This window comes from Podarcis tiliguerta (assembly GCF_965153285.1).
Source record: "Podarcis tiliguerta genome assembly, chromosome: 8".
NCBI lineage: Eukaryota > Metazoa > Chordata > Lepidosauria > Squamata > Lacertidae > Podarcis > Podarcis tiliguerta.
In genome coordinates, this window is record NC_139541.1 from 13,511,080 (window position 1) to 13,794,665 (window position 283,586).

Genomic DNA, 283,586 nt, shown 5'->3' on the forward strand with positions numbered 1-283,586 from the left:
GGCTGGAGCTCTGGGGAGATGGGAATCCTTGGAGAACTTCAGATTTGGAAAGCCTGGTCTGTCACACCTCTTCCTTGCAGTGCAGTCCTGTACATTAGGGTCGGAGAACTTGTGTGTCTCCAGACTCACACAGGGCATAGTTAAACTATGGAACTCACTGCCACAGGAGGCAGTGACAACCACCAACCGGGATGGCTTAGGAAAAGGAAAGTTATCAGCAACCACTAGACAAGTTGGCTAGGCTCTGCCTCCACAGTCAGAGGCAGGGATGCTTCTGAATATCTTTTGTGGGGAAGGATGAGCTTGTGCTCAGACCCAATGGGGCACCAATGGATTCAAACCGCAAGAAAGGAGAGTCCAACTAAACATTAGCAAGAACTTTCTGAGAGCAAGAGCTGTTTGACAGGGGAAAGCTGAGGGAAGGGTGGGATAGCCTTCTGCCATCTGCCAGGGATTCTTAATTTTTTAAAAAAAATTTTTTTATTAAGTTTTCCATATTTATCATTATCACATTCTATTACATAGCTCTGTAACCTGAAACCTTGCTCCTACTGAGCAACAACCTCCTTCCCTCCCTTTTTCTGACTTCCAGATATCTTTACTAGATTCTTAGCATTTCTATAACTACTTTTTAACCTTCTATCTTCTTTTTGTACTTCACCTCATTATATGTAAATCAGTTTCTTATATTCACATTACAAAACATTTCAACTTAAACCTACAAACGTTTTCAGATGTTTACAATGCTCTTTCATATATAATACAAATTTGCCCCAGTCCTTTTGAAACAGTTCGTTGCGCTGATTCCGGGATCTTCCCCGTCAGCTTTGCTAACTCCACATATTCCACCATCTTACTCCGCCATTCTTCCAATGTTGGAATTTCCTGCTGCTTCCATTTCTGCGCCAGAAGTATCCTTGCAGCCATTGTGGCATACCTAAACAAATTTACACCTTTTTTGGAATATCCTCTCCAACTAAACCTAACAGAAATGCCTCTGGTATTTTGTTAAAATCTGCCAGGGATTCTTCAGCTGTGATTTCCGCATTGCAGGGGGTTGGACTAGATGATCCTTCGGGGGGGGGGGAACCCTTCCATTTCTGGTTGGCCACTTTGAGAACAGGATGTCAGACAAGGTAGGCCACAGGCCTGATCCAGCAGACTCCTGTTACGTTCCCTGCTTCTACAAATATTCAGAGGGAATGACTCCAGGATTCTGAAGAGCTTGGAAAATGTTAACAATTGTGTGTGTTGTTTTTTTTAAACAACAACAACAACAGCAACAACCTAGTAACTGTTTCTACGCTGCACTGGGCGATTGGAGCCTTAACTGCCCATGGAGGGAAATAAACTCTGCCACACACACACAAGTTGGCATGTGGTTCTTGAAAACACCAGCTGCACACTCAGTGCTTCCTTCCCTCCCCACGCCCAGCCGAATCTTCGGGGTGAGAAAATTCACATCCTTTGTAGCAACGGAGCAGAGCTTTTGCAAGAGAGAGCGAGAGATAGATGCAGGAGTGGTGGAGAGGCATCGGCGGTGCCGCCAGCCAGCCAGCCGCATCCACGGCAGCGTGTAGAAGAGAGAGAGTGCCTCCTTTTCGTTTTCTTCCGCACGCCAGGAGAAGATTTGCAGGGAGTGAAAGCGGGGAGCCGTGGGGGTGGCAGAGAGCGCTTGGAGGATTGTGGCTTCTGTTGCTCCCCCCCCCCGACTTTCCCGGTTCGCCTCTTGATGGCTCGGCGGCTGCCCACTGATTGATGGGGGTCTCCCTCCTCGGGGAGGAACGCTGTGCAGCTCTGGCTCCCGGCAAAGAGTGGGAGGAAGGAGAGAGGAGGAGGAGGAGGAGAGAAGCAAGGAAAGAGCGAAAAGGGCACCGAATTTTGCATCCTCCGAACGGCAAGCTGTCGGTGATGATCACCTAGCACCGGCGTTTGGCCGAGCCGCAACCCCCCCCTTCCGCCACGCTCTCCTGTCTTGTCAATGGAAGGGGAGCTGGGGGGCAGCAATGCCAGCGCGGCCGGTGGGGAATATTCCACGTCGAGCGGCAGCGCTTGGACAGCTGCCTTCCTCGGCTTCATCGTCCTCTTGACCATGCTGGGCAACTTCTCCCTCATTCTGTTGATCTTCACCCAGCGGGCGCTACGCAACACCTCCAACTACTTCCTGGTGTCTCTCTTCATGTCCGACCTGATGGTGGGCTCGGTGGTGATGCCACCGGCGCTGCTGAACCAGCACTACGGCCGCTGGGTGCTGGACGGCGCCTTCTGCTCCGTCTGGTTCGCCTTTGACGTGATGTGCACCAGCGCCTCTATCCTCAACCTGTGCGTCATCAGCCTCGACCGCTACCTGCTCATCATCTCCCCGCTCAGGTACAAGCTGAGGATGACGTCCTGCAGGGCTGTGCTGCTCATCCTGGCCACCTGGACCTTAGCTGCCCTGGTCTCCTTCCTGCCCATCGAGATGGGCTGGCACAAGATGGAGTTCGGCCCGCGTCCCTTCAACGCCACCCTCCAGGCCGAAGAAGAGGGGCAGTGCCGCGTGGCAGTCAGCCTGCCCTACGCCCTCATCGCCTCGGGTCTGACCTTCTTCCTCCCGTCCGTCGCCATCCTCTTCACCTACTGCCGCATCCTGCTCGCTGCCCGGAAGCAGGCGCTGCAGGTGGCCTCTCTTACCAACAACGTGTCCGTCGCAGCCGACGAACCAACTCAACAGGTAGGTCCACGTTGCTCCATGTTTCTACCTGGTATCTGACAGGCATCAGGGCTCTGGGCCTGTTCCGAGGCCCAGCTGTTGTCTGTACAGTCGTACCTCATGTTACGTCCGCTTCATGTTACGTTCTTTCAGGTTACGTCCCGCGGCGACCCGGAAGTACCGGAAAGGGTTACTTCCGGGTTTTGCTGCTTGCGCATGCACAGAAGCGCAAAATGACGTCACACGCATGCGCAGAAGAGGCGAATCGCAACCTGCGTGTTCACAGACGCGCCGCTGCGGGTTGCGCTCTTTTCATGTTGCGAACGGGCCTCCGGAACGGATCCTGTTCGCAACCAGAGGTACCACTGTACTTTGGGGTGGGGGTGGGAATAAAACTCAAGAGAAGGTCACACAGCTGTGCTGTCAGAGGACTCCCCTCCCAGAGTCCTAAGAAGAGCTTGCTGGACCCAAGCCAAGGACCCATCTAATTCAGCATCCCGCAAATAGGATTCGAACACAAGAGTATTATCTCCCTCTGTGGTTTCCAGAATCTAGAATCCAGAAGCGTTACTGCCTCTGACTGTGGATAGCCATCCACTGACAGCCATCTCCTCCATGAATTTGTCCAATTCTGTTTTAGAGCAATCCAAATTGGTGGCCATCGCTGCCTCCTGTAGCAGGGAGTTCCATAGGTCAACTCTGTGTCGTGTCAAGAAGTCCTTTCTTTTTATCACTCCTGAATCTGCCAGCTTCATTGGATATCCGCAACTTCTAGTGCAAATGAGAGAAGTAGGAAAACTTTTCTCTGCTCCTGCCATGAGTAGTTTTATAAACTTTTATCATGTCACCTGAAGCCACAGATGCTGGAAGGAAGCACTTACTATCGATAGGCAAACCTGCCCATTTCAGTCTTTCGCTGTTCCTTGACTTCCCAATCTTATGTTCGCTTTGTAGCAAAAAATAATAAAAGTTCTTGTGAAAGTTCACAGCTTTTCAGGGCAATCTCTCCTGACAGACTCATGACTGTACGCACTTCCCCCTAATGGACACATTCTTTGCAGAGCGATCTTCCCTGGCAGAACACACTTTTCCTTATTATTTTCACAAATAATAAGGAATTTTTTTTTTGCATGCATGCTTTAATGTGATATATGCATTTTATTTTATTAAGCATTACAGTACTTGGCTGGTGAAACACATTGCAAAATTCGGAGAAGTCTGAATTTTTATGGTGGCTGAGTTCCATTTTGCAGATTTTAAAACAACGTGTGAAACAGACAGATTCTCTTTTAAATGTCAACTGAATTTAATTCCCTCCGGGCCATTTCCCTCTATTGCTGAAAGGCATCCCCTGGTGTGGACATGGGGGACACTCTCCCACCCCCAGTAGTCTTCCCCACTGCCTCAGGCAATGCAATTTCTTAGGCCAGTCAGCCCAGAGCAAGACAGATTCATCCAATCCTGTTATGGTATTATATGCGCTGAGAGTGATCAATCATTCTGCCATGCACACATCAAAATGAGCAGCTCATTGTTTGGGGTTTTTGTCGCCTTCCAATCAGCCACTATCACACCATGACAACCAGCATAATTGGTTCGTTCAAGGGGGCTGAGCTGCCCGTTGCCTCCCTGTATGAGTCACCGCTGCAAACCTGAAGCCCCGGGAGCTGCTGCCAGCCAGTGTAGACAGTACTGAGCTAGATGGACCAAGGGTCTGGCTCAGTGGAAGGCTGTTTCCTATGTTCCTCTGTCCTCCCAACATCTCACTTAAAAAGGTAAAGGGACCCCTGACCATTAGGTCCAGTCGTGGCCGACTCTGGGGTTGCAGCCCTCATCTCGCTTTATTGGCCGAGGGAGCCGGCGTACAGCTTCCAGGTCATGTGGCCAACATGACTAAGCCGCTTCTGGTGAACCAGAGCAGCACACAGAAACGCCGTTTACCTTCCCGCTGGAGCAGTACCTATTTATCTACTTGCACTTTTGACGTGCTTTCAATCTGCTAGGTTGGCAGGAGCGGGGACCGAGCAACGGGAGCTCACCCTGTCACAGGGATTCAAACAGCCGACCTTCTGATGGGCAAGTCCTAGGCTCTGTGGTTTATCCCACAGCGCCACCCGCGTCCCTCGTAAGTGGTTTACAATTGTTAATATTAATATTGTTGTCAACTGCCCTGGGACCTGAGGGTGAAAGCAGGGAATAAATTGTAGTCGTCACTCCCCAGTATTTGCCACCTGAGGCAGCCACCCCAAACCACTTAATGATAGGGCCGGCTTGGTGCTTTGTGTGATATCTCCTGCAAGGAAAACATTTTCCTGCTCAGGAATCTGCCAATATATGCAGGAACCTGGAACCAGTTTAAGAGCAAGATTAACCAGAACTTTCTCTTTTTGGCGGTGGCAGTGTTTGGAATCAGCCGGGCTTCTTCTTCGGAAGTCCTGTCAGAAGACAGGTGATAACACCGCAAATCTGGTGTGACTTGCTAGTTAACGGCTCAGTTTCCTGCTCGCAGTCGGGTGCTGTGTTTTCCCCAGATAAGGCCAATTCCTTTCATCTGCCTCCTCCTCCATTTCTCTCCCCGCCGCTGCTTTTGGGTGTCTTTTGTGGGGAAGAGACAATCTCATTATAGAGAGAATGAAGTGTTCTTTGACTAACTTTGGAACGGTTTTACAACAAAGCTTCTCTCAAAAATCAGGCTTTTGTGAGGGGTTTATTTGTCGCTGCTGGTGGTAGAGACTCTTCCCCAAGCTTAGAATCCCACATCTGCTGCTAAGGAACTCAGAGGACATCTAGACCAACCCCCGGTTCAATGTAGGATCTGCAGTTCAGGATGCAACTCCTGAAGTATCCATTGGCTGTTGGGGCCCATTGGGGCTGGTGGGGAAGAAGGCAAGGAGCTCCACAGGAGGTGGAACCAGAGCCAATGATTGGCTGAGGCAGAACTATTGAAGGGCAGAGCCAACTCATGACAGTTTTTATCCCATCTTCCTCCTCCCTGTTGAGGTCTACAAGGAGCAACACTGAGACCACTGAGGAGGAAGATGACAGGCATGGCCTTTGAATAAGAACCTCCCCAGCTTGTTATTTTCTTTTAATACTTTAAAATTGTCAACAGACCAGAGGGCCTTGGCAGAAAGGCAGTCCAGGAATGCATGTATGAATCCATCAATCAAACTGGTCCATCAATTACTCCACACTTCTTGAAATGGGCGCACAAACAGAAACCCAGCTGAGAACCTTTGAACATCAGACACCTCCAAATTCGGCAATGCCATTCCCCAATCAGAAATGTGTCTGTCAGCGGTAAAGTTGTGCATATTCTTCTGCAAATGACCTACCCTCGTCCTGAAGTGTGATTTCAGGGGGGAACTGTTTGCACACACAGAAAAGTCTAGATCAGGAGAAATGGACACTAGATAGAATTAAAAATGAAGAACTGAAGTGATGCAGTAATGAGGCAGGCTGAATTTCAGTGCAGAAAATTGAGGAACAGAAAGAAACTGCAAATGATTATGCTCACCAGTTTCTAGCAGTTGAGAATCTGCCCAATCCTCTTTTAAAGCCGTCTAGATTTGTGGCCATCACAGGGACGTGGGTGGCGCTGTGGGTTAAACCACAGAGCCTAGGACTTGCCGATCAGAAGGTCAGAGGTTTAAATTCCCACGATGGGGTGATCTCCTGTTGCTCGGTCCCTGCTCCTGCCAACCTAGCAGTTCGAAAGCACGTCAAAGTGCAAATAGATAATTAGGTACCGCTCTGGCGGGAAGGTAAACGGCATTTCCGTGCGCTGCTCTGGTTCGCCAGAAGCGGCTTAGTCATGCTGACCACATGACCTGGAAGCTGTACGCCGGCTCCCTCGGCCAATAAAGCGAGATGAGTGCCACAACCCCAGAGTCGGCCACAACTGGACCTAATGGTCAGGGGTCCCTTTACCTTTACTAGATTTGTGGCCATCACTGCCTCCTGTGGGAGAGAGTTCCACAGGCTAACACTGCGCTGGGTGAAAAAGGGCTTTAAAAAATCCTTCCTGAATCGTCCAACATTCAGCTTCCATCAGTTTGCAGTGTTGCAAGGCAGAAGAATTTTTCTCCACCCACTTTCTCCATGTCATGTGGAATTTTATAAAGGTCTACCATGCAGGCTCTCACTCGCCTTTCCTCTAAACTGAAAAGTCCCAAACACTGCAACTTTTTATAGAATCATAGAATCATAGAGTTGGAACGGACCCTGAGGATCATCTAGTCCAACCCCCTGCAATGCCGGAATCTCAGCTAATGCATCCACGACAGATGGCCAGCCAACCTCTACCTAAAAACCACCAAGGAAAGCGAGTCCACCACTTTCCGAGGGCGTGCGTTCCACTGTCTTCATAGGGGAGTCGCTTCACCCCCTGATCATTCTGCTTGCCCTTTACGTGACGCACAGTAATTCCTCCTTATATATTTATATAAGCAGATAGGAAACACAGGCAGTTGCTTTATTCTCAGTCAGGACACCTGGTCCACCTAGCTCAGCACTGCCTCCACTGACTGCCAGGATCTCTCCTGGGTTTCAGACAGGAGTCTGTTCAAGGCCTACCTGCAGATGCCAGGGATTCAGCTTGGGATGCTCTGCAAGTGAATCAAGGAATGCACATTTCTGTTTTGTTTAATAATAATAATAATAATAATAATAATAATAATAATATATCCCGCCCTCCCCAGCCGAAGCGGGCTCAGGGTGGCTAACAACAATAAAATAATACAACATTCTAAAATCATTTCATTATAAAATTAATTCAAATCAAATTGATGGCAACCACTGGGCTAGAGTTCTGTGAAGATTGCCAAAGGAGGGAGTCAGGCTGTGTCCTGGCCAAAGGCTTGGTGGAACAGCTCTGTCTTGCAGGCCCTGCGGAAAGATGTCAAGTCCCGCAGGGCCCTAGTCTCTTGTGACAGAGCGTTCCACCAGATCAGAGCCAGATCAGCCGAAAAAGCCCTGGCTCTGGTTGAGGCCAGCCTAACCTCCCTGTGGCCCAGGACCTCCAAGATGTTTTTGTCTGAAGACCGTAAGTTCCTCTGTGGGACATACCAGGAGAGGCGGTCCCGTAGGTACGAGGGTCCTAGGCCGTGTAGGGCTTTGAAGGTTAAAACCAGCACCTTAAACCTGATCCTGTACCCCACCGGGAGCCAGTGCAGCTGGTATAGCACCGGGCGAATGTGATCTCGCAGCGAGGACCCCGTAAGGAGTTTGGGGAGAGAAATCTCACCCTTTTCTCACGCTCTTTTTGTCTCTGACTCTTTTGTTCTCTCCTGAAGAAGATAGCTGAAGCCTCCGAAACGAAAACAGTGGAGGAGGAGGAAATCTGTCAGGCTCTTCGTCGGAGAATATTGAGGAGCTGCTGCTCATCATGCAAAGCGGGGCGGGGAGCAGGGGGGGGGAAGAAGCTACTCCGGTCCCCTCCGCAACCCGGTGCCATGTGTGAGTGGGCAGCAAGCAGCCGCTGTGCAGGGAAGAAAGAGAGCAGGCAAGGGACACGGAGCAGTGACTCCAAAAGCTCGTTTCCTACGCTCCAACTGTCCCTGTTTACCAAGGGCAACGGCTGCGCACAGCACGTGCCTTTGAAAATGGAGATGACACAAAAGGAGGAGGCAGAAATGAAGCCCAAAGGTTGCTAGTCCTCAAGATTTCTGAATGGAACCTCCAGGGTCAGAGGTAGCCTACCTCTCTGGGACTTATCATTGGGGCATTTTGTTGGCCTTTGTTGGGACAGGGTTCTGGATTAGATGGGCTTTTGGCATGAGCCATTATTTTATTTTATTAGAAAAAAATATTTTTAAATAATAATTGCTGTCCTTCTGCCAGCAGATGAAAATGGTTTTATTCCAAAAGGACTTTTAATAATGCTGTTCTGTCTTTATCACCTGTATTTTAAAATTCGCTTTTTACGTTGTTCTAGTTTGATTAGAATTCAATTACCGTATTTTTCGCCCCATAGGGCGCACCTCGTTTTTTTTGGGGGGGGGGGGAATAATTTTTTAAAAAATTATTCCTCCCCCAGGCGCGGGGCTGGGGCGAGGGAAGCCTGAGCTTCCCCCGACCCCAGCTCCCAGAACAGGCTGCTATCCGCAAGCCTAGGGAGCCCGGCGGGAAGTCGCGCTGGTCTCCCAAGGGATGCGGAGAGCTGCCCGAAGCCTGGAGAGCGAGAGGGGTCGGTGCGCACCGACCCCTCTCGCTCTCCAGGCTTCAGCAAAAGCCTGCATTCGCCCCACAGGACGCACACACATTTCCCCTTCATTTTTGGAGGGGGAAAATTGCGTCCTATAGGGCGAAAAATACGGTACTTTTTAACGATCGCTTTTTATTACATTTCAGCTTTTTGCATTTTATCTGTGTCGGTTCGATTTGTGTGTAAGCTGCCTCCTGGGGGAAGAGGCGGAATAATTAATATTAATATATTAATATTAATAATAGTTATGATACATTGCCTGCCTTTCACCTTAAGGTCCCAGGGTCAGTTGCGACAATTACAATCAAACAATTAAAATGCAACCTTAAAAAGATTTTAGAACAACTTTTCATTAGGGCGTGCAATTGTCTGTCATGAGCGCAGGATGCTGGACTGATCCAACAGAACTCTGCTTTGGTTTATACTGCCCTTAAGTAGAATCAGCTGATGGGCAGGAAATAAATTCGAGGGAGAACGAACAAGGCAGCATGCAGAGACACACCAAGCAATTCCAGACTTAATGGCTCGCAGGTGAACATGGCAGCTGCTCCTATCAGAAAGCATCACATCTGCGGCGGAGTATGAACCATTGAACGTGTTACTTATTTATTTGTTTGTTGTATTTATACTTGCCCTCCTCCCTAAGAAGCCCAGGCAGGCAGAATAAGATGCACAAATCAAAACATTTCAGAACAGATCAAAACCCTCTAAAAACCAACGATGGTTGAAAACATCCACAGGCAAGAGGTTGCCTCTTACGCTATGCTGAAAGAGACTTGGTGTTAGTTGGACAGCACTGAAGTGCACAGTCTGGTGATTTCTTTAACTGTGGCATGCTAAAGCTGCAATGGGATGTGGGTGGCGCTATGAGTTAAACCACAGAGCCTTGGACTTGCCGATCAGAAGGTTGGCGGTTCGAATCCCCATGACAGGGTGAGCTCCCGTTGCTCAGTCCCTGCTCCTGCCCACCTAGCAGTTCGAAAGCACGTCAAAGTGCAAGTAGATAAATAGGTACCACTCTGGCGGGAAGGTAAACGGCGTTTCCGTGCGCTGCTCTGGATGACCAGAAGCGGCTTAGCCATGCTGGCCACATGACCCGGAAGCTGTACACCGGCTCCCTTGGCCAATAAAGCGAGATGAGCGCCGCAACCCCAGAGTCGGCCACAACTGGACCTAATGGTCAGGGGTCCCTTTACCTTTACCTTTAAAGCTGCAATGCTCTGGTTGAAAAAACCCACAATGCCCATTTGGGAGGGAGCCATGCATTTGAAAGGGGGCAGGGTTAGGAGAATGCCCAGATTAATCCGCACCTCTCTGGAAATTAATCTTCACAAGGATGTCAATAAGTAAAACTTGCCAGCCAGCCCAGCCTAGCCAGCTCCAGACCCTGCTCTGCTCATGCTTGCCATGTTGGGAAAATCTAATTAACCCCATTGCCAAGTTCAATAAGCACTCCAACTAGCGGGAAATCGGACATGTCAGCAGGGCAATTTTTTTTGGGGGGGGGGAGGTGAAGATTGGCAAACCCTGCGATGAATAACATAATCTTTCTCCCGGCATTTGAGGAAGGTGGGGATCAGATGTATCAGTAAGATGAAAAGCAGCCTCCCAGGCGCCACACTTTTCTAATGCCACCCTCTGACAAATGACTAATGTTCTAGGCAAGCGAGATTTAATTTGCCAAGACCATTTAGTCACTAGCGTGCTTGTTAAGGGGAAATGGAGCTGTTCCCAGGGCTGTCTCTCTCTCACACACACTCCCTCCTTCTCTGTGTGTGCTGCAGTTCAGCAGATGTGGGAGCAAGGATCCGGCTTCCCAAGAATGCCGGCTTGAAATAATAAAACACACGTCAAGGTTCTGGTCCTTACAGGTGCAGAACCTAGCTTCTCAGCGTTCTTTTATCTTCCCCATTTTCCTTTAAGTTCCTTCTCCTCATATCTTTCCTTCCCTCCCCTCAAAAATAAGAGGCAACAGGCTGCAGACAGCTTTCATTCTGCAGCAACCTCATCTATTGACCCCTTGTGCCCTACAGGAGAATGACAGGCCTAATTACCTTTAAATGTTTCGGAGGCAGAAACTTCAAAAACTCGCCATGTCAGGGCCAGACAGGTTCTCGGCTTAGAAATGCTTTTAAGAGGAAGAAGCAGGGGGATCTGGAATCTGTTGCTCCAATTTATCCATAGGGGATGAGGAGGGAACGACTTGAATTATTTCCCTTTTGGACAGTGGTCAATACTAGCCGGATACCTGCAGCTTTACTGCATTGCCATAATTAGCGCAATTCCGCCCCCCTTCATTTAAGTAATTGACTCGGCACCTTTGGTAAACAACCTAATTGCTATGTTCCTCAATAAGTAGCTAATCTCAACTCCAACACCCCATAATCGCCCACCCCATTCATTGCAAACAAACACAAGCTAAAAGGGTCACAATGGTGTTTTGCAACTTACAAAGCCATCATCAAACTTACAAAGCCATCACCAACCCTTCCATTTGGAATAATTGAAAGAACCAGGAGAATTGTGCCGGAAAGGACAGCAAGTGTTTAAAACTACAATCTGAGTTGTTTTAATCCATCCTGTTAAATTCTCTCAATGTGACACTCTCTTGCTGGTGGTTAGCTCAAGGGGTCCAATGGACTCCAGCTTCCATCAGCCCCAGCCAGGGATGACCAATGGCCAGGGATGATGAGGACCGCAAACCCACAACACCTGGAGGCTCACAGGTTGCCCACACCTACATGAAGTCAAAGGCAGGTGGAGGTAGGTGGGAGCAGCAAAAGCAAATGATGGTTTAGTTCACCGATGGGCGACCGTTGCTCTCCAGATACTGTTATCGACTCCAGTTCCCACCAGCCCCAGACACCATGGGCAACAGTCATGGATGATGAGAACTGTAGTGCAACAACATCCGGAGGAGCACCAATAGAGGAAGGCAGCCCTAGTGCTGGAATGTGGACAGAGTGACCAAGATGATCAAGGGCCTGGAAACTAAGCCTGATGAGGAACAGTTGAAGGAGTGGAGTATGCTTTGACTGGAAAAGAGAAGACTGAGAGGTGATTGGAGGGCTGTCACATGGAGGATGGAGCAACCTTGTTACCCCCCTGCTCTGGAGGGTAGGACTCGAACCAATGGATTCAAGTTACAAGAAAGGAGATTTTGACTAAACATCTGGAAGATCTTTCTGAGGTCGAAGCTGTTCGACCGTGGAACAGACTCCCACAAGAGGTGGTGGACTCTCCTTCCTTGGAGGTTTTTAAGCAGAGGTTGGATGGCTCTCTGTCATGGATGCTTTAGTTGATATCCCTGCACTGCAGCAGATTGGACTAGAAGACCTAACTCTACAATTCTACGATTCTCTGTTTGCGAATGCTGTTATACAGTGGTGCCCCGCAAGACGAATGCCTTGCAAGACGGAAAACCCACAAGACGAAAGGGTTTTCCGTTTTCAGAGGCGCTTCGCAAGACGAATTTCCCTATGGGCTTGCTTCGCAAGACGAAAATGACGAAAATTTTTGAGTTTTTTCCCCGCTCCCCAACCCCTTTTTCTGAAGCGCTAAGCTGCTAATAGCCTTTTAGCAGCTAAACCGCTAATCTCTTAAGCCTTTAATAGCCGTTAATAGCCCTTAAACTGCCAATAGCGCTAATCCGCTAATGGGCTTGCTTCACAAGACGAAAAAACCGCAAGACGAAAAGACTCGCGGAACGGATTCTTTTCGTCTTGCGAGGCACCACTGTAGGTCACTGACAGCAATAGACAACATCTTTGCTGCAGGGATAAAAGAGGGACTTCACTTCTCCTCTGCTTCCCAGGACAGGGAAGAGAAAAGGGAGATGGGTCCTTCACCTCTGCCTGCCATCATTCACTAGTCTAGTCCTCAAGACCACGAGGAAACTCTTGGTCAGTCTCTTCTAGATAGCAATGGAGGCATTTCAGCACCACGGACAGTGGCCACTGCACCATCAACAGGGAGGGGACGTTGACTGGCAAATCCTTTTAGCCTCAGCCCATTAAAGGGTTTTGAGATGACGAATGATCTCCCTTTAACAAAGCTTTTAAAATACCCCCGCATCTTACTCGAAATGTAGCCTTATGAGGCTTTGCCCTCGGGTGGGAAAAATATTGCTCCCGGGAAAGGGAAATGGGAGTCAACAGACACTCAAGGAATAGTTTCGGAGAAAAGGCTTTTATTTCTACAATCCATGAACTGGTAGAAGGAGCAAGTGTGATAAGTCACAAAAAGCATGCACGAGTTCACAGTCATGTGCACAGAGCATATATTCCCCTTCTAGTTCCCTCCCCTTTCTCCTCCCTCAGGAATCCTGCCCATGAGTTCCTCTGAGCATGAACAGAAAGCTGTCTTGGGACTATTGTGGACTCTTCCCAGGAAAGGGGGTGTGTGTGAGAAGCCAAGGGGTTTCAGAGTGTTCAGATGTTGCAACTAGAATGAGATAAAAGTCAGTTCTCAGGCCTGAGTATTCTTGGCAATGACAGAGCCTATTCATTAGTACGTTTCCGAGCACAATTCAAAGTGCTGGTGTTGACCTTTAAAGCCCTAAACGGCCTCGGCCAGTATACTTGAAGGAGCGTCTCCACCCCCATCGTTCTGCCCGGACGCTGAGGTCCAGCTCCGAGGGCCTTCTGGCGGTTCCCTCATTGCGAGAAGCAAAGCTACAGGGAACCAGGCAGAGGGCCTTCTCGGTAGTGGCGCCCACTCTGTGGAACGCCCTCCCAGCAGATGTCAAAGCGATAAATAACTACCTGACATTTAGAAGACATCTGAAGGCAGCCCTGTTCAGGGAAGTTTTTAATCTGTGATATTTTACTGTATTTTTTGTTTCTATGGAAGCCGCCCAGAGTGGCTGGGGAAACCCAGCCAGATGGGCAGGGTACAAATAATAAATTATTATTATTATTATTATTATTATTATTATTATTATTATTATTATTGGCCTTTTGAAGCCTTCTTGTGCTGATAAAAGAATAACATTTTGCCTATGCACAGCATCTTGTGAGAATAAGCAGAGGAAAGCTTTAGCTGTGGATTTTTAGAAGACAAAAGGAATTTTGGACAGTTTTGAGGCCTGGTTGGGGGGTGGGACTTCAGGCCTAGGTGGGGTCACCTGTCCTCACCTTCCTTCAAAACCTCTAAGGTAGCACCTAGTTCAGATGGTGATGCCTGAAACAACAGTCAGAGACACCTATAATTTAAGCCACTGGAAGGCTACCACCCCATGGTGGAAGCAAACGATACCTTTAAGGTTACAGCAGCAAAAAAATAAACCCCCAACAATTATAACCCTAAATGGTGGTGCTGCCCTTAGTTCTCAGATTATAAACATGTTCTCACAGCGGAAAACTGAATCCCCACCAATCGAGCTTTTGTTGAGGCTTCTGGCTCTTCATAAGTATAAACCTCTCCCCATATGCAGATCCTGCCCTGGGAAAATTGGAACCCAGCTCCTGGAACTCCTTCCAGAAATGAAATAAAGCTTTGCACATCATTTGCAACACCCACCTTGTATATGACTGGCTGCTTTGCGCCAGGCAGTGAATCACAATGCAGGTTTGAGGTTCCTGGCCTGCCTTGTGATGCGGACTCAAGCACAGAGCAGGAGACACTAAGGAACGTACATAACAGGACCAGTATGCTATGTTCTAGAGCGAAGTCCACAGGAAATGCCAACATTCACTTACTGCCAGGAGTTTTCCAGATGCCATGTTCTATACAGACGAAGCAAGAGTCACTACAGCAAACCTCTGCAAGGCTCTACACGCTGAGGATGCCAGAACCTCCGTTCAAATGGCCACACACTTTGTTGCTGGGCAACAGCCCCTGGTGACATGGAATGCACGGCCACCGTGTCAGGATTCTCGGAGAGACAGTGTGTCATGGTAGACTTGGACCGGGGAAAGCAGGGTTAAAAACCCCACTCAGCCAGGAGACTCCCTGGATGACCTTGGGCTAGTCACTCACTTTCAGCCTAACTGGCCTCACCAGATTCTTGTGAGAAGACAGGGAGAAGGAGAAATATGGACCTCACCTTGAGAGAAAGGCAGGATATACATGCCATAAAACAGATCCATAAACAGTATTTCTTCCACAGGATTTTGTACTTGATGGTTCCCTATGCTAGACTGAGAATATCCCTTCCAACTTGCCTGCATTTAGCCACAGCCACAAGATTGAGAGTGAAGTCAATTTGGGTTCAAGCAAGACCCAAGGCTTAATGGCTTTACTGAGGCCTCAGGAACAGACTGGGGAAACAGGGGAAATAATTTCGATTTCCTCTTACAAGCAGACTCCCAGCGGGCAATAGCAACAAGATAAAAGAAAGTACTTCTTCACACAAGCATGTAGTTAAACTATGGAACTCACATCTGCAGGAGGCAGCGACTGCCACCAACTTGGTTGCATTAAAAAAGGGGAGTGGACAACTTCTTGGGCTCTCATCAATGACAGAGGGTGTGTGTGTGTGTTTTCATTACATTCTGTATTCACGAAGTAAAGTATTATTGTTCTGGACCATGGAGATGAAGAAACACACCCTCAAATTGTGCCTCTTGGCACACTAAAATAAAAACTTTAATTTGCAAAACAAAATAATATGGAGGAAACAGGTCCTTGGGGTGTTTTTGCATGCTGGATCTCCCCCCCCCCACCAAAATCAGGGTTTATTTAATTTAGAGATGATGCAGTGATAACAATTGACTGCTGGGAGAAAGAGAGAGAGCCTATGATTTGCCAACTGAAATATTCAAGGCTTGGAAAAAAGAGAAAGAAATCTAATTAAGAAGCCTCTGTAATCAATAGCAAAAATCTTGTACCGTACGGCTGAGCTGAAAGGTATGATGGATTAATTAGATTTCATGAGCCTGGATTGCTTTCTATTGAGGGTAGAAGGAACAATGGAATTGTACAGTTGGAAGGGACCCCAAGAGTCATCTAGCCCATACCCTGACAATGCAAGAATTACTGCTCAAAAATCCTTGACAGATGACTATCAAATAGCACTGCTTAGTGGGAAGAGACTCCAATGAAAATCCTCGTTCTTATATATTTTTACATGGCTGTTTATCTGTATATACCGTATTTTTTGCTCTATGACTCACTTTTTCCCTCCTAAAAAGTAAGGGGAAATGTGTGTGCGTCTTATGGAGTGAATAAAAGGCTGCGCAGCTATCCCAGAAGCCAGAACAGCAAGAGGGATTGCTGCTTTCACTGCGCAGCGATCCCTCTTGCTGTTCTGGCTTCTGAGATTCAAAATATTTTTTTTCTTGTTTTCCTCCTCCAAAAACTAGGTGCGTCTTGTGCTGTGGTGCGTCTTATAGAGCGAAAAATACGGCATTTTAAAATTTTATATATGGATGTTTTATGATGGCCTATATCTGTAATAAGGGACACAGGTGGCACTGTGGGTTAAACCACAGAGCCTAGGACTTGCCGATCAGAAGATCGGTGGTTCGAATCCCCACGACGGGGTGAGCTCCCGTTGCTCAGTCCCTGCTCCTGCCAACCTAGCTGGAGCATTTACTTCCAGGTTTTCGGTGTTTGGGAGCCGAAACATTTCAAAATGGAGTCGTTCGGGAACCAAGGTTTGACTGTACCCAGAACTGGTACCACTAGGCAACCTAGGATTGCATTAGCCTTTTTCGATGCTGCACCACACTGTTGACTCAAATATAGCTTTTGAGAAGGGGAGCCGTCCTCTAATCTGATCAGGAACGAGGAGCACATTTGTGTACGTGTGCCTCTCTCTCCCTCATCCGCCACCTTGCCTTTTCCCTTCATAGGTCCACAGAGTTCACAGCCAATCGGCTGCCATGAGCGACACCCGGAAATTCGCCAACAAGCACAGCAAGAGAGCCCTGAAGGCCAGCCTAACTTTGGGCGTCCTTTTGGGGATGTTTTTCGTGGCCTGGCTCCCCTTTTTCGTCTGTAACGTGGCCCAGGTAAGTCCTGGGGTCCAGGAAATCGGCTCAGCTCCACAGAACCATGTCTGGTGGTTGGAATTGCTTTCAATGCGCTTGTATTCAGCTCTATGATTCAGTGTGGTGCAGAGATTAGTGTGTTGGGCTAGGGCAAACTTCAAAAAAAAGAAGTGGGTTTGACTCAGTATGGTCTCGATTTTTATCGTTTTGTTAACAATAGTACAGTTATCTCCCCTCTGTCTCAGCCACAGTGGCCACGATGAAGAAATTCCCTTAGCGCTTTAGATTGACGTACACCCCGTGGGTGGGAGATGTATGCAGAATGCAAAAGGTTTTCCAAAAAGCCTGTTTTGATGCCCTGCAGATGACTGCATGCAAGACTTAACAACATAGCTGTCAACTTACAGATTTGAAAATAAGGGACCAGCAGCCTCGAAAATAAGGGATCAGCAGCCAAAATAAGGGATTTTGCTATTGTAAAGAGTTGCATACATTGGTAGGATTGACAGATGCTGTCAATCCGGCATGAGGTGGTTGCGGCGTGGCGGTGGCCACTGAAGCACCGCCCTTCTGTGTCCCTCCCCATCCCCTCCTCTTCCTCCTCCCTCAGGCCAGCTCCTCAGCTGCCACCACTGCTGCCGCCTCCGGGCTCGCGGGCAGAGTGGGCGAGAGTCTCTCTCCCTCCCCCCCCTCTCGGGCAGGGAAGGGCCAATGGAACTCCTTGCACCAGGACGATGGTGCCAGCGCGCGCTCTCTCTCGCGGCGGAGGACCACTGCTTTCCTCTCAAGCCGAGCGAGCATGAAACCCAGGAAATTTAAGGGCCATCATCAATAAGGGACAGCAGCGGGACATGGCGCTGGTATAAGGGAGTTTCCCGCCAAATAAGGGATGGTTGACAGCTATGCTTAACACCTGCATAGGCATTTGCTTTTGGGAGACTGCACTTTATGCCTGGCGATGTTTTGCAGGAAAAGAAAAGGAAGTCCCGTAACATTAACCCTGCGCGTTCTTCCTTCCCTCCAGGCAGTCTGCAAATGCGTATCGGAGGACTTCTTTGACACCCTGACCTGGCTGGGCTATTGCAACAGCACCATGAACCCAATCATCTACCCGCTCTTCATGCGGGACTTCAAGAGGGCCATGGCAAAGTACCTGCCCTGCTGCCGGGGGGCTTGGGACCGCCGCCCCAGCCCCATCTCGCTCTCCATGAGGAACTCAAACAGCGGCCCCCGGCCCGGCACGTCCCTCAAGAACGTCCTGGCGCTCCCGGGGGACACGGACTCGGCCGACTCCGTCACCCAAGTCCATGACGACTGCGGTCAGCGCCTGGGGTCCCTCCCAGCCATGGGGGCCGATTCGGTGACGCTTTTCAACCTGGAGCAAGCCACGGAGCAGGAGCTCCGTATCCACCATCTGAACACCCCCATGGACTGAGGACGGCTGTCCGGGTTTCCCACCCGCCCTAGACATTCGCAAGGGACCTTGTGTGGTTCAACTATGGAACTTGCTCCATAGGAGGCAGGCGTGGCCAATGACTTGGCTGGCTTTAAAAGAGGATCGAACCAATTTGTCAAGGAGGGTAAGGCAGCCAGTGGTTATGAGCCACAGTGGCTGTTTTCCGCCTCCACGGTTGGAGGCAGTGATGGTTCTGAAAAGCAGTTGCTGGAAGCCACCGGAGCGGAGTGTGTGCTCTTGTGCTCAGATCTAACTTGCTGGTTTCTCATGGTGGTTGGCTGCCATGAGAAGACGAAGCTGGACTAAATGGTCCTCTGGTTTGATTCAGCAGGGCTGTTGTTCTGCAGAGCTCTAGGAAGCATCGCCTGCTGCAGGCAGCCATGGTGTTGAGCTGCAGTGGCAAACGGGGCTCTGTGTGAGGCACAACAGCTAAGCAGAAGCATGGCAGAATAACGAGGGAACCATCAAGAGATGGAGCTTTTCGAGGGAGGAGGATATAAAGGCGGCAGGAATGGGAGATGCTTCTTTTTCAGCCGTATTTTCATGCAGAGCCGACCAGAGATGGGCTTCTCAAACAAATGTGCAAACTGAAATGCCGTGCTCTTTCCAAACTTGCGTCTCTCCGGATTTTCGAAGCGTAGTTTCTCTCCAACCAAAGATCGGGCGCACGAGTGTGCAGGCATTAGTGTGAAGCACATGCAAAAAACCATGTGTGTTTAGCTAAAGCATACAGGAATGGCATTCCGTTAGGGGAGGTTGCATGCAAGGAAGCATCCATTAGGAAAAAACTGCATTCAAAACCTTTTCTATAGGTGACATGCAATTTTTATAGGAAAAAATATGTACTAATCTTCATGCAGACTTTAAAAAAACCCCACCAACATATGCAGAAATGGAGCAAATGGGGAAACTGAGACAAAATGAAATTGACAATCCCTGTTTAAGGATTTATATTTATATCCTTGTGTACGTGAACTGGAAATCTTTCTTGGCAGAACAACATATATGCTCCTCTTCTGACACATAAATTGATCCCAGGGTTCTTGATTTGAAAAACAACAAGACTTTATTATTATTTATTTTATTTATTTGTTAAAGCCAGGTGTGAGTGAGGCCAGTCTGTGTCTGCATCCTCTTAAGAAACCAGTGTCAGTTCTTGTATAGGTGATATAGCTTGAGAGTTCCTTGCAGGGAATCTGAAATTGCTTGCTTGTTTGCTTCTCTCTCTCTCTCTCCCCGCCCTGCTTCCCCATGATGTGGTTTGCTAACCTTATCTCCTTCAATTTGCATATCTCTATCAATTTTCAGAAACAGCAGAGTGAGAGGTGTGTGTTCTGTGTTTTAAAAGAAGGAACGCCTAGATCCTGCTAAGACCGCCTTAATTTCTGTATAAGGGCCTCCAAGGAGCTCTGTTTCTCCCCAAATTGATTTGCTTGGTCTTACTTGTCTTCTGGCACTTTCTATCGATTTGAGGAGTATGCTGTATAAAGGTTTAAGCCGCCTTTGTACGGAGCCACACAGATTCACCTACAGTTTGTGTATGTGGCAAATCTGGCTGCAGCGTGGAAAGACTCGAGAGATTCCTTCTGGCTGCACCGGTGAGCCTGATTTTACCTCCTCCTGCTTCCCAGGAGAGACTGCATCCCGATCTAGATTGCACCTGTGTACAAATTCTCGCCTTCTGCACATGTGAAACTGGCCATACAACCTGAGGGTCCACTTAAGAATGCAGGAAGCAGATGCAGTCATTTTCTGTTGCCCGGTAGGCCACCTGTTTCTCGTGATTCACAAAGCAGAACAGGGACCAGCCTTCCTTCTATCCTGGGCCAATGGGAATCAGAATCCCTTTCAACAACACCCAGTAAAGAGGTTTTAAAAACAGCAAGAGGCCTGTTTGGATGACAGCTTTCTTGTGAAATGAAACAAGGCCTAATGGCCAGGCTGGATCTTTCATGTGCAGGGAGAACTGGCTTTTGATTGACACCCTAGCTAGGGTGCGAGACCCCGTGACACATGGGGATATAATCTCAGGTTCATTCCACTGCAGCCTTTTCTTCCAAGAGTGTAAAATGATTCAAGGCGTTAATTCGTCTAACTCAGAGCCAGTGTTTAAAATTGTTATTTATTATATTGACACCTTCACCTTTCTTACATGCGGCGGCGACGGAGCATTTCCCAGTAACGTAATGCCACCCCCCGTATATCTCAGACCCCCAACCTGACCGAGATCTGCTTAGCTTCCTCTGCAAGCTGGCTAAATTCTGTGCCTTCAAACCGTGCCCCTTGGGGGGGGTGTTGCTCATTCTTCCTGAGCAAGGATACCCACAGCTTGAAGGGTCGTGTGAAGCCTGACGGGATACGCAGGGCCAGCCCCTGCAAAAGGCCGGGTGAAGCAGCTGCCCTCGGCAGTGGAAGCCCCAAGGCAGCACCTTGAAATGGCAGGAAAATGGTGCCAATTTCCAGCAAGATGACACGATCTCACTGGAACCCGCCATCGCCGCCTCTGCTGCTTCGTGCCGCCGCCACGCAACCTAGGTAAGGGGTGTTTCGGTGGCAGTGGCAGGGGCCACACTTTCCATTTTGCCTCAAGCAGGGAAACGGGGCACATCACATCAGGAGTTTCCTTAGAGGACTTGCACAGAACTTACCGTATTTTTTGCTCTATAAGACGCACCAGACCATAAGACGCACCTAGTTTTTGGAGGAGGAAAACAAGAAAAAAAATATTCTGAATCTCAGAAGCCAGAACAGCAAGAGGGATCGCTGTGCAGTGAAAGCAGCAATCCCCCTTGCTGTTCTGGCTTCTGGGATAGCTGCGCAGCCTGCATTCGCTCCATAAGATGCACACACATTTCCCCTTACTTTTTAGGAGGGAAAAAGTGAGTCTTATAGAGCAAAAAATACAGTACTTACGGAAAAACAAATGGATGTGGTTTGTGCAAGCGGATGTCCGGGGTGGGTTGGGGTGAAGAAATCACAACTTTTGTCTCTCTCCCACCCAACCCCCTGTCCTTTCAACCTGTGCAGTTATAAATAAAAGAGGTATATTTATTTTCTTCTTTCCTATGAAGCTTGCTACGTCTCCAGTGTCCTAGATTGAACCTGGGACTTTCTGCAGGCGCTTTGCCTCTGAGCTACGGCTCTTCCTCTAAAAACAGTGCAAGGTTCTAGTCCTCAACGTTGTGAATAAAGGGGATGGTCTATGAACCTAGGGAGCTGCCTTATATCACTACGTCCATCTAGTTCAGTATTATCAACACTGACCAGCAGTGGCTCTCCAGGGTTTTAGGCAGGGGACATTCCCACCACTAACCTGGAGATGTCATGGAATAGAGTTGGAAGGGACCCTAACGTCCTGCAATGTAGGAATCTCAACTGAAGCATCCATGAGACATGGCCATCCAAACTCTTGCTTTAAAATCTCCAATGAAGGAGAGTCCACAACCTCCGAAGGGAGTCCGTTCCACTGTCAAGCAGCGCTTAATGTCAGGCTCCTCAGTCACTGTGCAACGGCCCATCCCCTCAGGAGAGTTCTGGATTGGCAAAAGGGACAAGCTTCCTCATACAAAGGCGGTTATGGAATGTGAGTTACTGTAAGGCACGGCGATGGGCACTGGAAGGATGAGCAGAAATTGAGAACTGTTTGCCATTGTCAAGTAAAGGTGGAAAGCTTCCATTCTCACCCGCCTGTCCCAGTTACCAGACACCATGGAAAACAACAACCATGGATGGCTTCCTTCCATCATGCTCTGTGGCTGATGTTCTCAGGGGCGGACGACTGCTGCGGAACAGAGAATCCTAGCAGATCGATCTTTGGCCTGCTCCTGCAAAGGTAAGTCTTTGGTGTTCTTTGGAAACTTCAGCAAGGGCTGATGGGAAGACTCAGTGCAAACACTACAATAACCATCATGCTGCGGCGCCTCATATGTTATCTGAGAGTCAGAGGGGCACTTGCGGAGCTGGAAAGTTCTTGGGAATGTGAGGGGCTGGTGGGAAAAGGGTCTTCTAGCCCAGCTGCGTCCTGGTCCCTTGCGGCACTAGAGATTTCACCCTGTCCAGAAACCGCCTCTGCTGGCGGTGGGAGGTCATCTGGGCAAGAACTGTGGCTGGAAACCGGCTCCCACACCCAGTGGTCATCACCGTTGACGTCGCCTTCATTGGTACCGCCGGGCCCTTCCTCTCCCACGATGCATTGCTCTTCCTGAGCGTCACATGGTACCGGCTCCCGGTCCTCCTCATGCTCAGTGGAGAGAGTGGCGAGGCTACTCTCCTCTTCCAGGCGGCACTGCTTCGTTTTGACACCCACGGCTTTCAGGATCGTGTCCATCTGCTTCATGTAGTCCAGATGGCCGCTCACCTGGAAAGAAACGCAGAGTTTAGGGACACGGGAAGACGCCCAGGACTGAGTCTGACCTATTGGTTCCTCTAGCTGAGTGTAGTCCACAACGACCAGAAGAAACGGCTCTCCGGGGCTTCAGGCAGAGAACTCTTCCAGCCCTACCTAGACATGCCAGGGGGATTCAGAGAAACCTAGAGCTGGAAGGGTCCCTCAAGGGTCATCTAGCCCAACCCCCTGCAATAATAATAATAATAATAATAATAATAATAATAATAATTTTATTTATATCCTGCCCTCCCCAGCCAAAGCCAGGCTCAGAGTGGCTAACAACAGTAAAATGATAAAACATTCTAAAATCATTTCATTATAAATTAATTCAAATCAGATTAATGGCAACCATTGGGCTAGAGTTCTGTGAGGATTGCCAAAGGAGGGAGTCAGGCTGTGCCCTGGCCAAAGGCCTGGCGGAACAGCTCTATCTTGCAGGACCTGCGGAAAGATGTCAAGTCCCGCAGGGCCCTAGTCTCTTGTGACAGAGCGTTCCACCAGATCGGAGCCACAGCCGAAAAGCCCTGGCTCTGGTTGAGGCCAGACTAACCGCTCTGTGGCCCTGGACCTTCAAGATGTTTTTGTTTGAAGACCGTAAGTTCCTCCGTGGGACATAGCAGGAGAGGCGGTCCCGTAGGTACAAGGTCCTAGGCTGTATAGGGCTTTGAAGGTTAAAACCAGCACCTTAAACCTGATCCTGTACTCCACCGGGAGCCAGTGCAGCTGGTATAGCACCGGGTGAATGTGATCTCGCAGCGAGGACCCCGTAAGGAGTCTCGCCGTGGTATTCTGCCCCCGCTGGAGTTTCTGGGTCAGTCTCAAGGGCAGCCCCACGTAGAGTGAGTTACAATAATGCAGTCTGGAGGTGACGGTCGCGTGGATCACAGTGGCTAGGTCAGGGCGAGAGAGGTAAGGTACCTTCCGCGTACCAAGCAGGTGCTGCGTCACTGAACTACCGCCCTCTCCTTAAAAATGAAGCAAGGTCTCTAGTCCCCATGAGGTTGGCTTAAACACATGAAACTGCTTTATCCTGAGACAGACCTGTTCGTGATCTAGTTCAGTACTGCTGGCACTAACTGGCAGCAGCTCTCGGGGGTTTCACGAAGGGAGTCTTTGCTCAGCCCTACCTGGAGATGCTGCCGGCGGAGATTTTGAACCCGGGACCTTCTGCTTGTGACGTAGGTGCTCTGCCACCGAGCCACAACCCTTCCCCAAACAACGCCACCAGTTAGGAACAAAGCTTTCGTGCAGAGGGTCAGGTGCACAGGAGGAGAAAGGATGGAGGAGACTCCATTGTCTCCGTTATCAGCCCTGCCTACTATCTGAATGTCTACTGCTCATGGAAATGGAGGCTCTACATAGCTACAGTGTCTAATAGCCTCTGACAACGGACCTATCTGCCTACGCTGCTGAGGTTTTGTCAGGAACACTTTGACATTTGAAGCCACTCAGAACTTGGCACGAACAGCCCGCTGTCGTATTTTTAATCCACATTTTTTTACGAGGCAATCTGCAGCCATATGGCTCAACCGGTCTTTTTCTCTTCCCGGTTTTGGAGAGGTTAGAACTTTTAATTAAAAGGGGCTGTTGAGGGCTTAATGGATGGAGACTCCAGATGTTGGTGGGGATTTTGAGAAGCGGAAGGTAGGAAGGGCGGCCCTGTTCCCCTCTTTAACCCCGTTTGGTTGCTAAGGAGACAGAAATTAAAAATCAGGCAGAGGGATAAATGAGGAGAAGGATCTAAGGGTGAGAGGAGGGCAGCATTACTCTTGTGGCACTGGGGTGGTGGCGGCTGTAAGACCTCTCTTTCTATCTTTCTGCAATATGTAGGCCTGGAAGGAGGCAGGCCCAGAGCAGCTAATCATGCAGAGTCACGGCAGGCAGACTCTCCCTCTTGCTGCATCTTTGCACGGGGAAGTGGTCCAAAACATTCAGTCATGGGTCACATCTACAGATCCACTGAAAGCACATCACTTTTCCCAAAAGAATCCTGGGGACCACAGTCCACCCTTCAAGGTGCTATAATAATAATAATAATAATAATAATAATAATAATAATTTATACCGCGCCCATCTGGCTGGGTCCCCCCAGCCACTCTGGGCGGCTTCCAACAAAACACTAAAATACAACAACCTATTAAACATTAAAAGCTTCCCTAAACAGGGCTGCCTTCAGATGTCTTCTAAAAGTTTGGTAATTATTTTTCTCTTTGACATCTGGTGGGAGGGTGTTCCACAGGATGGGCACCACTACCGAGAAGGCCCTCTGCCTGGTTCCCTGTAACTTGGCTTCTGGCAGCGAGGGAACCACCAGAAGGCTCTTGGCGCTGGATCTCAGTGTCTGGGGAGAACGATGGAGGTGGAGACGCTCCTTCAGGGATACTGGACCGAGGCCGTTTAGGGCTTTAAAGGTCAGCACCAACACTTTGAATTGTGCTCGGAAACGTACTAGGAGCCAGTGTAGGTCTTTCAAGACCAGTGTTATACGGTCTTGGCGGCCACTCCCAGTCTATCACCAGTCTAGCTGCCGCATTCTGGATTAATTGTAGTTTCCGGGTCACCTTCAAAGGTAGCCCCACGTAGAGTGCATTGGAGTAGTCCAAGCGAGAGAAAACCAGAGCATGCAGCACTCTGGCGACTCAGTCTGCGGACAGGTAGGGTCTCAGCCTGCATACCAGATGGAGCTGATAAACAGCTCCCCTGGACACAGAATTGACCTGTGCCTCCATGGACAGCTGTGAGTCCATAATGACTTCCAGGCTGCGCACCTGGTCCTTCAGAGGCACAGTTACCCCATTCAGGAACAGGGAGTCTTCCACACCTGCCCGCCTCCTGTCCCCCCAAAACAGTACTTCTGTCTTGTCAGGATTCAACCTCAATCTGTTAGCTGCCATCCATCCTCCCAGCACCTTGAACAGAGTAGGGTTTCTAGGATTCTTGGGGATGGGGGAGGGAAGCCATGTGATTTAAATGTGCTCAAAATGTATGCAGGGGAATAAAGCATCGCTACATTTCAATATGCAGATCGTTTCTGGAGGCGTGGATGAAGTAGGTTTGCCAAATCAATTTTCTCCCTTGCTCGTACCCAGCTAGTAAGAGTCCCAACCCTCTCAAACACTGAGATTAGCAGATTAGCCCCTCTTGGCCGTTCCTCAGAACCTGGTAGCTGTGACGGCCGGGGAGAGAGCATTTTCTGTGGCAACCCCTGAGCTTGTTTTATTTTATTTGGAGCATTTACGCCCAGCTCTCTGGCTGAGTTGGCTCCCAGTGTGGCTCATGTACAATCAGAAAGTGCAAGCCAGTAGGCTTACAAACTATAGGACACGACACAAAAGGAAAATGGGACAGGGAGGAGAAATCAAACAGGCCACCAACTCTTATTTGGTTGTTCTTCTAATGAGCAGCTGGCACAGTTCAGTGGGAGGTGATGCCTGTTGGGGGAGCCAGTCTGTCACAGCAGAGCTGATGCAGAGAGCCTTCTGCTTTCTGTCTTTCCCATGGAGCCAGTGGGACGGAACGGCTGCTCCTCAGTGACAGCTGAGGGAGAGGAGGGCTGAATCCCTGAGTCTGCAGAGATGCCTCTGGCAGCTTCACTATGCAGTTTTTGTCATATGCTCAAGATGCACCTCTTTATCCTGGCCTCTGACACAGAGGTATGTTTTCAGAACCCATCCTATTCTTGCAATTGTGTATTGTTTTGATCTGTTTTTAAAAGCTGCATTTTAAATTGCTGGGACTCGCCCTGGGGTGCAGAGCAAGCGATCAAACAAAATATTGTTGCATACCACCCCAATCTCTGAGAGGTGCGAGATTCCAGCAGTTCCGACCACTTACTCAGGGTTCAGTTTCCTTTGGAATGAGGCACAGCGGAGACTGTTTAGGACACATGCTTTATTTACACATATACGGGACGCGGGTGGCGCTGTGGGTAAAACCTCAGCGCCTAGGACTTGCCGATCGCATGGTCGGCGGTTCGAATCCCCGCTGCAGGGTGCGCTCCCGTTGCTCGGTCCCAGCGCCTGCCAACCTAGCAGTTCGAAAGCACCCTTAAGTGCAGGTAGATAAATAGGGACCGCTTACCAGCGGGAAGGTAAACGGCGTTCCGTGTGCTGCGCTGGCTCGCCAGATGCAGCTTGTCATGCTGGCCACGTGACCCGGAAGTGTCTGCGGACAGCGCTGGCTCCCGGCCTCTAGAGTGAGATGAGCGCACAACCCTAGAGTCTGGCAAGACTGGCCCGTATGGGCAGGGGTACCTTTACCTTTACCTTTTATACAGAACCTGAGCCTACAATGGAGGGGTTCGCAGCATTAACACCCCAAGAGGGCCTTGCTTGCCCCATAGTTGCAGCCTCAGATTCCAACAGAACTCAGGCATGGCTCTGTCTCCCAGCTGCCCAGCCTGCAGCCTGCCAACTTCCAGCTTCAAGCTCACGCAACTCCACTCTCAACTTCTGGCCTTTGTCTTTCTACCTAGCGATGAGCTGAGGGAACACGGGGCTCCCATTTGCCATCTGGCACGGAGCCACTTCCTTTGTTACTTTACTGGTTAGTCCTTGCTTATATTTTAACACTAGCTGGGTCCAGGAACCAGAAAGGTCTCAAAACACAGCCCTCTGGCTTGGGAGAATTCAGCAGCCGTCACTGACATTTACTGCCTGCAGGTCTGGAAAGCGCTACTTACGATCGACGAGAGATCCACATTCACCATTCTCCTGTTGTCCAGGTTAACCGGCTGAAGTCCGGCGACGTTGAGTTGAACAGAGGATGTCCGGTAGACATATCTCAGCAGCCAGTCTCCCCTGGGAGGAGAAAAAGGAACCAATACTACTGAACAGCCATATCATTCAACTGACTGAAGCATATAACCAGATGGGCCACCAAACCCAGGGATCGGGTTCCCATGACTCTCCAGGTGCTGCAGCCCCATCATCCAGGAACATTGCCCATGTTGGCTGGGGCTGATGGAAGCCCAGCTGCACCTAGAGCGCCACAGGTTCCCCATCCCTGAACTAGACCATCACTTGCCTTCACTGCCCCTTTGTTTAACCATTTAGTCGTGTCCAACTCTTCGTGACCCCATGGACCAGAGCACTCCAGGCCTCCCGTAGTTTGGTCAAACTCATGCTGGTAGCTTCGAGAACACTGTCCAACCATCCCGTCCTCTGCCGTCCCCTTCTCCTTGTGCCCTCCATCTTTCCCAACATCAGGGTCTTTCCCAGGGAGTCTTCTCTTCTCATGAGGTGGCCAAAGTATTGGAGCCTCAGCTTCAGGATCTGTCCTTCCAGTGAGCTGCCTCTAGCTCCCGCCATCACAACTCTACCTTCTTTGAATGATGCTGGACCACAACTCCCATCCCTCCTTGGCCGTTTGCCAAGCTGGCTAGATAGTTGAGAAAAGCCTGGTGAGCCAGCTCTGCAAGTGAAGGCAAGTGATGGTCTAATTCAGGGATGGGAAACCTGGGGAGCTGCAGATGTTGCTGATTAACAACATCCATCTCTCCTTGGCCATTAGCCATGCCATCTGAATAGCTGATAGAAGCTTGGGTCCAGCAACAGCTAGAGGTTGCCAGGTATCACACCCCTGAACTAGACCATCACTTGCCTTTACTGCCCCTAACTCCCACCATGACAATTCTGGCTTCATTCAATGCCGGACTGGCCCCTCTTCAGTGCCTAACTCTCCTTCCTTCCTTCCTTCCTTCCTTCACACACACAAACAAACCTCGCCTTCCAGGAAGAATATCAAGGCAAAGACATCAGACCCAGCAATCTTTTTCAAGAGACCATCAAAACCACATGCTCAATTTTCCAAATGCTTACAGAAAACTAGCCCGGCCACCCTATTTTTAGGGCCTACACACCTGCAGTAGCCGTTGATGATCCTTCCCGAAACGACCTTGGCAATTTGCTTCCAGTATTTGGCTTCCCCTTCCACTGGTGCCCCTAGGAGGACCACGTCTTCGACGATGCCTCTGCAGTCTGAGAAGAGAGGGAGCCCACCCACCCCACAAAGCATCAGTGAGACAGCCTGGGAGGATGATGCTCTAGAGCCGTGGCGGTGGCTTGGGAATGGCTGGTCGCCGCTTTCGAAACGCAGCTTGGGGAATCTGGCGCCACGAAACACAACAGTGTGTGTGTGTGTGTTTACTCAGAAGAAAGATGCACTTACCGTATTTTCCGCCCTATAGGACGCACTTTTTCCCCTCCAAAAATGAAGGGGAAATGTGTGTGCGTCCTATGGAGCGAATGAAGGCTTTTGCTGAAGCCTGGAGAGCGAGAGGGGTCGGTGCGCACCGACCCCTCTCGCTCCCCAGGCTTCAGGAAGCTATCCGCAAGCCTTGCAAGCCCGGCGGGAGTCAGGAAGCTATCTGCAAGCCCGGCGGGAGCAAGGCTTGTGGATAGCAGCCTGTTCTGGGGGCTGGGGTAGGGGGAAGCTTGGGCTTCCCCCGCCCCAGCCCCGCAGCTGGGGGGGGGGAAATATATATTTTTTTATTCATTCCCCCCCCCCCAAAAAAACGAGGTGCGTCCTATGGGCCGGTGCGCCCTATAGGGTGAAAAATACGGTAATTCACAGGGACTCACTGCCACGTAACCATGCATACGGATGCAGTCTTGTAGAGGGATCCAGATTCAATGCATGCCTAGCCTTATCCAGAAAGGATAGCCAGTGTGGCCTGTTGGTTAGTGTGTCGGACTAGGACCTGGGAGAAACCAGGGTTCGAACCAGGGTTCGAACGCCCACTAGGCTGTGAAGCTCTCACTGGGTGATGTTGGGCCAGTCACTGCTTCCCATCCTAACCTACCTCACAGGGTCATTGGGGGGATCAAATGAGGAGGGGGAGAACCATGAGCAGCAATTGGAGCTCCTTGGAGGAAGAGGGTGGGATATAAATGCAAGAAACGCACAAGCAAGATGGACGCTGAAGGTTGTCTCCAATGAAGGGCACATTTACACCTTATATTTCAAGCTCTATTGTGCTGCTTTCAACAACCATGGCTTCTCCCAAAGAATCCTGGGAGCCGTAGTTGGTTATGGGTGCTGAGAGTTGGTAGGAGACCGCCTCCCTTTACATTCCCATCCCAGAGCTACAGTTCCCAATGTTCCCTCGGAAGAGGCATGGACAGTTAGCCGCTCTGGGAATTGTAGCTCTGGGAGGGGAATAAAGGTAAAGGGACCCCTAACCATTAGGTCCAGTCATGGCTGACTCTGGGGTTGCGGCGCTCATCTCGCTTTATTGGCCGAGGGAGCCGGCGTACAGCTTCCGGGTCATGTGGCCAGCATGACTAAGCCTCTTCTGGTGAACCAGAGCAGCGCACGGAAATGCCGTTTACCTTCCCGCCGGAGCGATACCCATTTATCTACTTGCACTTCGACATGCTTTCAAACTGCTAGGTTGGCAGGAGCAGGAACCGAGCAACGGGAGCTCACCCCGTCATGGGGATTTGAACCGCTGACCTTCTGATTGGCAAGTCCTAGGCTCTGTGGTTTAACCCACAGCGCCACCTGCGTCCCTGGGAGGGGAATAGCGGTGCCCTAACAATTCTCAACAAATTACAGTTCCAGGCTGGGAACGTCCCCTACCTGAAACCCCAGGGAGCTGATGCTGCCAACCCGTGTTGACAATACTGAGCTGGATGGGCCCACAGCCTGGCTTAATATAACGCAGTTTCCTATGCTTCTATTTGAGGTTTGGCCTTCATTCAGAACCATGAGGACTAGATTCTTTTCCTCTCTTTCGAAGATAGACCTCAGCTCAGTGGGCAGAGCACCTGCTTTGCATGCAGGAGGCTCTAGGTTCAAATCCCTGGCATCTCCAGGTAGGGCTGGGAAAGATCCCCTGCCTGAAAGAAGGGAGAGCCGCTGCCAGTCAGTGCAGACAATACTGAGCTAGATAGGCCAAAGGCCTGATTCATCATCATCATCAACTTTATTGCACTAGCCAAAGGCCATGGCATCATTCACAACGGGAACAAAGAAAAACAACAATAACCATAAAAACATCAGGCACTGCAGATACAATAAACCACGATCACATCTCCTAAAAATTATTTGTTGCATACGATATAATAGCAAGGGGTTCTCAGGTAGAAAGTGCCAGCTTAAATGTCCGAATCACTTTTGCAATTGAACGCTATTTTATCTAGTTCTTTTCTCCTGATCTTCTTAGCTGCCAAGGCATATAGTGCTACAGTGGTGCCTCGCAAGAAGAAAAGAATCCGTTCTGCGAGTCTTTTCGTCTTGCGGTTTTTTCGTCTTGCGAAGCAAGCCCATTAGCGGATTAGCGCTATTAGCGCTATTGGCAGTTTAAGGGCTATTAACGGCTTTTTAAGGCTTAAGGGATTAGCAGTTTAGCTGCTAAAAGGCTATTAGCAGCTTAGCGCTTCAGAAAAAGGGGTTGGGGAGCAAAAAAAAAACCTCAAAATTTTTCGTCATTTTCGTCTTGCGAAGCAAGCCCATAGGGAAATTCGTCTTGCGAAGCGCCTCTGAAAACGGAAAACCCTTTCGTCTTGCGGGTTTTCCGTCTTGCGAGGCATTCGTCTTGAAGGGCACCACTGTACTTTATAAGTTACGAAGCCATCAGTATCACTCAGCAGCCATTTCACCCTTTCCACCCTGTTCGAGTGTGTTCCATTCGTGAGCAGGGGTTTTTATAAATCGGTCTCTTGGTTCTATATATAGCGGGCATTGCAATAAATAGTGGTGCAATTCAGGAGAAGGCAGCTTCTTACATTCCCAGGTGCGAGCGCCTGAGTGTCTCCTCGGGAGCAGGGGCCACTGAATTCAATGGGCTAAGCAACTTTAATTGTCTGTCCCTCCATGCATAGCAGGAGGTTGGACTAGATGACCGTTGGGGGCCCCCTTCCAACTCTACAATTCTATAATACATGCTTGTACCCAATGCTAGGCCTACTCAGAGGAGACCCATCAAAACCAATGGACATGACTAAGTTAGGTCCATTTCCTTCAATGTGCTTACTCCCAGTAGGACTTACATAGATGGAACCTTTGAGATTTACTTATTTTTTTCCCCAACACCCAGAGTACAACCAGTACTCAAGCAACGGGGAAGACAATTTTTTTAATAATAAAAAAAAGATTGCAAATAAATATCAAAGCGGCTGCAGGCAGCTCTCAGGAGCAACTCAATTTACAATCTGTGTTCTGATTCTTGGATTTTTTCCTAGAAGGGTCTTTTTTTTTTTGTGGGAGGGCGGAAGGGGAGGAGGAGAGTAAAGAGGAAACAAAAAAGATAAGACACTTCCAATTTGTCATTCTGAATGATCCAATTTGGGGAGATTATGAGACTTATTCTAAGTGCACGCCAGAGGAAAAAGGAGTTGGCGGCGGCGGCAGGGGAGGGGGGAGCAATTTCTGCTGCCCAAAAGGAATTCATAACCCTGATTTGACTCATCTTAATTTGAAGAAGCAGCAGGGTTCTTTTGCAGAAGAAGTTCAGATGAGGAGAGGACGGATTCTGAGTGAGCATCATAGTCAGGTAATGTGATCATCGTTATTTGCAGCTTGGGGCTTCTGACCTTAAAACCACCCCCTGTTTAAGACTGGGCAGTGGGTGGTAGTGGGGTTGGGGCTGGGGGGAGGAAAGCTCCAGGCTGAATGGGGTGCATTCTGCATGGAACTTCACCCACCCACCCACAACACACAGCCACTGCCTAGCACACTGGATGCTGAAGGAGCAACAGGAAATCAACAGTCGCCAGAGTTGCCTGGCAACATCCTCCTCCTGCCTCCTCCCCATCTCATCTTTCGGCCCCTGCACAGCCACCCAGTCTTAAGCCTGCACAGTCGAAAAGAGCAGAAGGGAAAGAGGGCTGGGCACAGATGTGCCACTGGGCTAGACTACTGTGGCACAGTGCTTGTGGGGCTGCCTTTGGAGACAGCTTGGGAAAACCACAGCTAGCTCACAACCAGGGAACTCGTCGCAGTGGTGCCTTGGCAAATGCACTGGTTCTTGGGTTTGCTGTTGGGCTGAATGCAATTGCTCTTTTTCCTTATTAAAGTTCTTGGTGGTTTGGGTCTAGCCTGTCTGCACCCAAGGCTTTTTAAGAACTTAAAAACGTTAGGAGAGCCTGTTGGATCACACTAACTGCCCGGCCTGTTCTTGCAGCGGCCGACCAGGTGCCCCAAAGGGACACCCGCAACAGGATCCGAGCCCTCTCCCCTCCTGTGGCATTTGGAAGCAATGCTGAAGGCCTTCTGGCGGTTCCCTCATTGCGAGAAGCAAAGCTACAGCGAACCAGGCCGAGGGCCTTCTCGGTGGTGGCACCTGCCCTGTGGAACGCCCTCCCATCAGATGTCAAAGAGATAAACAAATACCTGACATTCAGAAGACATCTGAAGGCAGCCCTGTTCAGGGAAGTTTTTAATGTATGAAATTTCCATGTATTTTTGGTCTTTGTTGGAAGCCGCCCAGAGTGGCTGGGGAAACCCAGCCAGATGGGCGAGGTATAAATAATAAATAATAATAATTATTATTATTATAACAAAGGCAGAGCAGAGTCATTATGGCTATTTGCCATCGATAGCCCTCTCTTCCATTACTGTATTTTTCGCTCTATAAGACGCACCAGACTACAAGACGCATCTAGTTTTTGGAGAAGGAAAACAAGAAAAAATATATTCTGAATCTGAGAAGCCAGAACAGCAAGAGGGATCGCTGTGCAGTGAAAGCAGCAATCCCTCTTGCTATTCTGGCTTCTGTGATAGCTGCGCAGCCTACATTCGCTCCATAAGACGCACACACATTTCCCCTTACTTTTTAGGAGGGAAAAAGTGGGTCTTATAGAGCAAAAAATACGGTAATTCATCCAATCCTTTTCTAAAGCCATCTATCTTGGTGGCCATCAATGAGTCCTTAGAGAATGTCCTTAAGAGGTGCTGAAAAGAGTGCAGTCAAGTCCCCTTCCTGGTGCCAAGAGGCACAGAATCATAGAAGTGTAGAGTTGGGAGGGACCACCAAGGGCCATCTAGTCCAACCCCCTCCAAATGCAGGAATCTCAGCTAAAGCATCCAAGACAAATGGCCATCCAGCTTCTGCCTATAAACCTCCAAGGAAGGAGAGTCCACCACCTCTTGTGGGAGTCTGTTCCACTGTCAAAACAGCTCTTGCTGTCAGAAAGTTCTTCCTGATGTTTAGTCAGAATTTCCTTTCTTGTGACTTGATGCCGACCTGGTTCCAGTCCTCCCCTCCAGAGCAAGAGAAAACAAGTTGGTTTCCTCTTCCAGGGAGTTCCAAAGTGAATGTGCTGCAAGGAGGGGAGAGAGCTCTTGTGCTAGGGCACTGCTTGCAGATTTCCCCATTGGCACCTAGTCGGCCACTGTGAGAACAGGATGGACTAATGGGGACATTGGCCTGATCCTGATATGTCCTTGAGGCTGAGAGATGAGGCCGGGGCGGCAGGAAGAAGCAAAGACAAGGAGCGTGTGTTGAGCGCTGCGTATTAAAAAGGTAAAGGTACCCCTGCCTGTTCGGGCCAGTCTTGCCAGACTCTAGGGTTGTGCGCCCATCTCACTCAAGAGGCCGGGGGCCAGCGCTGTCCGCAGACACTTCCGGGTCACGTGGCCAGCGTGACATCGCTGCTCTGGCGAGCCAGAGCCGCACACGGAAACGCCGTTTACCTTCCCGCTAGTATGCGGTCCCTATTTATCTACTTGCACCTGAGGGTGCTTTCGAACTGCTAGGTTGGCAGGCGCTGGGACCGAACAACAGGAGCGCACCCCGCCGCGGGGATTCGAACCGCCGACCTTTCGATCAGCAAGCCCTAGGCGCTGAGGCTTTTACCCACAGCGCCACCTGCGTATTACCACGCAGCAATTTCAACGCAGCACCTGGGAATATTGGATAGGGTCCCTCCCTTTTCGGTGGGGATGCATCTCGTTATATTAATTGGTACAAATCGTCCCAGCATAACCGTCTGCGGCAAGGAAGACGGGGAGACACACACACACACACACACGTTGGCGAGCGATCGTGACCATTCGATTCCTCGTTGCCACTGAGCTATTAATACAGGAGGTCACGGCTCGTGTTGGCAGTTGGCAGATTGTCTTCCAAGTTAAATAGGAGAGCTGTCGGGCGTGGGGGTGGGCGACGGCAGCCGAGAACAGCGACTTTTAAGGAAAAGGAGGAAGAAAACAGGATGGCGTGCGAGGATGTGGAGACGGCTCGGGCAGACTTTTAGTAACGGATGCTGTCGTGACGAAAGAGCCTCTGTGGGAGGCTTGGAGGCGATCCCAGGAATCCTGACGCCATGGCGCTTCGAGGAGGACGGCGCCAGCTTTGTGTAAAACGTTGCCTGGTCTGTTCTGTACCTGGCCAATAAAGTGCATTGGGCAGGACAAGACTCCTGCAGATGCTTTCTTTATGATGTATAGGCCTTTAGGGACGCGGGTGGCGCTGTGGGTTAAACCACAGAGCCTAGGACTTGCCGATCGGAAGGTGAGAGGTTTGAATCCCCGCGACGGGGTGAGCTCCCGTTGCTTGGTCCCAGCTCCTGCCAACCTAGCAGTTCGAAAGCACGCCAAAGTGCAAGTAGATAAATAGGTACCGCTCCGGCGGGAAGGTAAACGGCGTTTCCGTGCGCTGCTCTGGTTCACCAGAAGCGGCTTAGTCATGCTGGCCACATGACCCGGAAGCTGTATGCCGGCTCCCTCGGCCAGTAAAGCGAGATGAGCACCGCAACCCCAGAGTCGGCCACGACTGGACCAAAATGGACAGGTGTCCCTTTACCTAGGCCTTTAGGGTGTGTCCGCTGCCTTTTGCAACTCCCTCTTGTTGCATATCAGAACCAGAAGCTGCCTTATACTGAACCGTACTCTTGGGTCCGGACAGCTCAATACTGCCTGCACTGACTGGCAGCAATGGCACATTCCTAGCCCAACTGGAGATGATGCTGGGGATTGAGCCCAGGACTGCCTATAAGCAAACAGGTGTCCTTCCCTTTTGACAGGGTTTGCCACCTGCATAGGCCTGCAGCAAAACCAGGCTCTTTCAGGAGTGCATCTGTAAGCTACATACACCTTTCGCCGGGTCCCTGAATTGACCCTGGCCAATTCAGATGTGCAGGGTACCTTTGTGGTAATCGCAGCCAGGCCCTCTTCTAAAATTATAATAATAATATAATAATTTATTATTTATACCCTGACCATCTGGCTGAGTTTCCCCAGCCACTCTGGGCGGCCCCCAATCGAGCGTTAAAAACAATACAGCATTAAATGTTAAAAATGTCCCGGTGGCCACTCCCAGTCACCAGTCTAGCTGCCGCATTCTGGATTAGTTGCAGTTTCTGGGTCACCTTCAAAGGTAGCCCCACGTAGAGCGCATTGCAGTAGTCCAAGCATCAGATAACGAGAGCATGCACCACTTTGGTGAGACAGTCCACGGGCAGGTAGGGTCTCATCCTGTGTACCAGATGGAGCTGGTAGACAGCCGCCCTGGACACAGAATTAACCTGCGCCTCCACGGACAGCTGTGAGTCTAAAATGACTCCCAGGCTGTGCACCTGGTCCTTCAGGGGCACAAGTGGGTCTCCAGTTGTTGGGGCTACAGCTCCCATCATCCCTAGCTAGCAGGACCAGTGGTCAAGGAAGATGGGAATTGTAGTGCAAAAACGGCTGGAGACCCAAGTTTGGCCTAAATGGCCGGTTTTGGAGCCGCCTCCTTCCATTCCGATTGGCCCCTGTTGGCACAAAGGGTGACTCAAAAGCTCCCCTTTCATGCTGATTGGTCGGCCCTGGGATGCTGGAAGCGGAGACCCTGCTACAAGGTGTCTTTGAGACACACACCCGCAACCACAGACCACTACCCTGCTGATGAAGAACAAACACTGTCTCAGCTGTCTTACGGCCTGAGTCCCCAACCCCCTCCAGCACGCACCTTCCTCCTTGGCCATTTCCTGGAGGCAGAAGTAGATGACCCTGGCGCCAAGACTGAAACCGATCAAGGTAACCGGCCGCTTGCCCTGCAAGGGGAAGGAACAGAATGACAGAACCCAAACAAGCTTAAAACCTCAAGCTCCCTGCCTCAAAAAAGCAGTAAAGATGATTACCACTTGACAGTGAAAAAGAAAGGTTTTGCCTAGCTGAATCATGTCCTAGAAATTTGGTGGTGCTTGCCTACACGCAGGGGCCTTTGGCATGATCGACGCGGCAGAGAGACTGTGTTTAAACTGTCTTTTTGTTTTAGTGATGTATTTGCCACCCTGAGCTCCTCTGGGAAGAAATTCATTAGCAGCAACGATTTGTGGTGGGTTAGACCAGATGACTGTTGGGTGCCTTCCAACCTGACAATTCTACGATTCCGTAGTGGCTGAAATGTAGCCTACCATACAGATGTTAAGAGTCATAATTCCTCACTCAGCCATCACCTTAGGATGGTCACTGCCCCTCTCAGAATAACCTACCTCACAAGGTTGTTGCGATGATTTATGGGTTGGTGGAGAACCGTGCATGCCAACTTGAGCTCGTTGGAGAAAAAAAAGGATGAGCTACAAATGCAGTAAATAAATTGAAATTGATGGGCCTAAGTTAGTCATGCCCATTAATTTCAGTGGGTCTATTCTGCGTAGGACTAACACTATCACCGCGATAAATGTTTTCCCCATGATTCTTTCTACATGATCCTTTAAGTGGCAGATTGCTGTGGACTGGACCTGGGCCCTTATTTCTGTTGTTGTTTTTTAGTGGTGTCCGACTCTTCATGACCCCATGGACCAGAGCACACCAGGCACTCCTGTCTTCCACTGCCTCCCGCAGTTTGGCCAAACTCATGCTGGTAGCTTCGAGAACACTATCCAACCATCTCGTCCTCTGTCGTCCCCTTCTCCTTGTGCCCTCCATCTTTCCCAACATCAGGGTCTTTTCCAGGGAGTCTTCTCTTCACATGAGGTGGCCAAAGTATTAGAGCCTTAGCTTCAGGATCTGTCCTTCCAGTGAGCACTCAGGGCTGATTTCCTTCAGAATGGAGAGGTCTGATCTTCTTGCAGTCCATGGGACTCTCAAGAGTCTCCTCCAGCACCATAATTCAAAAGCATCAATTCTTCAGCGATGAGCCTTCTTTATGGTCCAGCTCTCACTTCCATACATCACTACTGGGAAAACCATAGCTTTAACTATACGGACCTTTGTTGGCAAGGTGATCCTATGGATAAGCAAATTTACTTACAGTGGTACCTTGGGTTAAGAACTAAATTCATTCTGGAGGTCCGTTCTTAACCTGAAACTGTTCTTAACCTGAGGTACTACTTTAGCTAATGGGGCCTCCCGCTGCTGCCGTGCCGCCGCTGCACGATTTCTGTTCTCATCCTGAAGCAAAGTTCTTAACCCGAGGTACTATTTCTGGGTTAGCGGAGTCTGTAACCTGAAGAATCTGTAACCTGAAGTGTCTGTAACCCGAGGTACCACTGTATTTATTGTGTCCCTATTCCACCTCTCCTTCCAAGGAGCTCAAGGTGGCTTAAATGATCCTCTCCCCTTCTTCCATTCAGTCTCCACAACAACCCTGTGAGGTAGGTTAGGCTAGAAAAGTCACCCAGTGAGCTTCATGGGCGAGTGGGGATCTGAACCCTGGTCTCCCAGGTACTGGAAGTTTCAATGCTCTAACTGCTACACCTCACTGCTCTGCCAACAGAGCCAGGACCCCCTCTACTACAGAGATCCCACAGAAATTTTTCCCAGCTCAGGCACACTTACACTTGGGCTGTGACCGTCAAGCCACCTTCCTACCTGGTGCCGGCTGAGCAGGATTCGAGCCAGGTGTTTGCCGACCTCAGACGAGCGGTGGAGGCACACTCCCCAGGGGTTATCAATCACGCTGGCCACCGTGAGCAGGGAGGCAGGTAATGCGAGCGCAGTGACGATGCCTGGGAGGTGGGGCAGGGGAGAGGAAACAGGACAGCTGGAAATCAGAAAGCTACATACAAATTCAATAGGATTTTTGCCTAGTGAGGGCAGCATCTGCACTGATTCTAGTTCTAAACCGCATTGAGTTTTATCACAACCAAGCAGCATATAAACCTTTTGAAATGAAGGAAATAAAACAGATACAGTCCTGCAACTTTCTTCTTTTAAATTTGTTGGGGATTATTGGGTTGTCTTTGTTTTTAATTTTATTACATATTTTGTGTGTGGGGGGGGTTTGATACTGTAATTTTATGTTGTGATCTGCCTTGAGATGAAATAATAATAATAATAATAATAATAATAATAATAATTTATTTATACCCTGCCCAGCTGGCTGGGTTTCCCAGCCACTCTATACAGGTATGGGACAGCATACAAATTTTAATAATAATAATAATAAGGAACTTGTTTTTCTTTTTTTAAAAAGAAACGTTAAGTATATCTGGCTAGCCGAGAGTCATGGGATAATTGATAATAATAATAATAATAATAATTTATTATTTGTACCCCGCCCATCTGGCTGGGTTTCCCCAGCCACTCTGGGCGGCTTCCAACAAAGATGAAAAATACACTAAAATGTCACATATTAAAAACTTCCCTGAACAGGGCTGCCTTCAGATGTCTTCTGAATGTCAGGTAGTTGTTTATCACTTTGAGATCATTTAATTGAGCGAGAGGGCTTCAAATTGAAGTAACAGGCGGAAGGAGGAGCACAGAACAATCATGGGAAAATAATCGCCCAGCGTGGATGACCGCCAACCACTTGCCTGATAAGACAGTGAATTTCAAGGCTTCCTGAGCCACGACGTTGACTAATCCATTCAGCAAAGTGTCAAGCGTATTGCCCAGTTCCATCAGGTACTTGCTCTCCCAGGCTAAGCAATACTGTTCTTTGGACTGTAGCAGGCTGCTCCAGGGAGCCGTGAAACTCCCTAAAAGTAGGAGGAAAAAGTTGCAGACGCAAAGAATTAATAAGACACAGATGGGAAGGAGGGAGGTGCAGAATCCATGCATAAGATACACTTCCTGAAGCAGTAAGCGGGCTGAAAAACGCAGCTGCCTTTCAAATGTCATGCTCTCCTGAATTCTGCAATGCAGCTCTTTAACAAATATTGTGTCTACACAGAAAGAAGTGTTATTAGGGAAACATGCACACAGAAATAGGAATCGGGCGGGGGGGGGCATACATAATGCATTATATTATGGGGGGGAAACCGGCTTGCAAAAATGAACATATTAGGCAAAACGTGTGTCTTAAAGAAGACTGTTCCCCAAAATGCAGGCAGATTTCGGTGCTCTTTAATAAATGCAAACCGACACAGGAGTGGGATGTGCTGAAATCAAAGACTGGAAAGGTGAGAAAAGCAAAACTGGAAGATTCAGCCACCTTTTAATGCAAACAGGCGTCGCATTGTCATGGTCGGGGATAAAATTGTATCTATGTATTTATTTAGAGTTTCAGTGCCCTGCTCTTCAGTCCCAAAAGCCCCCAGAGCAGCTTAGGTAAAGGTAAAGGTAAAGGTAAAGGGGACCCCTGACCATTATGTCTAGACGTGGCCGACTCTGGGGTTGCGGCGCTCATCTCGTTTTATTGGCTCCCTAATTTGGCTCTGCTGTGACAGGCCAGCCCCTTCAGGCCTCCATTCCCTCAACTGTCATCTGAGGGTACCCATCCCATCAGACGGCCTCACTGGGAGAGATGGGAAGCAGAAGACTCATTCCATCAACTTTGCCAAAAGCACAGCTCCATTTGGCACCTCCTACCCCTGAACTGTGCCAGCAGGTCATTATAGGAACAACTGTTTAGAAACTGATGCCTGAGTTTTGGTTTTTCCTCTTCCTTCGCTGTCCGTTTTCCCTTGTGTATCGTGGTTTTTAGATTGCAAACCTGCAGGGTAGGGACTGTCTTGTTTTGATTGTTTGTAATCTGCTTTGGGGGGACGCAGGTGGCGCTGTGGGTTAAACCACAGAGCCTAGGACTTGCTGATCAGAAGGTCGGCGGTTTGAATCCCTGCGACTGGGTGAGCTCCCATTGCTCAGTCCCTGCTCCTGCCAACCTAGCAGTTCGAAAGCACATCAAAGTGCAAGTAGATGAATAGGTACCGCTCCGGCGGAAAGGTAAACGGCATTTCCGTGCGCTGCTCTGGTTCGCCAGAAGCGGCTTCATCATGCTGGCCACATGAAGCGAGATGAGTGCCGCAACCCCAGAGTCGGCCACGACTGGACCTAATGGTCAGGGGTCCCTTTACCTTTACGCCACAGTGGCCACACTCTGCCTCTACACAGCTGGAGGCAGCAATGCTTATGAATACTAGTTGCTGGAAGCCGCAGGAGGAGAGAGGGTTCTTGGGGCGTGATCCCTACTTGTGGGCTTTCCACCTGGGGCATTTGCTTGGCCACTGGGAGAAGAGGACGCTGGACTAGATAGTCCACTGGCCTGATTGCCTGCAGGGCTCTTCTTACGTTCTTACAAAAGAACTCTCCTTCTTTGGAGGTCTTTAAGGAGAGGTTGGATAAGGATGGGAGATGTCATGGATGCTTTAGTTGAGATTCCTGGACTGGACCTAACGGTCAGGGGTCCCTTTACCTTTATTGAACCAGGTCTTGAAAGATCATGCCTGCGCTGTGCATATTAGTGCTGGGAGCAGATTCCTACAAGGCAAAGGGCCAGCAACATTGAGCTGTAAAGTGGTGCTGGGCTCCAGTGGCGTAGCGTGGGTTGTCAGCACCCGGGGCAAGGCAAGTAATTTGCGCCCCCTAACCCGGGGCAAGGCAAGTAATTTGCGCCCCCCCCCCCGCTGCACTGTCCCTCCCCCAGATAGTCCCTCGCTCTCTCTCCGCACTGCACCGCACGCCTGGCACCCTCCCCTCCACAGTGGGCGGCGACCTGGCGGCTCGGATCGGATTCGCACAGCCAGCACTGCAGTGAGAGAGAGTGAGTGAGCCAGGTAGGGGCAGGGAGCTGCGAGTGCGAGCGCGCCCCCCCCCCCAGATGTTGCGCCCGGTGCGGCTGGCCCCCCCTGCACCCCCCACGCTACGCCACTGCTGGGCTCCTCCGCTAAACTTCGAAACCTCTGAAAGAGTACATTAACGCCTTCACCCTTTCACCCAGGAGCTACTCCCCAAGGCTCATGGGACGCCGCTTGTTATTCAGAAAATAAACTGGTGTGAAAGGCAAATGGAAATAGACTGTAAAAAAAAAATGTCTTTGTTTTATAGAGCAAACAGGTTTAATGAGAACAGCGTCCTTGCGAGACTTAAATAGGAAAGATTCCACACAAGCAGCAAAGCCAGGAACATTTGCTAAGACAAGAATCTATCCCAGGGGGGAGTGTATAGGGATCAGAATGTAAGACAAACAGATTCGGGGGCCGCATGTTTTTCCAAATGAAATCAATCCCATCTGTGTACCCAGGAAAACTTCAAACCTGCCATTGCTACCGTGCCAATCTCACCCACAATTCTGCCCCCTTGCCAGGCTTCTGCCCTGCTATTGGCCGTGCTGCTGTGATGCCATGGAATCTCCCCAAACATTGACGGTGGTGTTGGGGACACCTTCAATTTCTGAGATTCAGGCCGTTGCAGATGTAGCCCAAGTGGTTGAGAGGGAGGCAGGCGCCAGAAGGTTTGGGGAGATCCCCAGTGTTCACAAAAGTACAAATATTTTTAGGAGGGAAAAGGCTAAGTGTGTATGTGTGAACCGGGGGCACGGGACACCAAAGCAGCCCGACAGGGACTGAGCATGCTCAGTAAGCTGCGGAATGTTGATTTGTTACAGCGGTGGTGGTAACCAAGAAAGCCAGAGGGGAAATGAATATGCTGAAATGCCAGGCTGAAGGCCAGGAATGCTGGACTGGGCGGCCCCACCGCACACTGCAACATTTTTGCTGCAGCACTCCCCTTTTGTTTGCCTCTTCCTTACCGTATTTGCCAGTCGTGAGCCAGCCGGTGATGGCTATGGTGAGGTGGAGATGCCTCCCTTCCGTTAAGGGCAGAAACTCAAACTCTTCAATGGCCCCCACGCGCTTTTTCATCTTGTAACCTGAACGGGAGGGAAAAACAAGAGCCCCTCTTATAGCTTGCCCTTTGTCCGCAGGCCTCCAGGCCAAGCTGCATAAATGGACATTGGGCTCAACCAATAAGATCCTTTGCCTGTCAAACCAACCGCTCCCATCTTTACATAGCACAGCGAGCAATGATTTAAGAGGCTAAGCTGCGGAAATAGCCAAACACATCTGAAATAAATAACAGCGAGGAAAAACTTCATGGGGACCCAAAGACAGGGCTTGGGTCACAGATTCCGTGCTGCCTGTTCTAAGTTTTATTTGCACAGCGACTGTGGACATAGGATTTCTCTATTTATTTTTAAGTGTGTAAGGCAGGTAGTGCCCCTAGGGGTGGGGATCAGGGGCTGCCTTGCCCTCCCCCCATTTTTTTTAAAGCAAGGAGCATGGCTTGCTAAATTCAATTTTGCATGGCCTACTTTTTATGTACTTTTCGTGTTTTTACATTGCAAACTGCCCTGTGGATCTCGGATGAAGGGCAGTATATATTTTTTTTTATTGGCATGAGCTCAAATCTCCTAGGAACTAGGAAGCAAAGCTACAGGGAACCAGGAAGAGGGCCTTCTCGGTAGTGGCGCCTGCCCTGTGGAACACCCTCCCATCAGATGACAAAGAGATAAACAACTACCAGACTTTTAGAAGACATCTGAAGGCAGCCCTGTTTAGGGAAGCTTTTAATGCTTAACAGACCACTATATTTTAATATTTTGTTGGAAGCCGCCCAGAGTGGCTGGGGAAACCCAACCCATATTATAAATAATTATTATTACTAAATAGATTGGACACACTGCGCCCTGCTTCCCCCTAGAGACCCAGCTGTATAGAAGAAGAAGAGTTTGCTTTGCACCCAAGGTGGCTTACCTGTGAGTCCAGCTCCTGCAGCTCCAAAGAGCGACCCCATGACAGCCATCCCGGCCACTGAGCCGAGGGCAGCGGCCCCAGCGCTGCCAATGATCGCCGTTGCTCCCGTTGCCACCAGGGGAGCAGCCAGGCCCCCTGTCAGACCTGAAAACAGAGGGATGCCGTTTCAACTCCTGGCAGAGGGTCGAGGGAAGGGAACCTCAGACCTGGGAGCAAAGTGCAGATCCCCAGGCTCGGTTGGCAGAGAGTGAGATTCTTTAGCCTCAGGGTCGAGGGTTTGAGCCCCACGTTGGGTAAAAGAGTCCTACACTGCAGAGGGGTTGGACCAGATGATCCTCATGGTCTCTTCCAACTCTAAAATTTAGGATCCTATAATTCTCTGGACCTTGGGAGTCTCTCATTCCCAGGCTGCACACCCTCTCTCCTAAACGGCTGAAGTCATTAATGCTGCAGACCAAAGCTCACAATTCGAAAAAAGAATTTCTACAAAACAAAAAGAAACTTTTGTCCAAACTTCTGTTATTAGACTGGGAAGCAAAAGACAAGCTTTTTATAGCCTCAATGACACACTGGGCAACAGATATAGGACACAATATAGATTTTAACCTCATGTTCTTCTTTGAAAGAGAACCAGTTGAAAATGATTTGCAGACGGTACCATATTTTTCGCTCTATAAGACACACTTTTTCCCTTCTAAAAAGTAAGGGGAAATGTGTGTGCGTCTTATGGAGTGAATGCAGGCTGCACAGCTAAGCCTAAAGCCAGAACAGGGAGATGGAGCGCTGCGCTGTTCTAGCTTGGGGATGGCTGTGCAAAGCCTCCGCAGGGCAGAGGGGGGGAAGGCACCCCGCTGCCCTGCGGAGGCTTCAAAGGCTGTCCCCGAAGCCAGAACAGAAAGAGGCTATCCCAGAAGCCAGATCCCTCTTGCTGTTCTGACTTCTGGGGTTCAGAATTTTTTTCTTCTTGTTTCCTCTCCCCGCCCCCCAAACTAGGTGCATCTTATCGTCCGGTGCGTCCTATAGAGTGAAAAATACGGTATTTAATTCTGAGTGGGCTTGCTAAGATGTGTAAGACTGAATCAGATAAGTGCTGGAGATGCAAAGAGTTTGAGGGAACGTTCTTTCATATGTGGTGGACTTGTAAAAGGGGGAAAGAGTATTGGGAAATGATCCATAATGAATTGAAAAAAGGTGTGATTTCATGTTGTAACCGCCCTGAAACCTGTGGGTATATACATATTTAATAAATAGTAACTCCATCGTAAAGGGACGTGGGTGGCACTGTGGGTTAAACCACAGAGCCTAGGACTCGCTGATCAGAAGGTCGGTGGTTTGAATCCCCGCGACGGGGTGAGCTCCAGTTACTCAGTCTCTGCTCCTGCCAACCTAGCAGTTCGAAAGCACGTCAAAGTGCAAGTAGATAAATAGGTACCACTCCTGCAGGAAGGTAAATGGTGTTTCCGTGCTGCTCTGGTTTGCCAGAAGCGGCTTAGTCATGCTGGCCACATGACCTGGAAGCTGTACGCTGGCTCCCTCGGCCAATAAAGCGAGATGAGAACCGCAACCCCAGAGTCGGCCACGACTGGACCTAATGCTCAGGGGTCCCTTTACCTTTACTAACTCCATCGTAACTCTGCCTTCTTTTAAGGCAGGGACGGGGAACCTTTGGCCCAGGCATGCTGCTGAGCGATGGTTCCCATCATCCCTAACCATTAGCCATGCTGGCCAAAAGGGGACTGGTGGGAGCTAGAGTCCATCAATATCTGGAGGGCCACAGGTTAGCTAGACAGGGTCTGGAGGAGCAAGTGGGTCACAAGAAGGTTAGAAGCCAGCTGCCCCTAGCTGGCACGGACAACAGATGGGGGCGCAATGTCACTCACCTATTACTGTCCCCCCACCAACAGTTGCCAAGCCGATCAACAGGTACCTCTTCAACCTCCTGTTTTTCTCTTTCTTTTTCCGCGCAGCTGCTGCCGTCCTGGCAGGGGCAGAAGAGATGGGCGTGAGAGTCTCAACAGGACCTATACTTCAGAACTCCCTACCTATTGATATCAGGCAGGCCCCTTCATTGAACTCTTTTTGGCACCTTTAAAAACTGGTTCCCACCTTTTAAGAAAAGGGCTTTCATAGTGCTGCGCTGCTTTTGCCCTCTGTATTTTAACACACTTGGTTTGGTTATTTTACATTGTTTCAATTCTATTAGAACTGGACTGCTTTTTAACTATTATCTATTATGTTGTTGTTTTTTCCCGGGATGCGGGTGGCACTGTGGGTTAAACCACAGAGCCTAGGGCTTGCCGATCAGAAGGTCGCGGTTCGAATCCCCGCAACGGGTGAGCTCCCGTTGCTCGGTCCCTGCTCCTGCCAACCTAGCAGTTCGAAAGCACGTCAAAGTGCAAGTAGATAAATAGGTACCGCTCCGGCGGGAAGGTAAACGGCGTTTCCGTGTGCTGCTCTGGTTCGCCAGAAGTGGCTCAGTCATGCTGGCCACATGACCTAGAAGCTGTATGCCGGCTTCCTCGGCCAATAAAGCGAGATGAGCGCCGCAACCCCAGAGTTGGTCACGAGTGGACCTAATGGTCAGGGGTCCCTTTACCTTTATTATGTATTTTTAGCAAACTGAGTTTAATCTGTGTGGCTTTAACTTGTGTAATCTGGGGGGAAAGATAGGGTAAGATAATAATAATAATAATAATAATAATAATAATAATAATAATAATAATAATGCTTACTTTTTATGACTGAAAACAGAACCAGAAATCATAATGGTGATAAAAGAACAGTACTGGCAACGCTTACCTTGAAAATCCTTCCTAGCGATTTGGCAGCTTGTGTAGTGAAAACAGCAGCTATTAAAATATGTACACAGGCAATTTCCCAGAAGACCAATAACAGCAGCTTAAAAGTATTTGTTTAAGGGAACAACCCTGCTCCTCTGGCTGGCAGCTGATTTTTCATAGGGACCAGACTTGCCATTGCGCAAGGTTTCAAGGACACCTGTGGCAAAGGGGTTCTTAAAAACCTTCCCAGCATGAGGACATAAACGTTGTGGGTTGTTTGTTTTTTAATGGCTACTAGCCACAGTGGCCAGGACGCGGGTGGCGCTGTGGGTTAAACCACAGAGCCTAGGACTTGCCGATCAGAAGGTCGGCGGTTCGAATCCCCATGACGGGGTGAGCTCCTGTTGCTCAGTCCTGCCAACCTAGCAGTTCGAAAGCACGTCAAAGTGCAAGTAGATAAATAGGTACTGCTCCGACGGGAAGGTAAACGGCATTTCCGTGCGCAGCTCTGGTTCGCCAAAAGCGGCTTAGTCATGCTGGCCACATGACCCGGAAGCTGTACGCCGGCTCCCTTGGCCAATAAAGCGAGATGAGCACCACAACCCCAGAGTCGGCCACGACTGGACCTAATGGTCAGGGGTCCCTTTACCTTTTAGCCACAGTGGCCACACTCTGCCTCTCCACAGCTGGAGGCAGCAATGCTTCTGAATACTAGTTGCTGGAAGCCGCAGGAGGGGAGAGGGTTCTTGGGGCATGATCCCTACTTGTGGGCTTTCCAACTGGGGCATTTGCTTGGCCACGGGGAGAAGAGGATGCTGGACTAGATAGTCCACTGGCCTGATTCCCTGCAGGGCTCTTCTTACGTTCTTATAAAAGAACTCTCCTTCTTTGGAGGTCTTTAAGGAGAGGTTGGATAAGGAGAAGAGATGTTATGGATGCTTTAGTTGAGATTCCTGCATTGCAGGGGGTAGTTGGACTCTAACCCAGCGCTACGATTCTATGGTTCTATGAAAGCATCCAGAAGGGGAAAAAATGGAGGCAGTGAGAGATTTTACTTTCTTGGGCTCCATGATCACTGCAGATGGTGACAGCAGTCAAGAAATTAAAAGATGCCTGCTTCTTGGGAGAAAAGTGATGGCAAACCTAGACAGCATCTTAAAAAGCAGAGAAATCACCTTGCCAACAAAGGTCCGTATAGTTAAAGCCATGGTTTTCCCAGTAGCGATGTATGGAAGTGAGAGCTGGACCATAAAGAAGGCTGATCGCCAAAGAATTGATGCCTATGAATTCTGGTGCTGGAGGAGACTCTTGAGAGTCCCATGGGCTGCAAGAAGATCAAACCTCTCCATTCTGAAGGAAATCAGCCCTGAGTGCTCACTGGAAGGACAGATCCTGAAGCTGAGGCTCCAAGACTTTGGCCACCTCATGAGAAAAGAAGACTCCCTGGAAAAGACCCTGATGTTGGGGAAAATGGAGGGCACAAGGAGAAGGGGACGACAGAGGACGAGATGGTTGGACAGTGTTCTCGAAGCTACCAGCATGAGTCTGATCAAACTGCGGGAGGCAGTGGAAGACAGGAGTGCCTGGCATGCTCTGGTCCAGGCGGTCACGAAGAGTCGGACACGACTAAACGACTAAACAACAACATGAAAGCATTTCTGGGGAAACAGCCTTACTCAGATTCCTCCTCCTCTTCCTCCTCTTTCAGGCACTCAAGCAGACGCTCCTCCGAAGCTTCCAGTTCTGCAGGGGGAATCCTCAGCAGCCAGGTGATGTGGGAGAGGAGCACCCTCGCTCGGGCGTCGTAGGTGCCTGGAAGGCAAGGAAAGAGCCAAAGGCTACCAAATGCGGCCAGTCAGTGTCTTTCCCCCCCTTAAATTTCATTTATTTTTTTCAGATTTTTCACTAATTTTACAATCATTACAACATTTCAAAACTTGACTTCCTTCTCCCTCTTTCTGCGGTTCCTTAGATTTGTTTTTAATATCTTCTGCATACCCAAATTAACATAATTTGCTCATTTATTCATCTTCTTTAAAGATATACTCTTATAAAACTGCAGGTTATTACAATAAACCTGCCAAAGCTCTTATCTCTTTACAATTTATTTGTAAATATTCAATAAACCATTTCCATTCTTTTATTTTAAAAAGATTGTTATCTTGATTTCTTATTATTTCAGTAAGTTTTGCCATTTCTGCATATTCCATAAGTTTTTGTATCCATTCTTCCTTTGCTGGGACTTCTGCTTCTTCCCACTGTGGGGCAAGTAGCATTCTTGCTGATGTAGTAGCATACATGAATAAATTTCTATACAGTTTAGGTAGTTCTGTCCCTATAATTTCCAAAAGAAAAGGTTCTGGTCTTTTTTTTAAATAAAAGTTATATTGAACACCCTTTTCCATTAATTGTATATAACGTTTTATGTGTTCAATATGCCTATATGTTCTGGCCGTTGTAGTAGCATACATGCATAAGTTTCTATACAGTTTGGGTAGTTCTGTCCCTATAATTCCCATCACTCTGGCGGAGATGACCGGCAGAATTCGAGACCAGGGAGAAGAGTCGATGGAAGAAGATCGGAAAAAATTTAAAGTATATTTACAGAAATATTGCAAAATTAATGAATGTTAGAAGTATATTGGAATGAAGATATATGGTTTTAGCAGAAGGGCTATTTAAATTTAAAGTTAAATTGTGTTAGGATAAATTATAGAATAAATATTGAAGAGGAGGGAAAGGATTTGTTGAACCAGATAATTTGAACTAGAATACTAAAAATGGAGGTGTGAGGAAGTCGAGGAAATAAGCAAATGAAAGATACAGATATGAAATTTGGATGTGTGTTTTTGTTTGTTTTTTGTTGTATTGTTGTATTGTATTGTTGATGTATTGTCTGTTTAATGTATGTATTGTTTTTTTCTTTTTTATAACTATAAAACATTTAATAAATATTATATATATATATATATATATATATATATATATATATATATATAATTCCCATCACTCTCTGTTCAACAGGACAGCATAATAAAATTTCCCCAATGAACTATTACCAGAATACCAAATCCCAAGCCACTAAGGAAGAAGTTCAAAACAATAACAATTCATTGCACATTGATTCAAATCCAGTTGAAACTATTTAAGGCAGAGGGCCTACTCAGTAGCCAGGCCCACCCTGTGGAACGCCCTCCCATCAGATGTCAAGAAAATAAACAACCGCCTGACTTTTAGAAGACATCTGAAGGCAGCCCTGTATAGGGAGGTTTTTAATGTTCGATGTCTTATTGTGTTTTAATTTGCTGGAAGCCACCCAGAATGGCTGGGGTAACCCAGCCAATTGGGCGGCATATTAATGCTAATAATAATAGATTAATTCAGCAAAACTGATTAAATTGATGCCAAATACCCAAGGTCTGACAGTCATTTACACCTCCTGTGCCCCCTTGCAGCTCCCTTGCCTTTTATTGTCTGGCGGGGTAATCCTTATTGCCCTCTACTTAATCCCCACTGTGGGACCTATTGGTTTAGAGCACGCATAAGCAAACTCGGCCCTCCAGAAGTTTTGGGACTACAACTCCCATCATCACTAGCTAACAGAACCAGTGGTCAGGGATGATGGGAATTGTAGTCCCAAAACATCTGTAGGGCCGAGTTTGCCTATGCCTGGTTTAGAGTGTCGGACTAGGGCCTGGGAGAGACCAGGGTTCAAATTCCTCCCACCTGGCTATGAAACTCACTGGGTAACCTTGGGCCTGTCACTGCCTTTCAGCTTAACCTACCTCACAGGGTTGTTGTGAGGATTGAATGAGGAGGGGGGGAACCACGTACAGGGGTACCTCGGGTTACATACGCTTCAGGTTACATACTGTCAGGGGTTCAGGAGCAGAGTCACAGGAGAGGGAGGAAATGGAGAGCGAGGGGGAGGAGTCCGAAGGAAATGTCAGCGATGACAGCAATCCGAGGTCTCTGAGTCTCTCCAGTGACTCGGAGGATTCACAGAAAGGGGCCCCCATAGTCAGGGCAAGGGGAGTGCCCAGGGGGACACCTCGGGAAGAAGGGGCCAGAGGGGACTCAGAGAGTAGCAGCTGGAAATCCGGACCAGCGTCCCCCCCAGAGTGCAGTAGGGGGGAGGAGTCCCAGGCATCGGGATCAGGTGGCGCGCGGGCAGCGGGAGAACGTGAGGCAGGAGTGACCACACCCTCGTCAGGGAGCGAGGAAACGGTCATCAGGAAAGTTAAGCGCGCGCGCGCGCGCCAAGTTCAAATGTACAGGAGGGCGGCACGGTGGGCAGCCCGGGTAGGGAGCCAGGTCCTAAAGCCCGCCGAAGAGAGGGGGAGGAGTCAGAGGGGTCAACGTCTGCGTCGGAAGAGTCCAGGAGGGAGGAGACCCCGGGGGGTAGTAGGACCCAGAGGAAGAGAGAGAGAAGGAAGAGGTGGAGTAAGATTAGAGTCTTAAACTGGTGTACAGGGGGCGGAGACTCAGACGGAGCTTCGCCGGTCTAGATTCCAGACGTAGAGCTGGGACGCTGAGGCTTGGAAATGGAAACTATTCTTCAATAAAGACTTTGATACTTTACTACCGGCTAGCGTTGGTCCTTTGTGAGCTGGGACCAGGAGCCAGCTCTGACACATACGCTTCAGGTTACAGACTCCTCTAAGGGAAGTAATAGTGCCACTGTATTCTGCTCTGGTCAGACCTCACCTGGAGTACTGTGTCCAGTTCTGGGCACCACAGTTCAAGAAGGACACTGACAAACTGGAACGTGTCCAGAGGAGGGCAACCAAAATGGTCAAAGGCCTGGAAACGATGCCTTATGAGGAATGGCTAAGGGAGCTGGGCATGTTTAGCCTGGAGAAGAGGAGGTTAAGGGGTGATATGATAGCCATGTTCAAATATATAAAAGGATGTCACATAGAGGAGGGAGAAAGGTTGTTTTCTGCTGCTCCAGAGAAGCGGACACGGAGCAATGGATCCAAACTACAAGAAAGAAGATTCCACCTAAACATTAGGAAGAACTTCCTGACAGTAAGAGCTGTTCGACAGTGGAATTTGCTGCCAAGGAGTGTGGTGGAGTCTCCTTCTTTGGAGGTCTTTAAGCAGAGGCTTGACAACCACATGTCAGGAGTGCTCTGATGGTGTTTCCTGCTTCGCAGGGGGTTGGACTCGATGGCCCTTGTGGTCTCTTCCAACTCTATGATTCTATGATGCTATGATTCTATAACCCAGAAATAGTACCCCAGGTTAAGAACTTTGCTTCAGGATGAGAACAGAAATTGTGCTCTGGCGGCGCAGCAGCAGCAGGAGGCCCCATTAGCTAAAGTGGTGCTTCAGGTTAAGAGCCGTTTCAGGTTAAGAACGGAACTCCGGAATGAATTAAGCACTTAACCCGAGGTACCACTGTATTCCAGTCTGAGCTCCTTGGAGGAAAAGGTGGGATAGAAACGCAATAAACCACATGAAATCACACCACATTTCCATGAAATCATTTCCGTTTAACAGTTTTATATTTTTGATAACAACTCAGAGGAGAAAGAGGGCCCTCAAATCTCACTTACCGTCCTTGAGAGAGAAGGACACAAGATCCTAGAACAAAAGAGGGTGGTGGGGGGGAAGAATAATGAGAACATATTACAAAGGGAAGCCCTTTAAGTGCAGGCTTCTGAATATGCACAGAAGTCTCAATTTAAAATGTACTTGATCTTTGGCACTGAAGTGCCGCATAGTTAGCCACAACCCCTGCAACCAACAGCTAATCCCTTCTCTGAGAAAGTGGGGGTATGCAAAACAAAATGAAAAAAGAAGGTTGTGCGCAATTTTATTCTCGTTCAGGCTAGGCTAACTTAGGGTCGGCGGATGCTAAAGTCCTTCTTTGCAGAGTTAAAACTTGCTTCCATAGGTGGTGATGGCCACCAATTTCCACGGTTTTAAAAGAGGACTGAGGTCCAGCTCCGAGGGCCTTCTGGCGGTTCCCTCCCTGAGAGAAGTGAGGTTACAGGGAACCAGGCAGAGGGCCTTCTCGGTAGTGGCACCTGCCCGGTGGAACACCCTCCCATCAGATGTCAAGGAAATAAGCAAATATCTTACTTTTAAAAGACACCTGATGGCAGCCCTGTTTAGGGAAGTTTTTAATGTTTAATGCTGTATTGTTTTTAATATTTGGTTGGTAGCCGCCCAGAGTAGCTAGGGAAACCCAGCCAGGTGGGCGGGATATAAATAAATCACCATCACCATCATCATCATCATCATCATCAGAGGGGACCATTCAGAGTACAGTGGTGCCCCGCAAGACGAATGCCTCGCAAGACGGAAAACCCGCAAGACGAAAGGGTTTTCTGTTTTGGAGGTGCTTCACAAAACGAATTTGCTATGGGCTTGCTTCGCAAGACAAAAATGTCTTGCGATTCCTGCAATTTTTTCCCGCTCCCCACCCCCTTTTTCTAAGGCACTAAGCTGCTAATAGCCTTTTAGCAGCTAATCCGCTAATCCCTTAAGCCTTTAATAGCCGCTAATAGCCGCTAATCCGCTAATGGGCTTGCTTCGCAAGACGAAAAAACCGCTAGACGAAGAGACTCACAGAATGGATTCTTTTCGTCTTGCGAGGCACCACTGTAGTTCAGAAACAAGCTAAGCAACCACTTGGCTTATGCACTGTTAGTCTTAAGTTATTTTGGGGAAAGGCCAGCTTTTTCTAACAAGAGGTCAGAAGCTACATTACTAAAAGTTCGCAGATGTCCATCTTGAATAAAATCAACTGTGTATAGCTGGAAAACTAAATATTTTTTCCTTCTCGCTTTCTCTCTCTTTAAAAAGCATAGCAACTTGTCTGCAGATTACTAAAGCACAAGTAGGTGGAGGATCTGCACCAGAGATCCTTCTGCTTAAGTCTGGCTCAGCAGCAGCAAATTTTTGCCAAAGAATTATAACCTTTTCTTGACTTGTTCACAGTGGTGCTAAGCAGAGAATGTGGAGATGGAGTCTAAACTGTTAGGATATCGTTCCGTTCCACCTTAAGAGGAACAGGCATGACTGTTGTGTGTGTCACATGCCTGTTTACTTCCAGCACAGGCTTGCTGGGAACTTCCATTTGTATATTGCTTTTTCTTTATCTGCTGTTTGCTTGGACACGAAGGGAAGCAGACATGTTTTCCCTTTGTCCCTGAACTATGCTGAATAAGCGCCTGTAAATAATGCTTATACATGTCTCTGTCCGCCACTTTCGTTGTGTGAAGATTTATTCACTCTGCTGATAGAGCGTGCCAAGTCTCTAAAGGTATCTGAGGATTGTGTCGCTGTTTGATGCTGTTCCAAGGGAGACCAGAGTTCGCCTGGCTGCCGGCCGGTGGCTGGAGCCAGCTGGGGGCCTGCCTGATGCCCCCGTCTCCCCGGCAGCATCCCAACAGAACCTACCTGTGTGATGATGCTGGGGTCGTCTTTCATGAGCGGCTCCTTCAAGAGGATCTGCGCAAAAGTCTCCGTCCCTTCACCCCCCAGACCACCGACAAAGGCCAACATAGCAGGCAAGACGGCGTCTGAAAGCTGCAGCCATTCCACCAGGCTCTCCACAAAACCCGTCCTGTATGGCCTTCAAAACACACAACAAAAATGGTTAAGCAAGCACAAAAGCAACTCTCCCCTCCTGCCCTTTCCAACAGCTGGTATTCAGAAGCAGCGCTGTCTCTGACTGCAGAGCAGAGCAAAAGCCATCCTGGCTAGTAACCATAGACATCTCCATTAATCTTCTTTTAAGACCCCTGCTTTGTAGGGTAGGACTCGAACCAACGCCTTCAAGTTACAAGAGAGGAGATTCTGGCTAGCCATCAGGAAGGCCTTTCCGACAGCAGGAGCTGTTGGTCAAGTGGAATGGACTCCCTCGGGAGATGGGCCCTCCTTCCTTGGAGGTTTTTAAGCAGAGGTTGGATGGCCATCTGTCATCTTCAATCGAGGTTCCTGCACTGCAGGGGCCCCCTTCCAACTCTACAATCCTATGATTCTATGATTCATCTAAGCTGGTGGCCATCCCTGCCTCCTGTGGCAGGGAGTTCCACAGTTTAACTCTCTGCTGTGTGAGGAAGGGCTTTCTTTCATCTGTTCTGAATCTCCCAACACTGAGCTTCGTAGGACACCCCCCATTTCTTGTCATACAAGAGAGAGGCAGAAAAGCTTCTCTCTATCCAGTGCTTCTGATATGCGTATAATTTTATGAATATATATATATATATATATATATATATATATATATATGTTTTTTAACATACCATTTTCAACAGTGATTAAACATACTTATTCAATTTTTTGACTTCCATCAGTCCTGCCTGAAAATTTTCCAATCTAGTCTCTTAGTATACATTTCTTACTTTCCCTATTACATTTAAAACTCATAACCAATATCTCTATTCTTTGTCTACTTTGTAACGCTTCATAAATTTCTCCTTACAAAACTTCTTGTAGTCCCACTAGCGTAATTTGTTGATTACAGTTGCTCTTCAAATAGTTCATATACTTCTTCCAATCTTCTGTAAATCTCTGGTCCCGAAGGTTTCGAATCCTTCCTGTCATTTTGTCCAATTCTGCATAGTCCATTAATTTCGTCTGCCATTCTTCTTTCATAATTTTACAAACTTCTATCATGTCGCCTTTTCCCCGCCTTTTCACTAAACTAGAAAGCCGCAAGCGACATTGAGGAAACAACCTTTCCTCAAAGGAGTCGCTCCATCTCCTCCATCATTTGAGTTGTCCTTCTCCGAAGCTCCCTCTCCCCTCATTATTTTCGCAAACCTGCGAAAAAGGTGAGGTGCGGAGACGACAACGGCCTCAAGTTCACCTTGGGGACCTTCCTGGCGGAGTGGGGATTCTCCCCAGCCTATCGCATGGGAAGCCAATGCGGTGCCTTCCATTAAGTTGCAGAGTACAACTCCCATCAGGGACGCGGGTGGCGCTGTGGGTTAAACCACAGAGCCTAGGGCTTGCCGATCAGAAGGTCGGCGGTTCGAATCCCTGCGACGGGGGGAGCTCCTGTTGCTCGGTCCCTGCTCCTGCCAACCTAGCAGTTCAAAAGCAGGTCAAAGTGCAAGTAGATGAACAGGTACCGCTCTGGCTGTTCTGGTTCGCCAGAAGCGTCTTAGTCATGCTGGCCACATGACCTGGAAGCTGTACGCTGGCTCCCTCGGCCAATAAAGCAAGATGAACCCCAGAGTCGTCCGTGACTGGACCTAACGGTCAGCGGTCCCTTTACCTTACAACTCCCATCATCCCCCTCCATGCCGTCAGCAGGAACAAGCACAGAACAGAACAGAACCTGCACTCTCCTTCGCTCGAGCGCCTACCTTTCCTCTTCCTCGGGAAACAATGATGCCAAAGAGACAGCGCAGAGGGCCGCGTAGGCAAACTTCCCTGGATCGCCCAGCTGCCGGCCCACGCATTCAGACACCTCCTCCTTCTCCGGCTGTGGCTGCGCCAATCTTCCCCAGGGCCTCCACCGCTGCTGGCGGTTGGCTGCCATTTTCACCAGCTGCTGCAAAAACCAGAGATATGTACAGGGAATAAACATGCAAGAGAATATATATATATATACATACACATACAAATATACAGTCGTACCTTGGTTCTCAAACGTAATCCGTTCCAGAAGTCCGTTCGACTTCCGAAAACGTTCAAAAACCAAGGTGTGGCTTCCGATTGGCTGCAGGAACTTCCTGCACTCAAGCAGAAGCCACAACAGATGTTTGGCTCCCAAAAAACGTTCAAAAACCGGAACACTTACTTCTTGGTTTTTGGCGTTCAGGAGCCAAAACGTATGAGTACCAAGGTAGTTAAAGCTATAGTTTTCCCAGTAGTGATGTATGGAAGTGAGAGCTGGACCACAAAGAAGGCTGATCGCCAAAGAATTGATGCTTTTGAATTATGGTGGTGGAGGAGACTCTTGAGAGTCCCATGGACTGCAAGAAGATCAAACCGATTCATTCTGAAGGAAATCAGCCCTGAGTGCTCACTGGAAGGACAGATCGTGAAGCTGAGGCTCCAATACTTTGGCCACCTCACGAGAAGAGAAGACTCCCTGGAAAAGACCCTGATGTTGGGAAAGATGGAGGGCACAAGGAAAAGGGGCCGACAGAGGACGAGATGGTTGGACAGTGTTCTCGAAGCTACCAGCATGAGTTTGACCAAACTGCGGGAGGCAGTGGAAGACAGGAGTGCCTGGCGTGCTCTGGTCCATGGAGTCACGAAGAGTCGGACACGACTAAACAACAACAACACCAAGGTGTTTGAGAACCAAGGTACGACTGTATCTAAAACTTTTCTCTATCCATGCCACGGATAGAGTCCTGGAGGTGAGGCAACCCTAATACATAGAGAGACCTCTACTGGATCGATGCATTTGAGAAGCTGTGGGCCCCCTTTATGAATGCTAATATTACTGGGATAAAGGTGCTGTCCATCTGTACATGAGATTCATTTTTCAGGGTCTTGCTGGCGGAACTGGAATCTGCCTCAACATCAACCCAACGTGCTGTCCATGCTGGGCTGCAAAGGTCTCAAAAAGCGCACCTGTGCTCCAGAACTGCTATGGGATTACAGAGCCTGTTTTGTACTACGTTGATTGCTTTAAAGCTGTCAATAAACTTTCTTCCATATAGCTGCAATGGAGAAAACTACGCATTGTCTGACATTTTGATAAGGACATTCCTTTATTACATGTATAGTGGAACTGTCAATTCCAAGACAGTCATCGTCACAAGCCTGCCAAATCTGACCATCAAATCACACCAATATTCTTTCTTTATGTGAAGACGACCTCTAATCTCACTGTTTTTCCTTTCATGACCTGGACTTTTTTACTTGATCCAGATGTAACTGTACTCATTTTAGCTATTTGTTTTGTGTGTGTTCATTTCCATCTGTTGTCATAATTGTTCTGTTTTATATACATTATAAAATGAAATTTTAAAAACTCTTCACTACCTCCCCACAAAAAACCCCAATTTTCCTTTTTAAAAAAAGACTCGTTCTAGGCCAGATCCTAGATCTCATAATTATAGTAGAGCAGATTTTGGTTGAATGTTGGCAGAGGGTTCTTGATGGCTCGAGCGCTTTGATGGAACCAGTGACTTTACAGTTTGTCTCACCCTTGGTGGCAGTCTCTGAGCAGAGCGGCCAGACAGATGTGGCACAGGTTCGTGATCCAATAAATGAAGACTGCAGTGATGTTGGCCCAATTCAAGACAAGATGCTCAGCGGGGTCTAGGCTGACAAGGCAGCATGCAAGCAAAGCATTTTAAAACTGACAGCATGGAACCTACATAGCCCAGCTCAGTCTATCTTCTCCTCTTAACAGGGAGTAAGGTTGTTGCTGTTATTAAGATTATAATTTCTTAGAAATTATACACCATATGGTTGCAAAAAAAAAAAAAAGGCTTATAAAAATGATAAAACAATAACATTATCAGCAAGAAAAATCAAAAATAATTTAATACTTCCAAAAAGTTAAAGTAAGGTAAAAGGTAAAGGGACCCCTGACCATTAGATCCAGTCGTGACCGACTCTGGGGTTGTGGCGCTCATCTCGCTTTATTGGCTGAGGGAGCTGGCGTACAGCTTCCGGGTCATGTGGCCAGCATGACTAAGCCGCTTCTGGCGAACCAGAGCAACGCACGGAAACGCCGTTTACCTTCCCGCCGGAGCTGTATCTATTTATCTACTTGCACTCTGACGTGCTTTCGAACTGCTAGGTTGGCAGGAGCAGGGACCGAGCAACGGGAGCTCACCCCGTCGCGGGGATTCGAACCGCCGACCTTCTGATCGGCAAGTCCTAGGCTCTGTGGTTTAACCCACAGCGCCTCCCGCGTCCCAAAAGTTAAAGTAACTGTAGGCTAAAAACAAGTTGAAACTAACATCAATTTTTTAAACATCTAAAACTCTGGAGAGCCACTGCCAGCCAGTGTGGGGAGTACTGAGCTAGATGGACCAAAAGTCTGCTCAGTATAAGACAGCATCCTATGTCTTGAGAGAAGGGGCACAGCTTAATGCAGAAGCTCCCAGGTTCCGTCTTCAGGTAAGGCTGGGAGAGACTCCTGCCTGCTACCAGTCAGTGGAGACAGTACTGTGCTATATGGACCGATGGTCTGAGTCTGCATAAGACAGCTTCCTAAGTCCACTTCCTCTGCCCAGGTATGCCTCCTTTTACAGACCAACCTTCCTGCTTCCTGGGGAGAGGCGACCTTGAGCATCCCGCAAGCTCCTATTTCGTTTATTTTCATTCTCCTCTTTTCTTTTTTAACCACCTCCCAGTTCTTGACATTAGCCTGAAGGACAGCTTTGCGTCCTGATAATGCAAACGTCGCCCACAGTAAAAATTAAAAGGTGTGCCGCAATCTCGCCTGTGTGTACACACACACACACACACACCCCTTTACGGCATCAAATACAAACAGAGGGAGTATTGTGCAAGGACTTGAGGCTGACTTTAAGAACCTGCAAAACTCTGTTCCTCCCCTGCTCTATATTTCCCTCCTCCCATTGAAATATTTCCAGCGGTATCTGAACCCCAGCAGGTGCAATCAGTGCTGAGCTAGATAACAACAACAACAACAACAACAACAACAACAACAATTTATTATTTATACCCCGCCCATCTGACTGAGTTTCCCCAGCCACTCTGGGTGGCTCCCAATCAAGTATTAAAAACAATACAGCGTTAAATATTAAAAACTTCCCTGAACAGGGCTGCCTTCAGATGTCTTTTAAAAATAGGATAGCTGCGTATTTCCTTCACATCTGAAGGGAGGGCGTTCCACAGGGTGGGTGCCACTACCGAGAAGGCCCTCTGCCTGGTTCCCTGTAACCTTACTTCTCGCAATGAGGGAACCGCCAGAAGGCCCTCGGCGCTGGATCTCAGTGTCTGGGCTGAACAATGGGGGTGGAGACGCTCCTTCAGGTATACAGGACCGAGGCCAATGGTCTAGCTCCTATGCTTCTATGAAATTTGGGGGCTAGGTCCCAAGTCAAGGTGTCACAGAGTTGCCCCCCTGCCTTTCAACCAAGCAAATTATAAACCCTTCGGCCTGTTCATCACATCACCGGAGGGAAATTTGTGCGATATCTAGGAGCTTCCTTGCAGCTGCACTACTGATTACTAGGGACTAGTCACATCATTTTGATTTTTAAATTTGGAGTTGCGGGGGAGGCGCCAGAGCCAATGACAGGTAGAGCAAAAAAATTCTAGTTCTGTCCCCTTCCTCCGGGCGAGCATTATAAGGGCAATACTGAGATTAAGGGCCCTTTTAACCCCCAGGGAGTGGGCAAATAAAAGTCTCCTGTCACTATTTAGCTGACCCTAGCAACGCAGAAATAACATTGAAAGCTGTCTTATACAGAGTACAAACATTGGTCCATCTAGCTCAGTACTGCCTACACTGACTGGCAGCAGCACTCCAGGGTTTTAAGTAGGGAACATTAACAGACTAGAGTGGTACCTCAGGTTAAATACTTATTTCGTTCCGGAGGTCCGTTCTCAACCTGAAACCTTTCTAAACTGAAGCACCACTTTAGCTAATGGGGCCTCCTGCTGCTGCCACGCCACCGGAGCACGATTTCTGTTCTCATCCTGAAGCAAAGTTCTTAACCCAAGGTAATATTTCTGGGTTAGCAGAGTCTGTAACCTGAAGCGTATGAAACCCGAGGTACCATTGTAGTGGGAGATGCTGCCCTGCCAACTAAGCTACAGTCTTTCCTAGTTTGTCTTGGAGGGAGTTTTTTGATCACCTGCTTTTAAAGCACGAGGGTGGCTATGAGCACTTGTTGTTGTTGTTGTTGTTGCTTAGGCTGCTCATGTGATTTTGAATTTCTTTACTGGGGGCGGGAAATCATATAACCTCGTGAAATATGTCCCATGGTTGCTCGTGATTAGCTGTAATAAATCTGTTCCCATCCTTTAAGGCAGGGGTGCCTAAATTTTTTTCAAAGAGGGCCAGATTTGATGACGTGAACATGCATGAGGGCTGACCAAAGTTGTTGAGCATTTTTTTCACGATTTTAACCCAAACATGTTGACCTTTTTTTTAGGATTTTACCCCAGGGGCCGGATTAAATCGGATTAGGCCCCCGAAATGGACTTTGGAAATGCCTGCTTTAAGATTAGCCTCTGGAACTCACTCCCACAGGAGGCAGGGGTGGGCACCAACTTGGAGCGCTTTGAAGGGTCCTGGACAATTTCACGAGCCAGAAGCCACCAGTGGCTACTAGCCGCAATGGCTATGCTCTGCCTCCACAGTCAGAGGCAGCAATGCTTCTAATAATAAAATAATAATAATAATAAATTATTTATACCCCGCCCTTCCCGGTTCAAAAACCGGGCTCAGGGCGGCTAACAACAGATTTAAAACACTTTAAAACACTTAATTATAAAAGCAGTATAAAATACAGTATAAAAACATGAATAACAATAAAATTCAAAAATCTATTAGATAATCCCCAGGGCTAGCTGGCTGAATTGGTCCTACTTGGGCCAGCGAGGAGGCCAGGGGAGAATTAGCTGTGGGGTCTGAGAGTGGGTGATCTTCATAAAAGGGAAGGAGGAGGGAAAAGAAGGGAAATAAAAGGCTGAATTCAAATTAAAGGCCAGGCGGAAAAGCTCTGTCTTACAGGCCTGACGGAAGGAGGTTAAATCCTGAAGGGCCCTAAATTCTGAACACCAATTGCTGGAAACCACAGGACGGGAGGGACCTCTTGCCCTGCTTGCGGGTTTCCCATAATGGGCATCCGGTTGGCCACTGTGAGAACAAGATGCTGCCCATTGGGCCATGGGAAAATTAATGGGAAAATTTATGGAAGATCAATTGGAAATTCACAAATTGTTACACAATTAGAGAGAACTTTCAAAAAATGCAACATCGATGGTATCTAACACCATGGAAGCTTTAAAAATGCATAAAAATGTATCAAGTAACTGTTGGAGATGCGGAGACTCAGGAACATTCTTCCATATGTGGTGGATATGTAGGAAAATACAGGTATTCTGGGAGAGTATACATGCAGAACTGCAAAAAATGCTAAAGATCTCTTTCAATAAAAAACCAGAGGCCTACCTCCTGGGAATAACAGATTTGGATATTCCACAAAAGAGGAAGGGTATCTTTTTATATGCCACGCCGGCAGCAAGAGTTCTGATCGCAGCAAAATGGAAGAGTAATGAAATCCCCTCTATTCAAGATTGGATCCAAAAGCTGACAGAATATGCTGAATTAGATGGTTTATCAGAAAAAATAAAGAATAAATCAAAACAGGAATTTGTTTCTAAATGGGAGGTTTTCAAAGAATATCTGAAAAATAAATATAGTAGTTTAAATTCTGTTGCAGCATTCGAGGAACTTCAGTAATAGTTGTAAGGTAGATATAAGAAATTAGATTTAATGAGAATAAGTTTAATTATTAAAAAAATGTGTATTGGCAATAAGTAATATGAATTTGAAGTATGGAATAGACGGGAGGTTGGGTCTTTAGTGTTAAGACCAATAGATGTTTTATTGTTTGCTAAGAATATTATGTGTCTATGGTTATTTTTGTAATTTGTGTATAATTTGGTATTTGTGGTTTTTGTTTGTTTGTTTTTCTTGTTGTATAAATAAAAAACTTTTTTTTAAAAAAAGAGAGAACAAGATGCTGGACCAGATGGGACATTGGCCTGATCCAGCAGGCCCTTCATATGTTCAGGCACAGCTGAAACTGACAACGCTTTCCTTTCACCTTCAAATGAAATGGAAAAGATACAGTGGGGTGAAGGTGCCTAGACATAAGAAGAAAGGGGGTTAAGCCCCATCACCAGGAGCCAGTGTGGTGTAGTGGTTAAGAGCGGTAGTCACGTAATCTGGTGAACCGGGTTCGCTTCCCCGCTCCTCCACATGCAGCTGCTGGGTGACCTTGGGCCAGTCACACTTCTCTGAAGTCTCTCAGCCCCACTCACCTCACAGAGTGTTTGTTGTGGGGGAGGAAGGGAAAGGAGATTGTTAGCCGCTTTGAGACTCCTTAAAGGGAGTGAAAGGCGGGATATCAAATCCAAACTCTTCTTCTTCACCAACCTTGTCAGGATGGGATTGTGCCTGTGGCCCATTGCAAAACGTGGACCAGCATCTAGGGCTGACCCTCCAAGTGCCCCTATTTTCCAGGGACGTCCCTGATTTAGAGAAGTCATCCCGGTTTCTGATTTGATCCTGGAATGTCCTACATTTCCTTAGGATGTCCCTATTTTCATTGGAGGAATGTTGGAGGGTATGGAGTTATCCAACCCCATAGCCGTCTGAAGGCAATCCTGTATAGGGAAGTTGTTGTTTTTTAAAAAAATTTTTTTAATGTTTTTATATGTGTTGGAAGCTGCCCAGTGTGTTGGGTATAAATAGTAAAATTATCATTATTTTCATTGAAGAAATGTTGGAGGGTATGCTAAGGCAGGAAGAGTGGCTGGGGTAACCTAGCCAGATAGGTGCATTATAAATAATAAAATTATTATTATTATTATTAAGATTGTCTTCTCTGGGGTGCAGCGGGGACGTTCAGAGTAGAGTGGGAGAAACTTACAATTCCCCAAAGTGCGGAACACATCTTAGCTGAAGTTCTAATTACAGGGCTTTAAAATTGTACGTGGGATTTCAGTTATATAGCAGGTAAAAAGGGGTTAGGGGGTGGGGGCTTCTGAAGAATTTATTCTTCATGTGACAATAGCAGTGACTGAAAGCACGCTCCTATTTTCAGCGGTGAAAAGTGTGCCAATACCACCCCCCACCCCCAGTCCATGAATCACCCTATCCTATCCATGCCTTCGTTTTATTTTTTAAAAGATTTAAGAGGGGCACTGTGTCTGGAGCCATCCGTCTGTCCATCATGTCCGCAGGGGAAAATGGAAGGGTGGAAATTGAAGGCGCTTGCTTGCTTGCTGCAGACACCATATAGTGATCAATAGGGACTAGTCACATCATATTGCTTTTGTTTAATATACAGTGGTACCTGGGGTTAAGTACTTAATTTGTTCCGGAGGTCCGTTCTTAACCTGAAACTGTTCTTAACCTGAAGCACCACTTTAGCTAATGGGGACTCCCACTGCCGCCGCGCCGCCAGAGCACGATTTCTGTTCTCATCCTGAAGCAAAGTTCTTAACCTGAAGCACTATTTTTTGGGTTAGCGGAGTCTGTAACCTGAAGCATATGTAACCTGAAGCGTATTTAACCCAAGGTACCACTGTATATATCAATCAATCAATCAATCAATCAATCAATCTTTATTACGGTCCAGAGACCCAACAAATCGTTACAAAGCTATGCACAAAGCTATGCATACAGCCTACCTCCAGGTTAAACAAGACTTTGGTTCAAAAGGTAGGGATCACTGGTTCTTGCAACCACTGATAAAAACTTTGCCACTGCAAATGTTCTAGCGTTTGTCTGGTCTTCCAATAGGAACCTGACATAGTGAGCCTATGATTTTCCCGGGAAAGGTACCAGCAAGGGTAATATCAGTTCAGCCCTCGCTTGCTCATATTTTGCACAGTGCAGCAAAATATGTTTTATGGAATCAATGTCTTGAGCACATGAGCAAAGTCTGTCCTGGTAGGGAACTCCTCTCAACTTGCCATCCAACACTGCAGAAGGAAAAACGTTTAGTCTGGCTTTGGTGAAAAGCCTTCAATAATTTGGTACTGTCAGGTTTTTAATGTAAGATGTTAACTTAAAGACATGCCCATATTGTACTCCTACTGCCAGTGGACTACAGACTGTGTGTGATCGAGATCACAAGTCACTGTGTGCATTATCTCCGCAAGTCACTGTGTGCATTATCCCATAATCTTTGCTTTAACATCTTTAGGGTGCCTTCATAACCCAGGTAATACAGTTGGGGGGGGGGTGACAGACGATAGAAGTGGCTTTTCTAGCCATGGTTTTCTGCCATTTGCTGACAAACTCCTCATTGGTCAGGTGTTGGTACAAACCCTTCCCTAGATCAAACACTGAAATCCTGAGCCAATGTTTTATTAATATATATATTTGGGTTGAAAAGAGAAGCTCACGGAGCAACCTGCTGACTTTCGGAGCCTCTTACTATTTATTTTTATTTTATTTATTTACTGAATTTATATACTGCCCTATACACGGGGGTCTCAGGGCGGTCCACAGAATAAAATCAAGATACAATACCACAAAATAAAAATAAAAACAACAACCCAATAGCCCTGTCAGTGGGAACAGGAATGCCTTTGCATTTACACCAGCATGTCCTGAACTTGATGCAAAAAGCGGGGAGCAAAATCATTGTATTTTTTGTTTTTTAAGCCCCACCAAATGCAATTGGTAAATACCATTTGAAACCCACCAGCACTGTCCTTCTTTATGCCAGCAAGTTTGGAAAACTCAGCAGTGGCCAGAGGATTGGATAAGATCAGTCTACATCCCAATCCCAAAGATGGCCAGTGCTAAAGAATTCTCCAACTACTGCACAATTGCACTCATTTCACACGTTAGCAAGGTTATGCTTAAAATTCTACAAGCAAGGCTCAAGCAGTATGTGGACTGAGAACTCCCAGAAGTGCAAGCTGGATTTAGAAGAGGCAGAGGAACCAGAGACCAAACTGCAAACATGCGCTGGATTATGGAGAAAGCTAGAGTGTTCCAGAAAGACATCTACTTCTGCTTCATTGAGTATGCAAAAGCCTTTGCCTGTGTCGACCACAGCAAACTATGGCAAGTTCTTAAAGAAATGGGAGTGCCTGATCACCTCATCTGTCTCCTGAGAAATCTCTATGTGTGACAAGAAGCTACAGTTACAACTGGATATGGAACAACTGATTGGTTCAAAATGGGGAAAGGAGTTCAACAAGGCTGTACATTGTCTCCCTGCTTATTTAACTTATATGCAGAATTCATCATGCGAAAGGCTGGGCTGGATGAATCCCTAGCCGGAATTAAGATTGCCGGGAGAAATATCAACAACCTCAGATATGCAGATGACACAACCTTATGGCAGAAAGTGAGGAGGAATTAAAAAACCTTTTATTGAGGGTGAAAGAGGAGAGCACAAAATATGGTTTGAAGCTCAACATCAAAAAAACGAAGATCATGGCCACTGGTCCCATCACCTTCTGGCAAATAGAAGGGGAAGAAATGGAGGCAGTGAGAGATTTTACTTTCTTGGGCTCCATGATCACTGCAGATGGTGACAGCAGTCACGAAATTAAGAGACGCCTGCTTCTTGGGAGAAAAGCAATGACAAACCTAAGACAGCATCTTAAAAAGTAGAGACATCACCTTGCCAACAAAGGTCCGTATAGTTAAAGCCATGGTTTTCCCAGGAGTGATGTATGGAAGTGAGAGCTGGACCATAAAGAAGGCTGATCGCCGAAGAATTGATGCTTTTGAATTCTGGTGCTGGAGGAGACTCTTGAGAGTCCCATGGACTGCAAGAAGATCAAACCTATCCAGTCTTAAGGAAATCAGCCCTGAGTGCTCACTGGAAGGACAGATCCTGAAGCTGAGGCTCCAATACTTTGGCCAAGTCATGAGAAGAGAAGACTCCCTGGAAAAGACCCTGATGTTGGGAAAGATGGAGGGCACAAGGAGAAGGGGACGACAGAGGACGAGATGGCTAGACAGTGTTCCTGAAGCTACCAGCCTGAGTTTGACCAAACTGCGGGAGGCAGTGGAAGACAGGAGTGCCTGGCGTGCTCTGGTCCAGGGGGTCACGAAGAGGCGGACACGACTAAACAACAACAACAACAAAATATCGGGGAGAGGGAAAGTCTGCTACAGTCCAACTTGGGGGGGCAGCAGAAAGCCACGCCCCCACCCCTTAAATATTTTTTAAGGAAGTTTCCCCCCACTCCACCCCGCGTTTAAATCCTCTCTCCTCTGCCTCGAAACCCCACCTGGCGGCCCTCGAAGTGGAAAACGGCCGCATCCGGACTCCCGACTCGTCCCCGCCTTCCCCGCGACGTCCGCCGGCCGAGCGATCACTCCAGTCCGAGGCTTGTAAAAGCCGGCTTAGGCCCCTCGTACGCCGACAGCTGCGCCAGAGCGCTACTCTGAGAGGGCAGTTCCGGCAGGAGGCTGGCGTAAGCGGCACGCGAGGGAGCGGGAGGCTGCGCAAACTTCGTAGCAGCGGACGGAAGGCGAAAGGCTCTCAAATCTGGACTCTAGACTTGGGAGCGCTGACTTTGCCTTCCGATAGTTTCATTTTTGGGTGGGCGGAGCATGCAAAAAAGGCAAAAACCTGCCTCTCATTTCGGGGAAGGGAATTCCAAGAGGGGGTTGCCCAAGATTGCAAGAGTTTGGAAAAGTTTTTTGGAAAATATATTTTAATCGGAGATATAAAAATAAATGTTTAAAAAAATGAATATATATTTTAAATATAAAAATATAATAAAAATATTTTTATCCATATGTATTTTAATCCGTTATCTGCAGATTAACACATTGCACAGTGCTCCTTATTGAATGTGTATTTAATGTAATAGCATGTTTTTCAAAAGTATAAGCTGCATGGTGAAAATATGCCTTTACATCACTAAAGATGATTTAATAGTCCCTATACATGTTTAATATGCTTATGGAAATTGCCGTTACGTTTCCATAAATCATTAATAAATAATAAATAATAAATATAAATATTGCTGTGTGAGTGTTAAATCACAACCTAATCGTGCTTCAGAGTAGGAAAGACTTTTATATTATTTCCCCTTTCTCTCTTTCTCATTTTTTTAATTTAAGAAACAAATAATCTATCCTTTTCCTCGGATTTCTTTTTCATTTTATTGCGTTAACCAGATTCCAAGTAAAAGGTTAAATACTTAGACGACCTTCCCCACCCGATAATAACTAGATAAACTGGGCTCCCTCTTTAAAAACAGCAGTGAGGAACCTTTTTCAATCTGAGCCACATTCTCTTCATGAGAAGCTTCCGGGGGCCACATGTCAGCAGAGGGAGGGGTAATAATAATAATAATAATAATAATAATAATAATAATAATAATGTATTATTTATACACCAACCATCAGGCAAAAGCAGGCCCAGTAAGACAGGCTGGAGGGGCCTCCAGTTGTTTTCTGGGCTTGAAGTTTGGCACAGGATAGTGATGTTAATCTAGGGGGGGTTGTGATGTGCCCATATAAAAACTATATGGAGATATCTCAGGAATAACCCACACAGGTCTGTCCATCCTCTAGCCAGCATTGCTCTTCTCTGGCAGACAGATTTCTTTTTTAAAAAATTCTCATCCTACCATGGTGCGATGTGTCGCATACATTTCTATTTAAATCACAATCATTATTTTAAATTGTTCACCTGCAAATAAAGGAGCGTGTGGAACTATCTGTGCAAATCTGCCACCCCACCCCCATGATGCGATCCCTCATTTTCCCAATGCAGAAATAGTCACCTTGCCTATATACCGTATTTTTCTCTCCATAAGATGCACCTGACCATAAGACGCACCTAGTTTTTTTAGAGGAGGAAAACAAGAAAAAAATATTCTGAATGAAACAATGGATGTATGATTTTTGTGGTTCATGCTGTGGCCACAGACATGTGATCTGATGGTGAATTTGGGGTGACCCAATGCGAAAATCCTGTGGATCCGTGCTTTGTAACCACATTTTTGCACCATTGCAGCCCCAGGCAACAGTGGATGCGTGATTTTTTTGGTGCAGGCTGTAGCCATGGACATGCTATGTGATCTGATGGTGAATTTGGGTGACCCAATGTAAAAATCCTGAGGATCCATGGGCTTGCACCTCCCCCCTCCCAGGCAGCCTCCCTTATCTCTCTTATGATCCCACCGATCAGCTGTTTCATTTCAACACTCCCTTCCCTCTTGCTTGCCTTAGTGTCTTTTCCTTAGCTGGAGCAGTTTTTTGCTCCTCCTTTTCTTCTAATTTCTCTCCTTATTGCTTTAGTCTTCCTGTTTCCCCCCTTTGCAAATTTGCTGTCTTTACCTCCCCCCTCCCAGGCAGCCTCCTTTATCTCTAGCGTCCCTTATCTCTCTCCCCGATCGGCAAACGATCAGCGGCTTTGTTTCAACACCCACTTCCCTCTTTAAAAAAACACAAAACCATTATCTGCTTTTTGCCCCTGGGCAATTCGGTTCCAGGGACCAGGCATTCGCTCCATAAGACGCATAGACATTTCCCCTTACTTTTTAAGAAGAAAAAAGTGTGTCTTATGGAGCAAAAAATACGGTATGTGGCCCTTCACATACTCTTCTGTCTATAAACCTCACCAGAATCCAAACCAGAAAGGTTTGGGGTTTTATTTTGCATGTAGAAGGTCTCAGGTTCAGTTCCTGGCATCGCCATCTGAAACCCTGGAGAGCTGTTGCCAGTCAGTTGCAGGTTGAACCTCATGCGTAGGTGCTGATTGCGGCCCCCTGGGCTTCTCCATTTGGCCCTCAGGGCCTTCCCAAGCCACACCCTCCACCCTCCCAGGCCATGCCCTTTTCCAGCCCTGCTTTGCACCCTCTTCAAGTGTTTATGCCTGGCTGAAAAGTATGTCAAACTCTGACTGTGCCTCTCACTTGCCTGGAGGATAAGAGAAGGGTGTGTCAAAACTAAGCTACTGTAAAAAGGTAAAGGGACCCCTGACCATTAGGTCCAGTCGTGGCTGACTCTGGGGTTGCGGCGCTCATCTCGCTTTATTGGCCGAGGGAGCCGGCGTACAGCTTCCGGGTCATGTGGCCAGCAGGACTAAGCTGCTTCTGGCGAACCAGAGCAGCGTACGGAAACGCCATTTACCTTCCCGCCGGAGCAGTACCTATTTATCTACTTGCATTTTGACGTGCTTTCGAACTGCTAGGTTGGCAGGAGCTGGGACCGAGCAACGGGAGCTCACCCTGTCGCGGGGACTCGAACCACCGACCTTCTGATCGGCAAGTCCTAGGCTCTGTGGTTTAACCCACAGCGCCACCCACGTCCCTTTTAGCTACTGTATAGAGGCCAAATTTGCATTTGTTGCTTCGTCTACTGCTGGCTATGGCCAGGGCCGTCTTTAGCAGATGTGGCACCGGGGTGCAAATATTTGCCCAGCGTCCCCAATTACCACGGATAGTGGGGATGGGGGCGAAGCTGCAAACTGCCAGCCATGGGGGGGGGGGCGCAACTCTCCCCCATGCCGCTGCGTGAGAGCAATCCCTGCAGAGGCTTGGGAGGCAAGCTGCACGCCCGCCAGCCATATGATTGATAGGGCGCAGCTGGCGGGCATTCAGGTAAAGGGGAGGCCGCTGGCAAAGCCGCGCAGCTCCCCTACTCACTCGGTGCCCCTGAGAGGTCGGCGCCCTGGCGCAACGCACCACTAAACCCTATGGGAAAGACAGCTCTGGCTGTGGCTCTGCCCATCACTGGCATGCGGCCTTCAGAAACTTAAGCCCGCTTTCTGAATCGCTCCTCGTTTTATGATTCCTTGTCCTAGGGAATCAGGTGCTTAACTGATAGTTAGCCCTGTCCCCCCCCCTTTTTTTTGACGGAGTAGCAGGTCCTTCCTCCTTTGAAGCCTGCAAAGCTCTGTGAAAATGGACCCCCTATTGTTCTTAAGATAAACCCATCCTCGCCCACCGGCTGCCAGTCTTCCCTGCCTCTTCAGTAGCTAAAGCTCTCTGCCGTCTTCCTATTATTATTATTTTTAGTAAGCTTTGCATTGTGACATATTCCAATTCTTTTTTCCGCAGGCATGTGGGAGGGAGGGATGGACTGGTCTGTCAATCCCAATTTTCTCTGTTTCTCATTTCCAGGGCCTTATATTCAGCTCCCCACATCTCTACAGCAATCCTCAATTTTTAAAAAAATAAAAAAGGAAAAAAGGAAAAAACCTCATGAAAATTTGTCAGCACGAGTGCAATTTCCCCCCGATGCAATTTTGCTTAATCTACAGTAGCGGGTCCCAAACTTTTCCAGGTCTGTCTGACCCCTTGGTTCCATAAACTTATCCCCAGTCCTCCCTGCCCTACCCTATAAATAGCATTATTTATAATAGTGGTTGACTAAGGAAGATAACGGCGCCATAAAATTCAAAACAGTAACAATTAATTGCACATTCATTCAAAATCCAATAAAAATTATTTAGTTTAATTAATCATTCAATAGAATGAGTGAACTTCATCCAGGGATACCAGCTTTTCAAAGTCTGGTGGTCATTCACACCTCCAGTGCCCCCCCCCCCGCCATCTCCTTGCCTCTTAGCACCCCCCCCCCCATGTAATTCCCCCACCCAGGAGACACTATTGCCTATGTTGGGAAGTATTGATCTACACCTTTTTGCTATGTGATTCCTCTTAATACAGTGCTTTGTGTGTGTGTTGTTTCCAGTTAAATATGTATTTTTATGCATGCTTTAGTCCAACACCTGTGTTTTTGTACAAATTACTTGAGGGGAGAACTGCATTGCAAAAAAATCAGAGAAGTGTGAATTTCAAAGGGTGGTTGTGTTTCATTTTGCATATTCTTTTGGAAGGTGCAGATTTGGTAGGTTCCCCTCTAAAAGCAAACTTAATCAATCCCTCCCTTCCCCAAATCCTTCTCCTGTTTTGGCCCATGCAAATTGCCAAAGAACAAATCTTCTGCCTTTGAAATCTTGCTCGTCCCGTTCTAGGAACACGGTTCTGGGCTCAGCTACATTGGCAAAGAAAAAGCGCTTTATATGCATTGTACATGCATTATAACACCGTGACACTAGGTGGCGCTGTGGGGTTCCGCTTTCGCCAACTTGATTTCTTGTACAAAGTTTACCACGCATTTAACTGAAACGTTTCTTTGGTGTGTCTAGGCCCAGCCTCTGTTTCTGTAAAAGCCCATGCTGCTCCTTCTAGAGAAAAGAGAAGTGGTGAAGTTCAGATTTTGTTCTATACAACCCACCCCCACCGAAGGCACACCAAGATGGGTTACTGCAATGCATTCAGCATGGGGCTGCCCTTGGAGAACAGGGAAATACAATTGGTTCAGGAAACAAGAGGGCCGATTATTGGCCTGGGTCCCATTTAGAACTCACAAAACCTTGGCTTTGAAATAGCTGCACCAGAGGCTGGTTTGTTTCTGAGGATGAGCACCTTGGCTCATTGTGCGCCGTGGACCAGATTTGTGACCTGCTGCTTCAAATGTATCATCTAAACAAGCAGTGGCGTAGCGTGGGGGTGCAGGGGGGGCTGGCCGCACCGGGCGCAACATCTGGGGGGGGGGCGCTCGCACTCGCAGCTCTCTGCCCCTACCTGGCTCACTCACTCTCTCTCACTGCAGTGCTGGCTGTGCGAATCCGATCCGAGCCGCCGGGTCGCCGCCCACTGTGGAGGGGAGGGTGCCAGGCTTGCGGTGCAGTGCGGAGAGAGAGCGAGGGACTATCTGGGGGAGGGACAGGGCAGCGGGGGGCCCGCAAATTACTTGCCTTGCCCCAGGTTAGGGGGCGCAAATTACTTGCCTTGCCCCGGGTGCTGACAACCCACGCTACGCCACTGTAAACAAGAGCATCCCCAAATCAAAGTACGGTAGGCTCTCTATCTTCTCTGTCCCCGACAGAGTGGGGTTGTAAGTGGTCTCAAGGCCAAATACAAGCACACCATTCATTGGAGGAGATACAAGGCCATATGAAAGTAAGATAAGTTTGCTGAATCAGACCAGTGGTTCATCTAGTCCAGCCTCCTGTGGGAAACTAAATTCGCTGGAGGAAATGTATCCAAGCAGCGACTGGGAAGTTGGGTGTGTGTGGACACAGAATGTTTAACAACACAATGCCTTGTGGAAGTGGAATGAGAGGTCAGTCTAAGGGAGGTGTGAGAAACGTGTTCAGATGTTGTTGGGCTTCAGGCACCTCCAATTTTACGTGCATCTAGGGAAATTTCAGCCGGCACAATTGAAGTGGATTGAAGTACGCTGTCATTCTGGTGCAAGAAACCCATCTTTTATAAAATGAGCTGTCTCCTGTAAGGAAAGTGACCGAGAAATGCATTGGAAAGTGTGGGACGAGCGAAGGATTAATAGGAAGGCTTCTAGCCTCCCCACAAGCAAAGGGAAACAAATGAAATCTAATCTCTGCATAACCTTTAGTGTAAGCAAATTAGGATGACTGTTGAATAAGCAGCTCACCTAGAGGAGCCTGACAGCGCCTGCCTTTGTCCCTAGGGCAGATGGGAGTTGTAGTCCAATATTTGGGGAGGGCGCAAGTAAAGGAAGCTGGGGATTTTATTAGGTGGATTGTGATAGCTAATAAGCAAGCAGGGAGCCCCCCACGCTACTGAGCCTTTACTCAGTGGCAGGGCAGTTTATATAAGGCCTCTGGCCAATCAGAAATTCCCACGACTCAGCCAATCAGGTTTCTGGAAATTGCGACAAAGAGTTAGCTACAAATCCTGAACAGTAGGCAGTTGAGGACCACTGAACAGAGTTGATTTATGTGCACCAGATCAGGCTGTTAAGTGTAATGGACTCAGCAGAGAAAAGGTGCCTTTGAACCTTGATGTAAGGTTGCCAACTGACCAGAAATAGAAGCTGCCCTGTAGTGCTCTTGCGCCTTTAACAGAAGCTTAGCCTGCAAGAATCAGGTGGTAATGTTCATTGCAGTGTGGAAATTAAGCAATTGTGGGTTAGGTTGAGGATCATGCCGCAGTTAGAGGCATGAGAGCAGTGATAAGCTGTTCCAACAAATGTTGTTGCCTCTTCTCCCTTCAACAATGTCTGTGTCACAGCCAGAGATCAACACAGATAAAGTGCTTTCCTTCCATACAGAATGGGCCAGTTTGGTTTCTACTTCCTAGTCACTGGGGAGTAACAGCATATTTTGTTGGTGATGGCAGGTACTTTGTCAGATTTGGAGCAGGGAGAAAGAAACAAAAGGACAGAGAGACAAACTCGCAAGACAAATTGTCTATTTATACATATGAAAACCTATTAAATATATACACTATTTTGTGAAAATGAAAACACAGTACATTTTGATAATACTGAGTGTTTCAACTGCCCTTATTTGCAGAGATACCCGAGTTGTGTTTGTGCTGTATTTGCCATCACAGATCTTTTGGTCATCAGCATCATTGCAGAAATAACAGGCACACAGGAACAAGCCCCTTTGCATTAAATGATGCCCATAAAGATCCACCCTTACTTTGCGTTAAATGATACCAGTAGGACTCAGACTTTTCTGGCTACTTAATCCAGCTCCCTTCATCATCCCTGACCACTGGGGCTTGGTGACTGCTGGAGCTGTACGCTTCCCCCTCCCTGCTATAGTCAACCTCTCTCACATAGAAAGGTAGGGGAATCTCAATTTCATCTTGCTGGAAAAGACACTCTTTAAAAACAAACGCCCGACTGCAGGGACAATCAGGGGAATTAAACAGCAGGTAATCTGCATTAAGGATGCGGGTGGCGCTGTGGGTAAAACCTCAGCGCCTAGGACTTGCCGATCGCATGGTCGGCGGTTCGAATCCCCGCAGCGGGGTGCACTCCCATCATTCGGTCCCAGCGCCTGCCAACCTAGCAGTTTGAAAGCACCCCCGGGTGCAAGTAGATAAATAGGGACCGCTTACTGGCGGGAAGGTAAACGGCGTTCCGTGTGCTGCGCTGGCTCGCCAGATGCAGCTTGTCACGCTGGCCACGTGACCCGGAAGTGTCTGCGGACAGCGCTGGCTCCCGGCCTCTTGAGTGAGATGAGCGCACAACCCTAGAGTCTGGCAAGACTGGCCCGTACGGGCAGGGGTACCTTTACCTTTTTAATCTGCATTAAGGGGATCCTAAGAGAAGCCCATCCAAGCCAGGGGTGGCTAACCCATGACCCTCCAGCTTTTGTTGGGCCCTGTCTCCCATCATCTGCAGTCAACATGGCCAATGGTCAGGGGGTGGTGTGAATTTGTGGTCCAGCAATATCCAGAAGACCACAGATGCTCCCCCAACCCTGATCTAGGCCCATCTAGCCCAGCATCCTGTGGTCACAGCGGCCTGTCAGATGCCTCTGGAGAAGCAGAACGTGAAAGCAGCAGCCTTTGCTATCGGCCTTTCAGCGTTCACAGGTAGACCGCATGTGCGCATGGAGGTTCTACATAGTTGACATGCTTAACAGCCACTGACCACGCTCTACGGAGAGGTCCGACCCCGCTTTCTTCAAGCCAGAAGCTCGGTTGCCTTGCAGCAAAACAGAGCCAGACATTCTCTGGCAACAACAAATCATTCAGCGAGGCAGGCAGTCTTTGGGTGAAACCACCCAAAACTCAATAGGGAGCTGTGTTTGTGTCTCTCTGTAGGCTCCCGCTGTGGGGCATGCGGGGCTGTGCCTCAACGAGAACAGGCATCAGGGGTTGTGTTAGCAAACTCTCCACCCTCCTCACCCTCTGGTCCAGCGACAGGACGGGCCTCTGCCTGATCTGTACGATGACCCAAAGAAGGAAGGCCTCTGTGGGTCCTTCTCCCAACAGATGCCCCAGCACAAGGTCCCCGAGTGAGAAACCTCAACCGCTACGACATTCCCCAAACGCACGGGATCCGTAGATGGGGCCCACGCAACGCTCCCGACCCGCGAATAAGGAAACCACAGCATGGCGGTCTTCTCAAGCAAGCGGCGCTGCCTGTCTCTCCTTCCACCTCCAGGGAGACCGCAAGAGATCTGGGCAGCTCCAGGTGGGGTTGCAGCAAAGCAGCACTGACATGATGAGCCCCAGGACCACCACAGAGCACAGCACCCACTTCAACATCCCCGTGTACATGAAGGGGAGGACCAAGACGATAAGCACAGCCACCAGCAGCAGGAGCAGCACCAGCCTCTTGGCCGCTGCCCGGCTTGGTCCCCTGATGGCATCATTCTCAGAGGCGGGGTTGCCCTCAGCCAGGCCGGTGCCAGGAGGGTCTGGCGGACAGGGGACCTCGGCGTCCAGGCCAGGGTTGCCCAGCCGGCCCACCACGTCCTCCTTGTCGTGAAGGCTGCAGATCAAGCCTCCGAAAACGACGGTGGCCTTCCGGCAGAGCGGGCAGCTGACGACCCAGGTGTGGTCTTCGTTCCGCAGGATGAGCTTCAAACAGACGGCACAGAAGACGTGCTGGCAGGCCAGGACTTTGGGCAGGCGGCAGGCGCTGTACCGGTTGAAGCAGATGAGGCAATCCATCTCAGCCAGCGAGACTTTGGAGGGGCGCGGATGGCACAGGTCAGCCACCGGCGGCACAGAAGTCTCCTTCAAAGCAGGCGGCTCCAAGGGTGCTGAGGGCACCGGTTCTGGAGTGCCTAACTGGGAAGCATCTGGATCGGGGCCTTCCGCGGCAGGGGAACAGCAACCCTTGCTCTCTTCTGTAGGATCAGCCTCATCTAATGGACAAGCATCCTCTTGGTGTATTGGGCCTTTCGATGTCTCTGGCACGTCCATTTCCGCAGCGTCACCTTCTGCCATCCCCAGCTGCCCTGTCTCCCTGCTGCCTGGAGAGACAGTTTCGCTCTCAGTATGTAAGTGATCCCCGGAGTCTTCCATAGGAGACAATGGCGGCCGCAGCGACAGCACAGCAACCCCCTTCAGGCTGCATGTGTGCATTTGGAAACTCCTTTTATAAAGGCGCTTTGTCCGGCCAACACAGAGCGAAGGCTTTGTTTGCTCTCTGAACATCCCGCTTGCTCCGAGAAAGGCAGTGACGTCGTGGTGGTTGTCATTTTAAAAAAAACAAAAAAACCCACTAGGCAGGGATAGGCGTTAATCAGTAACTCCAACGGTCACAGGGTTTTATGATGCCCGATAACATAAGCTGGGGAATTCTTGCCCTAAAGAGCAAAAGTTTTTTGTTTGTTTTTTAAACAGAGATTCGAGACATAAGGAGGACGCTTGAGGGTTGTTGTTTTTTAGAGAAGGTGTAGCCAGCATTCAGAATCACACAAGTACAGAGTTGAAAGGTAGCGGGTGGAACTGTGGTCTAAAACACTGAGCCTCTTGGGCTTGCCGATCGGAAGGTTGGCAGTTTGAATCCCCGTGACAGGGTGAGCTCCCGTTGCTCAGTCCCTGCTCCTGCCAACCTAGCAGTTCGAAAGCACATCAAAGTGCAAGTAGATAAATAGGTACCACTGTGGCAGGAAGGTAAACAGCGTTTCCATGCACTCTGGTTTCCACCACCATGGAACCACCAGAAAGCTGTCTGTGGACAAACGATGGCTCCCTCGGCCTGAAAGCGAGATGAGCGCCGCAACCCCAAAGTCGTCTTTGACTGGACTTAACCACCCAGGGGTCCTGTACCTTTACATTTACCTAGTCCAACTCTAGGGACATGGGTGGCGCTGTGGGTTAAACCACAGAGCCTAGGACCTGCTGATCAGAAGGTCGGCAGTTCGAATCCCCGCGATGGGGTGAGCTCCCGTTGCTCGGTTCCTGCTCCTGCCAACCTAGCAGTTCGAAAGGACGTCAAAGTGCAAGTAGATAAATAGGTACCACTCCGCCAGGAAGGAAAACGGCATTTCCGTGCACTGCTCTGGTTCACCAGAAGCGGCTTAGTCCTGCTGGCCACATGACCCGGAAGCTGTACGCCGGCTCCCTCGGCCAAGAAAGCGAGATGAGGGCTGCAACCTCAGAGTCAGCCACGACTGGACTTATTGGTCAGGGGTCCCTTTACCTTTACCTTTACCCCAACTCTAAGCTACAATGCAGTGATTACAGATAAAAAATTCCTGGCCGACGGGCATCTAAACTCTGTTGAAAAGCACCCATTGAAGGGGGGGTCCACCACCTTCTGAAGGAGTCTGTTCCACTGTCAAACAGCTTGTACTGCCAGAAATCTATTCCTAATGTTTAGTCGGAATCTCCTTTCTTGTCATATGAATCCATTGTTCAAGTCCTAGCCTCTGGAGCAGCAGAAAACAAGCTTGCGCCATCTTCCATGTGACGGCCCTTTAGATATGTGAAGATGCCTATCATATCTCCTCTCAGTCTCCTCTTCTTTCTCCAGGATAAACATACCCAGCTCCCTCAACTGTTCCTCATAAGGCTTAGTTTCCAGACTCTTGATTCTCTTGGTCGCATATTCCAGCTTGTCGATATTCTTCTTAAATTGTGGCACCTACAACTGGACACAGTATTCTAGGTGTCGTCTGACAAAGGCAGAATATAGTAGTCCTCTTACTTCCCTAAATCTTATTGTTGTTTAGTCATTTAGTCGTGTCCGACTCTTCGTGACCCCGTGGACCAGAGCACGCCAGGCACTCCTGTCTTCCACTGCCTCCCGCAGTTTGGTCAAACTCACGCTGGTATATTCGAGAACACTGTCCAGCCATCTCGTCCTCTGTTGTCCCCTTCTCCTTGTGCTCTCCATCTTTCCCAACATCAGGGTCTTTTCCAGGGAGTCTTCTCTTCTCATGAGGTGGCCAAAGTATTGGAGTCTCAGCTTCAGGATCTGTCCTTCCAGGGCTGATTTCCTTCAGAATGGAGAGGTTTGATCTTCTTGCAGTCCATGGGACTCTCAAGAGTCTCCTCTGGCACCATAATTCAAAAGCATGAATTTTTCGGCGATCTGCCTTCTTTATGGTCCAGCTCTCACTTCCATACATCACTACTGGGAAAACCATAGCTTTAACTATACGGACCTTTCCCTAAATGTATCCAGACACTAAACTTCTGTTGACGCAGCCTAGGATTTCATCACCTTTTTGTTGTTGCTGCATCACACTGTTGACTCCTGTTAAGCTTCTGGTCTACCTAGAAAATAAAATAACTTCAGGCAAACAAGAAGCAATTTCAGAGACTCGTGGGTGTTTTGAGGGACCCATCACACACAAACACAAACAAGCAGAGCTGAAAATTCCACACAGACTCCAAATGTGACCTGAAATGACCAGCTCCCTCTGGATATTCCAAACATCTGCATATTTTAGTTGCGCATTCCAGCGTTTAGGGATGCTTTAAGGAAATCATCAAGTCTTGCCAATGACTTCAAGGCAATGTCTAAAAATAACCCAAAGTTTCACAGAAACACCTTTGTGTGGGCATGTTTTGTTTTCAATTAAAAAAAAAGGCCTTGCGGCGTTCTAAATTGGGGGTGGTTGGGAAAACAAAAATCAAAGATACGGGGGTGGGGGAATACAGGGTGTGGAGGGGATTGTATTCAAATGCCAATACAGTGGTACCTCGGGTTACAGACGCTTCAGGTTACGTACGCTTCAGATTACAGACTTCGCTAACCCAGAAATATTACCTCGGGTTAAGAACTTTGCTTCAGGATGAGAACAGAAATTGCACGGCGGCAGCGGGAGGCCCTATTAGCTAAAGCGATGCTTCAGGTTAAGAACAGTTTCAGGTTAAGAACGGACCTCCGGAACAAATTAAGTACATAACCAGAAGTACCACTGTAGAAGACAGCTTCGGGTTTCTTTGCAAACTACTTTAGGCTCAGAGAATCTGCGCGGGGAATTCCTGCGGCGGCAAAAAAAGAAACCCTGCCTAATAAAGCTTCTCCAACCCAGTGCCCTCTAGATTTTGGGGGCTGCAATTCCCATCGTCACCCCTGAGCATCGGCCATGTTGACTGGGGTTGCTGGGAACAGGAGGCCAATGCCATCCCCAAAGCAGACCGTCGCTTGCCATTACAGCCCCCAGCTAACTCCATCATAACTCTGCCATCCTTCAATGTAGGGATCATAGAACGGAGAACCTGTGGCCCTCTAGATGTTGTGGGGCTCCCATCATCATCCCTAACCATTGGCCCTGCTGGCTGGGGCTGATGGAGGTCAAATTCTGACATCATCCAGGGGACACTGGGATAGGGAAGGCTGACTTAAGGTATCAAAGAATCATAGAGTCTTAGAGTTAGAAAGGAGTCATCTAGTCCAGCCCCCTGCAATCTCAGCTAAAATATCATTGTCATTGGACTCCCACAAAGAAAAGGTGGGTGCAAGGGTGATCAATTCATCTTCCGTTTCCAAATCTGCAGCAATGTCGCCTGCAAATTCACCCACAACGGGACCACGCGAGACCAAGACTCAAATCGTTGTGCGTTTGTACATTGGTTTTCGAACAGAATTTGTTCCGGAAGTCCGTTTGACTTCCGAAATGTTCGGAAATGAAGGTGTGGCTTCTGATTGGCTGCAGGAGCGTCCTGCAGCCAATCAGAAGCTGCGGAAGCCACACCGGACGTTCGGCTTCCGAGGCAAAGTTCGCAAACCCGGAACACCTACTTCCGGCTTTGCAACGTTCGAGTTCCGAGATGTCCGTGAACCAAGCTGTTCGGAAACCAAGGCACGACTGTAGATCACTTCCTATGCTAAAAACACCATAGTCATGCTTGCCAGTTCAGTAAGAGTGGCTGGCGGAAACCCAGCCAGATGGGTAGGGCATAAATAATAAAATTATTATTTATTATTGTTATAAGCGTGCACCCGTCATTTTCTAGCTAGATGGCCAAAGTCTTTTCACAGGAATTGTGGAATTCCCACTCTTCCTCCACAGGAGTTGTGATGTCACTTCCTGGGTGGAATTCCGTTTCCTGTTCCGGATAGCGCATGGCCAGTTCCTTCCTCTCTACGTCCTCCTGGGTCTCAGAGCCGCCATCTTCCTCCTTGGCGAGGCACATCTTCCCAGAAGGCACTTCCGAAACGGACCCCACAATCACCGTGTCAGCTCTCATGATGTATATTTTTTCTAGGTGGGGGGAGAGAAGCAGGAAACAGTATTACTTCCCCCTCCCTCAGTCATACATAAAGCATAGCTTCAGGTGGGGAAAACAGTTGGGGGCTCAAAACGTTCCTCACTTCATTTTTTAAAAAATGTTCCTTTTGCAAAAAATGGATATGCAGTGGTACCTTGGTTGTCAAACTTTTTTAAAAAATAGTTTTTATTAAGCATTTCAACGTAACAAATTATCAAAACATATCACCTTCATTCCCCCCCCATTTTCCCCTCCTCTCTAAGAACCCCCCCCAGACTTACCTCAGCTCCTCTCTCTGATTTTTCAACACATGTTATTCTCTGCATATTGTAAAATTCTAAAGATCCTTAAATTATCTGACTATTATGTTAACAATCAATAATTTTGTGTATGTTTATTCAAAACCTGCCAAGGAGTCCAATTCATTTTGTTGTTTTTTTTAAGTAGTTTGTAAAAAGTTCCAATTCTTCCTTAAAGTCACAGTTGTCCTAGTCTCGCAGTTTGTATGTCAATTTCACCAATACTTTGGTTGTCAAACTTAAACCGTTCCGGGAGTCGACTCCCGGAACCGTTCAAAAACCAAGGTGCAGCTTCCAATTGGCTACAGGAGCTTTCTGCACTGACTCAGAAGCTGTGGAAGCCACGTCGGCAGTTCGGCTCCTGTAATGGTTCTAGGGGTTGCTTGTGTGTAAGCCGGTGCTTATCTCCCCGGCTGGGTGCAAACACCTGGCTGGGTTGCCTAAGTGAACCTTTTCTGTCCGGACAGCCACTCACCCGTGGCTGTCTCAATCGCTGGCAGAATCCGTCAGTGGGCGTTTCTTAAACTTCTTCCAGCAAAGAAGCTCTTTGACGCCTAGTCTTCTCCTACTCTCTCTGCGCAAAAGCCTTCTGCGCAAGGAGGGCGTGGGCACCAGAGGACCCCTACTCTCCCCGCTGGTCCCAGGCAAGGAGTCATGGGACCGCCTCGCCGCTTCCCCCATCTGCCCCCCTTCTCCCCTGGTGCTACGCTGATTCTCTTCCCCAGAAGATGGGCTGCTTCTCCCAATCCCTGGACGCTCTCCGGAATCCCTCTGGCTTTTGCTCTCTCCCTCTGGCACTGATGGCAGTTCCCTGACTTTGCAAACCAGGGAAGACACAAGAGTTACCCACTCGGGAAGAATGGCAGATGGACTATATGGAAATGGTGGAAATGATTGGCAGAATCCGAGACCAGGGAGAAGAGTCGATGGAGGAAGATTGGGAAAAAATTAAAGTGTATTTACAGAAATATTGAAAATTAATGAATGTTAGAAGAATATTGGAATGAAGTTACATGGTTTTAGCAGAAGTGTTATTAAGAACTATATGAATATTAATTGTTAATGTGTTAAAGTGGAAAATTTAAACTTAAATTGTGTTAGGATAAATTATAGAACAAAAATTGAAGAAGAGGGAAAGGATTTGTGGAACCAGCTAATTTGAACAAGAATATACAAAAGGGAGGTGCGAGGAAGTCGAGGAAACAAGCAAATGAAAGATATAGATATGAAACTTGGATGTGTGTTTAAATGTTTTTGGGGGGTTTTTTGTATTGTTGTATTGTATCTTTTTTATTGTTGATGTATTGTCTGTTGAATCTATGTATTGTTTTTCTCTACCTTTTTTCTTTTTATAACTATAAAACATCTAATAAATATATATATATTTTTTTAAAAAAGACATTTGCAAACCAGAACGCTTACGGGTTTGCGGTGTTCACGAACCAATTTGCTCAGGAGCCAAGCCATTCAACAACCAAGGTCCCACTGTGTTATACGATCCGTAATGGAGCTCTCACTCCAACAGGAAGCAGTGAGGGCCACGAAACTCAACGGCTGACTCACCGATGTGGTTACTCGTGTGGTTGTGCAGGGGGGGCTCCACAAATGCCCCTCCGTCCATCTGAAGCAGCTCATCACCTTCGGGATTAAGGACAGGAGTGTTTTCCATTTCTAAGATGGAGACGTCAGGGACTTCTGCGAGGGGTTCGGGATTCAGCTGGTCCCCCTCTCCTGAGCCATGCTCTTCAGAGTCCGGCCCATCGATCCTCTCCTTGCAAAGACAGAAAACCAATGAGATCAATGGGTGAAGGGTCTATCCTGTGCAGGAAGGCAAGCCATCTATTCTCACTGCCCAGTTCTCCATCTCTGGCTTTCCCCACTGTCAAGATTTAGGCTGCATAAAAGGTAAAGGGACCCCTGACCATTAGGTCCAGTCGCGGACAACTCTGGGGTTGCGGCACTCATCTCGCTTTACTGGCAGAGGGAGCCGGCGTACAGCTTCCGGGTCATGTGGCCAGCATGACGAAGCCGCTTCTGGCGAACCAGAGCAGCGCACGGAAACGCCGTTTACCTTCCCGCCGGAGTGGTACCTATTTATCTACAGTAGTATCTTGGGTTACAGACACTTCAGGTTACAGATGCTTCAGGTTACAGACTCCGCTAACTCAGAAATATTACCTCAGGTTAAGAACTTTGCTTCAGGATGAGAACAGAAATCGAGCTCCGGCGACGCGGTGGCAGTGGGAAGTCCCATTAGCTAAATTGGTGCTTCAGGTTAAGAACAGTTTCAAGTTAAGAACAGACCTCCAGAACGAATTAAGTTCTTAAACCGAGGTACCGCTCGTCACCTGTAACCAGTAAAGTTGTGGCCTTTTTTAGCCCATTAACCTTAATAATTGTGTCATGTGTCATTATTTCCACCTGGCAGGGCGGGAACTCACCATGCAATATAAATCACAAGTAAAATGTAGTAAAATTTCACATTGCAGTGGACACTCGGGTTGCGAACGTGATCCATGCAGGAAGCATGTCTGCAACCCGCAGCGCCGCATCTGCGCATGCGTGGGTTGCGATTCGGTGCTCCTGAGCATGCACGAAGCACGATTTAGCGCTTCTGCGCATGCGCAAGCGCCGAAACCTGTAAGTAACTTGTTCCAGTACTTTGGGGTTCAGCGCGGTGTGAAACCCAAAATCGTGCAACCTGAAGCGTCTGTAACCCGAGGTATGACTGTACAAGTATCTTCACATTCCTGCCAGTGACTTTAAATTTTTACAGTGATCTTTTAAACAAAGTAAGAATTTATCCCAGTCTTTTTCAAATACCGTATTTTCCGCCCTATAGGACACACTTTTTCCCCTCCAAAAATGAAGGGGAAATGTGTGTGCGTCCTATGGGGCGAATGCAGGCTTCGCGCACCTCTGCGCAAGCAGCGGGAGCCCAGCGCTGGGCTCCCGCTGCTTGCGGAGACTTGCCTTCATGCTGAAGCCTGCGCGCTGAGCTCAGCGCGTCCAGGCTTCGCGGACCTCTCCGCAAGCAGCGGGAGCCAGCGCTGGGCTCCCACGGCTTGCAGAGAGCTGCCTGTTTGGGGGCTGGGGTCGGGGGAAGCTCGGGCTTCCCCCGCCCCAGCCCCACACCTGGGGGGGAAATAATTCCCCCCCTTTATTTCCCCCCCCCAAAAAAAACTAGGTGCGCCTTGTGGGACGGTGCGTCCTATAGGGCGAAAAATACGGTACTTGATCTTCCTGGTTTCGGATCTTTTCTGTCAATTTTGCCATCTCCGCATAGTCCATCAGTTTCGCCTGCTATTCCTCTTTCTACGGTATTTCTTCTTGCCCTCCCCTTCTTTTCTTAGCTCCAGCGGTTCCTGAACAGTATTTTTTTCAAAAGCAATAACTGGGAACAGAAAGTTTTATTTAACCCCTCAATATGCTGAGTTGCAAGGCAAGGGATCATACTTACTTCGCAAATCTTCGCCGGGTTAGAGGCTGCAAAAGAGAGAGAAAATGAGAGGAAGGATTAAATCTCTCGCCGTTCAATGTTTCTGCATTAATTTCTGGAAACGGCAATCCCAAAAGGTTTCCCTCTCCCTGCACAAACAAAGCATGTCATTCTTTAATTAGGAAAGGTCTCTGCCAAAGAAGATAATTGATGGCCTCAGGCTTTCAAAATCTTTTTAAAGAAGGAGAGATTGTTTTTTATTTATTTCATAAAATTTATATGCGTTTATATTTCATGAAATGTGTACGTGATTGTAAAAAAAACAACAACAAAAACAAGCAAAATCCCATCAAGGTAAAGGTAAAGGTACCCCTACCCGTACGGGCCAGTCTTGACAGACTCTTGACGGGCCAGCGCTGTCCGAAGACACTTCCGGGTCACGTGGCCAGCATGACATCGCTGCTCTGGCGAGCCAGAGCTGTACACGGAAACGCCGTTTACCTTCCCGCTAGTAAGCGGTCCCTATTTATCTACTTGCTCCCGGGGGTGCTTTCGAACTGCTAGGTTGGCAGGCGCTGGGACTGAACGACGGGAGCGCACCCCGCCGCGGGGATTCGAACCGCCGACCTTTCAATCGGCAAGCCCTAGGCACTGAGGCTTTTACCCACAACGCCACCCCCCTATAAAATCCCATCAGTGGTTTACAAAAAGAATAAAAGCATGAAATTATCAGTTAAAAGCAGGTAAAAGCAACTATTCAAAATTAATTAAAATCAGTGGCAAGAAGATTAAAACACCTGCCAGCATTCTACGTGATACAGGCTTTCACCAAAACAAAATGTTCTTAGCAGATGATGTTTTAAGTGCCATCAAGTACGATCCATCACTGTACTCTTTTTGGCACCAGCCAAAAACAGTACAATTTCGGCAAGCCTACCCGGACGTGGGTAGCGCTGTGGGTTAAACCACAGAGCCTAGGACTTGCCAATCAGAAGGTCTGTGGTTCGAATCACCATGGCGGAGTGAGCTCCCGTTGCTCGGTCCCTGCTCCTGCCAACCTAGCAGTTCGTAAGCACGAAGTGCAACTAGATAAATAGGTATCGCTCCGGTGGGAAGGTAAACGGCGTTTCTGTGCGCTGCTCTGGTTCGCCAGAAGCGGCTTAGTCATGCTGGCCACATGACCCAGAAACTGTACGCCGGCTCCCTCGGCCAATAAAGCGAGATGAGCGCCACAACGCCAGAGTCGGTCATGACTGGACCTAATGGTCAGGGGTCCTTTACCTTTACCCAGACATGTAGAAGACTGATGTGTCCTTTAACCTGTTTTTAATTTATTGCTGTTTTTAATTTATTGCTGTAATTTAATCTGTTTTTAATTTATTTTAAAAAAACAACACCGTTTCAAGTAGTAGTATAATTTTTATGAACTCTACAGATAAAAATATACGGATTAGGAAAACCCATAGAGAACGTTTGTTGAAGGCTCTGAGCTTAAACAGAAGCTCCAGACTCAGCACCCCCAGGTAGGGCCGGCGATGATCCTTGCCAGAAATCCTGGAGAGCAGCTGCCAGCCCGTGCAGGCAATACTGAGCTAGATGGACCTATGGCATCCTATCTTCCTCCGATATTCACGCAAAGCAATGCATGATGGGCTCCCAGGACAGGGGGCACCTGAAAGCACTCAAAACATTATAAGCGGCATCCTGGTACCCAAAACAAAGGGAACTGTGCCACCTACTGTTGCAATGTAGTCATGACAAGAGCTCAACTCGACCAGAGCTCTTCTGTCATTTACTGAATTTGTGGGCAGGCAACATGAACTCTTGTCTCTCTAAAGAGCTTTTGACATGGACGTTAGCTTCCCGTGGGATTTCAAGAGCCCAGCAATGGAAAACCTCAATAAATCTGCTTTTGGCTGTGTCAGTCAGTCAGTCAGTTTTATTGCACATAGCCAAAGGCTGCTGCAATGTACACAGAATCATTCAACAATTGAAAGACAATATACTGGATTGATACAAAAGACTTAAAACATTTATATTATCAAGACATTACCTACTCTAAACAGAGCTATAAAAGTACCTTAATATACAGGTTAAAGCATTAAACAATAAAATTTATAGGCTAAAATTATCACATGGCCACTAATATATTAAAAAATAAAGTTAATTAATACCATGTGCAATTATATTCGGAATTTGGTGATAAAGGTAGAATATAGCTTGATGTAGATAGGGTCAAATAAATTCATCGCCTTTATAGTTGGTGGCTATCTTGGCTATATACCGTATTTATTGCTCTATAATACTCACTTTTTCCCTTCTAAAAAAGGGGAAATGTGTGTGCGTCTTATGGAGCAAATGCAGGCTGCGCAGCTATCCCAGAAGCCAGAACAGCAAGAGGGATTGCTGCTTTCACTGCGCAGCGATCCCTCTTGCTGTTCTGGCTTCTGAGATTCAGAATATTTTTTTTCTTGTTTTCCTCCTCCAAAAACTAGGTGCGTCTTGTGGTCTGGTGCGTCTTATAGAGCGAAAAATACGGTAATTAGATCTAATTTTCCTAGCGGCAGCTGCAAAGAGTGCTACATGCCAGGTCACATACTTATCTGTGTCTGCGAGGCGATATAAAATCATGTCAGAGGGGTTCTGGCCAGGAGACTTTGTCATTATAGGTGCTAAAAATTGTTCTCTTGCTTCATTATATAAGGGGCAGTGCAAGATATAATGCATAAGGTCCTCTACTTCAGGACATCCCCTAATGCAAAGACGTTCATTTGTTGGTATGCCTCTGTGTCTCCCATCTCGATAAGCAGAGTTTATTGTATTTAATCTTTTAGCTGTGTGGTATAAGAACTTATGGACTTTGGCCGTTGCGGCAAAAATTACACATAAAGGATCCAGAACACTTTTTTGACATCTGGTGGGATTTTGTTTCCTATGTTCTGACTTGGATGCTCCTCATGTCTCAGTTATAATTTGGAATGTTTGCCATTATTTCTTTCCTATTTACTGCGTGTTTGGTTTGTATATGGTATGACGTAATACCCTGTCAAGGGACGCGGGTGGCACTGTGGGTTAAACCACAGAGCCTAGGACTTGCCGATCAGAAGGTCGGCAGTTCAAATCCCCGCGACGGGGTGAGCTCCCGTTGCTCGGTTCCTGCTCCTGCCAACCTAGCAGTTCGAAAGCACATCAAACTGCAAGTAGATAAATAGGTACCACTCCGGCAGGAAGGTAAACGGCTTTTCCGTGCACTGCTCAGGTTCGCCAGAAGCGGCTTAGTCATGCTGGCCACATGACCCGGAAGCTGTACGCCAGCTCCCTCGGCCAATAAAGCGAGATGAGCGCCGCAACCCCAGAGTCGGCCACGACTGGACCAAATGGTCAGAGGTCCCTTTACCTTTCCCTTTTAATACCCTGTCACTGCAATTCTGGGTTGTTAACAATGTGATATGTTATTATATATATATATATCTCTCTCTTATAACAACCAGCACCTTGAGGATTGAGCATAGATTTCCTGCGGAAGAAGGTCAGCTCGCTCTTCGCTGCATGGGGGACAATCCACGCCTTGCAAAACCTTCTCCGCCAGAACATCACCAAGCCGGCAAACAGGACCAACACGGAAAGGAAGACAGCAACCAAGAGGGCGAAATCAGTCTCCCCTGAAAAGCCAAAGACACACAGAGGAATGGTCAAGGGATGAGAGGAAAGGGTGAGGAAGAAATATACAGTGGTACCTCGGGTTAATAACTTAATTCGTTCTGGAGGTCCGTACTTAACCTGAAACTGTTCTTAACCTGAAGCACCACTTTAGCTAATGGGGCCTCCTGCTGCCACTGCACCGCCGCTGCACAATTTCTGTTCTCATCCTGAAGCAAAGTTCTTAACCTGAAGCACTATGTCTGGGTTAGCAGAGTCTGTAACCTGAAGTGTCTAACCTGAAGCTGCATTGTACCACTTTAAACGGGATTTCCCAGGATTCTTTGGGTGGAAGCCATGAATAATAATAATAATAATAATAATAATAATAATAATAATAATATATTATTTATACCCCACCCATCTGGCTGGGTTTTCCCCAGCCACTCTGGGCGGCTCCCAGCAGAATATTAAAATACAATGATTCATCAAATATTAAAAGCTTCCCTAAACAGAGCTGCCTTCAGATGTCTTCTAAAAGTCCAATGCAGTGGTACCTCGGGTTAAGTACCGGTAAAGTACTTAATTCATTCTGGAGGTCCATTCTTAACCTGAAACTGTTCTTCACCTGAAGCACCACTTTAGCTAATGGGGCCTCCTGCTGCTGCTGCGCCACCGGAGCACAATTTCTGTTCTCATCCTGAAGGAAAGTTCTTAACCTGAAGCACTATTTCTGGGTTAGCGGACTCTGTATCCTGAAGCGTACGTAACCCGAGGTACCACTGTAGTTGTTTACTTCTTTGACATTTGATGGGAGGGCGCCATGACTGCTTAAAGAGGTACGATGTAGCTTTAAATGTACAGTGCAGATGAAGCCTAACATTTGATTTGTCCCTGTATCTCCCTGCCAAACAACACCATTTGCAAACCTCTGTTTGGTTTCTTGACAGGCAAGATGTGGGTGGAGTTGAATCCGCCTCTGCCTTCGCTGACCGTTGTGCTGAGGACGCTGTCCAGCGAGGGGTCCAGGTGGATGGCAGTGGTGCCCTCCGGCGGCGTTGACTGCCCAGACGAGTGGTCCAGGCAGCTTTTGTCCTGTGTGGTTGCCCCTTGGCCCAGAGGGACCTTGTTTAACTTGGCACAACTGGGGGCGGATGAGAAGGAGGGAGAGAAAAAAAACCACTTTTATCACATGTGGTGGACCTGTCCCAAGGTGAAGGACTTCTGGGAAATGATATATAATGAGATGAAAAACTTGTTGAAATATACATTTATAAAGAAACCAGAAGCACTTTTACTGGGCATTGTAGGAAGTGATATAAACAGGAAAGAATGTAAGCTGTTTTTATCATAGCTGTCAACTTACAGATTTGAAAATAAGGGACCAGCAGCCAAAATAAGGGATTTTCCAAGCACAGGTATGCTCAACTTCTGAGCCCCTCCGAGCCAAAGGCAGAAAGCCCAGCCAGAAGCCAAACGAAGCCTCAAGCGGTGGTTCCCACAGCGCAGCAACCCGGCAAAGGGGATGCAGCAAGGAAAACTACCGTCACTTCTCTGCTGGGAAGCGCTGAGCAAAGGCAAGTCCCCAGGCAACGCGGCTGATTTGATCGGCACAAGGCATGCAAGCTCCACCCCCAGTCGTTCTTAGGCTCCTTATTGGGTGAGCAACGCAGCCAAGCAACACAGTTGGAGCCTCCCTCCTCCCTGGCCGGCAGGGAGGGAGGGAGAGGAGCTGCTTCCTTTGAAACCCGAGAAATTTAAGGGACATCATCAATAAGGGACAGCAGCGGGACACGGCGCTGGGATAAGGGACTTTCCCGCCAAATAAGGGACAGCTGACAGCTATGGTTTTTATATGCAATGACGGCAGCAAGAATATTATTGGCACAAAAATGGAAGCAAGAAGAATTACCGACGAAAGAAGAATGGAGGATGAAATTAATGGACTATGCAGAATTAGATAAACTAACAGGAAGGATTCGAAATCTGCGGGACCAGAAATTCACAGAAGAGTGGTGTAAATTTACAGACTATTTGAAAAGTAACTGTGATGATTAGACTACGTTTGTAGGTTTGCAAGAAGTTTTGTGAGGTGAATTATTGGAACTATTGCAAAAATGGATAAAGGGGAGGATGGTTAGTTAAGATAATTAAAGGCAATATGAATTTAAGAAATGCATAAGAAGTGGTCAAAACGGTGGATCATCAGAGGTGCTGATGCAAGTCCAAAAAAACAAAAAAAAAAAAAAGATTGTATAAGTGGTGACGTTTTGTGGTATGTATTTATATGTTAAAATTAATAAAAATTATTATTATTAAAAAAAGGAATATTAGGTCTTGAATTGCCCAAGAAAGATGTAAAGGTATTTTTGTATGCCACAACTGCTGCTTGAATTTTAATAGCCAAGTAGTGGAAAACACAAGAATTACCAACTGTGGAAGAATGGCAGATGAAGATGATGGATTTTATGGAGCTAGCTGACCTCACTGGAAGAATCCGCGACCAGAAAGAAGAGGAGTTTCAAGAGGACTGGAAGAAATTTAACGACTATTTGAATAAATATTGTAACATTAAAAATTAGAAGTTACCTGAAAGTACTTAAATAGGCCTAGGATTAAATTAGGATTTAATTAAATAAATGAGACTTGGAATGTTAAGAAAAATTAAGAAATTTGGCTATAATTGGAATATTATTTTTGAAGAATGATATTGGAAAACTGCTTCATTCAGTTGCAAGTAAATTCAGATGGGAGGGACTACAGGAAGTCAAGCAATACGTTTATGAGGTCGGAAGTTTAATTAATTAATTAATTTGTATCGTTTATGTGTTTGTTGTTATATCTTTTGTTGTTACTCGTTTTATTTGTTTTATTTCTTTTTTTATTTCTGTTTCATTTGTTTTACAGTATGTGTTATATTTGTATGAAACTCAATAAATAAAGGTAAAGGTAAAGGTACCCCTGCCCGTACGGGCCAGTCTTGACAGACTCTAGGGTTGTGCGCCCATCTCACTCAAAGAGGCCGGGGGCCAGCGCTGTCCGGAGACACTTCCGGGTCACGTGGCCAGCGTGACGAAGCTGCTCTGGTGAGCCAGAGCCGCACACGGAAATGCCGTTTACCTTCCTGCTAGTAAGCGGTCCCTATTTATCTACTTGCACCCGGGGGTGCTTTTGAACTGCTAGGTTGGCAGGCGCTGGGACCGAACAACGGGAGCGCACCCCGCCGCGGGGATTCGAACCGCCGACCTTTCGATCGGCAAGCCCTAGGCGCTGAGGCTTTAACCCACAGCGCCACCCGCGTCCCTATAAAAAAAAAAGAGAGAGAGAGAGAGAGAGAAACCAATACAACAAGCGAAGTGTTACAACGACCCTGTAAGGTAGTCCACTGGGTTTTAGTTTTTATCTGCAGGATAGAACCCTCTATAACAGGCACCCCCAAACTTCGCCCTCCAGCTGTTTTGGGACTACAACTCCCATCATCCCTGACCAGTGTTAGCTAGGGATGATGGGAGTTGTAGTCCCAAAACAGCTGGAGGGCCGAGTTTGGGGATGCCTGCTCTGTAAGTACATACTAGATACAGAATTGCAGAGGAAGTTATCACTCACTCGGTGCGAGGCTTGCAGATTTGGGTGCTGGAATCTTCATCAGAGAAAGTACCCGAAGGGCATTCTTCACAGATGGTATCTGTGTCAGGGGTGCCTGATGAAAATAATGATAAAAGACTACTGTAATTTAGGGATGCGGGTGGTGCTGTGGGTTAAACCCGAGGTACCACTGTATGTTGGAAGCCGCCCAGAGTGGCTGGGGCAACCCAGTCAGATGAGAGGGGTATAAATTAGTACAGTGGTACCTCTGGTTATGTCCTTAATTCTTTCTGGAGGTCCATTCTTAACCTGAAACTGTTCTTAACCTGAAGCACCACTTTAGCTAATGGGGCCTCCCGCTGTTGCTGTGCCGCCGCCGCACACTGTTGCTGTGCCGCCGCCGCACAATTTCTGTTCTCATCCTGAAGCAAAGTTCTTAACCAGAGGTACTATTTCTGGATTAGCAGAGTCTGTAACCTGAAGCGTATGTAACTTGAAGCGTATGTAACCCAAGGTACCACTGTAAAATTATTATTATGGAATAGGATGTCTCTATTTCCATCAGGGGGAAGGGACGCGGGTGGCACTGTGGGTAAAACCTCAGTGCCTAGGACTTGCCGTTCGTATGGTCGGCAGTTCGAATCCCCGCGGCGGGGTGAGCTCCCGTCTTTCGGTCCCAGCTCCTGCCCACCTAGCTGTTCGAAAGCACACTTAAGTGCAAGTAGATAAATAGGTACCGCTTTATAGCGGGAAGGTAAACGGCGTTTCCATGTGCTGCGCTGGTGCTGGCTTGCCAGAGCAGCTTCGTCACACTGGCCACGTGACCCGTAAGTGTCTCCAGACAGCGCTGGCCCCCGGCCTCTTAAGTGAGATAGGCGCACAACCCTAGAGTCGGACACGACTGGCCCGTACGGGCAGGGGTACCTTTACCTTTACCTTTACCTATTTCCATCAGAGAAAAGTTGGAGGACATGGATACCCCATAATTAAATACTCCCACAAGGACTACCTTATACTGTGTTTAAAACCAAAATCGCATTTGGATAAAAACTGTTTCTCAGACGGCTAGTCCTAGTCTTTATAACCCTGTACCTTCTTCCAGAAGGCAGAAGCTGAAAGAGATCATTTCTGGGATGCGCACTATTCTGCACTATCTCTGCAGCTTTCTTAGGGCACCTGGAAGCATAGATTTGATCCAACGTGGGAAGAGTGCACCCAATTATTCTCTCTGCAGTCTTTACAACCCTGGACAGCATTGGTTTTTTCCCTGACTGTGCAGCTCCCAAACCACACACAGAGACCATAAGTTCTCTCAACAGTAAAGGTAAAGGTACCCCTGCCCGTACGGGCCAGTCTTGACAGACTCTAGGGTTGTGCGCCCATCTCACTCAAGAGGCCAGGGGCCAGCGCTGTCCAGAGACACGTCCGGGTCACGTGGCCAGCATGACATCGCTGCTCTGGCGAGCCAGAGCCGCACACGAAAACGCCGTTTACCTTCCCGCTAGTAAGCGGTCCCTATTTATCTACTTGCACCCAAGAGTGCTTTCGAACTGCTAGGTTGGCAGGCGCTGGGACCGAACAACGGGAGTGCACCCCGCCACGGGGATTCGAACCGCCGACCTTTCAATCGGCAAGCCCTAGACGCTGAGGCTTTTGCCCACAGCGCCACCCGCGTCCTCTCAACAGTACAATACCGCCACTCTCAACAGTACAATACACTAAAACAAGAAAATCCTTAATAAAATATCAAGATGGAAACAGTACAATACACTCTCAACAGTATGTACCTTTAGTCTTGACCCCAGAGCCCGGCTTGCAGGTGGTTAACGGGACGCAGGTAATACAGGTGCCCATCGACGGCTCCTTACAGTACCATCCAGGTTGGCACTGGCACTCCCGGTTGGTATGGTTGGTGCAAGGACGTTTTTCTACTAGGTGGCGGTCTGTTGGAAAGGACCCAAACAGATGCTGTTTTAGTCCACAACGCCCCTGCAAGGTAGGTTAGGCTGAGAGGTAGCGACTGAACGAGGCCTGCCCAGCGAGCTTTGTGGCTGAATGGGGATTTAGACCCAGATTCTAGATCAGGGCGGTCCAACCTCAGGAAAAACTTTCTAGGCGTCAAAAAAAGCAACCTATCTGACAGTATGAGCTGTTCGACCGTAGAACGGTCCCTCTCTGGAGGTTGTGGACTCTCAATGCCTTGGTGGTTTTTAAACAGAGGTTAGATGGCCATTTGTCAGAGTCTGATGGCCTGGGACTCGGGCTCGGATTCGGAACCAGAGGAGTCTCAGTCCTCACCGGATCCGCTGCCTCAGGCGGCATCGGAACCAAGTCTGGGGCCGGATTCTGAAGAGCTGTCTAGGTTCCCCAGCAACAAGCACCAGCTGGGCCAAGTCAGGGGCCTGAGCCTGCCCTGGCTCCAGATGCGGGGATGACCTCGTTGCCATCAGCTGGGCCATCAATTACAGCTGCTCCACTACCGGTTGGGTCAGAGGAGGCTGAGGTGGCCCCTGGGTCTAGTAACCCACCAACGTCTCCCGAGCTGCAGAGACTAAGGTCTGAGAGAAGGAGAGACCTGAGTACTCGGAGGAGGAGTGATCGCCTTCGGGCAAGACAGGCAGGTGAGTCACTGGGGGGATTAGGACCTTATTGGGTACCTAAGAGCCCCATAAGACGCGGGTGGCGCTATGAGTTAAATCGGAAGGTCGGCAGTTCGAATCCCCGAGACGGGGTGAGCTCCCGTTGCTCGGTCCCTGCCGTTACCCCAACAAAGATAAAAGGCTGTCGGACCCCGCCCCAGGGCTCTTAAAGGTAAAGGGACCCCTGACCATTAGGTCCAGTTGCAGATGACTCTGGGGTTGCGGCGCTCATCTCACTTTATTGGCCGAGGGAACCGGAGTACAACTTCTGGGTCACGTGGCCAGCATGACTAAGCCACTTCTGGCGAAGCAGAGCAGCGCACGGAAACCAGTGGTACCTATTTATCTACTTGCACTTTGACGTGCTTTCGAACTGCTAGGTTGGCAGGAGCTCGGACCGAGCAACGGGAGCTCACCCCGTCTCGGGGATTCGAACTGCCGACCTTCTGGTTTAACTCACGGCGCCACCCACATCTTATGGGGCTCTTAGGTACCCAATAAGGGAAAGGGAGCAGTATTTTTCTTACAACATGCTGAAGTCATTACCACGGACTTTGACACTTGAGGGACTGGGCTGGTGCAGGAGGAGGCGAGCCCAGGCGCCAATCGAAAAGGTAGTGTGCTGCAAAGGGCAACGGGTGCCCGGGGGCAAATACCTGGCAGGCACTGCTTACAAGCCTCGCAACGGGGCGTGACGTGAGCATTGTTCAGGTAGTGGTCGGCTCGGCACAGGTTCTTTTTGCAGTCCGTGAGATTCGCAGGGCAAGTCACAGTCTGGGTGTATCCTAAAAATAAAATAAAAAACGAGTGGAGGCCACTCTTAACCCAGTCCCAGGGCCTTGCAGATCCCACTGTCAGAGGGTTGGAGAGGACTCTTTAGTTTTCGCCAAATGTGGCTTTTCTGCCAATTTAAAATTTGGTTTATTGTCTCGTGAGGATGATGTTGCGATAAGACAGGCCAGCTGCCTGTTAAAGCCCCTGATAAATACATCTCTGCTGCCACATATTTTTGATCAGAATACAGTGCTACCTCTGGTTACGAACTTATTACGAACTTCCGTTCTTAACCGGAAACGGTTCTTAACCTGAGGTACCACTTTAGCTAATGGGGCCTCCCGCTGCTACCACACCACCGGCGTGCGATTTCTGTTCTCATCCTGAGGTAAAGTTCTTAACCCAAGGTACTATTTCCAGGTTAGTGGAGTCTGTAACCCGAAGTGGACTCCCTGGTCCAGAATGGGGTAACTGTGTCCCTGAAGGACCAGGTGCACAGCTTGGGAGTCATTCTGGACTCACAGCTGTCCATGGAGGCACAGGTTAATTCTGTGTCCAGGGCAGCTGTCTACCAGCTCCATCTGGTACGCAGGCTGAGACCCTACCTGCCCACAGACTGTCTTGCCAGAGTGGTGCATGCTCTAGTTATCTCCCACTTGGACTACTGCAATGTGCTCGACGTGGGGCTACCTTTGAAGGTGACCCGGAAACTGCAATTAATCCTGAATGCGGCAGCTAGACTGGTGACTGGGACCAGCCGCCGGGACCACATAACACCGGTCCTGAGAGATCTGCATTGGCTCCCAGTACGTTTCCGAGCAGAATTAAAAGTGTTGGTGCTGACCTTTAAAGCCCTAAAACCCCTCAGTCCTGTATACCTGAAGGAGCGTCTCCACCCCCATCATTCTGCCCGGACGCTGAGGTCCAGCGCCGAGGGCCTTCTGGCAGTTCCCTCACTGTGAGAAGTGAGGTTACAAGGAACCAGACAGAGGGCCTTCTCGGTAGTGGCGCCCGCCCTGTGGAACACCCTCCCTTCAGATGTGAAGGAAATAAGCAGCTATCTTATTTTTAAGAGACATCTGAAGGCAGCCCTGTTTAGGGAAGTTTTTAATATTTAATGCTGTACTGTTTTTAATACTTGATTGGGAGCTGCTCAGAGTGGCTGGGGAAACTCAGCCAGATGGGTGGGGTATAAATAATAAATTATTATTATTATTCCCTCCCTCCACCGACATGACTCAGGAATCTCCTTCCCTGCCTTATAGGGGGGAGTGTTAGGTCCTGCAAAGCCTGTACCTGCTGCTTGCAGTGGAATAGCCTAGGTTGAAACTGACCAACTGCAGGAAAAACAAAGCCTTAAAAGGGGTCCTGAGCGGATTATACATCTCTATTTCAGTACCCAGGACTGGAAGGGGAACACCCTTCTATTTAACGCCAGCCCCTGACAGTGTGCTGTTCATACCCAACTGAAAAAAGAACCGTCAGAAGGAGAAAATGTCAGAAATTTCCTCTAGAAAGACAGTAAAAACACCCCCCACCCACAGAGTTCTCTTAAGTTCCTCGAGGGGAGTTTTGGGGCTTGGCTTCCAAGGCCGCAGAGTTTGCAAACTTTGGTGAGTCACCCAGCTCACCTCAGACAGCCCCCCAAAAGCACCATATTTCCGGAGGGAGGGAAGCTCCCCCTTCTGGCGTGACAGACCACATCTCTCTGGTTTTTATGAAGAAACCACAACTAAGACTGCTCACGTCGGTTTCTGACAGTTCAATAACTAAAGCACAGCAAAACCTCCTTGCCCACATCTGCGCACCCGACCACTTCGATCTGCGGATCTGGCCCTGTGACAACTGCTGCATAGCAGTTTCTTCCACATTTGCAAGAACTTCATCTTTTAGTGTGGCAGAAGCCACACTTTGGAACTCCCTGCCACTTGATATCAGGCAGCCGTCTTCGCTGTGCTTTTCTCGGCACCTGCTAAAAACATCCTTGTTCAGACGAGCATGCCCAGATGTTTAGAACATGTGTTTTTAATTCGTTGCTGGTTTTAATTCCGCCCTCCCAGCGATCTAATTGCTTCTGCTAATCATCTTACTGCTTTGCTCTTCTTGTCAACCACCTTGAGGTTCTCTACAACCAAGCGGTATGTAAGTTTTATGAAATAAATCTGAGAGAATAAATAAGGAGGAATAATGATATTTAAACTCATTTCCAATGTTCCACTTTTACAGTGTAAGGAGCTCACCTGGAAAGAGGTGCTGGGAGGGGGATAGAAAGCCAGTCAGCAAAGGGTTAAGGACCTCAGGCCAGAGAGACATACGTGGCCCTCCAGGATTCTCTCCCTGGCCCTCAGAACTCTCTGCAGGCCACACCCTCTTCTATCCAAGCCACACCCTCTCATTGATCCTGCTTCCTGCCCCAATAGATTTTGCCAGACTGGAATGTGCCCTTTGCAGATCCCCTTAATCTCTATGATTCTAGGATTCCAGTAAGGTTGTCCTTGCAGTGCACAGAGGTACTGACCTGAGGGGCATTGGTAGCAGCACCGTAGGGGTTCTTTGTTGGATCCGATGACCAGCCCCAAGCAAGGCAAATGACCCGATCCCTAGAAAGGCAGAAAGACAAAAGCCATAATTAAAAGCTGAGAGGCTGAATGTTTCTCCTGCGTTGAGCAGGGCGGAATCTGTGTTTCTAAATACATCCGAAATAATGCGCAAGACATTGAAATATGGTGGAACTCTCCACATAATGACCAGGACTTGAGTGTTGTTTCTCAAAAGAAAGGGGAAATAGTTTCAGGAGGGGGAGATGACTGGTGGTTTTGCCGTGGTTTCTATTTTGATTCCATTTGAGGCCTTAAAAAGAATGGGGGGGGGGGCAAAACAACTGATGGAACTCCCTGCCACAAGATCTGGCAAACGCCACGTGCTTTAGAAAGGGTTAGACAAATTCATTAGCCCTTAAGAAAAGCCTGGTTGCTGGATCAGGCCAGGCAGTGACCCCTCTAGTCCAGCATCCTGTTCCCCTCAGCGCTCACTCCTGACCATCAGCTTTGTTTGCTAGCGCTGATGGGATTTGCAGTTCAGCAACATCTTGCTGGCCAAAGGTCCCCCACTCTATCATGTCACTCGCCTTTTCTCTAAACCAAAAAGCCTCAGACCCTGCAAACTTTCCTTGCAGGGAACGAAAGGAACATTCTGGAACCAGCGTAAACAGAAAGGCGTACAAAGCCTTCGTCACAAACTCGTGCAGTGTGCAGCAGCTTTTACTCTCAGGGAGGCAAGTGTAGGATTTCAGTCACTGTGAAGCATCTATTTCTTTTTTAGTCCAAAATTATTTTATTAAACTTCAAGAAATTCCACATACAATTCCAATACATATTTTTTAAAAATCCTTTTATATTATTGACTTCCCACCCCGTTTTCCAGGATGCTTTTCTTATTCCCTCTTTGCTGCATCCCGTCTTATCCCCTCATTTTACATCATAACAACACAATACAGTGGTACCTCGGGTTACATACGCTTCAGGTTACATACGCTTCAGGTTACAGACTCTGCTAACCCAGAAATAGTGCTTCAGGTTAAGAACTTTGCTTCAGGATGAGAACAGAAATCGTGCTCTGGCGGCGGCGCAGCAGCAGCAGGAGGCCCCATTAGTTAAAGTGGTACTTCAGGTTAAGAACAGTTTCAGGTTAAGTACGGACCTCCGGAACGAATTAAGTACTTAACCTGAGGTACCACTGTAGTCTCTCATTCTTTCTGTTGCTCAGAATTCAAATCCTGCTCGCTGATTCTTCAAACCATAATATTCTGTGAAGCATTTATTTCTGAGATGTCTCATCTCCTTCTGAGGCCCTCAGAGAGCCCCGATTCTGGCTCACGCGTAAGAGAAAAGGTAGGATGTTTCTCTAGATTCGTCTCTGAATTAAAGACGCTGAGTTTGATTTTTCTGGATGACTGGAGAAGTTCAGACTCGAGTCGAAACAAGACATACTATCAAGAGATGAAAGGGGTTGGTAGCAACAGACGTGACATTTCAATCCCTCAAAAAAATTTTTTTGAGGTCAGTTTGGCAGAGATTGTAAAATAATGACACAATTGTAGACATATGTGTGCGTCTTGAAGACTTGGGCAAGTTTATCTGCTTCTCAGCTGTTCCTCAGAACCAAAGAAGAGCTTGGCTGCCAGATCAGACCGACAACAGCACTTCGGGTCAAGCAAAAGCGCCAACTAAATTGTCTGGCTGCCTCACCTCAAAAGGGATATTGCTGAGTTGGAAAAGGATCGAAGTTATCGAGGAAGGATGGATCAATTTCCCTATGAAGAAAACTTGAAGTGCCCAGGCCTTTTTAGTTCAGAGCAGTTTGTTTCCCCAGCTCGGGTCTCCAGCTGTTTTTGGACTACAACTCCCATTGTCCCTAGCTAACAGGACCAGTGGTCAGGGATGATGGGAATTGTAGTCCAAAAACAGTCGGAGACTGTTGTTAGATTATGCTGAATTGGATAAGATGACTGGAAAGATTAGATACCTAAGAGACCAAAAGTTTACAGAAAACTGGGGGAAATTTGTAAAATATCTGGAGAATATAAGTGATGGTCAAATAACGCTAGAAGGTTTCAAAAGAGCACTGTGAATATGTGAGAGACATTGTTAGAAGGAATGAGAGGGAAAAAAGATATAATTAATGACAATGGTAAAAAAGGAAATGCGGAAATTAATAGTGACTACGAAAGATTTTCGGAAAAGCTGAAGGAAGTCCAAAAAACAAAGATTTGGAAATTGAAATGTGAAATGTGAAAATAATGTATGTTTTGTTTTGTTTTGTTGTAAACTAATAAAAAATTATTTATATAAAAAAAAAAAAACAGTCGGAGACCCAAGTTTGGGAAACCCTGGTTTAGAGAAAGGACAAGAAAGAGGTGATATGATAGGCAGGAGATCCCTGCCACCAATGTGGACTGTTATAAATTGTTGTTGTTGTTTAGTCGTGTAGTCGTGTCCGACTTTTCATGACCCCATGGACCAGAGCACACCAGGCACTCCTGTCTTCCACGTCATCCTGCAGTTTGGTCAAACTCATGCTGGTAGCTTCGAGAACACTGTCCAACCATCTCGTCCTCTGTCGTCCCCTTCTCCTTGTGCCCTCCATCTTTCCCAACATCAGGGTCTCTTCCAGGGAGTCTTCTCTTCTCATGAGGTGGCCAAAGTTTTGGAGCCTCAGCTTCACGATCTGTCCTTCCAGTGAGCACTCAGGGCTGATTTCTTTAAGAATGGAGAGGTTTGATCTTCTTGCAGTCCATGGGACTCTGGACTGGACAGTGTTTTCGAAGCTACCAGCATGAGTTTGACCAACTGCGGGAAGCAGTGGAAGACAGGAGTGCCTGGCGTGCTCTGGTCCATGGGGTCACGAAGAGTCGGACAGGACTAAACGACTGAACAACAACAAGACCTCAAAATTCCTATCACAGGAGGCAGCAATGCTTCTGAAGACCAGTTGCTGGAAACCATAGAAAAGGAGAATTGCTCTTGTGCTCAGATGCTGCTTGCGGGTTTTCCACAGGCATCTGGTTTGCCACTAGGAAAACAGGAAGCTGGACTAGGTGGGTCCTGATCCAGCAGGCTCTACTCATGCACTTACGTTCTCTGTGGGGAAAACAGCAAGCAGGACTTGAGGACTGCTGTGCTCGTCCCCTTTGCAACGACCAACAACTAGAATTCCAGGTCAGGCTGCTGGTCCACCCTGAGGAGATTTGGTTGTCAAATCCAACAGCTCTTCGTGCCATCAGCTGGTGTTTTCCGCATGGCTTTGATGTCTGAGAGAACCTCTCTTCTGCCCCAGGGCCATGTTCCCTCCAGGGAAGCCTCCCAAGGGCCGCATGACAACAGTGGGTGTGACAAGACATTCATTGTTTTATAATAATACCGTGGTACCTCGGGTGGCGCTGTGGGTAAAAGCCTCAGCGCCTAGGACTTGCCGATCGAAAGGTCGGCGGTTTGAATCCCCGTGGCGGGGTGCGCTCCCGTTGTTCGGTCCCAGCGCCTGCCAACCTAGCAGTTCGAAAGCACTCCCGGGTGCAAGTAGATAAATAGGGACCGCTTACTAGCGGGAAGGTAAACCGCATTTCCGTGTGCGGCTCTGGCTCGCCAGAGCAGCAATGTCACGCTGGCCACGTGACCCGGAAGTGTCTCCGGACAGTGCTGGCCCCCGGCCTCTTGAGTGAGATGGGCGCACAACCCTATAGTCTGTCAAGACTGGCCCGTACGGGCAGGGGTACCTTTACCTTTACTTTACCTCGGGTTAAGTACTTAATTCATTCCAGACGTCCGTTCTTAACCTGAAACTGTTCTTAACCTGAGGCACCACTTCAGCTAATGGGGCCTCCTCCTGCTGCTGCCGCGCCGCCGGAGCACAATTTCTGTTCTCATCCGGAAGCAAAGTATTTAACCTGAGGTACTATTTCTGGGTTAGCGGAGTCTGTAACCTGAAGCATCTGTAACCTGAGGTACTACTGTAATTTATTACTTATACCCCGCCCATCTGGCTTGGTTTCCTCAGCCACTCTGGGCAGCTCCCAACAGAATATTAAAAGCACGATAAAACATCAAACAGTAAAAACTTCCCTAAACAGGATTGTCATCGGATGGCTTCTAAAAGTCAGGTAGTTGTTTATTTCCTTGACATCTGACGGGAGGGTTTATCACAGGGCGGGCGCCACCACCAAGAAGGCCCTCTGCCTGGTTCCCTGTAACCTCACTTCTCTCAGGAAGAGAACCGCCAGAAGGCCATCAGAGCTGGACCTCAGTGTCCGGGCAGAACGATGGGGGTGGAGACGCTCCTTCAGGTATACTGTGCCGAGGCCTTTAGGGCTTTCAAGGTCAGCACCAACACTTTGAATTGTGCTCGGAAACGTACTGGGAGCCAATGCAGGTCTTTCAGGACTGGTGTCATGTGGTCTTGGCAGCCACTCGAGGTCACCAGTTTTCCCTCCTCCATCCATCCCTGCACACATCAAGGCTTGTAAAATCTCCAGGGGGAAGGGGCAGTGGGGCGGTTGGTGGCGGGCCAAATTTGGGCTCTTGGTCCTTCGGCAAAGATGCCAGGGATCAAACCGGGAAATCTTCCGCATGCCGAGCTCGTGGCCTCTCACCAAGCCATGGGTCTTCCCGTCTGCTGTGGCTCTGCGGGGCTTTTCTGCGCTCTTTTTACCTCCTCATTTCAAGAGCTACGAATGAGGCGACCTCGGTTCAGTTTTGACCTGGTGTTTACAGTCAACAAGTGTTTTCATTAATTAGGCACGATCTGCATTTGAACACACAGCTAGTTATTAGCTCTATTAATAGCCCTGCCTGTGCATTGGCTGGTGGCAAAAATTTTTTTTGAGCAAAACCCACCCACTTGTTCCTTGATGTTTCCTGTTAAGGCAGAGGTGGGAAGTCCGAGGGGTTTCCATCTGGGCCATTTTGGGGAAACCACTGCCTAAAATCAGATGCAGATTGTTTGAATGTACAAAATATAGAGTTGGGAGGGGCCCTGAGGATCTTCTAGTCTGACCCCCTGCAATGCAGGACTATATAGCTGTTATTTTACCAGCTTTATAGACCCCAGTAAGATTTACTCTTTGCCTTTTTAATTAGAGATATGTGAGCCATTACTGTTCCTAGATTGATCAGTGGGAGGAAGCAGCTGGGAAGAGGATTCTGGCTAAACACCAGACCATCTGGTAATTCCAAAGAATCAGGATGTCCACCCTGAAGCGTTTGATGCTAAGAACGGGGACTCGTGGAGAGTTGCAACAGGCAGCTCTCACTAAAGAGGGAGTTGCCTGTCGCAACTCTGTACAAGTCCCTGTTCTGGGCATCGATGGGAAGGATTTGCAGGTTTAGATGGTGGACCAAAACAAAGCATGCGTCTGTTATCGTAAGCTTGGAGGTGTGTGTGCTTTTCTGTAGTTCTCCCAGAAAGCGCTATTCTAGGTCAGGCAATAACAAGGAGGTGGGGTGGGGAGGGCTACATCCCATCCCACCTATGGACCCAATCCAGTCCAGTCTCCTCCCGAAACAGCCAGATTCCCTCATGCTCTCTGCAGTCACCGCATGTGGTTAATCAGGGCACTGCGGTCGGAGAGGAATGGGGCTGAATCGACTGGGGTCTTGACTTGCTGGCTGTTGCCTGCAACCTTGCCATTGTCACCACCACACTCTAGCCAGCTGAGCTATTCAACCTCTAGCACTCCAGGGTTGCAGGCAGGGTTAGGTTGAACCTGGGGCCATCTGCGTGCAAGGGAAGTGTTCTGCCACCGCGCTGCGGCATTTCCTCAAAAGGACAAGCAAGATTCTAGTCCTCATGGTTGCAAATAAAGGGCTGGTACAATCGGAATGAGGTGATCAGGCACTCCCATTTCTTTAAGAACTTGCCATAGTTTGCTGTGGTCGACACAGTCAAAGGCTTTTGCATAGTCAATGAAGCAGAAGTAGATGTCTTTCTGGAACTCTCTAGCTTTCTCCATAATCCAGCGCATGTTTGCAATTTGGTCTCTGGTTCCTCTGCCTCTTCTAAATCCAGCTTGCACTTCTGGGAGTTCTCGGTCCACATACTGCTTGAGCCTACCAAACTGCAGGAGGCAGTGGAAGACAGGAGTGCCTGGCGTGCTCTGGTCCATGGGGTCACAAATAGTCGGACACGACTAAATGACTAAACAACAACAACAAACAACAACAAACAATCGGAATGTTAAGGGACGTGGGTGGCGCTGTGGGTTAAACCACAGAGCCTAGGACTTGTTGATCAGAAGGTTGCGGTTCGAATCCTCGCAATGGGGTGAGTTCCCGTTGCTCAGTCCCTGCTCCTGCCGACCTAGCAGTTCGAAAACACGTCAAAGTGCAAGTAGATAAATAGGTACCGCTCCAGCAGGAAGGTAAACGGCGTTTCCGTGCACTGCTCTGGATCGCCAGAAGTGGCTTAGTCCTGCTGGCCACATGACCCAGAAGCTGTACGCCGGCTCCCTTGGCCAACAAAGTGAGATGAGTGCTACAACCCCAGAGTCGGTCATGACTGGACCTAATGGTCAGGGGTCCCTTTACCTTTACAATCAGAATGCAGGAAGCTGCCTTATCCTGAGTCAGGTCATTGGCCTACACTGGCCGGCAGGAGTGTCATTCCCAGCCTTACCTGGCGATGCTGCCATGGGGGGGGGGGGGGCTGAAACCTGGAGCCTTCTGCACACAATGTAGATCAGAGGTCAGCAAACTTTTTCAGCAGGGGGCCAAACTATATTTTTTTTGGGGTGGAAATGAACAAATTCCTATGCCCCACAAATAACCCAGAGATGCATTGTAAATAAAAGGACACATTCGACTCATGTAAAAACACGCTGATTCCCTGACCGTCCGCGGGCCGGATTTAGAAGGCAATTGGGCCAGATCCGGCCCCCAGGCCTTAGTTTGCCTACCCATGATGTAGATGCTCTCCCATTTGAACTGCAGCCCTTTCTCAGCTCTAAACTGCTGTGTCAAAGGTAGCTGGAGGGTTATTGCAAATTTCTCAGATGTGGTCGGGTGGTTTTTGCAAAGAGCATGCTTGGGGTGGGGACTGGGGAAAGCCGATTCAGAAAAGTGAGGGGTGCAGTTTTCTGCCTGCCGGCCAAGTCAATTCCCAAATGAGGACAGGAGTTGTTGTCACCCCGCCGGTTTCCTGGTCTCGCCACTCATCTCTTGCAAACTGAAATTTTCTGAATCAGCCTTCTGGTTTCAGTGGCCTCAGAAAAGTATTAGTGAATGAGTCATTTTCAGGCTGGCTTAGCCAGTAAGGGAGCCAAAGATGGCAGGTTTCCTGCCCCCAGGAGAAAGAGCTGCTGGGTTGTACAAGATCCACAGCAACAGCTGCACGTGCGAGGTTCTGCTGTTATGCACACATGCCAGGAGGCAGACGGACACCGGCCCGTTCCCTGCCACATTAAAGAGCTCACTTGCAGCTCCGTCTGCAGCAAAACCGCAAGAGGCTGTGCGGCGTAGTGGTTAGGGTGCAAGCGTGCTAGGACGTGGGAGAGACCCACGTTCAAATCTGCCATTCAGCCATGAAGCTCATTGGGGTGACCTTGGGGTTGTGACAGGAATTTTGAGGACTTAGATATATGTTAAATGTTCATAAGTGTACCAACCAAGCACGTACATAGATCAGCACAGGAAGACCGACCTGGAACCATTTTGATTCCCAGACTGACCAAATGTTTTCTCTGCAAGGTCAAAGGAAAATGGAAAAGCCTCCCCATTGTCTCTTTCCTCACAAATCCTGTCTTAAGGGTATGTCTGTGTTTGAATAGGGTGTGAGCCTGTGACCTGGCTCAGGAACTAAGTATTTATCATTACAAAAAAACTGGCCAGGCTCCCCAGGCAATCCAATCAAGTAACCTGCCAGACAGGAGATAAACAATGACAGGACAAAAACAATATTCAAATTTCTGTTTTAAGACCGCCTTTTTTGTGATGTAGGTATGATGTATCTGAGGGGTGGTCTTAGGTTACACCCCTTCTGTGATGTATGTATGATGTTTCTGGGGGTGGTCTTGATCTACAGGATGGGAATTTCAAAAGTCTTTAAAAGCCCTTGCACAGCATTTTTGTGGGTCCTCCTCCTTTCCTGCATGTGAGGGGAGCACCCTGTTGCAAGAGATCAATAAAGATCAAGCTTACTAGCTGCTTTGCTTCTCAATATTATCTGGTTGGCCTCTGTTATTTTCTCCTACCAATAGGGAACCTACGTAAGGACTCTATATGGACTCTTGGATACCCCATAAGGGGAGAAAGGGCATATTTTTATTTACAACAGATGGCACCCTCCATGAATGCTCTCCCATGTCCTTGAATTGTGATTATGCCTCTTGCTCGCCCAAAGTTTACTTGGAGGGTTCAGCAGGACAGCATCTGCTGGGATAAATCCTTGAACTGTAACAGCAACAACAACATTTATGTCCTGCCTTGTTTATTTACTTATTCATTACGCCCCACATTTTTCTCCAAAGGAGCTCAAGGCGGTGTCTGTGTTTTTTCCTCCCCTTCATCATTTAATCTCAACAACAACCCTGTGAGGTAGGCCCCTAAAGGTCACCCCAGTACCCTTCATGGCTGTGTGGGGATTCAAATCCACTTCCCTCACAGGTCCTAGCCTGACACTCTAATCCAGTGGTCAGCAAAAGATGATAGTTGAAAACCCCCTACACCAGCAAACCTTTTCAGCAGGGGGCCAGTCCACTGTCCCTCAGGCCTTGCAGGGGGCCGGAATCTTTTTTTTGGGGGGGACGGGGTAGATGAACAAATTCCTATGCCCCACAAATAACTCAGAGATGCATTTTAAATAAAAGGCCACATTCTATTCATGTAAAAATACACTGATTCCTGGACCGTCCATGGGCCGGATTTAGAAGGTGATTGGGCCAGATCTGGCCCCCGGGCCTTAGTTTGCCTGTTGTTGTTTAGCCGTTTAGTCGTGTCTGTCTCTTCGTGACCCCACGGACCAGAGCACACCAGGCACTCCTGTCTTCCACTGCCTCCCGCAGTTTGGTCAAACTCATGCTGGTAGCTTCGAGAACGCTGTCCAACCATCTCGTCCTCTGTCGTCCCGTTCTCCTTGTGCCCTCCATCTTTCCCAACATCAGGGTCTTTTTCAGGGAGTCTTCACTTCTCATGAGGTGGCCAAAGTATTGGAGCCTCAGCTTCAGGATCTGTCCTTCCAGTGAGCACTCAGGGCTGATTTCCTTCAGAATGGATAGGTTTGAGTCTCCTCCAGCACCATAATTCAAAAGCATCAATTCTTCGGCGATCAGCCTTCTTTATAGTCCAGCTCTCACTTCCCCCATGCTACACAGGGGTTTTCCTCCTCTCTGTCTGGATGGAGTGTGGACAGGTGTGCCCCCCCCCACAAGATTTGTCCACAAAGGACTACACCCTTTGAGCTGAAAGCAGGTAGTCACCCCTGTAACAGAGACCTCCACAGAGAGGGATCCTTTATGCCTTTCCTCTCCTTGATATATTGCACATCTGGGCTCGAGGAATCAGGCCTGGAAGTTGTCTTGCATGCAGAAGGTTCAATACCCAACGGCATCTCCGGGTAAGCCTGGGAATGCCTCCCCCCTGAAACCCTGGAGTGCTACTGCCAGTCAGAGTAGACGATACTGAGTTGGATGGACTCATTATCCGGCAGCTTCCTCTGTTCCTTTTAAATCAGCCCTATATTCACAGCCATGAGGACTAGAATCTTACATTACCTTTTGAAGAAGCACCATAGCATTTCTGTGCAATACCCAGACCTAACCCTAGATGTGGGACGCGGGTGGCGCTGTGGGTTAAACCACAGAACCAAGGAAGGTCGGTGGTTTGAATCCCTGCGACGGGGTGAGCTCCCTTTGTTTGGTCCCTGCTCCTGCCAACCTAGCAGTTCGAAAGCGCGTCAAAGTGCAAGTAGATAAATAGGTACCACTCCGGCAGGAAGGTAAAGGGCGTTTCCGTGTGCTGCTCTGGTTCTCCAGAAGCGGCTTAGTCATGCTGGCCACATGACTCGGAAGCTGTACGCCGGCTCCCTCGGCCAGTAAAGCGAGATGAGCGCCGCAACCCCAGAGTCGTTCACGACTGGACCTAACGTCAGGGGTCCCTTTACCTTTAACCCTAGATGTGCTGTTGCTCACTGCTAAGCGGCACTCGGCACACGCTCCAGGGCACTCTCGCCTAGCTTAACATTTCACACCTCCGCAAGTGCTTCAAGTACAGTGGTACCTCAGGTTACATATGCTTCAGGTTACATACGCTTCAGGTTACAGACTCCGCTAACTCAGAAATATTACCTCGGGTTAAGAACTTTACCTCAGGATGAGAACAGAAATCGTCCTTTGGCAGCGCGGCAGCAGCAGGAGGCCCCATTAGCTAAAGTGGTGCTTCAGGTTAAGAACAGTTTCAGGTTAAGAACGGACCTCCGGAATGAATTAAGTACTTAACCCGAGGGACCACTGTACAGTCATGGTTGGAGGGGTTGCCATGTTCTCTCTCCTGCTAGGGCTCTTGCGCCTTTAACAAGCCAGGCCAGATATCTTCGATCAAGGGTGTCCAACCTGTAGACCAAGCTTCCTCAAACTTGGCCCTCCAGATGGTTTTGAGACTACAATTCCCATCATCCTTGACCACTGGTCCTGCTAGCTAGGGATTATGGGAGTTGTAGGCCAAAAACATCTGGAGGGCCAAGGTTGAGGAAGCCTGCTGTAGACCAGACATCAGAGAGCCTTGCTTCCCAGCAGCCATCAAAATGGTCAGCAATGTTTGGAGAGCCACAAATCTGCACCACCCACTCCTGCTTAGACATTGAGGCTGGAAAGGCTCAGAATATTTTTTAAAACCACAATTCTGCTGTTAAGTGGATATCTTAGATTAGATTAACAGAGATGTACTGAGTGTGATTAATCTTGTGTTGCACCCCTTACATGATGACAAAGCTGTGTGCATGTCAGGGCTGTGTGCGAACCTTCCTGACCCTGGATTTCCTTGCCGACTGGTCAAAAGAGCTGAATATGTTTAACTTGGGAATATGCTTAGCCTGGGAGTCATTCTGGGCTCACAGCTGTCCATGGAGGCGCAGCTCAGTTCTGTGTCCAGGGCAGCTGTCTACCAGCTCCACCTGGTACGCAGGCTGAGACCCTACCTGCCTGCAGACTGTCTCGCCAGAGTGGTGAATGCTCTGGTTATCTCCTGCTTGGACTACTGCAACGCGCTCTACATGGGGCTACTTTTGAAAGTGACCCAAAAACTACAACTAACCCAGAATGCGGCAGCTAGACTGGTGACTGGGAGCGGCCACCAAGACCATATAACACCGGTCCTGAGAGACCTACATTGGCTCCCAGTACGTTTCTGAGCACAATTCAAAGTGTCGGTGCTGACCTATGAAAGCCCTAAACGGCCTCAGCCCAGTATACCTGAAGGAGCGTTGCCACCTCCATCGTCCAGCCCAGACGCTGAGGTCCAGCGCTGAGGGCCTTCTGGTGAGATGTGAGGATACAGGGACCAGGCAGAGGGCCTTCTCGGTAGTGGCACCTGCCCTGTGGAATGCCCTCGTATCAGATGTCTAAGAAATAAACAACTATCTGACGTTTAGAAGACATCTGAAGGCAGCCCTGTTTAGGGAAGTTTTTAATGGCTGATAGTGGGACGCGGGTGGCGGGGTGGGTTAAAGCCTCAGCGCCTAGGACTTGCCAATCGCATGGTCGGCGGTTCGAATCCCCGCGGCGGGGTGCGCTCCCGTCGTTCGGTCCAAGCGCCTGCCAACCTAGCAGTTCGAAAGCACTCCCAGGTGCAAGTAGATAAATAGGGACTGCTTACTAGCGGGAAGGTAAACGGCATTCCGTGTGCTGCGCTGGCTCGCCAGATGCAGCTTGTCACGCTGGCCACATGACCCGGAAGTGTCTCCGGACAGCGCTGGCCCCCGGCCTCTAGAGTGAGATGAGCGCACAACCCTAGAGTCTGGCAAGACTGGCCCGTACTGGCAGGGGTACCATTACCTTTTAATGACTGATGTTTTAATGTATTTTTAATCTTTTGTTGGAAGCCGCCCAGAGTATCTGGGGAAACCCAGCCAGATGGGCGGGGTATGAATAAATGATGATGATGATGATTAAGCAAAAGAAATTAATTCGGAACTACGAGCCTCGGAAACAAAAGGGCATGTTCAGAGTGCACCTCCCTGCCCAAGAAGGACTCTCTGTATTCAATAAGGCTGTTCCACAATATAAGAGCAGCCCTTATTTTGTTTTACATTGGGGTGGGGGAAACAGAGCTCTTTGGATGCTGCCAAACCACAACTCCCATCAGACCTAGCAAGCACACTCAGCAGTGGGGGATGATGGCAGCTGTAGTTTGATAGGAGGGCAAAATGTTCCCCATACCCAACATGGGAAACTGCCTTCAATGATGACCATGATGATGATGATGGAACCACAGCACTGGTCCTCCTTGCTCATTCCGATCCTGTTGTTGTTTAGTTGTTTAGTCGTGTTCGACTCTTCATGACCCCATGGACCAGAGCACGCCAGGCACTTCTGTCTCCCACTGCCTCCCACAGTTTGGTCAAACTGGTAGCTTCGAGAACACTATCCAACCATCTCGTCCTCTGTCGTCCCCTTCTCCTTGTGCCCTCCATCTTTCCCAGCATCAGGGTCTTTTCCGGGGAGACTTCTCTTCTCATGAGGTGGCCAAAGTCTTGGAGCCTCAGCTTCAGGATTTGTCCTTCCAGTGAGCACTCAGGGCTGATTTCCTTCAGAATGGATCGGTTTGATTTTCTTGCACTCCATGGGACTCTCAAGAGTCTCCTCCAGCACCAGAATTCAAAAGCATCCATTCTTCGGCGATCAGCCTTCTTTATGGTCCAGCTTTCACTTCCATACATCACTACTGGGAAAACCATAACTTGAACTAGACGGACCTTTGTTGGCAAGGTGATGTCTCTGCTTTTTAAGATACTGTCTAAGTTTGTCAAGTTTCCTATCCTAGATCCGCAGAATTATAGTTGGTCATTGAATGGCAATGCATTTCCATCTCCAGTGGCTTTTAAGCACATCCAAAGCATGATCTTTCCCTCAAAGGATTCTGGGCATTGTAGTTTAACCCCCCCCCCATGCTCTTCAAAAAGTGGCAGGTCCCAGCAAACCTTCCCAAACTACAGTGCTCAGAATTCTTGGGGGGCGGGGGGAGGAAATGTGCTTTCAAGGTACAGGCATCTCACACCCACCTTCTCACCAGCAGGTCTTGAGTTTTTCCAAGCATCGCTCTCTTCCCACCCTACCTAGAGACACCAGGGATCAAAGCTGGGGCGTTCTGAATGCCAAACAGCTGCAGGCTCATTCCTCACCCTGATACAGTGGTAACTCGGGTTACATACGCTTCAGGTTACACGCGCTTCAGGTTACAGACTCCGCTAACCCAGAAATAGTGCTTCAGGTTAAGAACTTTGCTTCAGGATGAGAACAGAAATCGTGCTCCGGCGGCACGGCAGCAGCGGGAGGCCCCATTAGCTAAAGTGGTGCTTCAGGTTAAGAACAGTTTCAGGTTAAGAACAGACCTCCGGAATGAATTAAGTACTTAACCTAAGGGACCACTGTACAGTCATGTTTGGAGGGGTTGCCATGTTCTCTCTCCTACTAGGGCTCTTGCGCCTTTAACAAGGCAGGCCAGATAACCCGAGGTACCACTGTACTGTATCGTGAAGCTGAGGCTCCAATACTTTGGCCACCTCACGAGAAGAGAAGACTCCTTGGAAAAGACCCTGATGTTGGGAAAGATGGAGGGCCCAAGGAGAAGGGGACGACAGGGGACAAGATGGTTGGGCATTGTTCTCGAAGCTACCAGCATGAGTTTGACCAAAGTGCAGGAGGCAGTGGAAGACAGGAGTGCCTGGTGTGCTCTGGTCCATGGGGTCACGAAGAGTCGGACACGACTAAACAACAACAACCACTGTACTTTGTTGGCTTCCCAGAGGCACCAGCGCTGGACCGGCAGTCCCCTGATCTGACCCAAGAGGGTCTTTCTTACATTTTTGGGTTTGGGTGCCTGCCGGCCAAGGAATTGCCCAGAGGACACCCATCTCTCAGTTCCCCACTGCCCCAAAAAACCTGGGCAATATTTTTTGGAATAAAGTCAGGAGAACAGGTGTAGGTTTTAGAGGGAGTTGGGCCACTGGCCATCTAGCCCATTGCTGCCAACACAGACTGGCAGCAGCTGTCCAGGATCTCAGGCAGGGGAGATTTCAAGCCCTAACTGGAGATGGAGCCTAGGACCTTCTGCATGCAAAGCAGGTGCTCTACCACTGAGCAAAGAATGTGAGGCGAGCCCGCTGTGTCAGGATCAGGCCAATGGCCCATCTTAGTCCAGCATCCTGTCCTCACAGCCATATGCCCCGAAGGGAAAGCAGGATTCAATCACAAGAGCCCTCCTGTGGTTTCCAGCAACTGGTCTTCAGAAGCATCCGACTTTTAGAAGACATCTGAAGGCAGCCCTGTTTAGGGAAGCTTTTAATGTTTAACAGACCACTGTACAGTGGTACTTCGGATGACATACGCTTCAGGTTACATATGCTTCAGGTTACAGACTCCACTAACCCAGAAATAGCGCTTCAGGTTAAGAACTTTGCTTCAGGATGAGAACAGAAATCGTGCTCTAGTGGCACAGCAGCGGTAGGAGGCCCCATTAGCTAAAGTGGTGCTTCAGGTTAAGAACAGTTTCAGGTTAAGAACGGACCTCCGAAGGAATTGAATACTTAACCCGAGGTACCACTGTATTTTAATACTTTGTTGGAGGCTGCCCTGGGTGGCTGGCGAGACACAGCCAGATGGGTGGGCTATAAATAATAATCATAAATCATCATCATCATCATCATCACTGTTTCCGACCATGGAAGGAGAACATAGCCATCGAGCATAGCTACGGGCCATCGCTAGCCCCCCCTCCATGCATTTGTCACTGCCTCCTGCAGCAGCGAGTTCCGCAGGTTAACCACGCGCTGCGTGTCCTTCCCTTAAAAAGTGATGCAAGATCCCAGTCCTCATTGCTCAGAAAAGGGAGTCTCCCACCGAGTAGTGCTCTAACACCGTGCGATGGTTCTTCCCCTTCTCAGAAGCATAGAATTGTAGGGATCCCCAACGGTCATCTAGCCCAACTCCCCCCCCCCCCCAGCAATGCAGGAATCTCAGCTAAAGCACCCATGATACGTGGCCATCCAACCTCTGCTCAAAAACCTCCAAGGAAGGCACTTAAACCCACGACTGATTCCCCCGCCACCGCCTGGAGCGCGGTGTCACCACGTGCGCCCGATCTAAACCAGCGCGGATGCCTCACCTGGGAAGGCGCAGCCGCCACCCTCTGCAGAACCAAGAGGAGGAACAGCAGCCACGTAGGGCGACTCCAAGCACCCATGGCGACTCCGGGTCTCTCTCCCCACTTCTTCAGAACAGGGAGGTGGGCAGAGCGCAGGCCGCCCATCTGCCCGCCCGGCGAGGAGAGCGCAGGGCGCAGGGACCTCCCCAAAGCGCGCGGGATATGGGCCGGGCGAAAGAAAAGAATAAAATCAACTACGGGGTTGGGGGTGGGGGTTGGGGATGCGGTCAACCTCAGGACTCCGCCCCGAGGGGCCTACATACAATTAACTTTTTTTAAATTAAAAAAAAACCCCAAGGTCTGAGGCCATCCTTGCCTGAGAACGTGGTTTCCAAATCACACATCACAGGCGCTTACCGGTAGCTTATCTCTCGCCTTTCCCGCTATCTGCCTCAGTTTGCCTCCTGTGAAATGGGGACAAGCCTATCCAGGGTTGACCGGTCAGGTGTTATTTGGGGTTGTTGTTTTTTTAAAAAAACTGCCCTTTGTTTTTGCACTCTTTTAAACCAAGTAGTGTGCGCGATTGCGAGGGAGGGAATCTTTGGCCCTCGCAGATGCAGTTGGATTTCAACACCCAGGAAGACAGCATTAGCAATGGTTAGAGCGCGGGGTGTGTGTGATGGGAGGTGAAATCCGGCATCATTTAGGGAGGGCCATCAGTGTTCCCCCTGCCTGGGCTTAAAAGGCAGCTGAGGTCTGCCGGCTGCCTGCTGGTCTCTTAGGCTTGCAGAGTTATCACCTGCTATTATTTTTTCCAAATAAGGTTGCGCTTAAAGAAACAGAAAAGTGCTATTTAGAAGCCCTCTTTAGTAGGGAAAGGGACGGGGGTGGCACTGTGGGTTAAACCACAGAGCCTAGGACTTGCCTATTGGAAGGTCGGCAGTTTGAATCCCCGCCTAGGGGTGAGCTCCCGTTGCTCGGTCCCTGCTCCTGCCAATCTAGCAGTTCGAAAGCACGTCTAAGTGCAAGTAGATAAATAGGTACTGCTCCAGCGGGAAGGTAAACGGCGTTTCCGTGTGCTGCTCTGGTTTGCCAGAAGCGGCTTAGTCATGCTGGCCACATGACCCAGAAGCTGTACGCTGGCTCCCTTGGCCAATAAAGCGAGATGAGCGCCGCAACCCCAGAGTCGGTCACGACTGGACCTAATAGTCAGAGGTCCATTTACCTTTACCTTAGTAGGGGAAGTACTGTGGCTCAGTGTTGGAGCACCTGCTCTGCATGCAGAATGTCCCAGATTCAACCCCCACCCCCAGCACCTGCCGACTAACACCCTGGAGAGCTGCTGCCAGTCCGTGCAGACACCACTAAGCTAGATGGGACCAAGGGTCTCATTCCGTGCGATGCAGCTGCTTTGTTCTCTCTCGTTCCCCCTCCCTCTGCTGCAAGTAATCTCTTATGACAGGCAGCGTGTGGTGAGGCTGGACTGATAACAGAACTATTTGGGTGTTATTTTCATTTCTTAAATTGTTTTTTTTAGGGGGGAGAAAGTCACGCCTTTTTTTAAAAAAGCGTCGCTATTAAATGACTCTGCCTTTTGTAATGTGTAAGATCACACACCCGGAGAATATTTATGCTTAAGCGATACGCTTGTAATGAATAGCAAGGGTTAATGGCTGGTCTGGAGCAGTTTCACTGGTGGCTGTGGGTTCATTTACTTAGTAATGCAAGATTGGGAGGGGGGGGCTTTCCCTGCTGGGTCAGACTGAAAGGGTCCAGCGTCTTGGTCACACAGTGGCCAACCAGGACCCAAGCTTTAAGACCACTTACCTGCAGCCATTCACCACCAAAACTGTCATTTGGGGGTAAACTGCCTCTAAATATGGAGGCTCCATCAATTTGGTTGTGGCTGACAGCCGGGAGAAAAGCAATGACAAACCTAGACAGCATCTTAAAAAGCCGAGACATCACCTTGCCAACAAAGGTCCATATAGTTAAAGCTATGGATTTCCCAGTAGTGATGTATGGAAGTGAGAGCTGGACCATAAAGAAGGCCGATCGCCGAAGAATTGATGCTTTTGAATTATGGTGCTGGAGGAGACTCTTGAGAGTTCCATGGACTGCAAGAAGATCAAACCTCTCCATTCTGAAGGAAATCAGCCCTGAGTGCTTCCTGGAAGGACAGATCCTGAAGCTGAGGCTCCAATACTTTGGCCACCTCATGAGAAGAGAAGACTCCCTGGAAAAGACCCTGATGTTGGGAAAGATGGAGGGTACAAGGAGAAGGGGACGACAGAGGACGAGATGGTTGGACAGTGTTCTCGAAGCTACCAGCATGAGTTAGACCAAACTGCGGGAGGCAGTGGAAGACAGGAGTGCCTGGCGTGCTCTGGTCCATGGGGTCACGAAGAGTCGGACACGACTAAACTAAACAACAACAACAACTGCTGGGACCAGTGGTCCTGCCTTAAGAACATAAAAGCCTGGGGTTAGAATCAAAGAATTACAGAGTTGGAACGGGATCTTTTGACTCCGTTTGGGGTTTGAACCCACAACCCACAAGCAGGACATGAGTGCAGCGCTCTCCAGACATGTGATTCCCAGCTGCTGGTATATGCAGATTTTGCCCTTGTTCCTCAGGAAATTTCAGGAATTATATCTCTGGGATGGGAGCAGGATAAGGGATCTGCTAATGGCAGAGCAATAAAACTGCTAGCCCATTCGCCAAGCTAAGCAGGGTCTGGTTTGGTTTCAAAATGGGATGCTGAGATCCCTGCATTGCAAGGAGGTTGGAGTAGATGACTCCAACAGTCTTATGATTCTATGAACTCTCAGTACCCTTAGCAGTTCCCATGATTCTTTGAGGGAAGCCATGGCTGTTAACGAAGGGGTGTCATGGTGCCTTGAATGTGATCGATGCCTTACCTACGTCCTTCGTCAAAAAGCCCATTGCGACCCATGCTTTGCAGAGGGAGGGAGAGGCACTGTGGCCTAATGGTTAGAGTGTTGTGCACGTGATCAAGGGAAATCTAAAAAATGTAGTACAGTGGTACCTCGGGTTAAATATGCTTCAGGTTACAGACGCTTCAGGTTACAGACTCTGCTAACCCAGAAATAGTACCTCAGGTTAAGAACTTTACTTCAGGATGAGAACAGAAATTGTGCTCTGGCGGCGCGGCAGCAGCAGGAGGCCCCATTAGCTAAAGTGGTGCTTCAGGTTAAGAACGGTTTCAGGTACAGACCTCTGGAACGAAATAAGTACTTTACCCGAGGTATCACTGTATAAGCACCGACAACTGGGAAACACTGGCCTACGAGCGCTCCAGTTGGAGAACAGCCTTTACCAAAGGTGTCATGGGCTTTGAAGACACTCGAACTCAGGACGAAAGGGAGAAATGTGCAAAGAGGAAGGCAAGCTTGGCAAATCCACACCGTGATCAACTCCTGCCCGGAAACCAATGTCCCCACTGTGGAAGGACGTGTGGATCCAGAATTGACCTCCGCAGTCACTTACGGACTCGCTGTTAAAACCGTGTTTATGGAAGACAATCTTACTCGGCTATAAGTGATTGCGGAAGAAGTACAGTGGTACCTTGGGTTACAGACGCTTCAGGTTACAGATGCTTCAGGTTACAGACTCCGCTAACCCAGAAATAGTACCTCAGGTTAAGAACTTTGCTTCAGGATGAGAACAGAAATCGCGCGGCGGCAGCGGGAGGCCCCATTAGCTAAAGTGGTACCTCAGGTTAAGAACAGTTTCAGGATAAGAACAGACCACTGGAACGAATTAAGTTCTTAACCTGAGGTACCACTGTAGTTATTTTGATAAGGAAAGCTGAAAGAGGGTGATACAAGAGTATAGGACCAAACTTCTTGGAGCCCAGGTCCCTTTAGGCCCCCCCCCATAAAATATTTGAGGAAGCCACCCCCCCCAGCTGATGGGCATTGCCATTCAAATGGTGTTTGTGACCATATCTTGTGATTGATTATGCAGGGTGGGGGTTTACCTGCGACCCCCCCCCCGCAATATTTTTTCAAATTGGCATCCCCGGACAAGAGTCCTGCTGCCCATTTAATCCAGCATCCTGTTTTCGCAGTGGCCAACCAGATTCCTGTGGAAAACCCGTATGAAGGACCACAGCCCAACAGCAACTTTCCCCTCCTACGGTTTCCAGCAATTCAGAAGTATTATTGCCTTTGACAGTAGAGGCAGAGTATAGCTTTCACGGCTAGTAACTATCAATAGCCTTATTCTCCTCCGTGAATTTGCCCATCCCTCTTTCTTTCTTTCTTTCTTTTTTATAATAATTTTTATTGCATTTTCGATTTTATCATAGTTACAATTTCCAAACATAATTCAATAAACTCAAATATCACTCTATCCAAGCATCAACCGCCTCCCGCCCCTCTTTCTGCCTTCCATACATATTTACTTTATTCTTAGCGTTTCTATAACCACTTTTTTAACCTTCTCTCATTTTTTTAAAAAAATTCCCCTCATTAAATGTAAATCAGTTCCTTCTAATCACATGACAAAACATTTCAACTCAAAGCTACAAACGTTTTCAGATGTTTACAATATTCTTTCATTATATAATATATAATCTGCTCCAGTCCTTTTGAAACAGCTCGTCACGCTGATTACGGATTTTCCCCGTCAGCTTTGCTAACTCCACATTTTCCACCATCTTACTCCGCCATTCTTCCACTGTTGGAAGCTCCTGTGATTTCCATTTCTGAGCCAAAAGTATCCTTGCGGCCATTGTGGGATACATAAACAAATTCACATTTTTTGGGGAGTTTCATCTCCAATTAAACTTAACAGAAACACCTCTGGTTTTTGCATTGAAATTGTATTTAAAGATCTTTTTTTAATTCATTGTAAATTAGATCCCAATAGGCTTTCACCCTGGTACACGTCCACCACATATAATGGAAGTTACATTCTTACATGTCCAGCAATTTTTATCCTGATTTCTATACATTTTTGCCCATCCCTCTTTCAAGGCCATCCAAGTTGCTGGCCTCCTGCAGTGGCGAGTTCCACAGTTTAACGGCGACGGACTGCTGAGTGCAGGACTAGCTTCCATCCGCCCTGAATCATCCATTGCTGACTGCAACGAAAGGAAAGTTTGAAATTGCAACTGAAGGTTGCAAGCAAAGGAAGGGTAACAAAAAGAAGTCTAAGCATCTTTAGTGCCAAGTCATGAATTCATGGAGGACAAATTCTGATGAAGGGATGCAGGTGGCCCTGTGGGTTAAACCACAGAGTCTAGGACTTGCCAATCAGAAGGTCGGCGGTTCGAATCCCCGCTACGGGGTGAGCTCCCGTTGTTCGGTCCCTGCTCCTGCCAACCTAGCAGTTCGAAAGCACATCAAGTAGCGCAAGTAGATAAATAGCGCAAGTAGATAAATAGGTACAAGTATAAGCGCAAGTAGGTATAAGCGCAAGTAGATAAATAGGTACCACTGTGGCGGGAAGGTAAACAGCGTTTCCGTGCGCTGCTCTGGTTCGCCAGAAGCGGCTTAGTCACGCTGGCCACATGACCCGGAAGCTGTCTGGGGACAAACGCCGGCTCCCTCAGCTAATAAAGAGAGATGAGATGAGAGTCGGTCACGACTGGACCTAATGGTCAGGGGTCCCTTTACCCTTTACCTTTACAATTCTGATGAAGAGTAAAATTAATCAGAGGTGTGGCCAGAGAGAACCAATCAGAGGTGCGGCTGGAGACTTGACGTGAGAATGGGGTTTCATGTTCAGGAAAACACAAAAAGAGCAAGAATTCAGGTGGGGGCTTCCTCTCTGCGTGATTTCTTGCAACTTTTAGCTGATGTATATTTTTGTCTTTCCCCCAACAGCGGCTTCTACGAAAGCACGCTCACTTAATGTTTTTGAGAGATTTCACATTTCCTTGTGTGGTTGATAATAGGCCGCACAGATACTAGATTTTCTGTGGGTCCGCCCCCCCTTGCTTTTATCAGTTTTGTAACAGAAAGTGCCTACAAATCATAAATAGCAAACAACAGGTGAGGAATCCTTAGAACAAGAATAATGGTAAGTTAAAAACTAAACAAGATCTAAAGGAAAGGTCGACATTTAGTCCGATTATTTCTGACTCTCTTCATGAGTTCCAGCATAGGAATGCCAAAATACCGGAACGTGGGACAGTCAAATTCAAATCTGGTAGTGTAAGTTTTTCCCAATTACTCATTCTTCCAGTCTTAAATTCATTCTCCACTAAGATAGGGCATATAAGATAAAGGCCACCATTCGTCAGTTAATTTTAAATAAATTTAAATTTTGCATAGCACTTTCTTTTCTGTTTTTTCTGTTCTTTTCCCCTTCTGTAAGGTGGTTTGAGAGGTAGGAGTATGGTATAAATTCCTTAAACCAAAAAGTAAAATAAATAGATGAAAACCCACATGTCTCATGGATACCATGTTCTGATTCAAAGGGAGAATGCGATGAAGTGGGAAGAGAAAAACTATTAAGAATTATGCACTTGGCAACATTTGCAGGCAGGAATTAACAGTAGAAAAACGAACTTTTTGTTTGACATCTCCTGACCTTTCTGTTTTCAATCATCCCTTTTCAAGGAACCCACAGGGCAGTGAGTTCAGACCTTATCCACAGTTCCTATCAAAAGAAAGACAGAAATCTCTGATTCATCCATTGCCAGGGTGATGCTTTTGTGGCATCATCAGTTACTAGTTCGGTTGGCCAGCATCCCACACATTCCCTGTTCCTCAAAAGGCTTCTCAAAGCTTTCCAATCAAAAAAGGAGTTGCTTCTACACTCCCACGCAGCTGTCCTGAACTCATATGGTTAAGGCAGCGTTCCCCACATAGACTATAGACCGCTGTGTGCTGCCTTGAGACATTTATCGTTTAAGAATTTGTTCAATAAATCAATAAAAGCCTGTGGGCTGTTCGTGTTCAGTACAATTGCACCAGAGTGTAGAAGGAACAAATATTTCATTCAATATAAACTGGCACTTGGGATTTATCAATGCCCTCAGTTCTGCCTGTTAATTACCATCTTTGGCAGTCAGCGCTGAAACACAACCTGGTTGTTACATTTTAATTACTTTACTTTTGCGTTTGTGTGCAATCTATAAATATTCTTATAAATATTCAAACAACCCCCCTCCCCCCAAAAAAAAACCCCAAGCCCACCTACACAAAAGAGAGGGAGAAACAGCCTTGATGGTGTTTTCAGAAGTATTTTAAAATATATATATGAAAAATCAGAGGCAGCATCTGTATCTGTGTGGTGGCATTTGCTTCTTTTAAACTCATGGTTGCCCTCTGGCGGTTTAAATAAGTACATCTATTAAAAAGAAGTAAGATTTCTTTTTATTTTTGAAAAAAAGGAGTTCCCCGCGAGATTGTGAGTGGTCAATTTTTAGTCAATTAAAAAAGACTTTTAATTGACGCATCTAACCCTGGGGTGGAAAACGTCCCATTCAGAAGCCTGACCCAGCCTTCCAAAGGTTGTAGCTAGCTAAATTCTACTCGGGAGTAGACGCACCAAAATTGACAGACCTAGGTTAGACTTTGGGACGCGGGTGGCGCTGTGGTCTAAACCACAGAGCCTAGGGCTTGCCAGTCGGAAGCTCGGCGGTTCGAATCCTCGTGACAGGGTGAGCTCCCGTTGCTTGGTCCCTGCTCCTGCCAACCTAGCAGTTTGAAAGCACGTCAAAGTGCAAGTAGATAAATAGGTACCGCTCTGGCGGGAAGGTAAAAGCTCAACAACTTTGTGCCATCTCCCCCCATTTTGAGTCCCCCAAAATAGGGGGCAGCTTATACATGGCGGCGTTTTATAGACAGAAAATTACGGTACAGTCATACCTCAGGTTACAGATGCTTCAGGTTGCGTTTTTTTGCGTTAGGGACCGCCGAAACACGGAAGTACTGGAATGGGTTACTTCTGGGTTTCAGCGGTCGCGCATGTGCTAAATTGCGATTTGCGCATGCGCAGAAGCGCCGAATCACAACCCACACGTGCGCAGACGCATGTTGCGAACGTGCATTCCGCACAAATCACGTTCACAACCCACTGCAATTGATTTTTTAAAAAACCACACTACTTTGTTTCAGTCTGACTTTATTGACAACCAAAGACTCTAACAGAGCCCATAAGGGGCTGTAGCAATGGGCTCGCCTGGATCTCTGTTCAGGATCGCCCTAGGCGAGTTGGCTTTCGGGCGGCTCCTTGCCACGGTCCAGGCCTCTGCTGCCCTCCTCAAGCGAGCCCGACAACTCAATGGGAGTCCTAGGTGACAAGACGCCTTTGCTTAAAGTCAACATCTCCGGGTCTTACGACTGCCCGTTTTCTCCGGTGTCGTCGACGACGGGGAGGCTGTCATAGGAAGGGAATTCCAAATGGACGGGGAGAGGAATCTCAACCTCGTGGGGCTTGGGGGACGAGAGGCCCCGGAACTGCGGGACGAAGCCGGACCGCTCGCCGCTGCCTGGACATTCGACCACCGAGCACGTCACGCAGTCGTCCAAGTTGCAAGGCTTCTCCTGCCAAAACTCAGAGGCCTTGAGGTCCAGTGTGATGTTCATGGCCCACACGACAAAGTGCCGGATCCGGGCCTGCTTGTGTAAGTCACACATGCAGACCCATGGCTGCCAGGGGTTCCAGTGGAAGTTGGCTGCCTCTGTGGACGGCAAGATGAGGACAACTGATTACATAAGAAGATACAAAGGCAACCTAGATGGCTTTCATCCATTCATTCAGCCAGAAAAAATCCATCTCTAAAACATATAGGCATATTAAACACATAAAACGTATACAATGAATGGAAAAGGATGTTCAAAATAACTTTAATTTTTTTTAAAAAAACAACAACCCCAGAAGCTTGGGAATTATTGGTACAGAACTACCTAAATTGTATAGAAATTTGTTCATGTATGCTACTACAGCAGTAAGAATGCTACTTGCCCCAAAGTAGAAAGAAGAAGTCCCAGCAAAGGAAGAATGGATACAAAAACTTAGGGAATATGCAGAAATGGCAAAACTTAACAGAAGAATAAGAAATCAAGACAACAAACTTTTTATAAAAGAATGGAAATGGTTTATTGAATATTTACAGATAAGAACATTGGCAGGGTTGTTGTAATAACCCGCAGTTTCATAAGAGTATATATATTTAAAGGAGAAAATTAAATGAATTTGGATATGAAGAAGATATTAAAAAATAAATTTAAGGAACCACAGAAAGGGGGAGAAGGAAGTCAAGCTTTGAAATGTTTAAATGGTTGTAAAATTTATGAAATGTATACCGTATTTTTCGCCCCATAGGACGCACTTTTCCCCCTCCAAAAATGAAGGGGAAATGTGTGTGCGTCCTATGGGGCGAATGCAGGCCCCTCTCGCTCTCCAGGCTTCAGGAGAGCCCCAGCGCCAGCCCCACAAGGTCGGGGGACAGAGGGAGGCGGAACGCCGCCATCCCGCTGTCCCCCGAAGTGGTTTGGAGGCTAACGGCGGGGAGACCCCGCCGCCAGCCCCGCAAGCTCCCGGGACAGTGGGGAGGCGCAGCACGTCTTCCCGCTGTCCCCGTACCTGATCTGAAGGCGGGCGGCGCCAAAAAACATGGTGCGTCCTATGGGCCGTTGCCTCCTATAGGGCGAAAAATACGGTAAGTCTGAAAAGTGTAATTTTCTTCTTAAAAAAAAAAAAAAGATGTACTGAAACTGACCACAACCTCTGCCCTTCCTTCTCTTGCATCTTTCTCTTCCCAAGCAGACAAAGACTGTGTCTGCACCTGTCTGGCCAGTTGTTCAGCAATGTGAAGGACTCTCCTAGATCGGGGGGGTGTCAGAGGGGGAGGCGAGCCAGCAAGACCGAGACTGCCCTGCTGCTGGGTAACAAGGGAACCTCTGAGTCTGCGCTCACACTGTGACTCTCAGCCTCGAACCCTGTCCTGGAAGGCCCTCCTTCTCCTGACCCCCCACCACCATGATCACTCAACTCTCCCCCCCCCCCCCCCGGTTCTAGCACTTCCCAGCTCGTCCCTTCCCCAGGCTGCTCTTCTGCGTCCGTCCCACCACCAGGAACTGGGATCTAAGTTGCCGTCTTCTGTGCCCTCCTTAGGGGGCTCTTGGGCAGGGGGCTCCCACCACTCTTCCTCATCCAGCCAGTCCCTGACAACTGGACAGATTCATGGAGGACAAGACTACTGTCAGGGGTGTTTGGTCTGGGTGTTCATCAGTATGCAGATGACACCCAGCTCTACCTCTCTTTTAAATCAGAACCAGTGAAGGCGGTGAAGGTCCTGTGTGAGTGTCTGGAGGCGGTTGGAGGATGGATGGCAGCTAATAGATTGAGGTTGAATCCTGACAAGAAAGAAGTACTGTTTTGGGGGGGCAGGAGGTGAGCAGATGTGGAGGACTCCCTGGTCCTGAATGGGGTAACTGTGCCCCTGAAGGACCAGGTGCGCAGCCTGGGAGTCATTTTGGACTCACAACTGTCCATGGAGGTGCAGTTCAATTCTGTGTCCAGGGCAGCTGTTTACCAGCTCCATCTGGTATGCACGCTGAGACCCTACCTGCCTGCAGACTGTCTTGCCAGAGTGCTGCATGCTCTAGTTATCTCTCGCTTGGACTACGGCAATGCGCTCTATGTGGTGCTACCTTTGAAGGTGATCTGGAAACTACAACTAATCCAGAATGCGGCAGCTAGACTGGTGACTGGGAGCGGCCGCTGAGACCATATAACACTGGTATTGAAAGTCGTACACTGGCTCCCAGTACGTTTCCGAGCACAATTCAAAGTGTTGGTGGTGACCTTTAAAGCCCTAAACAGCCTCGGTCCAGTATACCTGAAGGAGCGTCTCCACCTCCACCTCCATCGTTCTGCCTGGACACTGAGGTCCAGTGCCAAGGGCCTTCTGGCCTTTCCCTCACTGTGAGAAGCAAAGCTACAGGGAACCAGGCAGAGGGCCTTATCGGTAGTGGCACCCGCCCTCTGGAACGCCCTCCCACCAGATGACAGACAGAAAAACAACTACCAGATTTTTAGAAGACATCTGAAGGTAGCCCTGTTTAGGGACGCTTTTAATGTTTAATAGGTTATTGTATTTTAATATTACGTTGGGAGCCGCCCAGAATGGCTGGAGAAACCCAGCTAGTTGGGCGGTATAAATAATAAATAATAAATTATTATTATTATTACTGATGGGTATGAACCATGATGGCTATGCTCTGCCTCAACGTGTTTCTAACTGCCCGAGTAGCCAGAAACTACAGTAAAGGATGGGGCTCTGGGGCTCGAATCTTGCTTATGGGTTTCCCATCAGGCACCTGGATGGTGACTGAGAGAGCAGGATACTAGACTAGATGGGCCATTGGCAGACTCTTCTTAATTTTCTTATGTCAGTGGTCCATCTATTCCTGCATCCTGTTCTCACAGTGGTAGGACTAAAATAGGCCTTTGGCCTGATGCCACAGGGATCTCCCAATATTATTCTTGAGAAGACCCAAAAGTTGGGACTGCAGCCTAAGAGATCTTTACCGCTTCCCAGCCGTAAACTCGCGCTACTGACGTATCCCAGAAGCCACAGCTCAGAACTCAGCAAAAGCAGCATCGCCAGCCTCTATTTCAGGACAGACCCAGCTCTGTAGCTCAGATACTCGCTCCAAATTGGTCCATCTGCAGAGCATGTAGATGGGAGGTTGTGTACCTGCCGCCGTGGCAACAGAGAAGGAGCCAATCAGCACACAAAGAATGCCCGTAGCATCCTTTGAAGTGTGTTCCTATGCTCAGGGAGAGGAATAGCTCCCACATTTTGGCTAGGTTCAAATTTTGGTTGCCCATACAGTGGTACCTCGGGTTAAGAACTTAATTCGTTCTGGAGGTCCGTTCTTAACCTGAAAATGTTCTTTAACCTGAGGTACCACTTTAGCTAATGGGGCCTCCTGCTGCTGCCGCACGATTTCTGTTCTCATCCTGAAGCAAAGTTCTTAATCAGAGGTACTATTTATGGGTTCGCAAAGTCTGTAACCTGAAGCATCTGTCTGTAACCCGAGATACCACTGTATTTATTTATTTCTTAAAATGTAAAACAGAGTTTACGGAAAGGGAAAGCTTATTCCAGAGACAGCCTCCATCTTCAGCAGAGACCCCACCCCATTCCAAAACAAACTTTCATGGCAGGGCTAGCTAATTTGGTGTAGTTTGGATTCCCATCAGCTCCAGTCAGCAAGGGATGATGGGAGCCTTAGGCCAGCAGGTTGTCCGCCCTGGCAGTAGGGTGCCCAGAGTCCCTGGGCAAGTTTGCTGGTCCTCAGTCTCAGCTCACCACCTGTAAAATGGGCATCATTCTTTCCACTGTGGCTCTATGGGAAAATTATTGGCATGGCTTCATTCTTGCCTTGTTTATACTGGGTGGTGCTCAACTAAGTTTTACTCTATTGATATAAATGGACACGACTAAAGTTAGGTCCATTCATTTCAAAAGGCGTACTCTGAGTAAAACTTAGTTGAAAATAGCTCACATTTTATAAACCAGCATTTCTGCATTTAACATAAATTCAAGGCAGTCCCCCACCCCCAACTTCCAGTCCCCCCCCCCCCATAAGGATCTTAAGAGTGGAGTTAAAAGTATGCTGTTAAGTTTTTGGCTCATCAGGTATTGCAATTTCAGAGTTTCATGGTTAATTTGCATTGACGTACTTGTTAACCTTCTTACAAACTGCTTAGGGACAGTTTTAAGCAGTCTATAAACATACAAAATCAATTCATAAAAGCAGCCTGAAACTGTTTGACAACACAGTCTTCCGGAGGCAAGTGCTGTGTCTATTACCTGTCTTTTAGTAGATTTTTTAAAAAATATTGTTTTAATTAATTCCATTAGGGTTACTTTCTAACAATTGCCTTTTATGTGTTTTTAGCTTTTTGCATTTTATCTATGTCCTTTTAAGTTCTGTAAGTCACCTTGGGGGAAAAGCAGGATAATGGTGATGTTGATGATAATAATAATAATAAAAAAGTCAAAACTATATTTATTTACTTAAAAAAAAACAAGACAATTAAGACACACACAGAGAGAGACACACCTTTTCCTTCACCAAATTAGTGTTTCTCTAAATGTCCTTAATTTCTACCATCCTTGGTTTTTTTTAAAAAAACACACATTTTTTAATCTTTTGATTTCAAACCATGCCTTTATGTTGGAGTTGTGCAAGAGCATGCGGACCAGAGACATAAAGGAAGGCAAAACCGTCCTGCAATTTCTCAAATGTGGCAAAGCGTTTGGGCGCCGTGATGATGAAACAGGCTAGCAGGCAACCTCACAAAGGAGGAGGCCCTGATCCATAAACACACGCAGCTGCTCCTCATTCCCCATCAAGGACCAAAAGTGGGAAGTTCGAAGCGACAAGCTCTTTTAATTAGACGTGGCTTTGCGGCACGGCGGCTTACGACGCTTCCGCCACCAGGAGAGGTTGCAGAGTTCAAATTCCGTCACGCGGGAGACGCCCAGGAGTTCGTCGGTCCTGTTTCCTCCTGACACTCTGGAGGCAGAGATCTGGAAGCCAGATTTTTTCGTGTGTAAGGGTTAAAAAAAGAAGGGGTGCAGCAAACCCGTACAGGCCTGCACTATCTTAAGAATCTTTGGTGGGTCTGCTGCCGAGCTGCGGTCTTCGAGGCTCCTAAAGTCAAGACTCTAGTCCTCAAGATTCCGAACGATCTAAACAGAAATATATAGAAAGTTGCCTTATACCGAATCAGACACTGGGGCCCATCTAGCTCAGGATTGCCTGCACTGACTGGCAGATACTCTCTCCAGGGTTTTAGACAGGAAATCTCTCCCAACCCTACCTGAACCTGAATCCGGGATCTTCCGCATGCCCAGCAGGTGTTCTGAGCTAAGGCCCTTCCCTGATCTTTCACAGAGACCCAGTTTTGATTTATTAGCGAGACAAGAAATCTTAAACCAGACCGCCGGTTCTGTTCCAACCAATTGCAGGAATACAGGGAGCCAAATTTTACTGACTTTTTCGATCCAGCAAGCTCAGCAGTTTTCTTTTTCGACAAACCTCCTAAGCAGAGATTTTTTAAAATGCCAATTGGCATTTGTACTGGATTTGAAATTGTTTTCATCTTTGCAATGGGTTATGATTAGTGTGTGTGTGTGTTTTCTTAATATGTTGTAAAATTGCGTTGGGATGCTTTATAAAGGGACCCCTGACATTAGGTCCAGTCGTGAACGACTGGGGTTGCTGCGCTCATCTCGCTTTATTGGCCGAGGGACCCGGCGTACAGCTTCCAGGTCATGTGCCAGCATGACTAAGCCGCTTCTGGCAAACCAGAGCAGCACACGGAAACACCGTTTACCTTCCCGCCAGAGCGGTACCTATTTATCTACTTGCACTTTGACGTGCTTTCGAACTGCTAGGTTGGCAGGAGCAGGGACCGAGCAACAGGAGCTCACCCCGTCACGGGGATTCGAACCACCGACCTTCTGATTGGCAAGTCCTAGGCTCTGTGGTTTAACCCACAGCGCCACCCGTGTCCCTGATGATGGAATAGGACATCCCTATTTTCATTGGAGGAGTGTTGGAGGGTATGTCCTACACTGGCTCTCCATTACCATCCTAAAAAAAAAGGTAAAGGGCCCCTTGACCATTAGGTCCAGTTGTGGCCGACTCGGGGTTGCAACGCTCATCTCGCTTTCTTGGCCGAGGGAGCCGGCGTACAGCTTCCGGGTTATGTGGCCAGCATGACTAAGCCGCTTCTTAGGAAGCGATTAATAAACGAATAACATCTGTGCTGTCTTGGCAATGGCTCTCTAGGGTTGTTCCCCACCACCTCCTGGAGAAGCCTGGAATTGAACCTGCGACCTTTCGAATGCAAAACAGGGGCTTTACCACCAAGTCACAACCCTTTCCAGCAGACCAAATCTTCCTACGTTTGCATATGAAGAAAAAAACCCCAGTTGTTTTGAAGCAAAAAAACCACGCAGCTTTTTGAACATGCATCCACCTTAAATACAATAGTCCCCTCCTACAGGATAATACTGTAGTTTTAAGAGTACTTTAAAAAGCCCCCAACTTTAATTACTGTATTGGCCTGAATATAAGCCTCACCTGAATATAAGCCGCACCTTTAAAATTCATGGGGGGGGGGGGGGAGAAAAAAAAGACGATACCTGAATATAAGCCACTCCCTTAAAATTCCGCAGGCACTCACACCCATTCCGTTTTACTGTATGTCTATTTCAGATATTGTAAAAGCCAATTTTTATAAGGTTCCGAATTAAAGCTGCACTTGAACTTTTCATGCTCGGAATTTGGAAAACACAAGGGCGGCTTATCATCGGGCCAATACGGTATTTTCTTTTTAATGGAATGTAATAGATAAATATAACCAACACCGGTAATAAAAGCGGCATCTAGGACCAGACAGAGCAGGATAACAGATCAGAATTACAATATCCTAAGTAATACCACAGGGACGCGGGTGGCGCTGTGGGTTAAACCACAGAGCCTAGGACTTGCTGATCAGAATATCGGCGGTTCGAATCCCTGCGGCGGGGTGAGCTCCCGTTGCTTGGTCCCTGCTCCTGCCAACCTAGCAGTTCGAAAGTACGTCAAAGTGCAAGTAGATAAATAGGTACCGCTCCGGCGGGAAGGAAAACGGTGTTTCCGTGCACCGCTCTGGTTCGCCAGAAGTGGCTTAGTCATGCTGGCCACACGACCTGGAAGCTGTCTGCGGACAAATGCCGGCTCCCTCGGCCAGTAAAGCGAGATGAGTGCCGCAACCCCAGAGTCGGTCATGACTGGACCTAATGGTCAGGGGTCCCTTTACCTTTACCTAAGTAATACCATTGGGCTCCAATTGTCTCTGTAGCTTATTGCTCTGGTACGTTATATAGACATAGAGTAAGCTGTCCTGACAGGCTTAGCTATGTCCACTTCCCCTCACCTTGTGAGGAACTAGGCAATAAAGCCTATTGTTCCTCCCCAGTCTACCTGAGAAGCTCAGTCTGTGAAGGGGTTTGAGCTGGTTGCTCCAACTCAGACCACATGGCTATCACAAGCCACCCTTGCGTTCCTTTGCCAATAATCTAGAAACCTTTACCACTTTGTTACTAAACCAAGTTTTACTGCCTTTCTGAAGCAGATGAATCTGACCTTTGGATAGTTTGGAAGTAAACCATTTTTTAAACTCACTAACATGTGGTCTTTTCCTATGCTGGGGAACAGGAAAACTTTGGAAAGAAACTATTTACGGGGACATTTTAAAGGTCTAACAGCTTTAGTTTGCAACTTTAAATCTCTGCTATGGATCTCTCACCAAAGAGTAAAGGTAAAGGTACCCCTGCCCGTACGGGCCAGTCTTGACAGACTCTAGGATTGTGCGCTCATCTCACTCTAGAGGCCGGGAGCCAGACACTTCCGGGTCACATGGCCAGCGTGACAAGCTGCATCTGGTGAGCCAGCGCAGCACACAGAACGCCGTTTACCTTCCCGCTAGTAAGCGGTCCCTATTTATCTACTTGCACCCGGGGGTGCTTTCGAACTGCTAGGTTGGCAGGCGCTGGGACCAAACAACGGGAGCGCACCCCGCCGCGGGGATTCGAACCGCCGACCTTTCGATCGGCAAGTCCTAGGCGCTGAGGCTTTTACCCACAGCGCCACCCGGGTCACACACCAAAGAGTACTCGCCCCAAACTTGGGTCTTTCTATCCAGGAATTCTCCTTTCTCTACAATATTTTTCTGAACCAATGTTTTCATTCAGACAAGCTGGCAAGTAGAACGTCGATGTAAGTTTTAGCCAGTTTCTTGTTTATTTCCGATTTTATTTCTTGGATTGCTTTTAAAGAGCTGCTTTCACCAATAATATTATTATTTTTCTATTCTCCATGTAAACCGCTTTGAGGTTTCGTTTTGCTTTTAACAACCAAGTGGTATGTAAATCTTATGAAATAAAATGAATAATCAAGAATCACAGTCATTACAACTCAGTGAAAAAGAACCCCAAAACTTATGCAGGATACATGGTGCTCTCACTATGGAATACAGCTATAATGGAGAAAATTATGCACAATTTGAGATTTTGACAAGGACTGGGACCTCCCTACACAAGCCTGGCAATTCTGGAACTAGATAACCTGACAGCAGTGATAGCCTCTTCCTGGAACCCTGTAATTTTAACTCAGATGCAATTCTGCTCATTTTACGTGCCTCTTTTTACAGTTTTGTTCTTCACCTTTTAACTTTCTAAGCGCTCTGTCTGTTTTATGCGCATTACAAAATTAAATTTAAAAACCCTTCAAGAAAAATATCAAGAATCAGGAGGGGAAAAAGCTGGAACTCAGAACCAAGAAACTGAACTCGAGAATCCTGCAGTCCGTGTCTGTGGTAACACAGACTGAATTCTGCTGTAAGGTATGAAACCCTAAATATTTTAGCACAAAGCCATTTAGAGTCCTTACCCGATTCGAACAGCCAGGTGGCGCATCCGCCAGGGATGAGTGAAGGTCGAGGCTGCTGAGAGTGGGGCTGAAAGCTTGAACAGGGTTCTCCCAACCGGCCAAACAGTGCTGTGGGGGTCACAGTAGGGGGAAATGTCTCATGTCAGGTATTAACTGCAGCCCCAAAGGCTTAGGCTATTTGAATGAATGAATGATTTTTTGTTTGCGTCATCCATCGGCCTTAGCAATAAAACAACAATATGATATACAAAGAATAGAAATAAAAAGTCAATTACAGTGGTACCTCGGGTTACAGATGCTTCAGGTTACATACGCTTCAGGTTACAGACTCCGCTAACCCAGAAACAGTACCTCAGGTTAAGAATTTTACTTCAGGATGAGAACAGAAATCGCGCAGCGGCGGCAGCAGGAGGCCCCACTAGCTAAAGTGGTGCTTTAGGTTAAGAACAGTTTCAGGTTAAGAACAGACCTCCGGAACGAATTAAGTACTTAACCCGAGGTACCACTGTATATAAAGGGACGCAGGTGGCGCTGTGGGTTAAACCACAGAGCCTAGGACTTGCTGATCAGAAGGTTGGCGGTTCGAATCCCCACAACGGGGTGAGCTCCCGTTGCTCGGTCCCTGCTCCTGCCAACCTAGCAGTTCGAAAGCACATCAAAGTGCAAGTAGATAAATAGGTACCGCTCTGGCGGGAAGGTAAACGGCGTTTACATGTGCTGCTCTGGTTCACCAGAAGCGGCTTAGTCGCTTAGTAGCTGTACGCCGGCTCCCTCGGCCAATAAAGCGAGATGAGCGCAGCAACCCCAGAGTCGTTCACGACTGGACCTAATGTCAGCGGTTCAAAAGCACGTCAAAGTTGGCCAGACTGAACCTAATGGTCAGGGGTCCCTTTACCTTTACCACTGTATATAAAATACATTTTGAGGTTTTGAATCAATAGTCAAATAGTGGATCTTATTCCGATTGCCTCAGCTAAAAACCTTTGTTGTCACCTGCTCATCCTGATCTGCAAAGAAAAAGGACACTGTGGCAGTGGCTGGGCGACCCGGAATGGACAATAATAGAGGGGTGATAATCTCATTCCTCAAGTCTTTATAAAGAGTGCAAGCCAGAAGGGCATGCGCCACAGATTCAGTACTGCCATCTCCACAGGGGCATAAGCGTTTTTTGTGTGGAATCTGTTGGAATCGTCCCTCAAGCACAGCCGAGGGCGATACATTCAATCTTGTAAAGCGCATTGGAGTAGTCCAAGCGGGAGATAACTAGAGCATGCACCACTCTTAACTACCGTATTTTTCACCCTATAGGACACACTTTTTCCCCTCCAAAAATGAAGGGGAAATGTGTGTGCGTCCTATGGGGCGAATGCAGGCTTTCGCTGAAGCCTGGAGAGCGAGAGGGGTTGGTGCGCACCGACCCCTCTCGCTCTCCAGGCTTCAGGAGAGCCGCAGCGCCAGCCCCACAAGGTTGGGGGACAGCGGGGAGGCGGAACGCTGCCATCCCGCTGTCTCCCAATGTGGTTTGGAGGCTGACGGCGGGGAGACGCGTGCTTCTCCCCACCGCCAGCCCCGCAAGCTCCGGGTACAGCGGGGAGGCGCAGCGCATCTTCCCGTTGTCCCCGGACCTGGTCTGCAGGCGGGCGGCGGGGAGGGGAAATAATTTTTTTCCCTTTATTCCCCCCCCCAAAAACGTGGTGCATCCTATGGGCCGGTGTGTCCTATGGGGCGAAAAATACGGTACGTTCTTTGCTCTGCCAGGAAAAGGGAGGAGACGCCAGCGATGGGCAAGCTGTCCCCCCCCCCCCGGTGCCTGGCCACACGGCAAGAACCGGGCTTCCCCAAACCAGAAACTCACCGAGGGCAACGCCAGGTTGTCTGCAGGCTCGTAGCTTTTCCTGCGGTGGATCTTATGCTTGTAGGCAGGGAGCAAAGTGGATCTCGGGATGCTGACCCTGCGGGGAAAATAAAGATGTAGGAAGAGTGCTGCTGGATTAGGCCAAAGGGGGCCCAATGGGACCAGATGCCTCAATCGAAAACCTGCAAGCCGAACCTGGGCACAAGAACCTTCTCCCTTCCTGCAGTTTCCAGCAACTGGGATTCAGAAGCATGGCTGCCTCTGGCAGTGGAGGTCAAACACAGAAAGCATCCCAAACAGAAGAAGAAGAAGAAGAAGAGTATGGATTTGATACCCCGCCTTTCCCTCCCTTTAAGGAGTCTCAAAGCGGCTAACATTCTCCTTTCCCTTCCTCCCCCACAACAAACACTCTGTGAGGTGAGTGGGGCTGAGAGACTTCAAAGAAGTGTGACTGGCCCAAGGTCACCCAGCAGTTGCATGTGGAGGAGCAGGGAATCGAACCCGGTTCCCCAGATTACGAGTCTACTGCTCTTAACCACTACACCATACAGGACCAGAAGAGCCAGGAAGTTCTGTGAGAATGCATACCAGCCCTGAGCAGAAAGGCCTCTGAGATTAGTTCGCCTTCAGAAGATCAAAGACTCTCCAGAAGGGTGATGTGACTCACTATTTAATTGGGATCCGCCATTATAGGATAGACCGAGTTGCAGAGATAAATAGTCATGGGGGAGGCGAGCTCTTAATTTGTTATTATATCTGTACTTCAAGTCCGATTTGGCAAACCTCCCCTGGAGGTTTGATGCAACCTGTCTGAGGAAATTAATGAGCAAACGCCTAGATTTTATTTCACCGGAACTGAGAGAAGATGGCGTCTGCCACCAGAGAAGGACTTTTGGATTGATTCGGCATAAACATCAGCGTGTGAGGATATACTGCAAATAATAGATTTACCAGCTGCAAGGAGAGTCATACAAATTTCACACAGAAGCAGATTATTGCTCACTTCAACTCGCTTGTGGAAACAACTCAGAGGCCATGAAAGAAGGAAGGAGAACAACAGGAAGATTAAAAGAAGGAACTATTGGAAACTCGAGGAAGTAGAAACATAAGATGATTGGACCCCACAGAACTTAAAGCATGGGAAGCCCCAACAAAAATTTATAATTTGGCAAAATATTTGGACTATATGATATGTAGTTGTATAATTTGGAATATTTAATGTGATCTGATTGGATTGTTAAAATGGAAAATTTAATAAAAATTGTATATTTATAAAAAAAGAGATTAGTTCGCCCTCAGCAAAGGTGAGGTAACTCCTTTTGGGGAAAAAAACCTACAATGAAGTGAGACTCTAGAGCAGCCTTTCTCAACCTGTGGGTCCCCAGATGTTGTTGAACTACAACTCCTATCACCCCTAGCTAGCAAGGCCAGAGCTCAGGGATGATGGGAGTTGTAGTCCAACAACATCTGGGGACCCACCGCTCTATGGAGTGAACAGGAGCACTGAGCAGTTCAGAACTGCAGAGGGGAACCCACAATAATGTGATCGCCTGTGGTGACTGGAGAAATCGCCCCAGGTGACCAGGTGGGGGGGGGGGGAATGGGCAGAGGCCAAGGAAGAGCAGTTTCTTCCACTCCCCACCCCTATTTCAGGTTCTCAAGTGACTACGCAGTGATTTGAATAAGGTGCGTATTAAAAGGCTGGTCCTATTTCAGACATTACAGTGGACCCTCCGGATATGAACTCAATTCGTCCTTAGGGTCCATACAGTGGTACCTCGGGTTACAGATGCTTCAGGTTACAAACGCTTGAGGTTACAGACTTCGCTAACCCAGAAATAGTACCTTGGGTTAAGAACTTTGCTTCAGGATGAGAACAGAAATTGCACAGCAGCGGCGTGGCGGCAGCGGGATGCCCCATTAGCTAAAGTGGTGCTTCAGGTTAAGAACAGACCTCCGGAACGAATTAAGTACTTAACCCGAGGTACCACTGTATTAAAAGGCTGGTCATATTTCTGACATTACAGTGGACGCTCCGGATACGAACTCAATTTGTCCTGAGGGTCCGTAGTTACCCTGAAAAGTCCGTATCAGGAGGCGTCGCTTCTGCGTGTGGCACGATAGAGGGCTTCTGCGCACGCGCAAAGCCCTCAGAGCACTTCTGCGCATGCGTACATGGCAAAACCGGGAAGTATACACTTCTGGGTTTGCCGCATTCGTAACTCGGAATTACGTTACCCGAAGGTAACGTAACCTGAGGTACCACTGTATTTGTAAAGCCGCTATCAGCGACGTGACCAGGATTCAATCCCTTGTCCAGGCCGGGCTGGGAAAGATCTCCGTTTGAAACCCTGGAAAGTCGCCGCTGTTGGTCAGTGTAGACAATACTGAGCTAGCTGGACCAAGGGTCTGAGCTAGCAAAAGCAAGCTTCACAGGTAAGTCTTCACCATCGCTTGCGGACTCACCTGACGAAAGCAGGCTCCACCAGAGTCTCTGGAGGCCGGTGGGCTCTGGGGGTTTTGCAGATGGGGCAGGCAGACTCCAAATCCAGAGGCGCCGCAAAAAGGCGTTTATTCAACCGGTAACAGAAAACACCTGTGGAGACAGAGCCGGATAGAGGAAGGGATATGCGGACTTCAAGTTCCTTAACAGGGCCAGTGGGGATTCTGCGGTTCCCCCACCCCAGTAGGCGTTCCAAGTTCCTAGTCCTTAGGATTGCTGAGGTTTAAAACCAGAATAATAATAATAGTAATAATAGTAATAATAATAATAATAATAATAATAATAATTTATATCCCACCCTCCCCAGCCAAAGCCGGGCTCAGGGCGGCTAACAACAATAAAATAACACAACATTCTAAAATCAATTCATTAAAATTAATTCAACTCAAATTGATGGCAACCATTAGGCTAAAGTTCTGTGAAGATTGCCAAAGGAGGGAGTGGTGGAACAGCTCTGTCTTGCAGGCCCTGTGGAAAGATGTCAAGTCCCGCAGGGCCCTAGTCTCTTGTGACAGAGCGTTCCACCAGATCGGAGCCACAGCTGAAAAAGCCCTGGCTCTAGTTGAGTCCAGCTTAACCTCCCTGTGGCCTGGGACCTTCAGGATGTTTTTGTTTGAAGACCGTGAGTTCCTCTGTGGGACATACCAGGAGTGGCGGTCCCGTAGGTACGAGGGTCCTAGGCCGTATAGGGCTTTAAAGGTTAAAACCAGCACCTTAAACCTGATCCTGTACTCCACCGGGAGCCAGTGCAGCTGGTATAGCACCGGGCGAATGTGATCTCGCAGCGAGGACCCCGTAAGGAGTCCCCATAAGAAGCCATGTGGCGTGATGAAACCACACAGGCCAAGGAGATGCTGAGGGGCCAAGCCGGATGAGGAATGGTTGAAGGATCTGGGGTATGTTTAGTGTGGAACAGAGGAGGCTGAGAGGAGATAAAACAGCCGCCTTCAAATATTTAAAAGGCCGTCACAAGCAAGCTTGTTTTCTGTTACTTCAGAGGGCTGGATCCAAACCAATGGATTAAAACTGCAATAAAAGAGATTCTGGCTAAACATTGGGAATAACTTTTTGAGCTGTTTGACAGTGAAATGGAATATCTCGGAGGGTAGTGGACTCTCCTTCAGGTTCTTAAGCAGAGGTGAGCTGTGGCTCCTGCATGGCAGGGGGTTGGTACGGATGACCTTTGGGATCATTTTCCTGCTCTGCAATTCTATGATGCTTCTAGGATTGGCTGGGCTGCTGAGATGGGAAGATGGAATCTGACCGTACACTGATGGGAACCTGAGTCCATGTCCGGTTCTCGATTGTGAGCAGAGGAACCCAGACCGTCTGATCTGCGGAGAGAGGAACGTTAAAGAGACATTTTCGGTTGTTCAGTGGCTGAGCTGTCATGGTGCATGTGCAGAACAACAACAAACCTCTGGTTACGTGAAACATATTCAATAAACACACAAGACCTAACCGGTTGTACGTTTGAAAAAAGAATATATACTACAATGGTACCTCGGGTTACATACGCTTCAGGTTACAGACTCTGCTAACCCAGAAATAGTACCTTGGGTTAAGAACTTTGCTTCAGGATGAGAACAGAAATTGCATGGCGGCAGCGGGAGGCCCCATTAGCTAAAGTGGTACCTCAAGTTGAGAACAGTTTCAGGTTAAGAACGGACCTCCGGAACGAATTAAGTACTTAACCCGAGGTACCACTGTATAAAATAAATAATAATAATAGTAATAGTAATAATAATACAGTGGTGCCTTGCAAGGCGAAAAGAATCCGTTCCGTGAGTCTCTTCGTCTAGCGGTTTCTTCGTCTTGCAAAGCAAGCCCATTAGCGGATTAGCACTATTAGCTGTTTAGCGGCTATTAGCGGCTATTAAAGGCTTAAGGGATTAGCGGATTAGCTGCTAAAAGGCTATTAGCAGCTTAGTGCCTTAGAAAAAGGGGGTGGGGAGCAGGGAAAAAAACCCAGGAATCGCAAGACATTTTCGTCTTGCGAAGCAAGCCCATAGAGAAATTCGTCCTGCGAAGCACCTCCAAAACGGAAAACCCTTTCGTCTAGCGGGTTTTCCGTCTTGCGAGGCATTCGTCTTGCGGGGCACCACTGTAATGATGTCATCATCCACCCTGCCCTTACCGCAGCTCCCGGTCGTAGATGCAAGCCTCCCGGTTCACCTTCCGGAATTCCTGCAGCTCCGAGAAGTAGTGATCGGGTTTCTCTGAGAGGGAGGAGTCCATGTCGAGCAGCCCTGGAGGAGGGAAGAGGAAAAGCCAAGACCCACCAGGTCAGACTCAAGGCACAAAAGTCGCCCTTTCAGGCTTCTCTAATTTGCTCCTCGGAACTTTCTGCAGGCCACACCCCTCTCTGGTTCTGCTCCACACACACCCCATACCTTTCCCGCCCCGACCTGGCCACAGTGATCCATGCAATGGTCACCTCCAGGCTTGACTACTGTAATTCGCTCTACGCGGGGCTGCCCTTGAAGCTGTCCCAGAAACTCCAGGGGGTACAGAATGCTGCAGCGAGGCTCCTCACGGGGTCTTTGCCATGGGAGCATAGTCACCCAGTGCTTTTCCAGCTGCACTGGCTCCCGATGGAGTACAGGGTCAGATTTAAGGTGCTGGATTTGACCTTTAAAGCCCTTCACAGCCTAGGCCCATCGTACCTACGGGACCGCCTCTCCCGCTATGCCCCCCGGAGGACCTTAAGGTCCATATATAGCAACACCCTAGAGGTCCCGGGCCCTAAGGAAGTCAAATTAGCCTCAACCAAAGCCAGGGCCTTTTCAACACTGGCTCCAGCCTGGTGGAACGCTCTGCCTCATGAGACCAGAGCACTGCAGGATCTGATTTCTTTTTGCAGGGCCTGTAAGACAGAGTTGTTCTGCCTGGCCTTTGGCTTGGAGCCAATTTGATTCCCTCCCCCTCTTTCTTTTTCCTTTCTCCTCCTGTGATGAGGCTGCATTTTAATATTTTAATGTTTCAATATTTTAATGTTTTATTTTAATCTTGTTTTTAAGTTGTATTCCTTCAACTTGTTTTTATTATTGTTTGTTAGCCGCCCTGAGCCCAGCCTTGGCTGGGGAGGGCGGGGTACAAATAAAAATTATTATTATTATTATTATTATTATTATTAATAATAATTTTCACATGGCTGGAATATGTCCTTGAACTTTCGTTTGCCTGGACAGAGAGGAGTGTGCGCGTGTTTAGAAACTGGCCTACCGTACAAAGGTAAAATTTACATGTGTTGCTCTGGGCACTTTGCCTTCTGGCTGTGCCCCCCACAGGCATGTGGCCCCCAGAAAGTTGCCTGGAAGGGAATGTGGCCCCTGGACTTGAAAACCCCTTTCCCAGCCCTCATACATATAAAAATATAAATCTCTCTCCCTCTGCTGCCTTCTGCAAAAATGATCTTCAAGGCACCCACAGCAATTTTATACAATAATACAGTGGTACCTCTGTGGGTTAAACCACAGAGCCTAGGACTTGCCAATCAGAAGGTCGGCGGTTCGAATCCCCGCGACGGGGTGAGCTCCCGTTGCTCGGTCCCAGCTCCTGCCCACCTAGCAGTTCGAAAGCACGTCAAAGTGCAAGTAGATAAATAGGTACCGCTCCGGCGGGAAGGTAAACAGCGTTTCCGTGCGCTGCTCTGGTTCGCCAGAAGCAGCTTAGTCATGCTGGCCACATGACCCGGAAGCTGTACGCCGGCTCCCTCGGCCAATAAAGCGAGATGAGCGCCACAACCCCAGAGTCGGCCACGACTGGACCTAATGGTCAGGGGTCCCTTTACCTTTCCCTCGGGTTATGTACTTAATTCGTTCCGGAGGTCCGTTCTTAACCTGAAACTGTTCTTAACCTGAAGCACCACTTTAGCTAATGGGGCCTCCCGTTGCTGCACCGCTGCAACCGAAAAAATTCTGTTCTCATCCTGAAGCAAAGTTCTTAACCCGAGGTACTATTTCTGGGTTAGCGGAGTCTGTAACCTGAAGCATATCTAACCCGAGGTACTATTTCTGGGTTAGCGGAGTCTGTAACCTGAAGTGTATGTAACCCGAGGTACCAGTGTACGTGGGTATAAACAAAATAATATCCTGAAAATTGCAGGTAGACTGCCTCTGACAAGGGGGGCTCCAATTAGCTCTCACAAGCCGCCGTCTCAATTTCTGGAAAGCACCCCAGGGCTACTCTTTTTCTTTTTTCAAAAACCCAGTTAGGATGAATCAGGCTAGCTGCGCAGTCTTTCATTTTATTTATTTTGCTTGGCTCCAAAATAGATTGAGCCGCCGTACCTGCAATCCAATCGTAGCCCAGGAAAGGGCGGACCGACCAGTCATCTGCTGGGATGGCGTATTCCTCAGGGTCAGACATGAACGTCACGTGACCAGATTCCTTCTGCAACAGGGTTAAAAATGCAGGGAAACGGTTCTTTTACTGAGCTGACTCAATGTGTTTTGCCATCGCGACTGCCACAAGCACAAACCTTTCATTTGCCCACGTTTGGATAATAATAATAATACAGTGGTGCCTCGCAAGACGAAAAGAATCTGTTCCGCGAGTCTCTTCGTCTAGTGGTTTCTTCGTCTTGCGAAGCAACCCTATTAGCGGATTAGCGGCTATTAAACCCTATTAGCGGCTATTAAAGGCTTAGCGGATTAGCTGCTAAAAGGCTATTAGCGGTTTAGCGGCTTAGAAAAAGGGGGTGGGGAGCGAAAAAAAATCTCAAGACTCGCAAGACATTTTCGTCTTGCGAAGCAAGCCCATAGGGAAATTCGTCCTGCGAAGTGCATCGAAAAACGGAAAACCCTTTCGTCTCGCAGGTTTTCCGTCTTGCGAGGCATTCGTCTTGCGGGGCACCACTGTAATAAATTTTATTTATACCCTGCCTTCCCCAGCCAAGACAGGCTCAGGGCGGCTAACACCCGATATAAAAACAAATTGATTGAAATACAACTTAAAAACAAGATTAAAATACAACATTTCAACGGAAACTCAAATCAAAAACTTTGGGGGGGATGAAAACATCAAATCTTCACCAAGGCTAACTATCCGGACTGGTCCTACGTGGGCCAGAAAAATGCCAGGGAAGTCCCCAAATAGGAGTTCCATCAAAGAAGTAGAAAGGAAAAGGAAAAGGAAAGATGGAGAGGGGGAGGCGATCAATTGATTCCAAGCCAAAGGCTAGGCGGAACAACTCTGTCTTACACAGCCTGCAGAAAGAAATCAGATCCTGCAGGGCCCCGGTCCATAGCTTTCAACTTTCAGATTTAAAAATAAGGGATCAGCCTCACCTGTCCCGGGGACAGTTTACGGGATATCTAACAATCTGGGATAGCAGCGGGAAACGGCACTGGAATAAGGGAATTTCCCCCAAAAAAGGGAAGGTTGACAGCTATGCCCTGGTCTCATGAGACAGAGCGTTCCACCAGGCCGGAGCCAGTGTTGAAAAGGCCCTGGCTCTGGTTGAGGCTAATCTGACTTCCTTAGTGCCCGGGACCTCTAGGGAGTTGCTATTTATGGACCTTAAGGTCCTCTGTGGGGGATACCAGGAGAGGCGGTCCTGTAGGTACGCTACCATGCAGTTAATAAAATATTTACAGCTCGGTCCCTGCTCCTGCCAACCTTGCAGTTCGAAAGCATGTCAAAGTGCAAGTAGATAAATAGTTACCGCTCCAGCGGGAAGGTAAACGGCGTTTCCGTGCGCTGCTCTAGTTCGCCAGAAGCGGCTTAGTCATGCTGGCACATGACCTGGAAGCTGTACGCCGGCTCCCTCGGCCAATAAAGCGAGATGAGCGCCGCAACCCCAGAGTCGGCCACAACTGGACCTAATGGTCAGGGGTCCCTTTACCCTTTAATGAGGTCTGTTATGGATATTTTGTAATTGAAAACTAATAAAAATTATTGGGAAAAAGGAAAAAAAGTACCTTCCTTCCAGCAACAGCCATCCTTGCTAATCATCAGGGGTTCAAACCCCAGCACTGCAGCGATGCCATAACCGCCGGCTGCCAACGCTTCAAATAAAGAATTGCGACACACCCACCTTCGCTTTCTCTTTAGATTCCTTGGCTTGGGGCGTGAGCAGGATTGGTTTCGGGCCTGGCGACATCCGCACGGAAACTGTTCCCCTGCCTCTCCCCTCTTTGGCTCGCCCTGGGCCCGCCTCCTCTCTGGCCTGCGGCCTGTCCGTCTCTGGCAAGCTGTGCAAACATGGAGGACGCCTTTTTGCCTCCACGTGCCCCGCAGTTACTCTGGGCTTCCTCGGTCCTTTTGGCCGTCCGCCACTCGCAGTTTTGCGAGTCGATCCGGCAGATGCTGCAGCCGATGGAATGTGGATCACCTCAGTCTGGCGGGTGATGGGACACAAGCGCCCTGGGTGGCGGTCCTCTCGCTCGTCCTGGGGCACGGCCGGTTTTGAGGGGGAGGCGAAGTTGCGTCGTGCCAGCTGGGGACTCACTTCCACGGACACAATCACTGCAGAATCAGTTGCATCTTTGGGGAAACGATCCCTGTTCTCTCTCTGGGAATATAATAATAATAAATAAATAATAATAATAATAATAATAATAATATATTTATTATTTATACCCCGCCCATCTGGCTGGGTTTTCCCAGCCACTCTGGGCAGCTTCCAACAAAACACTAAAATACAATAACCTATTAAACATTAAAAGCTTCCGTAAATAATAATAATAATAATAATAATAATAATATCTTTATTGTCATTGCCCCCTTCAGGGACAAAGAAATTACTTGGGCTGCCTTAAGATGTCTTCTAAAGTTTGGTAGTTGTTCTTCTCTTTGACATCTGGTGGGAGGGCGTTCCACAGGGCTGGTGCCACTATCAAGAAGGCCCTCTGCCTGGTTCCCTGTAACTTGGCTTCTTGCAGCGAGGGAACCGCCAGAAGGCCCTCAGCACTGGACCTCAGTGTCCGGGCAGAATTATGGGGGTGTAGATGCTCCTTCAGATATACCGGACCGAGGCTGTTTAGGGCTTTAAAGGTCAGCACCAACACTTTGAATTGTGCTCGGAAATGTACCGGGAGCTGGACGATGGGGGTGGAGACGCTCCTTCAGGTATACTGGGCCGAGGCTGTTTAGGGCTTTAAAGGTCAGCACCAACACTTTGAATTGTGCTCGGAAATGTACCGGGAGCTGGACGATGGGGGTGGAGACGCTCCTTCAGGTATACTGGGCCGAGGCCGTTTAGGGCTTTAAAGGCCTGCACCAACTATCATGGCTGGTGGTAGCGGTCAGTAACTTTCCCTTCCACAATTTTGTCTAATCCTCTTTTAAAGACATCCACATTTGTGGCAATCACGGCCCCCTATGGGATTATCTGTCCTGAATCTTCCAACGCTCTGATCTATTCATTCATTCATTTAATTTATATAATACTCTAACAGCAGCAAGAATACTACTGGCCCAAAAATGGAAGTAAGAAGAATTACCGACAATGGAAGAATGGAGGATGAAATTAATGGACTATGCGGAACTTGACAAACTAACGGGAAGGATCTGAAACCGGCGGCACCAGAAGTTTACTGAGGACTGGAGTAAATTTACAGATTATTTTAAAAGTATTTGTGACGACCAGACGACGTTTGTAGGTTTGCAAGAAGTTCTGTGAGGAACAATATTAGAAATATTGCAAAAACGGAGAAGGAGATGTGATATGTTAAGTATGTAAAGGCAATATTAAGTTAGGTAATGCGTAAGAAGTGATTAAGACGGAGGATCAGAGGTGCTGATGGAAGTCCAATAAGAATATATTTGTGATAAATTGTGTGGTATGTTTTATAATTTTGTATGTTAAAAACCAATAAAAATATTTTTTAGAAGAAGAAGAAGAAGAAGAAGAGTTTGGATTTGATATCCCGCCTTTCACTCCCCTTCAGGAGTCTCAAAGCGGCTAACAATCTCCTTTCCCTTCCTCCCCCACAACAAACACTCTGTGAGGTGAGTGGGGCTGAGAGACTTCAAAGAAGTGTGACTGGCCCAAGGTCACCCAGCAGCTGCAGGTGGAGGAGCGGGGAATCGAACCCAGTTCACCAGATTATGAGTCTACCGCTCTTAACCACTGCACCACACTGGCTCTCTTTTAAAAAAGAATTTATATAATACTCTTCATCCGAGGACATTCATCGGATGTCCACGAGTTCTCATGTTATGGGCCTCCAGACTCTCCAGATCCCAGCAGCCAGCTCTCAGTCCTACCCTTGGGGAGCTGTGATCCAGCAATGTTTGGAGGGATTGAGGAGCACCTACATGCAAGCACGAAACATAATTCAGCAGTCTCCCTACGTACCTCGCCCTTGCTGTCTGAGTCCCGTGCATCTTGAGGAGTTGCTCTTTGCGATGGTGGCAACAGCTTGACTCGAACCCGCTCCCTGAACTCCTCTTGGTTCGTCCTCAGCCTCCGCAAGAGGTCCTGGTTCAAGTTTCGCAGCCTCTCCAGGTCCATCTTCTCACCTCCTTGCTTTAAAAAGAGAACAACATTGCAGAGGGTTGGGACCAGATCATAGGTAGGCAAACTAAGGCCCAGGGGCCGGATCCAGCCCAATCGCCTTCTCAATCCGGCCCGTGGACAGTCCGGGAATCAGCGTGTTTTTACATGAGTAGAATGTGTCCTTTTATTTAAAATGCATCTCTGGGTTATTTGTGGGGCATAGGAATTCGTTCATTCCCCCCCCAAAAAATAGTCTGGCCCCCGACAAGGTCTGAGGGACAGTGAACCGGCCCCCTGCTGAAAAAGTTTGCAGACCCCTGGACTAGATGGCACTCTGGGTTTCAAATGGTTTTCAAACTATTAAGGGAATAAACGATCCTACATAATAATTCTAAAAGAGAAACTTCAACTGGACTATTTATTTATTTCACTGCATTTATTTATTCTCTGCAGTTACTCCGCCATGCACAAAGACAAGGCACAAAAAGAATAAGAAACAAGAAATATGCCCATGTAGAAAACTGAACACAAAAATATTAAGCACATTACAAAAATTCTCAAATTTTTTGTATTTTTTGTGGCTTTTATAAGGCTAATTACTCCTTTTTAAATAATTTTTATTAGTTTTCAATTACAATACTCCTATAATAGCCTCATTATAACAGTGCCAAATTATAATACAATTACTAATACCAATCATTCAGATGCCAAATTATATAATTTAGGTGGCTCCCCCACCTGCTAGAATTGATGGTTTGATGATTTACTTTATTTCTGCATTCCAAAATCGTATTAATTTCAATTACTAACCATTACTTCTCAATATAGTTTTATTTACTTCTTCCAAGCCCCCACAGGGGGAAAAAACACATCTAGCCCTGTATATTTTCCCTTATTTCTTCCCAACCCCACTAAACCAGTGGGCGGTGAAGGTCCTGTGTGCCTGGAGGCGGTTGAAGGATGGATGACCGCTAATGGATTGAAGTTGAATCCTGACAAGACAGAAGTACTGTTTTTGGGGGACAGGGGACGGGCTGGTGTGGAGGACTCCCTGGTCCTGAATAGGGTAACTGTGCCCCTGAAGGACCAGGTACGCAGCCTGGGAGCCATTTTGGACTCACAGCTGTCCATGGAGGCACAGGTTAATTCTGTGTCCAGGGCAGCTGTCTACCAGCTCCATCTGGTACGCAGGCTGAGACCCTACCTGCTCACGGACTGTCTCGCCAGAGTGGTGCATGCTCTAGTTATCTCCCGCTTGGACTACTGCAATACGCTCTACGTGGGGCTACCTTTGAAGGTGACTCGGAAACTACAACTAATCCAGAATGCGGCAGCTAGACTGGTGACTGAGAGCGGCCGCCGAGACCACATAACACCGGTCTTGAAAGACCTACATTGGCTCCCAGTACGTTTCCGAGCACAATTCAAAGTGTTGGTGCTGACCTTTAAAGCCCTAAACGGCCTCGGTCCAGTATACCTGAAGGAGCGTCTCCACCCCCATCGTTCTGCCCGGATGCTGAGGTCCAGCGCCGAGGGCCTTCTGGTGGTTCCCTCATTGCGAGAAGCAAAGCTACAGGGAACCAGGCAGAGGCCTTCTCGGTAGTGGCGCCCGCCCTGTGGAACGCCCTCCCATCAGATGTCAAAGCGATAAACAACTACCTGACATTCAGAAGACATCTTAAGGCAGCCCTGTTCAGGGAAGTTTTTAATGTATGATATTTTAGTGTTTTTTGGTTTCAATGGAAGCCGCCCAGAGTGGCTGGGGAAACCCAGCCAGATGGGCGGGGTACAAATAATAAATTATTATTATTATTATTATTATTATTATTATTATTATTATTAAACTGGGTAACCCCCACATATTGCGCTGCGCAGACTTAACACATAGAATAAGAGAACAAGAAGAACATACGTTCGGAGAAGATTGGAAAACGTTTATTGAATATATGGGGGAAATTGTGTACACTTGAAAACGCTGGCAGCATTAAGATAAATTCAACAATGTAATTAAGCTTGGATGGATGCAATAATGGAATACTGAATGGTTCAGTTTTTGTAAAATATGCAGGAATTTATAATATGCAAAATGAACCACGAAAGGGAAAAAAGGAAGTAATTGATATTTTAAGGATGTTTAAACGTGTATTTAAAGTGTAAAACAGAAAATTTAATTAAAAATATATTTTTTAAAAAATAAAATAAACAGGGTAACCCCCTACCTCGCCCCATAAACTCCCCACCCGCGTCTTAAAGCGCCATAGATTTCCCCCCCCTCCTATTTCCAACCGCCCACCCGCAGATCAAAGGGACGCGCCGCTTCACTCACCCATTCAACTCTCCCGTCGGTTTCCTACTATGTAGCAAAAGCCAAGCTTCCGAACGCCTCCTGATTGGCCGGCTCCGCCTTCCCAACCCAGCATGCATTGCACCAACCGCCTGTTACTTTCACTCTTAAAGGGGCCTCTCCCATTCATTTCTTCCCGCCACCAATGCCGGTACTACATTGCGCCTCAATATTTGTGTAAATTAAATCATGCCATGTATGAAAGAAATGGCCTTTAGAGGCTTTTTATCGAGGCGTTCAATAGGTTCACCCTCTTATCGAGATGTTTGTTAGATCAACTCTTCAATCCAAAATTGTCTTTATATAAATGTCAAGAGCAGCAGCGTGTCTGTGTGTGTGTGTGTGTGTTAGGGTTGCCACACATCCAATATCTCCCCAATATCTCTTTCCACAGCTGAATGTATATCTTATAATTATCAACCCTATCTGGATATTTATTTGGACGTATTGACCACCTATTTTACTGCATACATAGCAGTGGGTTAAGGCTGATGGAATATTTTTATTTTTTAATGCCAGCTGATGTTGTTTTGCAATCTTAAAAAAGTAACATTCCCAGAGCGCAGGGTGTTCCTAGAGGGCTGGTGGGTTCCTTGCACTGAGCAGGGGGGCTGGGGAGTCGTACAGCACCACCAACCTAGAGCACTCCTTTTAATTTTTTTTTAAAAGGCAAGTTACTAGTCCTCAAGGTACTCTTTTTCTATGGTGTGGCACGATTTCATTTCTTATGCAGCGAGTAAAATCTTCAACAAGGATCTTCTCAAACTTTGGATATTTGGAAACACACCATTCCTGTCTATGTGCTTCTTTACTTTCATGTTTTCTTTTTCCCCAAAATTTTTATTGATTTTCCAAAAATTTTAAACAAACATTTGTTGTTGTTGTTTAGTCGTGTCCGACTCTTCTTGACCCCATGGACCAGAGCACGCCAGGCACTCCTGTCTTCCACTGCCTCCCGCAGTTTGGTCAGACTCATGTTTGTAGCTTCGAGAACACTGTCCAACCATCTCGTCCTCTGTCGTCCCCTTCTCCTTGTGCCCTCCATCTTTCCCAACATCAGGGTCTTTTCCAGGGAGTCTTCTCTTCTCATGAGGTGGCCAAAGTATTGGAGCCTCATCTTCATGATCTGTCCTTCCAGTGAGCACTCAGGGCTGATTTCCTTCAGAATGGATAGGTTTGTTCTTCTTGCAGTCCATGAGACTCTCAAGAGTCTCCTCCAGCACCATAATTCAAAAGCATCAATTCTTCGGCGATCAGCCTTCTTTATGGTCCAGCTCTCATACAAACATACATACATCTTAATTGTATTGGATCCAATCTTAGTAACATTGTTAAGTGACTTCCTCAAATCCCCCTGGCTGAATTTCACTGTATATCATTTGTAACAGTTTTCCAAAACCAATTTTCTCATAAAATTAACTTAATCACTTAATATCTTTCTTTTCATTTTGACTTATTATTCTCTAACATCACCTATTTAAATCCTAAGCCTATCTAATATTTGAAAGTTTTTCCAGTTAAGTTATCTTAACATATTTAACTAAATAGTCTTTGAATTTCATCCATTCCTCCTGGTACTCTTCCTCCTTCTGGTTGTGGACTCTTCTAGTCAAGTTGGCTAGCTCCGAAAAGTCCATCATCTTCATCTGCTATTCCTCTACTGTTGGTACTTCTTGTGATTTCCAATTCTTAGCTAACAAAATTCTAGCTGCAGTTGTGGCATACAAAAACAATCTAACATCTTTCATGTTTTCTGATCCAGATGTTTTATAATGTGCATGCCAGGAACAAGCAAAGCCACTTAATCTTGGCTCATATGGCTTCCTCCCTTTCTCTTTCCCCTAATTTGCTCTTCCTCCATTGCTACGACCCTGTTGTCATTACATGCATGCGGTCACTGTTTAAAAACGACAAGTTACTAGTCCTCAAGCTTGCAGAGGCAAATTTGAAAGTCTCTGCCTGCAGAGAGGGTGGGGAGTGCCTGGCAGGAAAAAAAAAAAGTCAAGATGACAAAGGTCCAGGGTCTCAAAGACTTTTCTGAAGAGTTAGAAACCTAAAAGTTATCAAGACTGTATCTCCCATCAGCCACAACCAAGAGAGTCAATGATCAGGGATGGGAATTTGTAGTCTAGCAACACCTGGAGGGAACATCTGCACTGGATCACCCACTAGTTCCCCTCCAATTTTTCAACATCCCCTGAAGCATCTAAACTTTAAATGGCAGGGGAGTGATTTTTAAGTGTCTGCAAGGCGGTTGGAGGTGCTGCCTGGAGGCGGTTGGAGGATGGATGGCGGCTAATGGATTGAGGTTGAATCCTGACAAGACAGAAGTACTGTTTTTTGGGGACAAGGGGCAGGCTGGTGTGGAGGACTCCCTGGTCCCGAATGGGGTAACTGTGCCCCTGAAGGACTAGGTGCGCAGCCTGGGAGTCATTTTGGACTCACAGCTGTCCATGGAGGCACAGGTCAATCTGATATGCAGGCTGAGGCCCTATCTGCCTGCAGACTGTCTCACCAGAGTGGTACATGCTCTGGTTATCTCCCGCTTGGACTACTGCAATGCGCTCTATGTGAGGCTACCTTTGAAGGTGACCCAGAAACTACAACTAATCCAGAATGCGGCAGCTAGACTGGTGACTGGGGGCGGCCACCGAGACCATATAACACCGGTCTTGAAAAACCTACATTAGCTCCCAGTACGTTTCCAAGCACAATTCAAAGTGTTGGTGCTGACCTTGAAAGCCCTAAACGGCCTCGGTCCAGTATACCTGAAGGAGAGTCTCTACCCCCATCATTCTGCCTGGACACTGAGGTCCAGCGCCGAGGGCCTTCTGGCGGTTCCCTCACTGTGAGAAGCCAAGTTACAGGGAACCAAGCAGGGGGCCTCCTCGGTAGTGGCGCCCGCCCTCTGGTATGCCTATCAGATGTCAAAGAGATAAACAACTACCTGACATTCAGAAGACACCTTAAGGCAGCCGTGTTCAGGAAAGTTTTTAATGTATGACATATTTGTGTATTTTTGGTCTTTGTGGAAGCCGCCCAGAGTGGCTGGGGAAACCCAGCCAGATGGGTGGGGTACAAATAATAAATTATTATTATTATTATAATAAACCCAAATAGGAAAAGAGCCCCCAATCACTGCATGGGATTGAACTAGATGACCTTTGGCATGACCTCCAACTCTACAATGCTAAAACAAAAAAGGCTGAAGCTTCAGACTGATTTTTTTCCTTCTTTTAATAGTTTGGTTTCGGGTATTAACAGCACTGATACAGCAAGAAAGGTAATTCATGCCCAAATAAAAAAGATTACCATTGTAAATAACAGCAGATAGAAGAGACACACCGCAGGGAGGATTTTTGGAGAGCCCCAAATTCATCCAAAGACAGAAAAGGAAATATATATATGCAGTAATCAAAATTAGCAGCAATAGAACAATAAAAAATAAAGTGCATTTGGCTAAACATGTTGCTGTATTATTAGTTGTGGTGGATTGGCTACCAAAATCCAGAAATGGCACCCCTCATGTGTGTCATTATCAAGTTGGTTGACAGCGGACCTTGTCTTAAAGGAGCATCAAATATCTTAGCGAATGGGCTAAGCGGAGGATCTAGGGTTGTATTCAATGCTAACCCTACTTAGAGTAGACCCACTGAAGTTCATGAGCATGACTAGCTTAGCCCATTCAGATTCCCTCCATCAATCCAAACTGGGGTGTTTTTTAAAAAAGGGGAGGGGTGGGATGTCATTGGAACACATTACATGAAGTGTATAAAGGGATCAAAATCTCCACTGCGGTCGGGTCCCCTATCCACACTGTTCCAGAAGACTCCCGAGGAGGCCTGTAGTAGCCAAGGAGTTTATTTCAGCCAGGTCAGGAGGGGCGGGTTTCTCATCCTGCAATTCATAGCGCGGCTACGTGCATAACTTCTTCGGCCTGGGAGGTGCACCCTCTAATGAATCTTGTCAGTGCTTGTGGTGCTCCATGAGGACTAGTGGCATGAGAGGCAGACAAACAAATTCCCTCAAGTGGAAGGTAGGGGGGGGAAGAGTCAAAATTCAAAAGAATTAAGAGGCACAGGGGATAAGGATGTTCATCTGTCCTGTTCAATATGTGTGAACCTCCTTGTTATAAAGCACGGGTAACAATAAAAAAAAAGTTATTATTATTATTATAATATATTTGTACCATACCCAACTGACTGGGTAGGCAACGTGGTGCCCTTGGTAACTTCTAGCACAGCCTGGCGCCCTTGAGGACTCCAACTCCCATCAGCCCCAGCCAGAATGGCCAATGGGTAGGGATGATGGGGATTGTAGTAGGGACCACGTTTATCTTTAGAACAGGGGTGGGTACCCAAATGTTGAACAGGTCACACCTTACATACTTGGGAGCATAGAGGCAAGAGACAGGATCTATCCAAGCCACATCTTTGCCCAACAACATTGCCCCGTGTTGCTTTAATTCTAGGCCGGGACATTTCTGCCAAGTTTGGAAGTTGTGTGAAATAGCTCAGGGCGCCTTCCTGCCCTGGCCAAGCCCAAAGGACAGACCCCACCCTCTTCCTAAAAGGGATGGGCAAGGTTTCAAGGGCAGCTCTGAGAGGCGGGCAGGCTGCCCTCACCAGCAAATCGCCTGGCACCAGGTGACTCAAGAGCTCAGGAAATCGGTGCCAGCAAGTCTCTGTGCATGGCAGAAGCTAAGAGACGTGGTTTGTCCAAAACGACCTGGCGGGCCAAATTCAGTAGAGGCCAGAGGTTCCTTTGCCACTGTCTCAGAGATCATATAAACTCGTGCTTGGCCAAACAGTTGCCTGTCGGATGCCATGGGTCTGACCCAGCTCCCACGCTCCCTCCGAGAGCCCAGCTTGGCATAAAGCCACCCCAGCGAGACAGATTGCTAGCCCTGCACAGAGTAAACCCCTTGAAGTTAACTAGCTTAGGCACATCAATTTAAACGGGCTACTTCAGAGCAGGACACATTCACAAAACTGTGGTGCCTCTTTAAGCAATCATGGCTTTCCCCCAGAGAATCCTGGGAACTGTAGTTCGTTCAGGGTGTTGAGAGTTGTTAGGAGACCTCTATTCAGCTCCCAGAGTGGTTTAACAGACAACCCCTTTCCACAGGGAACTGTAGCTCTGAGAGCGGAATGGGGGTCTCTTCCGAACTCTCAGCACCCTCTACAGTTCCCAGGATTCTCTGGAGGAAGCGAGGACTCTTAAGGTGGTATCGCAGTGCTTTAAATGTGGCCTTTAAGGGATACAATGCTCTGGCTGGACTGCACCTCGAAGAATGCAATATTATTATTAATTATTTTTTAAAGGAATAGATGGGCATTAATTCATCGAGACCTGGAACTGGAGAGGGAAGTTTCATCTAAACTTGCTGGGAAAAGGGGATCCAAACAGAATCTGCCCAAGTTGATCTTGACATTTCATTGTTGTTAAAAGACAAAGAAGAGAGGAACGCAGACCAGATTTATCATTCCTCCTTGTCAGTGTATAAACACAGGCATTTTCTCTCCTGCTAATTATTAGCTTATTAACACTATTGGAAGAAGGAGCAGGGAAGGAGGACTCTAAAATAAAGTCTATGCCAAACCGGGGTGGGGGTTAGAAATGGATAAACCATGCAGAGGCTGTGTGATTCTCTCGGTCTCGTGGCGGAAAAGGAGAGACGGGGTGGCGATTGTCTCCTCTGTGGCTCTGTGGGAGGATCCCCACCGCCTGGAACAGGTTCTGCAAGCGGGTACTCGAGTGGCGAGCAGAAATATCTGCCCTCCTCCTCCTCCGCCTTTCCTCGCTTATCTGCTCTGCTGCAAGTACTGGTGTGTGAACATGTTCAGCTCGCTGTCCAACCAACCGGCTTTGTTCCTGCAGAGGGAAAAGACGTCTATTACGGGGTGTCGTATCCAGGATGTAGGTAAAACTATGAACGCACATTGCTTTAGAAAGCACAAGCGTGGAATTTTGGACCTCCGCCACCCCACCCCGAAGAAAGGGGAGCACACGGCCGCTAACAGTTTCAGTTCTGAGAACTTTAGCCTGCCAGACTCAGCAGGCGTTGCAACAGAGATGCTAATGGGCTGGCCCCCGATACTTGTGGTCGCATTCTGCTTTGTTGTTGCTTTTAAAGTTTTTACACAAGCTTTTTTGGTGTTACAAAACAAACAAAAAAGGAAAAGTACATGTAGCATCTCCACCATCGATTCGTAGTGTCTTTTTCACAGCTTGTTTACATTTGTTATGAGACATTATTGTTGTAGACATTGTGCAGTTAGGGGAAAAGAGAGGGGAGAGAGGGAGGGAGATGGGGAGTGCTTTAAAGGTTAAGGGACCCCTGACCATTAGGTCCAGTCATGACCGACTCTGTGGATGCGGCGCTCATCTTGCTTTATTGGCCAAAGGAGCCGGTGTACAGCTTCTGGGTCATGTGGTCAGCACGACCAAGCCACTTCTGACAAACCAGAGCAGCGCACAGAAACGCTGAGCGGTACCTATTTATCTTCTTGCACTTTGACGTGCTTTCGAACTGCTACGTTGGCAGGAGCAGGGACCGAGCAACGGGAGTTCACCCCGTCGCAGGGATTCGAACCGCCGACCTTCTGATCAGCAAGTCCTAGGCTCTGTGGTTTAACCCACAGCGCCACCCACATCCCATTTTCTTGTGTTACAAAACAAACTAACAAGGAAAAGTCCATATAGCGTCTCCACCATCAATTCGTAGAGTCTTTTTCACAGCTCGTTTACATTCGTTATGAGACACAATTGTCGGAGACATTGTGCAGTTAGGGGAAAAGAGAGGGGAGAGAGGGAGGGAGATGGGGAGTGCTTTAATTGTTTTTAATTCTGATTTTGAAATCATCATAGCATAGCCTGCCCTGGGACTTGCTGGTGAAGGGCAGGTAACACAATCCATCCATCCATCCATCCATCCATCCATCCATCCATCCATCCTCTCTTGCTCAAGTCCTGCTTATGGGCTTCCCAAGGTGGCATCTCGTTGGCCACCATGAGGACAGGACTAGATGGGCCCCTTTGGCCTGATCTAGCAGGGATTTTCCTAGGTCCTTATGGAACCTCCAGATGCAGAGGCAGTCTATCTACTGTATTTTTCACTCCATAACACACACTTTTTTCCTCCTAGAAAGTAAGGGGAAATGTCTGTGTTATGGAGCGAATGCCTACGGATGGCAGGGGGATCTGCTGCAGTCGTGAGCAGAGGATCCATGGTTCCCCTTCCTTCCTCCGTGGCTTGCTTTGAAACAGCAAAGCGGGAGAGGAGCCGCTTACACAGGTGTAAGCGGCTCCGTCTGGTTGGCTGCTTTAAAGCGAGCGTGCTCTCTGTCCCTCTCTCCTCCCCACTCAGCTCGCTAAATAGCAGCAAAGCTTTTCAGCTCCCTGAGCCGGGGAGGAGGGAGAGAAGCAGAGCCTGCTTGCTTTAAAGGAGCAAAGCGGGAGAGGAGAGAAGCTGCTTACACGAGTGTTCAGTTACAAAGCTCCTGTTCGGTTACAAAGCATGGATCCACATGGATCCTCGGGATTTTTGCACTGGGTCACCCCAAATTCACCATCAGATCACATAGCATGTCCATGGCTACAGCCTGCACCAAAAAAACACCCACGCACCCACTGTTTCATGGGGCCGCAATGGCGCAAAAACGTGGTTACAAAGCACGGATCCACATGGATCCTCAGGATTTTTGCATTGGGCTACCCCAAACTCACCGTCAGATCACATGTCTGTGGCCACAGCATGAACCACAAAAATCATACATCCACTGTTTCGTTTAGAATATTTTTTTTCTTGTTTTCCTCCTCTAAAAACTACGTGCGTGTTATGGTCAGGTGCGTGTTATAGAGTGAAAAATATGGTAGTTTCCTGGGATCTTTTGGAGATTTGGCCCCTGGGAGATGCTAGACTAGATGGGCCTTTGGCCAGCAGGTTCCTCTTAAGTTCCCATGGTACCAGCATCACGCAGCTTCCGCAAATAAAGCCCTTCTGAGCATTCCACCCTCCCGAGTTCTGCACTTGCCACCCTGGAAGCGGCTCATTGTATTTCACTTTTATCAGAGCAGCCGGGGAAGGTGGAAACTGGGAGACAGCCCTGCTTCCCATATTCCATACCTGAGCAGCTTGGCTTTGCTCTGAAGGGAGTCCAAGATCTCAATCTTTTGATTCAGGGCCGTGATCTCCTTCTCGAGATCTTCTCTCGTCACGTCAACCTGCTGGCAGAGCTGGGCGAAGGTCCCGGCAAGCTCCCTTTTCCAAAAAAAGAGGGGGGAAATGGAGAAGAGGAAGAAGTCAATCGGAGGAAAAGGAATAAAATGGCAAGGTAGAGAATGAAAACAGCAAGCTGCTTGGCTTTGTACCAAGTGTAGATCATTGGTCCATTTAGCTCAGGGTTTCCTGCGCTGATCAACAGCAGCTCTCCAGGGCTGCAGACAGGAGTTTTTTTCCAGGCCTACCTGGCGATGCTGGGAACTGAACTCAGGAACTTCTGCATGATGAGCTAAAATTCCTGTAATGGCTACAAACCAGCCAGAATTTTTGTGAACATTCCATGACACCAGGGCAGGAACTGAAAGCCAATGCAATTCTGGGCTGCATCAATAGGAGTATAGCATCTAGATCAAGGGAAGTAATAGTGCCACTGTATTCTGCTCTGGTCAGACCTCACCTGGAGTACTGTGTCCAGTTCTGGGCACCACAGTTCAAGAAGGACACTGACAAACTGGAACGTGTCCAGAGGAGGGCAACCAAAATGGTCAAAGGCCTGGAAACAATGCCTTATGAGGAACGGCTAAGGGAGCTGGGCATGTTTAGCCTGGAGAAGAGGAGGTTAAGGGGTGATATGATAGCCATGTTCAAATATATAAAAGGATGTCACATAGAGGAGGGAGAAAGGTTGTTTTCTGCTGCTCCAGAGAAGCGGACACGGAGCAATGGATCCAAACTACAAGAAAGAAGATTCCACCTAAATATTAGGAAGAACTTCCTGACAGTAAGAGCTGTTTGACAGTGGAATTTGCTGCCAAGGAGTGTGGTGGAGTCTCCTTCTTTGGAGGTCTTTAAGCAGAGGCTTGACAACCATATGTCAGGAGTGCTCTGATGGTGTTTCCTGCTTGGCAGGGGGTTGGACTCGATGGCCCTTGTGGTCTCTTCCAACTCTATGATTCTATGATTCTAAGTCAGAAAGGCTACAGGATTCTTTGGTCCAATAAGGCAGCAGCGTTTTACGTGGGTCAAACCATTCAGCCCTAATTTAAAAGCTACGTTAAATTGCTGTAGTGTTCATACGACGCTTAGAATGTTTGTGAACATGCCATGACACCAGGGCAGGCTTTGAGGCAAGAATGTCTACACAGGGTTATTCAGCCCATATAATAAAAAAATATTATAACATGATGAATTCGCGAACAGGATTTGAACTACGAGCAACAAAAGGAATGAGAGATTACTGTATTACTGTTTTGATATAAGAAGAGGGAAGGTTGGGTGCAGCAAGGCGGAGAAATACAAAAAAACAACCCATGGAAAATGGGATAGGAAGTCGCTAAAACAAAAGAAAAATCTACAGTGATACCTTGGTTCTCAAACGCCTTGGTGCTCAAACAACTGGGAACCCAAACACTGCAAACCTGGAAGCAAGTGTTCCGGTTCGTGAAAATTTTTCAGAAGCCAGACGTGCTCCTTTTGAGTGTTACACTTCCATTTTTAGCGTTATGCTGAGGTCTGCCTGTTTTTGCTATTTATTTTGTGTTTTTGTGGCTCTTTTATTTGTGTGTGTGTGTGACTACATGGAACCCAGTACAGCTACTGGGTCGATCTTTCCCGTGACTGCATGACTGCAGTACATTGATTGTTGCTTTCATTTTATGGATCCATGGTCTTGTTAGATAGTAAAATTCATGTTAAATCGCTGTTTTAGGGGTTGTTTTTAAAAGGATTAATCCATTTTGCATTACTTTCTATGTCAAAGTGCACCTTGGTTTTGGAACGCTTTGGTTTTGGAACGGACTTCCGGAACGGATTAAACTTGAGAACCAAGGTACCACTATATTATGTACTGGAATGTTCATGTGAAGTTTTTGGAAATGTATCTAAAAATAAAGAAATAAAAGTTACGTTCAATTGCTCGAGAGGTTATAGAACGGTTAGAATGTTTGCAAAGATGCCACGACACGCAGGGCAGGAATCTGAGCATGCTGAGCTCTCTCTGCAAGGAGTCATTTGTGTGTTTGTAAGAACAGGAGCTCCTGAGAGCCACATCAAGGCTTAAAGGTAAAGGTACCCCTGCCCGTACGGGCCAGTCTTGCCAGACTCTAGGGTTGTGCGCTCATCTCACTCTATAGGCCGGGAGCCAGCGCGGTCCGTAGACACTTCCAGGTCACGTGGCCAGTGTGACAAGCTGCATCTGGAGAGCCAGCACAGCACACGGAAATGCTGTTTACCTTCCCGCTGGTAAGCGGTCCCTATTTATCTACTTGCACCCGGGGGTGCTTTCGAACTGCTAGGTTGGCAGGCGCTGGGACCGAGCGACGGGAGCGCACCCCGCCGCGGGGATTTAAACCGCCGACCTGACGATCAGCAAGCCCTAGGCGCTGAGGCTTTTACCCACAGCGCCACCCGGGTCCCTTTACATCAAGGCTTAGAAGGCCGCAATTGCGGATAAATTTTTCCCGTCCCCCGGAATGCGAGTGAAGCGAAAGACTCACTGCTGAACTTGGTGGCTGCAGTTTGAACCCGTGTAGCTGACGATGAGCTGGAGTTTCTCGCCGGCGTAGTCCACAAACTGTCGCTTGAAAGCTCTCTCCTTCGCTCTCGTGGTCCAGGTGAGACGCTCGTAGACGTACAGCAGTCCGTAGAGGCCAAATGAAAGGGCAATCAGCCTCCAGCCCACAGCCTTCCAGACCTGCGGGCAGGAGGAAACGTGATGGTCATTTTTCTTTTTTTAAAAAAAACACACACACCCAGCAGCTGAAGAATCAAATCAAATCTTTATTGTTCCGGTCAACGGCCAGCATGAAAGGGGCAAAATAAGAGGGCAAAACTGAACAAAGTAGCACAGAGTAAAATAAAATGGGCCCCAATTTCTTGGAAGTCGTCGCCATGTTATGATCTCCGAAGAGTAAAAGTACCGTATTTTTCGCTCTATAAGACGCACTTTCCCCCTCCTAAAAAGTAAGGGGAAATGTGTGTGCATCTTATGCAGTGAATGCAGGCGGGAGGCTCTGTCAGCGCTCCCTATAAAGAGGGGAAAAGCCCCGAAGAGCCGCACACACACTCCGTGCGCTCTTTAAAGGGAGCGTGGCTCTTGGGGGAGCCTTAGCCTTGCACAGTCTCTCCCGGGCAGGGGGCGAAGGCTCCCCTTGCCTGGGAGAGGCTGCGCGCGGCTAAAGAAGAAGCCAGGACAGCGAGTGGGATCCCACTGGCTGTTCTAGCTTCTGGCGTAGCCACAGGATGAAGTCTCTGCAGGGGAGCGGGGAGCCTTCGCGGAGCTATCCCTGGCTTTTGCGGGACGTGGGGGAAGAAGAAGAGGAGTTTGGATTTGATATCCCGCTTTATCACTACCCAAAGGAGTCTCAAAGCGGCTAACATTCTCCTTTCCCTTCCTCCCCCACAACAAACACTCTGTGAGGTGAGTGAGGCTGAGAGACTTCAGAGAAGTGTGACTGGCCCAAGGTCACCCAGCAGCTGCATGTGGAGGAGCGGAGACACGAACCCGGTTCACCAGATTATGAGTCCATCACTCTTAACCACTACACCACGCTGGCTCTCGCGCGGCTCTATCCCTTCCCCCACCTCCCAGAAAAGCCCCCAAGAGCCGCGCTCCCTTTAAAGAGCATGCGGCTCTTGCGGGAGGAAAGCCAATAGGCTTGCTTTCGCTGAAGCCAGGAGGGCAAGAGGGATCGGTGCGCACCAATCCCACTTGCTCTCCTGGCTTCAGGGGTACCCCGCAAAGCCTTCTGAGTGAAGATGGAGGAGAGCTCCCTCTTAGCTCAGAATGCTTTGCGTTCCTTTCTTATTTCTTGTTTTCTTCACCTAAAAACTAGGTGCATCCAATTGTCCGGTGCATCTAATAGAGTGAAAAATACGGTACTCCTCGGAGTAAAAAGGTGGACTTATAAATGTGAAGAAGAAGAAGAGTTTGGATTTGATCTCCCACTTTATCACTACCCAAAGAAGTCTCAAAGCGGCTAACATTCTCCTTTCCCTTCCTCCCCCACAACAAACACTCTGTGAGGTGAGTGGGGCTGAGAGACTTCAGAGAAGTGTGACTGGCCCAAGGTCACCCAGCAGCTGCATGTGGAGGAGCGGAGACGCGAACCTGGTTCACCAGATTACGAGACTCCCGCTCTTAACCACTACACCACACTGGCTCCCTGTTCTCTTATATACGAGGAGCACATGAATTACAGCTACATTGCAAGGGAGAGGTCTTTGGAAGCATCAATAGTGTGTGTGTGTGGGGGGGAGAATCATCCAACTCAGTATTGTCTACACGGACTGGCAGCAGCTCTCCAGCGTTACGGACAGGTGTCTGTGCCAGTCCTACGTGGAGATGCGAAGGACTGCTCTTTCTGCATGCAGGGCCCAACGCTCTGTCACTGAGCTACAGGAGGGCAGGGCGAGGGAATCAAAACGTACCACTCCTCCAACCACGAGGATGCCCATAGAGGTTCTGGATGTGAGAGAGGCCAGCCCAGTGACCATCGAGACCATCAGCTCTTCCTGAGTCAAGGATCCCTGAGGTAAGGGAGGCAGGCTTGGGTTGGCTGGAGTCAAAGGCAGAGGACGCTGAACCTAAGTTTGAAAAGGGGGGGGGGGGAGAGGAAGGTGCAGAGCGAAGAAAGAAAAAAATCAGAGAACGGTTTGACTTGTAAGCACTTCCAGTACAATGCAAAATGCTTAGTTCCTTCATTTGTTTGGATAAGACAAGCTGGGCTATTTCCCCCCCCCATTTTACAGGCTGGGTTATTGAGGCCAAGGCACAGTAAAAGGGCCCTTTCACAGAACTTTGCATATCCCTGTCTCTCCCCAATGGCAGCAGAAGCAGGAATTGTGTGAGAGAAGGGTGTATGTGGAATGCAAATGCACTTCATTTCTGTTTTTAACTACCGTATTTTTCTCTCTATAAGACGCACCAGACCATAAGACGCATCTAGTTTTTGGAGGAGGAAAACAAGAAAAAAAAAATTCTGAATCTCAGAAGCCAGAACAGCAAGAGGGATCGCTGCGCAGTGAAAGCAGCAATTCCTCTTGCTGTTCTGGCTTCTGGGATAGCTGCGCAGCCTGCATTCGCTCCATAAGAAGCACACATATTTCCCCTTACTTTTTAGGAGGGGAAAAGTGAGTCCTATAGAGCAAAAAATACGGTATTTATCTGTGCCTCTGTCCTGCGTTTTTGTCTTGTAAGCCACCCTGAAATCTTTTAATGAAGGGCGATAATATACTAAGGTTACCAATAAATAAATACTACGTTCGGGACGTTGATGCTGCAGCGATGTCCGTTGCAGAGAGGAGGCCGCCACCTTGACCTCAACCGCCATGTTTCCCCTTCCTCCAAAGCTTCTATCTCCTTTCTCCGTGAGCCTGGGCAGCCCCTGAGTTGTTGGTTCTTCAGTGATGGTGGTGGTGGGGAAGCGGTGCGCAGTGGGTCAGGCATGGAAGGTGGAGAAAGAGGGCCCAGAGTGGCAGCGGTGAGGTGGGGATTCCTCAGCTGGGAAGCGAGGCTTCACACTGCCTTTTGGAGCAGCCCCATCCCAACTCCGACTTGCGTGCAAGCAGGAGGGGGTGGGGATCACTCAGCTGGGAAGGGAGGCTTCCCGTTGCCTAACTGAGATCCCTGCCCCCTCCTGCTTGCACACAAGTAGGAGTTGGGAGGCTGCTCCAATAGGCAGTGTGAAGCCTCCCTTCACAGCTTAGTTGCTGGGGTCAGGGAAGGTGGAGGCAGCCCGGAAGCTGCATCCTAGAGCCCCTGCACCACCATCATATGGGGACTTCTGAGCAGCTCCTGAAGCCAGCCAGAGCCAACTGCAGCAGGCTGCTGAGACTGCCGCCGCTGCGTTTCCTGGGGACATTAGATGAAATCCAGGATGGAATTTGTCCGGGGACCTATTCGCATATCCGGGGACTGTCCCCGGGAAACAGGGACATCTGGTAACCCTATAATATACATCTGGTAAATAATCATCACCATAATTTTGGGTTCTTTAGAATGAAAGTGGCAGAATCTGCAAGTTCCCCTGTGTGCTGGTTCCTTCTCATTGGGGCACACAATGAGGCACTGTAACTGGGAGGCACTGGGTGCCTCTGAGCATAGGAACCTGCCCTTGCAATGAGTCATGCCATTGGTCCACTTAACTTGGTGGTAGCCACCCTTGTGGTACCCATCATCCCTGGCCATTGGCCACGTTGGCTGGAAATGATGGGAACTCAAGTCTAACACAATCTTGAGGACACCACTTGGCTACCCTCAATGGAAGAAAGACTGTCTGTGTTTTCTTTTTTCCTCCTCCCTCCAAGTTCCCCTTTCCTTTCATGTCACGAGCCTTTTAGATGGTGAAACCTGAAGGAGTCCCATTGTTCAGTCTGGACACACTCAGATCCAGCTCCGAGGGTCTTCAGGCAGGTTTTCTCACTGCAAGAAGTAAAGCTGCAGGGAACCAGGCAGAGAGCCTTTTTGGGCAATGGTGCCCTCCTTGTGGAACACTCTCCCATCAGATGTCAAGGAAAGAACTATACAACTTTTAGAAGACATCTGTTTCGGGAGGTTTTTAATGTTTTAAATGTTTTCTTATGTTTTTAGATGTGCTGGAAGCCGCCCAGAGTGGCTGGGGAAACCCAGCCAGATGGGCAGGGTATAAATTATTATTATTATTATTATTATTATTATTATTATTATTATTATTTAATACTCTGCTCATCTGGCTGGGTTTCCCCAGCCACTCTGGGTGGCTTCCAACAGAATATTAAAATACAATAGTCTATTAAACATTAAAAGCTTCCCTAAACAGGGCTGCCTTCAGATGTCTTCTAAAAGTCTGGTAGTTGTTGTTCTCTTTGACATCTGGTGGGAGGGCATTCCACAGGGCGGGTACCACTACCAAGAAGGCCCTCTGCCTGCTTCCCTGTAACCTCACTTCTAGCTGCAAGGGAACCACCAGAAGGCCCTCGGCGATGGACCTCAGTGTCCGGGTATATAAATAATAAAATTATTATTATTATTAAGCCACGTTGGTAAGTAAAGGTAAAGGTACCCCTGCCCGTACGGGCCAGTCTTGACAGACTCTAGGGTTGTGCGCCCATCTCACTCAAAGAGGCCAAGGGCCAGCGCTGTCCGAAGACACTTCCAGGTCACGTGGCCAGCGTGACATCGCTGCTCTGGCGAGCCAGAGCCGCACACGGAAACGCCGTTTACCTTCCCGCTAGTAAGCGGTCCCTATTTATCTACTTGCACCCGGGAGTGTTTTCGAACTGCTAGGTTGGAAGGCGCTGGGACCGAGCAACGGGAGCGCACCCCGCCGTGGGGATTCGAACTGCGGACCTTTCGATCGGCAAGCCCTAGGCACTGAGGCTTTTACCCACAGCGCCACCCGCGTCCCTTAAGCCACGTTGGTAGCCCCCTGATAATACCAGCTTTCTGGCTCTACCTGGGTATCAAACCCAAGACCTTCCGCGTACAAGGCAGATGCTCTATTTCTCTGCCACGACCCAAGAAGAGGAGAGGAAGCTGCTTGGGGAGGGGACCTTTCAGGAGCACCTACTGGGTGAAGCAGGGTGCTAGAGGGTAGCCAAAAGGCTCTTCTCACCTGGTCATTGTAGCCCATCAAGGCCCGCCGGGTGTTCTTGGGTCCCAGGAACCTGTTCACGAGCATTGTCCAGCCGAGAGAGAAGTGGAACTGGATATCCTCCTGGAAGTCGGCGCAGAGCTTGTCGCAGTTGAGGTCGTAGCTCATCGCGAAGCACTGCCGGGGAATGAGCTTGTCTATCTGGCTTCTCAGGGAGGCTGGCAGGAGGGGCTTTAAGCCGTCTTCACGGGGGAGCAAAGGGACAACAGAACCTGGTATTAGAACAAGCCCCAATTCATGGACCAACGTATCAGATGCACTGGGGATAGGAACCCTGTTGCCAGGCTGGTTTCTGCCAGCGCCTGCCAACCTGACTGATGGTCCCTGTCTCTGCACTGAAGGCAGCTAGGGGCAGTGAGGGCAAGTGACGGCCTAGTTCAGGGATGGAGAACCTGCGGTCCTCCAGATGTTGCTGGACTTCAACCGGCATAGCCCTCGGTCCGTGGCCCTGCATTAAAAACGGCTCTGGGGCAGTAAAGGCAAGTGATGGTCCAGGCAAGTGAAGGCACCCTCTGGATATTGCTGGACTCCAACTCCCATCAGCCCCAGCCACTTACAGCCAATGGCCTGGGGTGACCAAAGCTGTGGTCCAGTTGCAGGTTCCCTAACTCTGCTTTACAAGCGAGAAAACAGAAAAGGGAGTGTCTCTGAAGCAGTCAAGATCTCCAAACATCTGGCTCAGGTAAAGGTAAAGGGACCCCTGACCATTAGGTCCAGTCGTGGCCGACTCTGGGGTTGCAGCCCTCATCTTGCTTTATTGGCCGAGGGAGCCGGCGTACAGCTTCCGGGTCATGTGGCCAGCAGGACTAAGCTGCTTCTGGCGAACCAGAGCAGTGCACGGAAATGCCGTTTACCTTCCCGCTGGAGTGGTACCTATTTATCTATTGCACTTCGAGGTGCTTCCGAAATGCTAGGCTGGCAGGAGCAGGGACCGAGCAACGGGAGCTCACCCCGTCGTGGGGATTCGAACCGCCGACTTCTGATTGGCAAGTCTTAGGCTCTGTGGTTTAACCCACAGCGCCACAAATGAGAAAACAGAAAAGGGAGTGTCTCTGAAGCAGCCTAGATCTCCAAACATTTGGCTCAGATACAGGTACTTAATTCCCAAGCAGCACAGGAGACCTGCTCCCTTTTCACTAACCGATCATCTCCTGCTGCATCGTCTGAAGGGACGTCGTGATGGAGCTAGAGCAGCGGTCAGACATATTCCGGCCAAGACCCTCCTCAATGTGCCGGTGGAGTTCCTGGGGGGGGGCAGGGGGAGAGAGTTAGAGATCAAGGCTGCTTTTTGCATGGCACTGTAAGTACACCCCCCCCCGGTTTATTTTTTTGCATCAATATCCCGTCTTTTCCTTCTGAGTAGCTCACGTTGGAGCACATCGCTCTTCCTCACTTACAACGACCCTGTGAGGTAGGTCTCCCAGGGAGATTCATGGCCGATTGGGGAAATGAACCCTGGTCTCCCAGCTCTAGTCCTGGGAACTGTAGTCCACCCCCTAGCAGAGCTACAACTCCCAAACTACAGTTCCCAGGATTCTTTGGGGGGGGAATCTACCACTGAGCTACAAGCCACCCCAGTAACAACAAACTTCTGAGCTACTCCTTGTGCGCTTATAAGCTTATAAGCAACAGGTAAAAACAACAACAGATAATAATTGCCGCAACTCACGTTCTTATAAACTTTAATGACTACGGGAGACGGGTGAAAATCTAGCTGGAAGTCGTCCACCAACACGGAGAGGCATCTGATCTCTTCCGCCATCGCGTTGGAGACCTGGAAGGTGCAATTGCGTTATGGCAGGTGACTAAGGCAAAGCGCAGTGGATCAGGGCCTCCCTCTGTGCCTGAAGCACATGATTGTTTATGTGTGTATGTGTACCAAACCTCTGCCCTCCACTGAAGGAAAAGCAGAATGGATGCAAATCGAAGGAAGTGTGGTTTTGCACGAAGGAATCACTCTAATAACAAACGAAGGTTGGGGAGTTGGGCATCAGAAAATGGGAGTCAAAATCAGGGCCACTTGGAAAACAGGAGAGAGGAATCGGCCCTGCTGGGTAAACCCCCAAAGTATTTGTTGGGAAACTGTGTATGTGCAGCTACTCACACAGAGTCAATTAAAGTTTGGCAGCCAGCCAGAAGGCAATGTGAAGGAGTAAGTCTGCCTGGTGATAACAGAAACATGGAGACAGCTCCCTGATTGGTCAAGCTCTCTCAAGGGAGTGATAATTAATGGTCTATTAACTGGAATGTGTTAGTTCAGAAGTTCAGCGGTTCAGAGTTCTGTGTGTCAGTGTAGGAGTTGTGAGTCGTGTCAGAGAAAGCTAGCAAAAGATCCGTGTTCTGTTCTGTAAATAGTCCACTGTATATAATAAACACCTAACTACAAGTTCCTGGTTCCTGCTTTGTCTATCCTGTCTGCAGCCAAGTTGCCAATTGCTTCCTTGGATTCTGCGTTTACTCTGCTAGGTCTGGCTAAGGTCCTGCAGCTAGTCAGAAAGTTGCGAAACACCAAATAGGTTTTACCAATAGTCTTCCAAATGCCCAATGAAGACTCAACATTCTTAGCGGCCACAGGATGTTGAAACCCGGGAAACTGGATTGCTTTGCATGGATCCTGACCTGGACCACTCCAATAAGAGGAGGATTTTGCCAAGTTTTCCTGCATCACAGGGCGTTGGACTAGATGACCCTATGCATCCCTTGAAGCTCTAGGATTTTATGTTCTGCCTATGCAGGTCTATAACCTCCATTCTCAAAAAATTAAATCTACAAAGAAGCGTATCTGGAACATGATCAGAGCAGCCTCTGGAGATTTTGAACTGCAACTCCCTGGGAGCACAGCTCTGTTTGCCATAATTCAGAGCAGAGGGGATTCCGAAGAGGCAGGGTGCCACAACCGAAAAGGCCCTGGCCACTGGCTCTGCTGAGCGGCACCCTGGGCCTTTGCTCGAAGCCCAGCCCAGACAGCAGCGATGCTCTCACCTGCCGCTCCACCTCTTCTGTGATCTGCTTGATCTTCAGCTTGTAGTTTTGAGTGAGCAGATCCAGCTGCTTGTCGATGAAGCCCAGGCGCTCCTGGCGGTCCTCTCGCATCTCCAGGCAGTAAATCCTGGGAGATGGAACAAGGCGTGTGTTGGGTGGTGGGAAAGAAGAGAAACAAACAATGCATTTTCTTGTATTAAAGGGAAAGTAGGGAGATCGGCTGGCGGTTTCCGGGAGACTTCCTTTCCTAGCAGGAAGGAGGAGGAGGGCTGGCTAGCCCAGACGAGGAAGAGGAAATACGAGCACCTAATACTGAGCAGAGCTAGGCAACCAGGCCAGTGGGTTTTTCGCAGTTCTGTATGCACAAGGACATAGAGCAAAAGAGATTGCAAGTCTCCTCCTGATCAGCCGTTTTGCATCAGCAGCCTCCCTGCCCCTGATCAGCCCCCTAGTGGTGGCAAGCCTCCCCCAATCAGGTCCTTAACAGTAGCAGGACTCCCCACCCTAATTAGCCCCTTAGCGGCAGCAGACCTCCCCACTCTGATCAACCCTTCAGCGGAAATGTTTTCCATTGGGACAAACCATTTCATTTCACTTAAGTGCGTGGGTGCAAGCATATATTATATTATATTATATTATATTATATTATATTATATTATATTATATTATATTATTATATTATATTATATTATTATTATATTATATTTTACAGTGGTACCTCGGGTTACATACGCTTCAGGTTACAGACTCCGCTAACCCAGAAATAGTGCTTCAGGTTAAGAACTTTGCTTCAGGATGAGAACAGAAATCGTGCTCTGGTGGCGTGGCGGCAGCAGGAGGCCCCATTAGCTAAAGTGGTGCTTCAGGTTAAGAACAGTTTCAGGTTAAGAATGGACCTCTGGAACGAATTAAGTACTTAACCTGAGGTACCACTTTTTACTTTACCTTACTTTACTTTACTTTAGAAGCATTCTGCATCCTGGGCTGGAAGTCTGAGCCAAAGACTTGTTACTGCGTACATCCTCCCTTAACCTGTGACTTTGTATGTTCTCTAAAAGAGATTAAAAGCCCGCCTGGCTCACTTTGAATCACCTCTGCATCAAACCAGAGAATCAGGCAAATTCATGGAGGAGGCTATCAGTGCCTACAGCCAGCCAAGGTGACTCCGTTTCACGTCTACTTTCAGAAGAAAGCAACGCGTCTGACCACTTCCTGCTGTTTTGCAGCTGCTCACCTCTGTTCCTGGGCAGCCACATGCACCGAGTCCATGATGTGGCGGACCTCTTCCGCGATCTGCTTGGCTCTGACCGTGTGCTGCTCAAACTTGGTCTTCACCGCTGACTGAGAGATGCATTCCTGCAAGAACAAAGGGAACAGGAAGTTCAGCTCAGCAACCTGTATTTTACAGATTAAAAATCAAGCAGGTTTTACATACGGCAGGTTACCTGCTTCTGGCAATCTCAAGGGGGGGGGGCAACCCTGGCATTTGGTGATCCACTTTCAGTCCTAACTTTGCCACCTTGAGGACTAGCGACTTGATTTTCTCCTCCATTCCCGCCCCCCAAATACAACAACGTAAACAGTGAATATTTGCCTCCCCAGAAGCATGTCTGAGTGACAGGTAGGGGAAAATCGACCACTCTGCTCATTAATATAAGAACCACGTCTCATCAAACTTGATTTTATTTTAAATGAAAATTGGGTTTCTCGGGATTTCTCTATAACCTAGTTTTTTTAAAAAATTGCACTATGAACAAAACAAAGATTGTGGGTTATTTACTCAGCTCCAAAAATGCAGTAACTATCCTTGTGTCCAATTTCTGGGAGTGAGGAAGTTTCCATTATTTCTTAGCTCAAGGGAGGAGGGAATAGGAAGAAACCAGCCATTCCTCAACCAGGGGCCTTCCAGATGTTTTGGACTACAACTCCCATCATCCAATGCCAGCACTGGCTGCGGATGATGGGAATTGTAGTCCCAAAAAATCCAGAGAGTCCCAGGTCTTATTGGGCCCGGTCTTATTCAACATCTTTTATCGACGACTTGGATGATGGACTCAAGGGCATCCTGATCAAATTTGCAGATTTTGATGACACCAAACTGGGAGGGGTGGCTAACACCCCAGAGGACAGGATCACACTTCAAAACGAACCTTGACAGATTAGAGAACTGGGCAAAAACAAACAAGATGAATTTTAACAGGGAGAAATGTAAAGTATTGCACTTGGGCAAAAAAAATGAGAGGCACAAATACAAGATGGGTGACACCTGGCTTGAGAGCAGTACATGTGAAAAGGATCTAGGAGTCTTGGTTGACCACAAACTTGACATGAGCCAACAGTGTGACGCAGCAGCTAAAAAAGCCAATGCAATTCTGGGCTGCATCAATAGGAGTAGAGCATCTAGATCAAGGGACGTAATAGTGCCACTGTATTCTGCTCTGGTCAGACCTCACCTGGAGTACTGTGTCCAGTTCTGGGCACCACAGTTCAAGAAGGACACTGACAAACTGGAACGTGTCCAGAGGAGGGCAACCAAAATGGTCAAAGGCCTGGAAACGATGCCTTATGAGGAACGGCTAAGGGAGCTGGGCATGTTTAGCCTGGAGAAGAGGAGGTTAAGGGGTGATATGATAGCCATGTTCAAATATATAAAAGGATGTCACATAGAGGAGGGAGAAAGGTTGTTTTCTGCTGCTCCAGAGAAGCGGACACGGAGCAATGGATCCAAACTACAAGAAAGAAGATTCCACCTAAACATTAGGAAGAACCTCCTGACAGTAAGAGCTGTTCGATAGTGGAATTTGCTGCCAAGGAGTGTGGTGGAGTCTCCTTCTTTGGAGGTCTTTAAGCAGAGGCTTGACAACCATATGTCCGGAGTGCTCTGATGGTGTTTCCTGCTTGGCAGGGGGTTGGACTCGATGGCCCTTGTGGTCTCTTCCAACTCTATGATTCTAGGTTGCGGGGAGGCTGGCATAGAGCGATTTGAGGGTAAACTATAAAAAGGGAGAGGAATTTGCTCAGGCAAGTAAGGAACAATTAAAATCCATTGCAGAGTTTTGAGAAATGGAGGTTATTACTCCACCTTGCCCAGGGGCGTAAGGAACTGCCTTCAGGCTTTTGGCCCATCTACCCCAGTATTACCGGCTCAAGCAGGCAGCAGGAGCCTCAGAGAAACCGCTCCCATCATCTGCGCTCAGGTCTCACTATAAATGGAGAAGCTGAGCAGCAAAACTGGAAGTTCTTTCACTTGCAGAGCACAGATGAGCTGCCCTTGGGGTGTTGTTATACGGGATGAGCTCAGCAGACAAAATCAAGACTTGCCTCAAATCTCCTCTCAAAGTTCTGGAACTCAAACATCCTGACTTGGAACCCTTCTGCCAGTGCCCCGCCTAGGAGGGAAAAAGCATCAAAATTCACTTGAAATGGTCAGTTGGTGAAGCTCATTTGACGACAATGAGAAATTGGGTCTTTAGTGTCGTCAGCCTAGTCCAGCGGAACTCTCCGCCACTGGAGATTCAGCGGGTGCCTTCTGTGCCGACTTTTAAATGCCTGCTGAAAACCTTCCTATCCCGCCAGGCCTATGCAAGCAATTAAGGATGCGCCCTCCCACAATGCTTATTGATGTCTGCTTTTAACTTTTTAATGGTTTTCTGTTTTTATTACTGCAAACATCTTAAGATATTTATGATATAAAGGTAAAGGTAAGGGGACCCCTGACCATTAGGTCCAGTTGTGGCCGACTCTGGGGTTGTGGCGCTTATCTCATTTTATTGGCCGAGGGAGCCGGCGTACAGTTTCCGGCTCATGTGGCCAGCATGACTAAGCCGCTTCTGGTGAACCAGAGCAGTGCACGGAAACGCCGTTTACCTTCCTGCCAGAGCAGTACCTATTTATCTACTTGCACTTTGACGTGCTTTCGAACTGCTAGGTTAGCAGGAACAGGGACCGAACAACAGTAGCTCACCCCGTCGCGGGGATTCGAACCACCGACCTTCTAATCGGCAAGTCCTAGGCTCTGTGGTTTAACTCACAGCGCCACCCACAGTATGCAAATGTTTTCAGGAATAAATAAAATGAAAAGCTGACCCGTTGGGGCTGAAATCTTGTTGCCACTCAGTGCCTGAGTTTGTTGTTAGAAAGAGTTACAGTATTTTATTCCTATCCTGGTATGTATGTATGTATGTATGTATGCACAGTGGTACCTCGGTTTTGAATGTAATCTGTTCTGGAAGGCCGTTCAACTTCTGAAACGTTCGAAAACTGAGGCATGTTCGAAAACGGAAGCATTTACTTCCGGGTTTTCGGCGTTCGAAAACCGAAACGTTCGGCTTCCGAGATGTTCGAAAACCAAGGCAAAATTGTATTTTAAACTGATATATGGCCCTTCGTCAAAAAATCTCAGGGAGGTTCACAGAATAAAATACAAGATAAAACACAAGTAAATAATCAAAAAAAGAAAAATATACCCCGCTTCCCGCTGACACATTTAAAAGGCTGCAGAATATTAATTGACCAAAGGCCTGCTTGAAGAGGAAATTTTGTGCCTGGCGCCTATAAAAATATACGAAGGCACCAGACGAACCTCCCTGGGGAGAGCGTTACACAAACTGCGAGCCACTACAGAGAAAGCCTGTTCTTAGGCCCACTCCCCAATCTAGCTACACAACAACCCTGCGAGGTACACTAGGCCGAGAGATGGCGACTAGGCCAGTGTAGACTTCCCGCTCTGGGAAGTGGGGTCCCACCCAGTTACCTCCTTCGGGCATCCCCTGCGCCTTCTGGATTCGGGCGCTCAGCACCTCTTTGGCGGAGACGAAGAAGATGCGGTCGCCGGCCTGGGCCCGATCCACCACGCCCAGCTCGTCGACCAGGAAGCTGGTGCAGCGTTCCATATGTTGGCGCCGGACCTGGAAGGGTGAAACGGGGCTCACGTGATGAACGGTGGAACCCCTTCCCTTCCCAAACACACCGCCCTTCGCGGCTTCCGCCGAAAAACCTCACCTCTTCCATGTACTCCGGTTCGGAGGCAGAGGCATCCCAGCGGTTGTTCAGGATGAAAATGTTGGGCCGCGACAACCGGGTGTTGACTTTGTGGAAGAACTGCTTCTCCTGGAAAAGGAGTCAGAGAATCGTGCGTGTGTGGCAGAGTGCCACTGGGCCCAATCCTGCACCCCCTTGGCCTCCCCACTCCAAAGTTGCCCTTCCACACCACTCAAAAACATCCTCTGCAGTGGTAGCTCGGTTCTCGAACTCACCGTATTTTTCGCTCCGTAAGACGTACCTGACCATAAGGCATACCTAGTTTTTAGAGGGGGGATGCAAGGAAAAAAATATTCTTTAAAGGGAGCGCTGAGCAGAGCCTGTATGCATCCCAGCGCGAGCCGTGTGGAGTGTGTGTGTGGCACTTGCAGGCTTTTCCCCAAGGAAAAGTCCCCTCCGTGCGGCTCTTTAAAGGGAGCGCGGCTCTTGGGGGCTTTTGCGGGAGGTGGGGGAAGGGACAGAGGGGCTAAGCCAGAAGCTAGAACAGCAAGAGGGAGCGCTGTGCAGCCTGCATTTGCTCCATAAGACGCACACACATTTCCCCATACTTTTTAGGAGGGAAAAAGCGTGTCTCATAGAGCGACAAATACGGTAAGTCTGTTCGACTCCTGAAACCATTGGACGTTCGGCTTCTGAAAAATGTTCACAGACCGGAACACTTACCATATTTTTTGCTCTATAAGACTCACTTTTTCCCTCCTAAAAAGTAAGGGGAAATGTGTGTGCGTCTTATGGAGCGAATGCAGGCTGCGCAGCTATCCCAGAAGGCAGAACAGCAAGAGGGATTGCTGCTTTCACTACGCAGCGATCCCTCTTGCTGTTCTGGCTTCTGGGATTCAGAATATTTTTTTTCTTGTTTTCCTCCTCCAAAAACTAGCTGCGTCTTGTGGTCTGGTGCGTCTTATAGAGCGAAAAATACAGTACTTCCGGGTTTGCAGTGTTTGGGAGCCGATTTGTTCGGCAACTAGGCCGTTTGGGAACCACTGTACACACACACACACAAACACACACACACACACGCACAGTTTGGCAACCAACATGCAGCAGAACCCACAGACTTGGGTGCATGCAAAGCAGTTTGGTCCCTCCAGGAGCTGCTGCGACGGCTTCAGCTGCGATAATACTGCCCAGTGAAGCTGCTGTCACGGTCTGGCCCTCATACCAGTCCTGGGCAATGCACTGATACAAGATCCAGGCCTAATCTCCATACAACGATTTGGAGAAGGAGAAGATAAGATTACAAATGGTAATTACATTTGGATATGGCGCCAGAAGAGGGGGGGAAAGGGTTTGCGATTTCGGCACTGGACTTTCTTTAGCTTAAGCATAAAGAAAGGACTCTGTTTAAAAATCTGTTTAAAAATCAAAGAACGTTGCTCTTAAAGCTATGGTATTGCCTCTGGAAAAAGATTGGAAAAACGAAAGGGCCAAGAGCAGAGTTTTCCAAACTGTGTGTTGGCTGCAGTGTGTAAGTATGTCGCAGAAATGCTCCTCCCGGGGCTGGAATGGGGTTAGTTTAACTTCCAGTTTGCTAGTAAAACTAAATTACTGTGTTGTGAAATGATGCACATCTGAAAAGTGTGTCGCCAACATGGAAAGTTTGGAAAGCTCTGGCCTAGATCAAGAGATCAGGATACAGTGGTACCTCAAGTTACATACGCTTCAGGTTACAGACTCCGCTAACCCAGAAATAGTACCTCGGGTTAAGAACTTTGCTTCAGGATGAGAACAGAAATCGTGCTCTGGCAGCGCAGCTGCAGCAGGAGGCCCCATTAGCTAAAGTGGTGCTTCAGGTTAAGAACAGTTTCAGGTTAAGAATGGACCTCCGGAACGAATTAAGTACTTAACCCGAGGTACCACTGTACTGTACTTAACCTGAGGTACCACTATACTATCATAAAAAACAAGAGGGATGCAACAGGATATTAAACCGGAGATACATTACTGGGCAGATGTGTAACGAGAAATCAAAACGGGATAATACAACGGGAAGTGGGATACAGTAAGAAATGGAACTAAATGTGTTTGTTTAGACTAGTTTGTTCTGTATTATGAAAAGTCTTTAATATTATTTTTTTAAAAAGAAACTCGCAAGCAACACCCAAACGCAATGGTGACTCTCCCTGCTTGCGATGATTCCCAGCCAACAGATGATGAAGAAGAAGAGCCTTTCACTCCCTTTTTAAGGAGTCTCAAAGCGGCTAACATTCTCCTTTCCCTTCCTCCCCCACAACAAACACTCTGTGAGGTGAGTGGGGCTGAGAGACTTCAAAGAAGTGTGACTGGCCCAAGGTCACCCAGCAGCTGCATGTGGAGGAGCGGAGACGCGAACCCGGTTCCCCAGATTACGAGACTACCGCTCTTAACCACTACACCACACTGGCTCTCCAAGATATTGAGAGGCGTGGCAAAGTCTCCTCCGAAAGCAAAGAGAAGGTAAATTAACCGAAGGGTGAGCGTTACCGTCTGCATCAGGGTCGACTCAGAGTTTGCCACCAAGACAAAGACGTCAGCGTCCAAGCAGAACTTGTCAATCCAGCTGTCCAATTCAGTGGTTACGTCGATTCCGGGGCTAATAGGACAGGCAAGGGGTGGGGGGAGGAAGGCCAGATGCAGAAGAAAGTGTTATTGACAGCTGTCAATGCAACAGCCCACCCTGAAATAGGGAGAAAGCAGGGCTTTGATTCAAAGCTATTTATTTCCTAATATTTATAAACCACTTGATTGCAAAAAAAAAACCCCTCCTTCAAAGTGGTATACAAATATACATATATATATATATACACACACACACACACACGCACCGTATTTTTTGCTCTATAAGACTCACTTTTTCCCTCCTAAAAAGTAAGGGGAAATGTGTGTGCGTCTTATGGAGCGAATGCAGGCTGCACAGCTATCACAGAAGCCAGAACAGCAAGAGGGATTGCTGCTTTCACTGCGCAACGATCCCTCTTGCTGTTCTGGCTTCTGAGGTTCAGAATGTTTTTTTCCTCCTCCAAAAACTAGGTGCGTCTTGTGATCTGGTGCGTCTTATAGAGCGAAAAATACGGTATATACACACATCTGTAAAAAGCAGCGACAATCAGACCTTCAGAAAATGAACCATGGGCTAAAAACCAGATTAAAACACATGTTGGCATTCTACACACATGTTGGCCTACAAATGATTTTAGCAGGCACCAAAAAGAGTACAGTGAGGACGCCTGCCTGGTGTCAAGTGGCAGGGAGTTCCAAAGTGCAGGTTCCACCACACTAGAAGATTTACCTCTTACAGATGTGTAAGGAGTATAATTTGGCACCTGCAGCAGCGGCAGTTCTGCAGATCAGAAAGATCAAGCTGGCCGATTTGGGGGTAAGGCAATATTGCCAGGAGACCTGACCCAAACTGTTAAGAGTTTTATATGCTATTAGTAAAAACTTGTACTCAGCCTGGTAGCAAATCAGACACCAATACAGTTTTCTGAGCACAGGTGGTAACGGTAAAGTGACCCCTGACCATTAGGTCCAGTCGTGACCGACTCTGGGGTTGTGGCTCTCATCTCGCTTTATTGGCCGAGGGAGCCAGCGTACAGCTTCCGGGTCATGTGGCCAGCATGACTAAGCCACTTCTGGCGAACCAGAGCAGCACACGGAAACACCGTTTACCTTCCCGCCGGAGCGGTACCTATTTATCTACTTGCACTGGTGTGCTTTTGAACTCCTAGGTTGGCAGGAGCAGGGACCGAGCAACAGGAGCTTACCCCGTCGCAGGGATTTGAACCGCCGACCTTTGGATTGGCGAGTCCTAGGCTCTGTAGTTTAACCCACAGCGCCACCCGCGTCCCGAGCACAGGTGGCACACGCAAACAATAAGAAGGAAAAACTTGGAAGAGCCGAAGGCCTAACCAGTCCTGCTTCCTGTTTCTTGTGAAAGCTTCTGTGGGACAGAAATAATTCCTGCAACAGACAGAACCTTATCCTGCCTCTTAATATGCATATAGTTCAATCGAGCCTCCATGGCCAGTCAGAGTCTACCTGTGAGTACCAGATACCGAGAACAGCATCCTGCTCTCATCTCAGCCAAACGGATGCTTTTGAGAAACCAGTGGCTAACAACTAGTAGCCAGTTTTCAGGACTGGGAGAGAGAGGAAGTTTTTAAGAAGGCGCAAACTGTTTTTAGAAAGAGAGAGGCAGATTTTAGAAGCAGGGAAGGAATTAAAGCCATTATCTCAAATCGCCTTCGGAGAAAGGCTAAGCTCGCTGCAATTAGCTCAGCGGGAGAATATAGCATCAGTTTACAAATTAAATGCCTGCTAAGCCAGGAAGCTGGAACAAGGCCAGCGGCGCAGGAGGAGTTTCTGGGAGAACACCTCCGTCGTTTTCCGTGCTTCTACATGCGTACAGCAACTTAGCAGCCAACTGGTTTGAGGACTGATCCCCAGGGGCATGGGAGAAAGGGAGATCTCTCACCTGTCCATCAAAACCAGGTCATCTTTGAGGAGGGGACACTTGGAGTTTGGCCACATTACGCTGACCATTCCTCCGGCAGTCAGGAGTTCGTCTTGATGGAGCGCGTGAGCCAGTTGGTTGACCGTCTGGACGTAGAGGGTTGGCAGATAGAAAGAGAGAAATAATAACAACAGTATTTATTTTATTTATACCCCGCCCATCTGGCTGGGTTGCCCCAGCCACCTGGGGCACCTTCCAACCCGTATAAAAAAAATAATGAAATGTCAAACATTAATAATAACAATCTGATCCAGTACAAAAAAAGTCACAATAACTTAAAAACAAACAACTTATATCAACAAAGTAATATTCAACAATCCATTAGAATCTAGTGGTACACAGGAAAATTAAGTCCAGTCGTGGCCGACTCTGGGGTTGCGGCGCTCATCTCGCTTCATTGGCCGAGGGAGCCGGCGTAAAGCTTCCAGGTCATGTGGCCAGCATGACTAAGCCGCTTCTGGCGAACCAGAGCAGCGCACGGAAACGCCGTTTACCTTCCCGCCGGAGTGATACCTATTTATCTACTTGCACTTTGACGTGCTTTTGAACTGCTAGGTTGGCAGGAGCAGGGACCGAGCAACGGGAGCTCAGCCCGTCGCAGGGATTCGAACCGCCGACCTTCAGATCGGCAAGTCCTAGGCTCTGTGGTTTAGACCACAGCGCCACCCACGTCCCTATTAAGTGGTATAGAAACTATTTATTTCATAAAATTTACACAGTTCCTGACTGTAGGAAAAAACTCCTCGAAGCACTTTGCAAAAGAAAAAGAGAAAAGCTATAAAATCACGAGTAGGAAAAACCAGCAATAATAATGTAAAAGTTTCATGGAGTTAAAACAATAGTAGACTAAAAACATATGGAAAGAGCTCCTCGCCCTCCCTTCCAAAAACTGTCGCCCTCCGCTGATTGGAGATGTGCTCACCTTGACGCTTTTCTTCTCCTCGGACCCCTCCGTGAGCAGAAAGGCGTCCTGGCCCTCTGTCCCCTCCACACGCAAGAAGCAGTTTGTGGTGTGTCCGATGCCCGACGGAAGGACCTTGTCCCACAGCATGGCATTGATGACTGTGCTCTTCCCATTGCTCGTCCTGAGAACACAAACGCATCTGTAAGGTCCTTGGGGCGGGGACCTGCCCTGCCTGGACAAAAGGGCTATGTAATAATAATAATAATAATAATAATAACAATAATAATAATAATAATAATAAATTTATTTATACCCTGCCCTCCCCAGCCTAGACCGAGCTCCGGGTGGCTAACACCCGTTATAAAAACAAATTGATTGAAATACAGTGGTACCTCGGGTTAAGAACTTACCGTATTTTTCGCCCTATAGGACGCACTTTTCCCCCTCCAAAAATGAAGGGGAAATCTGGGTGCGTCCTAAGGGGCGAATGCAGGCTTTCGCTGAAGCTTGGAAAGGCTTCAGGAAGACATCCGCAGCCTAGGCAGCCCTGCGGGAGGTCCCGCAGGGCTGTCTAGGCTGCGGATAGCAGCCTGCTTCCCGGAGCGTTGGGCGCCCTGAAAGCAGAGCACCCAGCACTTCGGGAACACATCCGCAGCCTAGGCAGCCCTGCGGGAGTTCCCTGCAGGGCTCCCCATGCTGCGAATAGCAGCCTGCCGCCCGGCAGGCGGGGCGCCCTGAAGCAGAGCGCCCCGCGCGCTGGGCAGACATTGGCCAGCCCCACAAGCTCGGGGGACAGCAGGGAGGCGCAGCGCCGCCATCCCGCTGTTCCTCGACCTGGTTAGGTTTCCCCGACCTGCTTTTGGGGGGGAAATAAAGGGGAAAAAATTTCCTTTATTTCCCCCCCAAAAAACTAGGTGCGTCCTATGGGACGAAAAATATGGTTAATTTGTTCCGGACACACACCTATATATATACATATATACACATTATACACACACACACATATATAAAATAAATAAATTGCTCTATCCACTTTTTCCTCTGGCCCTGCAAAACACTGGCATGTGGCCCTCAGGAAGTTGTCCAGAAGGGAATTTGGCCCTCAGGGTGGGGAAAAAGGCTTTCCTACCACCTTTTTATGGCTGAGCAGGGATCTGAGCTTCAGAAGTGTTAAAAGGAGAAGGTGACTCAATCAAGCTGGCATTTGCTGGCAGACAAGGGCATGCTGGAGACCTTCTGCCACCTGCTGCAGGCTTCCCTCCACCCTCAGCCAAATTCCTCACCGGGCACAAGACCGCTTGCCTGGCGCCCCACTCACCGTCCGAAAAAGGCCACCTTCATGTGACGCCGGGCCAACACCTGGCTGATGCCGCCCACCTTGGACAGGTAGCCTTTGACCTCCAGCACCTGCTCCTCTGTAGTGATGGGGTCCAGCTCCACGTTCCTGTGCGTTTCTGAAACCAAAAGGGAGCCAAATCTACAAATCCACGCTTTCCCTAAAGTAAGATTCTAGTCCTCATTGGTTCTTAACCAAGTTCTAGTTTCAAGAGAAACGTAGGAATGATGATACCCAGCTCTACCTCTCTTTCAAATCGGAACCAGTGAAGGTGGTGAAGGTCCTGTGTGAGTGTCTGGAGGCGGTTGGAGGATGGATGGCGGCTAACAGATTGAGGTTGACTCCTGACAAGACAGAAGTACTGTTCTTGGGAGACAGGAGGCGGGTGGGTGTGGAGGACTTCCTGGTCCTGAATGGGGTAACTGTGCCCCTAAAGGACCAGGCGCACAGCCTGGGAGTCATTCTGGACTCACAACTGTCCATGGAGGTGCAGGTCAATTCTGTGTCCAGGGCAGCTGTTTATCAGCTCCATCTGGTACACAGGCTGAGACCCTATCTGCCCGCAGACTGTCTAGCCAGAGTGGTGCATGCTCTGGTTATCTCCCGCTTGGACTACTGCAACGCGCTCTACGTGGGGCTACCTTTGAAGGTGACCCGGAAACTACAACTAATCCAGAATGCGGCAGCAAGACTGGTGACTGGGAGCGGCTGCTGAGACCATATAACACTGGTCTTGAAAGACCTACACTGGCTCCCAGTACCTTTCCGAGCACAATTCAAAGTGTTGGTGCTGAGCTTTAAAGCCCTAAACAGCCTCGGTCCGGTATATCTGAAGGGGCATCTCCACCCCCATTGTTCTGCCTGGACACCGAGGTCCAGCGCCGAGGGCCTTCTGGCAGTTCCCTCGCTACAAGAAGCCAAGTTACAGGGAACCAGGCAGAGGGCCTTCTCAGTAGTGGCACCCACCCTGTGGAACGCCCTCCCACCAGATGTCAAAGAGAACAACAACTACCAGTCTTTTAGAAGACATCTGAAGGCGGCCCTGTTTAGGGAAGCTTTTAATGTTTAATAGGTTGTTGTATTTTAGTGTTTTGTTGGAAGCAGCCCAGAGTGGCTGGGGAAACCCAGCCAGATGGGAGGGGTATAAATAATAAATTATTATTATTATTAGGAACCGTGTTCCGTGTCTGGCAAATCCCGGGGCCTATCGATGGCTACCAGCCACGATGCTTTGAAGCTGCAACGCTTTTGAATACCAGTTGCCCTTGGGTCAATCTAGCTCAGTAATGTCTACACAGACAGGCAGCAGCTCTCCAAAGCTTCAGGCCAGGGGAATCTTACAAGGTCATTCTCCAGTTAAACGGAGAGCAGCAACTGAGATAGACACCGTATAAGGCTGCTTCCTCGGTTTCTGTTTAAATTCAGAACCATGAGGACTAGACCCTTGTTTCATCTTTAGCACCAACTCCGTACACCCCAGCTTACGTTTCCAATTTAAACTGGCCTCCCCCATTTATTCTCCGCTCGCTCGCCTACACAAATTCCTCGTTGCCCGTGGCGAGCGGGCAAGTTGTTTTGAAAACACGGCACGCAGAAGAGGCCGCCTTACCCTCCAGGAATGCTGAGCTCTCCTGGATGTAGGCAGCCAGCTGTTCAAAGATGCCATTGATCTTCTTCTTGGCGGTGACGAAGTGCTTGAGTGGGGAGGCGTTGACTTCCGCCATGTGTCTCTTGTCCTTTTTGCCGGAGACAATGGACTTGGAGCAAGGGAAGAGCAGGGACATTGCGCTATAGGGGGGCGGGGGGGGGGGCAGGGAAGAGAGAAGCAAACAGTCAGATAAATCTTGTGGTTTTTCATGCGGAGCAAAGTTAAACTATGGAACTCATTGTCACAGGAGGTGTTGATGGACATCAATCTAGATGGCTGTAAAAGAGGACTGAACCATTAATAACAACAACAACAACAACAACAACAATAATATGGTCAGATAATGCTGGACAATCCTGATCCAGCAAGACTCGTCTTAATGTTCTTTTTTCTGTATACAGTGGTGCCTCGCAAGACGAAATTAATTCGTTCTGCGAGTTTTTTCGTTCTACGAGTTTTTTCTCTTGCGAAGCACCGCTGCGTATTGACAGTTTCCCATAGGAATGCATTGCTGGCTTTAAAAAAAAGGCGCAAGACGTTTCGTCTTGCGAAGCAAGCCCATAGGGAAATCCGTCTTGCGAAGCAACTCAGAAAACGGAAAACTCTTTCGTCTTGCGAGTTTTTCGTCTTCCGAGGCATTCGTCTTGCGAGGTACCACTGTATAATTTTTTATTAAGTTTTCTGTTTCACAATTTAAAGTACTCATTTTTACATCCTTGAGATATCCATGACTTCCCTTCTTCTCTTTCCATGGTTCATTTTACATATCATAAGCCCCTGCTAAAACATTAGGAAGAACTTCCTGACAGTAAGAGCTGTTCGACAGTGGAATTTGCTGCCAAGGAGTGTGGTGGAGTCTCCTTCTTTGGAGGTCTTTAAGCAGAGGCTTGACAACCATATGTCAGGAGTGCTCTGATGGTGTTTCCTGCTTGGCAGGGGGTTGGACTCGATGGCCCTTGTGGTCTCTTCCAACTCTATGATTCTATGATTTTTCTTGCAGTATGCAATTTTGTCTGCGTTGCAAGGCGCCTTGTTTTAACTACAGAAAGGTTTAATGTATTTTTAATCTTTGTTGGAAGTTGCCCAGAGTGGCTGGGGAAACCCAGCCAGATGGGTGGGGTATAAATAATAAATTATTATTATGGCATACAAATAAAATTATGGATGCGTGTATGTTTGAGGAATATCTCCCGCCCCACCCCAAATCGCTTCCCAACTTACTTCTAAGGCACAGGTTGGGTTCTCAAAGGGCGAGCATGGTCTCTGTCTTGTTTCCTAAGCGGTTCAGAGAAAAGGCGAAGAAGCTGTCTCCCCTGCTCCAAATCCAATTTGCTCCCCCGTCACTGCAAAGAGAGAAAGTTGGACCGGATTAGAGAGCTCACGTGGCCCAAACACAGGGCTGCTGTTTGCATTTTTCCTGCCAATGGTGCAAGTGCCCCCAAGCCCCAGCTGTGTATCCCTGGGGTTCCATCTGCACCATACATTTAAGGCAGCACCAGATCACTTTAAAGAGCCCTGGCTTACCCCAAAGCATCCTGGGAACTGTAGTTTAAGGGGTGCTAAGGGGTGTCAGGAGACTCCAGTTTCCCGCACAGAGTGGCTTAAAAATCAATGCCTCTTACCAAGGAATTATGGGAATTGAAGCTCTGTAAGGAGCCAGAATTAAGATTGCCGGAAGAAATATCAACAACCTCAGATATGCAGATGACACAACATTGATGGCAGAAAGTGAGGAGGAATTAAATAACCTTTTAATGAGGGTGAAAGAGGAGAGCGCAAAATATGGTCTGAAGTTCAACATCAAAAAAACGAAGATCATGGCCACTGGTCCCATCACCTCCTGGCATATAGAAGGGGAGGAAATGGAGGCAGTGAGAGATTTTACTTCCTTGGGCTCCATGATCACTGCAGATGGTGACAGCAGCCATGAAATTAAAATACGCCTGCTTCTTGGGAGAAAAGCAATGACAAACCTAGACAGCATCTTAAAAAGCAGAGACCTTGCCAACAAAGGTCTGTATAGTTAAAGCTATGGTTTTCCCAGTAGTGATGTATGGAAGTGAGAGCTGGACCATAAAGAAGGCTGATCGTCAAAGAATTGACGCTTTTGAATTCTGGTGCTGGAGGAGACTCTTGAGAGTCCCATGGACTGCAAGAAGATCAAACCTATCCATTCTGAAGGAAATCAGCCCTGAGTGCTCACTGGAAGGACAGATCCTGAAGCTGAGGCTCCAATACTTTGGCCACCTCATGAGAAGAGAAGACTCCCTGGAAAAGACCCTGATGTTGAGAGAGATGGAGGGCGCAAGGAGAAGGGGACGACAGAGGACGAGATGGTTGGACAGTGTTCTCAAAGCTACCAGCATGAGTTTGACCAAACTGCGAGAGGCAGTGGAAGACAGGAGTGCCTGGCGTGCTCTGGTCCATGGAGTCACGAAGAGTTGGACACGACTAAACAACAACAACGACTAAACAACAACAACAACAACAACAAAGGAGAACACTATTCTCCGCACCCTTAGCAACAGTTCCCAGTATTGGGGGGTTTTTTTGGTGGGGAAGCCATAACTGTTTAAGGTGCTGTAAATAGTGTAGGTGTTGCCTGAATCCAACCAAGAAACACACTATCCTTTCCACTATTTTTCTCCCCGACACCGTATTTTATTAAGTATTTTCTAATGCATTCAGAAACAATGGCGACGACACGGAATATCTCAACGCTCTTCAGAAACAACAACTCCTTTCCTTACAGCAAAAAGAGAAAAATGCATGCAAATAAATCCCTATTAGATTGTTTAGGCACTCAAGTCTCCAAGCGACTTACATTTAAAAACTTAACCACGACACCAGCAAAAATTCACACAAAACGTTGTCATATGAACACCTCCAATTTACACAGACATCTAAAACAACCCATTAACAGCTCCAGGAAGGTTTGGCAGCACAGCAGAGCAAAATCAGCTCAGTCCATCTCAAGCGTGGAGGGGAAAGTTAAGGCTTAAGGCGCCCAAAAGATATCAGCAAAGACACCAGGGAGACTTCAATGGTGCCAGCAACCCACAGACCAGGGAGCAAACATGCCTTTGCAAAGCGCTAGGAAAAGCCAACCTGCCCAAAGACCTGCATTCATATTGTTGGCCAGGTTTGGCTATGGGGAACAGAAGGCTCCCTTGCTACAGAACACTCAACTAGCTACTGGTCTGCTTCCAAGCACAACTCATAGCACTGGTTATGAACTATAAATAGTGAGGTTCAATTCTCGAGAATAATCTTTTGGAAAATATTCTCAAGAATATTCCCGATTAATGAGAATATTAAAGAATCTTCATTTAAAATAGAATTTTAATGCATTGAAAATGATATAATTTTAATGCATTGAAAATGATGTAATTTTAATGCATTGAAAATGATGTAATTTTAATGCATTGAAAATGATATAATTTTAATGCATTGAAAATGATATAGTTAGTTAATATACATGTTTATTCATGGGCAAACGTCAACTGTTTAAATCACAGCCACCTCACATGCTGTTACACATAATTGTATAGGCCTAGAAGTGTATAAAGCATTAAAGCTACTTTCTGTAAAAAAAATCACACTGTGTGGCCAAGGGTACAGAATTGCTAAGAATAAGGTCACAGCAAGAGAAAAAAAGGCTATTACATATAGTTGAAATACAAACGAATTCAAATGTTTATCAAATTAAATGAATGGCATTTTTAAAACTAAAAAAAAGTTTTCTGCAGCTCACATTTCAGAACTGCCAATGGTGAATGGCACAATGCCCAGTAATGTAACTGGATCAAAAAAATCATTATTCTCATTCTCAAGAATATTCTCACCTTACCTCACTACCTATAAAGCCCTATAGGGCTCAGGTCTAAGCTATGTGAAAGATCCAATGTCCTCATTTGAACCTGCCCGGGTTTTGAGATCTTCGGGGAGGCCCTTCTCTCGATCCTGCCACCCCCACAAGCAAGCTGGATGGGGCTGCATGACAGGGACTTCTCGGTGGCTGCTCCCAGACTTTGGACCCCCCCCCCCCCCGAGAAGTCAGACTGGCTCCCTCCTTGCTGTCCTTCACAGGCAGGTCAACGCCATTCTTTTGGGGACTAATTGGTTGGGTTTTTTTTTTTTTAAAGGAAGGGCTTTTGCAGTTTTCCCCACCTGCATTTTAACAGATTTCTTTTTCCATCGTTTCAATTCTAGCACAGTTTAGTTACTTCTGAGCCAATATCTGTTTTTAGCTTTGCAATGTTTTTAACAGTTTTTAATTTTTGCGAGCTGCATCGAGTCCCAGTTCCGGGGGGAAGGCGCGATATAAATAAATATAAATTGAGAGAGCCTGAGGCGGCAGTCCTACCCTACCTGACCTGGGAGTAAGTCACATTAAGTTAGGTAGGACTTACTTCTGAGTAGACGCAGCTGAGGCGTGCTCTGTTCAAAAATCCAACATGAACCACATGTGGCAGCTGAGTAACTTGAGCTGCTTCCCTCCTCCCCACACCCACCATACTATCATCAAAACACATGAAAAAGTGCTTTATACGGATTCTGGAGCCCTTGGTATATTGGCTAGCAGGGTTCAGGCAGGCAGCCTCACCCTGGGACCTTTTCCCTGCAAATCAAGTGTTCTATCCCTAAGCTATATGGTCTTCCCCCTGCCCCAAAATGAAGTAGAATTCAATTCCTCGTGGCTTATTTAGACAGAAAGCTGTCTTATAAGGCTCAGACAAAGGGCTCAGAATTGTCAGCGGCTGCCCAGGGTTTCGGGGGGGCCAGGAGACTCTCCCTGGAAAAGCTGAGGGTTGATCCCAGGACCTCTTGAATGCATTTTAATGTATTTTTAATCTTTGTTATCACCTCCTGGCAAATAGAAGGGGAGGAAATGGAGGCAGTGAGAGATTTTACTTTCTTGGGCTCCATGATCACTGCAGATGGTGACAGCAGCCACGAAATTAAGAGACGCCTGCTTCTTGGGAGGAAAGCAATGAAAAACCTAGTCAGCATTTTAAAAAGTAGAGACATCACCTTGCCAACAAAGGTCCGTATAGTAAAAGCTATGGTTTTCCCAGTAGTGATGTATGGAAGTGAGAGCTGGACCATAAAGAAGGCTGATCGCCGAATAATTGGTGCTTTTGAATTATGGTGCTGGAGGAGACTCTTGAGAGTCCCATGGACTGCAAGAAGATCAAACCTATCCATTCTGAAGGAAATCAGCCCTGAGTGCTCACTGGAAGGACAGATCCTGAAGCTGAGGCTCCAATACTTTGGCCACCTCATGAGAAGAGAAGACTCACTGGAAAAGACCCTGATGTTGGGAAAGATGGAGGGCACAAGGAGAAGGGGACGACAGAGGACGAGATGTTTGGACAGTGTTCTCGAAGCTACCAGCATGAATCTGACCAAACTGCGGGTGGCAGTGGAAGACAGGAGTGCCTGATGTGCTCTGGTCCATGGGGTCACGAAGAGTCGGGCACGACTGAACGACTGAACAACAACAAATCTTTGTTAGAAGACGCCCAGAGTGGCTGGGGAGGCCCAGCCAGATGGGTGGGGTACAAATAATAAATGGTCTTTTCCCACCCAAAATAAAGGAAGACCATCGTTTTCCTGGCTTCAAATTAAAGGCTGGCTTAAATACGTAGGTGCCATATCCAGAATCATATCCTGCACAGTGTTTCAGGCAAGGGCCTTTGCCCCAGTCAGTGCCGGATTTACGTATAAGCAAAACAAGCTATAACTTAGGGCCCCACTCTCTTGGGGGCCCCCAAAAACTTAAAGCAAAAAACAATAACTGGGTGTACATTTCCAAAATATAAAATAAAAAACAAATAAAATAAAACCTACATACAGCAACAGTGTTTTGTGTTGTGCAGGCTCCTAAGGTGCAAGTAATGGAAAATACAGAACATATTCAATGCAAAAAACAGCGACAATTTGTTGTTGACAAAGGACAGCTGGACATATAAAGGGCCCCATTGCCTTCAGTAGCTTAGGGCCTCATCAAATCCGCCAACCAGTGTTGGCAATGTTGAACTAGATGGACCCAATGCACATCACCTCGAGTTGTAGACCTGCGATAAATAGCTGGATGTACGCTTGCAAAATAGAAGATAAAAAACAAATAAAATAAAACCCACATACAGCAACAGTGTTTTGTGTTGTGTAGGCTGCTGTGATGTAAGTCATGGACCCCGCCTGCTAGCCTGCTCCCTAAAATATCACTGGTTTGCTCATTTCTATACAGAGGGTGTCTATATTCTGCATGGACTGGTTGCATGGCAAGATGTGCAAATGGCTTTAGATATGTATTAGGTCCATAAATTACCATATAGCATATATTCAACACAAAAAACAGTGATGATTTGTTGTTGACAAAGGACAGCTGGACATATAAAGGGCCCCATTGCCTTCAGTAGCTTAGGTAAAGGTAAAGGGACCCCTGACCATTACGTCCAGTTGTGGCCAACTCTGGGGTTGTGGCGCTCATCTCGCTTTATTGGCCGAGGGAGCCGGCGTACAGCTTCCGGGTCATGTGGCCAGCATGACGAAGCCGCTTCTGGCGAACCAGAGCAGCGCACGGAAACGCCGTTTACCTTCCCGCCGGAGCGGTACCTATTTATCTACTTCACTTTGACGTGCTTTCAAACTGCTAGGTTGGCAGGAGCAGGGACCGAACAACGGCAGCTCACCCGTCGCGGGGATTTGAATCGCCGACCTTCTGATCGGCAAGTCCTAGCCTCTGTGGTTTAACCCACAGCGCCACCCGTGTCCCCATATAGCATATATTCAACACACAAAAAAGCGACAATTTGTTGTTGACAAAGGACAGCTGGACATATAAAGGGCCCCATTGCCTTCAGTTGCTTCGGGCCTCATCAAACCTAAATCCAGCCCTGGCCCCAATCCTACCTGCAGATTCTGGGTGTCAAACCTTCTGCATGCAAAGCAGATGTCCTGCCCCTGAACTGCAGGCCCATGGACGTAGCCAGGATTTAGGGGGGCAGGCCTTTTGTTAGGGGGCGCAGAACCTTAGTTTGCTATGCATTTTTATGGATTTGAGGGGCAGCTGCCCCTCCCTGCCCAAACCACCCACCCCGCATCCAGCCCCCCCCTACCTGCTTACCTTCACGCTCATACCTTGCAGAAGGAACAGGCTTTCGTTTTGCAGGGGGTTCCCACACCTGGATCCTACCATCACCTCGACCACTCGCACCTGCCAGTCCGCCCCAAGGCCACCCATGCCAGCCACGCCCTTCAGACTGGGCTGCAGCCAGCGAGCGCCCGCCCACCTGGCACATGCCCGACCCACGTGCGCGGAGCCTCACCTGGCCGCACACCTTGCACGCGTGACCCGAGCCGACACGTGTCGCGCACGCGAGGGAACGCCGCCACCCTCCCCCTCCTCCTCCAAACCCCAAGCAAGTGGGGTTTTAGCGAAGCGGCACTTGGTTCGAGGGCTGCCACGTCTGAACCCGCTGACACGCGTCCACTCGCCTCGCCCGCTCCCCAGGCACTGCTGCCCTCTCACCTTCACCTTCTTCTCCCCCGGACTACGCTGCTGCGAGAAGGAACCAAGCCCCGGGCATCGTCAGAGGGGAGCGCCGGGAGGTGACGTCACGCCAACCGCGACGGCCACCCGCACTGCCTCATGGGAGCTGTAGTTTCCTGTTAGGGCTTCCCTTGCGTCCTTCCAGCTCCAATGCAAGGTTGCAGGGAAAGGTAAGTCCCGGGGCAGGAAGCTGAACGGGATATATATATGTGGGCTGTAATTATTATAATTTATTATTATTATTATTATTATTATTATTATTATTATTATTAAATATTAATATTAATATTAATATTATAATTTGTATATAGTATTATTGTTAATAATAGTATGTATGTGTTTAAGTGATGTAGTGATATCATGGGCAGGGGGGCAGCAAATCAAGTAAATAAATAAAAATCAAGTAAATAAATAAAAATACTTAACTAAAAACGGAAATAATCAGAATATTTGAAATGGAAATCTCTCTCTTGCTCAGCCGTGTGCCATATGTACCCTACGGAGCTCATTCAGTATATTATGGGGAGTAAAGATAATGGAGGCTGCTAAGTGTGCACAGAAAAACTGCATTGGAAAAAAAGGAGGAATTTGAGAAGGGAATACTGAAATGGTTTTCAGCAATCCAGGAAAACTTGTTTTAGTTTAGATTCTTTAAAAGTAAGATGAAAAAAAAGGTGTGTTCTTTGTAATTTTGCAAAATGTACTCATTAACCATATGAAAGGTATTCCCTGGTGTTAATTTTTTAACTTCCTAGTTTTCAAATGACTGAAGATTCTGACAGACTTCTCTGAACTATTGGGGTCCAAAGAAAATAATTGAAAACAACGGCTGTTGAGACATTTCATTCCGAATCTGCTAGACAGAGCCAGACAGGCGATGAAGACAGGTGGGTGTCCTAGCCCCGTAACATAAATCCTGGCTATGCCCATGAGGGATACACTTTTAATTTTTAATTTTAATGTTATGTTGCATTTCTATTTCTTATTGAATCATATAGCTATTGTATGTAGACTAGGCCACCCTGTATCAGCAAATTTTTAATATCTAATGTTTTACCATTTTTTATGTGCTGTAAGCTGCCCAGAGTAGCTGGGGAAACCCAGCCAGCTGGGCGGGGTATAAATATAAATAGAAGAAGAAGAAGAATCTCTATTCAAGATTGGATCCAAAAGCTGACAGAATATGCTGAATTAGATGGTTTATCAGGAAAAATAAAGAATAAATCAAAACAGGAATTTGTTTCTAAATGGGAGGTTTTTAAAGAATATCTGAAAAATAAATATAGTAGTTTAAATTCTGTTGCAGCATTCGAGGAACTTCAGTAATAGTTGTAAGGTAGATATAAGAAATTAGATTTAATGAGAATAAGTTTAATTATAAAAAAAATGTGTATTGGCCATAAGTAATATGAATTTGAAGTATGGAATAGACGGGAGGTTGGGTCTTTAGTGTTAAGACCAATAGATGTTTTATTGTTTGCTAAAAATATTATGTGTCTATGGTTATTTTTGTAATTTGTGTATAATTAGGTATTTGTGTTTTTTGTTTGTTTGTTTTTCTTGTTGTATAAATAAAAAACTTTAAATAGGAAAAAAAAGAAGAAGAACTTTGAGCAGAGAAAAATTCCATAGTGCACTCGCAGCTGCACAACCACACTCCTCACCTGCCCCAGCTGCAACAAAACATGTCTCTCCCATATTTGTCTTGACGGCCACAGCAGGTGCTGAAACTCTCCAATGCTGTGATTTCACTCCCGAAGATGCTCTCTTCCACCATCTTCTGGGACAAATGGATGCCAACGGCTTTGATCACAGATAATGAGCTGCCAGGTCAAGTTCAAGGTGGCGGGTTGGGTATTGAAAGCCCTACACAGCCTGGGACCAGGACCCCTGAAAGATCACGTTGTCCTGTATACGCCAATGGGTATGCATTGTAAGCAAGGGCCAAGGGGTTGGTTTTTATTTATTTATCTGGTGCTGAAGTGACTGCAAAGCAATCCAATCCAATCCATTGCAGCCTAACAAGATGGCCTCTCTGGAATTTACCGTATGTTTCGCTCCATAAGACACACTTTTTCCCTCCTAAAAAGTAAGGGGAAATGTGTGTGTGTCTTATGGAGCGAATGCAGGGGGGAGGCAGGCAGGAAAGGCCCCCAAGAGCCGCACACAAGCTCCGCACAGCTTTTGTGGGCTTTTCCCCAGGAGCAAGAAGGGACTGTCTCCGGGTGGGAGAGGCTCCACGCGGCTATGGCAGAAGTCAAGACAGCCAGTGCGATGGATCCCGCTAGCTGTCTTGGCTTCTTTGCTCTTTGATGCTGGGGGGGGGGTAATAATATTTTTTTTCTTGATTTTCCCCTCTAAAAACTAGGTGCGCCTTATGGAACGAAAAATACGGTATCTTTTTCTCATACATACACACACACATACAAATTTGCAAATCTGTCTGTGCTTTGCTACCCAGAGCTTAAATGCATGACATTGTTGATGAATCTATTCCGGTGAAGAGTTAAGAGGAGCAGGACCCACTGACTCCCCGCACAGTGCAGTGTCTGAAATGCGAATTGGGACACCTCCCTCCATGAGCGCCCCCACCGGTAAAGAAAACCAATAGTCGTTGCGATGTTTTTGTAAACTTTTTACTGTAAAAATCTCTGGTCGAAATCTGTACAACTTTTTGTGCAGGAAAACTAGGCATCCTACTAAGGAAGGGGCCAACTTTCCCAAATAAATACGTACAGCTCTTGGAAAGTGCCTCTCTGGGGCCTGCCTGTTTCGGGTGTGATGTCAGACCAAGGGGAGAAATTCCTAGAATGCTAGGAGTTTGCCTAGCAAATTGGTGCCTCCACTGATCCAATGTTAAGTCAAGCCTGACTTGACTTCCTCTTGCCCACTTTGCAGAACAGGAGGAAGTGAAGTCAGCTAATGTTTTCATTCTGCCATCGCCTTACCACTTCAGTGTAGGTCAGGGCGGGGGTAGGAGGGCGAGTTGTGGCTGCCGCTGGGATGCGAGAAAGGGGACCAAATCGCAACATTATTCAGTTTATTATTAGATATTTACCAGTAACTGGGAGGCACCAATTGGATGTTGTGCCTGGAAGTCTAGCGCTGTATACACAGTAGCACATTGAAAGCACATGGCTCCCCCCCAAAAAATAATAATAATAATGAGAAGTGCAGTTTACACTTAAGGGTGCTGGGATTTGTAGCACTCTTTAACAAACTACACTTCCCAGGATTCTTGGGGTCATGTGCTTTAGAGGTATAGAGAAACACTTTGGGCTGTCTCCAAATACAGTGGTGCCCCGCAAGACGAATGCCTCGCAAGACGGAAAACCCGCTAGACGAAAGGGTTTTCCGATTTGGAGGTGCTTCACAGGACGAATTTCTCTATGGGCTTGCTTCGCAAGACGAAAATGTCTTGTGATTCCTGGGGTTTTTTTTCCACTCCCCACCCCCTTTTTCTAAGGCACTAAGCTGCTAATAGCCTTTTAGCAGCTAATCTGCTAATCCCTTAAGCCTTTAATAGCCGCTAATAGCCTTTAATAGCCGCTAAACCGCTAATAGCACTAATCCGCTAATGGGCTTGCTTCGCAAGACGAAAAAACCGCTAGACGAAGAGACTCACGGAACAGATTCTTTTCGTCTTGCGAGGCACCACTGTAGATGCTACAAAAGCAGAATCGGAGAAATCCTTCGCTGGAGGCTAAAAATTGAGGCTGCTTCCCTGACTGGGAATTTTGAGCACCAGGGATGATGGCGGAACAGTGGGCAGGATCTGTTGAGGCAGCTGTCCTCATGGAACAAAATGGGGGGTTTCAGCAAGGCTGGAGCAGGATAAATTTCCAAAGGATCCTGCTGCATGTTAAAGGTTAATTAGGAGGAAGGATGCTAATTAGGAGGAAAATATTCTGCCTGGAACACCCTGACTTTGGAACTGGACACCCTCCTCAAGAGGTGGGGCGCACACATGACGGATCTGTCTCCAATCCTTTCTGTAAATTCAAGGGATTCCTCATTCCTGGTGGAGCTTTTCCTGCAGAGGCGTAAAGATGGGAAGAAAGGGTTCCCCCTCCCTGTTCTCTGTCCTTCCGGAAGAGGCAGCTCTAAGGGTCAAGAAAGGACACAGCAATGTAGCGGGTCCCTTTGGTGGTGGGGAGCCCTTCGTGGTAATGGGTCAGCCGGCCGGGGTGCATGAGAGTCCACCCCTTCCGGGGCGCTCTGATGGAGCAGTTGTACCTCAGGAAGCGACAGCCTCCGCCCTGAAAAGAAGGAAGAACATTTTTTTTAAAAAAAAAAACCAGCAACAAGCTTTTGTAGTGGAATTATAGTACAGTACTGTATATGCTGAAGGGACGCGGGTGGCACTGTGGGTTAAACCACAGAGCCTAGGATTTGAAGTTCAGAAGGTTGACAGTTCGAATCCCCGCGACGGGGTGAGCGCCCGTTCCTCGGTCCCTGCTCCTGCCAACCTAGCAGTTCGAAATCATGTCAAAGTGCTTCCCGCTCCGGCGGGAAGGTAAACGGCATTTTGTGCGCTGCTCTGGTTCGCCAGAAGCGGCTTAGCCATGCTGGCTACAAGACCTGGAATCTGTAGGCAGGCCCCACAAATAACCCAGAGATGCATTTTAAATAAATGGACACATTCTACTCTTGTAAAAACATGCTGATTCTTGGACCGTCCATGGGCTGGATTTAGAAGGCGATTGGGCTGGATCCAGCCCCCGGGCCTTAGTTTGCTTACCCCTTGCAATTCAAGAATGGGGATCGAACCTATAACATTGGTGTTATCAGCACCACGTTCTAACCAACTGAGCTATCCATAAAATAAAGGACTTCTTGCAGAGCATAGTTAACCTGTGGAACTCATGCCCACAGGAGGCAGCGACGGCCACCAACTTGGATGGAACTAGGTGGGCCGTTGGCCTGATCCGGCAGGCTGTTCTTATTTTCTTGCGAATCCCAGCCTGTTAGGTTCAAGATGCTTTTTGGGCAGGAAGAACGATTTCCGATGGCACTTACTTCGTAATCTATTCCAACGCGGTTCAAGGCAATGTTGATGGTGAAAGTGGAGGCGTCATGGTGCGGCATCAGCGAAGGCTGCTCGTCAGGTTTGTACCGGACGACAAAGGCCAGCTCAAACTGGGTCTGTAACGGGGAGCGGAGAGCACATCATGAAAATGGCTACCATGGCAATTGGAAGGAAGACAGAGCATTGTCAGGCTAAGATTTGTCTATGGCAAGGCAGCAGATTTCACCAATGTTTCATTGCAGAAGAGTGGCATTGCTGATTCAGTTGTCAGTCTCGTCTCTCCCGATAAGCTTTGTGCAGCCACTAGTATATAAAGATTGTTTGGCACTTTTGTTAGAGGGGGGACAATCAGGGGACAAACAGCTTGAGGGAAGGGAGGGTTTGAGACGTCACAGCCGCCAGCCAGCTAGTGCTGTGCTCCACTGGCTTCTGCAGCAAACCTGGAAGAATTGATTTTCCCCGCCCACCGAACATTGACTAGTTGGAGAGCAAGCTGAAGCTGAGTGGCAGAGGATGTGCTTTTCATGGAGAGAGACCCAAGTTTTCCTGGGAAAATCTCTTGCCTGAAACCCTGGTGAACTGCGCTGCCAGTCAGTGCCCAGCTAGATGGCCCGGTAGCCTGAGTCCATATAAGGTGGCTTAGGAACACAGGAACCTGTCTTCTACTTGGTCCATTCAGTTCAGTCTTGTCTACACAGACTGGCAGCGGCTCTCAGACAAGGGAGAGTCCCAGCTCTACCCGGAGCTTGGAACCTTCTTCATGCCAAGCAGGCATTGAGCTACAGCCCTCCATTGTGCCACCGTATACTGAGTTAGACCAATTGGCCCATCTAGAACTGTCTGCACTGGCTGGCAGTGGTTTTCTGGGGTTTCAGAAAAAGGGACATTCCCAGTTCTGCCTGAAGATGCTGAGGGCTGAGCCTAGCCAAGTAGGTGCTCCACCACTGAACTATGGCCCTTTTCTCAAGACACAGGAAACCGTCTTATCCTGAGTCAGAGTATTGGGCCATCTAGCTCAGTATTGCATGCACTGACTGCCAGCAGCTCTCTGGGGTTTCAAGAGGGAATCGTCCCCCGTTTCACCTGGGGATTGAAGATGAGACTTTCTGCATGCATTGCAGCTGCTCTCTGGCCCTTCCACAGCACAACACCTCCTGGGGTTTTAAAAACGCACATTTGTGCATATTCCAACCTACCTCCTCTCCCTGCAATTACTTCCCACGCCAGCAATTACAGTGGTACCCCGCAAGACGAATGCCTCGGAAGACGAAAAACTCACTAGACGAAAGGGTTGCTTCGCAAGACGGATTTTCCTAAGGGCTTGTTTCGCTAGACGAAATGGCCCTGCCTCTCGTGTCATGGCGACGGTCACTGCACGCACGCACGCTCGCTTCCCCGCTCCTTCAGCTCCCTCTCACCTTCCGGCTGACGGCTCCTCCGGCTCCCTCCGACCTTCTGGCTGCCTCGCGCCGCTGCCCACCCCCCTCGCGCGCTCCCCTCAGAGAGCCGTTGCCGTCAGCAGCCAGCGTTGCAGCCCGAGTCGCGCTCCTGAGCCCCGCCGCCCTCCAGCAGCCGCGGTGCGCGGTGGCCACAACGCGCGGGTGAGTCTGAGGTACCGGCTGCGGCAGCTGTCCTGCTTCTCCCCGCCGTTGTTAGTGTTTAAATGCAGTGGTGTTTCGCAAGACGAAAAAACTCGCACAACGAAAAAACTCACAGAACGAATCAATTTCGTCTTGCGAGGCACCACTGTACTTCCTATGGCATCCCCCCCCCCCTTCACCAACTTAGGGTCTCCAGTTGAATTCCTGCTGCAGGACCCAATTCCTGTTGATTAGATTCCGGACATTCTCAGAACGACAGATGAGCTGAACTTTACCTTGGTGTAGTACCCAGGGTACAGCTTCTCCGTAATGGGGGCGATATACTCCAGGAGAAACTTGTACCACTCCCGTTCAAAGTTGATCTGGTTCATGTGGATATCGATGGTTGGGACATTTTCGTATCCCCCCAGGATCCGGGTGTCCTGCAAGGTTAAGCATGCAAATAGCGATCGCTCGTTGGGAGACACCCCAATACCCAGATGCATTTGAGTTTGATCATTGCATTTCTGTGGGGGGTCAAGAGTGGGGGGGGGGTGTGAAACCTAGTCTTATACATGGAAAAATATGGCAAATTCAATATATAATAATGTTATTCAACCAACTGATACAGAAATGGAACAAATACAGTTCACACAGAATGCTTTATCTAAGCAGAACCAAAAGAGAGGCAAGATACAGGCTTTCTTTTTAAAGCAAAGATTCTTAATTGCTTTAGATGATAGTCCCTTTTCAGGCTTCTTTTTTTTAAAAAAAACACCACGTTTTGCTTAGTGATGAAGAGTTCTGCATAGCACAGAAGTTTGCATGGAACTGGCTCCCATAAGAGGCAGGGACGGCCAAGCAGCCTAGATGGCTTGGAAAGAGGATTGAGCAAATGAGCAGAGGGCTATGCACTGAATATTCCAACATTATGGGATGCCCACGAGCTCTAGTGTAATGAGAGAGGGAGAAAATCTTTTTCATATCCGCTATCTCCAAACCGTGCATCATTTTACAGCGGAACCTCTAGTTACGTACCGCTCTGGATACGTAACTTTCAGGTTATGAACGCGGCAAACCCGGAAGTGATTTTTCAGGTTGCGGACAGACCCCTGGAATGAATTTAATTTGTATCCGGAGGGTCCTCTGTATAAACTTCTATCCAGTGAGCTTCATAGCTTAGTGGGGATTCGAACCTCAGTCTCTCAGGTCTTCGTTCAATTATTTTATTGTTGTTAGCTGCTCTGAGCCCAGCTTTGGCTGGGGAGGGCTGGCTATAAATAAAATTTTATTTTTTTTTTATTTTTTTTTTTTTATTATTATTATTATTATTATTATTATTATTATTTATTTTAACCCAGAGATACAAACAAGCAGAGCTCGGATTCAAACAATTATTAGAATCTTTCTTTCAAAGTGCATCTGTTAATGAATTTGGTAGCTTTACCACCAAGGCTGCCTTACCGTGTTGCCTCCCTTGGACCACTGGCCAAAATTCTCCATCTCTTCTACGAGTTCATCGCAAGCTGCGTCAGTAAATATCGGAAACCAGTAAACATCCGGGCAGGGCTAGCAAGACAGAAGAACCGTAAGAGCTCAGGGAGTATGACAGGAAGGGCAAAGGAAACTAGCAAAACGGAAATAAAGACCAAAACAGTCAGGGTTCTGGATATTTCAGGAAACATCACCTCCTGTGTAAAAACAACCCACCCCACTCTTGACCCCCCACAAAGGTTTGAGAACCTATAATGAATCTCCATTGCAAACGTTGTTTTTTTGTTGTGTATGTCACAGTCACTAGCCAATCAGTGCTGGGCAGAGCAAATGAGGGCAGAGGAAGATGAGTGAAACTCTTGAGGAAGGGAGTTCCAAAGCTCCAGGGCAATCACAGAAGAGGCACTGCTACTATGTGATTGCCCTCTAGGGTGTTTTTCCTCAGGGAGTTCCATTCATCTCCTTTTCTGTCACTCATCCATCGGCTGACTAAGATGAATTTCTTCCATCATTTTGGCTAGTTCACACTTCTGCTTGTGCCGTACCTAGAAAGCATGAGTCCCCTTGCCCCGCTGCTTTCCAAGGCAAAACCTGCTCTTTAGTGATCGATTGGAACAAAAGGCAATCCGGGGGAAATCTGAATGGCTGTTTGCTCCAATTGAGCGCTAAAGAGTGGTTTTCCCTGGGGGAAAGCAGCAGGAGAGGAAGTGTGGTAACTCTCTTTTTTAAAGACATTTTGATTTCTATTTTCATACATTGTTTTGATTATCTTCTCTTAATCGTATGCTGCGTATCGGATTAGGAATACCTCGTTGAAAAGCGTTTTCTTTTAAACTTGGTAAATAAACCAATAAATGGCAGGCAACAAAAAGTCTCAGAAATAGATCGCGAATAAAACACCGTGAATTCAGGTACTTATGTTGAAGGATTTATAACCCACCTTTTAAAAAATCCACAAGGCAGCTTACAAAGATAAGAAATATGCTCTTGAGACGCAAGCAATATAAAATAAATTCCCATAAACACAAACACACAAAGTGGTGCTAAACAGGATTTTTAATTTTTTTTTAAAAAAAATAACCACATATTATAACTGGGTGAAAGCAAAACACAGAACATAAGAAGGGCCTGCTGGATCAGAACAACAGCCAACCAGGTGCCCCAGAAGGGAGCCCACCAGCAGGATCTGAACCCAAGATCCCTCTCTCCTCCTGTGGTTTCCAGAAACTGCCATTCAGAAGCATTAGTGCCTCTAGCTATGAAGCCAAATGAATGTCTCCGGGGAAGCCACCACCGAAAAGGCCATGCACACCCAACCGTGGGGCCCTGGGAGCAGGCGCCTCCTTCAGTTTGCCTATGCTGCTCTTTTGGTCCTCTAGACCCCAATTCAGCAGTCCCGTTTCAAAAGAGTCAAGGGCTATTTACCGTTTCTACCAGTTTCCCTTTCAAGGCTGCGGTGTAGTTTTCGTGAATGTATTTCTCCTTCCAGTCCTGTGTCAGGAGAAAATAAGAACAAATGAACATTGGGTGGCTGGGTGGGTGGGTGAGGAAGGTGACACATTCTTAAATGATATCCTTGTGGTGTGGGGACTAATGGGTGGCAGGAGAAATGGTTTTGTGTAAGCCATTACAGTGGCTATTAGAAACTTAAAAGCTGGAACGACAAGCGTCCGCCATGTATTACCCAATGGATTGAAGATATCCTTCTGTCTATGTCTGAATGTATGGCTTATGATTGTCAATTTTATTGAGACAGCCATTTGGAGACAGGTACCCAGGGGCTCAGGGTGGCGCTGTGGGTTAAACCACTGAGCCTAGGACTTGCTGATCAGAAGGTCGGCGGTTCGAATCCCCGCAACGGGGTGAGCTCCAATTGCTCAGTCCCTGTTCCTGCCAACCTAGCAGTTCGAAAGCACGTCAAAGTGCAAGGAGATAAATAGGTACTGCTCCAGCGGGAAGGTAAACGGCGTTTCCGTGCGCTGCTCTGGTTCGCCAGAAGCGGCTTAGTCATGCTGACCACATGACCCGGAAGCTGTACACCGGCTCCCTCGGCCAATAAAGCGAGATGAGCGCCGCAACCCCAGAGTCAGCCACGACTGGACCTAATAGTCAGGGGTCCCTTTACCTTACCCAGGGGCTCATGTCTGAGAAAGATCCAGCCTAATTTTAAAAGCTTGGGCTGGGGTTCAAAAGAAAGCACTGTCATAAACATAACGGTTGGCCCTGGGGAAATCGCATGCCCCATGTCTCCCAAATGTTTGCAGCTGAGTTAAAATTGGAAGCTCCCATTCATAAGGGGAGCCTGGCTGCAGGATCAGGCCAATGGCCCATCTAGTCCAGCTTCCTGTTCTCAGTGGCCAACCAGATGCATCAATGGGAAGCTCACCAGCATGACCTGAGCGCAGAAGTACTCTCCCCACTTGTGATTCCCATCCCTGCTGCTGGGATTATTCAAACCGGCATTATTTAAAACTGTACGGAAAACCCACATCACTGCTGAACCCACAGCAGCAGAACGAGCACAGGACCTCTCCTCTTGCTCTGCTTACACATTTCTCCCTTCAAGCTGGTTCCTAGAGAAATCCCGCTAGCTCCTAAGTTTTGCGAAAGGTACTGCTCGCTGGGTTATTCTGCAAGAGACACCTCACCTCCGGGTTGCTGAAGATCTGCCAGAGATCGTTGTGCAGGTGGCTTGTCTGATAAGTCTCCAGCGAGAGGATATGGCCAAACTGGTGTTGATTCGTCACAAAGAGGAAGATCCCCTGCAAACGAGGAGAACCGTTGCTCACAACTGAAAACTGGTAACCCGTGAAGCTGGTACGCGGGTGGCGCTGTGGGTAAAACCTCAGTGCCTAGGGCTTGCCGATCGAAAGGTCGGCGGTTCGAATCCCCGCGGCGGGGTGCGCTCCCGTTGTTCGGTCCCAGCGCCTGCCAACCTAGCAGTTCGAAAGCACTCCCGGGTGCAAGTAGATAAATAGGGACCGCTTACTAGTGGGAAGGTAAACGGCGTTTCCGTGTGCGGCTCTGGCTCGCCAGAGCAGCGATGTCATGCTGGCCACGTGACCCGGAAGTGTCTCCGGACAGCGCAGGCCCCCGGCCTCTTGAGTGAGATGGGCGCACAACCCTAGAGTCCGACACGACTGGCCCGTACGGGCAGGGGTACCTTTACCTTTAGCCCATGAAGCCAATCCACCCTGTGGTTTCATTTCCCAGCTGGCTTAGTCTGTGGTTTTCCTCCCCACTATTCCAGAACAACACAGCTTCTAGCCCAGGAGTGTAGTGGCAAATTCAGATGTGCAGGGTTGCATCATGATAGCCACAGCTATGCCCCCTTCTAAGATTATGCAACCTTCTAAGAATATCCAAGGGACACAGGTGGCGCTGTGGGTTAAACCACAGAGCCTAGGACTTGCCAATCAGAAGGTCGGCGGTCCGAATCCCCGCGACGGGGTGAGCTCCCGTTGCTCGGTTCCTGCTCCTGCCAACCTAGCAGTTCGAAAGCACGTCAAAGTGCAAGTAGATAAATAGGTGCCGCTCCGGCGGGAAGGTAAACAGCGTTTCCGTGCACTGCTCTGGTTCGCCAGAAGCGGCTTAGTCATGCTGGCCACATGACCCGGAAGCTGTACGCCGGCTCCCTTGGCCAATAAAGCGAGCGCCGCAACCCCAGAGTCTGCCACGACTGGACCTAATGGTCAGGGGTCCCTTTACTTTAAGAATATCCAATAATTAGGGAAGCATTGCAACGATCAGTGCAGATCTCAGTGCATTGCCTGTCAGCTAGATCTACTATTTTCTTTGCATGTACACAGAACCTTAGCATTGCAGATTTGGAAGGGACCCCAAGAGTCATCTAGTTTAACCCCCTCCAATGCAGGGGTAAATTATAAGTGCTCCAATATCTTCTTTTGGAGAGACTTAAGTTGCCAACAAAGGTCCGTATAGTTAAAGCCATGGTTTTCCCGGTAGTGATGTATGGAAGTGAGAGCTCGACCATAAAGAAGGCTGATCGCCGAAGAATTGATGCTTTTGAATTATGGTGCTGGAGGAGACTCTTGAGAGTCCCATGGACTGCAAGAAGATCAACCCGATCCATTCTGAAGGAAATCAGCCCTGAGTGCTCACTGGAAGGACAGATCCTGAAGCTGAGGCTCCAATACTTTGGCCACCTCATGAGAAGAGAAGACTCCCTGGAAAAGACCCTGATGCTGGGAAAGATGGAGGGCACAAGGAGAAGGGGACGGCAGAGGACGAGATGGCTGGACAGTGTTCTCCAAGCTACCAGCATGAGTTTGACCCAACTGCGGGAGGCAGTGGAAGACAGGAGTGCCTGGCGTGCTCTGGTCCATGGGGTCACGAAGAGTAGGACATGACTAAACGACTAAACAACAACAAAAGTTGCTTTTTCTGCAAAGTTCCATTTGCAGAACTTGCACACTTTTCTCTTGAAACAGAAGCGTACAGGACAGCTCCAACTCCTTGCTGCTCTTCTCCAGAGTGACCCCAGGAGCTGGACCTCACTTCCTTCCTTTCCCTCTAGCTCCAATCAGCACCAAAGGACGAGGAGATTCCTTCTCAGAGGCTAAAAAAGCTCCTCTTTCATGCTGATTCGGTGGCTCTAGGATGAGGAAGGCAAGTACCCTGCCGCAGAGATAACAACAGCAGTTCGCACACACACCCCAACCCTGCACCACAACGCTTCTGTTCTTGCCACACCGACCTGTTCCCGGATGTTGTGGCAGAAAGCCATGTCTGCGTCTAGCTTGCCGCTGTGGAAAAAGTCGGTCTGAGTGAGCTGCGATCTCAGGATGCTGCCTTTTATCAGGTAGACGCTAGAGATGTATGGGACGTTCCACAGGCCACTGAAAAAGGGGGGCGGGGAGAGAGAATTAGGCATGAAGGGGGATTAACCACCCCAAGGCCTTTTACCATATACAGTTATTAAGGCTGTCATTATTATACTACATTATAAATGCTACTGTATTTTTCATTGTATAAGACGATGCTTTTTTCTTTTTTAAAAAAAGAGAGAGGCAAAAATTGGGTGTTGCGGATAGTGAATGCAGAAGGGGGGGATGTGCGATTAATGGCAACAGCAAGCTGGAGATTGGCAGCAACAATTGGGCGGGTGATTGGTGGCTGTGGGAAGGCCTGCTGACGATTGGCTGTGGCTATGGCAATTGGGCAGGCGATTGGCGACTGTGGCGAGGTGGGCAGGTGATTGGTGGCTGCGGCAAGTGGGCGGGTGGGCTGGTGAGCAGGCAGACAACTGGCAGCTGCGGCAAGGTGTGCGATTGGCAGTGGCTGTGGCAAGCGATTGGTAGTGGCAGGCAGGCGGGTGACCAATTGGCGTAAGTGACCTCCCCCATATCCCCCCAAAAAGCTAAACAACTTAATTTCTTAATTTTGGGTTTAAAAAAATAGGGGTCATCTTACACATGGGGGCGTCTTATACGGGAAAAATACAGTATATTCTGATTTTTAAAATTGGTCCATCAGTTAAAAAACAGATTCAAAAATCAGCCAAAGTGGCAGCATTGCTGCTTCCAACTGTGGAGGCAGAAAACAGCCATCCTGGCTGGTAGTCCTCAATAGTCCTCTTCTCCATGAATTTGCCTTCTTTTAAAGCTAGTGGTCATCATGTGAGCATGTTCCATAGTTTAATGATGTGCTGCATGAAAAAGCATTTTCTTTTATCCACCCTGAATCTTACAACATTCAGCGTCCTTGGATGTCCACAAGTTCTCATGTTCTGAGAGAGGGAGGAAAACTTACTCCGTGCTATGCAAAATTTTAAACCCTTCTGTCATGTCACCTCTCACTCGCCTTTTCTCTAAACTATAAAATCCAAAACGTTACAATCTTTCTTCATAGGGAATCACTCAATCCATGATGTTGGCTTGTTTGAAACTAGTCATGGTTCAAGTTCATGCTAACCACAGTTTGCTTGGTCCAGATGACACAACAAACTGTGATTCAGCAAAACCAGAGGCAGAAGCTCCAGAGAGAAAAGGTTGGGAGCCTGTAGCTCGTTCCTACTTATGGACTATTGTTGTAAGAATGCTAAGGTCTCAAATATATAATAAATGTTCATAAATTGTACAAGGAAAACACATACATAAGTATATAAACCATGTGTCTGAAATAGAACAGGAGAGCAATCCTGAGGCCATTTTGACTCTCTCAAATTGATCTCAAATATTTCTCTGCAAGGAGGAAGGAAATGGGAAAAATTTTCAAATTGTCTTAGGACTGTAGGGGCTTACACCTCCCTGCAAATACAGTCTGGCAAGTATCTGTTAAGCTGAGCAAACTCAGTATGTGTAAGAGATTCAGGAACTACGGTATTTACCATCTCAAAGAAATGGCCAGGCTACCCAGAAAATGCAATCAAGTAAGGCATTTTCAGGAGAGAAGCAACACTCTCGAATTTCTGCTGTAGACCGCCTCCTTCTGTGATGTATGTATGATGTTTTGGGGGGTGGTCTTGGGCTATAGGGTTGGCAATTTCTAAAGTCTTCATAGGGGCTTGCACACCATTGCTCTGAGTCTCTCCTACCTCCTTGCAACGAGGAGGGGGAACTCTGTTGCAACAGAAAAATAAAGATCTGTCTTGCTTTCTGTGGATCTTGCGTCCATCCATTCATCTCTGACCGATCATGGACTTGGGGGACTCAGTCCCTTGGGCAGCAAAAGCCAAACCCCCTGTTTTTTCTACAACACTTTGTGCTAAACTATGGTTTAGTGTGACATGGAGAAGCAGCCAAAGCTTTGTTGAAATCCTTCATGGTACTCACATCCGGCGTCCCTGGACGATATCCACATAGTCCTCTGAGCGGGCGTAGTAACCGTCGGCACTCAGGGCCCCCCAGAAATTTGACCACAGCTTCCCAAGACGGCTCACAAGTGGGGCAATCACAAATCTGGGAGGTGGGGGTTAAGGAAGGCACAGAAAAGAATTGGATATTAGTGTGCATATGAACCCAAAACTTGGGGAGGTACTTCTGCTTGTATAGAGGTGGGAAACAGAGGGATGAAAGTGTTAAGGAAAAATCTAGGTGCGAGGCTGCTCAGTCACCCAGCTCATCGGGCAGAACCCGCGGAATAAAGAAAGGAGTCCAGCCAACCGGAGCAAATAGCTGTAGACCAAAGTTTATTGCGCAATAGGTTCAAAGAGCAAATTTTGAACCCAGAGGATGGGCTGACAAATACTTTTAAAACTTTCCCACCACATCCCAGAATACAGTTCGAAGGGGAGGGGTTAACCTTGGCAAACAAGTCCAGACAAGTCCTTGGTACAAGATTAGCATAAGTAGACATGGCGGGGCAAGACTCAGGTATAAGATTAGCATAGACAAATATGTCTTAAGTACCCACCACCCAAAAGTACAATAGAAGTTCCTTTGCATGTCTGGAGCCTGAGGCGAGTCAGGTGATGAGATTTGGCTTCCCTTGGCTAACAATGAGTCCAGCAATTGTCACCTCTGAGAACTTCCTGGAGTCCTTTTGCAAGGGGAAAATAGCTTTGGAATGGGGGGGACTGGGAAAGGAGATGATTTTATATTATTTTTAAAGCTAGGTGACTTCCCTGAGCTGTCAAGTTGGAAGGATATATTCAGGCATAATATTTGTAATATTTAACTTTAAAGATGTGCCCCCCCCCCTGTAATTTCCGTAACAAAAGGCAAGATATTCCCAGGTCTATTTGGCCCAAGATTAACTTCAGAGCCTGCATGAAAATAAGCCAAGTACATTTGCATAACTTCTCCAAGATTGTGGCATTTACTAGGCGAAAGGAGCTGTGGAGGACAATGAACTTCCAACTCTGGAAAACCTTACTCAGAAATTCCTCTGGGTTTTGCTAGCCAGTCAAGCCGTTTCAAGCACATTTCCTCTTCCATAGGGGCTAGAAACTTGCATCTTGTAAAGATTTGAAATACGAAAGCAGAGTTGCTTGAGAAACTGGAGTCTCTTTCCCCCACCCCCAAACTCAAACAAAATTGTGGAGTGGAGGGGGAGGCACCTTGAATAATAGAACTGTGTAGCTGGGACCTAAAGTCCAACTCCCATAATGCAGGAATCACGTATGAAATTAACAAGCCAATCCAAACGTAGACAGGCTCTGTTGCATCAAGAGAGGTTTGTTTCAATCTGGCAGCTGCATCCAGATGTGGAATGCTGAAGGACCACGCCTTTCCCCTGAGCTTGCCTAAGGCACCCACAGAACAGGAAGCTGAGCTAAGCGACTCACTTGTTCTGTTCGATCAAGATCCGCAGGGCATCAGGGTTCTTCAGCACCACTTCGGCATCCACGCTGAAGTAATATTCACAGACAGGGTCTTGCCTGCACAGATCCCTAAAGAGGCAATAAGGAAGCAGATCAGTCAGTCAGTCAGACCGTGGCTGGCTCAATAGGTTTTAAAGGGCAGATACTATAAAGAGTCACTGTCTATACCGTGGCCATCTCTCAACAGCAAACAAAAGGTCAGAAGTGTTACAGCATCAGGAGAGATAATAAGGTAAAGGGACCCCTGAACATTAGGTCCAGTCGTGGACAACTCTGGGGTTGCGGCACTCATCTCGCTCTATAGGTTGAGGGAGCCAGCGTACAGCTTCCGGGTCATACGACACGATACAATATATACGATATACGATATCTTTATTGTCATTGTTCCATTCAGAACAATGAAATTGAAAAACTACATAAAACATTCAAAACCCCCTAAAAACTCTGAAACCCCATTTTAAAATACACTATACTATAGAGACCACTTATGCTGCGTTTAGAATCAGAATTGCATTTGCGTTGAAACTGTTTCTCAGGCGGCTAGTCCTGGCCTTTATAACCCTATACCTTCTTCCAGAAGGCAGAACCTGAAAGAGATCATTACCGGGGTGCGTACTATCCTGCGCTATCTCTGCCGCTTTCTTATGGCACCTGACAGCATAGATTTGATCTAAGGTGGGAAGAGTGTACACAATTATTCTCTCTGCAGTCTTTCAACCCTGGACAGCATTGTTTTTTTCCTAGCTGTGCAGCTCCCAAACCACACACATGTGGCCAGCATGACTAAGCCGCTTCTGGCAAACCAGAGCAGTGCACGGAAACGCTGTTTACCTTCCTGCCGGAGCGGTACCTACTTATCTACTTGCACTTTGATGTGCTTTCGAACTGCTAGATTGGCAAGAGCAACAGGAGCTCACCCTGTCGCGGGGATTTGAACCGCCCACCTTCTAATTGGCAAGTCCTAGGCTCTGTGGTTTAACCCACAGAGCGCCACCCACATCCCTATCAGGAGAGATAGCATGGTATAATTATTAAAAGTAATGGGCTAGGACCTGGGAGGCCCGGGTTCAAATCTCCACTCGGACATGAAGCTTACTGGGTGACCACTCTCAGCCTCGCCTACCTCACAGGGTTGTTGTGGGGACAGAACGAGGGGGCCAGGAGAACAATGTGTGCCACCTTGAGCTTCATACAGTGGTACCTCGGGTTACATATGCTTCAGGTTACAGTCTCCGCTAACCCAGAAATAGTGCTTCAGGTTAAGAACTTTGCTTCAGGATGAGAACAGAAATTGTGCAGTGGCGGCGCAGCGGCAGCAGGAAGCCCCATTAGCTAAAGTGGTGCTTCAGGTTAAGAACAGTTTCAGGTTAAGAATGGACCTCCAGAACGAATTAAGTACTTAACCTGAGGTACCATAATAATAATAATAATAATAATAATAATAATAATAATAATAGGCTTACATGCCCATGTTCCGGCCATCAGCATTCTCCACATGGTCATCTGGCCCAACCACTTTGACAGAGCGGTATTCTTGCCCGTGTTCGTTCACAAACTCCTCTACCTGGTCCAGGTGATGCTCCTCCTGGACACAATGACACAAAGCAGAACACCTTATACCAGAGCTGTGGCTGGTCTGGTCAAAACAGCCATGCTCACCAGCTGTGAGCTTAAAGGAGCAAAGGCTTCTGGAGGCGAACGGCCCTCCCTAAGGATGGGACAAAGGCGCTCACCCGATTGTGGATGAAAAGCTGGATCCGTTTCTTGGGGTAACGCAGCTTCCGCAGGCGCTGGAAGAACGGGGTGAGGAACGGGGTGGGCTGCTCGACAAAGATGCCAATCAGGACCACAGGCAGCACATCCTCCTGCGTTCAGGTACGAGGGGCGAAAAGACAAGAATACATAAATAAGACGAGACAGACCAAGACAGCCAGCCGTGATTGGCAACCTACCGTATTTTTCGCTCTATAGGACACACTCCCCCCCCCCACAAAAAAAAAATGAAGGGGAAATGTGAGAGAGCCAGTGTGGTGTAGTGGTTAAGAGCGGTAGACTCGTAATCTGGTGAACCGAGTTCGCGTCTCCGCTCCTCCAAATGCAGCTGCTGGGTGACCTTGGGCCAGTCACACTTCTTTGAAGTCTCTCAGCCCCACTCACCTCACAGAGTGTTTGTTGTGGGGGAGGAAGGGAAAGGAGAATGTTAGCCGCTTTGAGACTCCTTAAAGGGAGTGAAAGGCGGGATATCAAATCCAAACTCTTCTTTTTCTTCTTCTGTGTGTGTCCTATGGAGTGTGTGCGCACCGACCCCTCTTGCTCTCCAAGCTTCAGGAAGCTATCCGCAAGCCTTCGGAGCACGGCGGGAACTCCCGCCAGGCTCTGCAGGCTTGCGGATAGCTGCCTGCAACCCGAAGCCCAGGGAGTGCAGCGCCAACTCCCACTGCGCTCCCCGGGCTCTTGGCAGCTATCTGCAAACCTTTGGAACGCTCCCCCAGCCAGCAAGCTCCGGGAGCGGCGGCAAGGCTGCGCAACCTTGCCTCCGCTCCCGGACCTGTTCTGGGGGCTGGGGTCGGGGGAAGCTCGGGCGGTGACGGTCTAGCTCAGCGAGTGGAGAATGTGTGTGACTCTCTGGTTGTTGTCCAACTCCCACCAGCCAGCACGGCTGATGAACAAGGCATGATGGGAGCTGGAGTGTGAATCAGGGCCCACAGATATCCCAGCCACCCCAACAAGCCAGCTGGTCCTTACTTTCAGGTCTGCGAGGCTCTTCAAGCTTTCGTTGCAAACCGTGCAGCCCGTCTCAAAGGTCCAGGTCCGAGGGATGTAGTTGCCCAGGTAGTTCAGCTGGAGCTTTTGAGGAGAGAGAAAGATTCCTGGATCCTTAGTGGCAAAGCTGGGACGGAAACACTCGCTTTGCCCTGTTAAGTCTGCAAGCGAGGACATCTTTCCTTCTAGTCTAAGAACACGAAACTGGATCGTTCCAAAGGCCCATCTTGTTCTCAAAGTGGCTGCCCAGGTGCTCAAAAATAGAAGTCTGCAAGCGGGGCCCGAGTTCAAGAAGCGCTCTCCCCTCCTTGGGACACTTTAGAGAAAAGGGGAGCGAGAGGCGAGATGGGAGAAGTTTACAGAATTATGCATGGCATGGAGAGAGGAGGTAGAAAAGAAGTTTTTTCTCCCTCTCTCATGACACTAGAAATCACAGCCACCCAACGAAGCTGAATGTCGGAAGGTTCAGGACAGAGGAAAAGAAGTCTTTCTTCCCGCAGTGCAGGGTTAAACTGTGGAACTCACTGCCACAGGAGGCAGTGATGGCCACGCACCTGTATGACTTGAAAAGAGGATCAGGCAAATTCATGGAGGAGGATAGGGCTATTGATGGCTCTGCTTCCACCGTCGGATGCTTCTGAATGCCAATTGCCAGAAACCACAGGAGATTGTGGTCAGATCTTCAGGGTTTCAGGGTTTCCCACAGGTCAGCCACTGTGAGACTAGATGGGCCACTGACCTGATCCAGCAGCCAGGCTCTGCTTAGGTCCCTATGGCTCTGGAACATCCTGACTGGCCTTACCTTGGTGGGGCCGTTGCCATGAATGACAACCGCGAGGGTGTCATATGCGAGGTTCCGTGCTCTCACGCGCCCGTTCTCAAACTTTAGGACCACCTCATCTTAAAAAAAAGAGGGAGAGAACAGAAGGGGACAATGAACTACCGTACTTTTTCCGTGTATGACACACACCCATGTATTTTGGGGGACTCAAATTTAAGAAAATGGGGGGAGATGGCACAAAGCTGTTTAGCTTTTTTTGAGGGATTACCCAGGGTTGTTTAGCTTTTTTTAGAGGGGAATGCCGAAAATCGCTCATTCGCACGCGCCGCTATATCCGCCTCTCACCTGTCCCCTCTCTGGCAGAAGCAGTAAAATTGTAAAAAAAATATTTCATTTAAAAATAAAATAAAAATATATTTTAAAAGAGCTAAAAACAATTAGATACAACAGAAGATGCATCTAGAGAGGCTTCCCGAAACAGACAGGTTTTCAGCAAGTGTTGAGAAGATGGCATCTGCCTCATGTCAACAGGTAGGGAGTTTCAATGTTGAAAACCTGACTCCTCACAAACCCGGAACTGAGGTTGCAGAAATGCAAGACACATCTCCATCTCCTTTCCCAGGTGCTCACCTAGGGCTCCATTCAGGTTTTGAAATATCCGACACCTGTGATCCAAAGTGATATTGATGCTCGCCTATGGGGGAGACAAAATAAAATAGAAATCACATTATCGTAAGAGCTGGAAAAGGGGTTTGGAAAAGCCATGAAGCCTGGCTCTTCTCTCTAAAGGTAGAGCAAAATGTCTGTTCACACCAGACAGGTACAAATCGTGGACTACTAAGTCATTTCAATACTGTCCACTTGTGGGTGGTGGATTTTTAAATTTGCAAAGAACTCCAGCAAAGGAACAACTTTCAGCTCCCTCCTGTTCCTTAGAAGCCTTATCCACCCCACACTTGACATCCTTGTGGGCCGAATGATGAGCATCCTGGTGGCCAAGTTTGGCTCATGGGCCACAGGTTCCCAAACAAGTAGCTTTATTTCATTACGTATAGATAATTTAGGGGCTGTTTGAGCACCCAATGGCTTGTTTTACGTTTTATGTGTATTAGATTGATTGTAAATAAAATATTCATTTTTATTAAAAAGGGGAGAAAGTAACTACATTTTAAAAAGTTTGCCTGGTACACATGCACGCAACTTCTCTGCACGCTGAATTTACCCGTTTTTCTGGATCCAAGAAGACTTTCGTATAAAACAGCTGGTCGCTATCACTGTCAAGACCCTCCCAATCTGATACAAGCTTGTAGAGGTGTGAAGCGTAGCCTATGAACCCTATCCGGAAGAGAGAGAGAGATGGAGAGAGAATTAACTTTCCCATTTTGCCTTCAAGGTCAAGAAACATCCCAGGCCACATTAAATACCTAAATGCAAGTGTCAACAACTCTGGTTTCTAAAGAATAAGAAATACCGTATTTTTCGCTCCATAAGACGCACCAGACCATAAGGCGCACCTAGTTTTTGGAGGAGGAAAACAAGAATCCCAGAAGCCAGAACAGCAAGAGGGATCTGGCTTCTGGGATAGCCTCTAGCTGTTCTGGCTTCTGGGATAGCCGCACCAAGCCTCTTCAGGGCAGCGGGATAAAGGCTCCCCCGCCTGGAAGGGGCTAAGGCAGAAGCCAGAACAGCAAGAGGGATCTAGTTTCTGGGATAGCCTCTGGCTGTTCTGGCTTCTGGGATAGCCACGCACAGCCTCTCCCGGGCAGCGGGATGAAGGCTCCCCCTGGCCGAAGAGGTTGCACGTGGTTAAGGCAGAAGCCAGGAGAGGCGCTTTGCTGAAGGGGCGCTGCACAGAGAGCGAGAGCTGCACAGTGCCCCTTCAGTCAAGCAGGAGGAGAAACAGAAGGAGCCCCTTCCGTTCCTCCTCCCGCTTCGCTGAAGAGGTGCTGCGCAGCTCTCCCTCTCTGCGCAGTGCCATTCGCTCCATAAGATGCACTAACATTTCCCCTTACTTTTTAGGAGGAAAAAAAGTGTGTCTTATGGAGCGAAAAATACGGTAAGTTCATATTGATCTGCAAGAGAAGTGTGCATAAGAACATAAGAAATGCTTTCAGCTGGATCAGGACAATGGCCCATCTAGGCCAGCCTCTAGTTCTCACAGTGGCCAGGTAGATGCCTCTGGGAAGCCCTCAAGGAGGACCTGAGCACAAGAGCCCTGTCCCCTGTGATTTCTCATGGTATTCAGAAGCATTGCTGCCTCTGATTGTGGAGGCAGAGCATAGCCATCGTGGTTAGTAGCCAGCAATAGTTCTCTACTCATCCATGAATTTGTCCAATCCTCTTTTAAAGCCATCTAGGTTGCTAGACATTGGGACGCAGGTGGTGCTGTGGGTTAAACCACAGAGCCTAGGACTTGCTGATCAGAAGGTCAGCGGTTTGAATCCCCGCGATGGGGTGAGCTCCCATTGCTCGGTCCCTGCTCCTGCCAACCTAGCAGTTTGAAAGCATGTCAAAGCGCTAGTCAATAAATAGGTACCGCTCCGGCGGGAAGGTAAACGGCGTTTCCATGCGCTGCTCTTGTTCGCCAGAAGCGGCTTAGTCATGCTGGCCACATGATTTGTACATATTTATTCTTGTGTTCTTGCGTTTTGAAACCTGAACCCAATTCCTGCTCTCTCATTCCTTTTTCCCCCAATTTTTTTAATTGATTTTCCAATTTTTTTCAACAAACAAACATAAATCTTAACTGTACTTAATCCAATCTTAGTAACATTGTTAAGTGACTTCCTCTAATTCCCCTGGCTGAATTTCAGTATATATCATTGTAACAGTTTTCCAAAACCAATTTTCTCATAAAATTAACTTAATCGCTTAACATCTTTCTTTCTTTTCATTTTAACTTTAAACATATTATTCTCTAACATCACATATTTAAATCCTAAGCCAATCTGGTGTTTGCAAGTTTTTTCTAATTAAATTATCTTAACATATTTAACTAAATAGTCTTTAAATTTCAACCGTTCTGCCTGCTCTCCCATTCCTGGTTACTCCTCCAATGCTCCACGCTGCAGCTCCAGTTCCTCTTACCTCCGGATCCGAGGAATCGCTTCCCTTCCTGGACCTGGGGGTACTTTGCTTCTAGCCTTCGGTCAGGGTAGATTAGGGTCTCGGATGAGAAGACGACTTTGGCCTTAGCTTGCCTGAATTTCTTCAGGAGTTCTGCCGGGCCTGAAGCAAATATGACGTCATAGCTGCAGGGGAGGAAACAGGGAGGAAAGGATGGTATCGGAAAAAGCAAGAAGAAGAATTCAAAGAGTTGCTTCGGCTGGGAAAAGTATAGGAGTTATTTTTCCTTACTGGTCCGTGACAAGGGAGGCTTAGTTATGAGGTGGGTCCTTCTGGATTTTGCTGAATTACAACTCCCACCAGCCTCTGCAAACAAGGCCAGTGGCCAGGGATGATGGGAGTTGTAGCGTAGCAACATCTGGAGCATTAATAATAATAATAATAATAATAATAATAATTTAATATTTATACCCCGCCCATCTGGCTGGGTTTCCCCAGCCACTCTGGGCGGCTTCCAACAAAACACTGAAATACAATAACCTATTAAACAGTAAAAGCTTTCCTAAACAGGGCTGCCTTCAGATGTCTGCTTAAAGTTTGGTAGTTATTTTTTCTGTTTGACATCTGGTGGGAGGGCGTTCCACAGGGCGGGTGCCACGACCGAGAAGGCCCTCTGCCTGGTTCTCTGTAACTTGGCTTCTTGCAGCGAGGGAACCGCCAGAAGGCCCTCGGTGCTGGACCTCAGTGTCTGGGCTGAACGATGGGGGTGGAGACGCTCCTTCAGGTATACTGGACCGAGGCCGTTTAGGGCTTTAAAGGTCAGCACCAACACTTTGAATGGTGCTCGGAAACATGAAAGGTTTTCCTACACCTGCGTTTGGGAGAATGGGATGCTGCCCCCACAAACCTGTCTACCCTCGGCCTGCCTCCACCTGTCTGCCTTTCTTACAACCAATCTGTACAGAATACACTGTTGGAAATCAAGCCTTTATCAGGAGAAACTGGCAACTCTCAAAGGCACCCGGCTTGGTCTCCTGTTGACCTCCCTGTCTGCTTTCCCGGCAGGATCCAGGCAGAGGTCGCGATAGGCGATCCTTCTCAGCGTGAGAAGAACACCCCCTCTTTGCTGCCCCCCCGGCAGGGGAAAGAGATAGACAGAAACGTACAGTGGTGCCTCGCAAGACGAAAAGAATCCGTTCTGTGAGTCTCTTCGTCTAGCGGTTTTTTCGTCTTGTGAAGCAACCCCATTAGCGGATTAGTGCTATTAGCGGTTTAGCGGCTATTAGCGGATATTAAAGGCTTAAGGGATTAGCGGATTAGCTGCTAAAAGGCTATTAGCAGCTTAGTGCCTTAGAAAAAGGGGGTGGGGAGTGAAAAAAACACCCCAGGAATCACAAGACATTTTCGTCTTGCGAAGCAAGCCCATAGAGAAATTCATCCTGCGAAGCACCTCCAAAACGGAAAACCCTTTCGTCTAGCGGGTTTTCCGTCTTGCGAGGCATTCGTCTTGCAGGGCACCACTGTATTTACATTCCTTTATTTCTGTCTTTGCAGCGTTTCAAAAAACATGACTGCTCTCTTCAAACTCCAGCAGTCGAGAGAGCAAACACTTCCTGTACAGCTCATATTACACTCTGAGCTAATTCCGGTGCCCTCTGTTTCCCACGGACAGTCCCAACATCATGTGATGTTTTCAAGCAAGCAGCTCGCAGCTGCATTGCTTCTATATCGTAACACACACTGCTTATGGTCTCCTTACCTCTCTGTGAAGAGGATGACCAAATCCTCCTTCTCTGCATATTCTTCCAAAGCGGACTTTAAGAGACGGATCTTCTGTCCACCTCCTGTCGTCTTTTTATTCTCTCCTCCGTGCCACTCCTCTCCTAATCCTAGGACCTAGAGGGTGAAAGCAGATTTGCAATGAAGCCTTTCTTTGCCCAAGTTCTCTTCTTCAACGGGTTAGCACCTGTGCATTTTAAATAATAATAATAATAATAATAATAATAATTTATTATTTATACCCCGCCCATCTGGCAGCTCCCAAGTGTTAAAAATAGTACTGCATTAAATATTAAAAACTTCCCTGAACAGGGCTGCCTTCAGATGTCTTTTAAAGATAGGATAGCTGCTTATTTCCTTCACATCTGAAGGGAGGGCGTTCCACAGGGCGGGTGCCACTACTGAGAAGGCCCTCTGTCTGATTCCCTGTAACCTCACTTCTCGCAATGAGGGAACCACCAGAAGGCCCTCGGCGCTGGATCTCAGTGTCTGGGTTGAACGATGGAGGTGGAGACGCTCCTTCAGGTATACTGGACCGAGGCCGTTTAGGGCTTTAAAGGTCAGCACCAACACTTTGAATTGTGCTCCGAAACGTACTGGGAGTCCAAAGGAGCAATTTCATTCCCTTACTGCTGGGCAGGAAGACAGCTGCCAAGTTTTCTATGGATCTTTAAACCAAAACATTTGGAACTGTGTCTTTAAATCACAGGTCATGCACAGAACATTAACACAGTATGCTGACAAGGCATATTATGTAATGTGAAATGAGTTGGGCTTTGGATGTGAGATGAAAGCTGCATGGAGAAGGTCTTTCCTGTGTCTTAAGGAAAATGCCACAACCTAGTAGTAGAGCATCTGCTTCGCAAGCAGAAGGTTCCAGGTTGAATCCACAGCATCTCTAGGTAGGGCTAGGAATAAGGTTACTAGATTTTTTTCAATGAATCCAGGGACACTTCTCAATTTCAATGGATTTTGTATGGGGACTGATTTGTAAATCCGGGGACTGTCCCCGGGAAACAGGGGCATCTGGTAACCTTAGATAGGATTGCCCCCTGCCTGAAACCCCAGAGAGCTGCTGCCAGTCCGTGTAGGCAACATGGAGCTAGATGACTAAGGTAAATTGATTGGAAATTAGTATTGGAAAACTGCTACAATGAGATATATGGAAATACAGCTAGAGGGATTCGAGGAAGTCATCTGACAATGGTAACAAAAATATGATTATAACAGGATAAATGTTTGTATGTTTTTCATATAGTAATGTTTTTTCTTTGTTGTTGTTTATGTTTATGTTTGTAAGAAATTTGGAATTTGGAAAACCAATAAAAAACCCCCAAAACATGGAGCTAGATAGACCAATGGGTCTGACTTCCTGTCCCGCTTCTTGTGTCCTTCTTGCGTCCTTATACTCAGAATCTCCTGGCATCACCTTGACATTGTAGTTGAAGAACTGGGCTGATCTTCTGAACCGTTTGAATCCTTCCGTCTCCTTGGTGGCCACAGTAAGAACCAATAAATTATCTAGATGGAGGAGGAAGAAGGAAAATTTAGGTAGTCGTCTCCCAATCAAGAAGGTCCTACTTTTACTCAATCAAAGGTAAGAATATTAAGAAGAGCCCTGAACTACAGAGCCTAGGACTTGCCAATCAGAAGGTCAGCGGTTCGAATCCCTGCGACGGGGGTGAGCTCCCGTTGCTCGGTCCCTGCTCCTGCCAACCTAGCAGTTCAAAAGCACGTCAAAGTGCAAGTAGATAAATAGGTACCGCTTGGGTGGGAAGGTAAATGGTGTTTCCGTGCGCTGCTCTGGTTCACGAGAAGTGGCTTAGTCATGCTGGCCACATGACCCGGAAGCTGTACGCCGACTCCCTCGGCCAGTAAAACGAGATGAGCGCCGCAACCTCAGAGTCGGCCACAACTGGACCTAATGGTCAGGGGTCCCTTTACCTTTTACCTTACCAGCAAAGTAAAGAATTCAGTAGGCTATTAAGAGCTGAGACAGAATCTCTAGTGGCAGTCAATGACACTAAAGGCTTGGTTCCTTGTTGATGTCAAATGAACCTCACCAACTCAGGGAATAACCAGTGACACTCCTTCAGATGATCTCAGTGATCATGCCAGGATATAAGGGTTCAGGCAGTCCCTGAAACTGAGAGCAAGTGCAATTCTTGGCTGCCTTCCACTGAAACGCTCCCTTACTACTGTTTGGGCAGTTGAACAGAAGAGTTGGTTGTGGAATTTTTTAAAAAAATTTTTTTTGGGGGGGGGACCTTTCAGAAACAAAGCCTGCTGTACCAAAGCCTTTCAAAGAAGGCTAGAGAAGAGGAACCAAACTAAACAGGAAGCGCTCAAAGCATCAAGAAGCAGAAAGCTTATCTGCACATCTGAGACGGCCTGCTTGTCAACTTGGATTAAAGGGGAGGGGAACGAAAGTTTACCTTTGATTTCACATGGGCAAATCTCCCGTTCAAGGGCTCCTTTTCTGACCATTATGCAAGCGTAACAGACCAGTGCCTTTGGCCCTGCATCTGAGCAGGCTACTGTTGTGTTTTGACTCCTGCGACCTGCTCTTACAGCCCCTGGCAGTCACGTTCTGCCTTCCAGATGTCATCCAGACTAAATATAATGCAACTCTCCTCTCCCCATATCCCCTTTCATGCCTACTTAGAAGGGAAGGTGGGAGGAGGGGAAAGTATCAAAATTCTGCAATCTCCATTTGGTTCCATGTTTTATTAAGCAGAGAAGACAGCTATTGATGGAGAGGATTCTCACTGGCTATAGCTCTGCCTCCACAGTTGCTGGAAACTTCAGGAGGGCAGAATGCTCTTGTCCTCAAATTCTGCTTGGGAGTTTCCAACAGACACCTTACAGAAGCAAATATTTGCAGGTGGCAGATGGACACTGGAGGATGGCCCATGAGGGCAAATGGGGCACTGCCACACCACCCTCAATCTTACTCCACCCACCTGCCAGCCCAGAAGGTAATAATAAATAATACAATAATAATAAATTTTATTTATATCCCGCCCTCCCCAGCCGAAGCCGGGCTCAGGGCGGCTAACAACACTAAAACAGTGCAACATTATAAAAACATTATAAAAATTAATTAAAATCAAAATTGATGGCAACCATAAACTAAAGTTTTGTAAAGATTGCCAAAGGAGGGAGTCAGGCTGCACCCTGACCAAAGGCCTGGTGGAACAGCTCTGTCTTGCAGGACCTGCGGAAAGATGTCAAGTCCTGCAGGGCCCTTGTCTCTTGTGACAGAGCGTTCCACCAGGTTGGAGCTGCAGCCGAGAAAGCCCTGGCTCTAGTTGAAGCCAGCCTAACCTCTCTGTGGCCTGGGACCTTCAGGATGTTTTGGTTTGAAGACCGTGAGTTCCTCTGTGGGACATACCAGGAGAGGCGGTCCCGTAGGTACGAGGGTCCTAGGGCTTTGAAGGTTAAAACCAGCACCTTAAACCTGATCCTGTACTCCACCAGGAGCCAGTGCAGCTGGTATAGCACCGGATGAATGTGATCTCGTAGCGAAGACCCTGTAAGCCCTGCCTGCCAGCGTCTTTCTCCTTTGTCTCAGTGTTGCTCTGGCGCCCCCTACTGTTGGGCTCCCTGCCTTCTGCCCCATCAGTTTCAATGGGCGTCAACCACCAGTGTGGGTGGGTAAAAAAAAGAGAGACCCTCTGAAACGAGAGTCTTGCACAAAATCACGTTGCCCAGCGAAACGCTGCAAAGGCAAAGCTGAGAGGCAGCTGTGAGGAAAGGAGACTCTACAGCTGTAAAGAAAATTTTTTAAGCCCCGCTGTCGGATTTCTTCCACGTTCCCAAATGCCCTGATGATCCGGTTACTAGGCCTTTCCAGCATTCCATGCAGAAACATGCTCCAGTCAGGAACGCTATTGTTCCCAAGTGCCCAGTGAATGCTTCCTGCAGGTCCAGGAAATGCATCCAGATGTAGCAACAAACAACATCTGGTGTGTCAATCAGGAGGATCAGTGACACCGGATATGTAAGGAACAGGCTATTGCATTGTGCTTTGAGAGATGCCCATGCATATCTAACATTCTAAAATCTGCTGACGTTGCCTGAATGCATTCTCCAACACATTGGCCATGCAGAATTTGATCTCCTGGGGAAGAGAGATGAAGGCAGTAAATATATTATGATTTTTTTTTATTGGAAAGGGTGGTAGCTCAGTGGCAGAGCACCTGCTTTGCATGCAGAAGGTCCCGGGTTCAATCCCCAGCATCTCCAGGCAGGGCTGAGAAGGACTCTTGTCTGCAAGAACCCTAAGAACAGCCTGCCGGATCAGGCCAATGGCCCACCTATTCCTGGTATGTCCCACGGAGGACCTTACGATCTTCAAATAAAAACATCTTGGAGATCCCAGGCCACAGGGAGGTTAGGCTAGCCTCAACCAGAGCCAGCGCTCTTTCAGCCGTGGCCCTGATCTGGTGGAACGCTCTATCACAAGAGACTAGGGCCCTTGATATCTTTCCGCAGGGCCTGCAAGACAGAGCTGTTCTGCCTGGCCTTTGGTGGAAGGCCAGTCTGACCCCCTCCTTTGGAAATCCTCACAGAACTCTAGCCCAATGGTTGCCATTAATTTGATTTTGAATTGATTTTAGAATGAATTACAATTAATTGATTGTGATTTTATGTAAACTGTGTTACTTTTATTGTTGTTGGCTGCTCTGAGCCTGGCTTTGGCTGGGGAGGGCGGGATATAAATATTATTATTATTATTATTATTATTATTATTATTATTATTATTATTCCAGCATCTTGTTATCACAGTGGCCGATCAGATTCCTGTTGGAAACTTGCAAGCAGGATCTGACCTCAAGAGCACCCTCCCCACCTGCGGTTTCCAGCTACTGGTATTCAGAATCTCTTAAATAAAAACCCCCGGAAGGCTGCAACCAATCAGTGTAGAGTCAGCTTGGGTCAGGTGTTCTTGGACTATGACTCCCATCATCCTTGACTACTGGTCCTGCTAGCCAGGTGTATTGGGAGCTGTAGTCCAGCAACAGCTGGAGCTCCAGCTTTGAGAAACGCTTGGGTGGAGAATACTGAGCTAGACATACCAATAGCCTGACTCAATATGAGAGAGCTTCCTATGCCTTAAAGAGTGCCAACCGCAGCTCAGTGGCAGAGCTCCTGCCTTGCCTGCAAAACGTCCTAGGTTCAATCGTCAGCACCTCCAGGTGCAGATGAGAATATCCATTGCCTGAAACACTGGCAGTTAGCTCAGACCAGTGTTTCCTAAACTTGGGTCTCCAGCTGTTGTTGGACTACAACTCCCATCGTCCCTAGCTAGCAGGACCAGTGGTCAGGGATGTTGGAAATTGTAGTCCAAAAACAGCTGGAGACCCAAATTTGGGAAACATACTGAGCTAGATGGGCCCCTCAGTCTGACTTGATATAAGGAAGTTTCCTGTGTTATAGCAATTTGCTTGAAAAAGTCGAGCCAAAATGCATTTTCAGGCCAATCCATTTTACTCTCCGTTCAACGCAACTCTGCGCCTCAAGGCAAAAGGCAGCCCGCAATAATCAGCGACCTCCCTGACAGACCGGACAGAAGCGGCTATCATATTTCGGAGAAAAAAGGTCTCACTGTGCCGACTGCCATGGAATTAGGAAAAGCACATTCCTGAATTCCTCTTTCTTCTGCACTGTAGGAGACTGATACCTGATGCCTGCTTGGCATTTGCACTCTCTGGAGGGAGGTCAGTTTGAAAGAAAAGGGAAAAAAAAAGCCCTTCCATTTGCCAAAGTTGGGCTTTGCCACGCTGCTCTCCCCCAACTGTCCCTCCCACGAAAACTTTCCAAGGCATACGTGCAGAGCGTGATTTCAGATGGGGAAGGGATGGATGTCCCAGCCTTACCGTTAGGCAGAAAATTTTGTCCAGTTGTTCACCATTATCTAACTCTCAGCCTTAGGTGTCAAAATAATTTGGCTTTGGGTACGATGCAACACAGCAGGGGAACAGAGGCATTTCCTGGGCTTTGCCCTGCCCTGTGGCTGAGTGCTTCCCCTCTCCTGCCTCTCCAAATCAGACATGTATGAACAGATCATTACCCCAGGTGACCAGCCAGGAAGAAAATCTTCCCCGCAGCATGACTGAATTGCAATTTAACCACCTTTTTGCTTTCTTGCTGCGTGGCCACGACAGAGCTGGAAACATTTCGCCGGCCGAAAATCTAAAATATTTTTACAACCGTAATTCCTGGCAGCTCCTCGTTCCTCCTGAAGCAGTGTCCACGTAGGACCCCCGCGGTGGGGGTTCCCTCCCCTTTGCATTTACGAATCAGAACGGTGGATTTTTAATTTTTTTTGTCCCGTTCTTCAGATGACAGCCTCATAAGCTGTGTTAGCTAACATGGAACATTTAGCAAGTCCTCATGCAGTGTTTTCTACAAAATAAATCTCAAACTCATACCCCAAGCACTTTGTCCTGTGCCCCACACTCACGCCCAAGTCCAGTTTGTACTTTCAGGGACCAGCAACACACATTAAAAATCAGTGTGGGAACGTATCTTGCATGTAAGAGAGAGAGGCATCTTTCTAACTCCCTTGTATGATCTTGGTTAAACATAAGAGGAGTCTTGAAGATGGATCAGGCCAAGGGCATATCTAGTCTGGCTTCCTGACCCCCCCAGAAGGAAACTCCCAACAGGACCTAAGCACAAAAGCACTCCCCACACTTGTAATTCCCAGCAACTTGTATTCAGAGGCGTACTCCAAATCGGACTGCAAAAACCCAAGGTCTAAATGGGGAAAACGCTTTATGTGATTTTCACCAAATGCTTAGAATCATAGAATAGAATCATAAAATCATAGAGTTGGAAGAGACCACAAGGGCCATCGAGTCCAACCCCCTGCCAAGCAGGAAACACCATCAGAGCTTGCCCGACCCGACCCTAAACAAGTTATCTTGGAAGTAGGATCACCACAGATTTTGGCCAGAATTTACACCCCACCTCCCCTCAAAAACATGCAACGGTTCTCTATTCCACATAAACTAGCATGGAGTAAAAAGGCCTGAACTTTAGTCCATAATCGTAAATTCAGCATTCTGCACTCTCAGTGACCAAATATTGGTGGGCAATCCAGTGCCCCTCAGGCCCTCAGTGCCCAACCGGTAGATCCAATGGCAGGCACAGCCAACTAATTCTAGGTTTGTCTCCATGCTGAGTCCTGCAAGGGCAAACCTCAGACTACGAGGAGGAGGACACTGGCAGGCAGCTCCGTCCCTGGGCTGGATTTAAGAAGACAAGCAGAGGCGACAGGGGCTTGGGGCGCAGGCGGGTTAGCATCCCCATTTGCCTTTCACCGTCCAGCCTCCACTGGGAGTTTCTGCCTGGTCCCGAGGGGAGAAAAGGGGTGCCAAGCAAGCTCCCCCATGATGTGGGGCGCTGCCTGAGTTTTCCAACTCGGAGACTTACCGTCCTGTCGCTTGGCTCCTCCGTGGGTGCCCTGGGCGGCGAAGAAGAGCAGGATCAGCAGCATCTGGGACCGGAGGGGCATCGTGGGAACGGTGCTGCTTCGGGGGGCGAAAGTAACTCTCACTTTTCGCGGGGGAGAAGGAAAGGCATCTGGGATGCAACTGCACAAGTCCCTCCCAGACGTCCCGGGGCTGCTGTGCCACGCAATAAACAACGCCCCTCCGGAGGGGAGCTCCTCCTCTCTTTCTCCAGCACAGCCCCACCGTATCCCGCCCACCCCACTTTCGTTTCTGCCCCCCTGAAACACCGAGATCCTGGGCAGGGATGCAGCTCAGGGGCAGAGCTCCTGCTTTTGCACGCAGAACCTCCCCTCCGGCAGCACCTCCAGGAAGAGCCGCGGAAAGCCGCCGGCGCTGCCAGTCAGTGTCGACAATACTGAGCTCGGTGGAGCAAGAAAGTGGCCGAGCTCCTGAGCCGCATGTTAAAAAAGCCCCAGATTCAATCCTCAGCATCTTCCAGGCAGGACTGGGACTGTCCCCTGGCTGAAAGCCAGGAAAGCAGCTGCCTGTCATTGTCGACAATGCAGAGCTAGGGTCTGACTCTGTATAAGGCAGCTTCGTGTGTTGCATGAGAGTCTTCATCTCAAGGCAGCCCACGATGGGCAAAAGATTCCTGCATTGCACGGGGTCGGACTAGATGACCCTGGGGATGGGATCCCGTCCAACTCTACAATTCCATGATTCTGCGCTTTGCACGTAGAAGGTCCCAGGTTCAATACCCAGCAGCATCTTCAGGAAGGTCTGGGGAAAGACCCCCTGTCTGAAAAATGCTCCTGCTGTGGAAACGGGCACTCTGCAGATGGCCAGAGGCACTTTGACCATGGTCTTCCTTTAAAATAAAAATTAAAAAATTCTGCGGGCGGCGGCGGCGGCAGCAGCAGGAGGAGCAGCGCCAGCCGCGGGATCCGCCTGACGGCCGGGGCTTGCCCTTCCCGCTGGGCCGTCACTCAGCCGCCACCGCCCCGCCTCGCCGTTCACGAGAGAGCCCGTCCGGCTGAGGCGAAGCCAGCGCCTCGCTCCGCGGCCGGGAAGAAGCTGCCCAACCGCTCTCCGCCCTTGCGTCCTTCGTTCCGAGAGAGCCGCCGCCGCCGAGCGGGCAGGCGGGCGAGCCGAGGCCGCGCGCTGCTGGTGGGGCGAGCGCGACTAGGCCTCGGAGCCGGGGCCTCGCGTAGCCGCGCCGCCCGGGGGCCATGAGGTAGCGGCCGGGCTGGCAGCGAGCGGCGTCCCGCTGTCTCCTTGCACCTGACTGCTCTGCCCCCTCGCCGTCCTCCATGTGGATGCAGCAGCGGCTGAAGGGGCTGCCGGGCCTGCTGTCGAGCAGCTGGGCGAGGCGCCTGCTGGCCCTACTGGGCTTCCTGCTGGTGGCCTACTGGTACCTCGGAGGGGCCTGGCCTCGACTCCTGCCCTGGAGTTCCCGGCAGCCGCCCGGGGGCGCGGCGGGGCTCTGCCTGCAGGCCGAGACACGGGCCTGGCAGGCCTGGGCACAGCAAGGGGAAGCCAGGCTGCTGCCCCAGGCCCCCGGGCACCCGGCGGGCGGCGACGATGCCAGCTCCCCACCCGCCCTGGTGGGCAACGGCTACCTGCTGCTGGACGCCACAGCCAACCGGCTCTGGGTGGCAGCCTCGGCGGGGAAAGGCCCAGCGCCCACCTTGGCCCATGCCACCGAATACGCCGCCTTGGCGCAGCTCCGGCCACCGGCTAATGCTGTCGCTGAAGTGGGGGCTGCCGTGGCCATGCTGAAGGAAGGCGCTGTCCGTTGGGTTCGGTGTGTCCAGACCGGGCCGGCTGCCTCCGAGGCGGCCGGCGGGGGCTGCGTCACCATCCGGGAGGAGCTGCTAGCCCACCGCGGGCGCCCCCACCTCTACCTGCAGCGAGTAGCCATTGCCAACCCCACCGACCGCTTGGTGGCCTTTGAGGTGTCCGGACCGGCCTCGGCCGCCTCCGGGGGAAACGGCGGGGGGAAGTTCATCACCAGCATGGAGAAGTCGGGAGACCGGCAGTTTTTCCTCTCCTCTGGGCGGGTGCTGCAGCCCGTGGGCGACAAGGTGGTCCTGGTGGTGGTGGCGGCCAAGAAGCTGGTCAACCGGGTGCAGGTGGCGCCCAAGTCCCAGTTCGACGAGACCCTGCTGTCCGTGGTGCACACCTCGGAGCCCGTCGAGGCCGCACGTGTGGACGAAACCTTCGGCCGGCTCCGGGAAGCGGCCAAGAAGGAGATGCTGGAAGTCATGAGGATGAGGACGGAGGACTTGGTGCAGGAACACAGGCAGGCGTGGGCCGACCTGTTTATCTCAGGTGAGAGCTGGGCTGGCGCGGCCCCGGCTTGGAACGAAATGGCAACATCAAGCTCTATGGTTTCCCCTTGGTCCAGAACCAGGGCCAGATCCGGGTTCGAGGCGGGGGCTTTTTGCAAAGTGCTCCCTATTCCTGTCTCGGTCTGTCCTGGCAGCAGTGGGAGATGGCCATGGCGGCTGCGCTGTGAATTTCCACTATTTTAATTGCACCCACCAAAAAGTAATTCTACATCAGAGGCATTGTGGAGCATTTAAAGGCTGGTGCCCGCCTGGTGCTAATAAGAGCTGATGGAAGCATATTTGGACTGAGTCCCCACCAGCACGCTGGAGCCCACCTGCCGGCACCGGTGCATAATTGAGATTGGATTAATGATGTTTGTCACTTGCACCTTCCACTCTTTGAGGGTGTTGTAGGGAGGGTGAGATTTGGGAGATGTGCATAAACCATGAGCGATTGGCCTGGGTCTGTGAAAGAATAGGAGTTACTCCTGGTAGGCATTACATCAGAGGGGTGCCTTTTTCTTGATGTACAGCAGGGCAGAGGAAGGTGCAGGCCTTCACACATGGTTGGACTCAGCCCCACTCAGCATGCCCGGGGGGCAGGACTGATGGGACTTGTCACCCAGCAACCACCCGTAGGTTCAGCATTCCTGGTGCACAGAAATCAAGGAGGATTATGTCCAGTTAATATAAGAAGTGGTCTTAGATAGAAGTTAGCATATTGGACCATCTACCTCAGTATTGTCCACACTGGCTGGTAGTGGCACTCCAGGGGTCTTTTCCCAGCCCTGTGTGGAGATGCCAGGGGTCAAACCTAGGACGGTCTGTGTGCAAATCAGATGTTCTACCACTTCCTTTCTGGTGGGCAGAGGCATTCTGGGGCAGGTTGCAGTTAGCTTTTCTTCAGTTATGATCCTGCAAATGAAAGATTTGAGAATGGGCACACAGTTTTCCCTTTTAAAGAAGAACATGTGATTGCATCGAACTGCTCACGCTTCACTGTTGCTAGTGCTAATATATTGTCCTTTTCGTAGACTTTAACAGTAGGCTGTTTTGAGAGAGCTAAGAAGTATAAATAAACAAGGTTAAGGGCTTGTTAAGCAGAAGCAAGCAACTCATGTGATATTGATGTTGGGGCTGTTTATATCCCATATTGCTCATCAACTAGGCTGTCTTGTTTCCTGCATGTGTGTTGGCTTCTTCAAGGGTGCTTCTTAAGCATATGCAGAGTTCATCTCCTTCCTTACTGATTAACTGTGGCCCACTTCCACGCTCTGGGAAATAAGGAATAGAGCTTTTGAGACATGTGATGTAACATATTGGTTTGGTTGTTAGAGCCCTGTGACCTTGCATTTTGCCCTGCTGTGTAATCCAGAATTTTATGTGGATGGGCCTGATAAAATGCCCTTTCAGAGAAGTGGGAGGGGCTGTCACTTAACAGCAGAACACACACTTTGTTTGCAGAATGCTGCACCTTTGATTCCTGTCCTAAACTCCAGCGAGCGACTGCCAGTCAGTGTCAACAGTATTGCACTAGATGGGCTAACTTGGTATAAGGCAACTTATTGTGTTCAAAGGAACATGGGAAGCTGTCTTCTGCTGAGTCAAGCTATTGGTCCATCTAGCTGGGTGCTGCCTACTCCAGCTGGCAGTGGCTCTCCAGGATTTCAGGGAGGGAGCCCTACCTGGTGATGATGATGATAATAATAATAATAATTATTTATTTATATCCCGCCCTCCCCAGCTGAAGCCCGGCTCAGAGCGGCTGGTGAGGCCTTCTGTGTGCAGAACAGATGCTCTATCACTGGGCTGCTTCCCTTCCCTGAGAATTCCTCTTCCCTTTCTCTCCCTGGCTAATGAGAGTGACTAATTCTGATACAACCTTTTCCCTACCGTGCTTCATGAAGCATTCTAGTGGATTAAACAATGTGTCAATCAAACCATCATCTCACCCTCTGGTTCAACACTTTACACAAGACGAATGCTTCTAAACTTTGTCTGCTTCTAAGGTGTACCTTTAGTTGCCTTGAGATACTTCATATCTGGTGACCAAGGAAGCAAATAAATAAGAAGGGAAATAAACTTGGTAAACTCTGGAATTGGCTTCTCCCAGAAGTTGCAGAGATGGATGTCAGTTTGGAAAGGGGGACAGACAAATGCTTGGAGGCTACTAACCAACCATGGTTAGGTTCTTCCTCCGCTGTTGGAGGCAGTGTGCCTCTGAATGCCAGTGTTTGGGAATCACAAGTGAGAGCTGTTGTTGCACTCAGGTCCTGCTTACAGGCTGCCCAGAGATATCTGGTTGGCCACGGTGACAACAGGATGCAGGACTTAGATGGACCTTTGGCCAGATCCAGCTGCAGAGCTCTTCTTATGTTATCATGTTCCTTTGTTGATCCTCAGGTCTGATTACCAAAACACTGCAGCCTTACAAAAACTAGTCACGCACTCAGCCGCATAGTTTTCCTGGGAGTGTTGCAAAGTGGATTAAAATAGGAGGCATGTGACTATACAGAGGTGCAATTTCTTGGAGGAGTTTCTCCTCTTAACTCTTCCGTTACATTTCACTCCCTACCGCCAGCCTTGTGACTAGGATCCTTTCATTTGTGCGCAAGCGCAGACTTCCAGTTCCTTCACACTTCTAAATTTGCAGCTGCCTGAGCTAGAGAAGTAGAGAAACAGGATTTCAAAAGCGGGGAGGGAAGCCCAAGCTATAATTCATGTCCATCTCTGAGGTTTGATGTGTGGGCCATTCCAAGTGGCTCGTCCACAGCCAAGCCTGCCTCGTAATAAGGATCAAATGGTGGGCAGCCTGTGAAAGAACAGGATGCTGGACTAGGTGGATCATTGGCCTGATCCTGCAGGCTCTTCTTATGTTCTTACATATAAGCTGAGTTATGGAGGAAAGATCTCCATAATAATTCCTCTGTCCGTTTCAGGGGTCGAGATGAGGAAGATCACCGATGCTCACACCCCCTCGAGTGACACCGTCAACATGACCCTGTATTACGTCCTCTCCACCACGCCCTCTCCCCTCCTTGACCCTCTCATTGGCAGCGAGGAGAGAGAGAAGATGGAGGCCACCCTGAACTACGCTGACCACTGCTTCAGCGGCCATGCCACAATGCACGCCGAGAACCTCTGGCCGGGCCGGCTCTCAACTGTCCCCCAGATCCTCCAGCTCTCAAACTTGTGGAAGCTGACTCTCCAGAAGCGTGGCTGCAGAGGCCTGGTCGCAACGGGGGCCCACGGCCTCATGCAAGGGATGGTGCTCAGCTTCGGCGGGCTCCAGTTCACGGAGAACCACCTCCAGTTCCAGGCCGACCCCGACGTGCTCCACAACAGCTACTCCCTGCGCGGCATCCACTACAACAAGGACCTGATCAACTTGGCCGTCCTGCTGGACTCGGACGGGAAGCCCTTCCTGCATGTCTCGGTCAAGTTCCAGGACAAGCCAGTCAAGCTGTACGCCTGCGAGGGAGGCTGTGCCAATGACCCCATCGAGCTCACGTCGGAGCCACGAGGACACACCTTCCCCGTCATGGTGACGCAGCCCATCACCCCGCTGCTCTACATCTCCACAGACCTGGTCCACCTGCAGGACCTGAGGCACACGCTGCACCTGAAAGCCATCCTGGACCACGAGGAGCACATGGCCAAGCAGTACCCTGGCCTGCCCTTCCTCTTCTGGTTCAGCGTGGCTTCCCTCATCACCCTGTTCCACTTGTTCCTCTTCAAACTCATCTACAACGAGTACTGCGGGCCAGGAGCCAAGCCGCTCTTTCGGAGCAAGGTATAAACCCTCACCAGCCGGGCCTGCTTCAGATGCCTGATGTTCAGCAGACCGACTCAGCTTCTTGGGTTGCCTTTTGTGTGTGTGTAATCCAACCCTCCCAGAGCCAGGGAGCCAGGAATTTTGAACGACCTGCAGGTGAGCAGCATCCCTGCGTGGAAGGCAACCAGACTTTGCCTGGGAGCCTATAAAGAGGAGTCTGAACGCTTTTATTTTCAATTTTCCAAATTGCAGTGTTGGGTCCTTTACAAGAAAGTATCCGGGGTGGGTGCACGCCAGCAGTTTCTGCTTCATTGGGGTCCCTTGCGGACGGCCTTCACATTAAAACAATCTCCCAGTGGCTGTCCCGAAGGTAGCTCACCAGTTGTAATGCTCTGATCTTGCTGTGTTGCCACCCCAGGACCGTCAATAGAAAGGGGATTTGACCAACTGCTAAGCTAGTATTAAGTGTGTTTGCTGTATAGACATGCACACAATTTCCCTTGAAGGAGAGCAGGTGGTATTAACTGCTCCCTGTAAATCGATCATCTGTGTTGCAGGTGGCCCTGCTGCTAGTCCTAGAGGTAGGAAAGTGTGTGGCGGCTTATTAGATGAGAAGTGCCAGGCTCACGGTGCAGTGGAGGTACAGAGGAACCAGTGGAGTAAAACGCCTTTGATTCTAACTCCTATGGGGAAAGAAGGCTTTCCTTGACAGGTTAAATGTTCAGCGTTTGCCAGGAATCGAATAGCCCAAGAGGCGGTGATGGGGAGGCTTCAGGTAGCAGCCTGCTTTTCCCTCCCTCTGGAGCTGAAATGGCATGTGGGGTTTGAGCTTTGCCACATCTCGCAAGACCTGATGAGGCACTTCGCTTTGGTGCTCTGGATGACACTTGGGAGGGAGGTGTCATCATTAACAGCACCAAAGGCCAGATTTTAGTGTTAAAACATAGGGGAGAAAAATGGCAGGTGAGCAGCTCTTTCTATTCAAAAAACAAAAATTACAATTCCTGCCCCACCCAAATAAAGCATGCAACCAAGGGAGAGAAGTGACTGGAAGTCTTTTGCATATAGTGTGTGTACTACTGGAATCCCGGAAATCCGCAGTGTGCTCTCTTCATCCACTGCTATGTGTTCAGGGTGAGTGTGTCCTTTTTACTCCCGGAGGATCTGAGGCCCCTGTTGCCTCTTTTGGGGTTCGTCCCCCCGCCCCCCGCAATGCAGACCTGGTTACCCATCAAATAGTTGGTGCAACCAGCATTGTCGTCACCTGGAAAAAGTTGCTGATGAAGAAGACTCTATTCAGGGTGGGGGTTTGCCTGGGTTCCACTCAAAGCACTAGCCCCCCTGGGGCCCGCTTGCAGATTCTCAACACCTGAAAGACAACATCACAGTGAGAGTTCAACGTCTTTCAGGTCGGAGACGAGGAGGTGGAGCCAAGATTCGGGAGTGGGGAAGAGAGAGACACTTTTGAGACTTTGCAAGTCTCGCTTAGTGCCTTCCAGATGTTTTGAACTACATCTCCCTGCGTGCTGGATGGGGCTGATGGGAGTTGTATTCGAAAACACCTGGAAGGCCCAAGGCTGGCAAAAGACCTTACCAAGAGAGAAGGTGGGAGCAGGTAAGAGTTTGCCTTTCCCTGTAGCGGTGCCATCAGTAGTTTTCTTGCTTAAAACAAAACCTGGAGTTTTTGCACTGCAAAATGTTCAGCTTTAGAGATAGAATCTGTTTGCTAACATTAAATGTTTTTGAGAGCTCCTGTTCTGTGTGTGTGTGTGTGTGCGCACACCCACCCATCATTCAAGGGGGGGGGGCGCAACTGAGTGTCTTTTCTGACTGTGAGCTAAACAATGTGGACTGACACCCTGTGCTATTAACTGAACCAAAAGATCTCTGTGTCTTGAGTGTGTGAATGACTCCGATCTCTCAGCGACCCAGCACTGGACAAGACTTCAGCTGAAGAACAAGGAACTTTTTGAAAGCAACATATGCCCTTTTGTGCCTTGGTGGGAGGGTTCATGGGTAGGTGGGGGAAATGAAAACGTCTCTGGTAAGAAATTATACTAGCACTTGTGTTTCTTTCCCATCTCTGTCTCTCTCTTCTGCATCGCTCTCTTACAGGGCCGTTGGTTTCCATTAACATCTACTCTCTTTAGTGGAGAATACTTGAAAATTACATGTTGGCTTGTTATGTTTAGTGTTTATAGGAAATGAATAAAATCCCATCTTCTCCCCTCCCCTCTCTTTTTTTGTTTTTGTTTTTTGGCTGGTTCCCAATCTAATTCAAGATTTCCCCCACCCCACCCTATAATTGAATGTTGGCTCATTCTTTTCATGTACTTTAATTTATTGTTGTTAAAAATGTGATGTTGGTTCTTTGCACTCGCAGTGCTACTCTGCAGAGTGAGTTAACAGCAATTAAGAATGTCTATGTGTTCATCTCTCACAGGTTAATGCTTGTGCTGGTAATGAATTTCTCTGCCTTCTCCGTAAGCATAATGTACAAAATAGTCTACTTTAATTAGCATTTGGAGGAAGGGGGGGAGAAATAGTTATTGCTCCAAACCTGTTGCAGTGTTCTCTTTTCTAAGCTTCTGGATTGTGGGGAGACATAGACTTTCTGATGATTTGAATGTGATTTGTTTTATTTAAAACACCAAAGGTTTTGAGGTTGGGTGGGTTGTTGTTTTTTTCTAGGAAATAAAAACTTTCCAAATCTATACCTACTGACTCCATCAACATTTTTTATATTTGGGGGGATGGGTTGTTGTTTTGTTTTTTTGCTTATTTTTTGCATTTATATATCACTTTTTTCTCCAAGTGGCTCAAGTGGCATACATGGTTCTCCCCTTTCTCATTTAATCCTCACAACAACCCTGTGAGGTTGGTTAGGCTGAGAAGCAGTGACTGGCTCAAGATCACCCAGTGAGCTTCATGACCGAGTGGGAATTGAACCCTGGTCTCTGTGGTCCTAGTCCTTACACTCTCACCATGACACCACACTGGCTCTCAACAGAAACCTAAATAATAATTGTCCGTAACACGCCCTAGAAGAAGAAGAAGAGTTTGGATTTGATATCCCGCTTTATCACTACCCGAAGGAGTCTCAAAGCGGCTAACATTCTCCTTTCCCTTCCTCCCGCACAACAAACACTCTGTGAGGTGAGTGGGGCTGAGAGACTTCAAAGAAGTGTGACTGGCCCAAGGTCACCCAGCAGCTGCATGTGGAGGAGCGGAGACGCGAACCTGGTTCCCCAGATTACAAGACTACCGCTCTTAACCACTACACCACACTGCCCCTGGTATGCGACAAACCTCTCCAGGCGTTGTCTGGTGTTGCTCTCCCCCGGAATGGACATCAGTCTTCATTCCGGTGTGCTCAATGACACAGGTCGGATGATCCTGTGCAGGCTATTAATTAGCAGAGTCTGCCGTGACGACTGGAAGCGTGAATGTGAGCATTCTTAGATTTATTTTGCAATATTTACAGGACAAATATTAATGGCGTCTGCTCTCTTCTTCAGCAGCAGACACACAGAGAGAAACACAGTGCAAAAGCACAACGTAACGGAAAGAGATAAGACTAACTTCCATCTTCAGGCTTTCCCAGCTCAGGAACGTAAACAGTGACATGTGACTTTCCAGCCACATATCAGCAACGGAGGAGTGATTTGCTAACACTAATTACCATGTCTTCATGTAATAATAATAATAATAATAATAATAATAAACAATAATATCTTTATTGTCATTGCCCCCTTCGGGGACAACGAAATTACTTGACTGCTCCATAAAAACACTAACTAAACAATACAGTATGATACAGCAAGGGAGATTAGTTGACTTTCAAAGTCCGGGCTTCCCATTCAGGGCCGAGATCGCTCTGGAGAAGAAGCTGTTCTTAAGACGGCTCGTTCTTGTCTTCATCGTCGTGTATCTCCGTCCCGACGGCAAGAGCTCGAAGAGACAGTGACCAGGATGCGATGGATCTTTTACTATGTCCAGTGCCTTCCTATGGCACCTTGTGGCATAAATCTGCTCTAAGGTGGAGAGTGGGCAGCCAACAATGCTCTCTGCTGCCTTAACAACCCTGCACAACCCCATCCTGTCCTGGGTAGTACAGCTTCCGTACCACACACATAAGCCATAAGTGAGCACGCTCTCAATGGCACAGTGATAGAAGGCAAGCAGCAGTTTCTGCTTGGAAGTATCTAAAGGTTTTTTTTTCCTTTTTTACATTTTGCAAAACTTTTTATTCATCCTGTACTACTAGCTTTAATGTAGGCGGAAGGAGCAGTTTGCTACTGCATTCCTATGGGGTGCAACCTGCTACCTCTCTCCTTGCTGTCTTCAGAGCAATTGTAGCTGGTGCCCTTTGGGGCTGCTGGGGCGGAAGGCAGGGAGCCCCACAGTAGGCAGAGTCAGTGACTCTGGAAGAGTCCAAGCCTCCCTTTTACATATATAATAAGTTTTATTTGATTTTACAAGTATAGAATTATAACAATCCAAATTACATATCCCTATTTAGAGATTTCTCCAAATCTCTGGACTTTCCACCTTCCCCTCCATGGATCCTATTGCCCATCTTCTCAACTGCATATCATTTCATAGTCCATATTTTATATCTTTCCATATTATCCAGAATATTCACTACATTACAAGTGTTATTAAAATCCTGCTAAGGTTTTCATCTGCTTACACTAGTCTCCTAAATAAATTATAATTTTTCCCCATTCTTTGTTGAAGTTTTGGTCTTCTTGGTTCCTGAGCCTTCTGGTCAGTTTTGTCATTTTTGCATAGTCCGACAGCTTGGTTTGCCATTCCTCTCTGGTAGGAACTTCGTCTTCTTTCCATCTCTGGGCTAGTAGCATCCACATTGCTGTTGTCACATACATGAAAAGTCTTTTCTGATCCTTTGGAATGTCGGTACCTACAATACCTAATAAAAGGCTTCTGGGTTTGTTTGTTTTTACAAAAGTTATTTTAAACATTTTTTTTTCAATTCATTATACGGTAAGTTGGAATCTGGAGTGTTGCTAAACTGCAGGAGTCCTGCATTCTGAAGTTCTAAGTTAAGAACAGCAGCAGAACCTTTTATTCCACCTAAACATTAGGAAGAACTTCCTGACAGTAAGAGCTGTTCGACAGTGGAATTTGCTGCCAAGGAGTGTGGTGGAGTCTCCTTCTTTGGAGGTCTTTAAGCAGAGGCTTGACAACCATATGTCAGGAGTGCTCTGATGGTGTTTCCTGCTTGGCAGGGGGTTGGACTCGATGACCCTTGTGGTCTCTTCCAACTCTATGATTCTATGATTCTATGATTTTATTTTATTTTAAAAAATAATATTTATTACTTTTCCAACAATTTAAACACTACAACAACAACAAAAAAATAATAATACAATACAATACAAAGACACTACAAAACACTAACACATCAAACTAACAAAACAAAAACAAAAACAATTTAAAACACATCAAACAATTTCAATATCTTATCTTCCATTCACTTATTTCAACGACCTCCTCACACCTCCCTTTTTGTGTTCCACTTCTATTAATTGTTTCAGCAATTCCTTTCCATCTTCCTCTGTTTTCTATCCTATAATTATCTTAAAACATTCTAACCTTATTTTTTCCTTTAACACTCTATTAATCTGTTTATACTTAATTCCTTATAACATTTCTGCTAAAGCCATATAGCTTCATTCCAACTTTGTTCTAACATTCATTATTTTTACAGTATTTCTGTAGATAGTCTTTAAACTTTTTCCAGTCTTCTTCCACCAACTCTTCTCCTTGGTCTCGAATTCTGCCAGTCATTTCTGCCAGTTCCATATAGTCCATCAACTTCATCTGCCATTCTTCCCAGGTGGGTAAATCTTGTGTCTTCCAATACTTCGCGATGAGTATTCTTGCTGCTGTTGTTGCATACATAAAAAAAGTTCTATCCTTCTTTGGCACCAATTGGCTGACCATGCCCAGGAGAAAGGCCTCTGGTTTCTTCAGGAAGGTATATTTGAATACCTTTTTCAGCAGCGGAACCTTTTAAATTGACAGTTATAGCTTGTGGATGGCTTAAGAAGTGTTGACCCTTGTCCTTTAATTCTCCCAACTTAGAGGTGTTGAAACCGAGTTAAAAAAGAGAAGCTATAAAGTCTCGAGGGAGAAGGCTCCGGTTTACCAGAAGCAAGTGGCATTTTAGGGCTATTCTGAAGCAAGGAACTTGTTTGCCACCTTTGACATGCCCAACCTAAGTTCTCAAAGGTCCTGAGAGCATTCTTAGGACTTTGCTGGATTTGGCAAGAATTGGACACCAGAAAACCACTTCTGAACTGGAGAGGAGGTGGAGTTGTGGGCTTCACGCCCTCTCCACGTGTGCCGAGGCTGGCTCTCAACCTCTGCGCGATTGAGGGTATCCCCAGCCACGTCATCCCCTGGCCAGCCAATCGGCTGGCCTACGGGGCGTGTGGCTTGTGCTTTATTACTCTGGCACGGCCGGGGATCTACCTCTTTCAGACACCTTAGCTCTTTGGGTTTGCTTCCTGTTTTTTGTTCCTGCTGCGGCTGATCTGCGTCGTGGAGCGTCGCCTTGGAAAGAGGTTTTTGTTTCCCCTGCCTGCGGCAGCTCCCGCACTGTTTACAACCGCCGTAGGAAGAGCCGTTCTTTTGCCATTTCGACCGGCACAAATCGGCTTGGACTAGTTCAAACCAGCCTAGACCTGTTGCAACCAGTCAGAGCTAGTTCCAACCAGTCTGGAACAGTTCAAACTGGTCTGGTCAAGTTGGAACCCGCCTGAACCTTTTCCAAATGGTTTGGGCTGGTTTGAACTGGCTTGGACTGGATCCAACTGGTATGAACTGGTTTCAATCGGTCTGGGCTGTTTCCAAGCGGCATAGAACTGTTCCAACTGACCTGGACCTGCTCGAAGCTGTCTGGAACTGTTCAAACTGGCTTGGGCCGGCTCAAACTGGCTTGGATTGGTTCAAACCGGCCTAGACCGGTTGAAACCAGCTTTGACCAGCACAAACCGGCTTGGACAAGCACAAACCAGCCTAGACGGGTTCAAACTGGTTTGGACTGGCACAATCCAGCCACTACCGGTTCAAAACCGCTTGGAAAAGCACAAACCGGCCTACACCGGTTCAAACAGGCCTAGACATACTCAAACCGGCCTGGAACCTTTTCCAACTGGTTTGGGCTGGTTTGAGCCGGCTTGGACTGGATCCAACTGGTATGACCTGGCTCCAACCAGTCTGGGCTGGTTCCAAGCGACATAGACCTGTTCAAACCGGCCTGGACTTGTTCGAACCAACTTGGGCCAGTTTCAAATGACCTGCACCTGCTCCAACTGGCCTGGAACTGCTTGAATCTGTCTAGAACTGTTCAAACTGGCTCGGGCCAGTTCAAACTGGCTTGGACCAGCACAAACCGGCTTGGACCAGCACAAAGCGGCCTAGACTGTTTGAAACTGGTTTGGACTGGCACAAACCAGTCTCGACTGGTTCAAAGCAATCTCGGCCATTTCGAACCCGCTTGGACAAGCACAGACCGGCCTAGACCGGTTCAAACCGGCCTAAACATGCTCAAACAGGCTTGGATTGGTTTCAACCAGTCTGAACATGTTCCAACCGGCTTGGCCCCGTTCAAACTGGCCTAGACCGGTTGAAACCGACTTTTTTTTTATTCAAAATTATAACAAGACATAGTATCCAAAAACATATCATCCTTGTTTTCCCCCAATTTTTCCTCCCTCCCCCTCCCACACAACCCCCCCACCCCCGACTTCCTTCAGTTCCAGTCTTCCATCCTTGTGCTACCAGAACTCTCGCTGCTGTTGCATACATGAAGATGTTTTTCAACTTTTTTGGCAGAAGACTGGTTGAAACCGGCTTAAACCAGCTTGAACCGGCCTAGACCGGTTCAAACCGGCCTAGACCAGTTCAAACCAGGTTGGACCAGCAGAAATGGGCATGGACCAGTTCAAACCGGCCTAGACCGGTTCAAAACAGCTTCGATTGGCACAAAACAGCCTAGACTAGTTCAAACCGGTTTGAACCGGCACAAACCGGCCTAGACCAGTTCAAACCACCGGCACAATTCTGCTTGGACAGGTTCAAACCAGACTAGACCTGTTGCAACAAGTCTGAGCTAGTTCCAACCAGTCTGGAACAGTTCAAACTGGTCTGGGCAAGTTGGAACCTCCCTGAACCTTTTCCAACTAGTTTGGGCTGGTTTGAACTGGCTTGAATTTGTTCCAACTGGTATGCACTGGTTCCAACTGGTCTGAGCTGGTTCCATGCAACATAGACCTGTTCCAACCGGCCTGGGCCTCTTCTAACCAGCTTGGGCCAGTTTCAGATGACCTGCACCTGCTCCAACTGGCCTGGACCTGCTCGAAGCTGTCTGGAACTGTTCAAATTGGCTTGGGCTGGTTCAAACCAGCCCAGACCTGTTCAATTCGGCTTGAACCAGCTCAAACCGGCTTGGATCAGTTCAAACCGGCCTAGACCGGTTGAAACCAGCTTTGACCAGCACAAACCGGTCAAACCAGCACAAACCTGTAGTGTTTGAACAGTACCAAGTGGGTTGGAACTGGCCCAAGCTGGTTAGAACAGGCCCAGGCTGGTTCAAACAGGACTATGTCGCTTGGAACCATCCCAGACCAGTCGGAACCAGTTCATACAAGTTGGGTCCCGTCCAAGCTGGTTGGAGCCAGCCCAAAGGTTCAGGCGGGTTGCAACTTGCCCACACCAGTTTGAACTGGCCTAGACTGGTTGGAACTAGCTCAGACTGGTTGCAACAGGTCTAGGCTGGTTTGAACCGGTCTAGGCCGGTTTGTGTTGGTCCAAGCTGGTTGGAACCTGTTGAGACCGGATGGAACCGGTCCAAGCCGGTTTGAACAGGTCTAGAACGGTTTGCACTGGTCCAAGCCGGTTGGAACCGGTCTAGGCCCGTTTGAACAGGTCTAGGTTGGTTGGAACAGGTCTAGGCCCATTTGAAACAGTTCAAGCCAGTTTGAGCAGGTCTAGGCCCGTTTGAACCGGTTGAGGCCGGTTGGTGCCAGTCCAAGCCGGTTTGAAACTGCAAGGGGGTACCGAGTATGGACCCATCCATCGGGGTTTGGCTCTGCTGTTGGCACCTCCCCCCCCCTTAGGTTTCGCTCTGCGGTGGCATCTGTTCTCCTTCTTTCCTCAGCAGTGAAGAGCGTCATTAAAAGATGGCTGCAATCTTGCCACATGGGCAGATGGGTTACCGTGATTAAGGCCATTAGGTCCTGCTTAGCTTTGAGGCTTTTCACAAAAAGGCAGGGTATGGGTTTCCCAGTTTAGCAGGTCAGTAGTAGTGGGTGGCACTGTGGGTAAAAGCCTCGGCGCCTAGGGCTTGCCAATCGAAAGGTCGGCGGTTCGAATCCCCGCGGCAGGGTGCGCTCCCGTTGTTTGGTCCCAGCACCTGCCAACCTAGCAGTTCGAAAGCACTCCCGGGTGCAAGTAAATAAATAGGGACCGCTTACTAGCGGGAAGGTAAACGGCGTTTCCGTGTGCGGCTCTGGCTCGCCAGAGCAGCGATGTCACGCTGGCCACGTGACCCGGAAGTGTCTCCGGACAGCGCTGGCCCCCGGCCTCTTAAGTGAGATGGGCGCACAACCCTAGAGTCTGTCAAGACTGGCCCGTACGGGCAGGGGTACCTTTACCTTTAGTAGTGAATGGCACATATTGCATGGTAACAGAACGTGTGGGTCATGCACTGGTGGGTCGGCCCTGATCCATCTGTGGGCCCAGGCTCTTGGGGTGCCAAAACTGCTCTCAAAGGGAACATCGGAGCTTGACCCCCCTTCTTGTTACGAAGGTAATGTCCTCCATTAGATGGAGGTGGCATGGGTGGATTGTTGCTTCACTTTCCTTCATCTTTATTACTAACTTCTTTCCAGTATAAGTTATTGCATCCACAACTGCCCAAAGGCCTGACTTTCTCTCAGTGGCTGGAGTGCCTATGGGGTTGCTTATGTCACCCCGGGTTGGAGTTGCGCCCACTTCTCTCTTTTTTTTTTTAAAAAAAATATTTATTAGAAGTTTAAAAGTTACACAAAAAAGAAAAAAGAAGAGAAAAGAGAAGAGAAAAAAAAGAACAAAAAAGTTACATAGAAAGAAAGCAAAAAAGAAAAAAGCGCACAATACATCAAAACACAAAAAACCCCCAAAACAATTAAAAACACATCCAATATTTATCCTTATTTTTCATTAACTTATTTCCTCGACCTCCTCACACCTCCCATTTTTGTATTCCAGTTATTAATTATATCAGCAAATCCTTTCCATCTTTCACTGCTTTCTATCTTTAAGTTATCTTAATTTATTTTTACCTTATCATCAAAACCTTAAAATTTATTTATACTTAACTCCGGAGTTGTGGCCACTTCTCCAGGTTCGGCTCCTTCCACAGCTCCCAGGGCCTGCAGTGCTGAAGTGCCTATAATCTCCTTTTGCTGGGGGCTTGGACTTGGGCAGTTTGGGCTTGTTTTTGTACCAGCACTGGGGCTGGCAAGGAGGGCACATCCGGGATGCTAGATGGAGCTTGTAATAATCGGACTGCAGCGGGTGGCTGGACTGGAGGTGATGCACAATCCTGGCCAAAGGGGCATATGGAAGCGCAAGTAGAAAACCCTCCTCTTCTGGGTGGCCCTGGTATACCTTCTTAGCAGGGGCTGGAGGCTTGGGTTTATCTATGTTTTTCCGGGTCTCCTGCTTCACTTCTAAAATCCAGCAGGTGTCGCCCTTGCACTGCTTCATCCATGGAGGATTTTTCATGCAAGCATTATACCACTGATCAAAATAGGGAAATTGATCTGTGTGGCCTCCTGGGTCCCTAGTTACTGAGACCCAAACCAGGTGGCACAATTCCACACCAAAACTACCTTCTGAAGGCCATTTCGGAAAGCCACTTCCGACCTCGGGAGGTCCCCAGCCCCGCGCGATCTGGGGAATCCTCAGCCGTGTCATCCCCAGGCCAGCTTTCCTATCCAAGGGGGAGTTCGGTTAATGATGCAATACCACAGGAACTGTGTTCCGTGAAGTATGCCTCCTTTGACCAAGCTGTAAAGCTTCTTCGGAGATTTGGCAGGGGAGCCCTGTTAGCTAAGTGTGACATCAAGTCTGCCTTTCGTCTTCTTCCAGTTCACCCTGACGACTTCCGTTGGCTGGGTTTTAAATTTGAAGGGGCGCATTTTATAGATAAAGCCATGCCCATGGGATGCTCAGTAGCATGTGCAGCCTTTGAGACCTTTAGCACATTTCTGGACTGGGCTCTTCGCTTTAAACCAGTTCCGAAGGGGTGGGACATTATCTTGATGACTTTATTCTGGTGGCAAGACAATCTGTCGCTTCAGGCTGACTTTCAGGTACAGTCTGACGCAGCGGGTTCCTTAGGGTTTGGCATCTATTTTAAAGGACAGTGGTGTGCGCAACCTTGACCTTCAACCTGGCAGGGTAAGCCTATAACGCGTGACCTCACCCTCCTAGAATTTCCCCCGATCGTGGTCTCGGTACACTTGTGGGCGGAGGAGTTCAAAGATTACCGGGCATGCTTCTGGACAGACAACCAGGCGGTTGTCTCAGTCCTATCAAAACAGTCATCACATTCCCCGAGGGTGGCAGCCCTGCTGAGATCCTTTGTCCTTTTGTGCCTAAAACTAAACATTTATTTCTCGGCTAAGTTTGTAGCAGGAGTTAATAACGACATCGCGGATGCTCTATCTCGTTTCCAGATGGATCGCTTCCGCTCGTTGGCGCCAGAAGCACAACAATTGCCACAACCATTTTCAGAGCACCTTTGGAGCCTTGGCAGCGAGAAGTCCTGAAGGGAGTATTAGCATCTGTTGGCCCGTCAACACGTAGATCATATAAAAAGGCTTGGTCAGATTTTTTGGCGTTCCATAATAAAATAGAGGGGAGGCGCGGGTGGCGCTGTGGGTTAAAGCCTCAGCACCTAGGACTTGCCGATCGAAAGGTCGGCGGTTCGAATCCCCGCGGCGGGGTGCGCTCCCGTCGTTCGGTCCCAGCACCTGCCAACCTAGCAGTTCGAAAGCACCCCCGGGTGCAAGTAGATAAATAGGGACCGCTTACTAGCGGGAAGGTAAATGGTGTTCCATGTGCTGCGCTGGCTCGCCAGATGCAGCTTGTCACGCTGGCCACATGACCTAGAAGTGTCTGCGGACAGCGCTGGCTCCCGGCCTATAGAGTGAGATGAGCGCACAACCCTAGAGTCTGGGAAGACTGGCCTGTACGGGCAGGGGTACCTTTACCTTTTTAATAAAATAGAGAATGATAGGCGTGACACCCCCCCCCCCCTACAAATGCAGAGGTGCTAAAATATCTGGTGCATTTACGAGGGTTGGGCCGCACAGCAAAGACACTGAACATACAGTCTGCAGCAATCTCCTTCTTTTGTAAGGCCATGTACTCGGTAGACCCTTGTGCTGATTTTCTGGTGCGGAAGGCGCTGGAGGGCTGGCGCAGGCTTCAGCCTCCCAGCACTGATGGTAAGGTAAAAGGTAAAGGTACCCCTGCCCGTACGGGCCAGTCTTGCCAGACTCTAGGTGCGCCCATCTCACTCAAGAGGCCGGGGGCCAGCGCTGTCCGGAGACACTTCTGGGTCACGTGGCCAGCGTGACATCGCTGCTCTGGCGAGCCAGAGCCGCACACGGAAACGCCGTTTACTTTCCCGCTACTTGCACCCGGGAGTGCTTTCGAACTGCTAGGTTGGCAGGCGCTGGGACCAAACAACGGGAGCGCACCCCACCGCGGGGATTCGAACCGCCGACCTTTCGATCGGCAAGCCCTAGGCACTGAGGCTTTTACCCACAGCACCACCCGCGTCCCTCAGAAGACCCATAACCTTCAATATCCTACGTCAAATCCATAAAAAACTAAGGGCCATTTATTGGTCAAAATATGAAGCACGCCTATTTTCAGCAACTTACTCCATCGCCTTTTTCGGCGCCTTGTACATAGGCGAGGTGGTTTGCAACGACCAGCCAGATTCTGTTGCACGTGGGATCCTCTTAAAGTGACATTATCTCGCTCAGATCTAGTTCTCCATATCCGGAGCTCAAAAACTGATCAGCTAGGTAAAGGGGCCCTAATTCGGCTTATAGCAACTCAAAAGAAAGGGCCATGCCCAGTAAAGAACGCAGGACGATTTATATATTTGAGACCAAATACCCCTAGACCATATTTCATACATGCAGATGGCTCCCGCCTTACAAGACATCAGTTTACACGCGTTATGCGTAAGGCAATTGCTGCTTGCAGTTTCCCCCCAGCTGAATTTGTGGCCCACTCATTTCGGATCGGGGCAGCCACTACAGTGGTACATTTAGGCCTACCGGCTGAAAGGATAAAGGATCTGGGTCGATGGAAGTCAGATGCTTTTAAAGGGTACATCCAGAGGCCTGTTTTCATCACCCCTTACCCCCCCTTGTTATGCTCTTTTCCTTTTAGGTGACGTGGTTGTGCGCGTTTGGATCCTAGGCCATAGTAACGTCCATTGGGCCAGAAACGGTGCTGTCAGCCATGGCCAGGGGTGCAGGTTAGGCCTGCCAAAAAATGTTGAAATCTCCTGGATCACTCACCGTGGAATGGTTGGGCAGAATTTCTGCCAGCAGTAAAAGTTAGAGCCACCATAAAAGGCCCACCGGATGCCCTTGTCATTGCTGGGTGAAAATGATTTGGCCTACCGGAAGGGTGTTGTAATGGTTCTAGGGGTTGCTCGTGCGTAAGTTGCCGTTACTCCTGGCTAGGTTGCCTGGTTGAACCCTTTCTGTCTGAACAGCCTCAAGTTTCGTGGCTGCCTCAGTCGCTGGCAGAATCCGTCAGTGGGCGTTTCTTGAACCTCTTCCAGCATAGAAGCTGTTTGACGCCCAGTCTCCTCCTACTTTGCCTGCGCGGAAGTCTTCTGCGCAGGGTGGGTGTGGGCAGCGGAGTACTCGTGCCCTCTCCGCTGGTCTCCGGCAAGGAGTCCTGGAGCCACCTCTCTGATTCCCCCATCTGCCCCCCTTCTCCACTGGTGTTACGCTGATTTCCTTCCCCAGCGTATGGGCTACCTCTCTCCCTACTGGGACTCTCTCCGCCATCCCTCTGGAGCCTCCTCTCTGCCTCCAGCTCCAATGGCAGTTCCCTGACAGGTGTGGACTTAATGTGGAACATTTTCGATGATTTTGATGATCTGAGGATTTCTTTCCCAAATTTAGTCATAATTTGGAATTTAGTCATCACTGTTGGAAAGGCGCACTTGGAGGGACTGCCGATGCGCTATTGCTATGAACAAATCCAGAAAGATCCTGGAATGCTCAGTGGCACATAGAGTGGCAGCGCTGGGGGGCGTGTCATTGACCACCCCAACATCCAGTTCAGCAAGGTGACCCTCTACCAAGAGGATGGCGTGCATCTTTCCAATGCGGGAAACAATGTTTGGTTGGCTGACATATCTGCGGGGATTAGGGATTAGTTGCAGGTCTGAGGGTATTGGCGATGAGCTTTGCTCGAGTGGCGGTTAGGCATTGGTATGGGTATTGTTATGTAGATGTATGGGGGGGAGGACCGCCATCACCTCCCCTGGATATTGAAGGCTAGTCTGTTAAAGGATTCTGGGGGGCGTGGCCCCATCCGAGGGCCTATGGAGGCCAGGGCCCAAGGCACGCCCCCAGCGGTGACCCCAGGGGAGTGCCTTGTTGATGTGCATCAGCAGGGCTCCCCCTGCTGGTGTTAAAACCCTTCCAAGTCTTCAAGCAAGCAGGCCAAAGCCGGATAATCGGATAGGACCAATAAAGTTGTGGCCAATTTTAGCCCATTAATATTCAAATAACGGTGTCATGTGTCTTTATTCCTACTGGTGGGAGGCGGGAAGTTGCCACGCAACCTGGCTTGGCCAATTCAGTTCACAATGTGTTCTCAAAGTCTCTGGAGTCAGTTTGACACCATAGTCCCGTGAGAAAAGCCCTTTTGAGATTTGCTATCATACAGCCTAGTGGAGTGCTTGAATTACAAGATGTTGAACACTCCCCCCGTATCACTATGTCCCTTGTGAAGTGCTTCTCACCAGATTCTCAGAGATTCGCTTCCCTTTGTTCCCGATCAAAATGCAGTGGCCTGATTTGGAAATGCGGTCCTGAAAGGTCCACATTCTGTGCCCCGGCGCCCTGTTACCATCAATTCTGTTGGAACCAGTTCAGACTGGTTGGAAACCAGTTGGGAAAAGTCCATGCAGGTTCCAACTTGCCCAGACCAGTTTGAACTGGCCCAGACTGCTTGGAACAGGTCTAGGCTGGTTTGAACCGGTCCAAGTCGGTTAAAACAGGTCCAAGCCGGTTGGAACCGATCTAGGCCAGTATGAACTGGTCTAGGCAGGTTTGTGCCAGTCCAAGGTGGTTTGGACTAGCTTGGACTAGGCCAGTTTGAACCGGTCCAAGCCGGTTTGAGCTGGTCTAGGCCGGTTTGAACCGGTCCAGGTTGGTTTCTGCCGGTCTGAGCCAGTTTGAAGAGGTCTAGGCCGGTTGGAACAGCTTTGTGTCACTTGGAAGCAGCCCAGACCTGCTGGGACCCATTCATACTGGTTGGATCCAGCCCAAGCCAGTAGGAACCATCCCAAAGCAGTTTGAAAAAGTCTAGGTGGATTCTAAGTTCCCAAGACCGGTTTGAATTGGCCCAGACTGCTTGGAACTGGCTCAGACTGGTTTGAACAGGTCTAGGCTGGTTCAAACCGGTCCAAGCCGGGTGGAACAGGTCCAAGCCAGTTGGAACCGGTTCAGACTGGTTGGAACTGGTCCAAGCTGGTTTGAACCAGCTGAAACCAATTGGGAAATGTCCAGGCGGGTTCCAACTTGCCCACACCAGTTTGAACTGGCCCAGACTGGTTGGAAGTGGCTCAGGCTGCTTAGAACTGGTCTAGGCCAGTTTGAACCGGTCTAGGCTGGTTTGAAGTGGCCCAAGCCAGTTTGAACAGGTCTAGGCCGGTTTTAAATGGCCCAAGCCAGTTTGAGCAGTTCCAAATGGGTTGGAACTGGCCCAGACAGGTTGGAGCAGGTCCAGGCCAGTTGGAGCAAGTGTAGGTCATTTGAAACTGAATATGACCAGTTCAAACCAGCCTAGACCTGTTCAAACCGGCTTCGACCGGCACAAATCGGCTTGGACTGGTTCAAACCAGTCTAGACCTGTTCCAACCCATCTGAACTAGTTCCAACCAGTCTGGGCCAGTTCAAACTGGTCTGGGCAAGTTGGAACCCACCTGGACCTTTTCCAACTGGTTTGGGCTGGTTCCAACTGGCTTGGACTGGATCCAACTGGTCTGAAATGATTCCAACTGGTCTGGGCTGCTTACAAGAAACATAGACCTGTTCCAACCAGCCTGGACCTGTTGTAACCAGCTTAGGCCAGTTTCAAATGACCTGCAACTGCTCCAACTGGCCTGGACCTGCTCCAACCTGTCTGGGCCAGTTCCAACCCACTTGGAACTGTTCAAACCGGCCTAGACCGGTACAAAACTGCCTCGACCAGTTCAAACTAGCTTGGACCGGCCTAGACCGGTTCAAACTGGCCTAGACTGGTTCCAACCAGCTTGGACCTGTTTCAGCCGACTTGGACTGGCTCAAACCAGCCTAGACCTGTTCCAACCAGTCTGGGCCAGTTCCAAGTGGTCTGTACAAGTTGGAACTCGCCTGGACCTTTTCCAACTGCTTTGGACTGGTTCCAACCGACGTGGACCGGACCCAACAGGTATGAACTGGTTCCAGTTGATGTGCATCAGCAGGGCTCCCCCTGCTGGTGTTAACCCTTCCGGGTTTTCACGCAAGCAGTTGGGAAAGGTCCAGGTGGCTTCCAACTTGCACAGACCAAGATTTTATATCTTATACCATATAAGATGGTAGATCTTATATTCTAAAAATTAAAGTGTCACAAAAAATCTTTACAATAGCTAATATATACAGGCCTAAAACAAGACAGAAAAAAATTATAAAGAAAACCTTGAATAGACTGCAGCTTTACGCTGAAGGGGAAGTTATTGTTATAGCAGACTTTAATTGGAATATAAAGAATGACAGTACTTTCAGATTATCTAAATGGGGATTAAAGGATGTTTTTGAGAGGGGAAACCCCAATACCAAACCTCCCTTTTTCTCCGACAGACATAAGTCTTTCTCTTATATTGAATACGTGCTAATTAAAGAAGGGAATGAAATCAGTGTTAGAACAGCAAAAACCATGGGAATGTGGATTTCAGACCATGCTCCACTATTTGTGGAGCTGGGACTGGAAGAGGATGGGAAAAGTAGGAGATGGCGGTACAATAACCTAATAATGGCAAAAGTGATTGACAGGGAATATATTAGAAAACCAATTGGTTGGTATTTTAAAGAAAACAATGCTTCAGCCGAGATCCCGGTAGTATGGGACGCTTTCAAAGCTGTTATAAGAGGACATTGTATCCTGAAAGAGATTGCGATTAAGAAGGATTGGTACTCGGGGAGACAGGAAAAAATTAAAGAGATTGAAATCTAGCAACAGCAGCAACAGGTTAAACTTCTAAGGAGAAGACAGGAGCAGTTAAGAAAGTTAAAACAGGAATTGGATGAGCTGGATATAGTTGGAAGAGAGATAATATGATCAAAAATGATTTTCAGAGAACCTCAATAGGATCATATAAGAGACTGGCAAACTATTTAAAGAAAAGAAGGGATAAACAGAGGGTGAAGGCCATTAAGACCAGAAGGAGAATACTTACACAAAGCTCTAGAGAAATAAGGAGAGAATTTGCAGAATTCTATCAATCTTTATATAAAGAAGAAAATAAAAATATAAGTAGGGAAAGTTTAGGGTTTAAAATCGAAGAAAGTGATAGATTAAGACTGAAAGAGGCAATTTCTCTGGAAGAAATAGAGAATGTAGTTAAATCATTTAAAAGTAAGAAATCTCCAGGATTAGATGGAATTACGGCAGACTTTTATAAAGAACCAATTGATATCCTGGGCTCAGAACTGAAAAAAGTATTTAATAATATCTTAGAAGGGGGGGAAGCCCCAGACACTTGGAAACTAGCGGAAATAGTAGGGATTGAAAAACCACAAAAGGACCCTACAGAGGTGGGGTCATACAGACCAATTAGCCTATTAAATCAAGACTATAAGATATTTACAAAGATCCTGGCAAGGCGACTGGAAAAGGTACTACCTAAAATAATTAAGGAAGATCAATATGGATTTGTTAAGGGAAGATACATAGGCCATACTATAAGAAACGTGTTTTAATAAATACATTTAATAAATACATTTATTATTATTATTTTATTGTTTTATTATTTTTATTGTTTTAATAAATACATTTATTAACAAGCAGGGTAAAAGGAAAATTGGTGGTCTTAAAATTGGATGTGTATAAGTCCTTCGACACAATTAGACATAAGTTCTTATGGAATATTATGCAGGAGGTAGGATTAGGAGAGAACTCTGTCGAAGCAATCCGGGAATTGTATAGAGAAGGGAAGGCTGTGGTCAGAGTGAATGAGGGGGTTTCAGATCAAGTCAATATACAAAGAGGAGTTAAACAAGGATGTTCACTCTCACCACTACTATTTGCATTGGGTATGGAGTACTTGGCAAACAGAATACGAAACCCAGTAAGGATAAAAGGATATAAGAAAGGAAAGGAAGAAATTAAGTTAAACATGTATGCAGATGCTATCCTATTATTATTTACAAACCCCTTACAGGGTGTAAGAGAATTTATGATAATCCTGAAGGACTTTAAAGAGGAGTTGGGATTGGGAGTAAATTTGGAGAAGTCTGAAGAGATTAAGATTAAGTTGAACCAAAGATATGCCAGAGGGGGGGAAAAACTTACTGTCAGAATATAAGATCTAGAATACAGAGTGGGAAGGTCTGGGGAAGTCGTAGACCCAGGTTAATGTCAAAAAATCAAAGACACAATGATTGTTTTTTTAATCTCTTTATTTTTTTCTTTTCTTATACACTGTATTTTATATTGTTTGTATGTGTTGTTTTTACCTTCTGTTCTGTACTTGTTTGTTTGTATTATTTGTTTATTGATTGTTAAAATAAAAAAATATTATAAAAAAATTTTTTTGGAGAAGTCTGAAATTTTATTTTGGGATGTAAATAAAGAGGAGAAGGAAATTGCAAACATGACAAAGATGGATATCAATAGGAAAAAAAATGAATACTTGGGGTAAATATTATTAAAAATAGTGCTAGGATTCCAGATCCTTACAAATAAGCGTGGAGAAAGATCAAGGAGAATATAAAGTCGTGGAAAAAGAAGAAATCAGCCCTCGACAACTTAACCGGCGGAAGAAGATTTTTTTTCAAAAAAATCCCTAAGCCCCGGGGTCACAATTTCAGAAAAATCTCACTTTTGGGAATTCACTCAAAAATAGTGAGCAACGGTTGCAAATGTTCCCCTGAAAGTTTTGGCGGTCGAAACAGAAGGCTTTTTATCACAGGACAAGAAATCAGCCCTCGACAACTTAACCGGCAGAAAAAGATGTTTTTGAAAAAATCCCTAAGCCTCGGGGTCACAATTTCAGAAAAAATCTGACTTTCGGGAATTCACTCAAAAATGGTGCCCAACGGTTGAAAATGCTCCCCTGAAAGCTTTGGCGGTCGAAATAGAAGGCTTTTTATCACAGGACAAGAAATCAGCCCTCGACAACTTAAGCGGCAGAAAAATATTTTTTTGAAAAAATCCCTAAGCCCCGGGGTCACAATTTCAGAAAAGATCTGACTTTTGGCAATTCACTCAAAAATGGTCCCCAACGGTTGCAAATGCTCCCCTGAAAGGTTTGGCGGTCGAAACAGAAGGCTTTTTATCACAGGACAAGAAATCAGCCCTCGAGAACTGAACCGGCGGAAATTTTTTTTTTTGAAAAAATCCCTAAGCCCCGGGGTCACAATTTAAGAAATAATCTGACGTTCAGCAATTCACTCAAAGATGGTCCCCAATTGTTGCAAATGCTCCCCTGAAAGTTTTGGCGGTCGAAACAGAAGGCTTTTTATCACAGGAGAAGAAATCAGCCCTCGAGAACTGAACCGGCAGAAAAATATTTTTTTGAAAAAATCCCTAAGCCCCGGGGTCACAATTTCAGAAAAAAACTAACTTTTGGCAATTCACTCAAAAATGGTCCCCAACGGTTGCAAATGCTCCCCTGAAAGCTTTGGCTGTCGAAACAGAAGGCTTTTTATCACAGGACAAGAAATCAGCCCTCGACAACTTAAGCGGCAGAAAAATATTTTTTTGAAAAAATCCCTAAGCCCCGAGGTCACGATTTCAGAAAAAATCTCACTTTCGGCAATTCACTCAAAAATGGTCCCCAACGGTTGCAAATGCTCTCCTGAAAGGTTTGGCGGTCGAAACAGAAGGCTTTTTATCACAGGACAAGAAATCAGACCTCGAGAACTTAACCGGCAGAAAAATATTTTTTTGAAAAAATCCCTAAGCCCCGGGGTCATAATTTCAGAAAAAAATCTTACGTTCGGCAATACACTCAAAAATGGTCCCCAACCGTTCCAAATGCTCCCCAGAAAGGTTTGGCGGTCGAAACAGAAGGCTTTTTATCACAGGACAAGAAATCAGACCTCAAGAACTTAAGCGGCAGAAAAATATTTTTTTGAAAAAATCCCTAAGCCCCGGGGTCACAATTTCAGAAAAGATCTGACTTTTGGCAATTCACTCAAAAATGGTCCCCAACGGTTCCAAATGCTCGCCTGAAAGGTTTGGCGGTCGAAACAGAAGGCTTTTTATCACAGGACAAGAAATCAGACCTCAACAACTTAAGCGGCAGAAAAATATTTTTTTGAAAAATTCCCTAAGCCCCGGGGTCACGATTTCAGAAAAAGTCTGACTTTCGGCAATTCACTCAAAAATGGTCCCCAACGGTTCCAAATGCTCCCCTGAAAGGTTTGGCGGTCGAAACAGAAGGCTTTTTATCACAGGACAAGAAATCAGCCCTCGACAACTTAAGCGGCAGAAAAATATTTTTTTGAAAAAATCCCTAAGCCCCGGGGTCACAATTTCAGAAAAAATCTGACTTTCGGCAATTCACTCAAAAATGGTCCCCAACTGTTGCAAATGCTCCCCTGAAAGGTTTGACGGTCGAAACAGAAGGCTTTTTATCACAGGACAAGAAATCAGCCCTCGAGAACTGAACCGGCCGAAAAATATTTTTTTGAAAAAATCCCTAAGCCCCGGGTTCACAATTGCAGAAAAAATCTGACTTTTGGCAATTCACTCAAAAATGGTCCGCAACGGTTGCAAATGCTCCCCTGAAAGGTTTGGTGGTTGAAACAGAAGGCTTTTTATCACAGGACAAGAAATCAGACCTCGAGAACTTAACCGTCAGAAAAATATTTTTTTGAAAAAATCCCTAAGCGTCACAATTTCATAAAAAATCTGACTTTTGGCAATTCACTCAAAAATGGTCCCCAACGGTTGCAAATGCTCCCCTGAAAGGTTTGACGGTCGAAACAGAAGGCTTTTTCTCACAGGACAAGAAATCAGCCCTCGACAACTTAACCGTCAGAAAAATATTTTTTTGAAAAAATCCCTAAGCGTCACAATTTCATAAAAAATCTGACTTTTGGCAATTCACTCAAAAATGGTCCCCAACGGTTGCAAATGCTCCCCTGAAAGGTTTGACGGTCGAAACAGAAGGCTTTTTATCACAGGAGAAGAAATCAGCCCTCGACAACTTAAGCGGCAGAAAAATATTTTTTTGAAAAAATCCCTAAGCCCCGAGGTCACAATTTCAGAAAAAATCTGACTTTCGGCAATTCACTCAAAAATGGTCCCGAACGGTTCCAAATGCTCCCCTGAAAGGTTTGGCGGTCGAAACAGAAGGCTTTTTATCACAGGACAAGAAATCAGCCCTCGACAACTTAACCGGCAGAAAAATATTTTTTTGAAAAAATCCCTAAGCCCCGGGGTCACAATTTCAGAAAAAATCTGACTTTCGGCAATTCACTCAAAAATGGCCCCCAACGGTTCCAAATGCTCGCCTGAAATGTTTGGCGGTCGAAACAGAAGGCTTTTTATCACAGGACAAGAAATCAGACCTCAACAACTTAAGCGGCAGAAAAATATTTTTTTGAAAAAATCCCTAAGCCCCGGGGTCACAATTTCATAAAAAATCTGACTTTTTGGAATTCATTCAAAAATGGTCCCCAATGGTTGCAAATGCTCCCCTGAAAGGTTTGGCGGTCGAAACAGAAGGCTTTTTATCACAGGACAAGAAATCAGACCTCGAGAACTTAACTGGCAGAGAAATATTTTTTTGAAAAATTCCCTAAGCCCGGGGTCACAATTTCAGAAAAAGTCTGACTTTCGGCAATTCACTCAAAAATGGTCCCCAACGGTTCCAAATGCTCCCCTGAAAGGTTTGGCGGTCGAAACAGAAGGCTTTTTATCACAGGACAAGAAATCAGACCTCGGGAACTTAACCGGCAGAAAAATATTTTTTTGAAAAATTCCCTAAGCCCCGGGGTCACAATTTCAGAAAAAAATCTGACTTTCGGGAATTCACTCAAAAATGGTCCCCAACGGTTGCAAATGCTCCCCTGAAAGGTTTGGCGGTTGAAACAGAAGGCTTTTTATCACAGGACAAGAAATCAGACCTCGAGAACTTAACCGTCAGAAAAATATTTTTTTGAAAAAATCCCTAAGCGTCACAATTTCATAAAAAATCTGACTTTCGGCAATTCACTCAAAAATGGTCCCCAACGGTTGCAAATGCTCCCCTGAAAGGTTTGGCGGTCAAAACAGAAGGCTTTTTATCACAGGACAAGAAATCAGACCTCGACAACTTAAGCGGCAGAAAAATATTTTTTTGAAAAAATCCCTAAGCCCCGGGGTCACAATTTCATAAAAAATCTGACTTTCGGCAATTCACTCAAAAATGGTCCCCAACGGTTGCAAATGCTCGCCTGAAACGTTTGGCGGTCGAAACAGAAGGCTTTTTATCACAGGACAAGAAATCAGCCATCGACAAATTAAGCGGCAGAAAAACATTTTTTTGAAAAAATCCCTAAGCCCCGGGGTCACAATTTCAGAAAAAATATGACGTTCAGCAATTCACTCAAAGATGGTCCCGAATTGTTGCAAATGCTCCCCTGAAAGTTTTGGCGGTCGAAACAGAAGGCTTTTTATCACAGGAGAAGAAATCAGCCCTCGAGAACTGAATCGGCAGAAAAATATTTTTTTGAAAAAATCCCTAAGCCCCGGGGTCACAATTTCAGAAAAAAATCTGACTTTTGGCAATTCACTCAAAAATGGTCCCCAACGGTTCCAAATGCTCCCCTGAAAGGTTTGGCAGTCGAAACAGAAGGCTTTTTATCACAGGCCAAGAAATCAGACCTCGGGAACTTAACCGGCAGAAAAATATTTTTTTGAAAAATTCCCTAAGCCCCGGGGTCACAATTTCAGAAAAAAATCTGACTTTCGGCAATTCACTCAAAAATGGTCCCCAACGGTTGCAAATGCTCCCCTGAAAGGTTTGGTGGTTGAAACAGAAGGCTTTTTATCACAGGACAAGAAATCAGACCTCGAGAACTTAAGCGGCAGAAAAACATTTTTTTGAAAAAATCCCTAAGCCCCGGGGTCACAATTTCAGAAAAGATCTGACTTTTGGCAATTCACTCAAAATGGCCCCCAACGGTTCCAAATGCTCGCCTGAAAGGTTTGGCGGTCGAAACAGAAGGCTTTTTATCACAGGACAAGAAATCAGACCTGAACAACTTAAGCGGCAGAAAAATATTTTTTTGAAAAAATCCCTAAGCCCCGGGGTCACAATTTCATAAAAAATCTGACTTTTTGGAATTCATTCAAAAATGGTCCCCAATGGTTGCAAATGCTCCCCTGAAAGTTTTGGCAGTCGAAACAGAAGGCTTTTTATCACAGGACAAGAAATCAGACCTCGAGAACTTAACTGGCAGAGAAATATTTTTTTGAAAAATTCCCTAAGCCCGGGGTCACAATTTCAGAAAAAGTCTGACTTTCGGCAATTCACTCAAAAATGGTCCCCAACGGTTCCAAATGCTCCCCTGAAAGGTTTGGCGGTCGAAACAGAAGGCTTTTTATCACAGGACAAGAAATCAGACCTCGGGAACTTAACCGGCAGAAAAATATTTTTTTGAAAAATTCCCTAAGCCCCGGGGTCACAATTTCAGAAAAAAATCTGACTTTCGGGAATTCACTCAAAAATGGTCCCCAACGGTTGCAAATGCTCCCCTGAAAGGTTTGGCGGTTGAAACAGAAGGCTTTTTATCACAGGACAAGAAATCAGACCTCGAGAACTTAACCGTCAGAAAAATATTTTTTTGAAAAAATCCCTAAGCGTCACAATTTCATAAAAAATCTGACTTTTGGCAATTCACTCAAAAATGGTCCCCAACGGTTGCAAATGCTCGCCTGAAACGTTTGGCGGTCGAAACAGAAGGCTTTTTATCACAGGACAAGAAATCAGCCATCGACAAATTAAGCGGCAGAAAAACATTTTTTTGAAAAAATCCCTAAGCCCCGGGGTCACAATTTCAGAAAAAATATGACGTTCAGCAATTCACTCAAAGATGGTCCCGAATTGTTGCAAATGCTCCCCTGAAAGTTTTGGCGGTCGAAACAGAAGGCTTTTTATCACAGGAGAAGAAATCAGCCCTCGAGAACTGAATCGGCAGAAAAATATTTTTTTGAAAAAATCCCTAAGCCCCGGGGTCACAATTTCAGAAAAAGTCTGACTTTCGGCAATTCACTCAAAAATGGTCCCCAAAGGTTGCAAATGCTCCCCTGAAAGGTTTGGCGGTCGAAGCAGAAGGCTTTTTATCACAGGACAAGAAATCAGACCTCAACAACTGAACCAGCAGAAAAATATTTTTTTGAAAAAATCCCTAAGCCCCGGGGTCACAATTTCAGAAAAAATCTGACTTTTGGCAATTCACTCAAAAATGGTCCCCAAAGGTTGCAAATGCTCCCCTGAAAGGTTTGGCGGTCGAAACAGAAGGCTTTTTATCACAGGCCAAGAAATCAGATCTCGGGAACTTAACCGGCAGAAAAATATTTTTTTGAAAAATTCCCTAAGCCCCGGGGTCACAATTTCAGAAAAAAATCTGACTTTCGGGAATTCACTCAAAAATGGTCCCCAACGGTTGCAAATGCTCCCCTGAAAGGTTTGGTGGTTGAAACAGAAGGCTTTTTATCACAGGACAAGAAATCAGACCTCGAGAACTTAACCGTCAGAAAAATATTTTTTTGAAAAAATCCCTAAGCGTCACAATTTCATAAAAAATCTGACTTTTGGCAATTCACTCAAAAATGGTCCCCAACGGTTGCAAATGCTCGCCTGAAAGGTTTGGCGGTCGAAACAGAAGGCTTTTTATCACAGGAGAAGAAATAAGCCATCGACAACTTAAGCGGCAGAAAAATATTTTTTTGAAAAAATCCCTAAGCCCCAGGGTCACAATTTCATAAAAAATCTGACTTTCGGCAATTCACTCAAAAATGGTCCCCAACGGTTGCAAATGTTCCCCTGAAAGGTTTGGCGGTCGAAACAGAAGGCTTTTTATCACAGGACAAGAAATCAGACCTCGGGAACTTAACCGTCAGAAAAATATTTTTTTGAAAAAATCCCTAAGCGTCACAATTTCATAAAAAATCTGACTTTCGGCAATTCACTCAAAAATGGTCCCCAACGGTTGCAAATGCTCGCCTGAAACGTTTGGCGGTCGAAACAGAAGGCTTTTTATCACAGGACAAGAAATCAGCCATCGACAAATTAAGCGGCAGAAAAACATTTTTTTGAAAAAATCCCTAAGCCCCGGGGTCACAATTTCAGAAAAAATATGACGTTCAGCAATTCACTCAAAGATGGTCCCGAATTGTTGCAAATGCTCCCCTGAAAGTTTTGGCGGTCGAAACAGAAGGCTTTTTATCACAGGAGAAGAAATCAGCCCTCGAGAACTGAATCGGCAGAAAAATATTTTTTTGAAAAAATCCCTAAGCCCCGGGGTCACAATTTCAGAAAAAATCTGACTTTTTGGAATTCATTCAAAAATGGTCCCCAATGGTTGCAAATGCTCCCCTGAAAGGTTTGGCGGTCGAAACAGAAGACTTTTTATCACAGGACAAGAAATCAAACCTCTACAACTGAACCGGCAGAAAAATATTTTTTTGAAAAAATCCCTAAGCCCCGGGGTCACAATTTCAGAAAAAGTCTGACTTTCGGCAATTCACTCAAAAATGGTCCCCAAAGGTTGCAAATGCTCCCCTGAAAGGTTTGGCGGTCGAAGCAGAAGGCTTTTTATCACAGGACAAGAAATCAGCCCTCGAGAACTTAAGCGGCAGAAAAATATTTTTTTGAAAAAATCCCTAAGCCCCAGGGTCACAATTTCAGAAAAGATCTGACTTTTGGCAATTCACTCAAAAATGGTCCCCAACGGTTCCAAATGCTCCCCTGAAACGTTTGGCGGTCGAAACAGAAGGCTTTTTATCACAGGACAAGAAATCAGACCTCAACAACTGAACCAGCAGAAAAATATTTTTTTGAAAAAATCCCTAAGCCCCGGGGTCACAATTTCAGAAAAAATCTGACTTTTGGCAATTCACTCAAAAATGGTCCCCAAAGGTTGCAAATGCTCCCCTGAAAGGTTTGGCGGTCGAAACAGAAGGCTTTTTATCACAGGCCAAGAAATCAGATCTCGGGAACTTAACCGGCAGAAAAATATTTTTTTGAAAAATTCCCTAAGCCCCGGGGTCACAATTTCAGAAAAAAATCTGACTTTCGGGAATTCACTCAAAAATGGTCCCCAACGGTTGCAAATGCTCCCCTGAAAGGTTTGGTGGTTGAAACAGAAGGCTTTTTATCACAGGACAAGAAATCAGACCTCGAGAACTTAACCGTCAGAAAAATATTTTTTTGAAAAAATCCCTAAGCGTCACAATTTCATAAAAAATCTGACTTTCGGCACTACACTCAAAAATGGTCCCCAACGGTGGCAAATGCTCCCCAGAAAGGTTTGGCGGTCGAAACACAAGGCTTTTTGTCACAGGACAAGATATCAGCCCTCGACAACTTAAGCGGCAGAAAAATATTTTTTTGAAAAAATCCTTAAGCCCCAGGGTCACAATTTCATAAAAAATCTCACTTTCGGCACTACACTCAAAAATGGTCCCCAACGGTGGCAAATGCGCCCCTGAAAGGTTTGGCGGTCGAAACAGAAGGCTTTTTATCACAGGACAAGAAATCAGCCCTCGACAACTTAACCGGCAGAAAAATATTTTTTTGAAAAAATCCCTAAGCCCCGGGGTCACAATTTCAGAAAAAGTCTGACTTTCGGCAATTCACTCAAAAATGGTCCCCAACGGTTGCAAATGCTCCCCTGAAAGGTTTGGCGGTCGAAACAGAAGGCTTTTTATCACAGGACAAGAAAGCAGCCCTCGAGAGCTGAAGCGGCAGAAAAATATTTTTTTGAAAAAACCCCTAAGCCCCCGGGTCACAATTTCAGAAAAAATCTGACTTTTGGCAATTCACTCAAAAATGGTCCCCAACGGTTGCAAATGCTCCCCTGAAAGGTTTGGCGGTCGAAACAGAAGGCTTTTTAACACAGGACAAGAAATCAGACCTCAACAACTGAACCGGCAGAAAAATATTTTTTTGAAAAAATCCCTGATCCCCGGGGTCAGAATTTCAGAAAAAATCTGACTTTTGGCAATTCACTCAAAAATGGTCCCCAACGGTTCCAAATGCTCCCCTGAAAGTTTTGGCGGTCGAAACAGAAGGCTTTTTATCACAGGACAAGAAATCAGCCCTCGACAACTTAAGCGGCAGAAAAATATTTTTTTGAAAAAATCCCTAAGCCCCGGGGTCACAATTTCAGAAAAAATCTGACTTTTGGGAATTCACTCAAAAATGGTCCCCAGCGGTTGCAAATGCTCCGCTGAAAGGTTTGACGGGCGAAACAGAAGGCTTTTTATCACAAGACAAGAAATCAGCCCTCGACAACTTAAGCGGCAGAAAAATATTTTTTTGAAAAAATCCCTAAGCCCCGGGGTCACAATTTCAGAAAAAATCTGACTTTCGGCAATGCACTCAAAAATGGTCCCCAATGGTTGCAAATGCTCTCCTGAAAGGTTTGGCGGTCGAAACAGAAGGCTTTTTATCACAGGACAATAAATCAGTCCTCGACAACTTAACCAGAAGAAAAATATTTTTTTGAAAAAATCCCTAAGCCCCGGGGTCACAATTTCAGAAAAAATCTGACTTTCGGCAATTCACTCAAAAATGGTCCCCAACGGTTGCAAATGCTTCCCTGAAAGGTTTGGCGGTCGTAACAGAAGGCTTTTTATCACAGGACAAGAAATCAGACCTCGACAACTGAACCGGCAGAAAAATATTTTTTTGAAAAAATCCCTAAGCCCCGTGGTCACAATTTCAGAAAAAATCTGACTTTCGGCAATTCACTCAAAAATGGTCCCCAACGGTTGCAAATGCTCCCCTGAAAGTTTTGGCGGTCGAAACAGAAGGCTTTTTATCACAGGACAAGAAATCAGCCCTCGACGACTTAAGCGGCAGAAAAATATTTTATGGAAGAAATCCCTAAGCCCCGGGGTCACAATTTCAGAAAAAATCTGACTTTCGGGAATTCACTCAAAAATTGTCCCCAACTGTTGCAAATGCTCCCCTGAAAGTTTTGGCGGTCCAAACAGAAGGCTTTTTATCACAGAAGAAGAAATCAGCCCTCGACAACTTAACCGGCAGAAAAATATTTTTTTGAAAAAACCCCGAAGCCCCGGGGTCACAATTTCAGAAAGAATCTGACTTTTGGAAATTCATTCAAAAATGGTCCCCAATTCTTGCAAATGCTCCCCTGAAAGGTTTGACGCTCGAAACAGAAGGCTTTTCATCATAGGAGAAGAAATCAGCCCTCAACAACTTACGCCGCAGAAAAATATTTTTTTGAAAAAATCCCTTTGCCCCGGGGTCACAATTTCAGAAAAAATCTGACTTTCGGCAATTCACTCAAAAATGGTCCCCAACGGTTCCAAATGCTCCCCTGAAAGTTTTGGCGGTCGAAACAGAAGGCTTTTTATCACAGGACAAGAAATCAGCCCTCGACAACTTAAGCGGCAGAAAAATATTTTTTTGAAGAAATCCCTAAGCCCCGGGGTCACAATTTCAGAAAAAATCTGACTTTCGGCAATTCACTCAAAAATGTTCCCCAACGGTTGCAAATGCTCCCCTGAAAGGTTTGGCGGTCGAAACAGAAGGCTTTTAAACACAGGACAAGAAATCAGACCTCTACAACTGAACCGGCAGAAAAATATTTTTTTGAAAAAATCCCTAAGCCCCGGGGTCACAATTTCAGAAAAAAATCTGACTTTCGGCAATTCACTCAAAAATGGTCCCCAACGGTTCCAAATGCTCCCCTGAAAGTTTTGGCGGTCTAAACAGAAGGCTTTTTATCACAGGACAAGAAATAAGCCCTCGACAACTTAAGCGGCAGAAAAATATTTTTTTGAAAAAATCCCTAAGCCCCGGGGTCACAATTTCAGAAAAAATCTGACTTTCGGCAATTCACTCAAAAATGTTCCCCAACGGTTGCAATTGCTCCCCTGAAAGGTTTGGCGGTCGAAACAGAAGGCTTTTTATCACAGGACAAGAAATCAGTCCTCGACAACTTAACCGGAAGAAAAATATTTTTTTGAAGAAATCCCTAAGCCCCGGGGTCACAATTTCAGAAAAAATCTGACTTTCGGCAATTCACTCAAAAATGGTCCCCAACGGTTCCAAATGCTCCCCTGAAAGGTTTGGCGGTCGAAACAGAAGGCTTTTTAACACAGGACAGGAAATCCGACCTCAACAACTGAACCGGCAGAAAAATATTTTTTTGAAAAAATCCCTGATCCCCGGGGTCACAATTTCAGAAAAAATCTGACTTTCGGCAATTCACTCAAAAATCGTCCCCAGCGGTTGCAAATGCTCGCCTGAAAGGTTTGACGGTCGAAACAGAAGGCTTTTTATCACAGGACAAGAAATCAGCCCTCGACAACTTAAGCGGCAGAAAAATATTTTTTTGAAAAAATCCCTAAGCCCCGGGGTCACAATTTCAGAAAAAATCTGACTTTCGGCAATTCACTCAAAAATGGTCCCCAACAGTTGCAAATGCTCCCCTGAAAGTTTTGGCGGTCCAAACAGAAGGCTTTTTATCACAGAAGAAGAAATCAGCCCTCGACAACTTAAACGGCAGTTAAATATTTTTTTGAAAAAACCCCGAAGCCCCGGGGTCACAATTTCAGAAGGAATCTGACTTTTGGAAATTCACTCAAAAATGGTCCCCAATTCATGCAAATGCTGCCCTGAAAGGTTTGAAGCTCGAAACAGAAGGCTTTTCATCATAGGACAAGAAATCAGCCCTCGACGACTTAAGCGGCAGAAAAATATTTTTTGGAAGAAATCCCTAAGCCCCGGGGTCACAATTTCGGAAAAAATCTGACTTTTGGGAATTCACTCAAAAATGGAGCCCAACGGTTGCAAATGCTCCCCTGAAAGGTTTGGCGGTCGAAACAGAAGGCTTTTTATCACAGGACAAGAAATTAGACCTCGAGAACTTAACCGGCAGAAAAATTTTTTTTTGAAAAAATCCCTAAGCCCCGGGGTCACAATTTCAGAAAAAATCTGACTTTCGGCAATTCACTCAAAAATGGTCCCCAACAGTTGCAAATGCTCCCCTGAAAGTTTTGGCGGTCCAAACAGAAGGCTTTTTATCACAGAAGAAGAAATCAGCCCTCGACAACTTAACCGGCAGAAAAATATTTTTTTGAAAAAACCCCGAAGCCCCGGGGTCACAATTTCAGAAGGAATCTGACTTTTGGAAATTCATTCAAAAATGGTCCCCAATTCATGCAAATGCTCCCCTGAAAGGTTTGACGCTCGAAACAGAAGGCTTTTCATCATAGGACAAGAAATCAGCCCTCAACAACTTACGCCGCAGAAAAATATTTTTTTGAAAAAATCCCTATGCCCCGGGGTCACAATTTCAGAAAAAATCTGACTTTCGGCAATTCACTCAAAAATGGTCCCCAACGGTTGCAAATGCTCCCCTGAACGGTTTGGCGGTCGAAACAGAAGGCTTTTTAACACAGGACAAGAAATCAGACCTCAACAACTGAACCGGCAGAAAAATATTTTTTTGAAAAAATCCCTAAGCCCCGGGGTCACAATTTCAGAAAAAATCTGACTTTCGGCAATTCACTCAAAAATGGTCCCCAACGGTTCCAAATGCTCCCCTGAAAGGTTTGGCGGTCGAAACAGAAGGCTTTTTAACACAGGACAGGAAATCCGACCTCAACAACTGAACCGGCAGAAAAATATTTTTTTGAAAAAATCCCTGATCCCCGGGGTCACAATTTCAGAAAAAATCTGACTTTCGGCAATTCACTCAAAAATCGTCCCCAGCGGTTGCAAATGCTCGCCTGAAAGGTTTGACGGTCGAAACAGAAGGCTTTTTATCACAGGACAAGAAATCAGCCCTCGACAACTTAAGCGGCAGAAAAATATTTTTTTGAAAAAATCCCTAAGCCCCGGGGTCACAATTTCAGAAAAAATCTGACTTTCGGCAATTCACTCAAAAATGGTCCCCAACAGTTGCAAATGCTCCCCTGAAAGTTTTGGCGGTCCAAACAGAAGGCTTTTTATCACAGAAGAAGAAATCAGCCCTCGACAACTTAAACGGCAGTTAAATATTTTTTTGAAAAAACCCCGAAGCCCCGGGGTCACAATTTCAGAAGGAATCTGACTTTTGGAAATTCACTCAAAAATGGTCCCCAATTCATGCAAATGCTGCCCTGAAAGGTTTGAAGCTCGAAACAGAAGGCTTTTCATCATAGGACAAGAAATCAGCCCTCGACGACTTAAGCGGCAGAAAAATATTTTTTGGAAGAAATCCCTAAGCCCCGGGGTCACAATTTCGGAAAAAATCTGACTTTTGGGAATTCACTCAAAAATGGAGCCCAACGGTTGCAAATGCTCCCCTGAAAGGTTTGGCGGTCGAAACAGAAGGCTTTTTATCACAGGACAAGAAATTAGACCTCGAGAACTTAACCGGCAGAAAAATTTTTTTTTGAAAAAATCCCTAAGCCCCGGGGTCACAATTTCAGAAAAAATCTGACTTTCGGCAATTCACTCAAAAATGGTCCCCAACAGTTGCAAATGCTCCCCTGAAAGTTTTGGCGGTCCAAACAGAAGGCTTTTTATCACAGAAGAAGAAATCAGCCCTCGACAACTTAACCGGCAGAAAAATATTTTTTTGAAAAAACCCCGAAGCCCCGGGGTCACAATTTCAGAAGGAATCTGACTTTTGGAAATTCATTCAAAAATGGTCCCCAATTCATGCAAATGCTCCCCTGAAAGGTTTGACGCTCGAAACAGAAGGCTTTTCATCATAGGACAAGAAATCAGCCCTCAACAACTTACGCCGCAGAAAAATATTTTTTTGAAAAAATCCCTATGCCCCGGGGTCACAATTTCAGAAAAAATCTGACTTTCGGCAATTCACTCAAAAATGGTCCCCAACGGTTGCAAATGCTCCCCTGAACGGTTTGGCGGTCGAAACAGAAGGCTTTTTAACACAGGACAAGAAATCAGACCTCAACAACTGAACCGGCAGAAAAATATTTTTTTGAAAAAATCCCTAAGCCCCGGGGTCACAATTTCAGAAAAAAACTGACTTTCGGCAATTGACTCAAAAATGGTCCCCAACGGTTCCAAATGCTCCCCTGAAAGTTTTGGCGGTCTAAACAGAAGGCTTTTTATCACAGGACAAGAAATCAGCCCTCGACAACTTAAGCGGCAGAAAAATATTTTTTGGAAAAAATCCCTAAGCCCCGGGGTCACAATTTCAGAAAAAATCTGACTTTCGGCAATTCACTCAAAAATGTTCCCCAACGGTTGCAATTGCTCCCCTGAAAGGTTTGGCGGTCGAAACAGAAGGCTTTTCATCACAGGACAAGAAATCAGTTCTCGACAACTTAACCGGAAGAAAAATATTTTTTTGAAGAAATCCCTAAGCCCCGGGGTCACAATTTCAGAAAAAATCTGACTTTCGGCAATTCACTCAAAAATGGTCCCCAACGGTTCCAAATGCTCCCCTGAAAGGTTTGGCGGTCGAAACAGAAGGCTTTTTAACACAGGACAGGAAATCCGACCTCAACAACTGAACCGGCAGAAAAATATTTTTTTGAAAAAATCCCTGATCCCCGGGGTCACAATTTCAGAAAAAATCTGACTTTCGGCAATTCACTCAAAAATCGTCCCCAGCGGTTGCAAATGCTCGCCTGAAAGGTTTGACGGTCGAAACAGAAGGCTTTTTATCACAGGACAAGAAATCAGCCCTCGACAACTTAAGCGGCAGAAAAATATTTTTTTGAAAAAATCCCTAAGCCCCGGGGTCACAATTTCAGAAAAAATCTGACTTTCGGCAATTCACTCAAAAATGGTCCCCAACAGTTGCAAATGCTCCCCTGAAAGTTTTGGCGGTCCAAACAGAAGGCTTTTTATCACAGAAGAAGAAATCAGCCCTCGACAACTTAAACGGCAGTTAAATATTTTTTTGAAAAAACCCCGAAGCCCCGGGGTCACAATTTCAGAAGGAATCTGACTTTTGGAAATTCACTCAAAAATGGTCCCCAATTCATGCAAATGCTGCCCTGAAAGGTTTGACGCTCGAAACAGAAGGCTTTTCATCATAGGACAAGAAATCAGCCCTCGACGACTTAAGCGGCAGAAAAATATTTTTTGGAAGAAATCCCTAAGCCCCGGGGTCACAATTTCGGAAAAAATCTGACTTTTGGGAATTCACTCAAAAATGGAGCCCAACGGTTGCAAATGCTCCCCTGAAAGGTTTGGCGGTCGAAACAGAAGGCTTTTTATCACAGGACAAGAAATTAGACCTCGAGAACTTAACCGGCAGAAAAAATTTTTTTTGAAAAAATCCCTAAGCCCCGGGGTCACAATTTCAGAAAAAATCTGACTTTCGGCAATTCACTCAAAAATGGTCCCCAACAGTTGCAAATGCTCCCCTGAAAGTTTTGGCGGTCCAAACAGAAGGCTTTTTATCACAGAAGAAGAAATCAGCCCTCGACAACTTAACCGGCAGAAAAATATTTTTTTGAAAAAACCCCGAAGCCCCGGGGTCACAATTTCAGAAGGAATCTGACTTTTGGAAATTCATTCAAAAATGGTCCCCAATTCATGCAAATGCTCCCCTGAAAGGTTTGACGCTCGAAACAGAAGGCTTTTCATCATAGGACAAGAAATCAGCCCTCAACAACTTACGCCGCAGAAAAATATTTTTTTGAAAAAATCCCTATGCCCCGGGGTCACAATTTCAGAAAAAATCTGACTTTCGGCAATTCACTCAAAAATGGTCCCCAACGGTTGCAAATGCTCCCCTGAACGGTTTGGCGGTCGAAACAGAAGGCTTTTTATCACAGGACAAGAAATCAGACCTCAACAACTGAACCGGCAGAAAAATATTTTTTTGAAAAAATCCCTAAGCCCCGGGGTCACAATTTCAGAAAAAAATCTGACTTTCGGCAATTCACTCAAAAATGGTCCCCAACGGTTCCAAATGCTCCCCTGAAAGTTTTGGCGGTCTAAACAGAAGGCTTTTTATCACAGGACAAGAAATCAGCCCTCGACAACTTAAGCGGCAGAAAAATATTTTTTGGAAAAAATCCCTAAGCCCCGGGCTCACAATTTCAGAAAAAATCTGACTTTCGGCAATTCACTCAAAAATGTTCCCCAACGGTTGCAATTGCTCCCCTGAAAGGTTTGGCGGTCGAAACAGAAGGCTTTTTATCACAGGACAAGAAATCAGTCCTCGACAACTTAACCGGAAGAAAAATATTTTTTTGAAGAAATCCCTAAGCCCCGGGGTCACAATTTCAGAAAAAATCTGACTTTCGGCAATTCACTCAAAAATGGTCCCCAACGATTGCAAATGCTCCCCTGAAAGGTTTGGCGGTCGAAACAGAAGGCTTTTTAACACAGGACAGGAAATCCGACCTCAACAACTGAACCGGCAGAAAAATATTTTTTTGAAAAAATCCCTGATCCCCGGGGTCAGAATTTCAGAAAAAATCTGACTTTCGGCAATTCACTCAAAAATGTTCCCCAACGGTTGCAAATGCTCCCCTGAAAGGTTTGGCGATCGAAACAGAAGGCTTTTTATCACAGGACAAGAAATCAGACCTCAACAACTTAAGCGGCAGAAAAATATTTTTTTGAAGAAATCCCTAAGCCCCGGGGTCACAGTTTCAGAAAAAATCTGACTTTCGGCAATTCACTCAAAAATGGTCCCCAACGGTTGAAAATGCTCCCATGAAAGTTTTGGCGGTCGAAACAGAAGGCTTTTTATCACAGGACAAGAAATCAGCCCTCGACGACTTAAGCGGCAGAAAAATATTTTTTGGAAGAAATCCCTAAGCCCTGGGGTCACAATTTCAGAAAAAATCTGACTTTTGGGAATTCACTCAAAAATGGTCCCCAACGGTTGCAAATGCTCTCCTAAAAGGTTTGGCGGTCGAAACAGAAGGCTTTTTATCACAGGACAAGAAATCAGACCTCGAGAACTTAACCGGCAGAAAAATATTTTTTTGAAAAAATCCCTAAGCCCCGGGGTCACAATTTCAGAAAACATCTGACTTTCGGCAATTCACTCAAAAATGGTCCCCAGCGGTTGCAAATGCTCGCCTGAAAGGTTTGGCGGTCGAAACAGAAGGCTTTTTATCACAGGACAAGAAATCAGCCCTCGACAACTTAACCGGCAGAAAAATAATTTTTTGAAAAAATCCCTAAGCCCCGGGGTCACAATTTCAGAAAAAATCTGACTTTCGGCAATTCACTCAAAAATGGTCCCCAATGGTTGCAAATGCTCTCCTGAAAGGTTTGGCGGTCGAAACAGAAGGCTTTTTATTACAGGACAAGAAATCAGCCCTTGACAACTGAAACGGCAGAAAAATATTTTTTTGAAAAAATCCCTAAGCCCCGGGGTCACAATTTCAGAAAAAATCTGACTTTCGGCAATTCACTCAAAAATGGTCCCCAATGGTTGCAAATGCTCTCCTGAAAGGTTTGGCGGTCGAAACAGAAGGCTTTTTATCACAGGACAAGAAATCAGCCCTCGACAACTTAAGCGGCAGAAAAATATTTTTTTGAAAAAATCCCTAAGCCCCGGGGTCACAATTTCAGAAAAAATCTGACTTTCGGCAATTCACTCAAAAATGGTCCCCAATGGTTGCAAATGCTCCCCTGAAAGGTTTGGCGGTCGAAACAGAAGGCTTTTTAACACAGGAGAAGAAATCAGACCTCAACAACTGAACCGGCAGAAAAATATTTTTTTGAAAAAATCCCGAAGCCCCGGGGTCACAATTTCAGAAGGAATCTGACTTTTGGAAATTCATTCAAAAATGGTCCCCAATTCATGCAAATGCTCCCCTGAAAGGTTTGACGCTCGAAACAGAAGGCTTTTCATCATAGGACAAGAAATCAGCCCTCAACAACTTACGCCGCAGAAAAATATTTTTTTGAAAAAATCCCTATGCCCCGGGGTCACAATTTCAGAAAAAATCTGACTTTCGGCAATTCACTCAAAAATGGTCCCCAACGGTTGCAAATGCTCCCCTGAACGGTTTGGCGGTCGAAACAGAAGGCTTTTTATCACAGGACAAGAAATCAGACCTCAACAACTGAACCGGCAGAAAAATATTTTTTTGAAAAAATCCCTAAGCCCCGGGGTCACAATTTCAGAAAAAAATCTGACTTTCGGCAATTCACTCAAAAATGGTCCCCAACGGTTCCAAATGCTCCCCTGAAAGTTTTGGCGGTCTAAACAGAAGGCTTTTTATCACAGGACAAGAAATCAGCCCTCGACAACTTAAGCGGCAGAAAAATATTTTTTGGAAAAAATCCCTAAGCCCCGGGCTCACAATTTCAGAAAAAATCTGACTTTCGGCAATTCACTCAAAAATGTTCCCCAACGGTTGCAATTGCTCCCCTGAAAGGTTTGGCGGTCGAAACAGAAGGCTTTTTATCACAGGACAAGAAATCAGTCCTCGACAACTTAACCGGAAGAAAAATATTTTTTTGAAGAAATCCCTAAGCCCCGGGGTCACAATTTCAGAAAAAATCTGACTTTCGGCAATTCACTCAAAAATGGTCCCCAACGATTGCAAATGCTCCCCTGAAAGGTTTGGCGGTCGAAACAGAAGGCTTTTTAACACAGGACAGGAAATCCGACCTCAACAACTGAACCGGCAGAAAAATATTTTTTTGAAAAAATCCCTGATCCCCGGGGTCAGAATTTCAGAAAAAATCTGACTTTCGGCAATTCACTCAAAAATGTTCCCCAACGGTTGCAAATGCTCCCCTGAAAGGTTTGGCGATCGAAACAGAAGGCTTTTTATCACAGGACAAGAAATCAGACCTCAACAACTTAAGCGGCAGAAAAATATTTTTTTGAAGAAATCCCTAAGCCCCGGGGTCACAGTTTCAGAAAAAATCTGACTTTCGGCAATTCACTCAAAAATGGTCCCCAACGGTTGAAAATGCTCCCATGAAAGTTTTGGCGGTCGAAACAGAAGGCTTTTTATCACAGGACAAGAAATCAGCCCTCGACGACTTAAGCGGCAGAAAAATATTTTTTGGAAGAAATCCCTAAGCCCTGGGGTCACAATTTCAGAAAAAATCTGACTTTTGGGAATTCACTCAAAAATGGTCCCCAACGGTTGCAAATGCTCTCCTAAAAGGTTTGGCGGTCGAAACAGAAGGCTTTTTATCACAGGACAAGAAATCAGACCTCGAGAACTTAACCGGCAGAAAAATATTTTTTTGAAAAAATCCCTAAGCCCCGGGGTCACAATTTCAGAAAACATCTGACTTTCGGCAATTCACTCAAAAATGGTCCCCAGCGGTTGCAAATGCTCGCCTGAAAGGTTTGGCGGTCGAAACAGAAGGCTTTTTATCACAGGACAAGAAATCAGCCCTCGACAACTTAACCGGCAGAAAAATAATTTTTTGAAAAAATCCCTAAGCCCCGGGGTCACAATTTCAGAAAAAATCTGACTTTCGGCAATTCACTCAAAAATGGTCCCCAATGGTTGCAAATGCTCTCCTGAAAGGTTTGGCGGTCGAAACAGAAGGCTTTTTATTACAGGACAAGAAATCAGCCCTTGACAACTGAAACGGCAGAAAAATATTTTTTTGAAAAAATCCCTAAGCCCCGGGGTCACAATTTCAGAAAAAATCTGACTTTCGGCAATTCACTCAAAAATGGTCCCCAATGGTTGCAAATGCTCTCCTGAAAGGTTTGGCGGTCGAAACAGAAGGCTTTTTATCACAGGACAAGAAATCAGCCCTCGACAACTTAAGCGGCAGAAAAATATTTTTTTGAAAAAATCCCTAAGCCCCGGGGTCACAATTTCAGAAAAAATCTGACTTTCGGCAATTCACTCAAAAATGGTCCCCAATGGTTGCAAATGCTCCCCTGAAAGGTTTGGCGGTCGAAACAGAAGGCTTTTTAACACAGGAGAAGAAATCAGACCTCAACAACTGAACCGGCAGAAAAATATTTTTTTGAAAAAATCCCGAAGCCCCGGGGTCACAATTTCAGAAGGAATCTGACTTTTGGAAATTCATTCAAAAATGGTCCCCAATTCTTGCAAATGCTCCCCTGAAAGGTTTGACGCTCGAAACAGAAGGCTTTTTATCACAGGACAAGAAATCAGCCCTCGAGAACTTAACCGGCAGGAAAATATTTTTTTGAAAAAATCCCTAAGCCCCGGGGTCACAATTTCAGAAAAAATCTGACTTTCGGCAATTCACTCAAAAATGGTCCCCAATGGTTGCAAATGCTCCCCTGAAAGGTTTGGCGGTCGAAACAGAAGGCTTTTTATCACAGGACAAGAAATCAGCCCTCGACAACTTAAGCGGAAGAAAAATATTTTTTTGAAGAAATCCCTAAGCCCCGGGGTCACAATTTCAGAAAAAATCTGACTTTCGGCAATTCACTCAAAAATGGTCCCCAATGGTTGCAAATGCTCCCCTGAAAGGTTTGGCGATTGAAACAGAAGGCTTTTTATCACAGGACAAGAAGTCAGCCCTCGACAACTTAACCGGAAGAAAAATATTTTTTTGAAGAAATCCCTAAGCCCCGGGGTCACAATTTCAGAAAAAATCTGGGGAATTCACTCAAAAATGGTCCCCAACGGTTGCAGATGCTCCCCTGAAAGGTTTGGCGGTCGAAAGAGAAGGCTTTTTATCACAGGACAAGAAATCAGCCCTCGACAACTTAACGGGAAGAAAAATATTTTTTTGAAAAAATCCCTAAGCCCCGGGGTCACAATTTCAGAAAAAATCTGACTTTCGGCAATTCACTCAAAAATGTTCCCCAATGGTTGCAAATGCTCCCCTGAAAGGTTTGGCCGTCGAAACAGAAGGCTTTTTAACACAGGAGAAGAAATCAGACCTCAACAACTGAACCGGCAGAAAAATATTTTTTGGAAAAAATCCCTAAGCCCCGGGGTCACAATTTCAGAAAAAATCTGACTTTCGGCAATTCACTCAAAAATGTTCTCCAACGGTTGCAATTGCTCCCCTGAAAGGTTTGGCGGTCGAAACAGAAGGCTTTTTATCACAGGACAAGAAATCAGTCCTCGACAACTTAACCGGAAGAAAAATATTTTTTTGAAGAAATCCCTAAGCCCCGGGGTCACAATTTCAGAAAAAATCTGACTTTCGGCAATTCACTAAAAAATGGTCCCCAACGGTTGCAAATGCTCCCCTGAAAGGTTTGGCGGTCGAAACAGAAGGCTTTTTAACACAGGACAGGAAATCAGACCTCAACAACTGAACCGGCAGAAAAATATTTTTTTGAAAAAATCCCTAAGCCCCGGGGTCACAATTTCAGAAAAAATCTGGGGAATTCACTCAAAAATGGTCCCCAACGGTTGCAGATGCTCCCCTGAAAGGTTTGGCGGTCGAAACAGAAGGCTTTTTAACACAGGAGAAGAAATCAGACCTCAACAACTGAACCGGCAGAAAAATATTCTTTTGAAAAAATCCCTAAGCCCCGGGGTCACAATTTCAGAAAAAATCTGACTTTCGGCAATTCACTCAAAAATGGTCCCCAATGGTTGCAAATGCTCTCCTGAAAGGTTTGGCGGTCGAAAAAGAAGGCTTTTTATCACAGGACAAGAAATCCGCCCTCGACAACTTAACCGGAAGAAAAATATTTTTTTGAAGAAATCCCTAAGCCCCGGGGTCACAATTTCAGAAAAAATCTGACTTTCGGCAATTCACTCAAAAATGGTCCCCAATGGTTGCAAATGCTCTCCTGAAAGGTTTGGCGGTCGAAACAGAAGGCTTTTTATCACAGGACAAGAATTCAGCCCTTGACAACTGAACCGGCAGAAAAATATTTTTTTGAAAAAATCCCTAAGCCCCAGGGTCACAATTTCAGAAAAAATCTGACTTTCGGCAATTCACTCAAAAATGGTCCCCAATGGTTGCAAATGCTCCCCTGAAAGGTTTGGCGGTCGAAACAGAAGGCTTTTTAACACAGGAGAAGAAATCAGACCTCAACAACTGAACCGGCAGAAAAATATTTTTTGGAAAAAATCCCTAAGCCCCGGGGTCACAATTTCAGAAAAAATCTGACTTTCGGCAATTAACTCAAAAATGTTCCCCAACGGTTGCAAATGCTCCCCTGAAAGGTTTGGCGATCGAAACAGAAGGCTTTTTATCACAGGACAAGAAGTCAGCCCTCGACAACTTGAGCGGCAGAAAAATATTTTTTTGAAAAAATCCCTAAGCCCCGGGGTCACAATTTCAGAAAAAATCTGGGGAATTCACTCAAAAATGGTCCCCAACGGTTGCAGATGCTCCCCTGAAAGGTTTGGCGGTCGAAACAGAAGGCTTTTTATCACAGGACAAGAAATCAGCCCTCGAGAACTTAACCGGCAGGAAAATATTTTTTTGAAAAAATCCCTAAGCCCCGGGGTCACAATTTCAGACAAAATCTGACTTTGGGCAATTCACTCAAAAATGGTCCCCAATGGTTGCAAATGCTCCCCTGAAAGGTTTGGCCGTCGAAACAGAAGGCTCTTTATTACAGGACAAGAAATCAGCCCTTGACAACTGAACCGGCAGAAAAATATTTTTTTGAAAAAATCCCTAAGCCCCGGGGTCACAATTTCAGAAAAAATCTGACTTTCGGCAATTAACTCAAAAATGGTCCCCAATGGTTGCAAATGCTCTCCTGAAAGGTTTGGCGGTCGAAACAGAAGGCTTTTTATCACAGGACAAGAAATCAGCCCTCGACAACTTAAGCGGCAGAAAAATATTTTTTTGAAAAAATCCCTAAGCCCCAGGGTCACAATTTCAGAAAAAATCTGACTTTCGGCAATTCACTCAAAAATGGTCCCCAATGGTTGCAAATGCTCCCCTGAAAGGTTTGGCCGTCGAAACAGAAGGCTTTTTAACACAGGAGAAGAAATCAGACCTCAACAACTGAACCGGCAGAAAAATATTCTTTTGAAAAAATCCCTAAGCCCCGGGGTCACAATTTCAGAAAAAATCTGACTTTCGGCAATACACTCAAAAATGGTCCCCAACGGTTGCAAATGCTCCCCTGAAAGGTTTGGCGGTCGAAACAGAAGGCTTTTTAACACAGGAGAAGAAATCAGACCTCAACAACTGAACCGGCAGAAAAATATTTTTTTGAAAAAATCCCTAAGCCCCGGGGTCACAATTTCAGAAAAAATCTGACTTTCGGCAATTCACTCAAAAATGGTCCCCAATGGTTGCAAATGCTCTCCTGAAAGGTTTGGCGGTCGAAAAAGAAGGCTTTTTATCACAGGACAAGAAATCCGCCCTCGACAACTTAACCGGAAGAAAAATATTTTTTTGAAAAAATCCCTGATCCCCGGGGTCACAATTTCAGAAAAAATCTGGCTTTCGGCAATTCACTCAAAAATGGTCCCCAACGGTTCGAAATGCTCCCCTGAAACGTTTGGCGGTCGAAACAGAAGGCTTTTTATCACAGGACAAGAAATCAGACCTCAACAACTGAACCGGCAGAAAAATATTTTTTTGAAAAAATCCCTAAGCCCCGGGGTCACAATTTCAGAAAAAATCTGACTTTCGGCAATTCACTCAAAAATGTTCCCCAACGGTTGCAAATGCTCCCCTGAAAGGTTTGGCGGTCGAAACAGAAGGCTTTTTATCACAGGACAAGAAATCAGCCCTCGACAACTTAAGCGGAAGAAAAATATTTTTTTGAAGAAATCCCTAAGCCCCGGGGTCACAATTTCAGAAAAAATCTGACTTTCGGCAATTCACTCAAAAATGGTCCCCAATGGTTGCAAATGCTCCCCTGAAAGGTTTGGCGATTGAAACAGAAGGCTTTTTATCACAGGACAAGAAGTCAGCCCTCGACAACTTAACCGGAAGAAAAATATTTTTTTGAAGAAATCCCTAAGCCCCGGGGTCACAATTTCAGAAAAAATCTGGGGAATTCACTCAAAAATGGTCCCCAACGGTTGCAGATGCTCCCCTGAAAGGTTTGGCGGTCGAAAGAGAAGGCTTTTTATCACAGGACAAGAAATCAGCCCTCGACAACTTAACGGGAAGAAAAATATTTTTTTGAAAAAATCCCTAAGCCCCGGGGTCACAATTTCAGAAAAAATCTGACTTTCGGCAATTCACTCAAAAATGTTCCCCAATGGTTGCAAATGCTCCCCTGAAAGGTTTGGCCGTCGAAACAGAAGGCTTTTTAACACAGGAGAAGAAATCAGACCTCAACAACTGAACCGGCAGAAAAATATTTTTTGGAAAAAATCCCTAAGCCCCGGGGTCACAATTTCAGAAAAAATCTGACTTTCGGCAATTCACTCAAAAATGTTCTCCAACGGTTGCAATTGCTCCCCTGAAAGGTTTGGCGGTCGAAACAGAAGGCTTTTTATCACAGGACAAGAAATCAGTCCTCGACAACTTAACCGGAAGAAAAATATTTTTTTGAAGAAATCCCTAAGCCCCGGGGTCACAATTTCAGAAAAAATCTGACTTTCGGCAATTCACTAAAAAATGGTCCCCAACGGTTGCAAATGCTCCCCTGAAAGGTTTGGCGGTCGAAACAGAAGGCTTTTTAACACAGGACAGGAAATCAGACCTCAACAACTGAACCGGCAGAAAAATATTTTTTTGAAAAAATCCCTAAGCCCCGGGGTCACAATTTCAGAAAAAATCTGGGGAATTCACTCAAAAATGGTCCCCAACGGTTGCAGATGCTCCCCTGAAAGGTTTGGCGGTCGAAACAGAAGGCTTTTTAACACAGGAGAAGAAATCAGACCTCAACAACTGAACCGGCAGAAAAATATTCTTTTGAAAAAATCCCTAAGCCCCGGGGTCACAATTTCAGAAAAAATCTGACTTTCGGCAATTCACTCAAAAATGGTCCCCAATGGTTGCAAATGCTCTCCTGAAAGGTTTGGCGGTCGAAAAAGAAGGCTTTTTATCACAGGACAAGAAATCCGCCCTCGACAACTTAACCGGAAGAAAAATATTTTTTTGAAGAAATCCCTAAGCCCCGGGGTCACAATTTCAGAAAAAATCTGACTTTCGGCAATTCACTCAAAAATGGTCCCCAATGGTTGCAAATGCTCTCCTGAAAGGTTTGGCGGTCGAAACAGAAGGCTTTTTATCACAGGACAAGAATTCAGCCCTTGACAACTGAACCGGCAGAAAAATATTTTTTTGAAAAAATCCCTAAGCCCCAGGGTCACAATTTCAGAAAAAATCTGACTTTCGGCAATTCACTCAAAAATGGTCCCCAATGGTTGCAAATGCTCCCCTGAAAGGTTTGGCGGTCGAAACAGAAGGCTTTTTAACACAGGAGAAGAAATCAGACCTCAACAACTGAACCGGCAGAAAAATATTTTTTGGAAAAAATCCCTAAGCCCCGGGGTCACAATTTCAGAAAAAATCTGACTTTCGGCAATTAACTCAAAAATGTTCCCCAACGGTTGCAAATGCTCCCCTGAAAGGTTTGGCGATCGAAACAGAAGGCTTTTTATCACAGGACAAGAAGTCAGCCCTCGACAACTTGAGCGGCAGAAAAATATTTTTTTGAAAAAATCCCTAAGCCCCGGGGTCACAATTTCAGAAAAAATCTGGGGAATTCACTCAAAAATGGTCCCCAACGGTTGCAGATGCTCCCCTGAAAGGTTTGGCGGTCGAAACAGAAGGCTTTTTATCACAGGACAAGAAATCAGCCCTCGAGAACTTAACCGGCAGGAAAATATTTTTTTGAAAAAATCCCTAAGCCCCGGGGTCACAATTTCAGACAAAATCTGACTTTGGGCAATTCACTCAAAAATGGTCCCCAATGGTTGCAAATGCTCCCCTGAAAGGTTTGGCCGTCGAAACAGAAGGCTCTTTATTACAGGACAAGAAATCAGCCCTTGACAACTGAACCGGCAGAAAAATATTTTTTTGAAAAAATCCCTAAGCCCCGGGGTCACAATTTCAGAAAAAATCTGACTTTCGGCAATTAACTCAAAAATGGTCCCCAATGGTTGCAAATGCTCTCCTGAAAGGTTTGGCGGTCGAAACAGAAGGCTTTTTATCACAGGACAAGAAATCAGCCCTCGACAACTTAAGCGGCAGAAAAATATTTTTTTGAAAAAATCCCTAAGCCCCAGGGTCACAATTTCAGAAAAAATCTGACTTTCGGCAATTCACTCAAAAATGGTCCCCAATGGTTGCAAATGCTCCCCTGAAAGGTTTGGCCGTCGAAACAGAAGGCTTTTTAACACAGGAGAAGAAATCAGACCTCAACAACTGAACCGGCAGAAAAATATTCTTTTGAAAAAATCCCTAAGCCCCGGGGTCACAATTTCAGAAAAAATCTGACTTTCGGCAATACACTCAAAAATGGTCCCCAACGGTTGCAAATGCTCCCCTGAAAGGTTTGGCGGTCGAAACAGAAGGCTTTTTAACACAGGAGAAGAAATCAGACCTCAACAACTGAACCGGCAGAAAAATATTTTTTTGAAAAAATCCCTAAGCCCCGGGGTCACAATTTCAGAAAAAATCTGACTTTCGGCAATTCACTCAAAAATGGTCCCCAATGGTTGCAAATGCTCTCCTGAAAGGTTTGGCGGTCGAAAAAGAAGGCTTTTTATCACAGGACAAGAAATCCGCCCTCGACAACTTAACCGGAAGAAAAATATTTTTTTGAAAAAATCCCTGATCCCCGGGGTCACAATTTCAGAAAAAATCTGGCTTTCGGCAATTCACTCAAAAATGGTCCCCAACGGTTCGAAATGCTCCCCTGAAACGTTTGGCGGTCGAAACAGAAGGCTTTTTATCACAGGACAAGAAATCAGACCTCAACAACTGAACCGGCAGAAAAATATTTTTTTGAAAAAATCCCTAAGCCCCGGGGTCACAATTTCAGAAAAAATCTGACTTTCGGCAATTCACTCAAAAATGTTCCCCAACGGTTGCAAATGCTCCCCTGAAAGGTTTGGCGGTCGAAACAGAAGGCTTTTTAACACAGGAGAAGAAATCAGCCCTCGACAACTTAACCGGCAGAAAAAAATTTTTTTGAAGAAATCCCTAAGCCCCGGGGTCACAATTTCAGAAAAAATCTGACTTTTGGCAATTCACTCAAAAATGGTCCCCAACGGTTGCAAATGCTCCCCTGAAAGGTTTGGCGGTCGAAACAGAAGGCTTTTTAACACAGGACAAGAAATCAGACCTCAACAACTGAACCGGCAGAAAAATATTTTTTTGAAAAAATCCCTGATCCCCGGGGTCACAATTTCAGAAAAAAACTGACTTTCGGCAATTCACTCAAAAATGGTCCCCAACGGTTCCAAATGCTCCCCTGAAAGTTTTGGCGGTCGAAACAGAAGGCTTTTTATCACAGGACAAGAAATCAGCCCTCGACAACTTAAGCGGCAGAAAAATATTTTTTTGAAAAAATCCCTAAGCCCCGGGGTCACAATTTCAGAAAAAATCTGACTTTTGGGAATTCACTCAAAAATGGTCCCCAATGGTTGCAAATGCTCCCCTGAAAGGTTTGGCGGTCGAAACAGAAGGCTTTTTAACATAGGAGAAGAAATCAGACCTCAACAACTGAACCGGCAGAAAAATATTTTTTTGAAAAAATCCCGAAGCCCCGGGGTCACAATTTCAGAAAAAATCTGACTTTCGGCAATTCACTCAAAAATGTTCCCCAACGGTTGCAAATGCTCCCCTGAAAGGTTTGGCGGTCGAAACAGAAGGCTTTTTATCACAGGACAAGAAATCAGCGCTCGACAACTTAACCGGAAGAAAAATATTTTTTTGAAGAAATCCCTAAGCCCCGGGGTCACAATTTCAGAAAAAATCTGTCTTTCGGCAATTCACTCAAAAATGGTGCCCAACGGTTCCAAATGCTCCCCTGAAAGTTTTGGCGGTCGAAACAGAAGGCTTTTTATCACAGGACAAGAAATCAGCCCTCGACAACTTAAGCGGCAGAAAAATATTTTTTTGAAAAAATCCCTTAGCCCCGGGGTCACAATTTCAGAAAAAATCTGACTTTCGGCAATTCACTCAAAAATGGTCCCAAATGGTTGCAAATGCTCCCCTGAAAGGTTTGGCGGTCGAAACAGAAGGCTTTTTAACATAGGAGAAGAAATCAGACCTCAACAACTGAACCGGCAGAAAAATATTTTTTTGAAAAAATCCCTAAGCCCCGGGGTCACAATTTCAGAAAAAATCTGACTTTCGGCAATTCACTCAAAAATGTTCCCCAACGGTTGCAAATGCTCCCCTGAAAGGTTTGGCGGTCGAAACAGAAGGCTTTTTATCACAGGACAAGAAATCAGCCCTCGACAACTTAACCGGAAGAAAAATATTTTTTTGAAGAAATCCCTAAGCCCCAGGGTCACAATTTCAGAAAAAATCTGTCTTTCGGCAATTCACTCAAAAATGGTCCCCAATGGTTGCAAATGCTCTCCTGAAAGGTTTGGCGGTCGAAACAGAAGGCTTTTTATCACAGGACAAGAAATCAGCCCTCGACAACTTAACCGGAAGAAAAATATTTTTTTGAAAAAATTCCTAAGCCCCGGGGGCACAATTTCAGAAAAAATCTGACTTTCGGCAATTCACTCAAAAATGTTCCCCAATGGTTGCAAATGCTCCCCTGAAAGGTTTGGCGGTCGAAACAGAAGGCTTTTTAACACAGGAGAAGAAATCAGACCTCAGCAACTGAACCGGCAGAAAAATATTTTTTTGAAAAAATCCCTAAGCCCCGGGTCACAATTTCAGAAAAAATCTGACTTTCGGCAATTCACTCAAAAATGGTCCCCAGCGGTTGCAAATGCTCCCCTGAAAGGTTTGACGGTCGAAACAGAAGGCTTTTTAACACAGGACAAGAAATCAGACCTCAACAACTGAACCGGCAGAAAAATATTTTTTTGAAAAAATCCCTGATCCCCGGGGTCACAATTTCAGAAAAAATCTGGCTTTCGGCAATTCACTCAAAAATGGTCCCCAACGGTTCGAAATGCTCCCCTGAAAGTTTTGGCGGTCGAAACAGAAGGCTTTTTATCACAGGACAAGAAATCAGACCTCGACAACTTAAGCGGCAGAAAAATATTTTTTTGAAAAAATCCCTAAGCCCCGGGATCACAATTTCAGAAAAAATCTGACTTTCGGCAATTCACTCAAAAATGTTCCCCAACGGTTGCAAATGCTCCCCTGAAAGGTTTGGCGGTCGAAACAGAAGGCTTTTTATCACACGACAAGAAATCAGCCCTCGACAACTTAACCGGAAGAAAAATATTTTTTTGAAGAAATCCCTAAGCCCCGGGGTCACAATTTCAGAAAAAATCTGACTTTCGGCAATACACTCAAAAATGGTCCCCAACGGTTGCAAATGCTCCCCTGAAAGGTTTGGCGGTCGAAACAGAAGGCTTTTTATCACAGGACAAGAAATCAGCCCTCGACAACTTAACCGGAAGAAAAATATTTTTTTGAAGAAATCCCTAAGCCCCGGGGTCACAATTTTAGAAAAATTCTGACTTTCGGCAATTCACTCAAAAATGGTCCCCAACGGTTGCAAATGCTCCCCTGAAAGGTTTGGCGGTCGAAACAGAAGGCTTTTTATCACAGGACAAGAAATCAGCCCTCGACAACTTAACTGGAAGAAAAATATTTTTTTGAAGAAATCCCTAAGCCCCGGGGTCACAATTTCAGAAAAAATCTGACTTTCGGCAATTCACTCAAAAATGGTCCCGAGCGGTTGCAAATGCTCCCCTGAAAGGTTTGACGGTCGAAACAGAAGGCTTTTTATCACAAGACAAGAAATCAGCCCTCGACAACTTAAGCGGAAGAAAAATATTTTTTTGAAAAAATCCCTAAGCCCCGGGGTCACAATTTCCGAAAAAATCTGACTTTCGGCAGTTCACTCAAAAATGGTCCCCAATGGTTGCAAATGCTCTCCTGAAAGGTTTGGCGGTCGAAACAGAAGGCTTTTTATCACAGGACAAGAAATCAGCCCTCGACAACTTAACCGGAAGAAAAATATTTTTTTGAAAAAATTCCTAAGCCCCGGGGTCACAATTTCAGAAAAAATCTGACTTTCGGCAATTCACTCAAAAATGTTCCCCAACGGTTGCAAATGCTCCCCTGAAAGGTTTGGCGGTCGAAACAGAAGGCTTTTTAACACAGGAGAAGAAATCAGACCTCAACAACTGAACCGGCAGAAAAATATTTTTTTGAAAAAATCCCTAAGCCCCGGGGTCACAATTTCAGAAAAAATCTGACTTTCGGCAATTCACTCAAAAATGGTCCCCAACGGTTGCAAATGCTCCCCTGAAAGGTTTGGCGGTCGAAACAGAAGGCTTTTTATCACAGGACAAGAAATCAGCCCCCGACAACTTAACCGGAAGAAAAATATTTTTTTGAAGAAATCCCTAAGCCCCGGGGTCACAATTTCAGAAAAAATCTGACTTTCGGCAATTCACTCAAAAATGGTCCCCAACGGTTGCAAATGCTCCCCTGAAAGGTTTGGCGGTCGAAACAGAAGGCTTTTTATCACAGGACAAGAAATCAGCCCTCGACAACTTAACCGGAAGAAAAATATTTTTTTGATGAAATCCCTAAGCCCCGGGGTCACAATTTTAGAAAAAATCTGACTTTCGGCAATTCACTCAAAAATGGTCCCCAACGGTTGCAAATGCTCCCCTGAAAGGTTTGGCGGTCGAAACAGAAGGCTTTTTTTCACAGGACAAGAAATCAGCCCTCGACAACTTAACTGGAAGAAAAATATTTTTTTGAAGAAATCCCTATGCCCCGGGGTCACAATTTCAGAAAAAATCTGACTTTCGGCAATTCACTCAAAAATGGTCCCCAACGGTTGCAAATGCTCCCCTGAAAGGTTTGGCGGTCGATACAGAAGGCTTTTTATCACAGGACAAGAAATCAGCCCTCGACAACTTAACCGGAAGAAAAATATTTTTTTGAAGAAATCCCTAAGCCCCGGGGTCACAATTTCAGAAAAAATCTGACTTTCGGCAATTCACTCAAAAATGGTCCCCAACGGTTGCAAATGCTCTCCTGAAAGGTTTGGCGGTCGAAACAGAAGGCTTTTTAACACAGGACAAGAAATCAGACCTCAACAACTGAACCGGCAGAAAAATATTTTTTTGAAAAAATCCCTGATCCCCGGGGTCACAATTTCAGAAAAAAACTGACTTTTGGCAATTCACTCAAAAATGGTACCCAACGGTTCCAAATGCTCCCCTGAAAGGTTTGGCGGTCGAAACAGAAGGCTTTTTAACACAAGACAAGAAATCAGACCTGAACAACTGAACCGGCAGAAAAATATTTTTTTGAAAAAATCCCTGATCCCCGGGGTCACAATTTCAGAAAAAATCTGATTTTCGGCAATTCACTCAAAAATGTTGAACTGCTTCTTTAAATCTAAAGGTTCATCATTGTTTCACCCAATGTGTATACCTTTAAGGGGCCAGAGCAAGGGCCAGAGTAAACTAATGAGATCCAGCCTTGCAGCTGTGAGGCATAGCAGGTGCTGCTGAGTTGCATTGATTAAGCTGTGTTGGGAATTGGCCACAGTATATAAGGAGCAGCACCTAGCTCTGCCATTTACCCTGGGGGATGGGTTGGTGGTTGGGTCTGGTTTGTTTGTTTGTATTTAGTGTTTAAGGAGTTTTTGTTTTTCTTATTAAACCTTGTTTAAGTTATTTTTGAGTCCCTTTTTTTTATGCATGGTCTCCCCAGCAAGCTCTCTGCGTTACTTTACTGCGAAAAAGCCAACATCTTTGGTTATGAGCCCAGCTGCTGAGTGGATGACTGCATATTTTTGGACTCTGAGAAAGGTTTGAAAACTCCTTCTCCTGTTAGCGTAGTTTTTGTGGGTCTGGAAGATTTCCAGAATGGTTGACCGGGTTCCAGAAGCGGAGAAGGCTCTAGTCTTCCCACAGCTAACAGATGAGAACTATAGTTTATGGTCTTTTCGGGTGGAGGCGCTTTTGACCTCTAGAGATGTATGGACCTATGTAACTGATGACCCTCCTGACCCTGTAACTGATGCTTGGTCGAAAGGAGATGCGAAAGCCAGGGCGATAATTAATTTGGCAGTCAGCGACCAGCAAGTAGTTTATATAAGGAATAAGAAAACTGCCAAAGAAATGTGGGACAGTCTTGCAGCAGTGCATGTTAGAAAAGAGTCAGCGTCTGCATTGACGTACTTCAAGCAGTTGTACCAGACGAAGTTGCAGCCTGGTGGTGATTTGGCAGCACACTTGAGACATCTGGAGGCAATACGCTGCGAATTAATTCGAAGGGACATGGAGATACCTGATATTCAGTATGCTTTTATCATCCTTTGTTCCCTTAATGAGGACTTTGATGGTATAGCTAGCCAGATATCTGCCGTTCCACCAGCACAATTAACTGTGGAAGGGGTAACGGCAAGATTAATGGGCGAGTTGGACAGAAGGGAGGCTTGTGCCATAAGCACTCCTATTTCCAGAAGTAATGAGGGACGCCACATGCAAGCTGGTGGTGATACGACTGCATTTAAAGCGGCCAAACGTTGTTGGTTCTGCAATAAGCAAGGACATTTTGCAAAGGACTGCAGATCCAAAAGAAAGCAAGGTACTCCCAAGTCTGTTTCTGTTCGTCAGTCACGGTTGTCAGCCCAGCAGCCGACATCGTACCGTAAAGACAGAAACGAGCCGCAAGCTTTTCATGCTTGGACAACAGATCGTAAAAGACTTAAAGGTGCCAAGTGGAAGTCTTTTTTTGTTTACTCAGGAGCATCTCAGCATTTCTGCAACGATCGAAGCTTGTTTATTTCTTTCGAAGAGGAAATTGGTAATGTACATTTAGCCAATTCACAAGTCCTGCAGTCGCTTTGCAGAGGTACTGTTAAACTTGACTCTTTAAACATTACTATAGCGAACTGCATTTACTGCCCATCAGTGGACAATTTATTATCAGTAAGGTGTTTTGCTCGTCAAGGCATAACTGTGCGTTTCTTAAATTCAATGTGTGAGTTTTTTGAGGGGAACAAACGTCTATTGTATGCCCGGGAATCTGATGGTTTATATAGACTGTATTTTCGCACCTACTCCCAATCGCCTATAAATTGCAGAGCAGCACAGTCAAGCCAGGGGTTGAGGAATGTAAGGCCACATTCCGGGTGTGTCCATGCGGCGCACAGAATTCTGGGACACCTGAATTTTACTGATGTAATTAAGACAAAGAAGATTGTTAATGGCCTCAACTTAAAACCATGTAAATTCTTTATGCAATGTCTATCCTGTTGCAAAAATAAGATTAAGGTTGCACGCAAGGGTAGGTGCTCAGATAGGAAAGTAACTGAGCCATTTGAGCGTGTACATTGTGATTTAGTTGGGCCACTCCCACCATCATTAGGAGGTTCTAAGTACTGGCTTACTCTGATAGACCAGTATAGTAGATACTGTTGGACTTATGCAATAGCTGAGAAGTCCCAAGCATTTGAGAAGTACAAAGTTTTTTGCAACTGGGTAAAAACGCACTTTAACAAACCAATTAAGAACCTGTTTTCTGACTGGGGTGGGGAATTTGTTTCTGAGGATTTTGAGAAATTCCTGGAAGCGCAGGGGACTACTCATGAGTTATCTTGCCCCCGAAGTCCCTGGCAAAATGGGCTTGTTGAAGTTGTGCAGCGTGACCTGCAGGCAGGGGTTAAAACTTATCTGCATGATGCTAATCTGCCCAAAGATTTTTGGGCTGAAGCGCTTAATGCTTTTTGCTTTGTTAAAAATCGAAGTTATCATTCTGGTTTAGATGTCACCCCCTATGAGAAATTGTTTAAAAAACGCCCTAATCTGAAATACCTACGCATTTGGGGTTCAGATGTAATTATGCATTATCCCGCTAAGCAGAAATTGGGTGAGCATAGTGTTCAGGGAAAACTAATGGGCTACCAGCAGGGGGCGTACAGAATTTACATACCAGCAACTGGCAAATTTCATATTACCAGAAGCATGATACAAACTGTAAATTGGAATGGAGTTGCTGTTTTCCAAGATACTGATGGTATAAATGATACTGAGGAAGAAGAGGAAGCAGGAGCAGCAGCAGCAGCAGGAAATGGTGCTTCTGAATTAATGGGAGAAGGCAAAAAGCCTGTTGAATCTGATAATTTGTTTAATGATTTAAAGTTACAGGCACCCGAGGAGAGGTTAGATTCTCTTGAGTTTTCTGACCATGAGCTTAGCCTACAGGCATCTCTTCAGTCTGACAATGATGGTTTACAACCTGAAACTAGTAGTTCACTTAGTCCTATTAAGTCTGAGGAGTCTGACTCTCCTTCCGGACTGAGACGTTCAGAGAGAAAGAGGCAGAAGCCACAACGATTTGCAGATGAACATTTTAATACTGTGTATGCCAATAAGGTGGTTTTTGAGCCAAAAAGCTACAATGATGTTCAGAATTTACCTAAGCACCAAGCTGTAAATTGGTATAAAGCTATGAACTCTGAGATAGCTTCTTTAAAAGAGCATAACACTTGGTCTCTTGTACCTCAAACCCCAGATATGAGACTTATAGATTCAAAATGGGTTTATAGAGCTAAAATGAATGACAAAAATGAAGTTGTAAGGTACAAGGCAAGATTAGTTGCTAGAGGTTTTCAACAAATTCCAGGTGAAGATTATGATTTGTGTTATTCACCAAGTGTAAAATATGAAACAGTTAAGCTCTTGTTAAAAGATGCATCACAACATGGACATTCTATTTACCACCTAGATATAAAAACTGCATATTTGTTTGCAGATTTAAAAGAACAAATTTTTATGCGAGTTCCTGAAGGCATAGACGCCGCTGAGGGTTTGGTATGCAAATTAAATAAATCCCTTTATGGTCTGCATCAAAGTGGGAGAAATTGGCACCAAACTTTAGCAAAAGAATTGCTGGATATTGGTTTTTCACAAGGAAAGGCAGACAATTGTGTGTTCATAAAGGAAAGGGCAAACTCTGTAACTAAGATATGTGTGTATGTAGATGATGTGTTAGTTTCTACAAAAACTAAACAGGAGTATGAACAAGTAGTATCACAGTTACAGAAGAAATTTGATGTGGTGGAATTAGGCATAGCTAAAAATTACTTATCCATGCAAATTGAGAAAGGCAAAAATGGATCTTTTCTGGTTCATCAAACTGCAAAAATTGATGATCTTGTTGAAATGCTATGTTTAGAAAATGCAAATGGGAAGGAAACGCCTATGGTGTGTGGTTTCACCTTTACAGGTGAGGATAAGCCATTTCCTAACAAAACTTTGTATCGTTCTGCTATAGGCAAGCTAAATTTCATTCAAAGAATCTCAAGACCAGATATAACTTATGCCTTTCACTTTCTGGCAAAATTTGTGGAAAAGCCCACTACGCAATGTTTCTCTGCTCTTAAGAGAGTGGTAATGTACCTTAAACATACTAAACATTATAGGTTGCAGCTTACATCAAGTATTGACAAAGGTTTTGAAATTTTCTGTGATGCATCTCATGCAGTGGAACAAAATAATTGCAGAGGTGTGTCTGGTATGGTGTTTTGTTATAACGGTTGTCCTTTTGAATGGAAGTCCCAGACACAAACCATTATTTGTCTCTCCACAACAGAGAGTGAATTATGTGCATGCGTTCAGGCCACTCGTGATATAGAATGGTATATGCAGGTATTTGCTGACCTACAGATGCAAGTAACACTACCAGTGATAGTTTACCTTGATTCCCAGAGTGGACTCGCTATTCTATGTTCAGAAACCAATACGCAGCACACTAGAGTCTTAAGATTACGTTTACAGTTTGTAAAGAAATTAATTGCTGACAAAATGGTTGTATTTGAATATGTTTCAGGTGACAATCAAATTGCAGACATTTTTACTAAAGCACTTCCAAAGGTTACACATGAAAAAATGTACAAAGTATGCTTTATGTTTTTGTTCCACAATGATGAACCGCAGGGGAAATGTTGAACTGCTTCTTTAAATCTAAAGGTTCATCATTGTTTCACCCAATGTGTATACCTTTAAGGGGCCAGAGCAAGGGCCAGAGTAAACTAATGAGATCCAGCCTTGCAGCTGTGAGGCATAGCAGGTGCTGCTGAGTTGCATTGATTAAGCTGTGTTGGGAATTGGCCACAGTATATAAGGAGCAGCACCTAGCTCTGCCATTTACCCTGGGGGATGGGTTGGTGGTTGGGTCTGGTTTGTTTGTTTGTATTTAGTGTTTAAGGAGTTTTTGTTTTTCTTATTAAACCTTGTTTAAGTTATTTTTGAGTCCCTTCTTTTTTATGCAAGCTCTCCCCAGCAAGCTCTCTGCGCTACTATACTGCGAAAAGCCAACAAAAAATGGTCCCCAACGGTTCCAAATGCTCCCCTGAAAGGTTTGGCGGTCGAAACAGAAGGCTTTTTATCACAGGACAAGAAATCAGCCCTCGACAACTTAAGCAGCAGAAAAATATTTTTTTGAAAAAATCCCTAAGCCCCGGGGTCACAATTTCAGAAAAAATCTGACTTTTGGGAATTCACTCAAAAATGGTCCCCAACGGTTGCAAATGCTCCCCTGAAAGGTTTGGCGGTCGAAACAGAAGGCTTTTTATCACAGGACAAGAAATCAGACCTCGAGAACTTAACCGGCAGAAAAATATTTTTTTGAAAAAATCCCTAAGCCCCGGGGTCACAATTTCAGAAAAAATCTGACTTTCGGCAATTCACTCAAAAATGTTCCCCAACGGTTGCAAATGCTCCCCTGAAAGGTTTGGCGGTCGAAACAGAAGGCTTTTTATCACAGGACAAGAAATCAGACCTCGACAACTTAAGCGGCAGAAAAATATTTTTTTGAAAAAATCCCTAAGCCCCGGGGTCACAATTTCAGAAAAAATCTGACTTTTGGGAATTCACTCAAAAATGGTCCCCAACGGTTGCAAATGCTCCCCTGAAAGGTTTGGCGGTCGAAACAGAAGGCTTTTTATCACAGGACAAGAAATCAGACCTCGAGAACTTAACCGGCAGAAAAATATTTCTTGGAAAAAATCCCTAAGCCCCGGGTCACAATTTCAGAAAAAATCTGACTTTCAGAAATTCATTCAAAAATGGTCCCCAATTGTTGCAAATGCTCCCCTGAAAGGTTTGACTGTCGAAACAGAAGGCTTTTTATCACAGGACAAGAAATCCGCCCTCGACAACTTAACCGGAAGAAAAATATTTTTTTGAAAAAATCCCTATGCCCCGGGTCACAATTTCAGAAAAAATCTGACTTTCGGCAATTCACTCAAAAATGGTCCCCAACGGTTGCAAATGCTCCCCTGAAAGGTTTGGCGGTCGAAACAGAAGGCTTTTTATCACAGGACAAGAAATCAGACCTCGACGACTTAAGCGGCAGAAAAATATTTTTTGGAAAAAACCCCTAAGCCCCGGGGTCACAATTTCAGAAAAAATCTGACTTTCGGAAATTCATTCAAAAATGGTCCCCAATTGTTGCAAATGCTCCCCTGAAAGGTTTGACTGTCGAAACAGAAGGCTTTTTAACACAGGACAAGAAATCAGCCCTCGAGAACTTAACCGGCAGAAAAAATTTTTTTTTTGAAAAAATCCATAAGCCCCGGGTCACAATTTCAGAAAAAAACTGACTTTCGGCAATTCACTCAAAAATGGTCCCCAACGGTTGCAAATGCTCCCCTGAAAGGTTTGGCGGTCGAAAGAGAAGGCTTTTTAACACAGGAGAAGAAATCAGCCCTCAACAACTGAACCGGCAGAAAAATATTTTTTTGAAAAAATCCCTAACCCCGGGGTCACAATTTCAGAAAAAATCTGACTTTCGGCAATTCACTCAAAAATGTTCCCCAACGGTTGCAAATGCTCCCCTGAAAGGTTTGGCGGTCGAAACAGAAGGCTTTTTATCACAGGACAAGAAATCAGCCCTCGACAACTTAACCGGAAGAAAAATATTTTTTTGAAGAAATCCCTAAGCCCCGGGGTCACAATTTCAGAAAAAATCTGACTTTCAGCAATTCACTCAAAAATGGTCCCCAACGGTTGCAAATGCTCCCCTGAAAGGTTTGGCGGTCGAAACAGAAGGCTTTTTAACACAGGAGAAGAAATCAGCCCTCAACAACTGAACCGGCAGAAAAATATTTTTTTGAAAAAATCCCTAAGCCCCGGGGTCACAATTTCAGAAAAAATCTGACTTTCGGCAATTCACTCAAAAATGTTCCCCAACGGTTGCAAATGCTCCCCTGAAAGGTTTGGCGGTCGAAACAGAAAGCTTTTTATCACAGGACAAGAAATCCGCCCTCGACAACTTAACCGGAAGAAAAATATTTTTTTGAAGAAATCCCTAAGCCCCGGGGTCACAATTTAAGAAAAAATATGACTTTTGGCAATTCACTCAAAAATGGTCCCCAACGTTTCCAAATGCTCCCCTGAAAGGTTTGGCGGTCGAAACAGAAGGCTTTTTATCACAGGAGAAGAAATCAGCCCTCGAGAACTTAACCGGCAGAAAAAAATTTTTTTTTGAAAAAATCCCTAAGCCCCGGGTCACAATTTAAGAAAAAATATGACTTTCGGCAATTCATTCAAAAATGTTCCCCAACGGTTGCAAATGCTCCCCTGAAAGGTTTGGCGGTCGAAACAGAAGGCTTTTTATCACAGGACAAGAAATCAGCCCTCGACAACTTAACCGGAAGAAAAATATTTTTTTGAAGAAATCCCTAAGCCCCGGGGTCACAATTTCAGAAAAAATCTGACTTTCGGCAATTCACTCAAAAATGGTCCCCAACGGTTGCAAATGCTCCCCTGAAAGGTTTGGCGGTCGAAACAGAAGGCTTTTTAACACAGGAAAAGAAATCAGACCTCAACAAATGAACCGGCAGAAAAATATTTTTTTGAAAAAATCCCTAAGCCCCGAGGTCACAATTTCAGAAAAAATCTGACTTTCGGCAATTCACTCAAAAATGTTCCCCAACGGTTGCAAATGCTCCCCTGAAAGGTTTGGCGGTCGAAACAGAAGGCTTTTTATCACAGGACAAGAAATCCGCCCTCGACAACTTAACCGGAAGAAAAATATTTTTTTGAAAAAATCCCTAAGCCCCGGGGTCACAATTTAAGAAAAAATATGACTTTTGGCAATTCACTCAAAAATGGTCCCCAACGTTTGCAAATGCTCCCCTGAAAGGTTTGGCGGTCGAAACAGAAGGCTTTTTAACACAGGACAAGAAATCAGCCCTCGAGAACTTAACCGGCAGAAAAATTTTTTTTTTTGAAAAAATCCCTAAGCCCCGGGTCACAATTTCAGAAAAAATCTGACTTTCGGCAATTCATTCAAAAATGTTCCCCAACGGTTGCAAATGCTCCCCTGAAAGGTTTGGCGGTCGAAACAGAAGGCTTTTTATCACAGGACAAGAAATCAGCCCTCGACAACTTAACCGGAAGAAAAATATTTTTTTGAAGAAATCCCTAAGCCCCGGGGTCACAATTTCAGAAAAAATCTGACTTTCGGCAATTCACTCAAAAATGGTCCCCAACGGTTGCAAATGCTCCCCTGAAAGGTTTGGCGGTCGAAACAGAAGGCTTTTTAACACAGGAAAAGAAATCAGACCTCAACAAATGAACCGGCAGAAAAATATTTTTTTGAAAAAATCCCTAAGCCCCGGGGTCACAATTTCAGAAAAAATCTGACTTTCGGCAATTCACTCAAAAATGTTCCCCAACGGTTGCAAATGCTCCCCTGAAAGGTTTGGCGGTCGAAACAGAAGGCTTTTTATCACAGGACAAGAAATCCGCCCTCGACAACTTAACCGGAAGAAAAATATTTTTTTGAAAAAATCCCTAAGCCCCGGGGTCACAATTTAAGAAAAAATATGACTTTTGGCAATTCACTCAAAAATGGTCCCCAACGGTTCCAAATGTTCCCCTGAAAGGTTTGGCGGTCTAAACAGAAGGCTTTTTATCACAGGACAAGGAATGAGACCTCGATAACTTAAGCGGCAGAAAAATTTTTTTTTGAAAAAATCCCTAAGCCCCGGGGTCACAATTTCAGAAAAAATCTGACTTTTGGGAATTCACTCAAAAATGGTCCCCAACGGTTGCAAATGCTCCCCTGAAAGGTTTGGCGGTCGCAACAGAAGGCTTTTTATCAAAGGACAAGAAATCAGCCCTCGAGAGCTTAACCGGAAGAAAAATATTTTTTTGAAGAAATCCCTAAGCCCCAGGGTCACAATTTCAGAAAAAATCTGACTTTCGGCAATTCACTCAAAAATGGTCCCCAACGGTTGCAAATGCTCCCCTGAAAGGTTTGGCGGTCGAAACAGAAGGCTTTTTATCACAGGACAAGAAATCAGCCCTCGACAACTTAACCGGAAGAAAAATATTTTTTGAAGAAATCCCTAAGCCCCGGGGTCACAATTTCAGAAAAAATCTGACTTTCGGCAATTGACTCAAAAATGGTCCCCAACGGTTGCAAATGCTCCCCTGAAAGGTTTGGCGGTCGAAACAGAAGGCTTTTTAACACAGGAGAAGAAATCAGCCCTCAACAACTGAACCGGCAGAAAAATATTTTTTTGAAAAAATCCCTAAGCCCCGGGGTCACAATTTAAGAAAAAATATGACTTTTGGCAATTCACTCAAAAATGGTCCCCAACGGTTCCAAATGTTCCCCTGAAAGGTTTGGCGGTCTAAACAGAAGGCTTTTTATCACAGGACAAGAAATGAGACCTCGATAACTTAAGCGGCAGAAAAATTTTTTTTTGAAAAAATCCCTAAGCCCCGGGGTCACAATTTCAGAAAAAATCTGACTTTTGGGAATTCACTCAAAAATGGTCCCCAACGGTTGCAAATGCTCCCCTGAAAGGTTTGGCGGTCGCAACAGAAGGCTTTTTATCAAAGGACAAGAAATCAGCCCTCGAGAGCTTAACCGGAAGAAAAATATTTTTTTGAAGAAATCCCTAAGCCCCGGGGTCACAATTTCAGAAAAAATCTGACTTTCGGCAATTCACTCAAAAATGTTTCGCAACGGTTGCAAATGCTCCCCTGAAAGGTTTGGCGGTCGAAACAGAAGGCTTTTTAACACAGGACAAGAAATCAGACCTCAACAACTGAACCGGCAGAAAAATATTTTTTTGAAAAAATCCCTATGCCCCGGGGTCGCAATTTCAGAAAAAAATCTGACTTCGGGCAATTCACTCAAAAATGGTCCCCAACGGTTCCAAATGCTCCCCTGAAAGTTTTGGCGGTCGAAAGAGAAGCCTTTGTATCACAGGACAAGAAATCAGCCCTCGACAACTTAACCGGAAGAAAAATATTTTTTTGAAAAAATCCCTAAGCCCCGGGGTCACAATTTCAGAAAAAATCTGACTTTCGGCAATTCACTCAAAAATGGTCCCCAATGGTTGCAAATGCTCCCCTGAAAGGTTTGGCGGTCGAAACAGAAGGCTTTTTAACACAGGAGAAGAAATCAGACTTCAACAACTGAACCGGCAGAAAAATATTTTTTTGAAAAAATCCCTAAGCCCCGGGGTCACAATTTCAGAAAAAATCTGACTTTCGGCAATTCACTCAAAAATGTTCCCCAACGGTTGCAAATGCTCCCCTGAAAGGTTTGGCGGTCGAAACAGAAGGCTTTTTATCACAGGACAAGAAATCAGCCCTCGACAACTTAACCGGAAGAAAAATATTTTTTGAAGAAATCCCTAAGCCCCGGGGTCACAATTTCAGAAAAAATCTGACTTTCGGCAATTGACTCAAAAATGGTCCCCAACGGTTGCAAATGCTCCCCTGAAAGGTTTGGCGGTCGAAACAGAAGGCTTTTTAACACAGGAGAAGAAATCAGCCCTCAACAACTGAACCGGCAGAAAAATATTTTTTTGAAAAAATCCCTAAGCCCCGGGGTCACAATTTCAGAAAAAATCTGACTTTCGGCAATTCACTCAAAAATGGTCCCCAACGGTTCCAAATGTTCCCCTGAAAGTTTTGGCGGTCTAAACAGAAGGCTTTTTATCACAGGACAAGAAATGAGACCTCGATAACTTAAGCGGCAGAAAAATATTTTTTTGAAAAAATCC

At 47.3% G+C, this 283,586-nt stretch overlaps 8 protein-coding genes and 2 long non-coding RNA genes across 25 annotated transcripts; 4 read left to right on the top strand and 6 right to left on the bottom strand.

The window, feature by feature from the left end:
• The first annotated feature begins 1,362 nt into the window (after positions 1–1,362).
• Positions 1,363–19,334, top strand: HTR6 (5-hydroxytryptamine receptor 6). The gene is made up of 3 exons (XM_083454122.1): positions 1,363–2,713; positions 16,694–16,852; positions 17,856–19,334. Exons 1-3 carry the CDS (start codon positions 1,982–1,984, stop codon positions 18,264–18,266), a joined length of 1,302 nt encoding a protein of 433 aa, XP_083310248.1. The 5' UTR covers positions 1,363–1,981; the 3' UTR covers positions 18,267–19,334.
• Positions 19,335–20,390: 1,056 nt separating this feature from the next.
• TMCO4 (transmembrane and coiled-coil domains 4) lies at positions 20,391–66,505 on the bottom strand. Of its 2 annotated transcripts, XR_014514490.1 has the most exons (15): positions 66,203–66,505; positions 55,627–55,811; positions 53,711–53,885; positions 51,859–51,886; positions 47,974–48,109; positions 45,398–45,495; positions 43,518–43,661; positions 42,515–42,634; positions 39,360–39,524; positions 38,416–38,552; positions 36,569–36,653; positions 28,535–28,652; positions 27,356–27,473; positions 21,192–22,644; positions 20,391–20,930 (listed from the first exon to the last, which is right to left on the bottom strand). XR_014514490.1 is itself a non-coding variant. In XM_083453977.1 (14 exons), exons 2-14 carry the CDS (start codon positions 55,800–55,802, stop codon positions 22,216–22,218), a joined length of 1,929 nt encoding a protein of 642 aa, XP_083310103.1. In that variant the 5' UTR covers positions 55,803–55,814; positions 66,203–66,505; the 3' UTR covers positions 21,972–22,215. The 2 variants fall into 2 exon arrangements, 1 of the variants encoding a protein (XP_083310103.1); XM_083453977.1 differs by lacking the exon at positions 20,391–20,930 and having other exon boundaries at positions 21,972–22,644; positions 55,627–55,814.
• A 7,161-nt stretch (positions 66,506–73,666) lies between these two features.
• Positions 73,667–76,299, bottom strand: RNF186 (ring finger protein 186). Its single transcript, XM_083453386.1, has one exon. It carries the CDS (start codon positions 75,887–75,889, stop codon positions 74,849–74,851), a length of 1,041 nt encoding a protein of 346 aa, XP_083309512.1. The 5' UTR covers positions 75,890–76,299; the 3' UTR covers positions 73,667–74,848.
• Positions 76,300–79,164: 2,865 nt separating this feature from the next.
• Positions 79,165–112,266, bottom strand: TNFRSF8 (TNF receptor superfamily member 8). Its single transcript, XM_083454072.1, has 10 exons — positions 112,140–112,266; positions 96,797–96,878; positions 94,161–94,289; positions 92,653–92,808; positions 90,887–90,980; positions 88,210–88,424; positions 87,136–87,303; positions 83,663–83,688; positions 81,766–81,973; positions 79,165–79,896 (listed from the first exon to the last, which is right to left on the bottom strand). Exons 1-10 carry the CDS (start codon positions 112,215–112,217, stop codon positions 79,649–79,651), a joined length of 1,404 nt encoding a protein of 467 aa, XP_083310198.1. The 5' UTR covers positions 112,218–112,266; the 3' UTR covers positions 79,165–79,648.
• Positions 112,267–120,205: 7,939 nt separating this feature from the next.
• Positions 120,206–144,858, bottom strand: MIIP (migration and invasion inhibitory protein). 5 transcript variants are annotated; one of them, XM_083454080.1, is made up of 10 exons: positions 144,694–144,856; positions 142,227–142,397; positions 139,962–140,438; positions 138,214–138,316; positions 136,059–136,170; positions 135,191–135,255; positions 133,885–134,014; positions 131,419–131,515; positions 129,564–129,671; positions 120,206–120,781 (listed from the first exon to the last, which is right to left on the bottom strand). In XM_083454080.1, the coding sequence occupies exons 2-10, from the start codon at positions 142,380–142,382 to the stop codon at positions 120,683–120,685; spliced, it is 1,347 nt and encodes a 448-aa protein (XP_083310206.1). In that variant the 5' UTR covers positions 142,383–142,397; positions 144,694–144,856; the 3' UTR covers positions 120,206–120,682. The 5 variants fall into 5 exon arrangements, with proteins under 5 accessions (XP_083310206.1, XP_083310208.1, XP_083310205.1 ...); XM_083454079.1 differs by lacking the exon at positions 120,206–120,781 and adding an exon at positions 125,110–125,650 and having other exon boundaries at positions 139,962–140,434; positions 142,223–142,397; positions 144,694–144,858; XM_083454078.1 differs by lacking the exon at positions 120,206–120,781 and adding an exon at positions 125,110–125,650 and having other exon boundaries at positions 144,694–144,857.
• Positions 144,859–147,930: 3,072 nt separating this feature from the next.
• Positions 147,931–184,600, bottom strand: MFN2 (mitofusin 2). Of its 10 annotated transcripts, none has more exons than XR_014514473.1 (20): positions 184,512–184,600; positions 178,190–178,311; positions 176,930–177,108; positions 175,303–175,438; positions 174,003–174,165; positions 173,042–173,166; positions 171,052–171,160; positions 168,550–168,657; positions 168,302–168,455; positions 166,870–166,937; positions 164,783–164,904; positions 163,549–163,675; positions 162,236–162,340; positions 161,708–161,810; positions 160,528–160,748; positions 157,364–157,519; positions 155,431–155,627; positions 152,840–152,974; positions 149,923–150,585; positions 147,931–149,753 (listed from the first exon to the last, which is right to left on the bottom strand). XR_014514473.1 is itself a non-coding variant. In XM_083453899.1 (19 exons), the coding sequence occupies exons 3-19, from the start codon at positions 177,102–177,104 to the stop codon at positions 150,516–150,518; spliced, it is 2,274 nt and encodes a 757-aa protein (XP_083310025.1). In that variant the 5' UTR covers positions 177,105–177,108; positions 178,190–178,311; positions 184,512–184,600; the 3' UTR covers positions 147,931–150,515. The 10 variants fall into 10 exon arrangements, 7 of the variants coding, with proteins under 7 accessions (XP_083310025.1, XP_083310021.1, XP_083310023.1 ...); XR_014514474.1 differs by having other exon boundaries at positions 184,506–184,572; XR_014514475.1 differs by having other exon boundaries at positions 184,303–184,538.
• On the top strand, positions 171,650–172,726 carry LOC310683969. The gene is made up of 2 exons (XR_014514603.1): positions 171,650–172,061; positions 172,424–172,726. It is a non-coding gene; the product is annotated as an uncharacterized lncRNA (long non-coding RNA).
• On the top strand, positions 184,598–210,812 carry LOC310683967. 2 transcript variants are annotated; one of them, XR_014514600.1, is made up of 3 exons: positions 184,598–184,696; positions 185,282–185,413; positions 189,490–189,626. It is a non-coding gene; the product is annotated as an uncharacterized lncRNA (long non-coding RNA). The 2 variants fall into 2 exon arrangements; XR_014514601.1 differs by lacking the exon at positions 189,490–189,626 and adding an exon at positions 210,716–210,812 and having other exon boundaries at positions 184,599–184,696.
• Positions 187,147–216,950, bottom strand: PLOD1 (procollagen-lysine,2-oxoglutarate 5-dioxygenase 1). Its single transcript, XM_083453922.1, has 20 exons — positions 216,746–216,950; positions 210,732–210,823; positions 209,283–209,419; positions 207,545–207,708; positions 205,680–205,792; positions 205,088–205,151; positions 204,479–204,576; positions 203,659–203,760; positions 202,647–202,778; positions 202,377–202,498; positions 200,878–200,982; positions 199,424–199,549; positions 197,347–197,488; positions 195,278–195,391; positions 194,055–194,120; positions 192,600–192,704; positions 191,432–191,578; positions 189,546–189,671; positions 188,182–188,785; positions 187,147–187,809 (listed from the first exon to the last, which is right to left on the bottom strand). Exons 1-19 carry the CDS (start codon positions 216,825–216,827, stop codon positions 188,630–188,632), a joined length of 2,193 nt encoding a protein of 730 aa, XP_083310048.1. The 5' UTR covers positions 216,828–216,950; the 3' UTR covers positions 187,147–187,809; positions 188,182–188,629.
• Positions 216,951–218,075: 1,125 nt separating this feature from the next.
• On the top strand, positions 218,076–225,584 carry KIAA2013 (the record flags this gene model as incomplete). The annotated part of the gene is made up of 2 exons (XM_083453989.1): positions 218,076–219,096; positions 222,035–225,584. The coding sequence occupies 2 exons, from the start codon at positions 218,076–218,078 to the stop codon at positions 222,892–222,894; spliced, it is 1,881 nt and encodes a 626-aa protein (XP_083310115.1). The 3' UTR covers positions 222,895–225,584.
• Between the last annotated feature and the right edge of the window lie 58,002 nt (positions 225,585–283,586).

Coding starts and splice junctions, on each gene's coding strand:
- HTR6 (XM_083454122.1), top strand. CDS start 1,982: ATGGAAGGGGAGCTGGGGGGCAGCAATGCCAGCGCGGCCGGTGGGGAA. Junction 2,714..16,693: donor CCGACGAACCAACTCAACAG/GTAGGTCCACGT, acceptor TTCCCTTCATAG/GTCCACAGAGTTCACAGCCA. Junction 16,853..17,855: donor TCGTCTGTAACGTGGCCCAG/GTAAGTCCTGGG, acceptor CCTTCCCTCCAG/GCAGTCTGCAAATGCGTATC.
- TMCO4 (XM_083453977.1), bottom strand. CDS start 55,802: ATGGCAGCCAACCGCCAGCAGCGGTGGAGGCCCTGGGGAAGATTGGCG. Junction 51,887..53,710: donor ACCCCAGCATCATCACACAG/GTAGGTTCTGTT, acceptor CTTTTGTTCTAG/GATCTTGTGTCCTTCTCTCT. Junction 27,474..28,534: donor ATCATCAACGGCTACTGCAG/GTGTGTAGGCCC, acceptor TTCTCCTCCCAG/GGGAGACTGGCTGCTGAGAT.
- RNF186 (XM_083453386.1), bottom strand. CDS start 75,889: ATGTTCAGAGAGCAAACAAAGCCTTCGCTCTGTGTTGGCCGGACAAAG.
- TNFRSF8 (XM_083454072.1), bottom strand. CDS start 112,217: ATGGGTGCTTGGAGTCGCCCTACGTGGCTGCTGTTCCTCCTCTTGGTT. Junction 92,809..94,160: donor TTGTAAGCAGTGCCTGCCAG/GTATTTGCCCCC, acceptor CCTTTCCAACAG/ACCGCCACCTAGTAGAAAAA. Junction 83,689..87,135: donor ATCTATGCTCAATCCTCAAG/GTGCTGGTTGTT, acceptor TCTCTTTTGCAG/CCTCTAACCCGGCGAAGATT.
- MIIP (XM_083454079.1), bottom strand. CDS start 142,382: ATGGACCTGGAGAGGCTGCGAAACTTGAACCAGGACCTCTTGCGGAGG. Junction 138,317..139,961: donor AATCTAAAGAGAAAGCGAAG/GTGGGTGTGTCG, acceptor ACCCTGTTGCAG/AAGGAATCTGGTCACGTGAC. Junction 125,651..129,563: donor CACCTGGCTGTTCGAATCGG/GTAAGGACTCTA, acceptor TCTGGCTTCCAG/ATCTCTGCCTCCAGAGTGTC.
- MFN2 (XM_083453899.1), bottom strand. CDS start 177,104: ATGTCCCTGCTCTTCCCTTGCTCCAAGTCCATTGTCTCCGGCAAAAAG. Junction 175,439..176,929: donor GAGCTCAGCATTCCTGGAGG/GTAAGGCGGCCT, acceptor TTTTGGTTTCAG/AAACGCACAGGAACGTGGAG. Junction 160,749..161,707: donor GATGCAGCAGGAGATGATCG/GTTAGTGAAAAG, acceptor TCCCCCGTGAAG/ACGGCTTAAAGCCCCTCCTG.
- PLOD1 (XM_083453922.1), bottom strand. CDS start 216,827: ATGCCCCTCCGGTCCCAGATGCTGCTGATCCTGCTCTTCTTCGCCGCC. Junction 205,793..207,544: donor GCGATTCCTCGGATCCGGAG/GTAAGAGGAACT, acceptor TCTTCCGGATAG/GGTTCATAGGCTACGCTTCA. Junction 202,499..202,646: donor AGCTTTTCATCCACAATCGG/GTGAGCGCCTTT, acceptor CATTGTGTCCAG/GAGGAGCATCACCTGGACCA.